This window comes from Salvia hispanica, chromosome 1 (assembly GCF_029641045.1).
Source record: "Salvia hispanica isolate PSC_SH4W2 chromosome 1, Shi_PSC_v1, whole genome shotgun sequence".
NCBI classification, from domain to species: Eukaryota; Viridiplantae; Streptophyta; class Magnoliopsida; order Lamiales; family Lamiaceae; genus Salvia; species Salvia hispanica.
In genome coordinates, this window is record NC_142692.1 from 5,576,422 (window position 1) to 5,857,392 (window position 280,971).

A 280,971-nucleotide genomic window follows, 5' to 3' on the forward strand; every position below is an offset into this window, starting at 1 on the left:
AAAATCCTTCTCTCTCATATCTGTGTCATGAGAAATAATCCTTGCCTTCATCAATTCTTTAAGTCCAGACATCCCAACATGAGCTAATTTTCTATGCCATGTTGATGAGCTAACATTCTCAGTCAGGTGCATCTCTGGTCCGATAGCCTTTCCTTGCAGATAATAGTGGCTATTGAGTCTTGCAGCCTTCATCACCACTGCAGCTCCTTTCTTGACCTGCATCATCCCATTCTCTGATGTGAAACTAAACCCCTTTCTTTCCAGCAAGCCTAATGAGATCAAGTTTCTCTTAATCTCTGGTATATATCTCACATCGGATAATATCTTCACTGAGCCATCATCCATATGAAATCTTACACTGCCTACAGCCTTGACATAGCAGATATGATCATTCCCTAGAGAGACAGTGCCCTCAGCATCCTTCATGTCCACCAACCAATCAGCATTCGAGGTGACATGAAAACTACATCCTGAATCCATGATCCAAGAACTATGAATCCTTCCCTCTGCCACGGTCAAGACTTCAGCCACTTCAACTAGTTCATTTAGGTCTGCAGCAGCTTGTCCTTGATTCTCCTCTGCTTGCTTCCTCTTGAAAGCATAACAATCTTTCTTGAGGTGCCCTGGTTTCTTGCACCAGTGACAACTCCTTGATTCCTTCTGATCATCTTTCTTCCCCTTTTGCCATTTCTGCTTCTTGGCTCCCTTCTTCTTGGGATGCCCCTTTTCATTGGCACTTACATTCAAGCTCTCTACAGTAAGATCTACAAACTTGGCATTATTCTTCTGTAATTCCTTAGCCTTTAAGGCTGACTGAACTTCTTCAAAGGATATCGAATTCTCTCTTCCAAACAACATTGCATCCTTGAGGTGCTCATAAGACTTAGGCAGTGCATTCAATAGCATAATGGCTTTGTCTTCATCCTCAATCTTAGCATCAATATTCTCCAGATCATCTATCGATTTATTAAACTCCTCTAACTGCTCAGTAGCCCACTTTCCCTCTACAAACTTATAAGATTAGAGCTTTTGCTTCATATACAAGTGATTGGCTAAAGATTTAATACAGTAGATACCTTCAAGTTTGGTCCAGATCCCTGCAGCTGTGGTCTCCTTCGAGACTTCTCTGAGTACTCGATCGGAGAGACTCAAGATCAATGTATTGTACGCTTTCTCTGCAACTTCCTTTTTCTTGGCTACCAGTTTCTATTCCGGTTTCTCATCGCCTTCTCCCTCTTTCTTGGGCTCAGCCTCTTCGATCAGGGCATCCGCTAGCCCTTGCTGGATCAAGATTGCTCGCATCTTGATCCTCCATAACCCGAAGTCATTAGTGCCAGTGAACTTTTCGAGATCAAATCTAGCGGCTGCCATACTTCCCTCGGACGGCACCAATTTGTGGTTCGAATTGGAAGAAGATGAAGAACTATTGGAATCTTTGACAACTCTAAGAGAAACTTACACAAAAGTAGAACAAGAGACAACAATTTACGTGGTTCGGCCTTAGAGACCTACGTCTACGCAGGAAAACGATCACACTGTATTATTACTCTCAAGAATGTAACAGAGAATTTACAAGATGAAGATGAACTCACACACTCAAGCTATGCTCTCGCTTTACAAATAAACTCTCGAGCTATATGCCTCACAAAGAAAATGTGTGATGAAGATAATGAATCTAACTAACTCCAGTTGTTCATGCATGTGTATTTATACACCATTTGTGGTCCCCAACGGCTATACTCCCCTGAGCCAACCCGCTCCCTAACCGCTTTAACCGAATATGCTTCTAGCTCATCCCATAGCAGATGCACACTTCATTAGTTGCTTCCATCTTTAACATCCACCGTTACAAATATTATATCAAATTAATAATTTATTAATTAACACACTTTTTAAAGTTGATATGTAAAAACCAAAATGTAAGAAATTTAGTTCATGAATTTATAATCAAGTAATCCAAATAAACAATGTTAGTTTTTTGTTTTTTTTTTCATTTTCTTTTATTAAGTTTTCCATATTTTTCATATTTTTCACCTCCTCTCTTTCTGTAGATTGCGAAACTTCCTTCATCTCTGCATCTTTATTAGGCTCTTCTCCTGCCATTTCTTTTATTTCACCTAAAATTAAAAAAAGGGAAAATGAATAAAGAGAATTGCAAATTCACAAAAATACGTGAAATATAATTGAAAATCCTTAATTAATGGGGAGCCATTAAAATAGTTGGTTAATGGGCTATGGGTCCGTGACACAATATGTCACCTTTTGGGCTAGCCTTTTAGTTATTTCCAATAAGAGGGCTAATCCATTAAACATATACTCCCTCCGTTTCGCCATAGTTGAGTCATTTTACCATTTCGGAAAGTTTCTTCATAGTTGAGTCATTTCCAAATATAGTAATTATTTTCTCTTTCTTACTTTACTCTCTCTTACTTTTTTCTCTCTACTTTATTCACTTTTTAATTTATTCTCACCACCTTTTTTCTCTCTCTTACTTATTTTATTTATTTATTTAACACATTTAACACCTCTTTCTTAAACTCCGTGCCGAAAAGTTTCGCCTCAACTATAGTGAAACGGAGGGAGTACTTAGTAACTAAAAGGGTAAACTATCTTTAAAATTATGAACTTTCACAAAAGTTTGATTTTTCTCGTAAACTTTAAATGTTGCATAAAAAATCATTAACTTTACCGGATTGTGCAAATTTCCCATTCGATCTGATCCGATAGTTTTCCGGCATAAGCAGTTCCTATGTGGCAGCCGGAACACAAAACAACACCGTTTTGTGTTTGTTGAGAAAAAAAATTAAAAAATTAGAGATGAGAGGCAAAGGGAGACAGAAGAGACAGTCGACGGAGGTGTATTGGGGACGTGAATTGGAAGGGGGAGATGAGCAGCGAGAGGAAGGGACGGAGGGCGACGGAGTGCCACCGCCGCCGCTAGGGAGATGAATTGGGGTGGTCGGCGGTGGATGGTGATGATGGGGGCGAAGCAGCGAGAGGAAGGGACTGAGGGCGACGAAGCGTGGGAGCGGCGGCGGCGCAAAGAGGCCGAGAGTGGGAGAGATAGAGGAGGGGGAAAGAGAGAGAAAGAAGAGGGAGAAAGGAGGGAAAGAAAGAGAAGAAGGGGGAGAAAGGAGGGAAAGAAAGAGAAGAAGGGGAGATGAGCAGATGACGCCGCTCCGGCGGTGGCACTGGAGGTGGCGTTGGAGTGAAGAAGCAGATCTTTCTTATTTTTTTAAATTAAGGTTAGAGTAAATGAAGTGGAAGAAGAGTGAGTGACTGGAAAGTGGAAAGGGAATAAACACACTCAACATCCAAATCATCATTCATGTTAGCATAAATGCCAACATCATCACACTGCTTAGCCGGAATACCCGACTCGAGAAATCGGCACACGAGAGTTAAGTTCATGATTTTAGAGGCAGTTTACCCTAACTAAAAAATTATACTTTGAGATTATATTATGATAATATTTTATGAAGACAAAATAATTAACACAATTATGAAGAAATTTTTTCCCCTATAATAAATAATCAACCAGACATAAATATTTTTTCCGACATTCAAGATATTGTAAAAAATGAATGTAATAATAAAATAATATATGAACGTGTTATAGCCACGTGTGAGATGGCCAATTGTTTTTTGGTTGGCAGGATTCTATTTGATATAGTAATTTGATTCCTTAAATTTTAAATTCTTGTGTTTGTTTCAGTTTTTAATTAAACTGGGAAAATAATCAGAATCCAAGATCAAGGAAAGTTATTATTATTATTATTATTATTATTATTATTATTATTATTATTATTATTATTATTATTATTATTATTATTATATTATTATTATTATTATTATTGTTAGGTATTCTTTTTCCTGGTTTTAGGATTCTTACATATTTAACGCAATATAATATAATTTTTTATTATATTATTATTATTATTAATTATAATATTTGAAAAATAATTTAAAAATTATAACTCATTTAATTTCAGTATAATAAATAGCTACAACTAAAATTATCGTAATTATAACTATATTATAATAATATTTATATATAATTGTTATTATCACAACTCTTTGCAATTAACATATAAAATAAAACCTCATAAAATCCCGTGCCGTTTCACAAATGTAACATCTTTTATGGGACGGAGGTACTACACAAAATAAAGACATGTACACACACAATTCATAACAAATGTATTAGTAGTAATTTTCTTGGGAGTGACCCGTATAAACCTCCAAAAATATTTGATAAAAACTATGTCAACTCTTTTTAACTATAAATAAATGGTAGGGGTAAAAACCCATAAAAGACTGGAAAAGCCACTGGGCATGAATCATTTCCTTCCTAACCTCTTACTGTATTACAGTAACAAATTAATAAAAGAAAGGGTAAATTGCCTAAAAAGTCACAAATTTTGAGACTTCTTTTACCCACATTTAGTAGCGCTTGATTTTTTCAAACGATCCAGAACAAAAAAGGCGGATTTTGCAGGAATTGATATTAGTTATCGGCGCTTAAGGCATTTCACTATCGGTGAAAATTGGTGGCATAATTTTTTCTCTACTTCTCCAAAAATCTGAATTGAATATTTATACCTAATTTGCCCTCTCGCTTTTCCACCTCTACAAGCACATACCCACAACAATACGACCAACAACCAGGTAATTCAGCAGGTAAGTCGGTGCTGCTATGAATCTCTCATTTTTTACCCCCTTATGGAGTGTCAAAGAACACCATCATCTATGGAGTAGGAGTGTACTCATATGAACGAGAGGTGAGCAGTTTTGAAAGAGATAAAATGATACCCGACGGACTTCCCTCGTATGCACTGACGGAACCAGCATAGGGCCGAACCCCCGCTCCAGCGGGGGGTTGCCTAGCGCCAGCCGCTCATTTATACATAGGATACGAGAGTTGAATATGTGGTAGGGGAATGGAGAGGGGCGCAGTTCAAAAAGAAATAGGGGAGGTGGAAATGGGAGAGAAGAGGGGATGTGCAGAGGAGAGAAAAAAAATAATTTTCTAGTACTATTTGCTTGCTGTCAAGGACGATGGACGGTGTTGCTGTAATTTCTTTTCCAAAAATAAAGTCATTTTAGTCATCACATAATGTAATATAATATTGGCCTACAACATGTAATCATACCAAATAATGAAGTACGTGTATAAACATCTTCTACCAAACAATATTTACATAAAATTGCTATTCTTAATAATGGGGAAAACATGTTATATGTAAACTCAGTAAAAATCTCTTAAGCGAACCAATCATACCCTGAAGAATAATAGAGTATATACTCCCTGGTCCCCAAAGTTTCCAAAGTTTCCGGTAAACACAACTTGTACTTCACACCACCAACAAACTCAAACTAAGAGCATCCGCAATGGTGCTTAGGCCAGCCATAGGCCAGCCATTCTCTCCCCTGCCACGTCAGCAACACCAAAAAAACCACCTGCCACGTCAGATTTAGGCCAGCCATAGGCCAGCCGCAATAAAAATAATTCAAAATATACTGCATTTACGGAATTAAAATTGCGATATGCGGAATTAAATTTACGACACATATACGGGAAAAATAATCCATTCCATTAAAAAAAAGTACAGAGATTTAAAAAAAAAAAGTACATGATTTTTTTAAAAAAAAAATGGGCTTCAACACACGAGCCCCGCCACTCTCTACTCCTCATCGTCGTCGCCGTCGCCGCCGCCCGTGGTATCTGAGCCCACGTCGGAACCCCCCAGCCGTGACCTCGCGATCTCTAGATCAGCGCGGATGCTCTCGAGCACCTCGTGGAGAAACCTCTTCTCCACGGGGTCAGTGGCGTTCTTCCACTCGCGGAAGACCTGTAACATCTGAGCCCGCGTTTGGTTACGCGAATGGAGAGTGTACTCGAGTGGGGCGGGTGGGAGGACGGAGGACTGGACCTCGCGGGGCGATAGGGGGGATCCGCCCCTCGCCGCCCGCTACGCCCGCTTCTGTCCAACCGGGCGCGGGCGACCAGTAAATGAAGGAGGGGATGGAAACTCCTCAACATCCGGGGAGAGGTCGTGGGATCCGCCGCTGCTGCCGCTGTAGTCCCCGCTATAGTTTAGTCGCTGCTTCTTCGGCCACCCAGCGTCGCACCCCGCCCGGAACTTCTCGGAGTCCTTCAACAACAACAAGAAGGTGATTCGCAAAACGGCCCACCGCGGCCCTGGTGCGCTCCCACCCCTTCCGGACCTCCTCGTTGCTGAAGTCCTTCCCGTGCGGGCAGTGCCTCTTATAGGCAGCGACGATCTTCGACCACATGTTGACGACCCGCTGGTTGTTCGCAACCAGTGGATCGTCGCACACCTTCAACCACCCCTTGGCCACCGCGACGTACTCATCCTCCGTCCACTTCCTCCGGCCAGTGGCAGTGGGCTGCGATGACTCGCCGACCGCCTTGCCCTTCCCCTTCCCCCTCGGCTTCTTCTTCGGCGCGGCCGGCGTGGCTGGAACGGGAGTATCGTCGTCCCCGAGATCGATCCCCATATCATGCAATGACAGAAGGTCATCGCCAGAGAACTGCGTCTCCACCGGGGTCGACGTGTGAGACGAAGCCGTCAAAAAATCGAGCGAGGGCCGATATACCGCGTCCCCTCCCGGTGACCCCTACACCCCCCCCCCCCGGCATCCCCCCCTGCCACATCATCCCCATCATCTGCTGCTGCATCTGGGGCATACCCCCCCACCCGGGCGCTGATTGCCCGCCGCTCCCCTGCCCGCGGCCCGGCATACCCCCCGGCATACCCCCCTGGTTCCCCCCATCGCCCCCCCCCCCCCCCCCCGGCGCACCAGCCATCATCCCCATCATCTGATTCCAAGGGATGTTAAGCCCCGGGCCCATCTGCCCCCATCCAGATCCCACCGGTACTGTGGGAGTCTGAGAGCCACTCGTCGCCGGGCTGGACTCGTTGTTGTGATCCATCGCTCGATGATGCTCTTGTACAGAAAATTAGAGAGAGAGAAAACTCGTTAAAACAAGTGGTGCAAATGAAAATGGAACAAAAATCGCGTTTATATATGATTTTTTAAAAAAAAAAATCGAAATCGGCGCTGGCCGGTCGCTGGCCGATCGGGCCTCCACAATGGCGGCTAGCCGATCGGCCAGCGCTTCGGCCAGCGACGCGCGATCGGCCAGCCCACACCGATTCGCTCGCCGATTTCGTCCTCGCCGATTGCAATGGTTCGGCTAGCCGATCGGCTAGTGCGACGAATCTGCTAGCCGGTCGCTAGCCGACCATTGCGGATGCTCTAACTACACTTTCATAAAAGAGCAATAGAAATCATATTCAGTCGGACTATCCCCATTTGTTTCATTACACTTCTAATTATTAAATATAACATGATATGATGAGTCAATATAATATTCTACACAACATTTTGATTTGTTTATTCTAGACCAATCTATTTTATATCCGGAAGTAGTTTAAATCATGGACTATTTAGAAATGATTAAAGTAAACGTATTTTTTAAGATAACATGTTTTGTCTCATCTATGACTAAATTAGTTCAAAAGTATGATAGGCTCTATAATTTCTCTTGTTACCGTTAGGTGGTAGTCTGCTACCAAAGTCCACGAAACAAAATAATCTTATTACAGGAGTACAATACCTTAAAACACATTTTATGAGTATAGTACAATTTTAGTAATGTCACTATATTCAATATCAATGTAATCGAAGTAAGATCTGATTTTGCGGAGGCAATATATACAATTTTTTTTTTGCAAATTCAATACTTCTAATTTTGCAGTTGTTTTAAAAAAAAAAAATCGAAAAAAAGTGCAAATCCCACTAAATAAAATTTAGGGGAATTCGCCAAAATAGAACTGCTAAAACATTCTTCAAATTCATTGAATGTATAGATTCCGAGAGATGGCGGAAATAGACGGCACTCCGTCGTCGGAGCAGCCGCCGCCGCCGATTTCCGACATGTTCCAGAAATTCGCGCTCGCGGTCAAGACCAAAACCTACGAGCTCTTCGCCGAGGAAGACGACTCCGATTGCGACGTCGCCCTCCTCCTCGACTCCGCCGAGGAGTTCATCCCCCACCAGAAAGTCGTCGTCATCAAACCGGACTCGGGTAATTCGGATGCGGAATTGAATCGGGCTGTAATTCCGTCTCTCTTCGCCACTCTCTCATCGTTTGAAGCTTCGTATCTGCAATTTCAAGCGGCGCACGTGCCGGATATCGACCAGGCCGCCCTCGAGGAAGCTGATAAGTCCGTCGTTTCGATTCTGCAGAAATTGACCGAGCTGAAGAATTTGTACAGGGAATCGAAGAGAAAGGGGGCGGAGTTTAGTGGTGGTTTCGTCTTCCCCGCAGCGTCGTTCTGGGAATTTCAGGTGCAGGAGAATCAGAGCAAGCTCAGGGTTTTGGAGACGATAGTCAACACACAGCAGTCGCAGATTGATGTTAAGGATGGCGAAGCAATCGAATTGAGGAAGAAATTGGACAGGATTAGGGCTTCAAATTGCGAATTGGTGCGGAAATTGGGATTAAAAGAGGGAGGCGCAGGTTTGGGGCTTGAGGTTATGCTCACAATTAGGGTTTTCGAGGCAATGCTGCTGGATTCAGTCAAATCTATGCGGTGTTTTGTGAAATTGCTGATTGATCTGATGCGAAGAGCAGGGTGGGATTTGAAGGAAGCAGCCAATTCTGTTTATCCAGATATAAATGTGAATTACACGAAAAAGGGCCATTTCCGGTATGCATTTCTCTCTTATGTTTGCTTAGGAATGTTTCAGAATTTTGACAAAATTGATTTCGGATTATGCAATTCTGAGATCATCTCCAATGGTAATGGCACTAAACAAATCGAAAACGGCGGTGCAACTGATGGTGATGCCATTGATTATCTGAGGCAATTGATAGACCATGTTTCCAATAGCCCCATGGAGATGCTGAGCAAGAATCCAAAATGTGAGTTTTCGCGTTTCTGTGGGAGGAAGTATGAGGAACTCATACATCCAACAATGGAGTCTTCCATCTTCAGCAACCTAGATAGGAAGGATAAGGTGCTGGATTCTTGGAAGTCGTTGAGCGTGTTCTACGAGTCGTTTGTGAGGGCAGCAAGCTCGGTATGGCTGCTTCACAAGCTGGCGTATTCGTTCAAGCCCGTGATCGAGATCTTTCAGGTGGAGAGAGGGGTTGAGTTCTCGATGGTGTACATGGAGGATGTCTTGGGGAGATGTGGTCTGCCCGGGAAAAGTAGGCCGCGAGTCGGGTTCACGGTTGTGCCTGGTTTCAAAGTGGGGAGAACTGTTGTTCAGTCACAGGTTTATCTCACTGACTTGAAACCTGTTGAGTTGTATCAAGATTTGTGATGTTGTGCATATTTTGTGTTAGAGGTTTATGGTTTTGGTAATTAAATTACTTGTGTATAAAGAAGACAATATACTACCATGTTTTCTCCTTTCGTTGTGTTAGTATTTTCTAGTAGTAGAAATGATATGTTACCACTTGTATTTAGATGACACTGAATCTATTGATTTGCTTGCTGTTGGTTTCATCTTGTGTATGTATTACTGTAGGTGTTGATCTGATTTTTGTTTGTTGCACCATTGCTTTATATTATCCCTCTTTCTTAATTCATATATCAAGGGCAAAGCCACAATTCTTGATTGAAATGTTGTGTATTGTTTCTAAATTTTTCTTACAAATCTTGGCTATTGGATTCCTAGGAAATTGTACTCTTCAAATTTTGGTTGGCAAGTGGTAACGGATTGAGTGAGATCAAATGGGCTTTATTTAACCAGCTGCAAATAATATGGGCTTTATATTATTTGGGCCTCTGCGTAATAATATGGGCTTTTCATACTTATCTGTATTTTAAACCACTCTCTTGATTTTAATGTCACAAAATAAAAGATATGATGACTCCATTGAGATAGATTCAAAATGAATTAAGCAGCCTATAAGATAAATTTAAATAGTAATCTGAATTGCAATAAAATGAACTCGAGAAGAGTTAATGGGTCATTCTGGTCATTTCGTTACACCAAAACAATTTTTTATTTTTATTGGGGACAAACTTCTTTATTACAAAGTGGTGGTTGGAATTTTATGTTTCTTTTGGAGTAAAGGTTAGTCGTACTTTATGGCCCAGACTTTGAAACCATTTGTAAAAGTAATCCGAACTTCCAGAAAACTATAAAAATAAAAATAACCCCAATTTTGAATAATACGAATACAACATCAATTTTTATGTAAGTTGTAAAAGTAGCATGCAACTTGAAAATATTAAAATATCCTTGTATTAATAATGAAGGTCGACAAATTTGGAGCAAGCTTGTGTGGTCAATATCCACTCTCTTTCAAATTTCATATGGACTTAAGTAAACTTGCAATTTTCGTGTACACATCAAACATGCTTGGAAGAGGTAGCTATTTTCACTCATGTTTTGAATAGATTTTTGTATTCATTAAATTTGAGCAATTTTAAAAAAATTCACTAAAATTCAAACAATTTCTAAAGTTGAAGCCATTTTAATAATCTTTGGATAATTTTTACAACTGGCTCGTGCCATGAACTCCAGCTATAGAAATACAGTAAAATTAAAATTAAAGTCACTGTTTATAATTGAAATCATGAAAAAGGGCACATGTTGTAGTTGCTCCATTGTTTTCTAATAAACCACAAACTTGAACAAATTCATGCAAAAAATATGTCACTTTGTGAATTTGGAGGAATTTCCATTTCAAGGGGGTTTAAAAGCAACAGCTCAGGGAATGAATAATCTCTCTTTTTCTCTCTCAATCATCCAAAAACAATGTCTGATATTCTCTGCTCACTTTTGAAAAACATTCAAACAAAAACTCATATCAACAATAGCTAAACACCATCTGTGATACAGATGCAACAATTAGGAAAATTCCAACAATGACAGAGAAGCAGCTGATTTATGATATATAAGTCCATTAATTGATATTTGATATGACACATATATGTGTAATAAGATAAGATATTTTTTTGTGGAGTTAGGCAAAAGATTTAGGCCTTGGGGGGTCCGAATGGAACATCCTTTGTTTTCTTTCATAAAGATAGGCAAAGAGTGGAGCAACAAGAAATTAGACTTGCTCTTTTCTCAACTGAAATTATTTACCTCATTTCAACAAAGATCCTTACCCATGCAATGACACATTAATTTGTCTTTAATTACTATAATTTATAAATTATACTATGAAACATTATAATTTCAATAGATTTCAACCCCATTTGAAAATGATGATACTATGCTTGTGTGTTTGTGAGTTTATAAATAGGTTAATTTTCCTAAATAGCACAACATTTAACTAAATTTTAATTCACATGTTCCATTTTTTATGTTTTGTTCAATACGTGTTCCAGTTGTGTAGTCTATGATAATACATTTTACCGAAGAAAAGAGAGTTATCTAACATAAAACTTTACCCAAGATAAGGGAGTTATCTAACCTAAAATGTGTGCTATTATCACATTTTTCCTTATCATCTTTCCTATCAAGCTGTCTCAAAAGCTATCTATTTAGACAGTATAATTCTAAATATGAGAAAATTTACAAGAATTTACTAATAATTCGCGGATTTACATACAATTCACCGTGGTTTTTTATGATTAAAACTCTTGTGAAAATTGGTAGCATGGTTTTATTTTCTACAGAGACACCCTCAGCAATATTCCTTAATCAAATGATACTAAGAGAGATATATACTCCATAGTTAAGTGATGGAAAGTCACGTGTCTTAAATGGATAAATAAATATTTCTTCCAAATATATCAAGTAACAACTACTAAATTGGTAAGACTTTTCATTGCAAAGTCTTCGGACGTTGAATTGGAGTACTGTATACTATACCCTAAAATGATTTAAATTCTTCACTTGTAAAATGATTAAATGCGATATTTTCATTCAACTGTGTATTATTAATTCCATCTTGTACTCTCTCCCATCAAAAGCATGTTATGTGAATCACAAAGAAGTTAATAGTATTAATGCACCAGCAAAGGTCTCTGCAATAATGAAACATGAACACTGCAAACTGCCATTGCAGTGTTTATGTTATCCAGCTTTACTGAATGCTACACGTACCATGTACAATCACTGCATGCCTCTCATTTTGAATTTCATTTCACCAAAACAAAACAAATCAATTCCATTTCATTTCACACTTATCTGCCCCCATTCTTCACCAAAATACAAATCCATTCCCACCTTCCCTTTTCATGATTAAGACTATAATTATAAAAAAAACAACATTCCTTAGTGCAATTAGGTGCATACTTTTGGTACTTATATCCATCACACAACTAGTAAGATCACGTACTTTATTATCATTATCGATCAATTTCTCAACTAAAAAATTGTACTAGTACTACTTTATTAACAAGATATAAAATAAGTGATGAGCAATACACATAATGAAAAGGTGAATAATAACAGTTAGTATTAGCAAGCAGTCCTCATCAAAATCCTCTCCCCACCACAGAAAGCTGAAGCTAATTAAAACTGTTACAAGCAGCGTTTTCGTTCATAACGAACCCTAATTAATTAATGACATAGAGAAAAACATTAACATAGAAAACATTCGGAAAATAAAGCTGCATCCATTCATATAATTTCTTATATTAGTAGGGAGACACGCCCACGTTTGCAGCAGCAGAAAGAAACCCATCTTTCATCATCACAACATCATCTCCTTCCTACAAAAATTCACCATTTCCATTTACTGTCAAAACATTTTTTTTTCAATTTAAAAAAAAAAATTCTAGGGTTTTGATTAGATATTACCTGTTGACACACATTTTGCTTCTTCACGGGTTGATCAGGCATCAGTCCGAAGTGAATATGAGGAAAGTGGGCCCACTGCAAGCAACAAAACACACAATTTTTTTTTCAATATAATAAAAATTGAAAATCCTAGAACATGTAATATTGAAACAAATGGCACAAATTAAAAAGAAGCCCTAGTTTGAGGTGATAGAGAGAGTGTCAGTAGTGTGTGTTTCTTGATTCTTGGATCTTACATTTTTTGCAGCGGCACTGAACGCCTCTCTGTGGCTAATATCAGGGTTTCCAGCTTTGATACGTTGGATCTCGTCCCTGCATTTTATTTTGTTCAAAATCCAATTAAATTCCCTTCTCCTAGATTTTCTCAATAATTAAATTTACTAAAAATAATAAAGAAATGCAGCTTTTAAATGAATAATAAAGCTGCATAGACACATGCAATAATTACTCACTTGATGAACCGGTTGTAAGCAGATGGCACTCTCTGTCTTTTCTCCGGTGCTGAAAATCAACAAACAAAATACCAAGAAACAATAAAACAAAAAGTAGGACATTAATTTCACTTTGGCTGACTTTCTTTCGACTTCACATTTCACTACTGTCACGCTCCATTTTTTTCTCTCTCATAATTACTTCATCATTATCTAATCATTCTGTTTCTTTCATCATTTCCTGGCGATATATATAGTATTAAATTCCTTGCAGGTAAACAAAAATAAAAACAAAATTTAGGGTTTGGAAAAAACCTAAAATTGGAATGCATGATGAGATAAGGTTTGATGGTGTGAGATGTTTGTGTGAAAAATAGATTAATCACTGTTTAAGAGTAAACTGATTGATGTTTTGGCAAACAATAAACTGTTTACTGAAAAGGTTAGTGTTGACTGTGACTCAAAACATTCCTTGCAGTGAAGATAAAATCAAAGCTCAATGGACCCCCAAAACAAAAAATTGGAATTTTAATTGAATTAGGATTGAAAAATGGAGAGAAATTGTGATTTGATTATCTCACGTCTGTTAGCTACGGGAGGCTTGGGGAGCTCGTGCATCGGCATCATTGGCTCGTTGGGATTCGGCAGCAGGTTGGAAGGCGAGCTTCGGATCTCCTCCTACAATTCAATTCAATTCAATTTAAATAATTGAGAACCCTAGAAAAAGAGGAAAACCCTAATTTGTGAGATTGATTGATTGATTGATTACGAGGAGATTCTGGGGGGAGAAGAAGGAGTGGCCGAGGTGGAGCTGATTCGCGGGCGGGAGGAGGAGGCCGCGCATGTCGACGGTGACGGAGAGGAGGTTGGAGCAGTTGCCGCATCGCACCGTCACGGTCTTGAAGAGGCTCGTGCAAGGCACCCCCACCTGAGATATCAGAATGGAATTAGTGAATGAAGAAAATGATTTAGGAGATGTTGGTGATTTGATCGATGAGTACAGCGAGGACGGTGTTGCAGTAGGTGCAATGGACGTAGCAGAGCTGCTCGGAGGGGGAGAGGTGGTGGTGGTGGTGGTGGTCGGGAGCGGCGAAGGCGGCGGAGGAAGAGGACATCTTGTTCTACTTCTTCCTTCTTTCTGTTCTTATTGTTGGTGTTGTTGGTGATGGTGGTGGTGGTGAAGGTGTTAGGTTTCTCACTTTTTGATTTGGTGATTTGATTGATTGATAGATTGACTGATCAAGGTATGTATATATGGAGGCTCTTGGTTTTTGACAGATTAACCACTTTGGATCTGATCTCTCTGAATGTTTTCTTTTTTGGGGCTCAGTTATCAAACAAAACACCCTTCTAGAGAGAGAAGCATAGGGTTGGGGGTGCCCACTAATATAGTAGAGAATTTAACACACTGCAACAAAAAGGTGTATACTTCTCCAATATACATACCAATTAATCAATTAACAATACATGCATAGGCAAATACTACTGGTTTTATTATTTTAGTCCGTCCATAAAAAATAGACCAATTCTAAACATAAATAATCCACTTCTACCATATTTTATAATTCATGTCATTTATAACTTTGTCTATTTTTTTTGATTGAAGGAGGAGGGGAGGAGGTAGTACTAATGTATGGTTGGCATTCCCAATGGATTTGTGAAGAGAGAGGGAGAGAGAGAGAGGGGTTGCAGAAGCGGCAGAGGTGGGGGAGAGGAGTGAGAAAAGGACGTGTGCATGGGGTGATTAGCTTTCGCTCATTCACCTGTAGTTTTCGTAGTTAAAGCCCTATTTTTAATATTTCTCGACTCCCTATTTTTTTTAATATTTCTGTACTTATGTTTGTGTATATATGTGAACATAGGGTAGGGTTTAGTAAAGCCTTAAATGGCGGGCACCTATCCTACTACTCTTACTACTATTATTATATTGCCTTTGTAATTGCATCTTAATTCATCTCTATGCCCCTACCTCACTCTTTTACAACTTCTCATTTGCATTAATTTGTTCTAATCATACACTTCAAATGTCTTGTATTTTCAAAAATTGTTACTCCATTTAAGTGGATAGAGATGATAAAGTATGGGTTAAATTAACAGTGGGGTAGTGTCAAAACATGAAAATGAATGTTTTTTAGTAGAACGTATATACCCAAAATAAACAAAAAAAAGATTTTTTTTATATGTGATGAGGGAAGGGAGTATTTTATTTTTAATTTTTTTAAAAATTCTATATATAAAAAAGCATTAGGGCATATAATCTAGAATATTTTAGTCTTTTAAAATTAATCTTGACTTTGTTTTATTTCGATTCTCTATGTGGAATATTCCTATTATATTCAATGCCTCAATTGAATCTATTTTCCATGTGATGCACAAAAATATTTCAGACGACATTCGATAACGAATTTTCAGTTACATGTCAAGATTGAGACTTTGACAAAGTTCCTTTTTTTAAGAAAGAAAGCTAAGATAATATTTCAGACGACTCCCCAAACTCCATAAACTGTTCTTATTCCTATTGCAAAATTGTATATACTAATTTGACTCAATTTTAGATCAAGTTTTGAGCTTTATGAAATAAATAAGCCGAACTTTTTTGTTTTATTTACCTTTCAAACAAGTAGAATGATTTTTTATAACCACATTATCACTTTATTAGATCAACACACACGTATAATTAATTATAATTTTCTTTATGATAATCATCACTTAAATCTATCTGCACCGTTTATGCGAACCTTCTCATTTGAGTCTTTGTCAACTTGAATATGCCTTAATCAAAACATGACATTTCCTATCAAAGAAAAAATAAAATACTAGTAGTATAATCGACACTTAAATTAAACAATATAGTACACTGCTGAATCTGATACATATTAAAACTATCCATAACATTTATATCTTCGGCTCATTAATGTTGATAATTGTAGTAGCACAAAATTTGATGTGAATATGTGATTAATTCAAACAAAAGCAGCGCTAAGGTATTAATACACTATTATACTAGCTAGCTAGCTAGCAAGAAATCTTTTTATCACGTTGGAAAAATTAATTAACATTTATTTTGTGGGCATGCTTCTTTAAGTGTGGATATCTAAAATATAATAGTAATACACATATGATGACGAAAATGTTTCTACATATCTAGGCTAAATAAAAAACACCAACGTATCTATATATGACAAGATAAAACAAGTAATTGAGTAGTTCCTTTATAGGATGGTTTATAATTTGTGGGAGTGTAGATGAGCTCTTATTTTTCTTATCGGTCATAAATTTTGATGGCTGTAAATTAATATCACCGCAGAATAATTGTTGATTGGAAACTACACATACTGATATACACGGCCATTAAATTCACGATATGGTTCTAAGTAAAGTTTCATGTATAAGGTTGTAATCAAAACTCGATTACATCTTATGGAATACTCCCTCCGTCCACGAATAAGAGTCCCGTTTTTCCATTTTTGTCCGTCCACGAATAAGAGTCCCGGTTCATAATTACCATAAATGGTAAAGAGACCCCACATTCCACTCACATATCATTTAAAATTAATATATACAAGTGGGACCCCTATTCCACTAACTTTCTTCCACCCACTTTTCTTAACATTTCTTAAAATCCGTGTCATTTAGAAATGAGACTTTTAATCGTGGACGAAGGGAGTAATTACTAAAATCAAATACGAGCGGAGTATTAATTTTAGGATAGCTAATATCAAACGGCTAGGATGATAGCACACGACAATTAAGTTTAATTGACTATAATATTCAACGATAATTTTGTCAATTAATACAACTATATCAGTTTTGGTATTGCCTAGATTCTTGTCAACTACCATTATAATGAAGTAAAGTCAATGTTATGATGGTGTAAATACTATGACCGATAATTTTCGACACGACATGAAAACCTGATACTAACACTCACAAAGCTAATGGGTTTGAGTAAAACCTTATTGTGTTCGTGTCCTTATTGAATTGACCCGTTAGAAATTCAATAATTTTGTATTGGGTTATAGTTGGATTTGGGTGACCCATTAAAAATAATACTATTACTTTAATTATTTGTATTCTTTTTAAAAATATATACTAATATTTTAGGCTTATTCTATAGGTTAATATGAGGTTTCAATCATGTAAATCAGATTTAGGTTGTTATCAAGTTAATATTCTGTCATGTCAACTCATATTAAATCATGTCGTTAACAGGTTCGTGTCGCATGCAGGTCAGATTCGGGTTTGAAGGTAGCATGTCGGGTATGTGTTCGAATTGAAAGTTTCTTTAACGAGTCGGGTGCGGATTGAATCATTATCGTATTATCCTCTAACGATACAGTAAATACAATAAAGTAAATTCAATATCACAATGGAATATATTTTTGAATTTTATAAGGGTGCAAATAACAACTATCAACCACATATAATTATTGTGGGATTAAAACAATACAGTGTGATAGGAGTATGAAGCAAAATTTATAATTAAAACGGGGTAGTATTTTTTTAATTTGTAAAATGACCTAAGCGGAAAAAATAAGCATTATCATAATTTATTTATGACCATCATCAAGAGATCCATTTACTTGAGTTGCCGAAACTGGAGAATTATTTCTTACCACAATAAACTTTGTTCAACAACCGTGGAATGCACAGTTAAATGAGTAATAAAATCATAATGATTGGTTTGACTTTGATTTCATCTAACTTAAATCCACATGTACGTGAATTGTTGAGTAACATGACTTTCATCCTCCTTAACTTAATTCTTGATTTTAATTGATTAGTTTGTAGTACTTAATTTCTCGTTCATAGTACTTAATTTATCCGATCTATGTAGTAGGAGTGTTTTGTATTAAAAATTTGAAATTGAACATACATTACTTAATTCCTAAAAAACATAGTAATTTTTCAAATTAAATAAGGTGTGAAGAAACAACAATAATTGATATCCAAGATCACATTACAACAAAAATAATAAAGAGTATTTTTAATTTATTTGGCTATGATTTGACCGCTCGCACAGGCTCCCTCACATACAGAGATACGTTGTTGTCAGTGAAATCTGAATACATATATCCTCCAATTTTTTCATTTATGTAGCCTTTTGTCCTCACATTATTTTCTGCAACTAGTTTTTCTACATTATTTTATGCAATTACCAAAAACCTACTAAATCCATTATTTTTGCTAGAATTTCACTTCTCTGGAATTGTCCCTATCTCTTGGTTTACACACAAACTTATCTCGAATTTGAAATTCGCATGAACAAAAGTACTATTCCCTCCGTCCCACTCAAGATTCATTATCTTGAGTGACACGGGATTGCAGGAGGAGTTTTTAAGTAGAGTAAAATAGAGAAAAAAAAATAATTGAATATTTTAATAAGAAGAGAGTTGAGAAGGATTTATTTTCAAATATAAAAAGTGAAGATCAAATAAACTAAAAAGGAAATGTGAACATTTTGAATAAGACACAAGGATTACATTGATATAAACCAACAATTCTAAGTTAGACTTCCTATATATGAACTTCTTCACACCATAAACTCACTGGGGCCAGGAGATTACTCCACTTAGTTATAGATCGACTAGCCGTTTGATAGGCAAGACAAAAAGATACAAAATTATGATAAGAACACATATTTTATTATATAATAGGAGTTAATTATCCTAGCAAATAGAAAATAAAAATAAATTTTTTAAAAAATCACATGGAGTAAAAATTTAAAAAGATGGTTAATTTTGAGGTATTTGTAGTCAATCTCAATCCACGCAAGGTTAGACTTAATATGTGTAATTTAGGCAGAAAATAAATAATATTCAATATACCAGAAATTTGCCATTAGACAATATATAGTACTACTAATACTCAAATACTCAATATAATTTGAACAACAATTATTTTGTAGTACCACACATTGTGATGGCGCCTTATTAACCTCTTAAAATCGTAATTTTGTTGCACCAATGAAAAGATTGACTTAAATAATTTCTTAATTTGATAAGTAAATAATCTTTATCTGTTTTCTTTTAATTTATTTTGATGAAAAAAAGTTAGGTTATTTTCAATTAAAAGAAATGTAGATTTATACCAATTTCGGAAGCAGGTGAGAAACCCTCGACCTGCTGAAAAAGATATCTGTCACTTCTCTAACATAATTGAAAACTATCACATCGAAATAAGTCCAATTGTGTCTCTTATATTTATAATAATTAAAAAAAGAGGAAATATAGGAAAGAAACAATACTAATGTTTTAGCAGAAAGTCTGAAGGCATTAATTACAATTTTCACAATTTTTTGTACTTATATGAAACAACATGGTTGTGTGGTCCATTGGAAATTCATGTAGGAGTTAAAGTATATATGTGTTATTATTCTACGGTTTTCTCAATTTTCGTTTGGGAAAATTACATTTTCAGGTGTCATTTTTTTTGCTAAAAAATTGTTAATAGAATTTAAAATTAATACCAATATTTTTTTGCATATAGTATGATTTTCCTTTTAGTATTTTGCCCGAGGTGACATTATTTTAAGCTGATGTGCCTGTAGATAGTTTGATACCGAAAAACAGAATGTGTGACATAATTAAGTAAAAGTTTCATAGATTGAAACTAAAATCAGAACTGTTGAAGTCGAGATGCTATTGTTCAGTTGCAAAGGTGAAGCATGATGGATGAAATTTATATCCGTCCTCATTTTTAGAGAATATATTAGTACTACTCCCTAATTAGTTGGATATAAATATTATGCACCTTAATTAGGGTTTTCACAGCTGCTTTGTAGCCGTTGCACTCCCTCCGTCCCAACTAAGTTGAGTCGTGTTCCTCTTTGGGATGTCTCAACTAAGTTGAATCATATTTTTTTTAAAAAAAAACAAAACATCAAATCACTTTTATTTTATTCCACTATTTACTTTACTCTCCCTTTATCTTTCCTACTTTATTCTCATCTCCTATTTTTCAATACAATTTCTTTATCTCTGTGCCCAAAAGTTATGTCTCAACTTAGTTGAGACGGAAGTAGTAAGTTCTTTGGTTAACAATTGCTATTTCAATTGATCCCGCGGCCGAAAGCCGGGTGGTGGGGCGGATTTTCCGCGCAGTGTGGCACTCTTGCACAGTTTATGGCAACCGCACCCTATTTTCCATTCGATTTAATTGATTTTTTAATTTAATCTAAATGGATATTAGTTCATTTTTATTGTTTTTGTGAAATTTCTCAATACATACCCACTTCTGTTTTCACATTTCACATATACTTCTCTCATATGTACTAATCACAAATAATTCCATATAAAGTACTACTCAGGCGGAGACGTCTATCTAAAGTGGCTTGTGTTCGTGAAGTCAAATTACATGTAATGAGAGTACTATTCACTCAAAGATAAGAGGTTGTGCGAAAGGACATTGAGAGAGTTTTTATTGTTCTCCTAGCACGTTGAACGATAGTGTCTGGTGCATATGTGGTACCCTCTGTCCCATTAAAAATGAAACGTTTTCCCTTTTTCGATTGTCCTATTAAAAATGAAATGTTTCCTAAAATGGAAATAACTTTATCCCTGCTTTTTCATCTTTCTTACTTTATTCTTTCTTCATTAACTTATAAAGCAACACTATATAAAATCCCGTGCCGATTTCCAAATGTTTAATTTTAAGTGGGATGGAGGGAGTATTAATCATGCATCGCCAACGTATTGTCTGCATGTATCATAATGCATCATTTAATAATCAGGTACAAAGGAGAAATCAAATGTAACTAGGACAAACAAAGCAAGGCGAGCAAATAGGTTCATATTACAAAACGAATCAATGCAAAAGATCGAGAAGAGCAAATAGTAGCACGACATCTCACTAACATTCACAAAAGTTCAACATAACCACCCAAAAAACAAAATAGTAAGAAAAATCTCAATCAAATAAATTCAATATCGGCCAACAAACAACAAATTATAAATAGATATAGCTATAGTGAGAATTATGAATAACATGAACATGAAATTGTGTTTTACACTCACATAGTCGTACCGTTCAAATTAATTACTCCTAATACCTTTTTTATTTATTCGTAAGATTAATACTTGATTAGAGTTTATTACATTTATTGGACGAACTAATATGCCTTTCTAATAAAGTAATGCTGAAACACACACGAAAGCTGTCACTACTCACTAGAATTCTCTTTTGCATTTATAATAATTGTTTGATGCGTCTATATATTCATATGTAATAATTACCTCTATAAAAAATATAATTGGTGAGTAGTACATTTGTCCATCAAGATTTTGCAATAGAATAACATGAGTTTATGCAGATATTTGATTAATAATGAACATATCAATTAATTATATGCGGCTCTCTTATGTGCTTGAATGTACAATTATTGAATCAATTAATTGATTGAAATATCGTATAATAGTACAACAATTTGACGAGGGACATAAAAGATTCAACATAAATGCAATCTACTGCAGTTGTTGTGTTTGTCTTCGCGAATATGGACATTTATTAATTAAATTAAATTATTTGATTGAATACTACTATATAGTACTGGGGACAATGACCTAATTTGTTGGTCCTTTGATATATCTTCACCTGTGAGACAACATCTCTGCAACAAATTGGTCATATTTAGCAAAAAATTTCAAATTTTTGATTGCTTAATTTGATGCCTAGCGTGTTTGCTTCGTCAACATGTAACTATGTCAACTGGTGCACTTTACAGACACACATTATTGATATGTCACACTATAATTAATACGACGACGTATAATGCAATTAAATCATGCAAATATAGACCAAACGAGTTTTAAATTTTCCATATGATTGTCTGTTTTGAGTCCTGATTGAATAATAATGCATTAATAACTATACTATTTATTCACAGATACCGAACGTGTTCACAGATATATACCTCTTATTAATGAATTATATTATTTTCATAAATAATAGAAATACAGTGCTATGTCTTCGTGGTTGATTTAATTTGGTTACTAAACACGAGAATCTCTCTCATGTATTTTCTCTTTCCTTAGCAAAGATAATGCAATTGATATACAATAATTACTTTAGACACTATCATACATACAATGATACAATTGGAATTTATATATTATATATAATGTATAAAAAAAATCAAACACAGTAGCATAGTATGGTATAATCTATAAAGTTGTATATATAGACTGTCGGCGTTCTTAGACTCTAGCATCTAACAATTTAAGATTCCAAATTAAGTCAAAAGTTTATCTTTGTTTGAAAAGTAATGCAATGGGATAAAAAAAAATTAGATTCTCCATCATTTCAGAACCTTCTTTTCTGTTTCACTAATGCACGATAAAGATAATCCGAGCATATATTGGAATATAGAATTGATTATATATAGTTTATGGAACAAAATTTTGTATTTTACTTCAAAATTTTGTATCAATTTTTTTTTTTTAATAAAAAATCTAGAATTCAAAATTTTGGGCCTTAAATCATAACTAGCTAAATAAATCTCGCGGATATTACTTCAAGAGAATTAAGGGATGAGAAATACTAGTGTTTAATCCATTGGACATTAGTTGTTTCTTTTATTTTTGTCGTGTCGTGATAAAATTTGAGGCTATTTAATTAGCTGCAGACAGCATGGGGATTGTACTGGACCCATTTTAAATTAGATGAATGTGACCAGTTACAAGTTACAACTATTTTCTCATTATTTAATGAGCCAAACTCTTAATAAATATTAGCCTATCATTCTATTTTTTTTTTCGAATATTTCTCAAATACACTAGAAATTAACCATTTCAGACTGTATTTTTCTTGCATGAGTATAAATATACAATTATTTGTCAGCATAATCTGACCGGCTGAAATAGCACCTATATATATGGTGCTAATTCGAGATCACAATGATGACGCTTTCGTGATATGTATATAACACAACAATGGGAAACATTTTCAGGAAATGCGTATGTATATTTTGACGAATATAGACACAATTTTAGTACTTAAAGGGGCAAGATTGTATCCGGGATTAAAATTGTAGTATGTTTGGTTCATGAAATTCAATCTCATAACTCAATCCTAGATGGATAATCATGGGATAATTAGTCTTAGCTAATCTCCTATGACTAAAATAATTTTTTAACTCAATCCTAAATTATATCTTAGTAGTATTATTTTTTCTTGGCAACTAAACACCACCAAAGTAGTACTTTAGTAGATGTGAAATGCCAACATAAAGACCAACAAACATATAAAGGAGCGCACAAACTCACTCAAAAGAAGCACACAAATCACGCATCAAAGAATATTTTAATTACTACATTGATTAGTTTTTACATATTATTGTAGTTGTGGTTACTTATTGTTTTAAATGTCAATATTGCGACTATCAAAGTACAAATATAATGAGGTAGTATCAAATTTTCACATACCCACATTTATACATACACACCAAAGTATGCACATAATTCATGTGCTCATGCACCTAATTAATGTGTGGCAATAACTAGTTTGGATATAAGTATTTTTGTAAAAAAAAAAAATTGTGACCCTGACTAAAAACTAACATTACTATAAAGAATGGTGACTTTTGTATACTAGCAAGTAGCTAGAAGAAAAAGTGTCAACAAACAATGCTAGTAATTTGTAATTTCGCCTTCATAGGGCTAAAAGTATAAAAAAAAGTTTAAATATCGGAACATAAAGTGGTACCCTAGAATTAAAAAGAGAATCTAGAGTTTGTTATCAATCAGCCAACCATATTCTTGTTACAGTCTTTTGTTCCCAAGATAATATTTTTATCCGAATAATATTTGATTGAACCTTGATTCTTGCAGAATAAAATAATAGCATCCGACCCCCTTTTTTTATAAAAATGAGATAAAATCTAATTAACATTTCCGTATTAAAGAATCTAAAATCAGTTCAATGAACTCATTGGCATTTATTGATATTGAATGTGGATATTGGGATCCTCAAATTACCATTATAATTTTCTGAGGTAAGATGCTTTGACCAATTAAACAATCAGGCACAGAAACCTTCGAAAGTACATACTTGGATCCTTTTCATGGAAAAATAGCACATATATAGTCACATTATAAGGGCTAGATATACATAAATTAATAATTTGATTGCAAAATTAATGTGCTGTAATCTCTGCTAAGAATGATATAATGAATAATGCACATTAAATTTGAATTAGTGCATAAATCAAATTTTTATAAGCATTCTGATCAGTCTTGCCCTACTCCATAAATTGCAGTCCTTTTCCACTACCCTTGTGTGTGATATGTATATATACATGTGTTTATGTGTACATATATATGTGGAGAGAGAGAGAGAGAGAGGCTATATAGTAGGGCACAGGCTAGCATTAGCTACACAACAAGGCTAGAGTGAGAGAGATACCTTCAGTTGAAAATTGAAGTATAGGCTCAACCACACATAGGGTCTATATCGAAAGAAAACATGTCCTGTTATTTGTTTTGTTTTAACCATTCATGCAGCAGATTCCCCCCCATATAAGTGACAAGAAATCACCAATTTCATCAAATCCAGAAGGTACCATCTATCTATCTCTCTCTCTTTGTGTGTGCATGAATACATGAAAATAACATTTGATTGTTGTATAGAGGTGGCCAAAAGTTTGACAAAGTACCTATAAACATAGTGCGAATGCCATCAGTAAGTGTCAGCTTGATTGCATAGCTTTGAGAGCTCATTCAACAGCCTTTAACCTGCAATACAAGATTTGAGGAAAAATGTAGTTTTGTACTACTTCACATATTTAGATCCTAAAGTTGGATTGACCATAACTTATTAAGGCCTCAGGCCCTCAACTAAGTTGCTTGGTTTCCTACCAACATAGTCAAGTCAGCAGCAACCACCAATAACAGCACCCCAAATCTTAACATTTTGAAAAAGGAACTTTACCTGGTGGTCTCAAAGGTAAGGTGATTCACAATCCACACCGCACAATTCCTGATTCCAGAAGGTAGAGTCCGGCACTGTAGAGTTTCATAATTTATAGAATCTTACCAATTAGACCACAAATTACAGGGAATTTGTCACCAAGTAGCTTGACTTTTCCTTGAACATCTCTAAACAAGGTCCCTTGAGGGCTTGAGAACCCAACACAGCTCTAGTAGCCAGAGCTTGACTTATGGCATAATCAATCTGTCAATAGATAGCAAAAAATGTTCAATGACAGCCATAATATGAAGATAATATGCATGCCAGTCACCAATACCACAAGAGAAAAAGCAGGAAAAATTTATGCAATGACTAATCAGTTAATTCTAACTGCAACAGTTCATAAATCTCAAAATAATTCATTTTCCAGATTCCATCCCATGATACATACATTCAGCAGCTTATAAGTCTTGCATGAGATATGCTTCCAAGTATGGCGGCCCTCTCCTGTAACAGTTGCACTCCAAGAAAGCCACTCACAGAAGCATGCACAAACTTACCTTATAGAGAAATCATTAACAAATTTTACTTAATAAAAGCACCTATTAGTTAAATGCTCTTAAATTATACGCACTAATATCATCTCGAATAGAACTAAGAAGATCAGCATGTTCCCTCATCGAGTTAATATTTCTCTTGATAAGTTTAAATTGCCTCAAGTTAACTGATGCAAAATATGGGGAAGGATGAAGGGACATAATAGCTCTGCAATGGAATTTGATGTAGATGAAAGAATTAGTTTCCTGAAAAACCAAACCTTCAAATGAATTTGGAATTACAACATGGAATTAACTGTAGCTATTAGAAACAAACTTTCTGCTTTTTGGTAGGAAGAGCGGAAGAAAGGTTGACATGACTTCGTTTTGGAAGAACAATCAAGGTGTTCTTGCCACTTCAATTTGTGATTAAATAATAATTTTGTCCCTGTAATTCTTATCTTCTCAAAAATATGATTCGAAATAATGTCATTTCATAGAGCAAAACAAAAAGACCTGAAACAACCCCCTTTTGCTTCACTGGAATTTACGAAGAATATAATTGATATTTTGACACTTTTAAAAGATTTCAAAGTTTGTGCATGAATTGCAACAAACAAGGATTCATGTTGTATTTGCAAAAGCATTCAAAGTTCGTAATCTTGAAGGGGATTGACCCTAAACAAAATGATGATGGTGCGATACCTAATAGTATTAGTCATTATAGCCACAAGTAACTTCAAATCCTTAAAGATGCCAAAAATTTCTAAGTGCCAAAGTTCTTCAATTTGCAAACACATTGCATAGGATCTTTCATTTAACTTTCACAGTCTATTAAATAACTACCAAGCAATGTCAGTAATTGAGATACAAAAGCAAGGAAAATCGTGAGCTAAGATTCCAATTGAATTTAAAAGATATCAGTTGAGACAAGACAAAATCATAGCCCATGTGTATTTACTATTGGCCCACTATAGATATTGGCCGGTGCAGCTACCATGTGTTTTTTATGTCTCATTAAGAGCAAGTAATAGATAAAAGAGCCTACAAACAAAGAAATTTATACAGCCACAAAAAACTGTCAGATGCATCAACAGGTGTGGTTTAACGGGACCAACCTTGTACTTACAGGTGAGCCCTGGAATGCAATAGCATTCCCTTCCCCTGCTTTCCCCATTGCTGGACTCGTCTTCAACAAACAATATACTAACACATGGTAGAGGTAAGCCAACTCTTGCATATTTATCATGGTTACTTGATCATTACATGAGTTATTGCTCTGTTTATGGTCTGGGATTAAGACATTCCGCATACAATCAAACTTTTACATTGAGTTATGGGATTGGGGTATAGAAGAACCAATTATAATAAGTAGTAGTATGAAACAAAAAATAATGCAAATATTAAAAAGCAAAAGCAAAATTTGAGCTAAGGAAACTAGCAACTCCATTATATTGGGACAAGTGACATGGCATGCCAATGCAAGTATTGTTTGGAATTTATCAGCTGTCTGTTGGAGTTCATGTAATGAACTCTCTGATGCGCTGCATCATAAAATGAACTCTCTGATGTTTTGTTTGATCATTACATGAGTTATTGCTCTGTTCAGAGAGTTCATTTTATGATGCAGCGCATCGACTCATCAAATCATTTATATCCAGTAACTTCCCAAGCGATGACTGGATCTCCATCTTTATAGATTTCCACAATCCAGAAGATGATGAAGCCATCTGCAGGGGATGTCTATCTTTATAATGGCTTCCACTATAGCCATTATAAAGTGAAGCCATCTGAGAACAAGTGCAAAAGGAAATGTCGCAATCCGGCCTCTGAGACAACTACGGGAAATAGCCATGGATGGATGCACTGTATATAGCACATACCAACCTCATCACAAACTTAACCGACAAAATTTTCACACATCATAATAGAGAGTACCACTCAAAGCCTCAAAAGTGAATGCATCATGTGATTCATGATTTAGATGAGATCTTTCCAAAAGGTTATCAACTAACAGAAACGCAAATGTAAGCCCACCTATATACAATTTCTACAAACTGCCATAATATATTCATTCCATCATCTCTATTCTCTACATTATCAAATTCACTCCATCATCTCTATTCTCTACATAATCAAATTTACCTTAGGTGACTCACATCTTCCAGGCCACCACACGCAACCAGCAAATTAGAAACTCGCATTCCAAGCTGGCTTCATCAACATAACCTACTTAAACGATTCACGATTCTGCATAGAAAAGGAGTTCTGCATTAATTTCATCCTTCGTGATAAAATACTGGATGAGAACGACGAATTCAGGAATATAAAAAAAACCTACAGTTGCTTACTAAAATTTGCAGGATTGTAACTAATTATACACAACAATTAGGTCACAAATAAATCCAATTGAACCACATCACTGAATATCCTACTGGACGAACGGAAGATTAATACACAAAAACGAACATACTCTCTTTTATCCCCTTGCGAGCACCGAGCTTACCGTATTTTGAGAGCTTGAGATCGAGTTAACGTTCAACTACTTGACCCGCCCCGGAGCTCCTCCCAACCCGACTCCTCCAACGCAACCATATTCGAATTATATGAAATGGATCCGACTCGTTTTCGGTAGGAATTGCAGTTGTTCTTGGTACGAATGTGGGATCCGAATGGTCCGGTTGTTGCTATTCACATAGAGTTTATTCAACACTCATATTTTCTTCTCCTCTTCTTCTTCCTTCCCAAGGATCAGAAGCGCGCGAGATTACACACTGCGGAATTTCTCTTGGGTAAATTTGTAATTCCCGTTCTTTCTTTTTTTCAGTTTAGTATAGATGCATTTCTGTCCATTTTTGGAACAATCTTATGTATTAAGGTCGAGTCAGAAAAAAAAGAAAATCTTTTGAGTTATGAACTTTGAGTATTCAAATAATTGGTAGATAAATTTTATATCAATTCCAAAGATTAATATCGTAATCACCAGATAATCAATTTCTTTTACTTTCAATTATATCCTTCATTTTCCTCGGTTATAGTTATATACTTCCGTATCCATCAAATCTTGCGCATACATTTTTTAATTTTTTTTTAACTTTTCTACATAAAATTTTTTTTATCATTATCAAAAGATAGGGAGTGCGCTTTGCCTAATTTTAAGAATATGCACCAGCCCACTAACTTAGAATATTAGCACGGCCCAAACGGGCCAACCACTCTAAAAAAAAAAACTCCCCCATTCGCCATTTAAAAACATTTTGATCCAAAAATTGAAAATGATGAACATAACACGGGAAATTTATTCATTAGGAAATTTAATTTACAAATCCTAGATATTGGAAATTACAAATTAAGTTCAAAAATTACAAATCATTAATATTTAAAAAAAAAGAAAAAAAAGAAAAGAAAGTTACTTCTTCTACTCGATAATATTGGTGCGAAGGCTGTTGACCAACTCATTCTAGGAACTACTTCTTCTACTTAAAAAATTGGTTCTACAGGAATTAATTAAAGTCTGAGAGTGATAGTATTGGTGTAGAATGAATATATATAGAGGGATTAATTAAATTTTTAAAATCAAGAAAAAAATCGTTGTGGTCTGTCGTCGGCGTCCACAACACGCTCAACTTGGCGAGTCACGCCACAATTGGGTCGGTTGTCCCACCCCAACTCAGGCACCTCATCCGTCTGCTGCCCTCCAACCATGGCCTGCCATCCCACACCGCATTTGGGGCGCAACATCCACAACTGCCCTAGGTTGTGGATGTCCTGGCAGACAAAATGAATACCAGTATTATTCTTTTCATCCATATTTAAGTGATAATTTTTCTTTTTAGAATTCTCGCTCTAAATGAAATAAGAAATGTTCCACTCATATATACCCTTCTATTGTAAGGAGATAGACCCTGTTGGTAAAATGCTGACCTGAAAATAGAATATAAAAATAGGCGTTTGCCCTTTTTGCTATAACACCGCATACTCAATTTACACACATACTAACTTAGATTAAACAGTCTACTAAATTAATGCTCACATATAATACACGATTTTATAACTATGCGAACAAAGATAAATAAAGAAAACAAAAATGAGAAATCAATGTCAAAGCACTAAAATCGGCCCTCCACAACTCAATTTCAACAATAAAACTGAAATTTTCAGCATTATAAAATCCCGATCTATTTTCTCTTTTGAAAATTTCAATACTCCCTTCCCTCTTAAAGAATTCATGGTGTTTCTTCATCCCTCATTTCTCTCTTGACTCCTTTCATTTCTCATCGCCTCCGCCGCCGCCTGAGTAGATGAAAAGTAATCACCCACCATGTCGAACCTACCAACCTCTCTCTCTGAAGTCTGCCTCACACTTTTCCGTCTAGCCATGTCCATGGCCGATCCATGGCCCTTCTCCTAGAATTTTCCCCCAATCCACTTTTTTCTTAAAAGAAATAAAAGTAAATCCAGTTTCCGTAAATTTCTCAACGGAAGAGATATATCATGGGCAGCATACGTGGTTTCTCGCTCAAGCACATTTTCCGGCGTGTTTTCCGGTGGAAACGCTCAGCCGGTAGGTATCGGCGTGTCGATAGCAATTCGGGCCGGGTCGAACCGCTAAGCTGGACGGACCGGGTGAAGACGAAAGCGAAGGCGGTATTAGGTAGGAATATGGATCCGGGTCGGGGATACTTCCGGGTTGGTAAAGAAGAATGGACGGGCGAAATACCGAAAGGGCACATGGCGATTTACGTGGGGCAAAAAGATGGAGATATGGAGAGGATTTTTGTGCCAATTGTGTATATTAACCACCCGTTATTTAGGGATTTGCTGAAGGAGTCCGAAAGGGAATTCGGGTATGACCATCCGGGTGGGCTAACCATACCTTGTCGGATCTCGGAGTTTGAGAGTGTTCAGACCCGGATCAAGGCGGGTCAGTGTACCCGGAAGTTGCTGTCGTGGAAGAAAATGTGGTTTTGAATTTTTATGGGTTTGTGTTGTATTGTTAAGACGTGTATATACTTTTAGTTGTAAATATTAGTATTGTTTTCTTTTATAATCGAATTTTGGAATTGTTAGGTTTTATGGTTGTAAATTGTAAATATATACTATTCCACATACTAGTTTACAAAGTTTCGTCTACTTAGATCCATTCTGAAAATGAAAAGTTTTAAATATAGGACTATTTACACTATTAATTATGAAACTCACATGTTCTCTTTCTTATTTTATTAATTGCGTATTAAAACTTGTCTTAGTTATAACTTTAACTATTTTTTCCACATTAAACCTCTCTTCCTACTAGTATTTTTTTTATATTCGTGAATGAGTTGATGAGAATATCCAATTTATTGACGGAGATTGATAGCGTTTTTAGTATCGAGACAGCTTTAGCCTCGGCCCAAAAGACAACAATTTTACCGATGGACATGCTGGTAAAAAAAATAAGCTGCGGACTACGGCAACGGGTATTCTCTCGGAAATTCAGTAGGTAATTATCAAGGGATTACTCACCATCAGTAATTTTGTCCGTAATCTAACTTTATAAAGACGAGACTCTAAGCATTCAATTCTCTTTTGCATTATGAAAAAGAATAAACAAAGAACCCGGAATGAAGGTTATAAGTTTGCTCACTCAAAATGAGTCAAAATAAGATAATTAATTAAATCATTATAATCTTGGAGATAACCGCCCGACTAATCTGGGAGAGTCCTCTGATGGCGTCTCCGTCGTGTGTTCGGTCTCAAACTAGAAAGTGGGCTTCTCATATAACTTGATCACTTGTTATTAAATTATGACATTAACAGTAACTAGAAGTAAGAAACGAATAAATAAAGATTTGATTCCGTACTTAATGATAGACACGGACATAATTGGAGAAAGTAAAAAATAAAAGTAGAGTCGAGTTTGAGCCAAGATACTATAGAGGTCACCTTAATCAAGAATAAACTACTTCATAAAAGTGTGAGCACCGGCGCCTAACTCATATTTGTACTATAGTCTTGCAAATCACATTATAAAAGTAAATTACATTTAACAGGAAATATTACTCGTGAATTTAAAGCAAACAAGCCAGCAACAATTAGAGCTAATGTCAAAATAAAATAGGGAATGGTCACCAACTCCAAATATATGCTTTTTCCGTTCAACACTAACAAAACGAATATATAATGTAAACTCAAAAGCAAAACCAAACAAAAAATATACTAGAAAAAAAGGTGCAAGGAACAAAACGATCATATTCCAATTTCACAAACAATGCTACCTCTCAATCTCATCACTCTCACTCTCTCCATTTTGTTGAGCTCCATCGACGCCCACGTCTTCATCTATGGCGGCTGCTCCCAAGATAAATACCCTCCGAATTCCCCATACGAATCCAGCAAAATCTCCCTCCTCTCCTCCCTCGCCTCCTCCTCCTCCCGCACCCTCTACGACGCCATCTCCATCGCCAACGACACAGATTCCGCCTCCTACGGCCTCTACCAGTGCCGCGGCGACCTCAGCCCCCGCGACTGCGCCTCATGCATCGCCGGCGCCATCAACCAGGTCGCCGTGCTCTGCCCCGACACCTACGGCGCCAGCCTCCAGCTCGATGCCTGCTACCTCAGGTACGAGCGCGCCGACTTTTTGGGGAGATTGGACACCGGTTTGAGGTATAGGAAGTGCGGCGTCGGCGGGAACGTGGACGGGGAGTTTTGGCGGCGGAGGGACGACGTGCTGGCGGAATTGGAAGGGGCGGCGGGGTTCAGGGTGAGCGCCACCGGGGCGGTGGAGGGGTATGCGCAGTGCCTGGGGGATATGGCGGCGGGGGATTGCTCCGAGTGCTTGGCCGAGGCGGTGGCGAAGGTGAAGATGCTGTGTGGAGCGGCGCCGGCGGCGGATGTCTACTTGGCGCAGTGTTATGTTCGGTATTGGGAGTCAGGCTACTATACTACCTCTTCTTCTTCCTCAGGTTTTCTATTTAAAAAACAATTATTAGTGGATATAAAATAATGCAAACAGGGTGAAAAAGAAAGAAATATGAATTAATGGGGGTATATGAATATTAATTAAAATAAATAAAGTGAGATCCAAAGATGATTTGGGATGGAAACAAGTTGAACCATCTAATGGCATAAGTATATATTCTAATGCACATAATTGCGTCACCACCCCATATTCTTCATAAAGTTTAAATTAAAGCTTGCAACAAATTCGAACTTTATGTGCTTTTTCTTAGTGACTCGTATTATATATTTTTTCAGCCAGTAATTTGGGTATCTTATCTTGAACAAAGTTTTATTTGCTCCCCCTTCTCGAGAGAGTTGGAATCTTTTATTGTGGATTGTGGTTTGGTCTTGTATTATGCAGTATTTATTAAATATTGCAATTGTCGTGACCCACATTTGTGGTTTCTTAAAATTTAGAAATCTGCTTGAATTTGTGGAAATTTGTTTGCAATATTTAAAAGAATATTGTTGTATGAAATGCAGATTCCTCAAACGGAGATGACGTGGGAAAAACAGTGGCCATAATTGTGGGGGTGGTGGCCGGAGTCGCTGTTCTTATTGTATTTCTATCATTTTGCAGAAAAGCTCTTGGTAATATTCTTATTTACTTAATATACTTCTCTATATATAGTCTAGTTTTTAAACCAAAACCAGTGGTTCTAGTTCAAAATCCACAATAATTTAACATCTTTTTCCCAATTTTTAGCTGAATTGTTGGTTCGTAGTTTGAAAATTTTGAAACTGGAACCGAACCATACTTGTTCTTGGTTCGGGTTACGACTGGGCCTGGAACCATGATCAATGGTCATGAACGACGATTAATTGTCTAGTTCTGGATTGAATTGTCGGTTCTGATTTAAATATGTATTTCTACTACTGTCTACGTTAGTATCCGCTAACTGTGGCTAGTATTGAAAAATTTCAGGTTGAATTCTGGAGACAATAGTCACAAGATCAATATATATAGCAGATACCTGTGTATGGATGGAAAAAGGAAGCATCTATTGCATGTATTTTGTGTTGCTATTAAGTTTTGCACGAATTGTATTTGTTGGTGTAGTTGGTTCTATGATTTGTTTAAATTTATTAATTGCATCCAATGTTAATGTGAGTCTAGATATACCAAGCTAATGCTATGTTGTTGTATTGATTTAAATTTTTTTTTTTTGGCAAACTACTAACTATTGCCTCTTATATTTATTGCAAAAATATAAACGAAGCAATATTATTCGTCAGTTTTCAGTTTTCATAAATAAAACATAGATCACATTAAGGAACCAAAGTTTAATCACGGGATTAGCACAAATATAAATACAATTAATTCAATAAAACTCAAACTCGAGCCAAATCAAAGCCCCGAAGTAAACGGCACATTAGTCGCCGACGGCCAAGAATTCGCGGCAATTGAAATCTGTAATTTTTAACCATAATTTTCAATGAAATTATACTCTTTATTACTTTTATTCAAGTAAAATTATTTGAAACAATATTCAATAGGAGAAGACCACTTACACTTTTACACATATAAATACACTCAATCATTTGTCATTTTTTAAATCTTATAAAATGTATAACGTGGTCATGAAAATTGGATAATTATCCATAAAATTTTAAGGTTTGGCCCAATTTTGATTTATTTCACGCTTTTCAATTTTTGTATCATACATTAAGAATTACTCTATCAATCTTTCTATTTTTTTCTACTCGCCATAACTGTAGAAAATTGCACATGGACGAAACATACGTCGTTGTGAGGTAGATAACTATTCTTAAAATAAAATAAGTATTTTATTGAAAAAATAATCAAAAAGTCGAGCGTGCGGATCAATTTTGTTCGAGGGTATTCCGATTGAGTTTGATATAAGCGACTAGCCTATTATGGATGCGTAGGACTGTAGGAGGTGCCGGTGCTGATAGGCCATGCAATCATGGGTCACACAACGACATGGTGGTTTGGTAAAGTTGTTTTGTTAGGTATTTAAGTCGATTTTGACCTACTTTATGTTAAAATTCTTAATGTCTTGTCCCACATCAACTTGATAACAATCCCAATTCATCTATAAAAGTATGGATAACCCCCTCTATAAGGCCTTTTAAGGGGTGAGTGACCCATTTCTAATATGGTATCAGAGCGGGCCCAAGTCGATGATGGATTTTATCTCTTTATTCTTTTCTTGCCTATCCACGTGATGGAAGTCCGATGTGTCATTCCAGCTCACGTGAATTCTTAATGTCCTAGCTCATCTATAAGAATATGGATAATCCTTCCCTTGATGTTTTTTCTAATGTTAAATAAAATTAAATGGATGACTCGTGGTAAATCCGACTAACTCGAATTCCAACTCAATGTTTGTTTTCTAAAATTTAAGAAGGGATATTGGTCCCATAAACCATGAACTTTGGCAAGACTATGATATTTTCCATGAAGTTTAAAATTAGTTTAAAATATTAGAAATTTTACATTCCGTTTGTTATTTTCCAACCCAGCCTAAATAAGATATCTTCGGCGAAAAACTTATATTATGTGTGCAACTATGAGATGTTTATAATATTTTCGACCACTTTTTAAGTTCGTGTCAAGCATGATAAAATGTCATGTAAAAAAACCCGTTGATTTAGTAATGTCAAGTAGGATAAAAAAAAGATACATAAGTAAGTCGAATATATCGATTGATATGCTATAGGAAATAACAAATAAAATATAAAGTTTGGTTGATTTCAAAGTTAGTGCCAAATACTAAAATTTGGCTAAAGTTCATGATTTTAGGAACTGATATCCCTTTTTTTTTTTAAAAAGGAAAAAGAAAAAGAGGGATTGAGGCGAAAATAATAAAGCGAGACCAATTGTGTGAGGAGCTTAAATTGTTAGTTATGGAGCTAATGAATAGATGAGAAAAATACAGTGGCCATAATTGTGTGGTTACTATCCTTTTGCAGAAAAGCTCTTGTAATCTCCTCACTATGTTTCACAATAGTATAGTCATTTATTCCATTTACTCCTTTCGTCCCATATAATTTGTTCCAGTTTTCTATTTCGGTCCGTCCCACATAATTTGTTCCATTTCATTTTTACCATTTTTTGTAGTGGACCCCATATTCCACTAACTCATTCCTACTCACATTTTATTATAAAACTAAGAGTAAAGACCAACACTAATCCTGAACATATAGTCATTTTATGATTTTGGTCCTAAACCTTATCTTTTAGATTTTTTGGTTCTGCACATATCAAAACGGATCACAATTGGTCCTCCGTCAATAGATCCTTTAATTTTTTAACAGTCAACGTGTTTAACCCAATTTTGACCAAATTAGACTTTTAATCATAATTTTTAAGTCACTAATTAATTCCCAAATTATTTTATTAAAATAATTGATGAGGGTGCACAATCTCTGCGGCCCACCGCGATTCATCTTCACAATCAAATAGGAAAGCAAAGAAGATTTGGAATTATCAGAAGATGGGAGATCAAGAAAGGGGTCGAGGACAAGAAGCTTGAGCGATCTCTTCGTTGACGGCGCCGCCCCTTTGGATTGCTACAGCCACCACGGGAACATCAACCCGCTGTTCGAGTCGCTCCCGGAGGCGGAGCTCCGGCGCCTGCGGTCGTCGCCGCCGCCAAAGTTCAAATTTTTAAGGGACGCGGGTCGCGGAGGATAAGCTGCTGCGGAGGCTGGCGCAGGAGAAGGCGGAGCTTCAGCAAGATTCGATTTTGGAAGATGGGTCTTTTCTCAAATTTCTTAATGTGAGAGACAAGATTCACAATCACGCAAAGCAGGTATTGCCATTGCCTTGTTCTCCAACAAATTAGTGAAAAAAATTGGAATGTTCTGAGTTAGTTGAAATTCATTAGTAGTTTGCTACTGTGTGTTTGATGATACTACACTACATAGATTGTTTTTATTTTGTGGATGTTTTTTTTTTCTTGAATTAGTGGCATTCTACTGATAAAGAGCAGATATTCTTCTGAAAATTGTGTTCTTGATTGATTTTTAGGCTTTCTGTGTGTGTGTTTTGAGTGGTGGTTAACATAGGTGATATTATCATTATTGAGAGGAGATTTTTGAATTTTGCTGTCAGTTCTGGTAATTTGGTGAAGAAATTTGAAATTTTGAGAACGAGATAGAATTGAATGAGATATAAATCTATTTGGTGTTTTCTAAAGAAAAATAATTAGGGAATTAATTAGTGATTTAAAAATCATGATTAAATGTCTAATTGGTTAAAATTGGGTTAAACCCGTTGACTTATAAAATTAACGGAATTATTGACGGAGGACCAACTGTGATCCGATTTGGAATGTGCAGGACCAAAAAATTCAAAAGATAAAGTTTATGACCAAAATCGTAAAATAGTCATATGTTCAGGACCAGTTTTGACCTTTACATATAAAGGTAGGACCCACATTCCACTAACTTTTTCAACCCACTTTTCATTACAATTCTTAAAACCCGTACCCGGTCAAAGTGACACAAATTATCCGGGACGGATAGAGTACCATTTACCCTTACTTGCTTACTTATCTCTCTACGGTTTAGTGATGTTACCGGACCCAGTTTTGGTTTCGAATTGCCTCATGTTTTGGTTCCACAAAAAGTGAAACAGGAATTGAGGTCACATTGATTCCAGTTTTTGTGAACTGAAACTAGTTTTTTGGGTTTAAAATCGATGGTTTTTTCAATTTTGAGTTGAATCACGGGTTCCCGGTTTGAATATTTTGGAACTGGAAACAAACCTTAGTTCATGGTTCAATTTACAATTGGCCCAATGACCACATCAATAAATTAAATAGTCTAGAACCGGCAATTAACGGTCAAGTTCCCATTCAAATTTATAACCCACGTCAAAGTGGAGAACTAAAACTGCAAAATTAGAAAAAAAGGACTAAATCTAGGGCTCTCAATTTAACATTGCTCTAAGATCGCATAACAAAATTGATGATCAGAAAATGAGAATGGACACAGGAGAGAGGGTTTCAATTTTCATCCATAAAACATACTAAAGAAAACAAAGTTACAATGACGAGATCAACACAACTCAACAATATGTAAATAATGACGAGATGAACACAAGTGGAGTACAATATTTTTCAAATAAATTCAATGAAACTCAGGAAATCAAAGCCCAGAAGTAAACGGCACATTGGTATTCGGCACCCAATGATCCACAAGAATGAAATTATCTGGCGCAAACTGCTCCGCTTCGGAGGTGTTGGTGATGACGTGATAACCAGGCCATTTGACCCGATTCTCTGTGGACGACCCGGGACCCGTATTCGCATACTCCGCATAATACAACGTATCCAAAGCGAAGGTCGTCCCCATCCACTCCAACCAACCCGCCGGGTGGATTAAGCCGCCCAACTCGGTCTTCATGAACACCGTGCGCGAGAACTCCCTCGCGGGGCGACCCAGATAGGTCCGGGTGAGTATCAGTAAGGGTACGAGTTCCGGGGTGGGCATGACTCGTGAGTTGTGGATGATGGTCCCCGTGTTCTGGTTCGGGTCGGTACGGAACTGTGAGGTGATCGTGTTGATCATTTCGGCCGGGATGCGAGCGTGGAAGCTGCAGTTCTGCAGCACGACCGCAGCATTGCCGATGACCATGTCGACTGTGCCATAGATGTCGCAGTCGCGGTAGAATTGGCGCTGGGAATGGGCATAGAGGGTGGCCTGGTAACCCTCGAAACTGCACTGGTAGAACACGGATAGGTTCGACCCGGAACGCAGCGCTACTGCCTGGCTCTGGGCTCCTGCCGTGTTCCGAAACGTGATGCCGCGGGCGATGAACCCGTCGCCCACTACAACTGTGAATTTAGCTAGGATATATCATGTTTCTGTACGTACTGTACTAAAAACTTCAAAAATCAAACATGGAGTATTAGTTAAACAAATTTAAGGTTATGTTGGTACAAGAACAATATTGGTTGGTTTCCATTTTAGAGTTTCGACTTAATACCAATTGAATTAAGTAGTAAGTAGGATTATTATATTTTCTTCACCAACATTTCTTGAATCCTGACTGAACTTAGACTCGTAATTAAATGACTCACCAACTGTGGCCGAGTTGAAGGTGGTGGAGCCGCCGTCGACGCTTCTACTTCCGGTGATAATAGTCCTCCCAATTCCATCCCCCAACAACATTACATTCCTCAAACCCCTTCCAATCTCCACATTCTCAACATACGTCCCCGCCTTCACATAAATCACATACCAATCGCTCCCCACCGGCCTACTTCCGCCCGCGGCCGCTGCTGCCACTGCCTCCCCTACAGTCGTGAAGTTCCCGGACCCGTCCTGTGCCACCACAACGTCCGACGACGCCGCAACAACGTCCGACGACGACTGCAGCAGCTTCCGGTGCCCAGGCCGGACCCACCTCGGAAACCCGTCCTTATAACCCTTCACACTATTAAAATTAGAAACGCCCTTGCTATTCAAAGCTAGGGCATTGCTCACCAACAAACTCACGTTGTTGGACATGATGGGAAAAACACTGTGATAATCATGGATACCGAAGTCCGCGAACCCGGCGGCGCACGTGTCCAAATTGGTGAGCGCCGTGCTCAGCCACGTCTGCACGTCGTCAGCTGTGCACTTGGTGTTTGGGTCCACGGTCTTGTTGAGCACGCGGATGGTTTCCTCGTAGAGGTCCACGCAGTCGGCCCAGGCCTCCCGCTCTCGGTCCGAACGGCAGTTTGGGCCAAGATGATGGAGGCCGCTCTTCGCGTGCATGCAGCGGTCCAGGGCGAGATGGGCCGCTGCCCTCACGAAGTCGGGCTTTCCTTTTATAGAAACTTTGTATTTAGGGTTGTTTGTGAGGAAATACTCGCATGGTTTAGGGTGTGGTGTTTGGCTGCTCCATGATTTCACGGCGGCAGCCGGAGAGGTCGACAGAAAGGACATAAGAAATAAGAGTAGGATTCTTCTTGTCGCCATTGTTGATGTATTTAAGCTTCTCTTTTGTGCAGTGTTCTTGTCTTGATTTCGGGAGATTGATTATATATTGCCTAACTACTTGAATTATGAGATTTGATTAGAATTTCTATAAAAGTTGACGACCTTGTAAAATTGGAGTAAATTGGCGAGGCATGTAACGCGTACACGAATATCTAATTGGCTAGTTAGGATTTTAACTAGATTATTATGGTGTTCGGTAATGTGAGTTAAGTTTTTTATATTCTGCTAGCTTATATCCTCTCTATTATCCCTAAGAAGATGCATGTCACGTCGGGTTGATGATACAAAATTTTATAGTTTGAAGTATATTTTAAATAAGTAGATATATATCTTAATTATGTAAAAAAAAAGAGAATATAAAATGAATATAGTAATAGAAAATGTGATTGATGTAATAATTAAAAGAGAGAGGAAAATGTGCATAATTAATTGGAGTACTAAAAAATGAAATTGTTTTAATGCATTAACCTGTAAATCAAGTACTCCCTCCGTTCCCTCACAGTTGAGACGAAACTTTTCGGCACGGAGTTTAAGAAAGGAATGCTGAGTATGTTAAATAAATAGATAAAAAAGTAAGAAAGAGAAAAAGGTAGAGAGAATAAAGTAAAAAGTGAATAAAGTAGAGAGAATAAAGTAAGAGAGAGTAAAGTAAGAAAGAGAAAAAAATTACCATATATGGAAATGACTCAACTATGAAGGAACTTCCCGAAATAGAAAAATGACTCAACTATGAGGGAACGGAGGGAGTAAGACGAAATTGGTTTATGTGAAAAATTTCACTAAGCTACGCAGATCTTATAAGCAACACGGTTCAAATAGCACTGCTACAATAAAGAAACTAACATACAAATACATTTTTGAATTAATGGCGAATCCAAGTGTAAGTGTGTAACACAATGTATAAGATCATATATACTCCATGGATAAGGTCATGTTAGACCAGTCTACAGATAGACGCGATGCAACGATCATTGTTGGCAATGATTTTAGCGAGCAGTCACATGTTGGAGTCATTGATAAATCCAAAGACAATATTTAATGAGTTTTTCTAACCTTGATGAACCGCAATGTGGTCAGTTGGTCCCATGTATCACTAGTAAAATTTGATGTCCCGGACATATGGACATGTGGTTTGTTTAGCCAATAACAATTACTACCTTCGTTCCACATTAAGTGTCATATTTAGTGTGGACACTGATTTTAAAAAATGTAAAGAAAAATAGATTGAATAAGTCAGTGGATTATGGATCCCACTTATATATTATTAGTTTTATAATAAAATGTGAGTAGAATTGGTTGGTGAAATATAGGGTCTACTTACCATTAATGTTAAAAAAAATGAAATGTAACTTCTATTGTTGAACGGACTAAAATTGCAAAATGTGGCACTTACTGTAGAACGGATGTAGTATAAAAAGAAAGGAAAAAAGCGAAAAGAGACTGATTTCTATCATTTATAAATGACTAATATGACATCATATGACAATATGTTTGGGCCATTAAATTTTTATTCCGGTAGCCCATTGGTTTGAACAATTATTTGCGAAAGGCAATTATATCATTTATTAATGCACGCGTTACATGCATGATCGGAATTAAATATACTATAGAAGGAATATTAATATTAAGCCATGTTTTTTAGCCAGTTATTAAAATACAAAATTAATCGACGTTGGATATTAAATATTTAGTCGTGCAGTCACATATGTTATGATGAAAAAAACAATTAATCTCAATTGGGATTTTATGAGACTCTTTTATCTTATATAATTGCCTATTATATCTGTGAATGACAGCAAAAGTCAACCTTTCTACACATGAATCCTGAAACCGGCCGTTCATATAACATTCCTAATCATAAATACAAACTGATGATAATTCAATTGATCTCAATTCTCAAATTCCATGACCAATTGATCTTTGTTTAGAAAAATTAAGAGTCTCGATGTTTTGCTGTTTTGTGTTGGTAAATCCCATCATTAATGTGTGATTGTTAAAAGCGTATAGGATTGTGGATGTCAATCGGGTCAACCCATTAGGATTTCGGTCAGACCAATTTAAATTACATTTTTAGTAGAGCAGAAATTTTCAATTCTAATTCTAAATATTCGAGATTCAAATTAGTCCTGTGAGCTTATCAGACTAGATGATAAATATTAAAACTAACTTTCGTATCTTTTACTCCCCCAAGTATTGATAGGTGTAAGTGTGAGATAATGGACCAAATTAGGTTTTGGGCCTGGGAATTAATTTGTGCTGGACTGAATTAATTCATTAGCCCATTCCTTATGTTTTGGGCCCAAATGGTGTTGGCCCGTTACTTACCTGGGATCGCCGATGGCTGCCGTGTGGCACTCCACAAGGATCATGACCGCTGGCAAGATTATGATATTTTGCACGAACTTTAAAATTGGTCTAAAATATCATAAACTTTACATTTTGTTTGTTACTCCCTCCGTCGCACAAAGTTTGTCTCAGTTTGACCCAGCGCAGATTATAAGAAATTGTTTGACTTTGTATTAAATGGAGATGTGTAGTGGAATAAGGGTCACACATTGAGGGGATTGAGGAGTGTATTTAATGTCTATTTTTGGAAGATTCCAATTGGGACAAATTTTGTGGAACGGATGAAAATGATAAAATAGGACAAACTTTGTGGGACGAAGGGAGTATTTTCTAACCCAGCCCAAATAAGATATCTTCGGCTGAAAACTTATATTACGTGGGCAACCGTGGGATGTTTATGATATTTTAGATCACTTTTTAAGTTCGTGTCAAGTAGGATAAAAAGTCATGTAGAAAACCGTGTTGATTTGATAGTGTCAAGTAGGATAAAAATGACACGTAAATTAGTCGGATATGGTAATTGATATGCTATGAGAAATACTCCATCCGTCCGCCATTAGGAGTCCCGGTTAGACTATTTATCTTGGGAGTATAAAAAATGACCCCACTATTCCCTTAATTTAGAAGCTGCAATTAATTTTAATCCACTTTGATCGCAATTTCTCACACTCTCTCTCTTAATGTTAGATTTCATTATTCCAAAGAATAAAGCAAATAATAATATAAATGAGTCCCACATTCCACTATCACACACTTTAATTATTATACTCAAACTTTTCTTAAAATCCGCACCCAACTCAACCGGGACTCCTATTCGCGAACGGAGGGAGTAACAAACAATATACTAAGCTTTGTGAGTATTTTAGACCAATTTCAAATTTAATGGCAAATACTATAATTTGGCTAAATTTCACAATTTTAGGGCCCTTTTAAGAAAAGGAAAAAGAAAAAGAGGATTGAGGAGAAAATAAAATAATAGCGCGAGACCAATTGTGTGAGGATCTACAATTGTTAGTTGTGGACTTAATGAACAGATGAGAAACTTGAAGGACTCATGTGCAAAATGTGAAAGTTGGCTCAAGTTAGTTGGAAAGATTCGTTGAAGCGGTTGCTTAAAGTCGGTTTGAAGTGCATGGAGGGAACTGGAGAGAGAGTAAGGGAGATTGATCGAGTGAAAGAGAAAGAATACTATCTCTGTGAGGCTGTGACGGTTGTGTGCGAGAGTGATTGAGGCGGCGAGACCAATTGTGTCAGGAATTTCAGCAGCTTCACCCACACCTACCGGAAATCTGCCGCCGCGATCGCCGTTTCAAACTCAAGGCCTGTTTTCACTATATTGATTTTGTATCTGCGGAATTGTTTTCTTGATTGGATTTTCTGTTTCTGCTGTTCGTTGATATGAAATGCTACATTTTCTTCAAAAATATACTGAAATTGATATAGTCTACTCTTCTTTATGTTTGTGAGTAGTGTATTTTTTATGTTAATTGTTTACAGTAACTTTTAAGTAGAGTATGTTTTTCTAGTATTTCCTTGCTTCAAGAACAACATCTTTTCCTTTTTTAAAATAGATATATAAGTTTTCTTGAGGCAGTGCTGTCGTATTAGGTGGAGTAGCTTTGATAAACATGTTGGGTTTTCCTTTTCTTGTTTTCATAGGTGGGGAGAAGAATGGCTTGCTTTTATGCCTGATAAGATTGATGAACAGTAGAGATGGGTGATGCAAAAGGTGTCCCACAGATCCCACCTAATGCAAATGTTAATGCAATGGTGCTTGTAGGAAACTTACATTGGTGGATAAGAGATTCTGAGATTGAAAGTGTGGTGATTCAGTATGGGAGAGTGAAGGAGATAAGGTTTTTTGGTGAAGAGGTGAATGGTAAGTCGAAAGGTTATTGCCTAGTTGAATTTTATAATTCTGCTGCAGCCTCTGCTTGCAAGTATGGTATGAATGGTCACGATTTTAACGAGAGAGCTTGTGTGGTGGAGTTTGTCACCCCACAGACCATAAAACAAATGGAAGATTCTTACATGGACAGGACTTATGGCCAGGCTCAGCTTCAAGCTCAAGCTCAAGCTCAAGCTCAAGCTCAAGCTCAAGCTCAACCTCAACTGCAAGGAAGGAATGTTGTTATTGCGGCCAATTATTCAAGTGGAGGAGACACAAGGAGAAATTTTGGAGGATCACAAGCACCATACAGGGGTCGAGGAGGGATTACTGGCCCTAGTTTCGGTATGATGCCACCTCAGGGCATGATGGGCCGTGGAACTGGTTACCGAGGCTTCTCAGGTCGTGGTGATTTCCGAGGGGGGATGCTTCCTGGAGTGGTCAACCCAGCTTATTTTGGTCAAGGAATGAATCCCAATGGAATGAACATGAACATGAGAATGGGTACTGGAGCTGGTTCAGGAATGTGGAATGATAGAAACATGGGTGGACATGGCAGAGGGTCTAGTAATGCGTCAGAATATGGGCCTCCTGGAGTGGCTCCTCCTGGAATGAGCATGATGGGGAGTGGAGGAATGGGTGGAACTCATCCAGGCATGTGGAATGCAATTACGAACATGGGTGGGCAGGAAGAACTTGGCAGAGAGTCTAGTTATGGTGGAGAGGCAAGTCATGAGAAAGGTGAAAGGTCTAGTGCTCCGCATAGGGAGGAGAGAGAACGATATGGCAGGGACTCCAGACGCAGAGAAGAAGAGAAGGATCGTGATCGAGATAAAGGACAGTCTTCGAGATCCCATAGCAGGTCTCGATCTAGGGATGCTGGTCGTGGGAAAGGGAGACACATGCCATCTGAATGATACGATGCCACATTTGGATCTGACAGCTCTTTCTTGTTTATGTTGGCCTCCTGCTTCAAAGAAGCTACTGGAAAGAACCGATTGGTTTTGTTTAAAGTCAGCTTAATTCGACTCAGTTTCATGCTATGGCTATATAACCTTGTGCTATAAACTTCACTGCCTTAGCATTCTTCTATTGCAAAATCCAGATCTGCAGTTTTCACCTTCTTTCCATTGCACTTGTTTTTCTTTGTCAAGCCTTATGACCAAATTTATAGAATGCCTAGTATGTGATGCATGTGATTACTTGATAATATTGAATACCACATGTATGTTTACTAACTTCACATTTCTATCAATATATTTTTCATTATTTACAAAAATGAGAGGTGTGAATGATGAAATAACTGGAAGTGATTTCTAAATGAAACGACAAAACATTCATTTTAAAGTTACCAAGTAACTGATTATTTGGTCGCATATTTAGCTAATGTATAGTATTTTCATGAAGTCTAGGATTCACCTATAGCTCAAACCTATATTATATATAGAGACTCACTGAATGAGTACAAGAAGTAGAGTTGATTTCTAAGGCATTTGTCTGTGTTTCTCATGTCTTTTATGGTTAATTTCAGAAGACAGATTAAAGCATAGTTGTGAGCCATACACCAATCAATAAATATTCTTTTAATTGGAATATTCTTGTAGGTTCCCTAGAAATCTTCCAGATTGTGTGATTTATGCTTCTGCAATCTGCACTTCACTATAGCTAATTAAATTCCAAGGAATTTTCTGTAATTATGGTACTCAGGAGCAGAGAACCATTAATTGCTGCACTCTGGGATATCGGTGAATGCTTTATACTACGAGTGCAAAGAAGCATTTATAACGAATATTGAGTCTTCTTGATCCTGGAAGAATTTGTGTGAAAAGTGACTTATCAGTTCTTGAAGAATATTTTTGAGCAGTTTCATTAGTATATTCCATGAAATTAGTTGCTCTTTAAGATTGTAAAAGTGATGTATGTCTTCTGGTCATGGAGTTGCAAAATCTTGTAAGCTGCATCGTAGATACGTATGTGTTGAAACGTGAAATGTTGCGTTAGCACAAGAGTTGTGCCTGTAAATGCAGTTTATCTCCTGTAAGCTTAGTTAGGCTGTGCCTGTATTTACAATGCATGGCTCAATTATTTTGTTGTAAACGTGTAAGTGTGCATGAAGAGCTTGTTGCCCTCTCTTCTTTATACTTTTTGGTTGATTATTCGTTGGATGAATCCAAGTCTTTGATCATCACCATTGTAGCATGCAAATTGGCAACAAATATACATATATGTTTTTCCGGAAGACACTTCATTTTCTATATTCGTTGACATTTAAATCATCAAGTTGAGTTGACCTTTTGCAAATTTAGTCACGAATTTTCAGATTTTTGCAATTATGTCATAATAGAATTAGTGTTAGATGATGTGGGTGATTAAAGTAAAAAAAAAACAAACTCTTCTATCAAATTTGTTCGTTCATTTCGTACTGCAAACAAGGATTCATCCTTCTCAAAATTATGTTCTAAATCCGTCATTGATCGTTTATCGCTAGACTCATTATCACTTCAGATCACCTGTCACTCTTTGCTATTGTTTCATGCATATAAATTGTGTGTATTTGGAAATGAACATAACAAACTATTGGGTAGTTGTTGAAAGATTTATTTCATAACGAATTCGGAATGGATGCTCTATATTTGGTATATTGATTTCAAGTCTTTCACCAAAATCTTCTCAATAATAAATGCAATGCATCATACATAAAAATTAAACAATTTAAAATGAGAATGATGGATTTAAACTTTTCCTTGATAATTAATACTCCTCCCTCAGACTTTTCATCAATGAAACACAGACCACATTAAGAAACCAAAGTTTACAATAATCACGGGATTAGCACAAATATAAGTACAATTAATTCAATAAAACTCAAAGCCCCGAAGTAAACGGCACATTGGTCGCCGGCAGCCAAGAATTCGCGGCAATGAACCTCCCCGGCGTGAACTGCGCGGCCACAGAGGCGCTCGTGATCACGCGATAGCCCCTCCAGCTAACCCGGTTCGCGGTGGACGACCCGGGACCCGTATTCGCATACTCGGCATAATACAACGTATTCAACGCGAAGTTCCCGCTCCACGGCATCCAACCGGCCGGGTTGATCAGCCCGTCCAGCGAGGTCTTCATGAAGACCGTGCGCGAGTACTCCTTCCACGGCCGGCCCAGGTAGGTCCGGACGGATCCCTGGACGGGCCGGAGGTCCGGGGCGGCCGTGACCCGAGAGTTGTGGATTATAATGCCCGTGTTCTGGTTCGGGTCGGTCCGGCCCTGGGCGGTGATGGTGTTGGTCCGGTTGGGCGGGTCGCGCGGGTAGATGTTGCAGTTTTGGAGAACGACGGCCGCGTTGCCGAAGATGAAGTCGACGGTGCCGTAGATGTCGCAGTTGCGGTAGAATTGGCGCTGGGAGTGGACGTAGAGGGTGTCTTGGTACCCCTCGAAGCTGCATTGGTAGAACACGGATAGGTCCGACCCGGAACGCAGCGCCACGGCCTGGTGGTTCCGCGCGCCCGCCGTGTTACGGAACGTGATGCCCCGGGCGATGAAGCCGTCTCCCACAGCAGCTGCAGTTGTTCCAATTTGGTTAATAAATGTTTAGTTTACAAAATATAGTCGTTTCATAGAAATAGACTATTTGGAGATAAAGTCAGAGAAATAAGAAAAAATGGTTGAAATAGCATAGCAGTCAGCAGATGGTGGGATCTATAAATGAGAAAATGAAAATATTTTCATAAATAAATGTGAACTATTATTATGAATTTATGGAACTTTTCATGCTTGTTTCTATATCTATTGGGATGAAGGAGTAATTTTGATTTGTTTGTGAATACAATTTTGCATGACATAACTTAGATGTATGTCATGCTTATTTATGTGTTTTTTAATATGATGTTTTCTAGAAGACAATTACGCGATGTATCCAAATAATTTATTTAATTCTATGAGCCAAGAAAAGTGTTATTTTCGGACAGTTTGAAAAAGTAAATTTTTTCATTATTCATAACCTCGCCATTTTTCAAATGCTTCATTATTTTTTCATTAGAAAAATAGTGAAGAATAAATGTGTTATATACGATATCCTCCTTCTACAAGCAACTCAATATTAATCTAATGTTAGAAATATTCTGGTCGTTATACACTTGATATCATTGTCCATTTGTCCTACTATCAACTCAAACAAATCAAGCATTACTATCAACTCAAAAAAATCAACCATATAAACCTACTGGATTTAGTAAAAAAAATTAACTATATATGCACAATGCATAGATATGTTGGTACAAGAATAATTTTGGTTCTTGGTATGCATGCACTCACTCATCACACATAAAAGTCACATTATTTCCATTTTAGAGTCTCAATTTCCAATTGCATCCACGACACATAAATCACCTAAACCAACTCAATTATATGCATTTAAATGAGTACTCACCAACCGTAGCCGATTTGAAGGTGGTGGAGCCGCCGTCGACGCTTCTACTTCCGGTGATAATAGTCCTCCCAATTCCGTCCCCCAACAACATAACATTCCTCACATCCTTCCCAATCTCCACATTCTCCCTATAAGTCCCCGCCTTCACATAAATCACATACCTCCCATTCCCCGACCGCCTCCCCGCGGCCGCCACTGCAGCCGCCACCGTCCTAAAATTCCCCGAACCGTCCAACGCCACCACAACGTTCGCCCTAGGGTTAGACGACTGCAGAAGCTTCCGGTCCCCGGGCCGGACCCACCTCGGAAACCCCTCTTTATAGCCATTCACACTAGTACTAGAATTAGAAACCCCCTTGTTCAAAGCTAGGGTATTGCTAAGCAACAAACTCACATTGTTGGACATGATGGGGAAGTTGGTGGAGTAGTCGTTGATGCCGAAATCCGCGAAGCCGGCGACGCACGTGTCTAAATTGGTGAGCGCCGTGCTCAGCCACGTCTGCACGTCGGTGGCTGTGCACTTGGTGCTCGGGTCAACGATCTTGTTGAGCGCGTGGACGGTTTCCTCGTAGAGGTCCACGCAGTCGGCCCAGGCCGCCCGCTCTCGGCCTGAACGACAGTTCGGGCCGAGATGGTAGAGGCCGCTCTGCGCATGCATGCAGCGGTCCAGGGCGAGCTGGGCCGAGAGGCGGAGGAAGTCCGGCTTTCCGTTTATGGAAACGTTGTATTTAGGGTTATGTGTGAGGAAATACTCGCATGGTTTCGGGTGTGGTGTTTGGCTGCACCATGATTTCACGGCGGAGGAGGAGGCGGAGATGGCCGGAGAAGCCGACAAAAATGATAGGAGGAATATGAGTACTAAGATTTTTGTTGTTGCCATTGTTGATGAGTGTTTTTTTATTTTTGTGTAGGGTTCTAATTGTTTAAATAGGGGGAGGGAGATTGGGAATTTGATGAGCTATGGAGTACCTAACTAGTTGAATTATGAGGTTGATGGATTGAAAATGGGGATTTTTGTGTGTTTATGGATATAATAGTGACTAATCATGGATTTGTTCAATATATGTTTATCCGGTTTGATATTAGTATAATTTGTATGAAAGTTGACCTTGGAGAATTGGAATAAATTTGGTGAGGCATGTAACGCGTACACGAATATATAACTGGCTAGCTGAGATTTTAATTAGATTAGTTATGGACTATGGTGCATATAATTGGTTAAATTTGATGTTGATTGACTAGATAAAATTTGTACGTAATTGCGTGTTCAAAAGCCATGGATGTTGCTGCTGCTTCTACACTTTACAATTGGCGATTGACTGCTTTTAATAAGGACAAGGATTTATACTAGTCAAATCAATCTTTCAAAAATTGGACTATTAAATAAACCAGTGAAACTATGTGCTCACGGTTTAATAAATTTTAATGAGTGAAAAATGTAGTTTAATTCAGTAAATTATAGATATAATAAAAGTTTTTTTAATAGATAATATATATACTTAAATATATTTTATATAAAATATTAAATCAATTAATTAATTTATAATAATATAAAATAATTAAAGTAATAATTATACATGGTATATATAACTAATACTTATCATTGTTATATAAGAATAATTAAAGTTCATGTTATGTCCTTCTCCAAAAAAAAAAAGTTCATGTTATGTCAAAAAAAAAAGTAGTGTAGTTGTTAAGGTGCCTTATAGCATGAATCGAAATGATTTATCGGCAAGTACCGCAAAAGTACAAATAAAATGTATATTTTTTAACACGACAGAAATACATACAAAATTATGAATTTGTGTCAAATCTTATCGTATTATCTCCTTATTGAATTTATAGGAGTACTATTTGAATTGAATGTTAAGCGCAAATAGCTAAAATATTAGCAGTAGTTTTTTCAAAACTTTATAAGCAAAACACTGCATCCATCTACTAATATACAACACATATTTTAATGTAAAATTAGTTAAGTTAAAAATAAATAAATAGAAATTGGGAATATTGTTAGTAGATTAAAGAATTGTCCTAATTGCTAAAAATTTTACTAAAGTTGCTAATTTTTGTGAATGGCCTCATAAAAAAAATATGACTATTTTATTGTGAACAGAGCTCTCGGCTAGTTTAATTTTAACATCATATTACTTAATGAATAACAAATACTATTATTGGGTTGTTACCAATTATTGAATGACCATCGGGACTTACAATTGTATATAAATTCAACGAATACAGTGAAAATTACTATACACTTATTTTACATACGCAACGGCACCATAAAGCTTCATCAATTTCTATTTTTTTTTTTATCTTCATGGAGATTAATCGAGAAAAACGTGACGCCATCCTAATTGCAGTTAATTTATTAATAAGCAATTTTGTTTCTTTAGCTTCTTAGTTGATTGTAAATTAGGGGGCAAAAATTACGTTAAACATATCTTGTTTTGTTTCAATTAAATTAATTAAGTAATACTAATTGTAAGCATATAAAAGAAATAAAGAAAAATATAATTTCAACTATTGGTAATATTATCCGCATCTCTGCCTTTTAATAGATACTCCATTATTTGTTCTGTTAATAAAGGCGAGAGATTATCAAATTCGCCAGTGCCACTATGGCGTATACGACTTACGTACTACCTAACTCATTAAAACAGTCTTACTAAAGAATTTTGAAAAAAGAAAAAAGAAATTTGACTATTAACAAATCAATTTGAACTCTTACATTGAAATATATATCCACCGAGCTGTATGGTTTGAAACAATGACGAACCTAGAAACTAAAACTCGTGGATTGGACACGTGAGTAAATATAAGGTCGTGCAGCTCGTGCTAGCGTTAAAAGGCGAAGACGATGCAACAACCCCACTAAAAATGGATGACATATGAACAATGAAAGTTGGCCACAACCTTCATGAGTCGGAGCGAAGTTACTGCATCATTGCGACGACCCCATCTAGATCTGAAAAAGCAATTATATGATGTAGAGTAACACACGTTACATGCGTAGTCGAAATTAAAAAGAAATAAAAACAACATATGAATATACATTAAGATAATAAGACATGATTGGTAATTGGTGGAGCAATAGTATCATTCAACTTTCAGATATTAAATATTTATAGGTTATGCAATCATATATATGTATTACGAAAAAATAATTAATATCAACTGGGAATTAATTACTCTCTCCGTTCCCGATTAAGAGTCACACTTTTTCATTTCGGTCCGTCCACAATTAAGAGTCACACTTCATTTTTACCATAAATAGTAAGTAGGTCTCACATTCAACTAACTCAATTCACTCACATTTTATTATAAAACCAATATAATAAATGGGTCCCACATTCCACTAACTTTTTTAACCAACTTTTCTTTACAATTTTTTAAAACTCGTGCCCGGTCAAAGTGTGACTCCTAATGGGGGACGGAGGGAGTATGATACTGTTAATCGTATTTAATTGCCTAATTTGAATTTGATTTCTTAAAGTCAACTCTCAAATATTTTTACCAACGTATACTTTCAACTTTGTTTGTTAAAAAAAATTAAAAACTCATTTGCTGATTTGTGTTGGCAAATCTGATCCCAATTTTTTTTTGTTCAGGATTGATGCCTTACAAATAGAAACTTGCAAGTTGTAAAAAATAAATGGAGGCATTTAATTTTATTTTTTTTGTGTGTGAGAAGAGGAGTTCACGTTCACCTATTTAAATACTCCTATTTAATAGTACATTATATCACGAACTCCAATTGTCAATCATCAGTACTAGTATTATAAAACAAACAAGGAATTTCTGAGAAATTGAGGATGTAGATATGATACTACTATTTTATATACATACTATGTATAGGAGGAGTATATAATATTACGGGAGAGTGAATTTATTGATATAATTAGCGCAATTGGATGTTTAATTTTCTAATCGTAAGCCAATTATCTTATTTTGTGTGTGTGTTCAACTTATTGGTGGTTGTCTCATGTCGTTTACCGACAAACCAAGAATTGAAATGAATGATTGAATTTGTAATTATAATTATTAACACGATGTCACAATCCTATGTTATTCATTCTAGCTAATTCAATTCTCAATAATTTATGGAAATAAGTAATCAATTCATATAAATATATGATTGCAGTACATGATGAAAAATAAGATTACATGCAAAAACACATACAGATATTAATGAATACACAAAAATAATCTCTGAACAATCACAAATTCATGAACTTGAGGTTATTAAATAAATGCAATACATATAGAGCCACAAAAATAACAACTGTAATTAATGTGGTTGTTCGTCGAGTTTAGGTGTTTATTCATCTATATTTACCATGTTCAATAGTCATTAGTTTCCTTTCTCTAAACTTTTATACACTACTTTTTAGTCGAAACATATCGATCAACTTAATCAGTCTGAATTTTGGATTCCTATGCTCACCCTTTTTACTTTTATGGTGATAGCTAAGTGTATGTACGTTAGTTTCATGATTGAGAATTACTATAAATTTGAATGTCACGAACACTTTAATTAGAGTTAGGTGGATATAATTTTGAGAAAAAAGGTGCATCACACTAATTAATCATATATTACAACTTAAGATTGGTAGAGCACTTTTAAACCGAATGATTGCACGCTATATATAAATAAGCTAGTAAGACATAATCTCAGTAATATCATATCCAATTATAAGGAAGAATAGTTATGCATGGTTCATAAATAAAGAAATAGGTTGATGGATTGGTACCGGGAATTTGGCTATACTGACAGCACTTAGATGATTCTAAATTTTTATGGGTCAATTAAATATGCCCACTTACATAAACTTAACATTGACTAATTATAATTTTATTTTCATTTCAGATTCATGAAATCAAATGGTTTGTGGGTGCCTTATTGCACATATATATAATTAGCGAGTTAGTATTAATTAACAAAGCAAAATCCGTTCTATTATACTTCCTCCATCCTAGAAGAATATACAAACATTTGGATCGGTACAAGTTTTAATATATAATCGGTAAAGTCCAAGAAAGATAAAATGATAGTGTAAGTAGAGTTAGTGGAGATCTAGTGAACTTCACATCATTAGTAGTGAATTATAATGGTAAATAAAATGATGTGTATTAGCAATGTGTTAATTTAATTATTTCAAAATTTAAAAACTCATAGTATTTTTTAAGGACGGACTAATAAAAAAATAATTCATGAGGGAGTACTAAACAACACATACAAATTAAAGTACGAACAAAATGCAAAATGTTAAAAACTTCCTAACGCCAAATTACCTGTGTTGATATGCGGATGGTTCGCATCATTCTAGTTTCTTAATGCTAATTAAATGAATAGTCAAAATTGATCTTCAATTAGAAACTAATGCATTCTTATATACTACTCCATTCGTCTCAAAATATGAGTGACATTTGGTGTATATACGGGTTTTAAAGAATGTAAAGAATAGTGAGTTAAAAAAATTAGTAGAATATTAAAGCAGTTATAGAATATAAGACTTGGAGTCTAAGTAAATTATATTTTAGGTTTATTTAATTCCTAGTTAATAGAATTTGGTAGAAGAAAAAATATGAGGTTCACCTTTTTATATTAATTTTATAATAGAATATAAGTGTAGTGAGTTAGCAGAATGTGTGACCTACTTACCATTTATAGTAAAAATGAAATGTGACAATTACTGTGGGACGATCGAAATTATAAAACATGACTCTTATTGTGGCACAGGAAGTCATAGTATTTATAACGCTGGCTCACATAACCTATGAATTTTTTCATTTCCATTTCAATCTAAATTAATGAATCCGGCCCAACACACTAGAGGAGCTAAGGCCCAAGAAGCCGCCATATATTTTACTGGGCTTTACTTTGAGGCTGGTGACATACATCCACAATAGTCAAAAGATTATCAACGAATACAGATCCCTTAAAAAAGGTCACGAGGGAAACATGACTAAACAACAATATAGAGTAGAAAAAATCGACAAATTTGAGTCGGTGATAATAAGAGCAAAGCAATGTTACGTTATACTATACGTTACGACATCGTTCTTATCCCATGCAACAAAACGCCATGCAAATTATTAAATCATCCATCTTCCACCACGACACATGTGTTGCCTATGTGTAACCTCCTCAGCAAATTCACCTCTTCACTTAGAAGAATAAAACGCCCATTACCCTAATTATTCTCCATCAATCGCAAATTACAATAATATAAAAAACAATTTTGCCAAAAATAAAATGTCTTGCTTCTCCACCACCTTTGCTCTCCTTCTACTTATTGCGGCCGCTGCAAAATCCGCACCGGTCAAGAAACATGTGGAGGCGGTGGAAGCCGCGAGAGAAGGCATGCGCCAAGCAATCGCTTGGGCTAATGGCTTCAAATTTGTTACCGGGCCGGGCCGGGAATCGGGCTTTCCATCCCGGGCCCTCCTCGACTGTGCGGTGATGTACGAAGATGCGGAGTCGAGGCTGGCCCGGTTGGTTACCGGTGAGAGGGAGGAGTGGAGCCACGACGACGCCGTGGCATGGCTGAGCGCCGCCTTGGCTGGCCACAATGCTTGTTTGGATGGGCTGGGAGATATGAGGGCTTCCTTTGAAGCCCATAATTTGACTGAGGTTATTAGGGAGGCTTTGGGCTTGTACCGGGCCGAGACTACTAATCCAATGGGAAGAGGTAAGGGTAAGGCAGTGTTACCGCGAAAGCCCGGCCCGGTACGGGGAGGAGGGAGTTTAGCGGCGTGGAGTGCGGCAACCTCGAATGCGGACTATGTGGTGGCTCAAGATGGGTCAGGGAATTATAAAACAATTAACGAGGCTGTGGCCGCGATAGCTCGATCGGGCCGAAACCGGCCCGAGCGAGTTATAGTACACGTGAAATCAGGCGTGTATAGAGAAAATGTAGAAATTGGAAGAAAATTGACTAACCTCATGTTCGTCGGCGACGGCATCGACAAAACAATCGTCACCGGAAATCGAAATGTACAAGACGGCGCCACCACCTTCAGTTCTGCCACATTTGGTATAGACACCATATTTTTTAAATTTTATTTAAAAACATATTTTTAGTTATTTGGATTATTGATAGTAGTATGATTTTTTCTAACTTTATTTACTTACTATGCTGCATGTTTTATATGACAGTACTATGTGTTAAAACTCTTAAATCTTGTTATTTGGATTATTGATAGTAGTATGATTTTTTCTAACTTTATTTACTTACTATGCTGCATGTTTTATATGACAGTACTATGTGTTAAAACTCTTAGATCTTGTCCCACGGCGATTTAGTGATGATCCTAGTAATGTCTATATAAGTATGGATAATTCACATCAAGACTGGATAATTCTCATCCTTAAAAAGTCTTTTAAGGTGCCAGTGAATGACACATTTCTAATACTATTGAGTTTAACTATTTATACTTAGGTGTCTCGGGTGATGGCTTTTGGGCCCGGGACATGACGTTCGAGAACACGGCCGGGCCCGGGAAGCACCAGGCCGTGGCGCTGAGGGTGGGGTCGGACCGGTCGGTTTTCTACCGGTGCAGCTTCAAGGGCTACCAAGACACGCTCTACACCCTCTCGCTCCGGCAGTTCTACCGGAGCTGCCACGTGTACGGCACGGTGGACTTCATATTCGGCGACGCGGCGGCGGTGCTGGAGGACTGCGACATCCTCGTGCGGCGGCCGATGGACCACCAGTCCAACTTCATCACGGCGCAGGGGCGGAGCGACCCCAACCAGAACACCGGGATCTCGGTCGTCGGCAGCCGCGTGCGGGCGGCGTCGGTTCTCCGGGGCGCGGAGGGGAGGTTCGAGACGTTTCTGGGGCGGCCGTGGAAGAAATTCTCGAGGACGGTTTTCGTGAAGACGGATTTGGACGGGCTGATTGATCGGAGGGGGTGGAAGGAGTGGAGCGGCGGATTTGCGCTTGCGACGCTCTACTATGCGGAGTTCATGAATACGGGAGGCGGAGCATCCACGGCCGGGCGGGTTAAGTGGCCGGGATTCCACGTGTTGAGCGACGCGCGTGAGGCTGAGAAGTTCGGGGCTAGGGGTTTTATCGGCGGCGATCAGTGGATTCCGGCGACCGGAGTGCCTTTCTAGGCCGGCTTATGATGGTGTTCGGTTAGGATTAATTAACATTATATAATTTATATAGATAATATGATATAAATATGGCTTAATTAGAATATATAGCTAGTGTGGTGATATAATATATAGAACTAATAGTACTAAGAAACTAGACAAAACATTATGTAGTACTACATAATTTACAAATGTGGAATAGTAGCTTATTTTCTTTTGCTATGATTTTTACAAGAATGTAGCACACAAATTTGTTTGGTCTTCTCCTTTATGCAAAATAAGGAGGATACTACTGAAAGGAGAGCACGAAATATTGCACATTGGTTATAATTGATTATGATCGCTGTACTTTAAAATGAATTGATAACTAGATATTTAATTATAAAAAATGAAAAAAATGCAAAGTGGAGAAGATTGCTATTGTGGATGCTCTAAGGCCAATGTAAGGCAAAGGCAAGATAGAGTTAAGTTTAATGCTTTTCTCATTGTTTGGTTGTCTTGTTTGATCATTAATAAGCCCAAAAAATGGACAAGGCCCCGTCCCAGCTAGAAAATAAATTCCTCACAAAAATTTTCTGACAATTTTAATTATTACCCCAATATATTTATTAATCACATGATAATTAACTTAAATTAATAAAGTAATGATTCAATTAACTTAATCATAAGATATACACTACATATATACTGTCATTTATATAAAAAAAATATACGTATACATTAGTATTGTGGATATTTTTATCATTGAAACATAATCTTATTTAAGCAATATCATAAAACATTATCTTATTTTTGAGTCGAAAATATAATCCCAAGATATATAACTATCTTGTTATTTTCTAGTTCTACCCATGCAATCAAAATATGATTCAAAATAAAGAATAACCGAATTAGAATATAAGGAATATTTTTGAATTTGAGGACAAAATTTTCAAGTACTAGGTCTAGTAGTATGCAGATGTGCCTTATACGACATTATTCCACATGAAAAAACTTGTTCTACTAATTTAATTATACTATGCAATATATACTTCTTCTATTTAACCTTTATGCAATTGAACTTGAAATCGAGCATCTAAAGGAGTACTACTATTATAGATTATGTATGAATTTATTTCTTTTATTCATTATAATTTCTTATAAGTTGACTTTGACCATAACAACCGATTCTTATAAACCCTCCATCTCCGTGTCCGTCTAATTTTATTTTGTGGAAAACCCTAGCATTCTTATTTTTCTCAAAATCACAGAATTGCCAAGGTAATAATCTCGTCTACTAATTATTGCGACGTAACTGTTGATTGTGAAAAGCATTGGATGATTCGGATTGTCTGTTAATATTTTTTCCAATTTATTTGTGGTTGATGCAGTTGGAGAAAAAAATGGCTGGTGGATCAGATGAAGTGGAAAACACCGGTTTATCTTGTGCTAGATGTGGCAAACCTGCTCATCTTCAGTATGATATTCTCTCCTCACTTTTTGCACTATTTTTAATTTATATTTTACGGCTTGTAAGGGACTAAAGATTGAATCTTTATCGCAACCCTTAATTATAATCTGGTGTTGCATTGAAAATGGTGTTCTATTTGGTTAATTTGATTTGCTGGTGACTGGTGGTGGGGTTTCACTTACTGGATTGCTATTCGTGTTTTGGGAAATTTTAAGTGTGTTGAGGTGCTATGGTCTGTGCACTACTCATGGTGATGTTTGCTGTTTATAGGTGCCCCAAGTGCGTACAACTAAAGCTTCCCCGTGAAGATGCCGCTTTCTGGTTAGTCTTTAGTTGTATTTAATGGAATGTACCTTTTTCTTGAAACTGGATTAAGTATGTTTTGCACTTACAAGTAGGATATAGTAATGTATATAATTCAAAATAAAGTAGGTAAGATGACTGAGAGTCTAAATTATGGAATTGGAGTGTCTAGTTGGTTGAAGTGTAGACACATACCATAGTAGTGATTATTCTGTTCTTGTGTATGATAATTACTGTAAATTGGGCTTCATTCTTTGTGGAATTGGCTGCAATATTGAAGTTAATGCATATTCTTGATGAAGATCATTACCCTTTCCAGTTCCCAAGATTGTTTCAAGGCATCCTGGAGTTCGCATAAATCTGTTCACTCGGGTACAAAACCTTCTTCCCCTGCACCTGAAAATTCTACTGAACGAAATTTGGGCCTGCCCAATGATGGCTGGCTATACTGCTTGCGGAAAGGACAGTCTCGGACCCCAAAGCTTCCACATTTTGACTGGACAGGGTACTGATTACTTCAACCCCTGTCCCACCCGCCAAAAAGAAAGCTTCTTCTGCAACTACGAAAGTTTATACTCAATTCTTACTCTGTTCTTTCCTCTTCCTTTTCAGACCATTAAGACCATATCCAATATCACCGAAACGTTTTGTACCTAATCATATTGATCAACCTGACTGGGCAATTGATGTAAGTTTCTTAGTTCATTTATTTCTAAATGATTGCTGCATCAAGCTTTGAATTTTTGTACTGGATACAACATACAGTATTAAATGGCATGTCTGGTTATCTGGGTGATTAATGTTCACCGGGACTTTTTTTCAGTGAGAAGACATAATTGTTTTTATGCTAATACTCCTGCCTATATCAGGTGCATAACATCTATTTCTTCTACCTTTTTCAGGGAATTCCGAAAATTGAACCCAATAGTGACCTGCAACATGTTGTGGAGGTAGTCACTCGTCTCTGAGTTATGTGTGCTTTCTAAAGTCTTACCTTTTATTTCTAGTAAACTGGATATGACTGGATGCAATTATTTTTCATGATATAATTTATGAAGATCAAAACTCCAGAGCAAATCAAGAGAATGAGAGAAGCTTGCCGGGTAAGCCTCTTTGTTGTTCTGTTCTTAATATAGAAATTATGAATGCATGTTCTCACTGAATATACTGGAGTTGGAGAAATACACACAATAGACACAATGAATCACTAATAAGTTAGGGGACTCATCCATCCTTACCAAAAGGGTCCGATCCTTGACTTTGGTATGGAGCAGCCTTAAATCCAAAGGGGTCGCACCCTCTAGTGCCTACAAATCAGCAAGGGATTGGTCGCTGGTGGATGCCTTGGTCTTGAACAAAAAAAAAAAGAGAGATTCATAAAAAATTAGAAATACTGTTCTCGCTTGGTAAAAGTCTAGCTGAAACAACATTAGATGGCATCTTGTCTTCGAAGAGTTTAATTATTATTCTTGTATTCAGTATGCAATATATTTTCGGCAATTGAGTATAGTTTCGACTTCTTGCTTAGTGTTTCATTCTTACCTCCAGATTGCAAGGGAAGTTTTGGATGCTGCTGCTCGGATTGTAAGACCAGGAATTACTACTGATGAAATTGATGCTGTTGTTCATGAAGCAACTGTTTCTGCTGGTATGATTTCCATACCTCACGTTTAACACTATATCCTTACCTAGAGAATTTTGTTTGTTGTTTTATGTGTCAGATTAGTAGATATGATGTTTCTGTGTGCACTATATTTTTCTTTCAGGAGGATATCCATCTCCTTTAAATTATCATTTCTTTCCGAAGTCTTGCTGCACGTAGGTATTTCTTACTTTGATGTTATGTTATTCACATCACAGTCCCTAAATACATCAAAATATGAAGTTATGAACTCTTAATTCTCTCAGGTCAGTAAATGAAGTCATCTGTCATGGGATCCCTGATGCAAGGTATGTTGTAAGCTCAAGCACGAATTATACCATAGCTCCTAATGTTGTATAGCCATTGAAATCCATTTCCTACCATGAATCTGGTGTCTGAAATCTGAGGTTCTTTTAGTGACTTTGGTCTTATGATTCTCACATATATTCTTCCGGTCTCTAATTTGTTTCTCCTCGGCTCAAGAACGACCCAACCTCTTGATTTTGAATTCTATGTAAAGAAACACACACATCATCTATAATAACTGTAATACATGTGGGTAACCATTCTATACTGGGAAATTACCTTCTCACTCACTTCTGATTCTACCATTCAGGATATTAGAGGATGGAGATATTGTCAATGTTGACGTGACTGTGTACTATAAAGGGGTACATGGTAAGGTTACTCATTGCCAACTCAAGGTCATAGTTATTATGAGTATATTCATAATGTAAAGATACTTAATACTTTCTTGCTTGTCTTGTTGTGCAGCTGACTTGAATGAAACATACTTTGTGGGTAATGTTGATGAAGCATCTAAACGGCTGGTTCAGTGTACATATGAATGCCTGGATAAAGCAATAGCAGCTGGTAAGTGTTTGCCCTTTTGTGACGTGGCATAATTCTTTTGGTATCTAGCTCTCTTTCCCTTCCTTCCCCAGTTTTCCCGTGTACTTTTCAACTCTTGCTTGAACAATCATACAAACTCAAAATTATTTAGTTCTGCTTGTGCTTGTTACTTTGATTCATTTCTCTGCTTTGAATATCATCTCGGAATCATACCCCTTGACTGTTTATTGTGTCTTATTCATGCTCTCTATAGTTAAACCTGGAGTCCGTTTCCGGGAAATGGGGGAAATCATTAGCCGGCATGCTTCTATGTCTGGTTTCTCTGTGGTAATTGAGCGTCTCTTATTTGTAAATCTATAATTTTTCATTCAAACTTTTGACGTTCCTGATATACAAGTGCTCTTTTTTGTCATTCTACAGGTGAAATCTTATTGTGGTCATGGAATTGGCGAGCTCTTCCACTGTGCACCAAATATACCCCATTATGCAAGTATCCTCAAAGTGGAGTTGAACTGCTACGCTTTTATCATATTTTGCTTTGAGGATAGTTCTAATAATGCATGTTTGTTTTGGTGAATTGTCCTGCAAAAAATCAATTGAGTTGAGATAAATGAACTCGAGATATATCTTGGCTTTAGGATTCCTGATCCGAGAGTATATGTATCATATTATCTTTCCATTACCTCGTAACTTCCACTTTCCCGCGATGCCTTAACCTTGAGTAGAAAATAAAGCTGTTGGAGTGATGAAAGCGGGCCAGACATTTACCATTGAACCTATGATAAATTCTGGTAGATATTTACTTACTAACCAATGCACTTTGTTTGAATCTCTGTATATTTTCTATTTGCATCTAAAATCACTTCCTTGGCAGGTGTTTGGCGCGATCGGACGTGGCCTGATGGATGGACTTCTGTAACTGCAGATGGAAAACGCAGTGCCCAATTTGAACATACACTTCTGGTAAAATCTCAGCTTGGGCTGTTTACATTCTTGGAGGAATCTATACTACATAGTACATTCCACATCAATTTTTACGTGTCTAATCGTACATTCTGGTCATTATACATAATATTCTGGCTGATATCAGCACTAGAACAATTGCTTTAACGAATCTTGGTATTCTTGTGGTAACGCCTGCGACGATTCTGCAGGTCACAGATACAGGAGTTGAAGTTCTCTCTGCACGCCTGCCCTCGTCGCCAAAAGTGTTTCCTTGGGTGAGCCCATAAATGGATTATGGATTATTGTTGAGATGATTCAAGCAACATTCGCATTTACTTGAGGAATGCGGTTTTCTTGTTGCTTTCTTGCTCTTAGTGGCAAGGTGTTGTATTTGTGTACTATTCTGCCTCAAATTTTGAGTTAATTTTTTTTTCAGTTTCAAATGATTGTATTATTTTCAGCAACTGATAATAAGATATCAAATGAGAGGATTCAAATTTTCTTATTTATTTACTCCATATGATTTTATTATGTAGAATTTCCAAGTTTAGAAATTTTCTCAGTTTAGAATTATATCTTGGCTATCCACCTTTTGTTTCTTTCCCTGATGATTTTCTAGCCTTGTTGCATTTTAATTATTCATTGATGTGTATAGGTGCTTTAAATTTATGTTAATACTATATAAGAATTTGCAAAACTTGAATCAATATGTACTTTACATGTTATTTTTTCATATCATTATAATTTTCCATCAGAAAACAAACAAATCAAATTCAATAAACAATATGTAGCAAAGCATCTAAGATGCTCAAAAACTTAAAAGGGATTGACTGAACTAGGGTTTGACAACATGAGCAGCTCTAAATCTTGCAGCAAATCTATTGAACAAGGCCAGCGCAATGCTAGTAACCTGTTGAAGATTGAGAACCCTAGCTTTGATCAAGGCCTTCGTCTTCCCCCCAATGGCTCGGCCCGAGATCCCATCGATGCACATGCTTGCATCGGTCAATGCAGTGCTCATCCATGTTTGGACGTTGCTTGCATGCCATGTGAAGTCACTACTGCTTCCGCCGTTCTCCTTTATGTGTTGCGCCTCCTTGATGCATTTTGTGAGCTGATCCACTCCATCATTTATCTGATCCAAACACTCCCTCACGGATCGGGACTCTGGGCCCTTGGTCTTGTTGGCCACTTCGGTGATGTAGGCTTGTGTTGACTCGGCCCTAGCTAGGGTGACTTTCAGTGCGATCTGGGCGAGCTGTCGGTGGCTTAGGATTTTGGTGAAGCTAGCAACATAGGGTGATAAGTACCTTACGCACATAGTGGAATATAGTGTTTTCTCGCATTGCGACTCAATGAACGCCCTAGCCCTAGATCGGGCACGCCCCCGGGAGACCGGGTGCTGGGCTTGAACTAGGGTAAGGACAAGAAGGGAAAGTGTTAGGAAGGCTATTGTTTTTGCCATTGTATGTGTGGAAGGGAGGTTGAAAAAACTTTGGGTTTGGAGTTTGACTTTGAATTAATGTTTGATGTTGATGTGTGATAATGAAGTTGTGGTTATGAGGTTTATATAGAGAGGATTTGAAGCATCATGCATCTCCATGGCTAGATTGGATGAGATTGCATTCTAGAGTACAGTAAATATTATTTTAACAATGTCAATGACCATGTGTTTGTAGCTTCCTAGAACCAGGTTGGATAGTTTATGTCGGATTTGGACTAAACAAAAACCTTAATTCATGGTGGGGCCAAATGGAATGCTAAGTAACTTTAGAGTTACTAATTTGTCTTAGAAATTTTCATGTTCAAGAATAATGTTGGGCAAGTACATTCTTACTTGGGTAACACTCAAAAGATTTTTCTCTTTTTAACTTTTGAATTGCATGGAATGACTCAAAGATCATGAAATTTTTCTTTAGTATTGAGAATAGTAGTAAACAATATACGGTGGTGAAGTACAAACCGTAGAAGTATTAGAAAGAAAAACATTTCGTAAATTTTTTTTAAAAAAAAAATAATAATAATAATAATAATAAAATAATAAAAATAAAAATAATAATAATAATAATATATATGCTAATAATAATAGTATCAGCTATGTTATCGGCTTCTGCTCCATTTCTTTGCTACAAAATTATTGTAGTATTTCAGGAAGCATTGCTTTTGAAAAGCATGATGCTAAAATAAAGGAAATTGATACGCAATTATTTAAATAATTTGAATAATAAGAGAACCAAATACTCAACAATCAACGACTATAGATACAATTCAAATAACTTAAAGTGAATTGAAATACCAAATGCACAGAGACAATCAAGCTTCACACTTTTTCCATATGAAAGTGAACCCTCAAGGCAATTATATTCCTAATTACTAAATGATTTGCTCCTATAATTATTATAAGTCCTTGATTAAGAGATAAACCATCCGTGTAGAGTGCAATATTATGACAAAATGACTGTTAATTACGAAAAGTTATCATATTTTTATATTGTCATCAGATTTGGGTGTATCTTGGTAAGGCTTTATTTAAACCGACGACTTATAATGGAGGATTAATTAAAACTAATCACGTGGGTTTAACTTGGTTTAGCAAATTTCGTGGCCCATGCATAACGGCTAATCTAATTCTGACAGTCAACCCTCACCCAATTCAATTCCATGTCATTCGGATTTAGGGATTCTATTTAGTTAGTTTTGTCCCGCAATTTTGAAAATCAGTCGAAAAATTATAAAATTTGAATATTTTGATGAAATTATATGATTATATGATTGTATATACGACAGCCGAAAAGTAAAAATTGCGTCTACTTACACATAAACTATAACGTACATCAATAAGGAGTATATTCAATTAGACTACTAGATTTTTTCATCGTGAAATTATTGCTAACAAATCTAAATATCATAATTTCTAGCTAATTTTTAAATTTACATAACAGACCAAAGTTTCACCAATTTTATAGTTTTGGCCAATAGTCAATCATTTTATTAATTATAACATGCTCATTAATTTAGATTAAAAAAACATATTATAATCAAGAGTACTCTATAATCAATCATAATATAACCAAAATTACAACACCCTTACTTTTTACTTTTTTTTATAGTACTATGTTTAAGCCCTTTTTATAAATTACAACATGCAATTTTTTAGTACCATGATTGAGATTCTAGAGATTTCACGCGTGTTCTGTTCTTCCTCGATTTGATTCAACTTAATTAAATTGGTCTTCATTTTCAATACAAGTGTGATAAAGATATATTATAGCAGGCAGCTAAGTGCCACCTGATAATGAAGTGTATATTCTAAAAATATGTAAATACCAAAATATTTGTTAATGATCAACTTGCATCTTCATTGATCTGGATTCATTGTAAAGGCTCCCACCTTCTTCAAATTTATACAGTGTAAAAGTACTATTATAAAAAAAATACTGAAATATTCTTTACAACGAGTCGATTTGGTACATCAATTATTATTTATTCATGATATTTATTCGGTACAATATCATCAAATCTTAAATAAAATCTTGATTCGTGCTAAGATATTACAAAATTTGCATCAATATGTAAACATACAGCCATTTACACCTGCTTTGATCTACCTACTTAAATTCAATAAAACCTTTTATATACTGTAACAATTTTCATTAGCTGCAAACAATCAATTTCCTTACCAAGTCCTTTGATGAATGATGATCACTTTGGGCATTTTATTTTTCATTGCACTGTTGTTTTAAGCATCACAGCTGGGCCCGGGATACGCAGGTAAGGTCATTATCCGCTTATCCGCCACCGGGCCACCAACCGTGAAATGATAAAGGCTCTGAAACTTGGAGCCCTGCAACCCGAGAATCTCGTGCACTGCCAGCAATTTGAGAAAGAAAATCAGAGCTATGTATATCTCAATGAAGACAAATACGTTGTATCAACGCAAAAACAGCGAACAAGCTAAGAACCTAGTAGTATTCCAATACCATAAGCAGTTAATTTGTCATTTAAGGTACACTGGTTTGTAACAGTGACTTTCATAAGGGTCAGGTGGAGTACTTATCATGTATAGTTTGAGCTACGTTCTCAACAAGCATATAGAAGAAATGTCTTGATTATGCTACAGAAGATGAGGCAATTATCAGAAACCAGTTCTGGATAGCTCGATAGTAAGTTCTAACAAGACTTGTGACAGAGCTAGGTTATGAAGCCTGAGCTAGAGAGACGATGCAGAATTCGACTATTCTATAAATTACAGATCTATTATTCCAGGATCATACTGACTCACATTACAAAGATTCAAATTTCAATATAGTAGATGTGCTTCATATATAAAATTCTGAATTCAGATTCAGAGACTAACCATATCTGCCCATTCAAACTCATCTGCTCAGATATTAGTATTATCTTTCCAACCATATATTGTTGGGTTATTGGCGTGTAATATCACGCAACTTTACTCAAAAACACTAAACATGCCTTGCCATAAGACTAAGCATACACAAATGCCGATTGCTGAGTCAGAAAATCAACTTTCAAAGGAAGGTGGATAGCTTGTTCAAGAAAACAACTGAAAGGATAGCAAATACAAGTGGCAACTTTGCAACAACTCCAATCGCAAATTCGCAACACTGACGAGAGATACAACAGAAGACAGATGGTTTGGCAACACAATGCCTGGGATCCAGAACAGTTTTAGTCTATTGAGAGGTATCACACAGGATCAATTGAAGTTGTGAGATCCTTCATTGACAGGAATCAGGTTGGAGTTCCTTGTTTGGAAGAGTGTGTCCACCTATTTTTATCCTTGATGTACAATGTTATGTTTTACCACCCACACAAATGGCTTTCCAAATGATGGCCTTCAGATGAACATAAAAGGATAACGGCCTTCTAAATTAGAAATTAATGTGTTAATATACCCTTACGTGAATAGTTTTTGTGGTTTATTTAAAAGATGACATCTTTTTGCTTTCATAAAAAGGGATGAGTACGCTGTGTTTCTGTTCGGGAAGGAAATTAGCAAAGCAATCCTCAAGATCACGTTAAACAAAAATAACCGCGGGCTTAATAAATGGAAACAGGAAGGGAGTAAATAACCATTTCTAAGAAGACAATGAATCCAAGCGATAAATATGGATTCAGATTCCTATACCTATATCTCTTTCTCATTAGACCACAAACATATAAATAGCCCAAATCTTATGATTCTCCACTATCGTTTTCACAGACCAGATCTACAGAGGGTAGCATAAATCTTAGCTTAAATACACTACCTGTTTTACTTTTCTTCATCAAACGGCAATAACAGAAACCAATCTCTCCGAACTCACTTTATCTTATCATTAATCCCTTTTAGACCTTCGGCTACAATTAGTGAAATCGTTCTGCACCCCCTTCCGACATAGCAGCCCGAGGAAAAATAGGTACTACATACTAACGTATTTATAAGATATCATTCATATATGTTCCTCCAGTGAAAGTCATTTTCCTTCCTTGGTGCAGTTCAATGTGCACCAACAGGGAGTTACCAAAAAAATGCATTTTTATTCCATCAATTGAAGATTTTTAATCCAACCGGAATTTTCTGAATAGGGTCCTAAAACACTGTGGTAGCACTTCTTCATATTACCATTTTCAAGCTGACAAAATATATGTGCATATATGCTAGACTGAACTTTAAGAGTATGAAATGAATAATGGCGTACCAGGATCATCAAAAAAGCAACCAATTCCAGTAGCAGAAACCCCGACTGCATGTGCTTCGAGATAGAGAATTTGACCAAGAACTCCAGTTTCCCAAAATAGCCGTGGATACATCCATGCACCAATCCCCCGCAAAGTTGGCTCAAGATGAGCCACCATACCAAGGCTGAAGCAGCCATCAGCAGCAATGTCCTACAAAAAGATAGCATTTCAGTTAGATGAGAGAATAGTATGAAGTTCACCATAAAAATAATAGTATCAATCATGATAGTTCGATAGCTTTTCATACAAATAAATTATACACGGTTCAATCCTCACAAAATGTTAGTTTTATTATGACCATGGCAAGTCACAACTCACAAGTGTAAAAAGAACTGCACAACAGTTACCCTATTGGTAACTTGCCGACTATAGAGGCTGTCAGAGTACATGTGAGCAAAGAACCTCACTAAATGTGGATTGTGTGGAAAATGTTACAAGGACTATTTTGTGCTAAAGATAATTGCTTGAAAAACGGCAGTACGGGAACTTGTTCTAATGCTCTCAAAGAAACAACAACCAATTATTGCCTTATATCTTCATTTTCAACAACTTCTATGAACTTGTCAATAACATACCTATCATTCATTTCAATTAATTTCTTAATTGACGGGCAAAACGCAGGTAGAAGTCTACAAAACTGAGTGCAAAACCCGTACACATCAGGCATATCAACCACATTTCTAATTACAGCAATTAGTTCTTATCACTACTAATTCAGAAGTTAGGTCTCATGTTACATTCAAGCTACGGCCAAGTGGCATATCAAACATAGAAATTCTGAAAATTTCAATATATGTTAAATAGGCTAGGCATTAGGCATACCTGATGACAGGAAAGCCGCTTGGAGAGCTCGCGACAGTCATTTTGTTCGAGCTCGTAGAGAGGAAGGTCGTCTGGGCAGCCATCAGGCTTCGCCCACTTAAATTCCGACTTTGTGGAAGATTTAATATCATTGAAATGGTCCTCATTCCTCACCAAGAAGTATAAACCATTAGGCAAACCCACAACTCTATGAACAAAAAGAACGGCATGAACTTGACAGGTCCAAGGCAGGGCCCGGAAGGGCAATGCCAACTGCTTCCCCTGGCTCACTCCACCGCCCGAAGGCATACAATGCAGCAAAATCTGATAAAATGTCTCCTTCTCCATCACAGTAACACCATCCATATCAACTGCACTCCTACGCTTCCTCACCACCTCACTCAGACTAAACCCCTTATAACAACTCTCACTAATCATCCCACTACTCCTAAACATCTCCGCCACCAACTCTTTCCCCATCTCGAATGGCTTCACCGCAGCCTCCGCTGTTCTATATATGACATCCCAACACACATGCTCCTTACTAAGCACATTCGGCTTCCCCTTCCATTCAAGATTCGAAAATTCCATCACCGCCGATCTCAGCTTCCCGTAATCAACCTCGAATTCCCCTGAATCACTGGGGAAAACCAGCAACACACAATCAGGATGCTCGAATTCGAGCTCGGGCATCCTCCCCTTCACCGGCCTGCTCGGAATGTGAAATTTGGGGAAAACCTCCAACCCCATCAATCTCTCCAGCTCCTCATGCCCTAATCCATCTAAAACCCTAACATCCCACCCGAGCCCGGCGGCGGCCATGGCCACCGCCGCTGCCGCGTGCCCCACGTCGTGATTGCAGTACCTAAACGCCCTCTCCCCGTACTTCCACGCCTCCCGCCAAAACACCGACGCGAGCCCGATCAAGAATGAATTTTTCGGTAGCAGGGAGAAGAATTCATGTGGGATTAGAGCCCTGAGCTCGAGCGCGTGCTCCTTGGGCGCGTAGTGGGCGACGAATGAGGAGTCGGAGAGGGAGCTTACAGGTGGGGAGACGACGTAAGCCTCGGTGGGGTGCAAATTGCCGCTGCTGGGGTTGACGCGGAGCGACCAAGTGGAGTATCCGGTGGTTTTCCAGGCGGAGAGGGCGAGGGAGTTGTGGAGGAATTCGGAGATGGTGGATTGGGAGAGGGGTTTTGGGGGTGGGAGGGAATTGAAGAGGGAGGGGTAAGGGGGGGAGGTGGGATTGGGGTGATCGGGGTGGGGGAGGGGGAGGAGGGGGGAGGAGAGGTAGCGGCGGAAGGGATTGGGCTGGTTGGCCCAGTCGAGGGAGGGGGCGGAGCGGGCGTATTTGGTGAAGGAGTGTTTGGTTTGGTGGTGGTATGTGAGGACTTGATTGATGAGCTCCTGCTGCTTCTCTTCCATGGCGGGTTGTTGGGAAGAGGTGGAGATGCTGAGGGAAGGCACGAGCCTTGCTGGGAGAGAGAGTGGGAGGCGGTGGTGAATGATGCTGTGCATTACAGCAATGGAATAGCAAATGTGAAAGATTCTTGTTAGTTTCACAAGTTTCTGGACTGCTCTACGTTGTTTTGATTCTCGCCACTTCTCCCCTGCTTTTTTTGAGGACGATAGATGTTTTATGATTGTAAAATAAATATATTTAATTCAATAAAAATACAAATTTCAGTGCTTGGGCAAAAAAATGTACTCCCTCTCCTTGAGAAATTAGTTTTAAATGAAATTAGTAGGAAAAACAGGATTTTTATTCGCGAAACGTATACTAAATTAAGATATTGAAGAATGGTAATAAAGTTTTAAAAAATTTATATTTAAAGAAGTTTTAGTTTATTTTAAAAAAGTTGAATTTTAAAAACACATAAATTATTTTTGGACCTTCATTTAGAAATTCTAATTTTAAAAACATCATGATCAAGATCATTTTAGATTGGGCCCGGCCCTTTCAAATACTAGGTTACAAAAACTAAAATATTTCAGCTCATTAATGCTGGGCCTTATATTGAGTAGTGTTGTTTGTACTTGGTTGGTTACTTGAATTAATGTTGGGCCTTTTATTGTGCTTGGTGGGTTACATGTAAAATTATGGATAATTGATAATTCTATTAATGCATAGAGCTGCGTGACGCCGCTTTTTCGACCCGTACGACGACAAGGATTTATGGAAATGGGAAAACCCAAGTGTCCAACTTCAAGTGGATTATACTGTGCAAAAATTAATTTAATAACCTCACGTTTCAATTAAAAATTTGGGTAATTTTGTATTGGATTGATTACGTGTAAATCATGTCCTAATCCAACTATCAAATGTTGAGATAATCCACTAATCAATTTTGGATTATAAAATTAAAGCAGCTGCATGTCATTTATGCTCCTTAATCATTCTCGCATCAGCGCCAAAAAGGTGGTACCAGAAACCTCTCCCTTCACTCACAACACACACTGACCTGCCGCCATTTCTCGCCCATCACACCCAGGTATGTCTCGATCGATTCAATTTCTACCTATCGATCCTGGATTTTACGATTTCTGTGTTTAATTCACTCCATTCAGTGTCTAATTCTGGTATTAAGGTTTGTTTTGGGTTTTGATTTCACATCGTTTTCTAAGTAGAATTTGATTGCTTTAATCTGTGTCTTTTGTGATGGTTGAAGTGAATTGATAAAGCTAGAGCGATTAAAGGAATCGCATATGTGGAATTAGTTGTTACTGATTCGTGTAAAAGTTTGCATTCATCTGAGGCACTCTAATGTTTTAGCTGTAATTTTCGGGTGGATTACTCTCCGATTTGAAGGATCTTAGTAAAAATATTTGAACTGAACATATTTTTTTATGTTATGTGGTTGTTTATTTGGACAGAAATTGTGAATTCCATTACCGGAAAAGATGAAAAACGTTGGAAGGATGGGAATCCATTATCTGCAGAGGCTGAATGCTGAAAATGTTCCAAAGGACTTGATAGAGAAAGGCCAGGCTCGTGTTATTGAGGCATCCCTGACACTCATCCGCGAGAGGGCGAAGCTCAAGGTATATTCTAATGACCTAACATATATTTATCCATCTTCAATTACCTCATGGATTAATGTCAATGGTGTAGTTGGAATTCATTACATTCCTGTCAATGGTGTATAAAGATGTTCATGTTTATGCTAGTTGGTCTCTGAATATGATGGCGAACTTGGAACATCATTTCATGATAAATTACGAGAAGATTGTTTCTGTGATTTCTGAATTATAGCTCCTTGTGGGATACTTCTATTTGGTTATCTGTTACCTTGAGGTATCCAAAAGCAATATCTGGATTGATTTTCTGGGGAATAAATTTGAGAATGGTGTCTGGGAGAAGTTAAACAATATGGCCTAAATTTCGCAAATCGTTGTATCTACAGCATCTTCACCTAGTTTTAGTTTATCTTTGCAACAGGGGGAACTACTACGAGCTTTGGGAGGTGTGGCGGCATCAGCATCTCTTCTCGGAGTTCCCTTAGGACACAACTCTTCCTTTCTTCAGGGTCCTGCATTTGCACCACCACGTATAAGAGAAGCCATTTGGTGTGGGAGCACAAATTCCACCACAGAAGAAGGTAATGCTTATCCATCACTAGTCAAGTAGTCATGCCATTTTGGTTGGGCATGAATACTCTTTCTTCCAAGGATTTCATTTGTTTGTTGAATGGTAATTCATACTAAGGGAAATGATTGGTTATTGCTTAGTATCATATCAGTATTAAGTCTATTAGTATCTTATACTTATATCTAGTTCATAGTGAGGAAAATGATGTTAATAAATAGTGGAATTCCAGTCATTTGTTTGTTGTTGCATTGTTGACAGAAAGCCCTTTGTTTATCATTTAAACCTTTGTATCTTGCTGATAGTCCCTCCCAAATATTTTGATATCCATGTTCTTGTTCAAAGTTATACTATAAATCTTTAGAATCAAGAATTTGAATTTGTCATATCAATGTTGCAAATTTGTTTTTCGTGTATCAGGGATCTGCATCTATTGAGCAATAAATTGGATTTGTTAAAAAGATGTAAATTTATTTACTTCTTGATTTCATTTATCGTTATTCAAAAGTAAGGTTGGTTTATTCACAACGAGTCATGAAGATAATTAAGTACTCCTAATAGTTACTTTAGCAATTTCACTGGCATGCATGAACTATACACTTGTGTTACTTTATTCTTAATATGATTTCTTTTTTTTTTCTCTCTCCCCCCTTCCTATACAATGATGCTGAATTTGTTCATGAGGAATCTGGCTATGCAGGTAAAGATCTTAATGATCCAAGGGTCCTGACAGATGTTGGTGATGTTCCAGTTCAGGAGTTACGAGATTGTGGAGTTGATGATGATAGATTGATGAATATTATAAGTGAATCTGTGAAGTTAGTGATGGAAGAAGTAAGCTCCCATTTCCAAAGATATCTTTGTTTGTAGGGATTATCTTTCAAATTTTCCTCATACATATCTCATTTTCCTTTTTTTCTGTACTTTTTAGGACCCATTGCGGCCTTTGGTGCTAGGAGGTGATCATTCTATTTCATTTCCTTCTGTGAGAGCCGTATCTGAGAAGCTTGGAGGGCCTGTTGATATTCTTCACCTGGATGCTCATCCTGATATTTATGATGCTTTCGAGGGGAACAAATATTCTCATGCATCTTCTTTTGCTAGAATCATGGAGGGTGGTTATGCTCGGCGACTGTTGCAGGTGACCTAAGATTTTGTCAGTGATGATTGTTTATGTCCATTGATCCAAAATTTCACCGGAGAGCCATGCCAAAATTATGACAAACCTAGCATGCTTTACTTTTCCCAGCCAAATATAATCAGAAAAAGGGGTTGATTGAAATTCTTATAATATGCAGGTTGGAATCAGATCAATTACAAAGGAGGGCAGGGAACAGGGGAAGCGTTTTGGTGTAGAGCAATATGAAATGCGGACATTTTCAAGGGATCGGAACCTACTCGAGAATCTGGTCTCTCTTTCCCCCCCACCCAACACCCACCTTACAGTCTTTTGTGTTGCTCTGTTTTCCTCTCGCTGTCACTATCTCAAAATTTGAGGATTATCAATCTGAAACGTGTGTGAACCATAAATGAGTACATGACAATATGAATTGTTTCAGTGTCTTTTGAACTTTTGAATTTATTTCTGAGGCTTGAGCTCTGATTACCATCTTAGGTATAGTACTACCAGTAATCAAGTTTTGAATATTATATGTCTCAAAAATGAGAGTAAAAAACGATGCCAAAGAATCAAATTTGTTCTTGCCAGAATGTTTGTCCTTATTCTTTTCAGCCTTGAATTATTTGCAGAAACTTGGTGAAGGTGTAAAAGGTGTGTATATTTCTGTCGATTTGGACTGTATGGATCCAGCATTTGCACCAGGAGTTTCTCACATTGAGCCAGGAGGCCTCTCTTTTCGCGATGTTCTCAACATTCTTCAAAACCTTAAAGGTGATGTGGTTGCTGCTGATGTTGTGGAGTTCAATCCACAGCGAGACACTGTTGATGGGATGACTGCGATGGTTGCTGCAAAGCTAGTACGAGAACTGACTGCAAAGATATCAAAATGACTGGGATATTGGATCAGCCTGAATAAGCACATCGTATGCGATGTTGGTTGTGGTGCTACAGCACTTGGCCAAAAAATTAGTTCACCCGGTCGAGCCTGATGCTATATCGAGGTGCATAGGCTCCATGGCTACATGGTCATGCCTTGTACTAACTGCGTCTTTTTAGACAGAATTTTAGTTGCGAAATGGAGAATAGAGTAACAGTTGAGACTTCCATTAATATATATGTATGCACTGTTTGAATGCAACTGTTGATTTGTTGAACGTGGTAGTTTTTTGGATTATGATCGGATCTTTAGAATTGAAACATTGATGATTTGTTTCCATGTTATTGAATTGAAACACTGGTGATTTGTTCACATGATTTTACTTCATCATATTTTGAGTAACTGTGGTGTTAAGATTCTTGTTTATTTCCAGAAACCTTACATCCTCTATAGCATAGACTACACGTTTACCCTTCTACAGTTCTTGCTTTTCTTCATGTTTTCCTAGTGCAGATGCTACAGATAAAGGTAAGGTGAGTCGTCGTCTTCATCATGTCAAGGCATAACAGCAGAGGTCAAGGCAGAGCAGCCGGCGCTTCCTTCCCTTCATGTCGTTTCTCTAGTTTGATGCACTTAAACCGGCTTGCGCAGGTGATGAAGAGTGCGAGATTGAAAGTGATGAGAGCAGCTGACAAGAAGAAAAACCTGTCCATGTGGCCTTGGTTCAGATTTGGAGGTATCCAACCGGGTTTCCCATGCTTTGCTGTAGTTTTCATAACCACTGTCACAATTATGGTGCAGAGATAGCTACCGAGAGCTGATGAAGACATTGATAATCCCAGCCCCAAGCTCTTCAATCTGTCAGGTATCTGCGATGTGAAGAATTCCCATTGAGCGACGTAGATGAAGGCTTCGGAAACTCCCACAAGCACATACTGTGGGATTTGCCAGAAAATACTGAGAGAACTCGTTTCGCCTTCGTCTGCATACTTGAGTCTCCATTGCTCGACCAGGCCTGCAATGATCATGGCAACAATTGATATCACCATCCCGATTCCCATCCTCTGCAGCTCACTTGGAGTCTTAAGCTTTCTCTTGGTCAGTCTGGTGTATAATGGTACAAGCAACCTCTCATAGCAGATGATGAAAGTTGAAGTGCTTATGATGTCGAAGCAAGTCATGCTGGCTGGGGGGACGTGGAAGCTGTTTATCACCGTGTTCATGGATGCTCCCTGCTCCACAAAGAGAGAGAGGACCTGCACAAATACTACAGATGCTACTATTGTGCAGAACCATATTGGAAGCAATCTCAGCACACATTTCACTTCCTCAACTTGTGTTACTGTACAAAGATGCCATGGATTTGGAGTTTGCCCCTTATTTAGAAATATCTCGTCTGATTCAGTCATAACCGCCGCCCTGTCAAGAAACCTGTTGCACTGCAAATATCAGTATTCCGAGGTTCTCGATTCAGACGAACAGCTGTGATAGAGACTTACTTGAAATCATCGGTATGTGATATTCTCCGACCAAATTCCTTGTCATCCTTGTCTCGAACTTCATAGAGCCTATCTTCTCCATTTGAGGACACGCCGAGCTTTAACTTTCTTACAGATGCAGAGATCACCTGAGAGAATCTGGAGATGGGGTTACCAGAGGGCGGCTTCATGTGTCTGTACCGAGACGTCCCACTCAGCAGGAAAGCCAAAGCCAACAAGCCACAAGAGGTTGAGATCCAAAAGGCCAGCACCCATCGCCCTAGATTTTCTATGTACACCAAAACTGTCTCCGCAATTAATGATCCAAGATTAAGAGCTACATAATAGTAACTGAAGAATGCCGTTTTCGATTTGTTCTCTTCTGCATCTTCCTCGTCGAACTGATCTGCACCCAGTGTGGCCATTGCCGGTTCTATAGCCCCACTCCCCAAAGCTAGCAAGTATATAGATATGTAGAAGCAAGCAACTTTAGCTGGTGATGGTTGGTGGCATACATCTCCAATCTTTCCACAACCCTTTGGTTCAAGCATAAACTCTTGAGTTGACAGAGACAGTATCACTAATCCCTATCAAAGAAATGCCAGCTCAAAATCAGTAAAAAGGGTTTGATGTGGAGAAAAGCTCATCCAAAGCAAAGAACAACGAGAGTGGCTTACAATGACTAAGACAGCTTGAAATACAACACAAGTTAGATATCTTCCCAAGTATGAGTCACTGAGAAAAGCCCCCAGCAGAGTGCAGATGTTGAGAGTTCCCATCCATGTACTGAATGTTTTCGCTGCATCCGCGTTCGTCTGCCTCAACACGGATTTGGAGAAAAGCACCATGTTTACTTCTATTCCAGTAAACGCAAGAGCAGCAAGTCCTTCACTTACTGAAACAACAATGCTGGTCAGTCAAAAACACTTTGGTTTTTAGCGACAATATATCTAATAAAAATGGGATTATGTCGTTTTATATTCTGCAACAGCAATCAAGTTTGATTTGGATGTAGAAAATGATGCCATCTTATCTATTGCTACATTGATGTCATTCAGGAAAATTAATATGGATTATATCAGAGTTGGTCAGTGAATGTACCAAGAACCAGAGATCCTGCTCTCCATCCACCTGTTCTGTCTCTTGCTGCTGGCTCCCCGTACATGTCGAGTGTCCCATCTTTCGTGCATTCATCGAGAAGCCCCGTCCCTCGTTCCTGCATGCCGTAGATCAAGCTTAATGAGATCTGAGTCTAGAGAAGGTAAAATCTCAACTCTAACAAGTTTTTTTTTCTGGATAAACTCACCATGACAGATGCTAGTCCTATATATTAAAAAACAGATAGTTACAATGACTCTAATGAACAGTTATTTAACTCAGTGGTCGGTCCAAGAAAATGACTAAACAATTCCGTGAAAAAAGCCAGAAATAGTCACACAAATACTACTGATGAAACAATATCATAACAAAGATTAAGATAAGGCCTTTTCCTAAGTATGCTAATCATTGAAAGCTAGAAGAAAGCCTCCATCTAGCTAGACTATTGTACTTTTATGATCACCTGCTGCATTATTAAATCACCACTAGGGGGCACATTAGGTCCACCTAGTTCATACTTAAATCTCCTTTTCAGCTTCAGCTTGATATACAAAAATTAAATAATTTTGACTACTTATATGTTCTTGACATGCCATCGATGATATTGGTTTGAATTCAACCACAAAACTTATAGCTATCCCACATTTTCCTCCGTCATTCATGATGATTGCTAATGATTCATTTTAACACAGGCGCAGCTGTAAGAATAAGATACATGGTCGGTCTCATGGGCTATTCATTTCGTATTAGTTGGGACTGGATTTATTTTTTCGGGTTAGAAATTTTCAAACCACAACCCTTATTCATTTTACCGCTCTTTCTATATTCGGGCTGAATTGACATTCCTCTGTTTTGTTTCTCGAAGAACAACGACGTAAAGTATGTAGAGACAGAAAGGCGCGGCCTTTAGTTGTGTTGGTAAGGGATTGAACAGGGAGTGCAAAACCTTCAATCATGCCTCTTACACCTTCTTCAACAACATGCGAGAGATCAAAGATTTGTAAAGTGGAAAAAGAGATCGGCTCAAAAGAGATTTTCTCAATCATTGTGTTTTGTATTTATTAACGTGGAAAACATGGAAACGACAAACAAACATGGCAATGAAATGAATTATACTCGAGAATGTGTGAAGACAGAAGAAGAAATATTATGGCTGCTTGACAAACTGCATTTTTCATCATTCAAATTTTTAATTTGAAAAAGAAGAAAAGGAGGTAAAAGCATTATCTTTCGTCATAACTTAATTTCATTTATCAATTAGATTTTGCTTGCTTGCAAAATTGATTAAAACATAATGATGCTCGATCAATGTGTTTCTTATCAATTCAATTATAATAACTTGATAACATAATTGTATCAAAATATTGAGATGCATACTTATTATTTACATTTGAATAAGATGCACAATTAATAGTGTCTTTTTTCCCTCACAAAAAGTGTTCTACTTGCCATTTTCCCACTCTCTTACTTTGCTTCTTTTTTATTCTCTTACTTTGCTTCTTTTTTATGTCATATTTATCCACATTCAACTAAGATTATTCTAGTTGTTTTTTTCTCTCGTATCTTATTAATTTTACATTAAAACTCATGACGTACTACTAAGACACTGCGATGCGACAGATGCGTTTTCCCTTTTTCTCTTTGTGGAAAACGACCAAATAATGCTTTATGGGTTTGGTGATCTTTTGAAATGAACAATTAAAATCGTTTCTTTTTTATATTGTCGGCGTGATGGTAGAAGGTTCGGGCACAATGGCTAAGTCCTTAGCCAAGTTGTGGTATAAATTAATGAGTACAAGCTATAGCATGCGTGGTTCATTGAACTATTTAATTCAACTCTATTTTATTTCCCCCCTTTGCTTGTGTTGCTATTGATTTGTGGGAACCACAGTGCTCCCCTTGGTGTATTTGGTGGTTGTATTATTTTGGTAGCAACAGGCGTGGAATACTTTTACCTTTTATTGCATATATTTTAACATAGTATGTCTTGCATGAATCCATGATGACTGTGATTATGACACATCTTCATGTCTAAGTTTTCTTTAGCAGAGGCACTGAAATATTGTTGATTTTCTTTCTCATTCATTGTTTTTTTGGAGCTTGAATGCTCTGTTGATAATGATACTCGATGTGAAGCTTGTTTTGAAGTAGAACACATAATGAAACATAGTCATGTCATGTTGGTGTTGTGGGAGATGTTGTTCATGTCTTTTACTGATGTACTAACATGTTTGTTGCTATTCCAACTATCTATCCAACACTATCATAATAATGAGCTTATGTAAGCACTATTAATGGTCTGGTCATTCATGAAAGTAAAAGAAGTTTTGAAAGGTTTCTAAGGGAAAAGAGAGTGTGAGAATTGGGGGAAAAGTAAGAAAGGATTAGCTGCAGCATATTGACTTAATTATGAGATCAACACATCATTTCTCATAGTCCATAGAGCTGTTTGATCATAGTTTTTTTTAGGATCAACTTGCTTGATACCGAACATTATCATGCAGATTATGATATTGATGGTTTCTAGTAGCAAAATAGGGAGTAAGTATGATAGTCTCTTTCGTCCCATCAAAAATAAATAACTTTTCTTTTTGATATGTTCAAATGAAGGGATAATTCATTTAAATCACAAAGTTTGGTCAAATTCAAGTTTGTCCCATGAGCTTCGAAATCAGAATATTAAATCACGAAATTTCAATTTTTCTCAATTGTCTCATCCATAAACAAAATTTCATCTTTTAACGATATTCAAAACAACGTATTTCAATAAAATTAAAGAGAAATGAAAAAAAAGGAATAAAAAATACTTATTTTAATGAAAGAGTTAAAATATGAAACTTTACGCATGGATGGATGAGATAATTGAGTAAAATTGAAATTTCATTATTTAATGTTCCAATTTCAAAGTTCATTCAACAATTCAGAATTTGACCAAACTATATGACATAAATGACTATTAACCTCTTTTAAAAATAAGAATACTAATATTACATGCTGAAAAAGAATAAGGACATCGGAAGGAAGGAGTATTTGCTATTGTAGAGCATCTTGAACATTTAGTGTTTCCCAATTCACTATTTTTTGTTACTAGCCTAGTGAAGTTTATCAATGCTGATAATTATTCTAAATTGTAAAATAATCCAGTATACTAAAATATTAGGCTCAATTTACTGGGCCGTAGCCAATTATTGCAGCCCGTCTGCAAGTGATAGGCCCGTCACCAAAATTGGGCAAAACGAAGCGCGCGAAACCACACCAGAAACACACACTGATTCTTAGAATGGACGTTTCGAGTCTCCCAATTTCTCCAACGCACCGGGGAAAGTTGATATCGGCCGGCTACTCTTCTCTCTCCTCTCTCTCCTCCCTGTCTCCTTCCCGTTTAGCCCTAGGTTTTCGCGATTCTACTGTGTTACTATTTTTTTACTTGAATTTCCGTTTCAGTGATGCTTTCTGAGTGCTTGTCTGTTGTCACTAACTTCAACTGTATTGTATGTAATTGAACAGAGTTGAAGATTTCGGAAAATGAGGCGGTGGAGATTTTGAAAGTAGCATCTGGAAGGAGTGGGCAAGACAAAATTGAGACCGGAAGTCGTGCTATTGTGAATGGTAAAATTAGTTTCCAGCCTGAATTACTGAATTGGCTTGTTTTATTGGAAGATTCATTTTCTTGTTCTGCTAATACAAGGCTGATATATTTGCATTTTTGCATTATGATCATTTGTGAGTAATGTTGGCATATTACACTTGTGAAGTACTAATATGGAATAAGAGAAGGAACAGTATTCCTTTTGGATTTTCTCTTTCTGTTTTCTTTTCTAGGTGCAACATAAATAACTGCTTGAGAGTTGTAAATGGTTATATTCCATTTGAGATGCAGAATGTTGTATTCCTTTTTTCCTTCTCTACTCCTTGAGGAGTCAGCCATAGCATTATTGTTGCTTATGCAGTTGAAGAAGCCTTGAATTATATAAGTTTTCACATTGATTCTGTATAGGAGCACAGACGGCATGGGATATGCTGCATGAGGAGGAATCTTCCAAATGCATCACCACATCTTGCTCAAATTTGGATGAAATCTTAGGTGGAGGAATACATTGTAAAGAAGTTACCGAGATTGGTCAGTCAGCCATACAAACCTCGTACCCGCTAAATTTACATATTGAGTATTTCCCCCCTCATTATTCTGTTACCATAATCATAGTCTTGACTTTATCAGGTGGAGTGCCGGGCATTGGTAAAACCCAACTTGGGTGAGGATAATTATACCTATGTACTATTTCTTTAGTTCTTTGCTCAAGTTGTGTATCCATTACTTCATTTTCGTGCAATGTGTAATGGATAAATGTAGTATTCAGCTTGCAGTGAATGTCCAAATCCCAGCTGAGTATGGTGGCCTTGGAGGGAAAGCAGTTTATATTGGTACCTTGTGGATAATATGCTGATTGCTCTCAATGTATTACTACTGTTATCTCCTGAGTTTTTAGCTCTTAGTGTTGGGTTGTTTTCAGATACAGAAGGCAGTTTTATGGTGGAACGTGTTCTACAAATTGCGGAGGCATGTGCTCAAGACATGCTAGAATATAACACCTTGCTGCGAAGGGATTCTCAAGCCTGCTTAGTAGATAAACAGCCAAAGTCTTTTCTTGATAATATATTCTACTTCCGTGTATGCACTTACACAGAGCAAATCGCTGTGATAAATTACTTGGAGAAGTTTCTCTCTGAGCATAAAGATGTAGGTGTAAGAAATTGAATGGCTCTTAATCTGGAGGTGCATGGGTTTTATAGCTTTTAAGTCTTGTTTCACAGGTTAAGGTTGTCATTGTTGACAGCATCACTTTCCACTTCCGTCAAGATTTCGAGGATATGGCACTCAGGACTCGATTACTCAGTGGAATGGCACTAAAAGTGATGAAACTTGCAAAGAAGTTCAATTTAGCTGTAAGGACTTCTGCAATTTGGTTTCATCCATGCACCTTTATGTTTCTGCTGTGTGGTTGTTATCAATGCAAAGATCCCCAATAGAATTTCACTCATTTTTAGCCTATGCCACATACTTCTGCAGGTTGTTCTATTAAATCAAGTAACCACTAAGTTCGTGGAAGGCTCATTTCAGCTAACTCTCGCTCTTGGTAATACCCATAAATTTACTTTATTCTCTTCTTTTCACACTTCCCATTCTGCTACTTATAGCGTCTTCATTCCGTGTGGCTATTTCTAATTAAAATAAGTAGAATTAGAACTGAAAACTGCAGATATACAATCTTCTAACCCATAAACCCCGGTCAACAGGCGACAGCTGGGCACATGCTGCTACAAACCGGATTATACTGTACTGGAATGGCAATGAGAGGCACGCATTTATTGATAAATCACCTTCTTTACCATCAGCTTCATCTCCTTACACTGTAACAGGACGAGGTATCCGAAACTCAACTTCAAACTGTAAAAGAGTGAAACTGATGTAGCTTTTGGTCAGAGAATAAAACTGTAGAGGTTCTGTTTTCTTGGATGTGGTAATCAATAAACAGCCTGCTAAGCTAAGCATCATTGAACTTCCATTTTTCCGCATGCTTTGTTATGGTAATGCATAAAGTCCATCCTCATTACTTGCTTCGCTGCTTGTTATTTGGGTTCAAGACTTTTTGGGTAGTCTAGTTTTTGGTTCATGATGGTTAAACCAGTTTAGTCACAGTGATGGTGGATCTAGGTTTTTGTCCGGATTTTTTTTGTCTTGGGATGTCCGGGGTCGCTGTCATAAGCACGCACGTAAAGTCGACCTGGAGGTGTTGGTGGGAGTTGAACCCTTTACCTCCTCGTCTAATCTTCATGTAGAACTTACAATTGTGTAATAAAACTCAACTGTCATTTTTTCAAAGAAAATGGCTTTTTTGACCAGCCATTAATTTAAGTAAAAGAAAAAATGCTAGTATTGCTGGCTTGCTGCTGCTATTAGAAGTTAGGTTGCACCTACCTCTGATATGAACCGCAATTCAATTACATAGTGTGTTGGTTGATGAATAAAAAATGAGTAAATATAGAACAAAGAAAGTTTGATCACCTACAGATTTTTGACTAATTTTATTTTGAACTTAGACTATAGTATTACTTTCCATTCAGCCATCAATCTTTTCATCCTTAAAATAATTTGCAAGACCAGTCTACCTATCTACTTTTAGCAAATTATCCCATTTCAAAAGCCGACGCCTCTCTCCTAAACTCACGATATAGTACTAGTTATTAACACCAACCATCAAGGTCAATCTAAATTATGTTATAGTATAAGATTTTATATCTAATTGTACAATAAAATTTCCTTTTTGAGATACAATGTGCAAGAGTTTCAATACTTCAATTCATGCGGTTTAATAAGTAGGATATGCCGTAAAACAGCGGTCTGTTCCACCGTGCGATCATTATTTATTTCTGTTATACTATTATTCATGCCTAAGAATCTACGAGATTACTAACTTATCGTATAGTTGACTTCTAATTAAATTTATTAAAAAGTAATTTGCTAAATCTATACCTTTTGCAGTTGGATGTGCTGAACTATTATAACCATTATTTTAGCATTCCTAGTTACCTAATGAACAACGCAAACTCCACAAGATTGATCATGTAAAAAATATACTTATTTCTAAACATATAAAAGTAAATAGTACTTATACCATTCCATGGATTTTATTGCTGTTTAAAGCTATAGGAGTACTATTTTTAACTAAAGCGCGCACTAGATTCGACCCAGTATTTCAAGATTGGTTGAAGGGTAATCATCATTTAAAAATTAATCCCTTTAAAAAATTCAAAGATTAATGCCTCGTTAAAGCAATACTACAGCCTACAAGTAATTTATATTAATTCTAACCCTACAAAGCATGAAGAGATCTTTGCTTTATGCTTATAATATTCTTCCTCCCTTTTTTTGTATTTTTTTGGAGAACATGCATTATGTTATTGTTTTATTTTAGAAATTTGTACCTATTAATTAGAGAACAAATATACTCCGTATCATTTTCTTATACTAGTATTGTAAGCTAAAAATCTATTACTCATTTCTTACAAACCAATATGCAATATTTCCCCATTTGCACATGTAAACATTCACTACATGACAAATTCTCCTATATAGTTATATAGCTCATTGAAATTAATTAGTAGGAGTATTCTCTATGTTTTAATGTAAATCAATTATTCCTACTGGTGCTTAGCTATAAACATAGGTTGTGCTGATAAATCATAATTGTACTGTCTAAATTCACACTTAATTTAAATAAAACCATACTACTACTAAAATAAAATCGATCTCAATAATAGTAGTATTATGTATATAAAATTAAAATATGTGATAGACGTGAAATATGATACACAAATAATAAAAAGATTTTAGCAAATTTCTTATCCAGCAACCGAAAAAACCATAGAAAACTCCCTCACACCTCATATTTCTCCTTTTATCTATCTTCACCAATCCTCTCTCACTCATTTCGACAAACACAAAGCAAGCACCACCACTGAGCCATGGCTTCCTCCTCCTCTCTCACTCTCTCTCAAGCCATCCTCTCCCGCTCCTCCATCCCCCGCCATGGCTCCTCCCAGCAGCTCCACCCCGCCTCCATCCCCTCCTTCTCCGGCCTCAAATCCATCTCCTCCTCCGCCGCCGCCGCCGCCTCCCTCTCCCGCCGCCGCTCCGCCGCCGTGGTCCGCCACCCGGTGATCGCCTCCGCCGCCGTGGAGACCCTCGAGAAGACCACCGACACCGAGCTCGTGGAGAAGTCCGTCAACACCATCCGCTTCCTCTCAATCGACGCCGTGGAGAAGGCCAATTCCGGCCACCCCGGTTTGCCGATGGGATGCGCTCCGATGGGCCACATATTGTACGATGAGGTGATGAGGTACAACCCCAAGAACCCTTACTGGTTCAACCGCGACCGCTTCGTTCTCTCCGCCGGCCACGGATGCATGCTGCAGTACGCCCTTCTTCACCTCGCCGGTTACGATGCCGTCCAGGTAGAATCTCTTTGCTTGTGATTATTCCATTTACCACTCGTTTTGATCACCAAATGCTTCATATTCCATCTGTTTTCTGTTGTTGGAATTCTAGTTATTTTGGTTTGAAGATGTGATTTTGAATTATGGATCTGAGAGTCTGGAAAAATTGGGATAATTTCGAGTTGTTTCTCGAGGTCAACTGACTGTTATCTTGATTTACTGTTGTGGGTCAATGATGAATTAGTTTTGGATTGTTAAAGAATGCTTGTTCTTGTTCCCTTTTGGTGTATGAAGCTAATCATTTAAATTGCCAAAGGTTGTTATGTTTGATACTTATTTCATTAGTTTCATGAACATTTGTGTATTCTTATGCACGTTTCAGGAAGACGATTTGAAGAATTTCAGGCAATGGGAAAGCAGGACACCTGGTCACCCTGAGAACTTTGAGACACCCGGTGTTGAAGTCACCACTGGTTCGGACCCAAATACATGAATTTCTTCTCATATGGTAGCAAACAACTGAACTTTGTTCTGTGAATCTGACGGCTGTTTTCTTACACATATGTGCAGGGCCACTTGGTCAAGGTATTGCCAATGCTGTTGGTCTGGCACTTGCAGAGAAGCACTTGGCTGCACGATACAACAAGCCGGATAGCGAGATAGTTGATCACTACACGTAATGAGCTATTTCTTCTCATCTTTTTGCGTGGTTCGTTCTTTGGTCGAGGATTATATCCCTTATTGATTATTTGTGGATTTGGATTGAACTCAGATATTGTATCCTTGGTGATGGTTGTCAAATGGAGGGTATCTCGAATGAAGCCGCCTCCCTTGCTGGTCACTGGGGGCTTGGGAAGTTGATTGCTTTCTATGACGACAATCACATCTCTATTGATGGTGACACTGAGATTGCTTTCACTGAGAGCGTTGACACTCGCTTTGAGGGTCTTGGCTGGCATATAATCTGGGTGAAGAATGGTAACACCGGATATGATGAAATCCGTGCTGCCATCAAGGAAGCCAAGTCTGTGACGGACAAACCCACTCTGATTAAGGTAAGATATTTTTCAATGGGACGGTGAAAGTGGCGATTAGAAATATCCATGTAGCATTCTTTATTCACAAAAGAGTTATTAATGTTGACTCTTGTTTTTGTTCGAGAAGGTTACCACAACCATTGGCTTTGGCTCCCCCAACAAAGCCAATTCGTACAGTGTCCATGGAAGTGCATTGGGTGCTAAGGAAGTCGAGGCCACCAGACAGAATCTCGGATGGCCATATGAGCCGTTCCATGTGCCCGAAGATGTGAAAAGGTAAGGATGTGTCGCCTTACTTCTCAGGTTGAGGTTTATTATGTATCTTGGCAGATGAACGCCTATTTAATTTTAATATTCTTCGTATCAGTCATTGGAGCCGACACACTCCCGAAGGAGCTGCTCTTGAAGCTGAATGGAATGCCAAGTTTGCCGAATATGAGAAGAAGTACCCAGAGGAATCAGCTGAGCTGAAATCTATCATCACCGGTGCCTTGCCAGCTGGCTGGGAGAAGGCTCTTCCTGTAAGTTATATTTACCAATATTATTGCTATTAATTGGTAATCAAGTTATTGAGAAGATCAAGTGTTACATTTTGAATAGATAGGCTGATAGCAGCATCAGTACTCTTTAAGGGTAGTGAGGCAAACCCTGCTCTTCGCTATCAAGTGGAGTATATATTTTTCCTTGTTGATTTCTGACGTTTAAACGCTGCTTGTTTCAGACATACACTCCCGAGAGCCCAGGTGATGCCACAAGAAATCTGTCTCAGACAAATCTCAATGCTCTTGCAAAGGTTCTCCCTGGTCTGATTGGTGGCAGTGCTGATCTCGCCTCGTCCAACATGACCCTTCTTAAAATGTTTGGAGACTTCCAGAAGAACACACCAGAAGAGCGTAACGTGAGGTTTGGTGTCCGTGAACATGCTATGGGAGCCATCTGCAACGGAATTGCCCTTCACAGCCCGGGTTTCATCCCCTACTGTGCAACTTTCTTTGTGTTCACTGATTACATGAGAGCATCCATGAGGATCTCTGCCTTGTCTGAAGCTGGAGTCATCTACGTCATGACCCACGATTCTATCGGGCTGGGCGAAGATGGACCCACCCATCAGCCAATTGAGCATTTGGCAAGCTTCCGTGCCATGCCCAACATTCTGATGTTCCGTCCAGCTGATGGCAACGAGACAGCAGGAGCCTACAAGGTGGCCGTTGTCAACAGGAAGAGACCCTCTGTTCTGGCCCTTTCTCGCCAGAAGCTCCCCCAGCTCCCAGGCACCTCAATTGAGGGAGTGGAAAAGGGAGGATACACCATCTCAGACAACTCGTCTGGCAACAAGCCCGATGTCATTCTGATTGGAACCGGCTCAGAGCTGGAAATCGCAGCCAAGGCTGCTGATGAGCTCAGAAAGGAAGGCAAGGCAGTGAGAGTCGTCTCCTTCGTTTCTTGGGAGCTCTTTGACGAGCAATCTGCTGAGTACAAGGAAAGCGTGCTGCCTGCCGCAGTGACTGCTAGGGTTAGCATTGAGGCTGGGTCAACGTTCGGGTGGGGCAAGATTGTTGGCTCCAGTGGAAAGTCTATTGGAATTGATCGGTTTGGGGCTAGTGCACCTGCTGGGAAGATATACAAGGAGTTCGGCATCACAGCAGAAGCTGTTGTAGCCGCAGCCAAAGCGTTGATCTAAGCTTTCTTCTTTCCATTCGGATGTCGTTTGTGGTTTGATTGAAGCACATAAAGAGAAAAGGGGCTCGATTTGGAGCAGCAGAGCTGAGAATTCCTAATAAAGAATACACAATTCTCTTGTTTTCGTTTTTTGTTCCATCAAGATTGAGCTTTTGTAGTCTAAAATGTGATCGAGTTATATATATTGGGCACAAGAATTCTCTTGAATATGTAAACTCGAACATTTCTTGATTTTGTACCTTAATTGTTTATCAGCAATCAAAAGGCTCTTGTTCCCCAAACCAGTAAAACCATCACCATTTTATTATCACCTCTGAATTTGATGGTTATAAATAATGGATTGAAGCCATTGAATTCATAGAAAGTGACCTGTTCTATCCTCATCTACTGAGGAAAAATGAGGCCATAAATGGTGATGGCATCAAGTATTGTGTGGTAGATCAAAGATAAGTGGTGTGAGCTCTAGGATTGGGCTATCCACATTGTTTCAATTTTGGCTTTTCATACCAGTGATTAACAGCAATATGTTAACTTGTTTGCTTTTATTATTTTTGGACTCTTTTCCCTTTAGATGTTGAAGGGTAGGTATTCAATTATGTGGTGGGACCATCATCATCACTTAGCATAAGCCTTCAGCATATTCTCTCTCTCAATAAGTGGTATGAGCAATACTTTATCTATAAATGTATGCTAAGTTAGATTTGTTTCAATATATTTTCATGCTATTTGAATCTTTTAAAGAAGATTGTGCATTTAACACGTGGTGAAGTTGATAAATTTACCAGGACTGACATTGGACGCATGTAGCATGCACAAGAACATATTTATGACTATTGTAATGAAATGAAATGATATTTTATTTGATTCAATGCAAGAATGAGAGACCCAATCTGGCCCTTTCCAGATCTATGACATATAGTAGTACTCCAATATAAAATGAGCTCACCAACCATACCAATCTAGTGGTTGGTGATTGTGTTTGGTGGATACAGTTCTATCAATTACAGTATAATGTTAATGCTCGCGACCACTTATGTTTTGTGCCAACAAGGCACAGCCTCAGGCACTATACCCATTACCAACCCAGAAAGCTATTTTCCATTTATATTTATCTGATGTAACAATATTTTCCTACCAAATCTTAGTCTTAGTAGTATAAATTTTAATTTTATTATGCAAAGTACCCTTTAACTTATACTACTAGAATAATAATAATGGTGTATTTTACAGCCTAATGAAGCAAATATCTACATTTATTCACTAGTATATTATATGCCTAGTATGTATATCGAATAATAAGCATCGACAAGAAATGACTAATTTTTATTGTAGTATACCTCATTTTCTTACTATTTGACGTTCTGATGAGGATATACATTTTACCATATTTTGTCAGTTTAAATCATTTTCCCTTCAAATTGTCTTCTCTTTATCAATATTCTTATGATAGTATATAACAATTTAAATATTTACATAATTAAAAAAGTAAAAGAGGAGTAAAATGTCAACAAACATTTTGCTCTACGAGACACTGTTCTTCTCTTTATTTAATGGAATTGAAGATAAAAACGAATTTATGACGAATGTAAAGAATAAAATGATGGCAAAATAAGAAAAAAGTGAAACACACCAAATTTCGAAGTGGTTGGTGAAGCGAAATTGATCGTTACCGATGCTGACCAAATTCTAACTCGCCAACCTCCTTCTACTTCAACCTAACCCCCCATTTCACAACTACAAACAATTCTCCATCCCTCAATACTCATTTCTCATCTATAATCATCAATTACATATCTCAATTTGCTGATAAACACCAGCTCTTAATTAATGGCTCACGTCGCGAAAATGGCGCACAATCTCGCCTCGCCCAAATTCACAACCCCTAATGCTAAATCCCCGGCTTCAACTTCGTCCTCCTTGTTTTTCGCCTCCAAGAGTTTGAACAATTCGTCGAAAAGATCGTGGGGATTGGGTAAAAGTTCGATCTTGACGGTTAAAAAGACGAATCAATTGAGAGTTGTGGCCTCGGTCGCGACGACGGAGAAGCCCTCGACGGTGCCGGAGATCGTGCTCCAACCCATCAGAGAAATCTCGGGTACTGTTAAGTTGCCGGGCTCTAAATCACTCTCCAACCGAATTTTGCTTCTTGCTGCTCTGTCTGAGGTAGAACTTACATTTTGCTTATCGATTTGCAATGCTGAAATAGTATATTTTTTAATTGCTTAAATGCATGTTTCAGGGTTCATTTTCTTTGTTATAAAGTATAAATGCAATGCTTATGTTTGTGTTCTGTACACTTGTATTAAAGCTGAATTTGACTGAGATAATCAAATTGATTTAGTTTTTTTTTTCCTAGGCCAAAAATATGTGTGATAGTATCTTTTACACAGAGCATTTCTTTACTTGCTGTCGTAGACCTATTTCCATGCAATATGGCAGTTAATGGCTCACTTACTTGTGGTTAGTATTTCCATCTAGTGGAGCTTCCTAGACATCTCTCCCTTTGTCTATGTAGTTGGCTTGGAGAAGATGGATTCTTATCTGACATGAAATATGTCGTATTGATTGAGCGTGTAGTTTTACTTTGTAGCATGTACTTAGTTGTTGAGCAGTTGGAGAATCTATGTCCAACACTTGTCAGATATCTTTCTTTATTTGATCTAGGATTACATGTTTGAAACACTTGTCCATCTGTAGCTGAAGATTGAGAGTATGAGAAGAAAAGTTATGATCACATAATTTTTCTCTTCTTTTATGTATAGTATCATATTTTGAACCTTTCACGCCGCCTCAAATTTTCATTTGATTAGTGCTAGAAATACGTTAGGAGTCCCTAATCTCTTTTCACAGATTATTTCATGCATATTTTTATCTTTCCTTGTGTAAATTTATAAGTTAGCCAGTCACAAGATGCAATAAACTTCTGGTGGATGTTGAATGTGCTCCACAGTTATCTACTAGTTCTTTGGTCTATGTCTACTTTTAACTATGTTCCTGAAATAACCCTTACATGTTTTCTAGGGAACGACTGTTGTGGACAACTTGCTAAGCAGTGATGATATTCATTATATGCTTGGTGCCTTGAGGACTCTTGGGTTAGATGTCGAAGAAGACAAAGCTAATCAACGCGCAGTTGTGGGAGGCTCTGGTGGCCTATTTCCAGCTTCTAAAGAAGCCAAGGAAGAAATTCAACTTTTCTTAGGAAATGCAGGAACAGCAATGCGCCCATTGACTGCTGCAGTTGTTGCTGCTGGTGGGAATGCAAGGTATATTATTTACACACTTTCCACCAGTGTATTATTTACATTTATGCCTGATCCTTGAGAATTTTTAGTGTGATTCTATTTGAGTTTTGGATAATTGTAGCTGCAAGGGGCACTTAATATAATTAAATAATCTTGATTGATTTATTTGTCAGTAATCTTGATTGATTTCTTACTGTCTGGAATTTATACTTTGTCATGGTTTTCAGCTATGTGCTTGATGGAGTCCCTCGCATGAGAGAGAGACCTATTGGTGATTTAGTCACTGGACTTAAGCAGCTCGGTGCTGAAGTTGATTGTTTCCTGGGCACTGATTGTCCCCCTGTTCGTGTTGTTGGAAAAGGAGGTCTTCCTGGTGGGAAGGTGGGTCTTCCTCTCACTTGAAATTTAATTCTGCCATTTTTTTGGAAATTACTCAGACTGATACATACAGTAACGTCGTACCCAATGCTTCAAACTGATACCTACCATGTTGGTTTCTTTCATCTAGGATGAAATATTCGGCTTTTCTGCTAATAAATTAGACTTGGGAGATTGTTTTCTTCTGCCTTATCCCTTATCTTATCATATGTGAACTGAATAGATGAATACATTCAAACAACAGAACATGCTATCGTGAGTGTTTATTTCGGTGCCACCTTATCTGGATAAGAGTACTGAATGAACTTCTTCCTCGCTCTGAATTTTTTCGTCCCAATTTGGAAATGGAAACAAAACAACACTTATATATTAGAACGTCACTGAGAATCTATTATTTATCTTCTCTCTGTTCTTGCCTTATGTCTGCAGGTGAAGCTATCTGGATCCATAAGCAGCCAATACCTGACTGCTCTGCTCATGGCTGCACCCCTAGCTTTAGGAGACGTTGAGATTGAAATAATTGACAAACTCATTTCCGTGCCTTATGTGGAGATGACACTTAAATTGATGGAACGCTTTGGTGTCTCAGTAGAGCACAGTGACAGCTGGGACCGGTTCTTTGTCCGAGGAGGTCAAAAGTACAAGTAAGTTCCTCCACACTGATATGTAAGCAGGTTTGAGGAATTCGATTTGTTGAAGCTTTAACTTGAACTTGATGCAATTATCAGGTCTCCTGGGAAAGCCTATGTGGAAGGTGATGCCTCAAGCGCAAGTTACTTCTTGGCCGGTGCAGCTGTTACTGGTGGAACTGTTACTGTTGAAGGGTGTGGAACGAGCAGTTTGCAGGTATTTCGGCTTCATTTGATGTTGTGATCTTTCTGATCCTTTCAGATGACGGGATTTCTAATATCTTCTGCTCATATATTTCATTTTGAAGGGTGATGTTAAATTTGCCGAGGTTCTTGAAAAAATGGGTGCTGAGGTGACCTGGACCGAGAACAGTGTGACTGTTAAGGGACCTCCTCGTGATGCATTTGGAAGGAAACATTTGCGACCCGTTGACATAAACATGAACAAAATGCCCGATGTGGCCATGACTCTCGCTGTGGTGGCACTTTTTGCAGATGGACCCACTGCTATAAGAGATGGTACGGCTGCCTCTTATAACACGATCATATGTTTCTCTTCGTTAGTGAATAATAAATGAAGTAGTTGACACAAGTCAGCTAAAATGTCGCTATCTGCTTCCGTAGTTATAAATGAAAACGAAAGCAATGTGGATGATGATTTAAAGAATCTTAATACTCTTTACCTTTGATCCTTTACCAAAATCTTATCCTATCTCCAATCAATGGGCCTAAGCCAGGAGCATCTATTCTCACTGCCTTTGATCAACTTTTGCTCAGAATCTTCTGCTTTCAATGCTACTTATCTCGTCTGCGAAAACTGACCCGTTATCTCCCATTTGTTTGCAGTGGCCAGCTGGAGGGTTAAAGAAACCGAAAGAATGATTGCCATTTGCACAGAGCTTAGGAAGGTATGTTGCATTTTACGCGCGTTTCCTCCATCTGTGGATATCTCTCGTGTGATCATCGTTCTACTTGTACCTATGTTTCAGCTGGGAGCAACGGTTGAGGAAGGGCCGGATTACTGCGTGATCACCCCACCGGAGAAACTGAATGTGACGGAGATTGACACGTATGACGACCATAGGATGGCGATGGCCTTCTCTCTGGCTGCATGTGCCGAGGTTCCAGTGACCATCAAGGACCCCGGGTGCACCCGTAAGACCTTCCCCAACTATTTCGACGTGCTTGCTACGTTTTCGAAGCACTGAAAGAACTATTGCCATCACTGATGAAGAAACGAATGTGAAAGATCACCAAATTTTGGAATGCAGTGAGATGTTGAAATTGTTTGTAACAGTAAAATAAGACATGTTTAATATTGGGAATTATTTTGGTTGTAGACATAGATTGAATGTGTTGTGACCATTTCTTGAGTAATAAATTAATGTTTTGAATATTAGATTAATGTTTTTTGTAATGCATTCTTGTCAGCTTGGCCTGCATTGCAAGTAAGAGTTGGCAATTTCCATACACCATCGGGCCGGATCTAAAATCCGTCGGGCCTTCATTGATCCATATTCTTGTTTTTTTACTTATTTTTCTTTATTTATTATATCAATTTAAAATGGGATATTTATTTAGCACTAATTAATTTCTACACAAAGAATGTGCTAGGGGAGGGGCAAAATAACCAAAATCCAATAAGAATCAAACCTGAAATTTAAAATTTAGTTTGGTTTTTCAGTTCGATTCGATTTAAACTTTTGGCTAATTTTGTTTTTTTTTAATTCGTATTTTTTATATCATATATTACTACAATGTAAGTAATAAACTTTATATTTTATAGGATTGTAGATTTTTTTTATATGTTAATTGGTTGATAAGATATAATTTTTGCGTCAATTATAGAAAATTAATTTTTTGAATTTTTTTTTTTTGAGTTTTTGGATTTATTGTGTAGTTACAGTTTTTTGGGTTCGATTTTATAATTTGATTTTCATTTTTTAGGATTTTTCGACTAGAATCGACTTTTATAATTCGGATTTCAATTTTTTGGATTTGATTTATCGGATAATTCAATTTGGCTAAAAATCGATCCGAAAAACGAATTCTCAGCCTAAAATATGCAAATCAGATAACTAGTCAATTTTGTTAGCAACGAATTTGAATTTATATGTGGACTAAGTCTATTGGTAGAGTATTAAATTATATTATCAATTTGCAGACAAAGGTAACATCACTTCTGAAAAATTATTGAATCAAACAAAGTATTGACAGTTACATTTAATTTACCGTTTCATAGTCACACAAATGAAAAATTATTGAATCAAACAAATTATTGACAGTTACATTTAATTTTCATAGTCACACAAATGGAAGCATATGATTCATGAACACACCACACGCATTGTGTGTGTATGTGTGTGTATATATACATATATATTATGTCGCCGACTGTAATAACTGTAAAGGCAGTGGAACATGAGAGAGACTGTCACCTTATAACATATCACATGGTTGAGATTGAGGTGTGACAGTGATGGAGGAGAAGATGTAAATAATTAATTTATGTTATATGTAATTTATTTTATTATTATCCCCTAATTCTTGATTTCCTCGTTACATTTGTTTTCTTATTCTCCCTCAATTATTGATTTCCACATCTCATCAAATCACGGATTAATTCTTGATTTTGGCATTTATTTAATAACAGTACCTCAATTCAACCTTTGATTTGTCATTTTCATTATTATAAATTTTGCCTTTATAGAGAGGATATTAGTTGGGAACAACAATCTCATCTTCTCCATAAAGTTGCACATGTATTCACTAAAATTAGATGCAAAAGGAAAGAGGATCACATTCCTTCCTATCAAGTTTTGGTGGATATTTTTATTTCATTTGTGTATTATTAATTGATTAATGGCATTTTCCCCATTTTTCGTAATATTAGTTTGACATTTTGGTTAAAATGAAGAAGAGCTTATTATTTGTTGTGATTTTTGGGGTATTTTGTTGGCATCGTTCCTCAGTTTCTTCAATTTGACTTCTAATTTTTGTTATAGCAAAGTCACAAAAATCTTTCTGTTGAAGCAACTTCTAGTTAGGTAGAGTGATTTGATGATGACGATAAACAATAATAGTACTATAAGATAATTATAACCTAATAAATAAAAAATAACAACAATGAAATTGAGGCATAAAGTTGTTGAATAAAATGGGGTTTGCCTACACCACGAAATCACTGCACATTTAAATTTGACTGCTACTAACTCTTGAACCTAGGAGTATTTTATACTCCACTTTTCATTTAAATCACAAAATTATTATAAACCCAATTATTGAAAAAAATATAAAGTTTAACAAATAAAATTTGAAAAAAGAAAAAGAAAAAGGAAAAATGAATCAAAGCAAGTTATATGAGCTTCCAAAGTGTACAAATTAATGTCGGTGTACATCGGAATAATGCGAAGGCGCAGTGTAGTGGAATTGTATGTAAAAATATACTCTCATGAGAATTTCATTTACAATATTTTATTGAATATCATATAAGTATAAAAAAAATATCAGATGTGTATTCAAAATCACCTGCTCCATATTAAATTTATCCAGTAGCCAGTGAATCTTAAATCAAACGTTTATTGACTTTGCAACTTCATTTAAAATGTATGGCTTTTAACGTAATAAAAGCAAAAGTTTCTTTTTAAATATAAATACGCAATAATTGCGTTGGCTCCATAATTTTAATATCAATGTAACATGAGTAAATCCGAATTGCTTTCGGCGAAATTTAAAGCAACTGAAGAAACATACATGTATGTATAATCCTTATCTCTTGTAAAATATTTTAAAATTAGAGAATTAGGATTGAGGCATTCTAATACTATTCCTTAAGTGATTATCAAACTATCTTGAAATAATAAAATAAATATGAATGTTGTATTTTCAAGAAAATCCATATCCCCACAAATCTCACCCACCGTCAAATGAAGTAAGGATTGGGAAAGTCAAGCCTAAAGTTTACCTACTACTACTAGTTTCATCGAATAATAATATAGTAGTACTAATATTTTAATTAGTATATGCCTTCGCACAAATTTATGCTCCATTGATTTGAATTGAAGGAATTCCTTGAGAAAAAATAACAAATAGGAGTCTTCATAACTTAAAATAAAAAATTGTGTGAATAATGATCCCTCGTAAAATTTACAAATTTCGATTTCGGGGGCTATTCAGTTTGCAAGTATATAATATATGATTAAATATGTATTATGTTTGATTCATAAGATCGAATCGTACAATTTAATTATAGATGAATAATCATTTGATAATTAGTCATAATCAACTTCTTTCGATTAAAATAATCTAACAACTCAATTCTAGATAATATATTTATGAAGTATTATTTTATATAGGAAACTGAACTCCACTTATATTTACACATGGATGGAATCATTAATCAATCAACCAATCTCCCTTTGTTCATCTAAATTCTAAAGACATAACCACTTATATTTACACATGGATGGAATCATTAATCAATCAACCAATCTCCCTTTGTTCATCTAAATTCTAAAGACATAAAATTTCACTAAAATATTCATGTACACAAACAAATACACTATACTTCTTAATCATTCACAAATGTCAAAAACTCAGTATCTAAAACTCACATTCCTTCAAGGTAGGCATATACGAGTAATATTTTTTGTCTTGTAACAAACCCATGTGATAATCAAGCCATGAATTTCAAGCCACTTTACAACAAATCAAAAAGTAAAAACCCCTCAATACTCAAACCACCACAGCACCTTTTTTCTCTATTTATCTTAACAATTAATCAAAACAAGAACTTAATAAATAAACATAACAAAATAGAGGATCTGTTTAGCCAGACAAGGCCCAACCATAATATCATAATGAGGACATATTCTATTTATATAGTGCATCATTTCAATTTATACCCATATAATTTTCTGTACACTCATACATTTACAAATGTACTACATATTCTAAAAATATCTATAATATGACCAAATAATCAACCAAATACACAAATGAAAAAACCCTAAATAAGCACTAATTACAATTAAACTCTCGCTAAATCTCATGGATATTGACGTTAATCTTTGCCATTAATGACAGTCTGTGTTTGACTCTATTGTTACTTACCAATAAAAATTTAAATTTTTTTAAAACTAATGCTTCAATCCTCTCTCTCTTCCCAATCATTCCATTAATCAATCATCAAATTCTTCACATTTTATTTCACCAGTGAAGCAATGGAAGAAAAGTGAAAAAAGACAACCCAACACAAAAGCAAAAAAGAAAAAAAGAAAATAGAAAAAAAGAAAAATACAGCATCGCCACCACCACCAACCCCACCTCCATTAATAACCAGAAGAGAAAAAGAAGTCTATTTTGAGATACCCTTTTGCTTCTTCTCTCCAATCTTGAACACCGCATCCGCCAATTTCGCAAAGCCAAGAAGCAATTGCAAAATCCCCAACCATAACCCTAGCATTTTCAAACTAAAATCAGCATCGAATTTCCAAGTGGGGCAGCTCGCAAATCTATCAACAAATTCAGTGGATTTCGCCACAGATGAAGCACATTGACTGCGCCCCATCAACCCCGGGAAAGTTCAAGATCGAGAAATCACCCTACAATAGGCTGCGGCTGCATTCGTATCTAGCTAAGCTCACTTTCTGGTCGCTTGTGTTTCTCGGATTGATCTATCTCTTCTTTTACAGATCACCATCTTCATCACCCCACACTACCTCAGATCCTTCTAGAAGGTCGCTTAGGTCCAGTTTCTATCGAGATGCTAACTTTGAGAAAAGAGTCAGGGCCTCAGCTAAGATTAGGTCCAGAAATGGGATTTCTGTTTTAGTAACCGGCGCCGCCGGTTTTGTCGGCACACACGTCTCCGCCGCCCTCAAGCGGCGGGGCGATGGCGTCGTCGGCCTTGATAATTTCAATCATTACTATGATCCCTCGCTCAAGAAGGCGAGGCAGGCTCTGTTGGAGCGCACAGGGGTGTATATTGTTGAGGGAGATATCAATGATGCTTCTCTGTTGAAGAAGCTTTTTGAAATCGTGCCTTTTACTCATGTTATGCATCTGGCAGCGCAGGCCGGAGTTCGTTATGCTATGGAGAATCCGAGCTCTTATGTTCATAGCAACATTGCTGGATTAGTCAGCTTGCTTGAGGTTTGCAAGGAAGCAAACCCTCAGCCTTCGATTGTGTGGGCTTCGAGTAGCTCTGTGTATGGATTGAACACCAAGGTGCCGTTTTCGGAGAGGGATAGGACTGATCAGCCTGCGAGTTTGTATGCTGCAACTAAGAAGGCTGGTGAGGAGATTGCACATACTTACAATCACATCTACGGGCTTTCCCTCACCGGATTGAGGTTCTTCACGGTTTATGGGCCGTGGGGGAGGCCTGATATGGCGTATTTCTTCTTCACTAGGGATATGTTGAAAGGGAAGTCGATTCCCATCTTTGAGGGTGCTAATCACGGGACTGTGGCTAGGGATTTCACCTACATTGATGATATAGTGAAGGGGTGTTTGGCTGCATTGGATACTGCTGAGAAGAGCACTGGCAGTGGTGGGAAGAAGAAGGGGCCGGCTCAGCTGCGGGTGTACAATCTGGGGAACACTTCGCCTGTGCCTGTATCGGATCTTGTGAGCATCTTGGAGAGATTGCTCAAGGTGAAGGCAAAGAGGTTGGTTATGAAGCTGCCTAGGAATGGGGATGTGCAGTTTACACATGCCAATATAAGTTTGGCGCAGAGGGAGCTCGGGTATAAGCCCACGACAGATCTGCAGACAGGGCTGAAGAAGTTTGCGCGGTGGTACCTCAGTTACTATGGGAGTGGCAAGAAGAGCGCGCAATGATAGTGGATACAAAAAGTTTTGGATTTGTGCGGTAGAACCCATTCTATTCTTTTCCATTCCTATTCTTATAATTGTTTCTTAATCTATATCTGTGTTTTGTTGGCACAATTGTTCTTGCTTTCGAGTATCATGATTTCATCGTATAAAGATGAGATTCCTGATCCCACGATTGAAGTTCTTGTGGCCTGTGGGCATTGATTGATTTCACCTGGTGTTTGTGATCTGCATCAAAGGCCACACAAGATATTGTCATTCATGGGATTGATTGTATTTGTTGTAGTTTACTTGTTGTAGAATTCATAAACTGGTGGAACAACTTGCTGATTTTGACGGACATGTGTTGATCCAAATCCGATTCAAATATAGCACTCGCTTTGCTGTTGTGTATCAATAAATGAACTTTGTTTCATGTTTCTGCACATTTTGAACTCATTAAGATGAAAAATGACAGTATTTCTGTTGAAGGTGTTACTGCTCATGCCCAATTTTCTTCCTTTTCTTGCTGCTTTGGACATGCTTACGACGACCTTAACTGTTTTTGCTTTGATATAAGATGTTTTACTGACTTGGTACTGATTTTGGCAATGTCTTTGTGGGATCTTCTAGAACCTTGTAAGTTGTTAGGGGTTTTTGTTTTCTTGTCTGGCATTAAGTGGATCTTGATTTAATGTGATCCCATTTAACTTCTTTAACCAAATTCAGTTTAGATTCCTAGATCAAGTGGGAATTTACCTGCACAGTTAGTGTAAGAAACAAAACATAGTTATATATTGATTGGAGGTGGTATTGAGGGATTGTAGCATTGAAAGTGGTTACTGTTTGAAGCAACACAAAAAAAAGCCCTATTGATTTTTCTTTGGAAAACTTAGGTTTCTGACCTAGGATGGAAATACTGATACAGATGCCAAGAAATTAGGGGAATACTACAAATCAAGAAATTTGCTTTTGCTTTTCAGTTAAAGAAAGAAAGAAAGTGGGGATTAATCATACTTCGCAGTTCTTCTTCATATTTTCGATTTTTAAATTGATAAGTCTTGACTTGGAAGTGAAGAGCGTTGCAATTTGGTTGAATTGCCGTTTAAAGGAAGTGACATGTAGCAATTGATTGCCTAAAAAGGCAAACGTTCTTCTTTCTTTTTTTCATCATTTGACAATACTTCAAATACTGAACTCGACACAATAGTAACTGGACCACTTTCTTTTCCTCTTCAAGAAAAAAAAATCAATAACGAATTCATAGTCACATTGAGATCCATACTGAAAAGTGAAAACTTGAGTTTATAGGTAATCTGTTGCTACTCAATCGATCTATTTTCTAAACAAAACTCCAATGGACACGCCTTTGAAGCTGAGAAAGGAAAGACAGGTAGGTTAGTGCTGGAGAAGTGAGATGTGTTGGCGGACGCGGATTTCTTCTTGTCCCCAGACAATCTTGTGTTGGGCAGTAGCAGATACTAACTTCTTGAAACCAACCACCACCGGTTAAGGAGCTCTGTAGGAACATGGTTTCATGGGACAGTGAGTGAAGGACTTGATGAAGCATCAGTTCATCGAAACACCTTCAAATTGAAGGGATCAAATCATGCAACTTGATAATGATAATGATGGTTGCTATGGAAAAAGAAGCCCATACAGAGTTCAGAAGTCATATTTTGCTCTTCCACTTCTCAAGATGAGGCATAGCATATCAGGGAGGTTATGGCGAGACGAAAGGTAGTAGTTCCAGGCCTCGAGCATCAGTCGTTTTCTTGATCCTTTAAAATGGACTACCTATGTCCCGAAATGAATTAGATTTTGAGAGAAAAAGTGTTGTTTAAAAACCTTAGCCAATAAATGAATAAGAAAAATCAGATTTTGTAGTCCATAAGCATGTTTTTTACCTTCACACCCAAAGGCATTCCATGCCTGCACCCTCTGGTGGCGTCCAATTATAAAGCGAGCACGGTAGGAAAAGCACCGAAGCACCACCAATCATGTCTTGGAAAGCCTCCCTTCTAGAGAACCTTTTCATGTTAAAGTTGGGTTCAGATTTAACAACCCATGCAAGAGCTAATTGGTCTCCAAGCATTCGAGAAGCTCGCATAAATTTTGAACTGTAAACTTCTAGTACTTCTTGTAAAAAAGCCACGCCCCTGTGGACAAAGAGTGTATTATTCATTCATATCAAGCCCTTTCATAAAATAGAACTAGAAGAATATACTCCGAAACTGCCACAGAACAATTTTCAGCTCTGTATGCCAAGGAGAAATCACAATGTACTTTTGAATTCCATCAGCAGTGCCCCTTACGGCAATGAATCCTGAATTTAGAGTTTGATCTTTGTTGTTGCGGAAGGTAAGAGCCAGATCAAAATCACGATAGTCAGAAAATATATCATCAAGGTCTCCTATTACTGCAATATCAGAATCCGTGAAAATGAAATGAGTTTCTGGTTCCCGGTCCTGTTTCAGCTTCTCAAGTCTTGTTTGTAGAAATATCTGCACAAGCAACAGATGTTGCAAATGAGAAGTACACACATTTCTTAGAAACAATCGATGTGGGAACATAGAGCTACTAAACTATAAATCAACTTTTTAAAGAAAATCCACCAAAATGTTCGGGAGATGGTTCTTACATATGATAAAACATTAGCTTCGACTTAAATATAAGTGAGGTAAAATACGCAAACAAAGGAAATTAACAGAGCATAGATATAACAATCCACTATCTTGTTCCTTGGGCAAACAAGAAAATTTAAAGGTTCACCAAGGAAGACGACTCAAAAGGCTTGCATTTGAATCAGCTGTTCTGACACATACTAGTTGACTACCATGTTTATATTCTTTATATAAAGTATCTAATACATACCACCAAACTTAGTTAAGCAGAGAATGATAAGAAAAGGAATGTCCTATTTCCGAACAGTGCTCTGTGCTCTTACAATGTACGACTTGATTCTTTGAAGCATCAACTTGTGTCTCGTATATTCACCTTTTATTGGTTGAATGGTGACACGATCTCTAGGCAGAGGAAGATCAGAGGTGGGATCAGTAAGAATGACAACATGGCATCCATACATAGCTTCCTATAATCATTTATGGAGCATCAAATTAGTAGGCTCAACTGAGACAAATTAAATGACATTGGCACAGATAGTGTGATTAATTTGACCCAGTTGGGAAGTGGTAATAAGATGGTGTCATCAATTCACGTCCCCATTACTGATGTATCATTATGGATGGATAGTAAACAAAGAAACAGCAAATGATCAATTGATTGTTCCAGGAACTTATGGTACTCCTATTAAAATTGTTGTTCCAGGAAACTTATAGCAAACAAACAGAAAATGACTAATTGATTACCAGTGGTTTACATAGAGCACTAGAAGAATCACAACCCCATGGCTTAGGACTAACCCTTGGGATAGATGAAAGGTGTAATGATTAAAGCACCAAGACAGCTATTGACTATGGATATCCGACCCACTGACTCCAGAAATGCTTTCCAAGATATTTTTTCTAATCGTACTCGTCGATGATACTCATCATTTGTGAAAATTAGATAATTGAAGCTTATATTACAGTCTACATTAAATGAAAAATGGACAGTTTCTGCAAAGCAAGTCAAATCTATTTAACAAACCAAAATGCCAACATGTCGCTTAAGCTATAATAAGAAGTTCAGCTTCAACTTATAGAAGCATGAAGAAAGAAAAAATTTATAACACAGAACACAGATATTCAGTGATATGATATCTAAACATCTCTTAAGTTATGTGAAAATGCCGGAAGAGAGGGAGGAGGACACAAGAGTGCGCACTTCCGATTACATCTTTCTTAGATGACAAATTACCATGCCGGTGAATAAAATCCAAATAATTCAACTACTGATAATTCAAAAACTCAGACGGTAGAACTGTGGATATCCTAACACGAATTTGAATTCTAGTTGGGAAAATAAAATTAAAAAAAACTGTGGATATCCTATACACAGTAATAATGCTGCATAGGATTGGGTCATAACTACACACAAAATCAAAATCATTTCAATAATGGTAGTTTTGAAAATCATAATAACAAATACCTGAACAAACTCTAAGAAAACATTCAAAATGGCCATCGACCTCTCCACCTTGTTATAGGACATGTTCCCAACAGTAACCAGCTCAGTTGTTCTACTGTCAGCAGTTGAGTTGTAGATAGTGAATACGGTGACTAAAGTTACAATTGGGAGACAGTTCTTACTAGGGAAGCTCCCAAATTGTGTTGTGTTAAGAGCCCTTGTTCCTGAAAATGTTGTAGGTTGAGCACTAAGGTAACGAATGATAAGTTTAACATAGTCATGCATTTGAGATGACATATAGCAAACAACACAAAAACTCTGTGTATAGATAAATTTGAGATGGAATAATCAATGTGATAAATGCCTAATATAGCAAATCCTCTGAAAAATCAATAAGGAAGTTGACAGAATACTTAGTTATTGGCTGACAACATATTTATATAGTGATTAAGATAATGTGCAGTTCCAGATACAGCGAAAATAGAAGCACCTTATCATTAAAACATGGATTAGACTAAATGAAGGAATTCAAATCTCATGAAGATAGAAGCTAAAACTTTTCCACAGAGAAGACGGAATTTATCCAACCATGGCATTGCAAACGGTCGGAAAGTCCCTCCCCAGCAGCAGGTCCCTTGATAAGAGGAACAGGCTTTGGCTTCTCCTTAGGCACATCCTGAAAATCCATTTGTTGATGGAGCTCCTTGACTGAAAGAAGAGCATCCTTATTTCCATTTCATACGCATAAAAACAAAATGAAATCATAAAGGAACATTGAAATGATCTACCTGAGAGCAAGCGGGTGATTAAAATGACCACCGAAAGAAGTAAAAGCAACCGATTCCATCCAACACATATTCTCTTTCCCAGCAGCATACTGGACTCCCTCAGACAGCTTAAATGAAATGAGTGCAGTGATTTGAACTGCAATATCAACAAAAATAATAATGTATGCAGCTTCCGTTGTTGTATGCACAAATTAGCAAACGGCATTACCCCCAAACACACATCCCCTGTAAAAAACGACATATAACACACTCCAATATTTTTCAGATTATCCCAAAATGTTAGGGTTTAAAGTTTAAACATCGATTCGTTTCATGCTTGCAACTTAGCAAAACACACATGCAATTCTACGCATGGAATAAGAATAGAAGGATAATTTGCTTCATTCTATCGCAAAAGTTGTCCATGAAAGTATTTGAAGATGAGATCAACTTACGTTAGTTACCAACTTTTAGCAGAAGCTCAGGATCCACGAAATCAAATTCCAGTCGCGTTTATCTGATTCTAGAGATCAAGCATCACTCGGGTCGGGCCTATCATAATATAGCCCGTGAAAATAGGATCGGCGGCCCTTTATTACTAGTAGGAGTATTATTTTCGTAAGTCAAAATAATTTATTTCTTTTTCATTACTTAGGTGGTGTTCGGTTTTCAACATAAAATAATACGAAGATACGAGATTGAGCTGTGAGATTATTTTAGTCATAGAGGTTAGCTATGACTAATTATTCCAGGATTATCCATCCAGGATTGAGTTGTGGGTGTTGAATTTCATGAACCAAACACACTACAAATTTCATTACTTATAGTACTACAGTAATATATTTTAAATAAACACTACTCCCTCTGTCTGCCATTAGGAGTCCCGGTCACTTTTACACACTCGTTTAATAAAAATTATAATAAATAGTTAAAGTTGAGAAATGGTAAGTTGAGAAATAGTTAAAATTATTCTCCCTCTCTTACTTTATCATTTATCCACTTTAACTATTTATTATCATTTTTACAAAACGAGTACGCAAAAGTGACCGAAATTCCTAATGGCGGACAAAGGGAGTAATATTTATGTAATATGAGGTATATTTGTTTTCACTAATATTTTAAATGTTTTAATCGCTTTTATTACTTGTCATTGCCCTTTTTAGCCCATTTATACACTATGTACAAGAGAAGTTTTGGAGAAATTTACAAATTACAGGATTGCAGGATAGCCATTTAATTTAAAAAATTATATTAAATTAAAAATGTATAAAGCTAAAAACGTGTGAATAAGTGGAGTGAGTGAGAGGTTTTACTATGTCATTTAAATTTGAAGAAATTTACAAGATTAATTATATTAAATTAAAAATGTATAACTAAAAGCCAATTAAACGTTTGATTAGAATTCCAAATAAGCAAGAATACTATTTTTATATAAAACCCCATTGATGGGTATATTCGTATATGAATCAGTGTACTTGGTATGATGATTTAAGACATAACAAAATGTGTATCATATTTCCAAGAAAGTCTACAAAAAGTGATTAGTGTATGCGAGTTGTTACATTATTAATGTTACAAACTATTTACAAGAAAGTCTAAAACAACTAACTACTCAGCGCGATACATAATTGCCATACTTCTTCGGTCACTTGGTTTGACATCGCGACTGAGAGTTAGGCACCTCTACGACCGGTGCCGTCTCAAATACCAACGGAGCGTCCTCTTCATGTTGTTCTTCTGCTATCCGACCTGCCACCGGTTCAGCCTCTTTGGCGTTAGTCGAAGATACAGAGATATCCATATCATAAAACCTTATCAAATTCTTTGACAACTAATTGAGCACCTAGTATGCAATGTTTTTTATGATCGTAATTGTATAACAAAGTCCAATGTCGAGAGATTGTGTTAGACAATTGAGTAATAATAATGAATGAATGGCATACGAATGTAGTGGAATATGAAAGAAATTGAGATGATTGACTTTGCATTTGAATGCATAAATACTAAATACTATAAGTTAATAAACTATAAAGAAAACGAGTATACTATTTCGTTACAAAAATTTGACATATGAATGCATAAAAATTGTCAACCCATTAATTGACACAATAGTAGATTGAGTCACGCAAAATATTACCAGTATAATGATCCTTTTAAATAATGCAGACTATCAATGACGCAACTGATCAACCGAAGTCGAAATTGTTTCAGAGCTTTGTTGGGATGAATTCGCCGTCTGAATATTGATAAATTCGGCAGTGTATGTTTGGACCAATATTACAAGGATGCGTGTCCAAGGGAGATGCATCTTTTATTATGTTTCCCATTTTCTGTTTGTGGAACACACGTGCTCGATCCAAAGCTCTAGATAGGAAAATACATAAATGATTAAATATAACGTATTTATCGGTATATATTACCAAATATAATGAATATTACCAGTATATATTGAGATTACCGGTGTACCGATAGTTTAAAATATGTATCGAAATCAATACATATCGAATCAAAGATACATATCACATATACCGATTAAATAATAATGTAATGTAATATTTTGAATTAAAATGATAAATATATCGATTAATAATTTATAAATCATTTATATATTTTTCGGTATATAAAGTTACACGAAACAGTATGGTATAACGGTATAGTGTACCGAAGTTAGGTATACTGTCCCGGTAAAGTATACCAAAGTTTGGTACGATATACCGAAATTTTGATACAGTTACCCATACTGAAAGTTCGATATATCGTAATTCGGTATACCGAAACTTTCGACATGGTATACGGAGGAGCTCTTCTATCGTATTTAAGGATGATTTTGATAAAGTGAGGAACATGAAAGGCAAAACAATGAAATGAGTGAACTTCGATGAATAATTTGATTCAAATATTCTTATTAAGCGTATTTACATTACATTGTTATAATTTTAGTCTGTCTGACCTATATAACTAATTCAATTTTCATTATAAATGTTTACAATATACAATAAAGAAATCTTGGAGCCCGATGTGACCTACCCAGCTTATGATGAAGAAACAATATTGCACGATGATTATGAAGAAGCAAGATTGAACACCAACATTGAAGTTTGTTGTATTAAAGTGGCAAAAACACGGGATGCGGCAGGGTTGACAGGGCCAATGTAATTGTTCTATGGTCTCGCGATTAGAGTAACAATATCAAAGAGTAAGTGACACGAATCCACATCAGTTCCACATAAATTAGTGATTTAACATTTACCTATATCAATATTTGTCCAGGCTTCAATATTACTGTAGGAATCCCTTTTAAGGCTAAAGATGTGTCTTAGTGTGTCGAAGAAGATGTATCTCCTGAGATACATACCATAGCGTCCAAAGTTTTTAACGCATTCAAAATAGATGAAATAAGACCACAATTTGAGAGAGTTTATATAGATGGAAAAGCTAAACTGAGAGTTGCTAAAATACAGTCGAAATTGTATTCAGGAGCAGCCCGTAACCCATCCGATTTATTGATTGTGCCTACTTAAGATCAAGTACGTACATGTGCAAACGTGTTGATACATACCATAGAAAAATATTACTTCATCATTCCACAAGAATATGCACTCTTTCCTTTTTAGTCCGTCCCACAAGAATATGTATTTTCTAATTTTGGAAACTCTTTTCTCTCTAATAAGGTGAGACTCATTCTCCACTAACAATGCTTTAATTACTTTTTCTTTCTACACTTTACCAATTTTACATTAAACCTTGTGCCCAACCAAAAATGCATCTTTTTTGGGACGAAGGGAGTATCAACTAATATTTGACATATGTCTTAAAGCAAGTTCCGCAAATACACCCACCTCTTGTGACTTGAAAAAAATGAAAAGCTTCAGTGGCTTTAAAGCATGTAGTGATGAATGTCATGGAGAAGAATTTTGATGATACAAACATTCAAATGAATAAGGATATAGGTGATTATATGTTCTGCAAATATAATTTGTTTTAAAGACGGTAGCTCCTCCTAACATTCAAATGAATAAGGATATAGGTGATTATATGTTCTGCAAATATAATTTGTTTTAAAGACGGTAGCTCCTCCTCAAATGAGTTTTTTACTGTAATTTGAAATTAGGATTCAACATTGACATCTTCCTACTCAATTGAAGTTACTTTCTAATTGTTCATAATTGAATTGTATTGTTAGATTTGCAATGCTTCTCCTTTTTGTGATTTGATCTTGGCATGGGTGGTATCACTATATTGCATAGTCTAATTTGGTCGAATAAGGTAGAGGTATCATCTAATGTTACTCCGTTCCTCATATAGGAAATACTTTGGATAATAATAGTATTGAAGGTACTCATTGAACATGTCGGCCGCACCTCCATAAATCAACTGCCTAATTGCATCGGTGCACTTCTGCATCAGCGATAGCCCGAGTCTATCGCTCGCGTCACATCTGAATAAAAAATTCTTGTACCGGACCTCTGGCGCCAACACGGTATGCAGAAAGAGTGGTCGGTACATTCTAAAGCGCCGAAGGAAAAATTACTCCCCCCACCGCAGGCCCTCAGCGAAGTAGTCGTCAAACAACTGTTGGTGGGCACCGACGTGGTCCTGGGCGACTGTACGTCGATGCTGGATCGGGAGAAATACCGCCGGCTAGGTATCCACACATACCTACTTACCTTATAGAACTCAAACATACCATTTTTGCTCTTGCGACATAGGATAAAAGCTTGATGCCATGGAACCATTACATACCATGCTCAATGAGCTCGAGGCTACCTCAATTTCTTTGGTTGTCAAAGCACGTTGCATTCGTGTTTTTGCCACAACCGTCGTTGGAGACAAAACCATTGTGATCAGCAAACAGTGTGTTTTACAAGATCGTACGGTACGTTATTTTGTTGGTCGTCGAATGTTTATTTGCAAAGTAATAGTAAATCATAAATTCTGGACTTTTCCTACAGGGCGTTAAAATCCAGGCTACTTTCCACGAGCTTTGCATGCTCGATTTGGTGGAATACTGAAGGAGGGGGGTTTTCCCTATACGCATTTTTCTTGTGAAGGAAAATAGTCCTCACAATTCCCTAGTAAATCATGCATTTCGGCTGGTTATGTTTTCAAAGACACAAATGTTTGAAGTGAATAAACCATAGTTTACAAAAATGACGTTTTAGTTTAAGTCATTTGGGGAAATTAGTCAGATTGTCAATATAGCGGACGAACCACTTTTTGGTGACTTCAACATCTTTAATTTTGATGTTAATTTTCGTTCCTTTCTCCCTCGCTGCTTACTTCTTACTCTTACAAATATTATTGGTGCGATTGTCAATTGTGGCCTGATTGTGACACGCTGTACATCTAGACTCATTGAAATACAACTATCAGATCCACAATACGAGTTGAATTATTGTTTAGTTTGCTCATTTGTTGAATGTATTTTAAACACATCTTTCCTCGGGAATAACATCCTCTATTGCACATTGTGGGAAGATATTGTAGACTTCTATCTTAAACAAATGGAAAGAGTTAAAGGGAAGATTCCTATTGCCATTGTAAAATTCTGCAAGCCTACTTTATTTCGAGGTGGGGATGGTTTTTAATTATTTATTTATAGAATGTATTTACTTTACAGTGTTGTTACTCGGAATAACTTATAAATTTAAAATTTCAGGAGTTGTTCGTGCGAGCACACATTATAGTGCATCTAGGGTACACAGTAATGCAAATATTGATGAAATTTCCAAATTGAAGGAGATGTTTGTTTTTGCCCCTTACATTTGTACGCGTTTGCTGTTACATAAGATTATTATAAGATTTAATCTCATTTAACTGTTTGATGGGTGGGGTATCCAAATTTACTTATTACTTTTGCTTGTAACCCAAATTGGCTAGAAATTATAAGATTGCTTGACCCCAAAGGATGGCGTCCAGTTGATCGGCTTGATATTGTATGTCGGGTTTTTCAAATCAAATTGGATAATTTTATTAGGGATCTTAAGAGTAAGAGACTTTTTGGACCTGTGAAAAGAGGTACGTTTGAGTCAATTGTTTAACTTTTTAAAATGTATTTTTTTTATACTCCCTCCGTTTTTAAAAAATAACAATTATTTTCATTTTTGGTTGTTCCTTAATAATAGAAACTTTAGAATGTTTCTACTTTAGGACATGGACCCCACAATTCACTAACTCTACTTTCATTACATTTTCTCTTCCTCTCTCTAACTTAAACCATTAGTCTTTTCCTCTTTATTTTACCAATTATTCTCACTTACTTTACCAATTATGCATTAAAACTCGTGCCGTTATAAATGTTTCTATTTTTTGAATACGGATGGAGTGTATATTTATGCTTTACAAAAATTTATGTTCAGTTGTTTACCCACCATATTATATTTTTTAAATAATTCAATATTTCGTGCATAGCACGGATGAGATACTAGTTTTGAATAGAAGGGAGAGTATTAGTAATATGGATGGAATTCCTCTAAAAAATATCAATGGGGGTTTATTTAGTGACATTTTTTGATAAAATTATAAGAAAATGAAACTAAATATGTGAATATATTCGAAGATCTATGATCTATCCTTATTTGATCAATTTAATCATAAATGGGTAAATTTAATGATACATTTGGGACCATTCAACCAACAATTTATTTGGAAATGAAAATTGTTTGCTCATGGAATTTATTTATCAGAAAAATCAATGTGGAAATTAGTTGATATGCTATATGCAAAATATATAAACGTCGAGGACTGAATTGCAAATCTGGTTGCGACACATATAAAAGCCCTTTCACTTCCGATTTTACCTTCGTTACTCTAGGGTTTTGCACACCATATCGCCACAGCAGCTGATCAGCTAGCCGCCGCGATCTTCAGCCGCTGCCATGGGTCGTATGCACAGCAGAGGGTAGCTTTCTTTGGTCCTCGCTTTCGCTCGATTGTCCGTGTTTATGGTTCTAATTATTGATACTGCATTTTATCGATTGTTTCAGTAAGGGTATTTCAGCGTCGGCACTTCCGTACAAGAGGACGCCCCCGAGCTGGCTCAAAATCTCATCCCAGGATGTACGTGATTACGGTGCCTTTTTACCGTTTTTCTAATCAGAAGATTTTCTCATTTGCAATTCATTAGATTGATATTGATATGCAATGCCTGTTGTGTTTATTTGAACTTTAAAATGAAATGTTGAACAATTTGATGATTTATTGTTATATGCTCTGTGATAACATGTTATTATCGTTTTTGTGTGATCTTTCTCATCGGTATTTCAGTGGGCATTCATGTAGCATAATTAGGTAATCCTGTATCTTTTGTTAGCTAATTTGGCTTGTGGTGAACAATTTCCTCCATAGGATGGGTTTTGTCTAGACATACAAGAAGGTTTTCATGTATGTTGTAGGATTTGTCACAATCTTTATAATCTCTGCTACTTTCATTAGAGGGCTGATGGTGAAAAAGGGGAGATAAGATTAAGGCTTAATAAGCATAACTGGCATAATTGTGAAGTTATGAATTTAAGGGTTTACAGTTTATATCTTAGTTATGATTTTCTCAGTCATTTTTGTTAAGTTCATAATTCTCATCCTCTAGTGTCTGTTATAGTAATTCTCTTCCACATTGTTGCTGCATTTCGTATTATTGTCATTTAACCATGATTCTATGTACTTTGAGTCTTACTTTGAATACAGGATGATTATGTAATCTTTGTTTGTTAGCCCTCAGTTCTCAAAAAGGAACTTGCGAAATTTGTTTCTAGACTACCCCTTGCGTTGATGTAGTTTAAAATTATTGTTATAAACTATCTTTGCATGCTGACACATGCTAGTCTTGTTATTAGATTTCATACATTTCTCTACTAGCAGATTTATTCAGACAGTTCATGTTTATCTCCTGATTCAGGTTGAAGAAAACATTTGTAAGTTTGCCAAAAAGGGCTTGACACCATCCCAGATCGGTGTTATTCTTCGTGATTCTCATGGCATTGCCCAGGTGAAGAGTGTCACTGGGAGCAAGATCTTGAGGATTCTCAAGGGCCATGGTATGCTTATTCAGTGTCTCATATTTTGTTCTCGTCATATTTGATGACTGTTGCAAGTTTCTAACTGTTATTTGTACACAGGGCTTGCTCCTGAGATTCCTGAGGATTTGTACCACCTTATTAAGAAAGCTGTTGCCATCAGGAAGCATCTTGAGAGGAACAGGAAGGACAAAGATTCCAAGTTCAGGCTCATTCTCGTTGAGAGCAGAATCCACAGGCTTGCTCGCTACTATAAGAAGACCAAGAAGCTTCCACCTGTCTGGAAGTAGTAAGTTCATTTTGACTTTTAATAACTAGGCCATTTCTGTAAACTATTCGTAAACCACCATCACGGGGTGACTTTGAAAAAAACAGATGATGTGTTCATGCTTATATCTTTCTGTCTTCAATGAGTACTGAGTAATTTGCTTGGTTTCTTTGCAGCGAGTCTACCACCGCCAGCACTCTCGTGGCCTAGAAGAGAATTTACTGGAGAAGAGGGTTTGTTAATCAAGTCCTATCTCAGTATAGGAGAGGTCCTGCTAGAATCTCTGTTATCCAAGACATTTTTCCTTAGTTGTTGTTGAGGCATGTTTTGATATATGACGAGTTTAATGGATCTTTTACTTTGTTAAAGGCTATTACTCATTGTGCTATTTATTTTGCCCTCGTCGCAAACTGCCTCTTTGGGCGTTTGCCTGAGTAATTATTTATGTTGCTTGTGATGTACGATGCATCCACCTTGAGTTCCTGCATTCTTTTATAGCATGCAGGTGCAACCGCATTCTTAATCAACCCTTTGTGTAAGAAGATTAATTAGTATGTGTTGCACATGATTAAATCTTTAGAGAATTAAATGTTAAGAAACTTTTTTGAAATAGCTTATGAAACATTAGCTTATGCAATAAAATGTGGTTTCGGCACATTTGTGAAAAAAAGGCTGATTTCAAGAGATCTGAAAATTTAAATAATCTCAATCTATTTTAGTGCATCTACTTGACAAGGCTGATTTCTAGTGTATCGAACATCAATCAATCCATCATGAAATCGAGAGGTTCTCAAATACAAATACTAGATTCTAAGAAAACACTCGAGATATCCATACAGACCACTTAAAAACTGATACTATATGGCTGCAGCCGTTTCTGGTTTGTTTATTCGATGTTTATGGTAACCACCTTTTTCGGTCTTCCTCTTGTGGATTGGTCCTGGTTGAAGCTCCTGCTTCTGTTTGTGTGCGACAGCTCTCGCAATGGATCGGACAAGCTTCCCCAGGCTGCCAATGGACCAAGCCTATTGCTATGCATCCCTGTCACACACGGAATATCTTTACAAGTGTTAGCATGCCTAGAAGCTGGTTATAGTTCTTGATATCGCCATCATGTCACAGATATCAACTGTTAGGATCAGCTTTTAGTTTTCAGCCATTTTAAACTTTATAGCCTTAATAGGCATGCAAACACAAGCCCCCTGATAATCAGAACAACTTATATTACCTGAGATATTAGGAAAATCAAATGAATCATTCCTACCACGGAAGTGATTGTCTGCAATGCCTCCCCAAGCTTTTTCAAAGCTGTCAAGTTCATCTGCAATAAAGCATTACATCAGCAACCTGCTACTGAGCAGAAACGGGTGCACCATCTCTGTTTTGTACACAACTAACCTTCATTTAGGTTTTGTAGAGTCTGCACACTTTCCACTTTACCATCCGAACCAAGCTTCCTTGTGACTGAATGCCCCTGCAAAACATATGCAATGGTCAACGGATCCCAACTCACCCATCACCTCTCTGTACAATTACTTAGAAGAGACAGCTAGAATCACGTTATATGTTGGGCATATTAGCTTAAGCTCTAAATCATGCATGAACTTGATCTGAAATTTTGAGAAGAAAAACCAACTAAACTTCGCAGGGTCGAGCTCCACTATATTGCCCAATTTTAAGAAAGTAACCTAATGTCAAAGATTTAAACAAGCAGAAATTTCTGCCTTGTCTCAAAAAAGTAACAGTGCAGGCAAACTAACCCTATCATGCAAGAGTTGTAAAATTTCTGTGTATACTATATCTCGGATATTGTCTGCTCACCTTATCGTGAATTCCTCTGGAGATCTTGTGAGCTGCTTGACCTGTCGTTCGATCAGCCTGCTTGCTCTCTTCCCACGTCACCTGAAGAGGAAAAATTGTATTAGAATAAACAAACAACATGGAAAACCCAGACTTAGCAAATGTTATAGACATACTCCATCGCTTCCCGTCCTACGAGAAGTTGTTGCTGTATAATATGATCCGTTGATCCCACCATATGTCACCTTCTGGAAGCTTACACTGTGAGATCGCGGTTTCTCTGGTTCCACTTTGATCTGATTTGCATTGGATGACACGTCCCTTAGTTTTCTGGGACTCTTTCCATTATCTGTCATTCAGATCTATCATCAGCACATGAACTTCATTCTGCAGGATTCAAAAACCAAGACACATCTATTTACCATCATCCTGATCATCCGGATGCTCAACAAGTGGATTGTTATTTGCCCAAGAGGGACTACGAACATCATTCTCCTCATCTTCAGCATCACTGTCCAGCTCTTCTATCACTAGTCCTTTTGATCTGTTCATAGGCTGCACGTTACCAGGATTACCGGAGCTTATCTTGTCCGAGCCAAACAAGGCCCCATGGGGACGAGAAAAGAAAGGATCATCGAAAGGATCCTTCCCTCCAAATATGCTGGGAAACATGCTTCCCTGGAAACCAACGCTATCAAAACTGTCGAGTTGCCTACCAGCAGCTCTGGACTCCTCTCTCACTTTTTCTCTGTCACTTTGCATCGTGCTTGCACTTTCACTTCCCTATTAGTTTCAGTAAATGTTTCAAAAACGGTGGAGCAAACTATATTTCTCATGCTATGATGACAACAAATGGAAATAAATTTCATATGCATAAAGAATGACTTTAACCCCAAGTGTTTGTAGTATTTCCAGAAACAAGATCACAAATATGTTCTCTTACTTGAACGGAATCATAAACAAAGCAGTTTGAGCTCCAAATGCATCGGTACAGAGACTGCAAAATTAAAGACATAAACCTAGCAATCCCACACATAGCAACCCTGTGCAAGAGCCATCAACCATTCAACAAAGCAAATAAGCATGCGCAGCACAGAAATCTCGAAATTATAGGTAGATCCAATCATCCACATTCTCTAGGGAAAAAACAACTCAACTCAAAATTGCGAGCTCATCTCGGTTATTAATCGTCTTCTCTCAGAAAAAAAAAATTGTGATATAGCAACACCATCCGGAAACAACAAGCACAGAAGATCAAATCAAGCTCACCGTTGATAGCGGGGAAAAGAAAAGGCAATTTACGTGCGATCATCCACGATATCAAGGTATTACTCAAAATTGCAGCAGCGAGTAGTAATTATAAACACACGCACGAACATAAGCGAATAACGAATCGGAAATATAGGATGAATTCATTACGCAGTTACCTATTTTCAGCCTCGGGATCGGAATGAGAGAGATTGAATTTCGAGAAGTGAGAGCGAAACTTTTCCCGAGCTCAATGGAACATATATAGCCGTGACGCTGACACGTGCCGGATTTGTGCTGCGCCTAGATTGTTCCCGTGCTTTCTCAAAAATCCATTTTTACGTTGCATGTTTTTCTACTTTATTTTTACAATGTAGCAGCATCCTGATTTTTCGATTTTGTGACACCGTTTAATATTTAAATATCTTGATCGTAGAATAATTACAAAAATTATTTACTACATAGTAATACTAATAAAAATTCTGCTTTAAAATAAATCATCATAAAAATCGAAAAAAATTGCCTGCCCTAGAACTTGGAGATTTTAAAAATTCTTTGACTGGACATTTTAAACATAAATGGATACATTGGCAGGAATTTATTATTACCTTATTGTTGGGAATTTTTGAAGCTAAAATAATTAGATAAAATCAAATGCGTATTCGTGTTTTTTTTTTCATTATTAGGATATACAGTAAAATAGTTAATGTTGCACATGTTAGTCCTTCATAGAGAAATAGAAAGAGGAGCAAGATTGACAAAAGTGGAATTTCACTATAATACATGGGTATTTGGTGTCAAGACACAGAATCTAGGATTAATCTACATTTGGAAAGAACAAGGCTTACATGTTACAACAATTTTGGGTTGGCCTGCCACGTCACCACAGTCAGCAATCTTGTATCATAGATAGCCATTTCTTCTCTAACCCCCATGCACCAATATATCTTACTATCATCTGAAATCCTAATCACAGCCCCACCCATCAAACTCTTCTTCTGCACCATTCTCAGCTGATACGCACGAGGCAGCCGCGTAAAAATTCTGTGGAAAAACAGAACCCCTAGCTCACAGCACCAGCAACTTTAAACAAGATTTCATAATCTATGATGTTTTTGTGGCTATCACCCATCTCAGAATTCTTGGGCACCTAGGTCAGGCTTCGAAGGGTATTCGAGGCCATGGAGAGCGGGCATTCGTCTCAGATCTTCTTCAGAGTAACCAGGTATAAACCAGAACTTTCTATCCATCCCAAACACCTATTATAGAACAAGCAGTCGTATAAGATACGCGCGAAAACCAAAGGCAGTGTTTAAGAAGATGTGTATAGTTGCAAATGAAATATGTTGAAGAATTGAAATCAAATACAGTATTTTTAATGATCATTTTAACTTTATGTCTAGAAGGGACAAATACAGTTGGAATTGTTATTCCAGAGGACACTATAGTTAAAATTGTATAGCCTTACCTGTTCGAAGTTCCTTTTTCGCCCAAGATCATAACGCCATTTTGGAGAAGACTTTTTCTCATAAGCCTACGTTAAAAAAATCAACAAAACATCAGCATCATTCACCTCACATAAACCCAAATTATGAAATAAGAAAGAAAGCAAAAATCATGTCAGGTAATTTTTAAAAAATAGATAACAGTGAAAATTGCATGCTTCAGGAATATAACAAAAAGGATGGAAGCACTAAATAAGGAGCTTCAGGAAGTAGCTCCAGAAAGTATAGCATTGAAATATTACATTCAACATATCCTGAAAGTTACATCAAAACTTTGGTGTATCAGCACTGTCCCATGAGGATGAGACATTTGCTCATTCTTGATCTTGAATTATGAGAACAAAAAGAAGGTGAAGTACCTCAATAGTTGTGGTGTTGGCAGCCACCAACGAAATGTGCATAATCAGGAATCCCATCACACTCAATGCAAATGCCAAATTCAGGACTGCAAACATTACATATATCATAGCCGAATATATAGAAAAACTCAGGAAAGGAAAGAAGAGGGAGAGGTTGCCATACCAAATGCAAGAAAAGTGGTTGCAAGAGTTCCGGGAGTTCCAGGGATCTCTCCATCGCTAAAGAATGCAATGAAGTGTGGGAGTAATGATAAAGTGACAAGGCTGGTCTCAAGGAATGTGTAGAACTGCAAAAGAAAATTATAATGTAGTCAATGTCATCAATCGAATTGTATATAGATGTAGAGCCTTCAAATGAACCACACAATACTAATTATAATGGTGGAAATGTAATGGACAAAAAATCCCGTGTCAGAGCTATTTTATGACAAACAGCGTTTGTACACTTTAGTAACCTATTGAAGATTAACATAAATGTCAAGTTTGCAAAATGTCAGCCAGTACAATACTCAGAATGTTAAAATATCATACCAGGAAGAGGAGGAAATTTTTGTAGTTTAGTGCCCCCACACAATTGACAACCCAAACACAATGATGGTCCATCTTCAGTACACACCTCCCACCTAAGATGGTAATCCAACAAAAACACATCAGTCGTGGAAAAAACAATATTGAAATCTAAAATTTTTCAAAGGATTTATGCAAGAAGCACTAACAAACAGAGCAGTGATGGCAACGAGGTGGCTTCAATTGGTTGCACTTTCTACAAAAGCGAATTCTACCATTTTCGGTATCAGATGGAAATTCTGATGCAGTCAATGGGTCATTATCTCCCCTTTCTTCATCCGCTGCCGGCCGCCAATTTGGAGGCACAGTGCCTGGGTCCGTAAAGACAACCGAAAAATAACTCCATAACAGCATAACCAACTGCAGAAGGAATGTTATTAGCGATTTATTTCATTGAATGTGCCATGCAGCAGTATGTCACTTGTCCAATTTATAGAAAATTTAAACTTGACAGCCAAAAAGAATTACAGTATTCCACTGCTGTTATAAAATACAGTAAATCAGTACTTCAAATTGGACAGCAAACATCTGAACCGACGATAACTAACAGTCCTTTCCTACTTCAGATGATTCTGCACCATCTGAATCAAGGCAATGATGAGCAATTCTCACCGAGATCCCACATTTTAATAAGTGATGCAAGTGAAGAAAAAAGAAATACTGTAGTAAATATGAACACATTTAGTTAATTTTCGATGAGACAGATAGAACACTAACTTCAACTCACACAATGACTAGTTCAATTTCCAATAATCATCAATCTAGTGGAAATTCTTGAATTCCTAAACTTGACGAACAGAACACAAATATTATACACCCACCAAACTGTTCTTCCTGATAGAAAAGATCTTATACCATATGAATCAAGACCATTAAAAATCGATTTTTTCCCACAATGCTCACTCACATTAAATCAAAAACAAAAACGGTTATTGTTACCACTTATCAAGTCCACGCACCAATCTGAAATAGTTGATCTTCTACAAGAGAAAATAACACAACCCAGAGGAAGATCTATAAATCCATTAAAAAATTCCCCGAAATCGTCCAGTGAACTAAAATTGAAGAAACGAACAGATCAAACTTCACCAAACATTGACTTCCAAATTTCACAAACAGGAAAGTATCAAACAATGAAAAAACTTCAATTTGACTACCAGAGAATGGAACATCGTGAGGACGACGAAAGCAATAAGTGAATCGAGGCCGCCGGCAGCGAGTCCAGGGCCGTAATTAGTGATCACCACCGCGTAATAGCTGACGCCGACGACGCCGAGAACCAGTAAAATCATGATCGAGCCGAGCCCCCGCAGTGCAGTACAGAACTTGAACACGTTCCACGCCATCGCGGCACCAGATCTATGCATAATAATTGTTTGATTATTCGATTACCAAATCCAAATTAGCTACAGGAAACCGAAGGCGAGATGAAAATTCAGTGATTTGAGCTTCTGAATTGGCGTTTTTTCGTGGGTATGGTTAGGGTTTATGGATCCCGCCTAGCGTGTATGAATCCTGCGACGGTGGAAGCCATGCGTGAAATAGAGAGGGAGAGAAAAATTAGTGGGGCGATTTTACATTTTGCTTCTTTTTACGGGTTAAATATGTAAATGTGTGCTACAAGATTTAAGAAATTAAGGTTTTTGACAAAACTATGAGAGACCGGTGAAATGATTATTAGGTATAGGTTATTCCATTTGTGTTGCAATCATTTTACTAAGATGAACAAAATATCTAAAATCTGAAATTCCTCTGAACTAAATTGAAATTTGAAATTTAGATGGATTTTTTCAATTTTCGGATATTCGGATTGGATTTTTTAAATATCGGATATATTAAAATTCAAAATAAATATAATACTTTCTCCGTTCTTATAAGATTTTCTGAGACGTTGCTTTATATGTTGACTGGTGAGTAAAAATATCTTTATATATTGACGCGAGAGATAATTTGTTTTCAAAAAGAAAATGTGATCTTTTGCGGGATAAATTAAAAAAAGAAAGTGTGACATATCTGCTTTAAGAAAGGTGAGTATCTATTAAATTTTTTTAATATTGGTATTAAATTTTTGAATTTTCAGATTTTTGGTATTGGATTTTTAGAATTTTGGATTTGGATCGATTTCATAAAACTTCTTATTTTTGAATCGGATCGTATTAGGCAAAAATCCAATCTGAACTTTGAATGTTCACCCCTAGATATAGTTAGAATGAATTGATCATATGGAATATGGATATACGTTGTTTATGTATATATTATATAATTATGTTAATAATTAATTTAAAAGTATGGGTACTCGCACATTTAAATTCGTACTATAAAATAGCTACGTATAAATTTAAAAGAAAAACGTTGCAATGCACTCGTATAATTATGCAGAATAGTATAAAATGTAATACACCTTTTCATATGCCTATTTCATACGTAAATAATTAGAGTATGTTTAATCAATAAGTCTTAGTCAAAAATGTAGAAAACTTCTTAGAAGTAACGAATTTCAAAACGTGTCCTCTTTAGCTATTGGCAGTCAAGGTGAACATGAGACCTTCTAGAATGTTGAAAAAAAATTAATTCCGCAAAATTATGTAGCCCTTTTTTATTTTTTAAAAAATGGCTTGTTATTATTTATACCGTGTTATAATTATGACTAAAGTCCCTTTTTGGTCCATAACATATGACGATTTTTTTATTTTGGTCCACAACATTATCTTTTGAATTATTTGGTCCATCACAAATAAAAATTGGTCACATTTAGTCCGAATCTGACGGAACTGTTAAAATTTAACAGTCAACGATTTTTAAATCGATTTTGACCTGATTAAATTAATAATTATATTTAATTAATATCTAATATCTATTATCTAATAAAATTGGGGATCCACATCACCCTCGCCGCCAACATCTTCGAGTGCCGGCGCTTGGCAGACACCAAGGGCCTAACCTTCCTTGGATTCGACGACGGATACGACGACGGTTTCAAGCTCAGCTACGACACCAAAAAATTCATGACTAGTATACGAAGCAACGGCTCCAAGGCCTTGAGAGAAGCCATCGCCGCCGCAACGGAGGAGGGCCGCCCCGTCACGTGCCTAGTCTACACGCTCATCCTCCCCTGGGCGACCAAGGTGGCGCGTGAGCTCCACATCCCCAGCGCAGAACTCTGGATCCAACCCGCCACCGTCTTCACCATATACTACCACTATTTCAACTTTCCAACGAAATCACCGAGAAATCGGATAATCCAGGTTGGAAAATCCAAATCCCCGGAGCTCCGCCGTTCTCCAAAACCGACCTTCCCTCCTTCTCCCTCCCTTCGTCCTCGGAAACGCATAATTTTGCGTTTGTGGCGTTTAAGGAGCAGTTCGACTTGCTCGACGCCGAGTCGGGCAAGCCCAAGGTGCTCGTGAACACCTTCAACTCGTCCGAGGCGGAAGTGCTCACCGTGTTCGACCGTTACGAGCTGATCACAATCGGACCCGTTGATTCCCTCCGCCTTCATCGGCGGAGAGGCTCCGTCGGAGGAAAAGTTGTTCGGTGCCGACCTCTTTGAGAAATCCGAAACCGCAGTCGTCGGTGGTATATTTCTAATATCTAAGTAACCCTAACCTAATTAGATATTAGACATTAATTAAACATAATTATTAACTTAATCGGTCAAAATCGATTTAAAAAATGTTGACTGTTAAATTTAAACAGTTTCGTTAGATTCGGACTAAATGTGACATATTTTTATTTGTGATGGACCAAATAATTCAAAAGATAATGTTCTGGACCAAAATCAAAAAATCGTCATATGTTATGGACCAAAAAGAGACTTTAGTCTATAATTATCTATATTTTGATTCAAATTTGTATCCAATAACATTGAACGCAATTATAGGTATTCAAATAGTAGTAGTATTAGTTTCCTGCCGGAGGATGAAGAGAATTAAGGTCGGAAACGAATGGAAACGTAAAAATAACACAAACATGTACTCGGTATGAAAAAAGTGAAAGATATTTTCTAGTAGTATTAGGTCCATCGGAGGTGAAACAAAATAATGTGCGGGAAAAAAAGTTAATAGTTGACATATTTCAGTATGTGTTTTTTTTTTTTTTTCAAACTCAAACTTATAGGCTACAAATCATTATAATTATTTATCGCACGTTTCATTTCTAGATCTGCCGATAAAAAAATAAGATCATGTGGTTGGCATGTGAAAAATGTTATGTGTGTTAAGTCTGTTAGAAGTATAAGAAGTGTAATTTACAATACATATAAGAGTTAAAGCTAAAAATGGTCCCTAACATATGGTTATTTTACCAATTTGGTCCCGAACATGATCTTTTTGATTATTTGGTCCCTCACCCGAATCGGTAATTTACAATACATATAAGAGTTAAGGCCAAAAATGGTCCCTAACATATGGTTGTTTTACCAATTTGGTCCCGAACATTATCTTTTTTATTATTTGGTCCCTCACCCGAATCGGTCCCAACTTGACGGAACCGTCAATAATAGACGGTAACCCCTCCGCCGCCTCAACCCGCCGCAACCCATGCCGCCTCAAAACCCTCAATTTTGCTATTCGGGTCGGGCAGGAGCCACAACGCTCCCTCGGCCTCCTCCTCGCAGCTGGCAGCGGCGGCGGCGGTGTCGTAGAGGGGAGACAGGGTCACGGGGAGGCAGTCGTGGCGGCGGGCGAGGGGTTTGGCGGAGTGGATGTCGGCGGCGTCGGCCTTGCAGGTGAAGGAGGCAGGGGCTTGCTCGCAGACCTCGCAGATCCGGACGCGGCCGTGGCGCGAAGCCAGCTCGTTTGCCGCGTGGACGTCGGCGTCGCACGCACGACAGAGGAAGGCGGAGTCGGCGCGGCAGAAGACGGCGGCGGAAGCCGACTTGCACGAGTCGCAGAGCTTCGCCGTTATCATTGCCGTCTATTATTAACGGTTCCGTCAAGTTGGGACCGATTCGGATCAGAGTTAATTTGTGAGAAATCAAATAATCAAAATGATAATGTTCGGGACCAAATTGGTAAAACAGTCATATGTTAGGGACCATTTTTAGCCTTTAACTCTACTTATAATAATGTTACAACATACAGTACAACATAAAACCCTAAATTTGTGATTGTTTGACTTGGAGCATTTTAGGATATACTTTTATTTGGCCCCCTCTATATTTTAGAAGATATAGGCATGTGTATACTGAAGCTAATATTTTAGCTCACTGACTTGATTTTATATTTCAGTAATTGCCATAGTATTAAAAAAAGAAGCAGTTACGTAAGATATTTGTTTTGTCTTTTTATTAAATTTTAAACATAATCATTTTTAAAAAGGTCGGTTCCAACATTTTATTTTAAAATTACATATAATTAATGCCTATATATATCCCTACAATTAAGTAAACTATATGAGAAAACCGGTGGTGCGTCAGATTTAATTACAATGAAGAATTCCTTTCACCTAAAATTGACTTTGCTAAAAAAATTGAATCTGCTGATTATTTTTTTCTAGTTAATCAAAAGATTAGGTAAATTAATTGAGATTTGAATCACTACATCATACGATATCATCTACTACTATTTTTCTATATTTATGTTATTTTAGTGCGTGTTACTTTTTGTCTATAGGAGGTATAATTCAATTTCAAAACAGTGATAGTAATATTTATAATTTTCAAATATTGGGTGTCCATAGTACAATTGCTCATTTTTTACGCTGTCAAATTAACAGTATATATAGTGCATTACACATTCATAGGTAGGAGCATTTTATAAAAGAGATGTAATAGCCATTTAAATAACGAAATTTGATTAAATTCTAGTCTGCCTCATGAACTTTGAAATTAGAGTATTAATTAAATCATAAAGTTTCATTTTTTCTCAATTGTCTCATCCATGCACAAATCAACATTTTTTTGTGATGTTAAAAACGACAATAATTCAATCAAATAAGAAGATGATTGAGAAAATAAAGGAATATAAAAGAAAAATAATACTTATATTAATGAGACATGTCATTTTGAATATCGTTAAAAGATGAAATTTTGTGCATGGATGAAACAATTGAAAAAAATTGAACCTTCGTAATTTAATGTTCCAATTTTGAAATTTGTAGGACATAAAAGAATTTGACCAAACTTCGTGATTTAAATGTCTATTAATCCTTTATAAAATGAAATATCCGTGTTTCACATATTAGGATTAATTATAGATTTATAGTTATTAACCCTTTATAAAATGAAATATCGTGTTTCACATATTAGGATTAATTATAGATTTATAGGTTTATAACTAGTAAAAAACATAACCGACCAAGAGTATAAATGTATGGTATAGACTAAAGCTGGATACAGCTAATCCCGGCCCTAATACATGGAAAAATATAGTATTAAAAAAGGAATTCAGAAAATCATATTGCAGCCAAAAACTATATCTTGATGATGCAGGAGATTATTTTCTTTTTAAAATGTTGAAAATATCAATTGTCTTAATATTTTATTTGCTTGTTTAATTTGATAGGTATGATATCAATAATTGTTCAGTTCGATTATTAATACGATCGATTAGATGGTTAATCGATTAAGAAATTAGCTTAAACCTGGCCCCCTCCCTCCGTCCCAGTTTTATAGTCATATTTTGCCATAAAAGTCCGTCCCACATTTATAGTCACATTTATAATTTTCCATATTTGGACATAAATTTTTACCCCATTATTCACTAAAATTACACTCAAATGCCATTATCAACATAAAAATAAACCAAAACAAAAATAAAAAACCAAAAAGTCAACAAGGGACCCACCTTCAACCAACTCACTTCATTTATTACACACTCATTCATCTCACTTCATTTATTACATACTCCACCATCTCACTCTTCCATCTCACTTCATTTATTACACACTCCACCATCTCACTCTTCCATCTCACTTCATTTATTACATACTCCACCATCTCACTTCATTAATTACACACTCCACCAATTCCTTAAAACTCGTGTCCTAACTAAATGTGACTATAAGTGTGGGACGGAGGGAGTATAATCGATTAACTATTCGGTTAGTCTAGTAATTGAATTAATACAACTGTAAGACTAATGAGAAATTAATCATGGGTGGTTGAAGCATTAATAATGTACTACTAGTACATTTAAGGAAGACATGGGTGATAAATTAATTAATTAAGTGGATAAAATTATTAATCACCCAAGAGCAAAAGGCTTCACTTTGGCAGTATATATAGAGGCATGCATGGATCCCCTTTCTTACTCACATTGAGAGAGATAAGAGTGAGTAACATACAGAGAAAGAATGGAGCCCCAAAAAAATGGAACCCCAGAAAAGGTGACAATAGCGAATGGAACCCCAGAAAAGGTGACAATAGCAAATGGAACCCCAACAAAGGTGTGTGTGACCGGAGGAACTGGTTTTCTTGGATCATGGATGATCAAGAGGCTACTCGAAGATGGCTATTCCGTCAACGCCACCGTCCGGCTCGATCCAGGTTCATATATATATATACCCCTAGCCCAAGTTAATCGATTCGTATTTCATTTGAGATACTACTAAACAATCATTTTCTATTTTAACAAAAATCACCTTATTACTATATTTTTACTTTATTCTGTCACCACTTAACTTTATCGAACAATTATTGTGATTCATTTTCGAAAAAATAGAGCGGAAGAGGGACATTAGCTACATCACAAACCTCCCCGGCGCGGCCGAGCGGCTGCAGATCTTCAACGCCGATCTTGACAAGCCGGAGACGTTCGCCCCGGCCGTGGAGGGGTGCGTGGGCGTGTTCCACACGGCGCACCCTCTGGACTTCGCGGAGAAGGAGAGCGAGGAGGTGAAGCTGAAGCGCGTGACCACCGCTCTGAAAGGCATCCTGCAGGCCTGCGCCGACTCCAAGACCGTCCGCCGCGTCGTCTACACGGCCAGCATCTCCTCGGCCGCCTTCAATCCCGCCAACACCGGCCTCATCGACGAGGACTCGTGGACCGACGTCGAGTTCGTCCGCAGCCTCAAGGCCTTCGGGGGCCCCTACATCGTCACCAAGGCCGTGACCGAGAAGGCCGCCATCGAGCTCGCTGCCGAGCTCGGCTTGGACTTCGTCTCCGTCATTCCGACGTGGATCACCGGCCCTTTCATCTGCCCTAATTTTCCGGATTCCGTTTACGTCTCCTTGGCCTTGATTCTTGGTAAATTTCATTGATTAAATGCTATCGTTCGTCAATTACATGTCTCATTTGACTTTTTACTATGTAGAGTAGTATGATAAGTTGGTTATAGACTCTACTAGCTAATCACACCCTCAATTTCTCATTTAATTAAAATTAATTACTACTAGTAATATATAGAAATGAGATTTGTGTGCCATTATTATTTTCTAAAAACAAAATTCATGTTGATTTCAAAATAAACAGTCCGTGAAAATATGATTAACAATACTTTAATCACTTTTGTTGTTGTAGGTGATAAGGGACACTACCAACACCTAAAAGAATCGAGTTTAGTCCACGTGGACGACGTTGCTCGAGCACATATCCACTTATTCGAGTATCCCGAGGCGAAAGGCCGATACATCGTGGCGGCGGAGCAGTTCGAGATCGGACAGCTTTCCGATTTCCTCTCCGTTAAATATCCACAATATAAGATGCCATCTCCAGAGTAATTCATTTTAATGACTTAATTTAATTTTTATTTATAAAATTAAATAATTGGTTGATAATTTGTGTTTTTTTTTGGGCAGCTCGTGGAAAGATGTGGCGGCGGTGAAATTTTCTGGGCTGTCGACGAAGAAGCTTGAGGCGACTGGATTCAAGTACGAGAATGGATTGGGTGAAATGTTTGACGGCGCGATTAAATCATGCAAAGAAAGGGGGTTTATCAATTAGTTGGTTGAATTGAAATTGCATACTACTACTACTACTACTATATAACTTGTGTTTGTTTGGCTTTGGTTTAATGCCATTATGGTGTTGTTAATGTCGTTATGTACTGTGAGTTGTGGATTAAAATAAAATGAATGAGAAATAATTTTAAATTACAACTTTTGATTGACTTTTGGATAATTTTATAATTTATAAAAATAGTTAATTAAATTATAATTTTTATATATTTCTCAATTGTATCATACAATTAAAAATTTAATGAAATTTATCATTTAAATAGTAGTAATTTTGTTTTATATTAAGATGATTAGTTTTAAATGATTATTATGTAGTCCATGAAGATATAATGACAAAAATTTAAAAAAATTATAATAAATTTTGTTAAAATTTTAATTGAATGGAATAATTGAAAAATGTATAACAATTGTGATGTAACTATCTAATTTTACAAGAAATGGGATTAATCAAAAGTTAATTAAAAAATTGTGATTCAATGACAAATTTTCCTAAAATAAATAGTCACAAAATAATGAAGAATTTAATCAAATCCAAAGTTTCGTTTTGTAAACGTTATTACGTTCCACTTTATAATAATTTTGTACACCTTTTACTCTCAACTTCAATTCCGTATACTTTACTTATATTTTGTACATATTATTAAAAAATTATTACACCAAATTGCTTTATTTAAATTTTATACCACTTCTTAGTATTAATTAAGAATTTAATATTGCACCCAATTAGAGCGTGTACTTATTTCATTATTTGTTATAGTCACTTTTATCGTGTAAAATTGATTGTTAAAATATTAAATCTTGTGATCCTAACTCCTCTATATAAGCATAAATAACTCTTTTTTATAAGGTCTTTTAAGGGTGAGTGACTCATTTCTAATATGGTATTAGAGCGAACTCAAGTCGATGATGAATTTTATCTTTTATCTTGTCTATCCACGTGATGGAAGTCCGATGTGTCATTCCGATCCACACGTGATGGTGTGTGTTAAAACTCTTAAATCTTGTTCCACATCGATTTGGTAATGATCATAGCTAGATCTATATAAGTATGAATAATCATCCTCTTTATAAAGCTTTTAAGGCGTGAGTGACCTATTTCTAATATTGATGATAAGAGCTCGTAAATTTAAAATACATCACATATTTTTTAAAATAAATACTCCATTGAATATTCTTTATTTTATTATAATACTAACAAACATACTCCAGTTTATGAAAATTCACGCCACTTGTCGTTCGATCCAAATTAACTATGGTAAAATGAATTTGAAATCATATATGGGCTTAATAGTCGTGGGTGACATCATGTGAGCACAAGATAAATATAATTTAGAATTTTTTCGAATTATTGATGTGTTAAATACATATTTTTAATGGAAGCATGCATTGACAATTATTTTTTGAATTATTCGGCATGGGACATGCGTCGGTGTTTTACTTGAATTTGTAATATTAATTATATAGTCATATACATAATACATGCATGTACATAAAATTATATACGTCGATTGAAGACCTAATCTCCATTCTTTATTATAGTCGAGTAGTTTTGTGTCGATTGAACTGTCGACAAATGTGTATAGTGCATGTGTGATAAATATACAAGGTAGATGTGCCCAGTGTCCACACACATAATAGTGATAATTTTAATATTTTAATTAACTATTCAATATTAACTAATCTATAATAATGCCTCGTCAGTCGTCAAAATTATATGTTTATTATCCAGACGTTGAATATTAAAGCATGCATCATAGTTTAACTATATAGTATGTAATATTAGATGCTAATATCTGTTCGTATTAAAGTCAAAGGGATTGATGTGATACTTTTTCATATTTATTGCTATCCAAATTTGATCTTATAATTGCAATCAAAGGAAAACATGATATACGTGCTAAATTTAATTTAATAGTAATAGTTTAGTTTGGAGAAATTAACATGAAGTTAAACTGAAAGGCTGATCGATTCAATGTACTGTAAATTGATATTGATTGATTTATTTATTTAGTAATTAAATTTAGCACAATATTATAGTATTTAAATACGATATACATATCTACATTGATAGTTATTAATTACTATAGTATAAAATGCAATACCAATTAATGGTAACGGCATAACCATAAATAAATAAGACGAAGGGAATAAATTTTACAAATTTGAAAAGACATATATCCAGTGACAGATTCTGAAAATGAAACTCGTGACATTAAGCACAACCAACAATTAATAATAAAAAAAATTATTTTAAAAATATACATTATACTTTAAACAACACTATCTTTCTAATTGTTACAAATATCCATAGAAAACGACTTCAAATTCTTTTATTATAAATAGTACTAGTATTAAACATTTTATTCTTATCCCATTTTAGTAAAATGAAAAGGTCTAAAATTACATTCATGATTGAATAATATGCACATAAAATTTATTCTTAAACGTATCAATGAAAATTTAACTCCAAAAATTATAATTAACATGATATAATAGCAACACTCATTCCCCATGGAAAAGTAAAACAAAACAATACAAACCGCAACCTAATGAGAGTACATAAATTCATGATTAAAAAAAGAGTACATGAGTTCATGATATCAAATTTTAAATTCATATATATATCAAATAATAAATACTATATGAATTTATAAGCGAATTAATATTTACTAATTATTTAAAAGTGGATAGTTATTAAGATGAAAACTCAGAAAATAAGCTGTGGGATACCTATATTCATTAGTGTTGGGCCTTTATTGCATAATATGAAAAGAGAAAAGCCCAAAAGCAAATAAGAGAATAGCCCAGTCCGCCTAGTCCCTACCCTTATTCAGCCATCCCGCATTTCTCTTTTCCATCCGCCATTGAAGTAGGACAAAGTTGCCTTTGAATTTAGCTAGCGCGCATTCCCGGTAAATTTTCCCAAAATTATACTCCCCACAACTGCTCACTCACTCACTCCCCCTCTTCATCTTCATCTCGAAGGGAAACTGTTACAGGAAACCTCCATTCTACGACAAATGCCGACCAAGAAGAAGAACTCGAAAACACCTTCAAAAACCTCAAATTCCGATCAAAGCAACGTGATCTCCTCGCCTTATTCTTTACCGTCGTCGCCACTCGCTCCGACGCGCGAACAATTGCTCCACTCTCTCGATGAAGCTGCAGCTCAATTCCCATCTCTCATCTCCACAACGGCCTTCGTCGGCACAGTTGCCCACGACGCCGTTTCCAACTCCAGAGAATACACAATTTGGCTGTCTGAAACAGCCATGCTTTCTTCCTCGATTCCCCTAGGCTCCCTTGTATCGGTAAACTTATTTTTTTTTTTTTCCCCCAATTTCCAGTGCTATTTGTTCGTTTCCTTTTCAATTCACAACATTGTTATCTAATGCTGTTAGTATATGTTTGATTTTGGTGTTGTTTCCTCCCTAAGCCTTTAGATTTTTGATTTACATATATGCTGTGACTGCTGTATCTTTCACTTAGTAATGTAGTTGTGATTCATTGATTTACAGCTGATGTGCACTTAATATATAAAAGGTGTCTCTGTCTATGATATGGTTTATGACAGGTCTCTCTTTCTTCTTCGGACAAAGGTATGAGCGGATATCCCCTGTGTAAGCTATCAGATGAGTGTGCTCAGTGCTTTGGGTTTGACGTTACCGACAATTTGGCTGATGAACCTGGAACATTCTTTGCTCTTGCGACCGTATTGCCATCCACTAAGGTTTGGATATCACTCTAGCTGTTCAGTACTTGTGCTGTGAACTCTTTTAGTGTGTAGGTTTGTTTCTCCATGTTGTTTGTTTGCCAGGGGTTCATACACTTTATAATCCAGTTTTCAAAATGGCTAGATCCTTCTCTGGTATCGTCGTTTAAGTACATTAATTATAAGTTAGGTACACTACACTCTACAATCAGAACTCGAAATATGTATACAGTACAGAACTCCCTACTATGGCATCAGTAGGTAACAAACAAACATTAGGAAAGAACCATATCTATGTGAAGCAATGCTACTTTAAACAATGGTTGTGGTAACTAGCCTTACAAGAATTTTCTTCTGCTTCTAATCATAATTAAACATCTCTTACTTCTCTGTAGTTATCGGATCTCTTCTCTGCATGCAGGTTTCTAAAAATGATGTGCGCTTGTCTTTGAACCTTTCACGCACTATGGGTAGTCCATGTTCAGGCAGGGTAGTTTTTGTTTATCCTGTTAAGCGTCATAGCTTGACTGAGAATGGAACTGGTGCCCGCTGTGGCCCTGCAGCTAGTTATATATCAGTAGACAGCCGAACGGAGATTTATCTATCTCCAGTATATTTAAAGGGTAACAAAAATAAAACAGGGATGTCGACATCTTCTCATCTCGAGTCTTTTGATGAACTAGCATACGGACAAGCTGAAAACAGTAAAATTTCATCCCCAAAGACACCATCTATATCAAAGTCTAAAATTCGCTCTCCTTGCTCAGCAGAGTCTGGCATGTCGAATTATGATAAGTCAACATTAGAGAGAACTTACTCTAGTGCAGCGTTTAACATACTTGGCATGGATGAAATTTTAAGGGATGATTCCTCAAGGAAACTGTTAGAGACATGCGTTAGATCATGGTTATGTTCACGGATTTTACTCTCTGGCAACTTTGTTGCGGTCCCCGTACTTTCAGAGCTATGTGTTTTCCAGGTTATGGGTCCCAAAAGATTGTCTTCAAATGGTGATATTCGGAATAGTAATAGTGAACTTCTTGCGCGGGGTTTGGACAATGGAAAATATGTCTTATCTGCTTTCTCTATTGATGGTGGTACAAAGATTAATTTTCTATCCGCAGGTGATGTGGTTGTTGAATCTTCAATGAAAGGCTATATGGAAGAACCAGATGCGGGGCATGGCCCTATCAGAAAAGATCTGGAAGCCAACCTTTTGAAGTTGGGAGGCCTGACTAAAGAATATTCTGTTTTAAAAGATATCATAGTTTCATCAGCTGTGCAGATGACAGTTGCAAGCTTGGGCTTACGGCCTACAAAGGGAGTCCTTCTTCATGGCCCCCCAGGAACTGGAAAGACTACATTAGCTCAAGTATGTGCCCGTGATGCTGGTGTAAACATGTTTTCTGTGAATGGACCTGAAATTATTAGTCAATACCATGGAGAAACTGAAAAAGCATTGCATGAAGTATTTGAGAATGCCATCAAAGCCTCACCTGCGGTGGTAAGTTTCTTGTCGTCATTTTCTTTGGAAGAATGAATGTGGAAAATGTATCATCATATCGAAAATAAATAAATAAATGCATGGCATAAATTCATACATGAAAATCAACTGCAGGTTACTTACACTGATTATGAATCTTTGATATAAAATTCTCGCTTCCATAAATAATGGGTATCACTGCATGAATTCTATGCAATATTTGAGCCCAAAGAGTACCGTACCTTCTCTCTTCAATATGGATGGAAGTTTTAGATGAATAAGCATTTCATTATTGAAGAGGCAGATTGGTAGAATGCTGAATCAAATTATCAATTTGGGTTAATTGCCTTTTAAATCATGAAGAATGGGCCATTTCTGGTTTTTCCAGAACCTTTCAAAATTCTCAATTTGAATAGGCCATTTCTACTTTGTCTCCCACCTTTCTGGTTATTCTATTTTACTTTTTTATTATTTTAGTTTCTCAGGCTCAAAACAACACCGTTTAGTCATCCAAATCGTCACATTAATACATGTATTTGTTACTATTCATCCACATCATCAAAATTTTACATGTATGCACCAACTCAATAAATTATTTAAACTTCGTGCTTTGTCATTCAAAATTTGAAAGGTGTGTGACAGATCAAAAAATGACCAGTCTTTGTGATTTTACACCAATTATCATCTGTGCTCTTGAATGCAGTTGGGTGCTAAATGCTTGATGATCATTATTTTAGGTATTCATAGATGAGTTGGATGCCATTGCACCTGCACGTAAAGATGGAGGAGATGAACTATCCCAAAGAATGGTTGCCACTCTCTTAAATTTAATGGATGGGATTAGTAGAAGTGATGGAGTTCTAGTTATTGCTGCTACAAACCGTCCTGACAGTATTGAGCCCGCACTTAGACGGCCAGGAAGGCTTGACAGAGAAATTGAAATAGGTATCTCATGTAAAATTTTTTGGTTTATCATCTTTGTCTTCATGTTCTCATAGCCTCAGCTGGTGTATGATCAATTTTTTAAATAAAAATCCTAAATTGCATTTGGTAATCCCTTAATGCTTACCATTTTTTGTATGTTAACAATTAGCACCTAGTGGATTCTGATCCTACTGCGTTAGTGATAGCTTTAGAGTTCATTATTTCCATTAATAGCAAAGTTGAATGGTTATGATTGATCTCCTAAAAAGTCTCTTACATCTTTGTAATACACGTAGGTGTTCCATCTCCCAGAGAACGGCATGAAATATTGCTTGCACTTCTTAATGAAACTGCACACTCACTGCTGGACGAGGATATTCACAATCTTGCAATGGCCACACATGGTTTTGTTGGAGCTGATTTAGCTGCTCTGTGCACTGAAGCAGCTTTAGTTGGGCTTCGGCGGTATGTTAAATCTAATGCCGGTCATGGTGATTCGGATTTTGGATTTTCAACTAAAGTAGATCCAGAATGCCAAGCTTTGAGCCGGTCGCAAGAAGTTGACCTGGGTGGTGATCTGGGAACCCCTTGCAGTTCAGGAGATTCTGTCAAAAGTAATTTGTGTGCTGCATTTTCCAGCAATTCAGGAACACAAAACTCTGCTGAATCCAGGGTTGGTATTGCAGTAGATTGGACTCATGATCCAAAAGGCACCTTAAGAGTTACTTCAGATGACTTTGAGAAGGCTAGAATTAGAATAAGACCAAGTGCTATGAGAGAGGTAAGTATGCCATGTGATATCTAGACATGATGTCTACTTGAAATCATTCATTGTTGCTATGAAGTAAAAGACTTGTCTTGGGTGTCACCAATGCCAATATTGAAATGTAAAATCCTGCAATTTATTTTTGAAATGGTATAATCATTAGGAGGCTACTAATTATACTAATAGTTAGGTCTCATTTGTTTGCTCCTTCTGTGTCATTCTTAAATGATTGAGTTTGTTACAGAATACTAAGTTCACAAAATATAGCTTGCTACTTGTCCTGTTTATTTATTGTGGTTTACGCTACCTTGACTTACAGCTTGTCCTGATCAGGTGATACTTGAAATCCCTAAAGTTGGCTGGAACGATGTTGGTGGCCAGACAGAAGTTAAGATGCAACTTATGGAAGCTGTGCAATGGCCTCAAAAACACAAGGATGCTTTTGCTCGCATTGGAACTCGCCCCCCAAGTGGAATTTTGTTGTTTGGTCCTCCAGGTTGCAGCAAGACTCTTTTGGCTCGTGCAGTTGCTTCAGAAGCAGGGTTGAATTTTCTTGCAGTAAAGGGCCCTGAGCTCTTCAGCAAATGGGTTGGTGAATCTGAAAAAGCCGTACGTACTTTGTTCGCGAAGGCCAGGGCTAATGCTCCTTCAATTATATTCTTTGACGAAATTGATGGTCTTGCTATCACTCGTGGAAAAGAAAGCGATGGAGTATCAGTCGGTGATCGGGTTATCAGTCAGCTACTTGTTGAATTGGATGGTAACTACCTAGAATCATCTTGCCATAAGTGTACAATTTGTCTAGATGCCTTTTATTCATGTGCTAGCATCTCTAACCAAGCGACAATAATTTCTCTGTGCAACTTTTTCTTTTTCATTTGAATTAAATATAACGTTTGCTTGGGAACAGAAATAGTTTGCTATCCATCTTAACATAAATTTATTGATGACAGGCTTGCAGCAAAGAGGCAGTGTAACTGTCATTGCAGCTACAAATAGGCCAGATAAGATCGATTCTGCCCTCCTCAGACCAGGTAACTTTCCGTCTATTCCTGTTGTTCGTTTATCTTTCCTCAAATGTGTTGTTTTCTTTTTTGCTTGGCGACTACAAGAACCTGTGTAATTGCTTCTTAACTTGTTAGGACGATTTGATAGACTTCTTTATGTGGGCCCACCAAGCAAAAAAGATCGTGAGGATATCTTTCGTGTTCATTTGCACCGGATGCCATGCAATTCTGATGTATGCATCAGTGAGCTCTCTTGCCTCACGGAAGGCTATACTGGGGCTGATATATCACTCATCTGCCGCGAAGCAGCCATTAGAGCAATGGAAGTATGTAAAACATCGTGAATATCAGTTACCTTTTTAATCTCTTTTTCGATGTAGTTTTTTTACCAAAGTATCTCTCTTTTACCCAACCAGGAGAACCTAGATGCCTCAGAGATCAAAATGGAGCACTTGAAAACTGGAGTTCAACAAGTACAACCGTCTAACGTTGATATGTATGAGAACCTCTCATCCAAGTTCCAAAGACTAGTTCATTCATCTGCTAAGGAAGAAAGTTTGGAATCCGAAACTTGCACAGTTAAACCGAGTCATATTACTTTTTGGTATGTGATGCATCACGTCTTCTACAAATAGCTTATCTTTATAATAGGCAGTCTCCATATATATATTGCCCCACTTGGAAGTATTTTCTACGCCGACCAACTAAAACAGACCATGGTTTAACTTTGCCATTGCAGGAGCAGGCTCAGAGCTTCATTTCTCAAAGTCTAGGCTCCATTTTGCATCCAAATTCTTCGTAAGCAGATAAATGTGCCTAGCTTCTTCTCTTGCCCGATTATGTGCTGCAACGATTTTCTTTCAATCTGTGCCAGAAAAGGAAGCATGCCCAGAAAATCACATCTACAAGCATGTCTGCAACTAATGGAATATCTTAAAATCCCAAAACATTGTACAGCTGTAAGATAGAGCCCTTCTACTACAGTTTTCATATAGCTGCCACCGGATATCTTTCTCGTCGTTCTTCCCTCCATGGCTATGGGAGATTTTTGTAGTTCTTTTTTTGTTGAGGTAAATCCGAAATTTCTTCGTATATACATGTACATTACTTTTATAGCTGAGGTAAATCGGGTTTTTTGCTATAAGCTCTATTTGAGCATTGCATAGGTAACATGATTTTGCATATGAAAGCATCATTATTACATGGACTTTGAGATTGTTTGTGTTGTGGATTGAAGAAAAAAAGACTGAAAAAATGTAAAGGAAGGAGGGCCAAGATGAGGGCATATGCGTGAGCCATGGGCAGTGAGACGAAGACCAAAAGTAGCCACCCGATTCTTTATCGGATTTAAAGTTGCATCACAACGCATAATTCAAATATTCTAGATGTGACTATCCAAACAGTTTTGCTCCCGATACAATTTTAGCATCGCTTGCCCATCTTGTGGACCGGGACTACGACGCTAAACCTAATGAGACAAAGATGAAAAGAGTCATAGGGACTCTTAGACCATGTTTATCGGTTGTGAGGGTCGACCGCACCTCATATTGCATTAAAAAATTTTTTTTATTCAAATGGTCTGTCTCTCTCCTTGAGCTCGGTCTGTTTGGAGGCAACCACCAACCGCTTGGTTGGTCAACTTATTCAATGACTCAGCCAATGAGATTGTGCCAAATGACACGTTCTCATTGGTTGATAAATTTTTTTAACTAAAATTTATATATCTTAAATATATTATATTAAAAAAATATAAAAAATTATACCAAAATTCATAATTTTCCATCCTCCACAAATAGAGATCACATTTGTCATAGTATGCACACAAAAAAATCTAATCTTTTCTCCTCATATAATCCTTCTTCTTTGGTAAAATAAAAAATCTCCTTTTCTCATCTACTAATAATCTAATATTGTAACTTATGTTTTCTATTTGTTTATTTTTATAATTTTTAGTTTACCATTTATTGTGTTTTTTTATAAATTTTAGTGTGCAACAATAAATATTTCATATATTAATAATAATATTATTAAAAATATATATAAAAATAAATATATAATGATGTGGTTGGATAGTCATTGATAAACCATCAGAAAGAGTATGATTAGGTTGGATGAATATTGATGATGTGGAGGAGATAGAAATGAATTAAATATTGAAAAAGTAGATGGTTGAGTTGAGTTGGATGATTGCTGATAAATATGGTCTTAGGCATTTGGAGTATATATAGATGACGGGATGAGTGTTTTCTCCAATTCGAATCTGTACTATGATTCATAAATATTTTTATGTTCGAACTAGCTCAAATTAAAATGTGAATAAGTGGAGTAGTATATTATAGTAACATAAGAAAATGAATAGGCTTGGAATTTACTAATACTAGTAATTTAAGAAAATTGAAAGAAAAAATAAAAAAAATAAAAAATTGAAGAAATCGTTACAGTTGGCGCAAAATGTGGGTCCCCACAAATACAACGACATCCCCCTTCAAAGACGTACCGCCACTTTTAACCGTCTTCTAATTTCGTTCCTTTTTTTCCCTTCACTCCAAAAAAAAAGAGCAAAATAACAAAACATTTTTCAAATCCGATTTGAATTCCGGCGCCGGAAAAATGTCATTCTCGGATTCCGAGTGCTCCCAGGCCGCGGAGTACAAGACTCTCCGTATGGTCAGCCGCGATCGTAAGCTCCGTCACCTTCATTGCGTTGCCTAGCCTTTTCATTTCCTCTCTGCATTTTACATTCAGCGATTACTCGGTGTTTCGAATAGATAAATAGAAACATTCGAAGAAGCATCTTCGTTTTTTAGGTTAGAGAGATGAGAAATTTGAAAATTGTAGCTCACTTTGACATCGGAAGGAAGAACATGTTGATTTTGTTGCTATTGCGACGCCTTTTTGGGGATCTGATGTACTGAATGAGCGGTGACTGTCGAATTAAATAGCATACTTTATTTTTTTATGCCATTACGTTCTGAATTAGCTGAAGGAAAAAAGTTTAAAGGGAAATATTTTACTTATCTCTTTCAATTAAGGTGTCTATTAACTAAATTGCACTCTAATTCTACGAGAAATTGGGTAGTATTTGGACTGATTCTTTTGAAACATCTGTTAGGGTTATTGTATGAAATGCTCCAAGATTCCAAAGTAGGAGGTCAGAGATCATCATGGAAGGTTATAAATTATGTTGCCACATGTTACCATTATCAAGATAAAACTGAAACTTTGCTATAAGGGCATGTAAGATCTCTGTTTTCAGGTGCTCATCATGGACAAAGTTACTGTAAAAGTGATGTCTCATTCATGCAAAATGTCAGATATCACAGACCAAGATGTTTCATGTAAGCATTTTGATTTTATGTCAGATACACACAAAATATGATGTTTGTTTCAGCTTTTATTTCATAGTTTGATCTATCAAATATATATGCTGTTCACCTCAAAGACCTGCCGCAAGAAAGCTTTACGAGAACTTTTTTTGGCTGGTATCTCACACTACAATATTCTTATGTTGTTTTCACCTTCTGCAGTGGTGGAAGAACTGTTTAAAAGGAGAGAACCCATGCCTTCAATGGATGTAGTATACTTCATACAGCCTGCCAGGGAAAAGTATTGTCATTCCAAATTATTTTCAATTATTTTATACTTAGAAGAAAAAAAAGTTTATATTTCTGGGATATAGTTAAAGAAGATCAGAGAGATATTTGGCATATTAAAATAGTTAAGAGCACCTTTTACTGTCCTTCCTTGGCTATTTTCTTTTACTTCCCTTTTACAAAAACACCTTGCCAGGGTCTCATCCTTAGATAATAATGACTGTTTGAAGAGAAACAGTTTTTACAAAAAGAATATTGGAACTGATTACTTAATTTTCTATCCTTGTCAGCCTCGTCATGCTCTTGTCTGACATGTCGGGGAGAGAACCATTGTACAGGAAGTACGTCCAAGAATTTTTATAAAGTCCTTTTGTATTCGATATTGTTTTATGAACTGTGACAGCACCCCTTCTTATCTGTGGTTGCAGGGCATATATATACTTTAGTACACCTGTACCAAAAGACCTGGTGTCTCACATCAAGAGTGATACTAGTGTTATGCCACGTATTGGTGCCCTAAGAGAGGTAACTAGCATCCTCAGTTTTGCCAATAGCTTCGCACGGCATTGCTCTATTGGGATGTTTTTTTCATTGATATATTTACCTTTGACGAATTGCAGATGAATTTGGAGTACTTTCCCATAGATACTCAGGTAGCTGAATGCTTTATGGATTTCTATTAAGGTCTTTTGGCATCATGGAATGTAAAGAGAAACTTTCTATCAGGCATTCACAACTGATCAAGAAAATGCACTTTATGAACTCTTTGGTGGTGAGAATACTCGCAAAGCTGATGCATGTTTGAATCTAATGGCCTCGAGAATTGCTAGTGTTTTTGCTTCATTAAAGGTAATGGAGTAATCAATACTTTTGTTATTGTTTATTTAATTGTCTCATTATAGAGGAATGTGTAAGCATGATAAGTACCAATAAACGTCGAATTTGAGATAGGACTTCAACTATTTACGAGTCTAGTTGAACAGAGTTTAACAAGTTTCCATATATTCACCATCTGCGGCATAAAATATTTATGTTCTGGATTTCCAAATCCCAATCGGTAATATCAACAATTCAACATGATTGTGCTCATGTCGTTTGTTATCATCATTTTTTTGCCTAAACTGTCTAGATTTAAATTTCAGGAATTTCCTTTTGTGAGGTATAAAAAACCTTCCAAGGAAGGGGATGATGACAGTAAAAATAGTCGAGATTTGATTCCTAAGAAGCTTGCTGAAGCAGTTTGGAAGCACATCACAACTTATAAAACTTCCATTCCCAAGTTCCCAGCAACAGAAACTTGTGAATTACTTATAGTGGATAGATCAATTGATCAGGTGCCAAAAGCTCAATTCACTACACTTTATCTACTCAAGAATAACTTATTCTTAGTTTTTATCATTTTGTTGGACATTTCCAGATCGCTCCCATCATACATGAATGGACGTACGATGCTATGTGTCATGATTTACTTGAGCTGGAAGGAAATAAATATGTACACGAGGTAAATGTCTTTGTCTAAGCAGCCTAATTGGAGACTTGGAACTTTCTGATGGTATTCAGTGGATGCAAGATTCCTAGCAAATCGGGTGGTGAGCCTGAACAAAAAGAAGTCCTCTTGCAAGATAATGATGTTCTCTGGGTTGAGCTCAGACATGCTCATATCGCGGAGGTGTTTTCTCATTCATGCATATTTTTTTCCTTCAAAGACTCATTTCCTGCGGATCTCTATTAATTACTCATATCTGCCATCTAAATGTTCTTACCTAAAATTTTAGGCTAGTGAGCGGTTGAGTGAGAAGATGACCAACTTTGTTTCCAAAAACAAAGCAGCTCAATTACAACAGAGGTTGGTGTTTATATACTTCATCTGTTCTGAAATATAACTATGATATCTTGCCACATTCTGTCTGTGAAATCAGAATATGCTTCAGTGTTGCTAAATAATGGAACATGTGCTCAACTCCTATTCTCATTGGCTTGAGTCCATTATATTCAATTGGAGAAAGGGAAACTGCATTGCACATTTGTATTTATCCTGTAGACAACATCCATGTTTCTTTTCCATTGTAATTTCTAACGATTTACATTCTGCTTTCTTGAAGGGATGGTAGTGAGCTGTCCACAAGAGACATACAGAAAATGGTTCAAGCTTTGCCACAATATAATGAACAGATGGAGAAACTCTCAATCCATGTTGCGGTTGTTTCTAAACTAAAAATTCTGAAGATCATTTCATATTATCATTTACTAATGTATTTCGTGTATTTGGGTTTACATATCGATCCACTTGATCTTAAATAGAGTTCTACTGTTCCTCCTGAGCTAGAAAAAGGAATGAACACTGATCTTGTTATCCTTTTCTCCATTAGATTGCTGGTAAACTCAATGAACTTATCAGAGAATTGGATCTTCGGGACCTTGGACAACTGGAGCAAGATCTTGTATTTGGCGATGCAGGAACCAAGGAAGTTATCACTTATCTGAGATCGAACCAGGTAATACCTCAATGCTTCTGGTAGCACTTTGCTTCTCTATTCAGCTATATTTGTCATTAAGATGGCAGGATAAATCATTTTCTTTACCCTTCAGGACGGATCACCTGAGAATAAGTTGCGGCTTTTGATGATATATTGTTGTGTCAGCCCAGAAAAGTTTGAGGGTGACAAGGCAGGAAAACTCATGCAGGTTGTGATCTCTCTATCTCCCCACTCCCTTTCTGTGTGTTGAGTAAATAGGATCTGACACACACATTGACGGTTCATATTTGCATATTGAGCATGAAAACTCATTTCTCTACGATTTAGTATCTCCTCGATTGATGATGTTATGCTTATCCTGATACTATACTATACTATACCATGGCTATTTGCCTATATCTACGAACCGCGTGCTTTACTAGCTCTAGCTGACTAACCATACTAATCACGCTACTTTCTCTAGTTGGCAAAATTAACAGAAGAGGACATGCAAAGTGTCACAAATATGAAATTAATTGAAGCAGTAGATTCCAGAAAGACTTCAAAGGGTACCTTCTCGCTTAAATTTGATTCAGCAAAGGTAAACATTAATTCTAAAGTAAAGCTTGCAACAATGAGTGTAGTACTGAGGCCTGAATGTAACTAATTCCTTGCTTACCAGAAAACAAATGCAGAAAGAAAGGATCGAGCTGGAGATGAAGAGGAGGGATGGGCACTTTCCCGGTTTTATCCCAAGTTAGAGGTTTGTTTGTTCTTATAAACTAAAAGCATTACACTGTCATCATATAGGAAGGTGGATCTGGAATGTTCGTTTGGTGGGGCATCCTAGACCTTGTAAACAGAAACTCACCTGTTTGGCACTTTTACATATTTAATCTGGTTTGTTTCTCAGGAGTTAATTGAGCAGTTGGCCAAAGGAAGTTTGCCAAAAGACGAGTACGAATGCATGAATTCTGCCGGCTCTTCCAACGAATCAATTAGTGGAGGGGGCTCAAAAATTCCACCAACTAAACCAGCCCAGTCTACTACAGCTCCCCATTCGATGAGATCAAGACGGACTGCACAGTGGGCCAAATCTCGTACTTCTGATGATGGATATTCAAGGTATTGGCTTAGGAACTTGTTTTCCTACTGTTCATGAATTTACTCTATAAATTAGCAGTTTTATCTCAATGCCACTATTATTTGAGTTTGATTATTACAAATGTGTTTTATATATCATCTCTATCTTCTATGATTTCCAGTGATTCAGTCTTGAAAACTGCCAATACTGATTACAAAAAGATGGGACGGCGGATCTTTGCATTCGTAATTGGTGGAGCAACAAGATCCGAGGTAAATATTCTGGTTGTTACACTTTCCACTGAAAGATAGAGTGCTGCTATGTTTGTGCTCAAGCTGAGACATTACGCCGTGTTGTCAGCTTAGGGTTTGCCATAAACTTACAACCAAATTCAGGAGGGAAGTAGTCCTTGGATCAACTAGTCTTGATGATCCACCTCAATATGTTAAGGTAAAATTCAGATTTTCTGTCTTTTCAACAATTTGATATTAGCACGAGATGATCAAAATATCTGCTTCAACATCATCCATTCATCGGTATCATGTTGTTTCGCAGAAACTTAAGCTATTGTCGGAAAAGGGGCTTCCAGTGGATAACAATATGTTTTTCTGAAAAACGAAAGGTTTATTATGCCCCTCGATTGAAGGTTAGAATTCATGCAAAACACATGAAAAATCCCCTCTCACATCCTTCATGTACTAGTTAATAGTACTACCATTGGTTTAGTGTCTAATTTGCAGAATTTTTTTAGTATGATCTCGACACGGCTGATATATGTGAAGCAGAAAAACCAATGCTGGAATTACTGTTGGCAGAATTCTGAGTGAAGGAATATTCTTCAAGGAGCCAATTGTGATATGGAACTTAAATTTGAAGGAGTTGCACATAATTCAACTTAATGGTGATGTGATCTCAACATTTTGTCTGAAACCACACATAGTTTATCAACAAAGAAGAAGCTTTTCAAACATCTCAGAAGATTCTAAGTTTGGTAACTTAAGATGAATCTGAGATCGTTAGTTTTGTATTCATACTATACATTGTTTTACTGTAAGTACATTTATAAGAAGAATCACTGCTGCAGTTGATTAGAAGATGATGAAGCGTATTTAATTGGTAAAATGCTTTTCTCTTATGATAATAGTTCGAATGACTAATATTGATAATGTGTTGTTTTATTGACCAATACTTATTCCACAAGTAGTTCAAGATATTTAACTTGATTATATAATTCTCATTAAACTAGTTTGATCGTATCATAGATTTTTAACATGGTTAATTGCACTAAAGTTTTTTTCAGTATTTTTTTCCATTTCGTTACAGTTGAGTAAAAAATCTTACAGTATTTTTAAAGCAAGCGAGATCACTGAACAGCTTTGATTAATTTATGAATGATTAAATTTACGAAATAAACAAGTAACTAATCATCTAAAACATGCATATTCATATTTAGTTATACTACTCCATATAAAAATAAATCAAAGGTTATTTCCCCTAAAATAAAAAAAAACCGAAGTTTTTAGTAGAAATCGCCGTTCTCTAAAACGCGACACCAACCGAAATGGAGTAGCATGATATTGCACGTTTTTCTAGATTACAGGCGACTTCTCCGCCGCTGCAATTTTTGAACAATATTTGCAGAAGCTTCTCCGTCGCAGCAAATCCCCAGAATCGGAAAAGGATAAACCACACACACTAAGAAATGGACGCAATTCTCCCGATTATCGCGTTCTCGGTGATCGCCGGCGCCGTGATTGCTTTCGTGGTATTCGGTGCTTATTCCCGGAAGAGAAAATCGGAAATTCAATCCATCACCCGACCCGAGAACCTGAATCCGAACCCAAAACCCGCTACGAAGCCCTCGGCTGCCAAGAAGCCTCAACACAAATCTCATTCCCATTCTCATGCAGCCGATAAAGTAAAGATCGGATATTTTTCTGTGTATTTGATAGCTTAACTTTTCTCTTTCTCTGCCTTAGGGTTGCAAGTAATTCGATCTGCGATTCTCTTATTTTAGGATGCCAATAAGAAGCATCATCACTTGGATTTGAATACTTTGAAAGGGCACGGCGATGCTGTCACCGGTCTTAGTTTTTCGCCTGATGGCCGTAGTTTAGCTACCGGTAAGTTTATGGCTTACCATTTTTGTGGAAGTTCACACACACAGTTGTAGTATGTTTTACATATTGCTATGCATATGTTGAGTGTAAATCTGAGATTTGATCAAAATATGCTGCTCGCTTCCAAGTGTTTTCATATCAATTCTGAAGTTCTGTACAAAATTTAATTCTCTACAGCTTGTGGAGATGGTGTTGTTAGGATTTTCCGGCTGGACGATGCTTCAAGCAAAAGTTTCAAGTACCATTTTTCTATACTCTCTACTCATAGTTCCTTTAGATCAATGCAACTGTATAATTTTTTTTGGAATCTTGTCTATGTGATCTATGCAGGTTCCTGCGAATTAACTTACCTGCCGGGGGCCATCCGAATGCAGTTGCTTTTGCTGGTGATGCATCTTCAATTGTAGTGGCTTCCCAGGCACTCTCAGGATCATCTCTTTACATGTATGAAGAAGAAAAACCCAAAACAACTGGAGACCAGAAGCAACAGAGCAAGCTCCCACTCCCTGCAATCAAATGGGAACATCATAAAGTTCATGATAAGAGAGCCATCATCACATTAGTCGGGGCCCAGGCAACTTATGGCAGCGCTGATGGAAGTACTATCATTTTGTCATGCTCAGAAGGTACTTTAATGTGTCTCTTATCAATCGGTCCTTGCATGAAGATGAGTTTGCTAAGGAACCCTGTGAGGCTATTTCCTTAACAGCTCTGCTTAGAGCTTTAAGGCCTGTTCTCTAGCAGACAGCTTTGACTTTGATACCATTTAATGTTACACTCTCATGACTTATGAGTACAATATTAGTTTAAAGATTATTTCCAATTTTTGTTTCATGAAGATTTTAGTTGCATATTAAATCTATGACGAGTTCATTTCTCAGTGACTTTTCATGTCCTTGGTTTTGTCCGTGTATTCATCACTATGCAACTTAGTTATATAGTTTTGGGTTTTATAGAACATTCAAGCATACTACATTTTGCATATCTGGATTCATAGTCTCTATATGAGCTCCAGGGGAACACTCAAAGTATCTGCTCAAACTTGCTATCTACAGCTATTACTACATATTTTCATGTACAAATTGTAATGACAAACTACTCTGTTTGAAATTATTTTTTGCCTTGTAGACTTGTAGTTGAGAAAAATGGAAGGTTGAGGTGATCAATAACATATTTTGTTTTCATTTTCGTTGTCAGGCACTGATATAATACTCTGGCATGGGAAAACTGGGAAACCATTGGGTAACGTTGATACAAATCAGCTTAAAAATACAATGGCTACCATATCACCAAATGGACGTTTTATTGCAGCAGCTGCCTTTACTGCTGATGTGAAGGTTATATTTCTTTTCTCCATAAGTTTCTAATTCTTTTTTGATGGGCAATCATATCTCTGTTTATAGATCTAGTTCTTGTGATAAAATATATAATTCACATATCATGGAGATCCATTCCTACTTACGATGTTAAATGTGTTTCATATAGAAAAATTGTTGGGGGTCTATTACGGGAAATACCACAATAATGCTGAGTACTCTCATCCTTAGAACTACTCGTTAAGGAATTGAAGCTACTTTCCAGTAATGGATGCTGCCCTCAGTGATAGTCATGCCTTTCTACTTTCTAGTTTAGGATGACCTAAACCATTATTATGAATGAAAAAACAAGGGCTGGTTTGGTTTCACATCCTTCATAATTCTAATGTCCATTGCAATTTATGAAGCTATATGGATTAGTCTGAAATTGTAAATATGAAGAATGATTCTCACCTTTTAGAGTTATAGGTTTGTAAATGTAATTTAATATTAAAACTAAATTCTTAGTATCCACATTCTTACAATTCAAAGTAAGAGAGAACTACCGGCATACTTTTTGCTAGACAGGTAATATACTAATATTCATGCTTCAAAAAATTTCATATGTATCTGATAGTTGGTCTGTTGGATGTATGTATGCTTTCCATGCCTACATATCTGGCCATGAGCCATATGAAAGACTGCTCGAGCCCTATGAATCATTTTCTTAGATACTCCTAAGCTAGCAGCTTAAACTGGCCCCTGTCTTTATATATCTTTTGATCCTTATATGAATCATGATCGGTGGAAATCAGCACTTATTTAATCTTGTTAACTTTGTTTTCTAGGTTTGGGAAGTCATGTACTCAAAAGATGGCTCAGTGAAGGAGGTTTTGAAAGCTATGCAACTTAAAGGTCATAAGGTAATGGTTCAGTGTGTACTCTGTAATATCAACATTTTATCCCGATTTTTTTATTTAGTTCTACATTTAGGACTCATTTGAAGCTTTAACTTACTGGTTTTGTTGGTTATGCAATATGAGGCTTGTGGTGCACTCCCTTCATCCCATACTAACCTAAATTGGAGTCTGACATATATTTTTGAAGTTGAACTTATTTGTTGGATGCTTGTATATTATTCTGTGTGAATGCTTCCGGATCTTGCTTGAAGTACTTAACAGTAGATGTTATTTCTGTATATTAGAAAAATGACTACATTGATATCAGTAGTGATTGAGATGATTTTTTATTACTTACTAATCTTTTGCTTCATTTGTATTCCTGTACTCTTATGTCAGAGTGCAGTAACATGGTTATGCTTCAGTCCTAATTCAGAACAAATCATCACCGCCTCCAAGGATGGTACTATAAGAATATGGAATATCAATGGTATGAAAAGTTTTTTAACTTCTTTGCTTTCCTTTGGTTTGCATTCTGTTAACTTTGTAAATCGTGTGAAGCTAAACTTTGAGCTTAATGAGAATGCTAGTATATCGGAGCGTTTTCACTGCGCTTTACATTCAGATGCTATTGTTATCAATTATTATAGTCTAGGTCTCTGCTGACTTTTGTTGTTTTATGAAGTTCGATATCATATGGATGAAGACCCCAAAACTCTGAAGGTGTTGCCTATTCCACTTCACGATGAAAATGGCACTACTCTACACTATGATCTTCTCAGTTTATCACCTGATGGTAAGATACTGGCAGCAACCCATGGTTCAATGCTGCAGTGGCTGTGCGCTGAGACGGGACAGGTTTTGGACGTTGCTGAAAAAGCCCATGATGGTAAACCTAAATTTTTTTATTTTCCTTATATCAAATCCGGATACGTGCTCTGTGTACACATGTGCCACTTGCTTAATGAACCTCAGAACTGATCACTTACCCAAAGAAATACTATGATGCAGGTGATATCACAGATATGGCTTGGGCACCTTCCACCATTCTAATGGGTAATTTCCTTTTTTCTGTTTTCGATATCATATTTATTCACTTTAAGGCATTTTCACGCGCACTAACAATCATACAAACCCTTCCATTTCCTGCAGATAATAAACAAACAGTTGTTCTAGCTACTGCCAGCAATGACAAGAAAGTGAAGCTGTGGCAAGCTCCCCTCCTCAAACCCTCGTAAACATTGTTGAGAGTATGTATTAAACCGACCTTCACGTCTCCTGGGTGGAAACTACGACGAGCTTATACCTCACCGATAACTAGACTTTCGTAGACAAGGATGACACTTGCAATAGAGGCGAATTTTCTCCTGTTGTGAATTTTTCCTAACACAAACAGCAGTCGGATGGTAATCTTATAGAGTTGTCTTTAAAAATGTTGCTACCAAAAATCAACTTTTTTTCAAGTTATCATTCCCAGTGATAATTAATTTCAGGTTTAGTTATATAAAAACACCTTCCTCAGTTCTCTGCAACGCTAAGTATGACCACGATTAAAGCCGTTGTGTGGACAATGTTGGCACGTAAACGGATCACTCGCTGTAGGATAGCCAGAAGGTGACCATGTGTCTTGGGAAAAAACCTAACCCTCACAATGATAGAGCTGTCAAAAATGGTCTAGCCCGATTTTAAATAAGTACTTAGTTATAACTCAAAAAAATTATCAAGAAATTTTAAATTCTTTCCTATTAGTAGTATTTCATAGTCGTTCTTCTAGATTGTTATGATTTAAAAAAAAGTTGATAGTTTGAACACAGATGGACAAAAATTTAATTTGTACTGAAGTTGGCATAAAATGGCAATGTGAATTATGAAGAATAATTTAGGGGTGTAAATAACATTAAAAATAAAACAAAAATCATTTATTTTATGTGCGGTTTAAACCCAAGACGAAACCTTATTAATTTGTAGTTGCATTTGCACTAAAATGTAGGAGAGAAAGCTGTAATACTAATCGACATGTAATAATAATGTGTTGATATACTATTATGATTTCTCCCCTTTATAATGTAACGTATTAAATTTATATTTTGATGTCACAAATAAGTTATATTTGGATATTTTGGATTAGAGTCATTTGATTGTGATTTCACCCACTTTTATTGCCATTATTTTCTTTTCCTAAGCCTTCAAAGTAAATGGCACTATTTAATGTTGTAGTATTTTCATCAACTGTATCAATCTCGGGAGATCGGAAATCCTAATTGTATCAATTCATAATAATAAATATATTTAATTAAGGAATTATGCTTAACTGTTTCTGTTAGCTGCATTAGATGTTCGAATATTTAATTTATATTTTATAGTAGTAATAAAAGATGGAATTCAATTTGCATGTTCACTCAACAAGATTTGGCCACGTATTTTAGAAAAAGACAGCTTTTTATTTGAATATGTTGACCAAAAAGCCCTCGCACATTTTCCACTTCAACAGAACAGAAGAGTTTGCCAAGAATTAGGGTTTAAAAGGGTTTAAAAGGGGGAGAAATCCCAACACCAACACTTAACTGATCATGGCCTTCTGGGGTAAAGCCTCTCTCTTTCTGAGTGATCTGCATTTTCAATCTATTTATTCTCAGATATTTTTGAAATGGAAGAAAAAATCCGTCGCGCGAATTTTTCTTTCTTTTTTTTCGGTGATTGATGTGTGAATCGTTTTTCGCGTTGCAGGCGTGGAGGTAAAGCCGGGGAAACCGATAACGCATTCCTGTGAGAAGGCAGCAGGAAGGCTTCGGATTTCACAGGTACGGTTGTTTTTTAAGAAGCTAAAATCTGATCAGAGTTCATGCATTTGGTGAAAGTGCTTTGAATGTATCGTGCCTTTCCTTCGTCTGCTTCTATGATGTATATTGGTTGTGATGAAAATTGAATTTGCTTCAGAAGCTGCTAGAAACCTTATTTGAGATGGTGCTGTTGTGTTGTTTTTCAATGAATTTTGTTGATGTTGTCTATGTGCTATGACTGGTTAGGCGACCTTGGGATTTGGTGAGTCTTCAAAGAGCTCCGTGGTACAGTGTAATGTGGGTAATAGAAGCCCGGTTCTTCTCTGCGTGCTGCTACCAGGCCGAATGGAGTCATCCCATATTGAATTGGAATTTGAGGAGGCGGATGATGTGGTTTTTTCTGTAGTTGGTCCACGAAGTGTCTACCTTGCTGGCTATTATGTCCGTCAGAGTGGGCATTCGAATGGTCGTAGTGATACGTATCCTTGTTCATGTTTGTGGCTTCTAATTATAAAGTTAGTTTAGTGCCTCAAGGTTTACTACATTTTTGTGCTTACTCATTGCTATCTTGCTTGGTATTTAGTTTTGGATAAAGATTCCTTGCATAGTCCCACAACATAAACTCAACAGTGTCATTTCTTGTTTTCCTATCGCGTATGTTTTATTTGGTGTATGTTTCTTGGCCTTCCTTCACTATGATTTGATCAGAGAGTCATATGGCGTCGATATTGAACACTCCCCTACAGATCGATCTAATTACAATAGTGAGGGTGATGAAGGATATGATGACAGTTTCATTAACGATGATGAATGTCAAGTTTCTTCTCCAGGGTCCCCTGTTTTTTATAGTAAAGGTATGTTTAGACAAATCAATGCTAATTTATGTTCGTCCATTTGGTGCTCATGTAACTTAATTTATTAAAGCTCCAGATGCACAACTCCTGTTCTTATAGATGTAAGTGGAACTCCTGTTCTTATAGATGTAAGTGGAATCTTATCCTAGAAGTTCTCATATTGCAAGAACATATAGTCACCTGTACAAATCGGCCTTTATAGTTTTGAATGGTTATTGTGATTTTCAATTTTTCATCATCTACTTTAATGCTGTCAAGAAGTATTGGCCTTATGGTTTGGGCTTTCTATTATCAAAGGAATGGATGAGGTTATGCCAGAAAAGGATAAGCCGAAGAGCAAAAATGGTCGAAATAAACTAGGTAGGAAAAGACAATGGGTGAGTGAGTCAGATAATGATGCAAGTTCACCCAAAAAGGAAGAGGAGGCTGGTGAAATGGATGTTGAGTGTCAAAAAGATGCAAAGACAACTACATGTGGTGATGATGGAGAAATGGAAGATGAAGCAAAATATGATGATATATGTGGTAGTCAGTCAAAGCAACAGGCTGATGATATCAGCGACAAATTACGAAGGTAATACAGCAGTTTATTACTGAAGATTTTGAACCTTTCAATGGATACTTTTGCTTCTAATCTCCCCACTTTCTTTGTTCAGTGTTGAATGTTCAGCATCAATTATCAATTAATATGTGATCAAGATTAGAGATTGTATATATATTATGGTTTCATTTTGTAGGGTGACACAACTGCGATCGCTGGATGAAGAAGGGACAGAGATTAATAAGATGAAATCTCATGATCAGTGAGTATCTTCTATCAATATGAGTTTCTATATTTATATTGCTTTTACTCGCGATGTGCTTAGTTTCTTCCTTGCCATGATCCCCAATAAGGGAAAAACCCAGAAAGAAAAGAAAGCAATGCTCTGTTACAAAGAGAACCAATGAAGTTCAGACCGATGATGGGGACCCTGGTGTCCCCAGAGTGTGTAAAGAGCATGAAGCTGAGGCATCGGCTGATCTGTGAGATTTTTTTTCTTTTTCCTATTTGGGTGTGTTTGATGTATTTTTAAAGGTCAGTTGAGTCACTTGAGTGGTGCAAATTTATGATTTTGTGATTTAGTGATAAAGTGATAGTCCTAAATCTTTCATTGACAATTCTTATTAGTACCCTTGATGAGTATTTGTTCTTTTGGTACATGTTCTAGCAAGGGAGTTGGTGGAGATCATTTGATGACAGCTCTAGAGTCAGACTCTGCAAATGACCCAAAATCAAAAGAGAGATGCAATGAACTGTTGGAAGGAGAACTTACTGAAGGAACTGATGAAAAATTTCAGAATATTACTGAAGATTTGGTTGAGCCAGTTTCACTACATACTGATAATTTTACAGAGAATCTGCCAGCTGAAAATGGAGAATGTGAACAGCAACAAACACCTGAAGAAACCAGTATGGAAGAATGCGGTCCCGAATGTCACAATGTATGGAGTAATGGAGAAGTAATGCAAGAAGTGCATATTGACGAAAAAACAGATCTGCCAGCTGAAATCATGCAAGAAGTGTGTGATGAAGGAAAAACAGATGATTTGCCAGCTCAAGTCATGCAAATAGAACACGCTGACAGAGAAACAGATGATCTTCAAGCTGAAGTCATGCAAGAAGAGCATGTAGAAAGAACAATAGATGATCTTCTGGCAGAAAATGGAGACAATAAAGAGGGTCAGATTGATAGGTAAGTGGCACATGCCTTTTTTCACTTTTGGTGGTCAACATCATATTCAATTCAATAACTCTTGGAGAGTCTTAATCTTAGTACCTATACAACACACTTATTATAAAGGTAATTCAGAGATTACAAATTAACCTATTTCAACACGACGGCTCTTCCTACTCACTCCGTCCCACAAAAGATGTCATACTTTCCTTTTTAGTTTGTCCCACAAAAGATGTCACATTTCCCCTTTTAGAAAAAGTTCTCTCTCACATGAATATAAAAATTATATTTTCTCTCTCCATTTAACACGCAAAACAAAACCTCCTAAAATCTCGTGCCGTTCCACAAGTGTGACATCTTTTGTGGGACGGAGGGAGTAATAAACTTTCCAGTTCTAATAAATCAGTTGTAAAGCACTTTCCAAGTTCCTGCTCGTAATCTCTTGTGCTGTGGTTTTTATCATAAATTTTTTTATGCAGCAATATCACCGACACCAAAGTAACTGAGTTACTAGCTAATGACAGTCAAGCTGATAAAATCAAGAAAAAGAGAAAGAAAAGGAAAAGTAAAGGCAAGGGAGGCTTGGACATGAGTGCAATTCAGATGTTAGATACTCAAGAGACTGAAACTGAGACTGAGAGCACTAACATAGTGCCATTTGATACGAGGACCTTACCAAATGGATTGACTATTAAAGATTTGAGCAGTGGGCCACCAGGTGGGAGAGTGGCTGTTCCAGGCAAAAAGGTATGTTTTATTTACTGGCTTGGTCAGAGATAAGTAGCTTTATATCTGAATGCCTTGTTTCATGTTTGACCTGATACATGTGTGCTCTATTCTGTCACATACTGTGGATCTACGAAATATGGATCAGATCAAGATCCATTACAATGGCATGTTGAAGGAGAGTGGACTTGTTTATGATTCAAATGTGGGTGGTCCTGCCTTCAAGTTTCTGCTAGGTAAGAATATCCGTATGCTTAACAGACCACCATCCATCCCAGTTGGACTTTAGACTTCTGTGAAGAGAGAAGCAAAATGTCATTTTTTTTTAGATGTTTACTTATCATCATTTTCGTTCATCTACATTCAGGTGATAAAGCATATATCGACGGATGGAATGTTGGTATTGATGGTATGTACATTCTGAAGCTGATTGTTACTAGTGGATTTGCTTTTCTTGTCAATCAAATATCAATGTCCTTAGCCTTCATTTATAACCCTGATCTCAAAATATGATTTCTTCAGGTATGCGTGTTGGTGATAAGAGGAGGTTAATCATTCCACCTTCAATGGGGTATGTATGAATCTAAGAGATGGAGTACTTCGAAACTACCGCCACAATCTTACATCTCATTAGCCCATTGAAATTAATTTATTTATTTTTAAAATCTGCACAATTTTTGTTATTGTTGTGCTGCAGTTATGGAGATGTTCAAGTAGGAGCCGATATTCCGCCAAACTCATGGCTAATCTACGACATTGAGTTAGTGAAAGTGTATCACTAACTTCGTTTTGTCTAGCTTCATTTCCCTTCCTTTCTGGCTCGACACTCTTGAAGTTGTGGAAGAAACGAGAGGATCAAAGCAGATAAGATTTTTGTAATGGGGTTTGAAACTAGAAAACCAGAGTTGAGAAATGTATTTTTGAAGGGTAAAACCGTTGCTTCATTTTGGTCTTGCCTGCAAAGATAAACTTATCCACGCAAACAATGGTTGATAAGATTTGGCAAGTTTTTGTAAAATCTCAGTATCAGAATTATTAAGATGGCCTCTTTTGCATCTCAAGTATATTCCTGTACCATTATGTGTGTGATTGTTTTGATTTTCTTTAAGAATAAACAGTGACAGACCAAACGTGATTTTCGTCTTTTGAGTTCGAGTATATGGTTTGCACCTTGAAGTAAATGAACATGTGAAAGACTAAACAGTTGCAGACCAAAACAAATTTGTTTACATTCAAATACACAATGCAACCACCTTCACTAGAGTGTATCAATTCTCAAATACAGTTCAACTTGATTGCAATTAGAATGGATAGGGTTTAGGGTTCATAAATTAACTGAATTGTGCATCAGAAATGTAAGTGACCCACTTGACCACAACAACCTTTCCTCACATCCATTAAAAGATTTCAGGCATCACAGACAATATCACTCTCATTGCTTCAGTTCTTTGGCTACTTCAACATAAATGGTAAAAACTGTCCATCTTTTTCATGTCAAAATATGCACTCATGGATATCGCCTCAAAGACCATTCCTCAGCTTATGGCTCATTCTTCAGTGGAAGAACACGTGCTTCAGTTTCTGGAATGTTGCTGCGTGGAGATAATGTTACATCAATAGGATTTATTTTGTACAGAGTTGAAAAGAAAGGACTCAGCAAGATGGAGTTTATAAGAGCAAACCTCTCAGGTTCTTCACTCTTGCTTATTAGCATCACATTATTTGATGCTAAAAAATCAGATAAGCTGTCCAGGTGTCTCTCCTGGCAGAATTTGTTGAGATGGCGCAGAAAATCATTGAACTGTTCTGGTTCCTGTAAAAAATTGAGTGATTCCAAATTTAACTCATGTTTACCAGTTCTATGCGGTTCTAGGGAGCGTAGGAGAGGGAAAAGCAATCTCAGGTAGTATACCTGCTTACAAATGCAACCTTTGCGGAGAGCAACTAAGCACTCGAGAATTTTCTGATATGTGTCTCCTTCAACGGAGTCCTCTACTAGACTATATATCTTATCCTTCATACTCTGGAAAGCTTTACGAACCCAGTCTGGACTATCTCTACGAGACATCATGGCTTCAAATTCTTGAACAGTATTTGAATCTCCCAGTTGCTCGACTTTGACTGGCGACGTGTATTCAGCAACGTCCATTGCTTGGCCAGCAGTAGCAACTCCTTCCCCTTCTTCACTTGATCCAGTTGGTTTTTCTCTTATTCTTCTAGATGATTTTTTAAGCTGCAAAATAGACCAACTTTCAATATGAAAATATCAAGGGATGTTGTGACAAAGAACCATGTTGTGCAATGAGATAAACATAACCTTTGGGTTTTCTTTGAGTTCAAAGGACCTACAGAATTCCTCAATCACGGCTGTATTTTGATGAAGAAGTTCGGGATCAGGCTCTGTTATCCTTTTGAGGGTCTCATCAATTTGGGGGATATTAGCACTTGGGTCCTTAGATCTCAACTCAAGAGAGCGGTAAAAGCGCTGGAGTTGTCATGTGGAACCACGCGTGTGTCATTTTTTAAATAATAACAGGAACTTTTATTTTTGCAAGATCTTTTATTGTAAACACAACGGACAGGGTATATGTTCATAACCGAAAAACTAGCATAGGAAATTTAGTGATGCCAGTCGAAAAAAGTGTTATTCATATTTTAACCAGCAAAGATAGTACCTCAAGAGCAGGATTAGGTGTGAGATCTGGTGGCAAAACTTCCTCTCCGTCAGCTGGAGCAAGATCAAGCATCTGTACCAATTTATCTGCAGCCTCTTGCTGCTGTTCATTTGGCTGCATTGATGAAGGGAGATTGCTAAATGAAGGAAACTGGAACTCTCTCACATCCTCCGCAAAAGGCAGCACATTGAAGTAAAATGAATCTGGCTACAAGTTTAGAAGGCACAATGTTAATGTCATGTTCAAGATAGGATTGTTTGCAATTTTCCTTGCAGTTACTTACAACGTTATCTTTCGCTGACACATTAGGACTTAGAACCCCTATAACAACATTCGTCTGCCCCTGTCTCCACACACAGCGGACTATAGCTACTTTGTTCATTTCCTTCATTGCTCTTGCTAATGCAGAAATTGCAAGAATGGCCTTTGTATTCCCAGGTTCAGCAATGAAGAGGTTTACGTCTTTCATATAATGATGTCTTTGAGCACATGATGATTGAAATAACAAGCTCTTCAGCAACTCCATGAGGATTTTTAAATCATGTAAAAAGTACGAGGGTTGGCAAGAGGCACCCAGATCTTACCTCATGATATTTGAAGCATCCGTAAAGCCTAAAAGTTTCAAACCCTTCTCTGGTTTGAACTTCACAGCCTCCCATTCAGCAGATGATATAGGGACAACTTGAGGACCGTAGCGGTAGCCCTTGATCCTTTGTTCTGGGGGAACAACTCTCTTGGGATCTTCAATACTTCGGTATTCATAATCAACCTTAATTTCATGTGAGGCAAATTTATCTGTTGGAGGCGCCTTATCAGAATACTTTTTCAAAGTGGGAAATTTCTCTTCACATGTTTTCTTGTAGACCCAGACCTAATAGTAAATCAAGACAAACCAAAATGTTTAACATTGGAGAAGTAGAGATGTATCTGTCAATAATATTATGCAACTGCATATATTAGACAAAAGCTCAGAAGCAAGCACAATAGACAGCTACTGAACCAAGGGTAACTAAACATGTAAAGCCTACAGAGTAGTTCGTCAAAGAGAGTATATCATTTTGCTAAGCATGAAAACATTAGATATCAAAAGGTATCTGCATGTCTAATAACTTAAGCTCCTTATTAGTTGGTCATTCCATATTGACATTGAAGAACCAAAACTATGGGTTTAATTCTCCATGCTCAGTGTGAAAGTAAAGAGTCAGCAAATGGCGATATATGGTCTTCAACCAACTGAGGTTGTATAACCCAAAATTATTTCAAGTAACATTCCGTAACTCAAATTACAGGTTCCAAAACATATGCTATTTATCATTAACACAATTATGTCATATCAACCATTGTCTATGATTGAACACATATCTAAACATCGACATCTGGTGATGTTACATGTATGAAAAGATTCGGCACTTCGTTATCAATTCTCAAAAAGTCAAAAATAAGGAAAGATGATAATGACACTGTAGAAGGTGAAAGCAGGATTCGAAATATCATCCATATTGAAAAGACTTAACAAGTGAAAAATAAGAAAATGATCCAGCGCGACTCTAGGAAATTATCATTCATGGATGATATTAATATGCCAACTGATTCAACAAAAATGGAGTGAGAAGGTTCACAATATGTTGATACATGAAAGCTACCTCCAACTATGTTAAATCCAGCCAACAACTAAGTGAGCTAGTATTTCAATAAAGTAATGACAACTGGGTATCATAAGCAGTTGCAAAATCATGGGATACAGGAGTCTCACCTTGATCTTCATTATAGAGCTCAGCTCAAAATCACCCCTGTATGTAGTAACTGGTGTTATATTACGAGTCCTTAGTGCACCTAATAAGGAAGTTGCATTCCCCACATACACCTTTGAAGAAGATTTGTTGGAAAGCAGACCCAAAAGGAAGTCATTCTCTTCCACAATCTTCTTGTCCACGTCCCAATCTTTTTGTGCTCTAACAACAACACAATCCATCTTCATGCCATGTGCCATCATCTGTGCTGCAACTGTTTTTACTTGATCCTCCTTTGTTCCCTCATATGGGAGTCTGGTTGGAGTAACTGCATTAGTTATGAGGCATAAACGCTTCTTTCCCTTGTTAGTTTCCTTATACTTCTTTATCATCATATCCATCCCAACAACAACAGCATCAAGAACTTCAGCAAAGTTAAGGTAATGGATTCCATCATTTGAAAACCATCAAAACAGACTCTGCTTACCATGAAATCATAGCAGATGAAAAAAATCATTTTCAACAATAAACCTGATCAATCCCTAGGATAGATAAAACATTAAACTCAATTAGAAAACTGCAACCAACTACTTCCCTGCACCTTGCTTATGGGATTTTTCTTCCTTCATACTGATAAGTTTGTTTCCCTAATTATTGAGGGAACACAAAGGTAGATTTATTGGCAATATAACAAACAACCCATATCAAAGTAAAAAGCTTTACTAAATCATCTAGAAGCCAATCAAAGAGAATAGTTAGCTGAACACCAAACTTTAGCACATAAATTGGATACAATCTCCACATGCACTTCCTCGAGGAAGTTGATGTAGAACATCCACAAGAGCCCCATCAACAACCTTAATATCCCTCAAAACAGTCACATTCTCGTACCCGCCCACTTCCACTGTCAAGTCATTTTTAGTATCTGAAATTTCAACTCAAACACATTAAACTCCAGCTATCAAAATGACAAATATAAGACAGCATTGCTAAACCACCACGCCACCCAAAAATCATGCGAAATACCTGTAGTACCAAAGGCCACAACTCCCACTTCATCATACTTTCCGTAAATCAGCTGCGTCAATTGAATGTAGGCAGTTAAAAAATCAGAGAAATTGCAGACGCACGTCGGCCATCGAGAGATTCTATTAAATGCAAACGCATTGAATTGGGCGATTTCACACAATTATCAGAAAACACCCAAATTACGAGGCAGCGATCACTAATTGAGTTTGAAAAACAACAAAAAAAATGTTTGAATGTACCTTCTTCTCTGCAAGTAGGCAACAAACTTTTTCAACTTCCGGCAGCACACCATGCATCGACGGACCGACTTCAATCAGCAGCACCAGACTTTCCTGTCATCCATTTTTTTTAATTAAATAAAAAGAAGTCGCTAGTTTTCGCATAAATTTCATTGCTGAAACAGATAAATCTATGTCCATAACCCGCAGCAGATGAACTCGATTTTCACCAACACGACTACTACGAAAGGAGAAAATGAAAAACAAAATCATTAATGAAAAATGGAGAAAAATGACCTTATTTCGAGCCATGTTTACAGCTTAAAAACGGAAAGAGAGGGAAAGAGCAAGACCACAAGAGGTTAGCAATGGCGTTAGGTCTCTCTCTTCTTCTACTTATTCCCGCGCAGAGCAGAGCGGTAAGCTTCTCCGATAATTTTCTTCACCTTTGTTTTCAATAAAAAAGAACTCTTTTTTTTATACTAGTACATGAAAGTTATAGTACTACTTTCGATCGCTATTTCACTAAATTATTGATTACACTTTATATTACTCCATAAAAGATTTCTCACTTATTTTTTATGTATTTTTTAATTGACTTTAAATTAAAATGAGATACTCCTATTTACTAGTGTGGCTCAAATGTATAGTGACAATTTTTAAAAAAATTTATATTATTAAACTTCAAGTTTAGTGGACATTGAAAAAGTGACCACATGTCATTTTACCTATTTTACCCTTAACACCATAAAAACACAGAGTCTCTATTTATTCTCTAATTATTTTAGGCCGAAAGTGTTAATAAAATTTGTTTTTCAATTATGAATAAATAAATTTAATTTATTCTATAAATAATTATTTTTATGAAAAGTATTTAAGTAACTCTTATGACTCTTAATCCCTCTATCTCAAAAAAATCTTCTTTTTTTATTTGAGTTTATTCCATAAATAATTATTTTATAATTATGAAAAGTATTTTAAGTAAGAGTGATGCTAAATGGCCACATTATGGCCGGCCATAATCTAATTTTTTTATAGAAAACTGAGCTCCCTTTAATTGAATTTAATGCATTTTGAAAGTATTAAAATTTTCAGGACTATTCTACCCTTTGTGTTAATTCATCAATAAATAATGTTGTGACCATATACGCATACTTCCTTTTATTATTTTTCCAGATTTTTATAAGAAGAATTAACAGTATTATAGCATAGATATAATAATTAAATATTTAAATTATATTTACTGTATATACGTACATGCTATAGTGTAGTGTCATGTTTTACACTAATAATTAACTAATAATACTAATAAAATATTTCATCTGTCCCATAAAAATATATGCACTTTCCATTTTCGTCCGTCCCGAAAAAATATGTGCATTTCATTTTTAGAAAGTTATATCAATTTAATAATGTTAGTCTCGTTATCCATTAACACTACTTTAACTACCATTCTCTCTCATTTTTAAAAAGTTATATCAATTTAATAGTGTTAGTCTCATTATCCATTAACACTACTTTAACTATCATTCTCTCCCTTCTCTTACTTTACTATATCATTCTTTTCATCTCTCTTACTTTACTAATTTTGTCTTAATTCTCGTGTCATACCTATTACCATTATTTTTATGGGACTGAAGGAGTATAATATAAGTATAGTGATATAAGTAAAATACATAGTTACCACTTGTTAAGGATAATTTTAAATAATGTTACAACACTGTAATAAAATCTATAATATGACAATATCAAAAAGATTAACAAATAATAATAATTATTGTTATAACATTTAATTGTTTAAAATAATACTACTATTAATTTACAAATTTCATATGATTAGGATACTATCATATTTTGATTTTATCAATTACTTTTAAAAATATAAATTATAATAATATGATTTTATAGTTATACAATAATCATTAATTTGTGTACTCAATATATATAGTATACCATCATAATAAGCTACAAACCTTATGCGAGCTCCATACTCTCGTTCGATACATGTTTAGCGTTGTTTATTTTGTATTTTATACTTTAGTGCATGTAATATAAATACTAACTATATACTGTTGTAGTGTTATATTACCGTTCGTTAATCAGTTGCATCTTATTTATATTTATCTTATTTATATTTTTTTAATTGATAATAATCTTGGAGTCAGTTGATCTTTGATTTATTTGTATAATTGGAATATTAATTAATTTTACATTTGGTTGGATGATTGGAGAACTTAATATAGTAGTAGTAGTAGTACATAATATACATAGTGGTTGTTTGGTTTGTTAGACAAAATAATCATGAGATGTTTATCTAGGATTGAATTGTGAGATTATTTTAGTTAGAAGGGGGAATGTCCATTACTAGTTATCACATGATTATTCATCTATGATTGAGTTGTGGAATTCAATCTCAAGAACCAAACAAAATATATATTTAATCTCGAAATATAATCTTGAAAATGAATATTTATTTACTTTTTTTTAGTACTAACTTTTTAATTTATTATATTTATTTTGATGGGAAAAATTAATACTCTATTTTTAATCTAATAAGTTTGTAATTTAGTTTATACTAGTAAATTTCATTCAATTGATATTCAATTCAATTAAATAACTAGGAGTTCCAATTTATATATATGTACTTTTATTTATTTATGTGAGTTAAGTTTTGAAGTTACATTATAAATATTCTTGACATTAGAAAATAATTTTTAAACATTTGTGTTTAGGAATAATTATAATAAATTAATTTATTGGTGTGCACTTTAACTTTAAGTTATATCTCGTGTTTAGAAATCATAAATTGTTCAATTCAATTGAACTGGATAACAAATAAAAATCTCTAAGTATCTATTCAGTCAATTAATAACATTAAAATATAACAATTTAAACATATTATACTTATTAATTTAATATACATAAAAATAATAATTAGTACTACATATATTAATTTACAAAACTATAAGTATAACATACTACATTTTAAAATATTTAATAATATTAAAATATAAAAGTATAATAATCCTATTATATTTTATAAAATAATAATCATTGTAATGATAATAGTAATAATTAATGTTGTTAATATCACTAACTCAATCCTATTATTATTCACATTATTACTATTATCAATCGTTTGAATTATATCTAATCTATAAATCATCATTAACTCAAACTATATAATTTATCGATCTTAATCAAACTAATCTCATTTGTTTGTAAAATTTGGTCCGAAAGGTGGAAGAATAAAGGGTCGGACATTAATGGGAAATATAGAGCTTTATAGGGAAAGGGCTGTTATGTAAAATACTTATGCACTAATAACTAGGCTTAGTTTTTCTAATATTTTAATACCATTATACCCTTGTGTGGATGACCATAATGTGGCTGCATAGCATTATCCTTTAAGTAATTATTATGACTCTTACTCCCTTTATGTGGTGTGCTTCATTCTCCACTGGCAACACTTCAATGACCTTTTCTTTTTACCTCTCTCCTATTCAACCAATTTTGTATTTAATTTCGTGTAGTCCTCAATATCTCTATTTTTGTGAGTCAGATAAAGTATTCCTTCAAATTCGAATAACATTATAGTTGTGCAAGGGCCCATGTATCATTACCAACAAGGTTGTCGTCATTGACCTTTGTTAGCGTTCCCCACCAACTTTACAGTTGATGTCTAACGTCTTTTAGAAGTGAATGCGTCAACCACATCGGGAAAATGGAGATGTTTCTCGAGACGGTCATAAGTAAGATTAAAGCAAATCCTCTTAAGTTGCCAAGAAATTTAGGGTGGAGTTGATGTATCAAATACTCTTTAACCGACCACATCGCTAATTATGGTATTCGATTAGCATTAGTGCAACATTAGGCTTGTGTGTGAGGGGTGGATTAGGAAATGTATTAGGAAAAAGAATTAGGTGATCCTTACCGTTCCGATTTAAACTACAATGCGATCAAGTAAGGGCATATTTGGTATTTCAGTCGAGTAATTTTAGTCTAAAGTTTATTGACTGTATGGAGCAAATCACGCTTTATGGTCTATGTCGTTTCTTCGAGTATACCCTATTTAAGAGCAGAAAGAGAGAGAGTTACAGAGAAAGAAAGAGAAAGGTGCTTATCAGAGGCAGCTATGGTGGATTTATTTGCATGGCTAGGTTCCTTCTTTCTCGTCATAGGTATAATCGGTGCTGTACTTTTCCAGGTAATTTTCAGTGTACCCTATACTTTCCTGTATGCTAATTTCAATTTATTTACTTCACTCCACCTCTTTAACCATTTTATTACGACTAGCTTATGTTTCACGTTCATATGGGAACACAATTCTTCTTTCCCTTTCCTTTCCTTTGCATTTTTTTTGATCGGAAATAGTAGTAATCTTTTAACTTGACATGAAATTGAAGCAAGATAGAATTGATAGGACTGAGATGCCAATTTAACTGCCGGACTGTCACTGGGGAAAAGTGATGCATTGGGGAAAGACTGTAGTGTTTGTTAATGAACGATGGAGTGAGATTATTTGGGCATATGGAAAATTGAAATTTCAAGAATATGGAATCTTTCATAGCGATTAACGATGTCTATTGAATTACTATTTGGTTTTGATTTCTAGTTGAGAACATTAAAAAATGTGTTCTGGTAGCTGAATTTGTTGTAAATTACTATAAAAGTAGAAACTTTGAGGATGGCTATGCACAGAGTTATTGATATTCATGGTTCCATGGAGGAATTAACAAATGCAGGTTGGAAAGATGATAAACAGATTGTAAACTATAATGCATTTGTGTTTTTTGGATGAGCCACAACGTTTGGTGAAGTTCCGTAAGTGAGTAGTGTTATCTTGCATAAAACAGAGAATAGACAACGTTAGTTTTAAGCCTCGTGGTGTGTGTGCTGAGTTTGGTTTTGAAAATAAAAGCTCTGTATAAGCCCCATCTCTTTTTTATGCATAAGCTGCTGTGTAAGATACATATTTGCTATGTGAAAATTGTGTAAAGAGAGTGACTAATTTTACATTTTACTGCCCGATATATATGGGGCTGCTGTAGCCTGTAGTGAAGTGTTCATGTCCTGAGCAGAATCTATGATGTCAATGGGAGAAACTGAGAATTGATGCCATCTTATTTATCTTCCTTGCTCTAGAACTTCCAATTTTCTTGTTAATGTGGTCTATCTATTCCTTTCCTTTGCATTATTGGGAAAATGATGCCTAAAATGTTGTATTGCAGCTAATGTGCTTGGCCGACCTTGAGTTTGATTATATCAACCCATATGATACAGCATCCCGAGTAAATAAGGCTGTTTTGCCAGAGTTTATTGCAGAAGGAGTTTTGTGCCTTCTCCTTCTTATTACAGGGCATTGGGGTATGTGTTTGCTCGGCCTTCCATACGCATATTACAATGTAACAATGTAAGTTTCTGTTCCAGTCACATTTTCTACAATGGTGAACGTTTCTCTATCACATGGTCAATGTAAGCTGACAAGACTTGGGCCGATTTAGCTTCTGCACTGTTGGTAAGAGTGAAAATTTTGCTCAGGTGTATGAAGTGGTGGAGATCCAGAGAACTCATTTTTAAAACTTACTTCTCTGAGAAATATCCTCATATTTCACTTATATTGAAACTGATACATGGAATCAAACATTATGTAGGTAGATTCCGAGAAGTCCTACTTGCAACGGGATAGTTAAAACTGAGAATGAATTAATAAAAAAGGTGTAGCCACACTGGTTTCATCAAACAATCAGCTGGTGCTACTAATTTTCTGTTAGGCACTTCAAAACTATATAGTGTAGATAAGTATCTACCGAGAATGCACTGTGTATCAGCAGTATGGTTTAATTTCTTAAAAGTTGACATAATTTGGATCTTTTCGAAATGACTTCATACTTCTACTTATACAACATCTGGGTTACTGGACTTAACGAATTGCTGATTAGTTCGGTAATGAGATTTCAATGGTTAAAGATTGTCTCCTACAGCATGAACTGAGAGCCAGTTCCCTCCTTCATGGTCAGGGCATGAATTTTCCTGTTAGCAGACTTGACACTGATTCATTTACATATTACCTTGAAAAACATCTTTCGTTAGCACTATATTAATGGGGTCAACAAGAAGTTCATGTCCATTAATATCTTTTACCCTTTGTATCTACAATTGAATGTGCTTTACTTGCAACTAATTTAACTGCTTGTTTGCTAGCTTTTCATATTTCTGGAAAGTTAGTAGCTGACTGGTATCCACTTGAAATTAGATACACTCGGCGGCAACACCTTCTGGATGTAACTGAGATTTTTAACCAGCTTCATTGGGAGAAGAAGGTGAGATTTATCAAGATTAGTTACCTGATCATCTTTCTGGCATTGACGATATTCTGGTAAGCATATATAACATTTTGCTAAAACAGATGTGCTAGTTCTGGGGACCTCTTCCTTTTCTGGCTTCTAAAAAGTGGCGTTTCGTTTCAGGATGATTTGGAGCGTTGTGGATGAATGATCAATGTGAATTTGATGCTGCCATTAATTATACATTCTGTAAGCTTCCGTTTATTTTTATTCTTTGATGTTTTACTTTATTTAGTTAACCCATTGAACGCTGAGAAATATCACAATCTTTGAGGTAGAAGTAGAAGACACAATGATCTCATACACTGTTCTTATTCTGAGAGCTTAGTCACTCCAATTTTATTTGGTCATGATTTAAGGCAATATCACATGGGACTGCAAAGGAATTAGGAGAAAGACTAGGAAACGAGTAGTTGTAGATCTAATTTTAATATGGAACATTTGCTCTTATATGCAATAGGGATCAGAAAGAAATTTTGTTACTTTTACAAAACTGTAAAATGTGCCTGCCACATGCATGAAGATTGTGTATAAGATTTATTCAAGTGTAGAAGAAGAGTAAAAACAGTGATATTTGTGCTCCATAACCTACGTGAACTTTCTTATGGAACAGTACTTAAGAAGTAAATTTTTATGCAGGCGTTTTAGATTCCATGTTACTCCACCAATAGGTGAATAGAAATCCTAAACTATATGCGTCTGTTTTGGCTTTATCAGCTTTACATTCTAAAGTATTCTGATCCAAGCAAAATCATTTGTTATTTATTTGTGAAGCTAGCTATATTGCTTAATTGGTTGAAGTGTTTGAATCATCATGCTATGACATATGTATGACCTCAAGAGGCTAAGCAGATGCAGTTTTTTCATGTTGAGCCATTTCATTATATCCACTAAGTGCTGAAGCTGGGAAATTGTCAATATAATCAGCTAAAAGCCTAAAATTAGTCAATACCTCGCACCGCAAGTATTGAATAACTGCCTGCTTTCTAGTCGAATTGTTTTAATTGTCATTATTATTACCCTACAGAAGTCATGCCTGCTCTTGCTCTTTCTAACTTGATGTCGCTTTTTTATTTTTCTGATTGTTTTAGCAAACGAAGGCGATCGAGGTGGCATGAAGATGGCATCCGGTATACACTTGAATTCGTTTGTATTATTCATAAACTCCAAACTTTCACCTGCACTAAGCTTCTAGTCACATTAGCTGCTCAACTACAACATTGATCTCATGTCGGTACTAATTTAAAATCTTGGTTTTGTTGGGACATGAATGTCATGACTTTGCAGGTTTGCGAATTTGTCTCCAAAATCGACATCAATGGAGTTATTATACTCACATAGGGTTGCTCCATGCCATTCAAGTTATAGTAGTAATGTAAGTTTGACATTTAAAAAATATTTTCTAAAAGTCTTCCTTGTTGAATTTTGGTGTCTTTGGTTGAGTAAAATATGTCCTTGATTGATCTGATGCATCAGTGGCAATATTTTTATGCTAGCTTGCAACATTATTATGATGTTACATTAGAAAATTTAATACTACTAATTTGTTTAAAAGAGTCAACAGCTGACGGCAGAATCATAATTTCAGTTTCATATTTAAGCAATAATATAGTTTGAATGAGTTCATCTGTCTAATTAATACGCTCTCGGTCCCATCTTATGAGTCTCGATTTGAGTATAATGAGTTAGTAAAATATAGGATTCATTTAAAAAATAATAATAATAATAAATGTAGGCTGAAACTTTTAAGTTGTGACAGTGAGTAAATTACGCGTTAATGAAGATAGTAGCTTCTAAATAGTCATATTAAAAACAATCATATATATTTAATTTGGGTCATCTATTGCGTAATAGTATTACATCACTTAACATATGTGTTAATAATGTGACTAGTATACACGTAGTATACACGTCGTTTAATTATAGTAAGTATTAAACTAAACGAAGCCACGATTTTTTTTTTTTTCCAACTTGATGAAACTTGGTTGTCGTTGCTACATTCTTCTTTCTATTTTGATTGTCCTTTTTGAAACGTCAATAAATAGCACTATAATCGTATAAACATGAGATAAGGTAGAAACATCTATCAATCAATTTACCTATGAAAAAAATGGCAAGCGACCAAAATAATAATTACGAAACTTATATAGACTAATTCATGGTTATATGACTGGAACTTGTAGGGCTACGAGCTCAATTATTTACTAATTTAAAATAATGATTTTATCATATTAGCATGATTGTGATCAACCGCGGATCCAAATGAAGTCAGGGGTAGATCGACCTCACTGTCGGTCTATAAAGGATGGAAAACTCCATTAAATTCGGTCTTTGGAGTTGTCGTGAACTCTTTCCAGACCTTTGGGTTGAGGTTCATTTTCTTTCTTCGCCGGCCATCCATTGACAGCGACGGTTGACGCACTGCCTCTGCCTTCCTACACTGGCGACTACCTCTTTCATTGTGTCATACTCACAAGTTTCCTTTGTTAAATACACCTTTAAAAATATGATAAAAATTTCTACTCTAACTCATTTAGCTTCCTGTTGTAATATTTTGACAAAGAGTATTCTTGAATTTTAGGTTTCTAGACATTGTCATAGGAGTACTACTCTAGAAGGAAGACGATTTCCTTGACTTAAACCTACCTGAAGTTTTTCTTAATCTCTCTTTGAAATGGTCTTAAGTTAGAATTTTCATCAAATACATAAAATAAACATCTGTTTATTATTCTAGATCCGTCACGTGCAAGCTTGTTTTAGGTTATTTTTAAGTGCTATTTTTAGTATAAAATTGATTTAAAGTTTAGGGTATATAATTGAAAATTAATTAGTGTATGTATAGCAAATGGTTTGTTACAATTTAATTTTCCAAGCTAAATTGTTATGAATTAAAACTTTAAAATTAGTGTCTAATGGTTCTAGTATATTCCTGAATAATCAATTAGTGTATAGCACCAAACAATAAAAAATGAAAAAATAAAAACCACGAAATTTGGTAGGAGTATAAATCTATATGAAATTAGATAAAACAGCTACCACAATTGGTTATAAATAAAAGGCCAGTGATAGGCCTACTATGGGCCATACACCATGACACTTTTTTTCTCTACTTATTTTCATTATTTGGGACATGGTCTGTCACAAAAATTTCAAATGCATTATTTTATTTATACACGAAAAATAATCTTAAATCCATTTAAATGTAAATTTTAAAATTAAATAGAAATACAAAAGAAAAATGTTACTTAAATCATTCTTAATGAAAAATAAATTAATTTCATCGGAAAATAAAATTATTATAAAAATTAATTGAGTCATTTTTCTCGAGAATTTAGTAGTAGTAATAATTAAATAAATTATATATTTAGCAAAAAAATAATGCTCTATCTTCCTCTATTTTATTTACTTCCTTTTTGAATTTAGACACTCTCTTATTTTAATTTAATATATTAAGTACTTTTTTATGCACTCTTAGGAATCCCAATTTATTATTTTAGTAGTTCATACTTAAAGAGTCCTAACTCAATTTGAAATAAATGATATATACGTCCCACGATCCACTAATTTATTATATTCATATTTTATTATAAAATTAATTTACAAAAATGTACTCCCCACATTTTTCTTTCTACGTGTCCCATAAAAAATGTCACATTTCTTTTTTGGTAAAAGGTTTCTCTCACCTTAATATAAATATACTAATTTCTCTTTTTCCACTTAATACAAAACAACATCTCCTAAAATCACGTATCATTATTAAGTGTGTTATCTATTATGGAACTGGAGAAGTATTATATTTTAATTTCACAATTCTTTTTTAACTACTGTCCTTTATATTTTTAATATTAGTTGCTAAACTCAAATGGAAATCCTCATGCTAATAGGAGAGATGCCTATATAACTTTTACATAATGGATCCGCCGAAAGAAAAGAAAAAATGGAAAATAAAGAGGATGGGTTAAACAGTAAAAGAGAGTTCAAAAAAAAAAAAAGGCGGACCAGGTCTTCCGGCATGGGCGGCGGAATGAGATAAAAATAATGGTGGCGGGAGCAGCGTAGCAGCGGTGGCGGAAGCAGATCCACTCAGAAAAGAGGCACGTGCACCGCCACCACCTACACGTTTTGTGGAAATATGACCAAGTCAATTTGTCCCCACCTCCCTATTTCACACTTTCTTTATGTCGGTTATCACAGTTGGATTTTTCTCTTTGATTTGTCCATTGTAGTACTAACTGACAATGTGATTGATACTCTATTATATAAACACACAAAATTTAACTATCAAATTATAAGGAAAAATATTTATATTATTTATTATTTTAAAAAGTCGAGACCGATTCAAAAAAAGTTTTTAGTAAATAGTAATATTCTCTCTGACGTATTCTAAATGGTGCATTTCTTATTCGGTACGTGATTTTATGTAGTATTCCCTTTCGTCCTGCATTACTCGCACTTTTCATTTTTAATCGTAAATTTGTGATTGATTTTTTAATATAATTAAATTAGTATTTTAAGTGCAATGAGAGGCCACTTAATAAGGAAACACTTAATTAACTCTAATATTATATTAATATATAATACCATAATTTATATTTTAAATAAGAATAATGTAAGTAGTTTGGGACGAGCCGAAATGGAAAAATGTCAGTGATATTAAAAAGGGGAGGTATTGTTTTGTAAGTAGAAAGAGAATAAAATAAGAGAAAAAAATTAGAGAGAGCGAAATTTTTATTTTAAAAAGATATATCATTTAGAGTGAGACATTAAAAAAGAAAAAATATACTCCACAAGCGAGTACTTGACATTGAGGGCAGGGAACCCTAATTTATTGTAGCCCGTTAGATATAAAAACCAAAACGTAGCTATTGAGAAATAAAGTGAAATAACTCGTTAACATAATACTATTACAAAAATAAAATAAAATAAAATAAAATAAAATAAATAGTATGAACTGTGAAGGGAGCATCTTTTTCTGTATTGGATACAAGGGAAATTTTACGGAAGACAACTTTACCTTGAAACTTGTAAGTTCTCTTTGCCGAAAAGATCAATAATAATTTTCTATTTATTTTGTGGCGATTTAAACTCTCAACATATTTGTGGGATAGAGTAACTATTAGCATGGCTGAATTTGGCCACGTGAAATATGTGATTTTGTTTAATGCTTCCTAAAATTATCAGCATTAACAATATTTGAGTAATCTTCCCGTCGCAAATAGGAGTTCCATCTTTCTATTTTGGACCATTCACGAATAGGAGTTCTGATTTATTATTACTATAAATATTTAAAAAGCTCCACATTCCACTAACATTCCACTCACATATTATTTAAAACTAATATATACAAGTGAGACTCATATTTCACTAACTTTTCTTCCATTCACTTTTCTTAACATTTCTTAAAATCCGTGTCAGATAGAAATGAGCTAGACTCTTATTTGCGGACGGGGGAAGTACTATAATCCAACAAATAGTACTAGAGTAGTATAATTAATGATGATTATACATTTATTTGTATTAATATATAATTTGTGGAGGGGGGGCTAATTATATTGTTGTCTCATATCGATATATAACATGCACATGTCTAGACAGCTCGACTTTAAACTTCATGTATTTATCTTATTTTATTGTCATCGGAAAAAAAAAGGGTAACAACTATATTGTGGTTGTGAGTTGTGAGTTTGTGATGGGGAGAGTGAAAGACAAGGTCGAGAAGCAGACTACTAGGATACAGACTACTAGGATACTGTATATATCAATATTAATCACATGATGTGTTTCACAAACGCGTATAATGCAGACTAGGATATTATACAGAACTTCAAACTATAATTTAGACTAATAAATTTTGAGATTAAATATCTTGTTTGATTAAAAAAAATTGTGTTTCTCTTCCAATGTAAGTTTGGTTGTTCGTTCTATTAAACAACCATAACTTAATAAATTAATGATCGAATTTATCAGGTTGATTTGTCAAATATATCCCTACCTTTAAAATTGATTAGTCCTATCTTAACTTTTGACAATATCATTCATTCTATTTTGAAGTATTCAACTTAGTAGGTGTCTATCCTCACATTTATAACTTTGTGTCAATATTATTAATTGCTTTTACATCATTGTTTCTAAAAATAAAAAATAAAAATAAAAATAAAAATGAAATGTCAATATCCTCATATTCAATTATTTTTAGAGCAAAATAATTATCCCCCAATAGTCATGTCACAACTCAACTATTGAACCAACGCTCAATGACAATATTGATATAATTAAAAAAAAGTAGAGATATAAATGATAAATTGAAAATTATAGTAATAGAAGTAAAACAATTACTACTACAAATTATTATTAAATTGATAGAATTTAAAGATGGAACATAAATAATAAACTCACTAAAATTAAAATATATTGAATTATTAATAACTCTATATCATGCAAAGTCTAGGTCTTCGCAATCCCTTCCCCCACGTCAAGAACACTTTGCCACACATTAAATTTATCCTTATCTCTCTGTTTAATGTACTAAGTTTTTTTTTATATAAAAATACTCATTTTTTCATGCAAAAATATCTATCAAATTTACAGATTTTTATTATTTTTATTCTCCCCGTCGTCAATTCAAACTTAATTTTATTACTTCGAGGTTTCATATACTGATATACGTATTTAATACTCTAACAATGACAATAAACAATTTTTTTATAAGTAAATAGATTAAAAATCGCTTCACAATAGACTCAAATTTGAAATTTATAACATTAAACTACCTCACTCACGTCGTATTACGTCGATTCAAGGGAAAAAGAGAGTAATATTTATTATTATGATAATGATAATAAATAAATAAATACTTAACAAATAGTATAAATAGTAGTAGTAGTGGGAGCACATGATCGAGTAATACATGCTTCATATTTATCCTCAATCCAGAGTCCAGACGATGAGCATTATCATCGTTCTTATCTACATTCTTTGCATGTATAGGAAAAACACAAAAAGTGGATAATTTACAATTTAGTGGATACTATCCAATTCAATATACTACTGGTATTAGTTTGTTGTGTGTATATATGCACAATCGTTATATTTTATGATTGAATACGCGCTATGTTTAGTTTATAAAATTGAATCTTATAATTTAAATTTAGATGAATAATCATATGACAATAAATCATATTTATTTCGTTTGAATTAAAATAATCTCATAATTTAATCATGGATAAAATAATCTTAAGATAATGAGTCATAGTAACTGAATGACAATGGCATGCGCAGAAAAACACAAGAACCGGATATTTTCCAATTCAATACCTTAAAATTTAAATCTATCAATTTATTAGATGAAATTTTAAAAGAGAAATGTTTTGTCTATTAAACTGTGCTTCATAATCAATTTCACCAATTTCAACATGAACTCCTTTCAAATAGAACTAGTTGTAATGAATAAATCTAGCTAATTAATCGGTTATCAAATTGGGAATTAACTTTAATAAATTTCGTAAATTAAAATTCGTTCTCTTAGACTGTTAGACCATCTCCAACTATACTCCATAAATGAGTTTTTGTGTAGAAATCTTCTTCAACCATACACCAAATTCAATCCATTTTTGGTGTTTTTTTTAAACGATACCATATATGGTGTTACTGCAAAAATTTTGTGAGACGAAAATCTAAAAATGGTGTAAATTTTGAATTTGGTGTAAATGGTTGAAGTAAAACTACTTTTTGGTATAACGTATATTTAAAAATGGGTTTGAGCTTTGTAAATGGTTGGAGATGGTCTTAGGAGTGTATTAGCTCTGAAAAGTAATGTTTTTTATTCAATAAAAATGTAAGTATTGATTTTTTTAAGACAAAAAAAAACTGGAACAATATTTTCCTTTTAATTTGAGACAAAATATAAGGTGTATAAAATCCAAATTAACCCTTTAGGTTTGGGGATTGGAACCACGCGCCGGCGCCGCCGCAAGTGGACTATTCCAGCATTTACTTCCAGTTACCTTTTACACGTCACGTGATTTGTAGGTATGACGTCATCGGGTATCCCCGTGTTGACGTCAGCTGGGCTCCGGTGGCATCAATCGACGGTAATTGCCTTCAATTCATCATCTGTCACCACCTGCAAACGGAGTATTTAATACTCCTACACTAATTTATTTATTTTTCCCATTATTTTTTAAAATAGAAAACTTGCTATTTCCGTTTATTTAAACTCAAAGGCGTTGCGTTCCTTTTTCACTTGTGAAATGAAGGTGAAGCTTGAGTTGCTCATTGGGAGTGGAAGACAGTGCTTGAGGTGCCATTCTATTCTTTCTCTTCCCTCCTCCTCAATTTTTCAATATTTACCATTTTTTTACTATTGTTTTTGTTATTTTTCACTTGTTATTCTTGTCTGCATGTCTGAAACTTGGATTAATGATGGCTGATAGCTTTATTGTAGAATTTAAGAATACTAGAATACAGTAATTAACTGAAAAAGTTCTGAAGGCATCTTTTGAGTACTTAAAAATCGAGTCTTTGCAGTTTATTCCAATTTTGGGTCCACTTCATCATTGAGTTAGCATTGCATGAACTGATATCTTGATTTTTCAGGAGATTGGAATATTTGTATCTCTGTTGAAAATGGTGTTTTTTTTTCTGGGCTAAATCTATAAAAAAAACCCACAAGTTTTGCATGCCTTCTTCAACTAACAAGAGATTGAAATAACAGAAAGGCAATCCACAGTTTTGTATTTTGTGGATACAGTGTGAAACTTGATAAACTCTTACTTTGAGGGAGCTGCAAATTTCTTTGGAGTAGTGGCCTTGCAAGAACTGTTGGAAGAAGCATATAGAAGTAAAAAAAGTCTTGTTAATAGATTAGTACTACTAATCAATACCAACTCAGAATTTGATGAATGAATTCTACATCTCTATTTGTTGTGTTTGTTACCGCAATGACCTTACCTGACACAAGGTGAATTTGGTCAGAATCTTGAAGTCTGAGTTTATTCAAATTTATTACACCTTTCTCCCACCATGTTTCCAGCATCTTCCATCTCTGTCAGATATGGCTCTTGAGTCTTGACATGTTTTCAAGATGAGCCATGTACTGGGCAGGCATGTGATGTGAATATGTATTTTGACAAACAATGATTGTGCTTGTTTTGTTTTCTTGTGTTTGGGCACATGCATTTCATTTTTAAATAAATGGGATCTCATTCTGTCTTGCCTTGATACACCTTAAACCATTCACTTTTTTTTTTTTGGTGGGTGTTAGTGTTTCTTGACTGATTGAATGTTGGATTTTCATTATTAAGCAAATATGCCTAATTGGACTCATTTTGCAAATTAATGTTAATGATACATGGCTGCTTTTCTGCAGTGACAGTTTCTTTATTGGTTGTATTGATATGAGAAACGGTCTAAGATATGAGAGCTGACTTCAATACTTTTTGGAATTGTTATTGATTTATCATTTGGCAGAAAAGAAACTGAATAGCTAAATTTGATCATGTACCTTTGAATTGTTTAGGCACTCAGCATCAATCTGTGAATATAAAGGGAATTTTTGAAAGATCCAGCCCTCAATCTGGCTCTTATCCACCTTGCTCTCTCTGTAAGCTTCCTAAGCCTCAAACTGGGGCCGTTTTTTGACAGTTATCTAGAGCTTGTTCAACCATAGTGAAGCTCGGTGCCATGGAAACAAAGGTCATTAGTGGAGTCGAGTTCTCAAGCCTCCCTAGTAGCTACATCCGCCCTGAATCCGATAGACCGAGACTATCTGAAGTTTCAGAGTGCAATGATGTTCCTGTCATCGATTTGGGTTGTAAAGATCGTGGCTTGTTAGTGAAACAAATCGGTGATGCATGTCGAGAATACGGTTTCTTTCAGGTTTTCTAATAATATTCAACTGAACTACAAGTCTACATGTCTAAATCACCATTTTTTTACACTATATATATATATATATATATATATATATATATTATATATCTTTTACCCTTATAATGTGTTGTACAAAATTTATACATAGGTGATCAATCATGGTGTATCGAAAGAATTAGTGGATAGTATGGTGAAGGTGGCTCATGAATTCTTCAGTTTATCCGTGGAGGAGAAGATGAAGTTGTACTCAGACGACCCTTCCAAGACTATGCGACTCTCAACGAGTTTCAACGTGAGGAAGGAGACTGTTCACAATTGGAGGGACTATCTTCGGCTCCATTGTTATCCCTTGGAGAAATATGCGCCCGAATGGCCTTCTAATCCCTCTTCTTTCAAGTAAGCCAAATTCCTTATCATATTATGTACTATTGCAAGAATTGAAAGTGACAATTCTTTATTGGTTTTGTAGGGATATTGTAAGCGCGTACTGCATAGAAGTTCGAGCCCTCGGGTTCAGACTGCAAGAAGCCATATCTGAGAGCCTAGGCTTGCAGAAAGACATTCTAAAGGATGTATTGGGAGAACAAGGGCAACACATGGCCATCAACTATTATCCTGCTTGCCCCGCACCTGATCTCACGTATGGACTACCTGCACATACGGATCCAAACGCTCTCACCATTCTGCTCCAAGATCTGCAAGTGTCTGGCCTTCAAGTTCTTAAGGATGGTAAATGGTTAGCAATAAAACCCCAGCCTGATGCCTTCGTCATTAATCTTGGTGACCAAATTCAGGTATACCGGAATTTCATTATAGATGTAATATTGCCCTTACAGGAAGAAACTGCATTATGGATCAAATCTTAGCATCTTCGATTTTGCTGAGTTAGTTGTATAACAATGTCAATTCGAACTTCTCATTTCGAGCTCCTCCGTGGTTCCAAATTTCATAATGCCTCGAACGCTCTCTGCTTGCCAAAATGGTTTTCCAAGTTGCAAGAAAGTTCATTGAATCGATACTTATGCAGCTTAGACTTCTGTTAACCACTCAATTTGTGATATTACAATTTTACGAGATTATAAGCTTGACCTTACATCTGCAATGAACATTGGAAGAACTATGCCTCCACGGCAAGGATGGAGTCATGAATAATTCGATACGCATTGTGGTTTAGAATCCCTAAACAGAACGTTTACTTTGACTAATACTCCACATTAGATCGACATATATACATAATCAAACATGCTCAAAATTGTTGGATCTGTGTTTATGTGGTGGATTCTATACATCGTTTTTTATCTTTGCAACTTCATTTCTGTGTGTAGGCTTTAAGCAATGGGAAGTATAGAAGTGTTTGGCACCGAGCTGTTGTAAATGCAAATAGAGCTAGACTATCAGTTGCTTCGTTCCTCTGCCCGTGTGATTCAGCCAACATAAGCGCTCCAAAGGAACTGACAACAGGAAATGATCAAGCTGTCTACACAGATTTCACATATGCTGAGTATTACAAGAAGTTCTGGAGCCGGAACCTGGACCAGGAGCACTGTTTGGAACTATTCAAGAATTAGTATTGTGTTTTCCGATTTGCATCTCCTCTTCGAATTCTCTCCCTTGAAAACTTGATTTTAGCAGTATTTTGCATCCGTTGGCTCGTAGGTTTTTCCTGTTTGTGTCAATGGCATTCTATTGTTTTAGCATAAAGCAGAAGAGCTGCAGATTTAGTCTCATGTGTCTTAAATATTTCAATGTTAGTGTGGCTAAGTGTAGTTTTAGTATGAATAAGTGTGGTGCCTTATTGTGTAGCTATTTTGTTCACTATACATACATATTGGCAAGGTCAATAAATTTATATTCCAGTAATTGCAGCTTTATTATTTTTTCTGTTATTATTCCTTAGTGTGCCTTATCTGTCAATGCAACTAAAATATAGGGGTTAAATATTGATTAAAACGTTGTTATTAAATCAAAGTTAATGCTATAATATAAGTATTTAGACATGTAATAGTAAAATCCTAACACCTAAATTTACAAACACAAACATCAAAACAGAATGTGCAGAAAACAAGAATCTCAAAAACTATCTGCTGGCTTATGGCACAGGAACCTTTCTCTGATAATCTCTTCCCTCCATTCCCTCTTCCTCCCGGCTATAAATTCTTCTATCTTGTCGCTCAAACCATCGTCTTCATCCTCTCCGTCATCTTCGTCGTCGCCCTCGTACCCGCATCCATCACTATCACCATCAAACTCATCGGTTTTTTTGAACTTAAACTCATGATGTTCCTCAATGTAATTGACCACGTTCTCGCTGCCTGTGATCGTGTCTCGGTCACGATCAAGAGATAAAGATGCAGAGATATCATCATCATCTCTGATCAAGTTTGAGTTTGGATTATATCTGTCAAGTATGGCTGCAGCAGCAACGCAGAAGACAGAGATGAAGATTTGGACATGATCCCAATATTGATTGATAGAGAAGAATTCTAGCAAGAGCAAGAAATAGGTGTTGATGGTTAAATATGAGGTAAAAAGGAGTGTAGGTTTGGCTTCTCTCATTAGTTTCCTCTTTTTCTCTCTTGAGAGACTGGTAATTTCTTCCCTACTTACTTATAATTGTAAGATTAGAATGCTTTCCAAACAAACATGTTGAAATACTCTGTTTTGTGACATCATGTGTTGCAAGTTTCTAGTCAAAGTTAGTAGTAGAATTTAACATCCTTTTTGCTTCTCCATGTTTGTTAGGTTTTGTCCTTTTTTTTTTTTTTTCCTTTTTATTTGTGATATTACTTAGAGAAATACAAGAAATTATTTGTTGTTGAAGTTCTTCTTTGATTATAATGACAATCTGATAGAGAGAGACTATCATCAAACTAGTAAAGAGAGATCTGCATAGCTTACTAATCACTGCCTAAATGAATATTGGAATCATTACATTAGTTTGATTATATTACAGAGTAGGTAAGACAGTTACCTAAAAGGCAGCTGTTTATCAGAGGTTGACTTCTTTACAAAGAGAAGACACTCAAATCTTATCCCACTCCATAATTTTTTAGTCACTCAAGAACTTATTAAGTAGTAGCATAATGTTAAGCAATTTATTTAGACTTATAATGTTGGTGCAGCCTGGCGATATCCACGTGTCCGTTTATTAGTAAGAGTGAAAATAAGACGTAACACGAAATCTGTCATTGCACAAGCCTGATAACCATCAATACATGTTAAGAATGGTGAAAAGAGCATCAATTTTATGCAGCATTGTGTCATGGAGGTCACTTGTTAAGGAGGGAGACAATGATAAGTTTACTACTACTAGTTACTACCAAGAGTAAAACATCTTGATTGTTAAGACTATCCCTGCAGTGATATATTGATGTCGGCCGTGGAACTCCTCGACTTTTCTGCAGTCTGAATTGCTGCCCAGCCAGTGGGGTGGTCAGCAGAGCTGGAGCAGCTAGGCCCTTGGATGGTGCCGGAGATATTCTTGTCCTGGTTCGACAAAGGGGCGCCACCCGGAACCGATGCATTAACTGTGTACTGCTGCTTCTTAGGTTTGAGCTCATGGGAACTTCCCACTAGGTAACTTGCAACAACAATCTGAGAGAGGGAATATAAATAGCCTTCAAGAAATCAGCAGTGGCAATGATGGAGAGAGGGAGATGAAATAGAAGTATACCTTTACTGGAGTGGCAGCAACTGTCAATCCAGAAACCAAACCTCCCACGACACGACCATCAGCTCCAGACAAGGTTATGGTCATCATACCGGATCTTCCGTATTTGTCTGGCATCTCCGTTGGTGTGAAGGATCCAGAAAAGGAAAGGATTTCAAAAAGACCCTAGAGATCATTTATTGGAAGAAACCTTTTTAGTTATGATCATAGAAAATGGAAGCAAAGAGCAGCTATGAATGATGTAACACAACTAGACCTTACACATAATTTGGTTAGAAGCCCTATAATCATGAATGCTAACGGCTAAAATGCTTTATTAGAAACACTGATTATCGCATATGTATCTTTGTTAAGGTTAAAACAGAGGCAAAGTAGAATTTAGCAATGTTGAGCCACTATCCACTAAAATAGCCAATGCCTGTGTGGATTCCAGCAAAGATCACGTCATGGTGCCTTTCTAGAGAGATTGAACCACTGAATGGGAACAGGAATCGGGTCAAAACAAAGCAATTGCTCCAGATCTTATATTTGAGCCTGCGTTGTTTCAGTCTGAACAAGGAGGTTAAACTAACAATGATGGTGCAATGGTCATTTTTCTTGTGCCGTGTAGGTATGGACTCACATGATTCCATGGTGACCACTAGTTCAGCTCGGTGCAGTAACTTTGAATAAGAGAAGCTAAACATTATACTAAAGCACTACAAGAGTGAGTGTCGAAGTTCATGGATCAGAATGTATTGTTATACCCTAGCTGAGACGAATCTGAGGCAGCAACATATTAGAAATACACAAACCTTTGAACCTCATCATCCAAGTCAAATAGGAAGGAAAAGACAATCACATCTTAATAATGGCAATCTTGATCATGAGACCAACTACTTGGAAGCAAATACCATATTCTTTATATATGCCAGAACAAGATGAAACGTAGGTGCAGATACATTCAAAAAGGCACATTTACTCCTGTAACACAGTAAAAGTCTAAAAATTGTTGATGGTAGTAGCTCTTGAAGATAAATGAGAGTGGACAACACTAGTTATCCGATCTTGAGCAAGTACTGGAGACAATGCGAACAATGAGAATATTTCTTGAGAGAATTCTTCAATTATACTTCTGTTTGCTTTCACTGTGATTCAATCTAATAGTATGAAAATGTGCTGAGATTTCAAATTTTTAAATGCTACCTCATAAGTCAAGATTCCACCAGAGGAATTTGGATGTCGAAGTGTCACATTTGACACTCTCCCACTGCCAGATATTATGCACACAGCCCGCGGCCCTTGTCGAGAGAACTCCATTATCTTCAATGAGATATCCTAATAACCATAAATAAGTTAGGCAGTGAATGACACTGCGAGATAAGTTTCCTCTAGTTCTTGACAAATATACCTCGCCAGCATTCACAGTGATCACATGTGGTAAAAAACTTGAGCCAGTTGAACATTCAATCCAGTCATCTGACAATACAAGGAAGAAATAAGCAACTTGATCAAAGTATCAAATAAACCAATAATGAACATTGTGGGACATTTGAATTAAGCAAGTGCCACTAAGATTTTCCATTTTGAAACCTCATATATTCCAAGGAAGGGAACGTGACTGACAAACCTAGTTAAATAGATATATGAAATATATCAAGAACACCATAAGCAACGTTTCAAACAAATATGCATCTAAGCCCCAGCTGATGAGAAACAGAACGCGATACTAATACCTAATTTTTCTGTTCCGATTTTACTCTTATGCTTCTTCTCGGAAGTGGTGGCCCGGACCAGGGCACCTGGCTTAACATCCTCCCCATAGGCCTTGCCAGCAGTAGGTGGAGCAGACGATGATACCTGCACAGAAGAAAAAGCTCCGCTTGGTGATTCGTCCGGCTTATACTTCCTCGGCCGGCCTCTCTTCTTCCTCTCCGAGCCTGCTGCATTCATCACTGGTGGAGTCATTTGAGAAGTTCCAAATTCAGAACTCTCCATCCTTGGAGCTACATGGTATGTGGATGGAGCTCCATGCCCGATAACTGTCACTCCAGAAACCATTGCTTTCTCCGAATCCATAGCCTCTCTAATGTAGATTCTCTGCGATATGCTAATGCTAAAAATCTGACATCCCTTGAAAAAATTCAACCACATAAACTTGAGTTCATAACAGTTATTCTGCTCTAAGGCCAGAAGTAAGGAAATCTAACAACATGTAGGTAAAAAGATTCATAATTAATCAAGAAATGTTAAAATAGTGAACAATTAAGGCTAAATATTTTCCCATATGCTAAATATGGAAATACCAAAGATGGGCTTTCTTAATTCCAATCCACAATTTGAAACACCTAAAATCCCAATCAGCATTTTTTTCAATGTCCAAACCTGAAACCTTCTCTAACCTCATCCCAAATCCAAAAAGATTAAATCTTTTGCCACAATCACATGAAAAATAAGGAAGTGAAATCAAGCCATGCAAAACCCAGAAACAAACAAAACAAACAGAAGGTAAAAATACCCTAAAAAAAAACAAAGGTGACAAAATTAACAGAACAAAAATTCACAGCTCAAGTAAACTCATTAAATCAAGAATTTGGCATAAAAATTTTTAAAAAAAGGAAATAGGAGAAATTACACTCACACTTTTACACAGTAAACTATTACTACCCCTCAGCTCCAAGCTCCACTTACAGCTAATTACAGTTTTCAAGAAAACTGAAACTAATTTCTTGTTATTTCCACTTCTCTTCTCGAGCAAGAACGAATTTTGACTAAAGCCCACAAATCAAGAAACAAAAGCTGATGTGATTAAGTCGAGCCCGGCTCAGAAATTCAAGATCTAGGAGAACAAAACTAATTAATCCAGTGGAAATAATGGAGGTAAAGTAATAATCTTTATTAATGGAAAAATGTGAAAGCTTCTTTTTGAATTTAGAATTAATATTTTGCATTTAAAGGAGAAGAAGGCATTATTAAATGATGTATGGGGACCAAAGGAGTAGCAATTTGTCTAACTTTTCTGGTTCTTGCAGCTGACCTGCCTTGCCTTGTGTCCTTTTCTCTCAGATGTTTTAGCTGAGATGATAAACCACGAAAACTAGCTTTAATTACTAATTAAGCCACTCATCTTTTTAACGTTTGGGAAAAGATTAAGGTCAAGGGAGTGATTAGGACAGAGTTATTAATGTTGGTGATTGTGAGGTGGGACATTAAATTTTTTGTACTTCTTTTGGTTGTTTTGATAAGCTGTTTATCTATATTATGGATAAGCATAAGACAGTGGAGTAGTTATATTATTATGTATATATAGTTTAAATTTATTACTTATTTTATTATGCTTATCACATTTATGGTCAAATAGCTTTTCACTTTCAATAAATCTATGTGACAAATTTTGTACAACCAAATTCTTGTTTATTTGACAAAAAAATAGATTTATTTATGAATTTAATTAAAATATTAGAGCACTCCCAATGGAGTTCCCTTATTTCTCCCTTATTTCTCCCTAACTCCTGCCACATCAGCGCCACATCAGCATCACATTTTATCCCCAGTTTTTAGCCAACCCCTACAATGGTTTCTCCCTTATTTCTCCCTTATTTCTCCCTAACTCAACATTTCATTTTTACATCATCACTAATTTAATTGTTTTATTTTTATATATAATAAAGCTAGCTTATTTAATTTATAAAGATAAATCAAATAAATAGTAATAAAGTTCGTTGTATTAAACACGGGTACACATTACAACGAAGAAAATTAAAAAAAAAAAAAGTACACGAATGGAAATAAAAAATCAAAAAAAAAATTCAAAGAAAAAAAAATTCAAGGGCGGTGGGCGCGGTTTCTATTTGCCCACAATTCTTCGATGATATCGTGTTGTAGTGCTTGATGGGCCTCCTTCTGGTGTATGTCCATGAACGCCTGGAACCGTTCATGTTCGTTGTGCGGTACACCCTGGCGGGCGGACTCGGTTGAGACACCGTGACTCGATGATGCAACACTTGGGTCGTTGGTGACGTCGAGGACGCCTTCGTGTTCATCTTCGATGATCATGTTATGCATGATGATGCACGCATACATGATATCGGCAATATCCCCCTGGTAGAAAAAGCGCGTCGGACCCTTTACCAGTGCAAATCGCGATTGGAGCACCCCAAATGCCCTCTCCACATCCTTGCGCGCAGACTCTTGCGCTCGGGCAAAATACCTTCTTCTATCTCCGAGTGGGCATCTGATCGTCTTCAGAAACACGGGCCATTGCGGATAGATGCCGTCAGCCAGGTAGTACCCCATGTTATGCACATTGCCATTGGCCGTGAATTCGATGGAGGGGCCTAATCCGTTGATCCGCTCGTTGAAAAGGGGCGAGGAATTGAGAACATTTAGGTCGTTGTTCGACCCGGCTATACCAAAATAAGCATGCCAAATCCAAAGCCGTTGGTCGGCAACGGCTTCAAGAATGATGGTGGGATGCGTACCTTTGTAGCCGGTAGTAAACTGGCCTCGCCACGCGGTTGGGCAGTTCTTCCACTGCCAGTGCATACAGTCGATGCTGCCGAGCATCCCCGGAAAGCCGTGGGTCCTCCAGTGCCAATCCAGTAGGAACTGGCAGTCAGCTGCGTCCGGCGAGCGAAGGTAGTGCTCCCCAAATATCTCTCGCACGCCCTGACAGAAATTCTTCAGGCACTCGTTGCCAGTCGTCTCGCCGCATTGCAGATACTCATCGAACATGTCGGCGGACCCTCCATATGCCAACTGCCGGATGGCAACAGTGCATTTCTGTAGGGGCGATAGTCCGGGCTTCCCTGCTGCGTCTCGCTGGAGCCGGAACTCGGGGTAACGCGCGGACAACGCATTAACAATGCGCAGGAAGAGGGAGCGGCGCATTCTGAACCGGCGACGAAATACATCTGCCGGATAACGTGGTTCCTCCGCGAAATAATCGGCGAACAGCCGATCGTGCGCACCAGTGTGGTTGCGAGGGATGTATCGGCGCCGCCGGCGGATTGGCCGTTGGGGGGGTGGCTGCTGCATTCGAGCGATCTCGCTTTGTATGCAGCGGGAGATATAGTTGTTGATTGGGTTGTTGGCGAAACCCGCTACATCCCATCCGGTGGGAGCGGGAGGTACCTCTTCTTCGGAAGAAGAATGTGATATTTCCTCGTCGGACTGAGCACGAGACGATGAATCAGAACTCATTTAATAAAGATGGAGAGAAAAAAGATTGAAAATTTGTGTGAATGAAGTTTGTGGGTGATGAATGGAGGAAGAGGATGAAATATTTATAGGGGTGGGATAAAATAGCCGTTCGGCCAAAAAAAAAAAAAAAAATTTTAAAAATCGCCGATTATCGCCGAGCGTCGCCCACAGTGGCCGGCGATCGCTCGGCGATAATCCGGCGATAAATCGCCACTCGGCGAAGCAACGGTAACATTATCGCCGAATTATCGCCGACTTCGCCACAATGGCCGGCGATAATTCGGCGATAATCGGCGATTTATCGCCGAGAATTCGCCACCTCCATTGGGAGTGCTCTTAGATACATATATAGTACATGGAAAGTGCATAATATTGTGGTTATATATTTATGATTTTTTATAATTTTTTTATTTTTTAGAATTATATATGTAACTAGTGCCTCCTTTAATTCAAATTTTAAAAATAATAGAAAGAAAATTCAAATATAAATACAAAAAATGAGGTTAAAGGCTAATAAGTCTTTTTAACTTATCCACTTACTATATTTATAATTTTAATATATAACTAATACATCAAATTATTAATATAACTTTATTTTGGTTGTACAAAATTTGGTTGTTTATCATTGCTCATTCACTTTTGGAAAAGTGGAAGGTAGAATTGTAGTTGAAAAATATTTATTGGAAATGAGGAATAGGAATCGGTGGAGAAGTTTTGACGTGACAAATTGACTAAACTAGTACTCCTTCCGCCCCATTTTAGGAGTCCTGATTGAGTTCGGCACGAGTTTTAAGAAATGTAAAGAAAAATTGGTAAAAAAAGATAGTGGAATGTTGGTCCTATTTTTTTATATTAGTTTTATAATAAAATGTGGGTGGAAAAAAGTTGGTGGAATATGAAGCCTAATACCATTTAGGGAATATTCCAACCGAGACTCCTAAAATGAGACACCCAAAAATGATAAACCGAGACTCCTAAAGTGTGACGGAAGGAGTACTCTGCTAAGTAGTCCAGCCACAAATTTTAAGAAATATTATGAAAAATTAGTGGAAAAAAGTTTGTATTTTCTCCGTTCAATTGAAAATGACTTATTTTTCTTTTTGGGTTGTCCCAATTAAAATGATTCATTACTAAAAATAGAAACTCCTTTATCACTACTTTATTCTCTCATACTTTACTCTCTCCACTTCATACACAAAATAAAATTGCATAAATTCTCGTGCCACCCAAGAAAAGGGTCATCTTCCTTGGAACGGAGGGAGTAGTATATGAGTTCCATTTTATATACTATATCCTTTCCATTCAAGATGTTCACATTTTTTTTTTAATTTGTCTCACTCAAAATGTCTTCTATATTTGTAAATATCCCTTTCTTCTCTCCTTATTAAAATATGTATTCAACAATTTTTTCACTCTACTTAGAGTATCCACAATAGGGGAGCCGCAGCTCCGGGGGGGCACCCATGGGAGAGGCACGGTGGCGACTCGGCCGAGGCTCTTGGGCAAAAGCGGCGGCTCCGCCCAATTCCGATTTTTTTTAATATTCTCAAAAATTATTTATAAATACCTCATTCCACATATTTTCACATTACACACATTTTACACCCTTCTCTACAATTTTTATAATCTTAATATTTTATTAAATTATGAATTTTTTATAATTATTATAATCCGATAATTTTTATTCTAGATAAGTTAAAATATACGAAAAATGAAAAAAATAATTAATATGTGGCTTGGCTTTGTCCACCATTAGGGTGGACAAGTTTTTTTTTGTCGACCAAGTTTTTGTGGCTTGGACAGGGCCATGGGCTTTTCTATTATTGACAACCTTAGTCTATCTAATAACTTTTTCTAAAATTTTACTGTCACTTAAGAATATGGACATTTTGAGTGGACGGAAGGAGTGCTTATTCGCATCATAGATATCATATAGTAATAGAGTGATAATAAGTACTATTAATACTAAGTGAAATTTGAAAAGAATGAGTTAATGAAATGTGAATAAAAAATGAAACGAGGCTCCTATTTGCAATCGGTAGAATTGGAAAAATAGGGGTTCTATTCGAGGACGGGGTGAGTACTACTACTTTAAAATTCAATTTCTCTTAATTACTATCGATTTATATAAAAAAAAACACGATGTGTTTGTGACGTTCGAAATGGGGGCTATTTCATTAAAACAAGAAATTTTCATTTCATTTTTTATTTTGATTATGTAAGCTCGTTTTGATAACCTACGCACAAAGACATTCATTTATATGCTACTTAAGTAAATGAGAAAAATTGAAATTTAACAATTATATTGTCGATTCCATTTCGTAGAAAAATATACAGATTAGTACTTCCTCCGTCCCACTTAAAATGCAACATTTGAGAATCGGCACGGGATTTTATGTAGTGTTGTTTTATGAGTTAATGAAGAGAGAGTAAAGTAAGAGAGATGAAAAAGTAAAGACAGAGTTGTTTTCATTTAAGAAAACGTTTCATTTTTAATGGGACAACCAAAAAAGAAAAACGTTGCATTTTTAATGGAACAGAAGTTTCTCATCTAATTCAATTTTTGAAATGTATAACAAAGTTTCACAATATATTTAAATCCAATGAATCTAGTCAGCTTTATTTTTGTATCACTGTTAGATTATCTTACTATTTTCCTTGATCCGTTTTCCTAAAAATACAAACTTTTAGTTTTAAAAAATAAATTTCACAATCCATTAACATAAGTATCACTACTTTTTCCCTTATCTCTTTTACTTTATCCAGATTTTCTCTTTCTTCCTCTCACTCAATTTGCATAAAAACTCGTGCCATTTCCAAAGTTCCTATTTTTAGAAAACGAAGGAGAATTATTTTGTACTCCCTCCGCCCCATAAAAGTTGAGACAAAACTTTTAGCCACGGAGATTAAGAATTTATATTAAATAAATAGGAGAGATTAAAAAAGTAGAAAAGATAAGAGAGAGTAAAGTATATGATAGAAATAAAAAAAAGTGATTAGATGTTTTATCTTTTGTTAAAAAAAGGAAATGACTCAACTTTGTTGGGACGGACTAAAAAGGAATACGACTCAACTTTTTTGGGACGGAGGGAGTAACATTTGTACCATGATCTCCGCTTCTTGATTGGTCCTCCGCATTTATATCTTTCTCTCCTTAACTAACTATGAATATGATTGGCATTACTGAATAAACATTCTTCCCACAATTTCTTTCTTGTAACTACTCAAAAGGAGTCATGCAAGAAAATAAGAGATGAAGCTAGCTATATAGATAGTACTACTAAAGATAACAAAAAAAGAGGTGACCCAATTAGTGTGGAGTTGGAGGCATAAATCTAACTCCTGGGAAGTATCTGGAAACGTATTCTCGAGCTAGTGATTGGAGGTCACCATCATCTTCAACTTCTTGATCAACTGAGCTGCAAAAACTCACCATCCCCAACGACGAAGGCGAGGTCTCCACCATGGAGGAATTAAGCACCGGAAGCGACGATGGAGTGTGCTGAAGTGTCGAGATGCGAGCTTGAGTGTGCGCCAATTCGGCTTGGAGATTCACAACCTAAATGCACAACATAAGTACATTAATTTTGGTCAAATTTTAAATCGATATCAAACAAAATTGAATATAAATCATAGTAGTAGAATTTAATTTTTCGTTCATATACGAAATGGCGTCTTTTGTCGACTTTATTGTGTGACAAATGTAATAAATTCTTTTCATTCTTGTGATGTCGGTATTTATCCAATTAAATTTAGGCATGGCCCATTTTTGAATCCATAACCCAACTAGAAAACCCAAAACTCATTTAATGCAACTAAGTCCAAAAGAGGTTGCGTTTTGTGGCGAGTAAAAGGTCTTTGCCCTAAATTAAATTTTTCCGAAATCATCACAATTTTTTTTTTTCATCTATCTAATTTTCTACTACTATATGTCCAGACAACTCCTAAAACCTAACACTCACCCACATTAAAATGAGATCTTTGCTCCACAGACTACCAAATATTAAATTAAAATCTATATGATCCACATTAATTAACATACGTATACTTTTAAATTTGGAAAGGATATATAAAAATAAAGAAAGGAATATGAATATTGGGAGTAGTAATTTATATTACCATAGTTTGTTTAAAAAAAAATGATGTATTCAGGTCCTATTTTCATATCATTATCATACGTGAAAAAGAATTACACTATAATAACGAGGTGAAGTACAAGATTACATATCAAATCATCACATGAAAATAATTTTGAGAAAAATAGAGAGTAGGTATATATAGAAGTAGTGGAAGATTAATTAAAAACCTGCTGCTGAAGAGTGAAGATGTGAGCGACGCAGCCGTAAACGGGATCCCTAACCCTAGCGAGGGCCTCGTAGCAGAGCGTGACGACGGCGTCGAGGCGGCAGTGCGGCGGAATTCGCAGCAGCAATTTGGAGGCGTTGCTAGCCCCGAAGACCCTGTGCACGGCGGCGAAGTGGGCGGCGCCTTGATCGGAGTCGAAATACGGTGCAAATACGCAGCCTTTTACGCACTTGCGTCGAAGGAACTTGCACGCTCCACAAGGCCCACCACCACCTCCCTCAACCACGCAGCTCATCCTTTAATTTAATTGTTCAATGGATGAGATGAAGATGTACTCTACTTCTTCTTTTTTTATGAGGAGAATTGAAGATAGGGTTTTTTGGCTTTGTTGTTATGTGTCTATGCTCACACATATATATACTCAAGATTTTGTATTAGGTGGTGAGTCAGTTGATAGTACTTACATCAAGGGTAGCTTTAATCTCAAATTGTTAGTGTTTAATGATTCAATATGGAGTACTAAGAAAAAGCAAAGATTTGAGCCAGATATTCACATATAAATTGTTTTAGATTAAAAAAATGAGATCAAAATAGATTTAATGATCCATTTTTCTTTAATCAGTTTATTTCTGGAAAAAAGTATAGTATAATGTGGAGTTGAGATCAGTGACTGAATTAAGCAGACCATGATTTAACATTTTATCTCAAATTAATAGTCACATACTAAATTCACATTAATATAAGATTTTTTTTTAAAATCGAAATTATGGTGAAAATGTTATAAATTTAATAATCAAATTAAGGTTGTATATTGATAACACTGAGTGGTAGTGCATGGGTAAAACGTATAGATACAGCAAAGTGCAGAAATGAGAATGAAATTAATAAATTGCGTGAAGCAAAACAAGGCAATCAAGGGACAGCATTACTTTGAACCGCCGCAGGTACCCACTGCAACTGCATCTGCATCATCTCACTACTTCCCACGTGCGAGACAGACATCCCATCGTCTCTCCCACTACTCCCAAGTCTTTTCTGCTGTCATTTCCATCAATCTCTTCTCTCTCTCTCTCTCACACACACGACAGAGAGAAAGAGAGCGTTTACTCACTCAGAACCCTAGCCCCCTACGCTTCTACTTCCTTCGTCCACGATTAAGAGTCTCATTTCAGCGCGAGTTTAAGAAAAGAGGATGAAAGAAAGTTAGTGGAATAGGGGTACTTTACCATTTATAGTAATTATGAACCGAAACTCTTATTCATGGACGGACCAAAATAGAAAAACAAGACTCTTATTCGTGGACAGAGTATTTCTGATTTTACTTATTTTCAAACTTAGATCAAATTCTTGAAAAATGTCCCAACAAAATGAAAAGAAAATTTCAATAAATATGATTATAAATGTTACTCATGATTGAATTGACAGACAAGTAGTTTTACTATAACCGAGGTTATGGTGATGACAAAATTATTTGCTCTTTTTTGTCCAATAATGATTGTAGGGTTTTGTGGTTAATTAAGTGATCCATTGTTCAATGGGTGACACCTTAATTATTTCATATAATAACTTTAATTAGTAGTACCAAGAATACAGGTGAAAGTTTAGGTGTATCAGTGCATGCTAGATGCAACAACTAATTAGTTTTGGCGAATTTTGAAATGTCCATGCATAAAGTTTAAATTGAAAACCTATTATCTATAGAAGTTTTTTTTTTTCTCTTTTTTTTATCATTAGTAGTCCTTTTTTACGTCAAACAATTCAATCGCAATTGTAGTTGAGTTGGAGATGATATGACTAGCTAGTGACTAATGTATGAGTACACATACACATTTTACAAATATTACTAGTAGTATTAGATAGAAACTTTATTACGTACGTACTGCAGTATATTACCCTACTGTTTCTTTTAGATTAAATATATATTTGGATTACCGTAGATAAATAAATTTACTCCCTCCATCTTCAAAGAGTATGAACAATGAGTTTGACACGAGTTTTAATGAATAAGGGGAAAAGTAAGGGAGAGAGAGAAATGATAGTGAAAATAATGTTAGTAGAGAGTGGAGTCCACATTATTGTAATGGTATAAGTTATTAGTGGTAATGGTAATAAAATGATGTTTAGGGGCAATATGTTGTTTTAATTTTCTAAAATTAAAAAATTCATAATTTTCAGGAACGGACGAAAAAAATTAGTTCATACTCTTTGGGGACGGAGGGCAAATGTATATAACTAATAAAGCTCGTTTATTAATAGATATAGAGGTTAATTAGATTCACCTTCAAGTGATTGGAAAGTAGATGGAGAAATATGCCGACAAAGCAAATAACGACACCTAAAGTATTTAGAAAGTGCTTGATATATCCCATTTTACTAAGTAATTTCCCCTTTTTTTTTGAGTAAATAACTTTTTTAGTGCAAATACTTTATGATTTACTATGATAGAATTGAAATAACTTTTCACAAACACCCCTCTAGTCTAAATGCTCAGTTTCTCATCTGATGCACCAAAGAAAAAACCGATTAGGAGTTAGGACCCACAAAAATCATTGGTCATTTCAACGTATAGGGTCGAAATTGAATAAAGCATGTTATCAAGTTGAGTCACTCCAGATTAAAACAGTTTGAATATTTTATACTCTCCGACCCTGCAATTGAGTCATATTTTGTTTCTATTCCATTGTAATCGAATTATTTTTCTTCTTTTTTTCTCGCAAGAATCAATTCATTTAGTTTGTTCTTAATTCTCTTTTCACTTATCCATCTTATACACTCATATTTTATTTATTCTCTTTATCTAATTTTTAAAACTAATTTTAATAGGAACAATTTAACCTATTTCTTGAATTAAATGGATTTGATGGGCTGCGGTCATAACGAATTAAATGATGTTGAATGGGTTCAGTCCAAGTCAAGCCCACCACCAATATCGAGGTTGAAATTTTATCCCCTAACACACGTGGGCTACTCAGTTGGGCCCACAACTTCCTTATCATTTTCTAATCAAATGTTTTATTGATTAATGATTAATCATAATACAAAACCAATCAATTATATTTCAGTCTTTTAATTGAAACGTACCAATGAAATTCGTCATGAAAATCTTTACTAGTAGTAAATTTTTATGAGTTCTCACGAATTCAGTAATAGAAATAAGCAGTGGCGGATCCAGGATCCGAAAACGGAGGGGGCGGAATATAATTTTGCGGACATAGCTAATTTTTTTGTAGTTCGGGGCAACGCCGGAGGCAAACGGATGGAACGGACATGGTAATTTTACGTCCCGATAAGGGGAAAATAGTCGGGCGACCGACCCCTCCCCTAGATCCGCCACTGGTAATAAGTACCTGTATAACAATTTTAAAAATTATTTACTCATATAAAGATATAAAATAAAATTGGGCAACAGTAGTATTGAATACTCATCTTAGTACTTGCTATATTTGACAAAGGCTACCAACTCTGCAAAAAATAGTCCAACGTATATATAATTATATTACAAGCTATAGTGCGTAGAGTATAAAATTTGTTTTAATTCAAAGTAACATTCGCTACTGTTCGAGTAGTGTATAAATTAGGAAAGGAATAGTTGAAATCTGCAAAAAGTAGTGTCATATGGCAAAAAGCAGCAATCAAAGTTGAAGTGATTGCTCATTATTTTTCCCCCTAAACCTAAAGCCTATTTACACAATATTTCTGCAAACCCTTCTCGTAGCTTTGGACCAAACAACCCTTCAGATTATTCACTGTGGAGGCCGATTGCCACCGCAGAGCGATCGGCCACCCCATCGCCCATCATCGGACCCCATTGTGGTGAGGGGACCGATCACCATTCTTCATCGCCTCCGCTCTGAAGTCGATCCAGCGGCCGTGGCAATTTCCTTTTCTTTTCTTTCTTTTCTTTTTTTTTCCCCTATATATACACCAACAATTAAAAGTGAAATATATAAAATAGTGATGATGTGAAAATTAGATAGATTGTGTTATGAGCTCCCATTGCATGGAACGGAGATAGGCTCTAGGATGAGTTGCAGACGTGGTAGGAAGAAATGAAGATAAACTCTAAGATGAGCTCCGAATTTAAGGCATCACTTTGAATGTCCTCACAAATATACTCCTAGTTGAAAATCTAATAACTTTTGTTATATAACTTCCATGTACAAAATAAATGCCTCTACTCTATAGTAACATAAAAAGTACTTACAATTTACTTATTTGTAAATTTGAATATTTTAGGAGTACTCCTGGGAAAATTGAAAGTTTTACACCCAATTTTTCATGTTGCAAATTTGCAATGCATGTTTTTCAATTTGTGTCACGGAAAATGGCCAGTACTAAATTGATTAGTTCCATTAGGAATTATACTGGAAAAAGAATTTAGTAAAACTAGTTGAGTGGTTTTGTTTAAGGAAATATCTACTTAATCAATTTGGATATAAAATTCGAGACTATAGAAACTAACATCAAAGTTTTAGCTAGAAAATTGAAACATAGAAAAGTGATATAACAAACTATTAAAAAATGTATTGTAGAATTCAAATTCACAAGTCCAAAAGTTAGGGCCTGTATTGTACTTGTCCTTTTTGTATAGCTAATTTGTTAAAAGTTTGTTATATGCTAACAAAAAAGTTGAAACTATTATCTACTACTGCTTTCCTACTTACATGAACAACGGAGTTCCTATCATTAGGTACAAATACTATAAAGGTAAGTATTTCTAATTAAATAACCATTTTCTTAAGCATAAGTTACTAAATATGCTCTTTATATTTATTCTATCTAGGTCTTGCCGGTATCAACGGATAGAATTTTGATTTAAAATTTTTTGTTTTCTATAATTATGAAATAAAGCATGTTTAAGCATAGGCGGCTATTATTATATTTTTATTTTATGGTTAGAAATAAATTTTTGCTTAAGCAAAATACTTAATTTATTATTTGGCTCCGTGATTAATTTTACATCATCTCACACTTCCATATTAAAAATTTCTTTTGATAAGTTTAGACTTGCAATCATTGAATCACAAAAAATCATATCACCAATGACAAATAACTGTCTTTCTTTCTATTCTATTATAAGTATAATCATTATTTTTGGGGTTGGGCTTGGGCCATTTGTGTCGCTTTCGACTAAATATGGGCTTAAGTTTTAATGAAAATTTATATGGCCCACATTCTCATCAATCATCATTATCAAATATTTAATCCCGTAAGCGGCATATATAGATGCGCAAATATTTAATGCTTTACAACTTTAATTGTTTGAATTTTGAAGTTTGAACTAATAGTTTGACTTAGTGAATTTTCTCCACTGTTGATGATCAATAAATGACATACATGTAGGCATACAATAATACATACTCCTACATATGCAAAACCTAGGGAAGATAATCAGTGTTACATAAGTCAAACGGCTAAATATTTATTTGGTGAGGTCGAATAATTGTATACATGTACATCCAATGCTGGAAACTTAAGTATAAGCATTGTTGCCTAAAAAATGCGACATATATCTCTAAATATAATTTCTTTTTTCTTGCAGAAAACGTCAAGGCCTTGCCAATTCCTAGATTAATGACTTGGAAATTACTCGTGTTTGTGTGCTCCTCAATGAATTTCATTGTTGGCGTTTGACAATTGAGCATGCCGCATTAGAAATTCTATTTTTTTTAGTTGAATTAAATCTAAAATATTATATGTAAATTTTGTTTCACAAGCTAGTAGAAGCAAATTCAAAACTTTAAAAGAGGTGTGTGATTTGATAAGATATTACTTATGAAATAATTTAATATATTTAAAATATTTGCTCTGCATCTATGATTCGACTTAAAACGAGTAATTCGGCCTACCATTTAATCTTCCAAACCATCCGACTGGATGGGTGATTATTCGTCACCTCAAAGGTAAATTGATTAGTTTATTAATCCTACGCAATCTTAATGCAATCTCATCTATTTTCTCCATCAAATAATACTAATTTTACATATTGAACGTATGTAATATAATTGTCACAATACTTGTAATGTACATGTTGTAAAACTATGATGTCGTATCGATTAAATGGTGCCATTTCAGAGTAATTTTCTGATATTTCTCAATTCCTAAAAGAATATATGTTGTAACTGCAAAATTCTAAAATTAATAGCACTATACGAATTACAATATTTCGACCTAGTATGTTTAAATGGAAGTATACAATTTTATGATGTACTCTACATTTTTTGAACTTCTTCACATTATTAGTATAACATTTGGTAAAATTGTGAATAGTAAATTTATGAAGGAGTATTAATTATTCTACCATCTCATTGAAGTTTCAGCCATCACCCTCAAATGGCGATGTCTCCACCCAGTAGCACTCACATCGTTTGCGTATGTATATATATACGGTTAAAACACGTGTAAAATATTGAATATAAATGGTATTTTTCCTTATTTTTACGTATTAATGTTCTAATTATAGGTATGTGGATGCACAGTGTTGGACTGTTAATAATGTGTCAGAATTGGGGTGTAATGCAGACACGTGGCGGTCAAAGGTGGGCCAGAAATAGTCCATCATCTCATTTGCTTCGTTTTCACACTAAGACAGAAGCCGGACGGCGCGGCAATGGCGCCGTTACGCACTGTTGCTGATCCTTCTTCACAATTCACCTCCTCTTTTTCTCTCATTTTTTTACTATACATTTTACTACACTTTTTTCACTACTAATAAATTTCATTTCAATTTAACTGCCCTAGTATTTTGAGCATTGAAGTGCGAGCAATCGTTAACAAAGTTGCAGAAGGTTTCAGCTGCAGTCTGTGATCAATTGGTTATCTGCTCAATTTTTAGATGTCAAATGCTTAAATGACTAAATAAAATTTTAAAATTAATGACCACTTTATAAAATTTAATGGATATCAAGAGTTTTAAAGGAAAACACTAAGATATACACTGAATACTTTATAATTATTCTTTTCATCTCAAAAGAGATGTACTACGTTTTATTATTTTTCAAAAAAATCTCACTTTCCTTTTTTATATTTTGAAGTTATTTTACTAGATTAGAGCGAAATCCTAGATATGTGGAATATGATTGACATGTACATTGAATAAAATAAAATATAAATGTAACTAAAATTTTAAATGAAATAAATTAACTACTCCATCCGTCCCACAATAATTGTCACTCTTTTCTATTTCGGTCCGTCCCACAATAATTGTCATCCTTCATTTTTACCATAAATGATAAGTAGGTCTCACATTCCACTAACTCACTTCACTCACATTTTATTTAAAACCAATATAAAAAAGTGGGTCTCACATTTCACTAATTTTTCCAACTAATTTTTCTTTACGTTTCTTAAAACCCGTGTCCTTAATAAGAGTGACAATTATTATGGGACAGAGGGAGTACTATTTATTTTGAAATAATTAAAATTAAAACAAAAAAATTGATGCAGATAATATAGTACTATTAATTTGTAATCTTTAAAGAAATGAACCCACAATATAGCAATATGGAATTAAAATATACTACTGTAGTAAAATTTCTTTTTGCAAGAATGAATTAAAATATAAGGGTTTATCTTGATATCATACTCGACTTGCAATAATAAAATGTGGAAGTTAGACGTGTACAATTGCGACATGCATTATACGGAGTAGTAGAGTACAACTGCACTAGAAGACAAAAAGTTGAGTCGATCTCACAGAAGTGGTGATGTCAACAATGTTCCCCTACGGTTACGACTGTCATCATCTAATCCTACGTGGCTGTTTGAAATTGTTGACTATTACCCCCTCCTTTTCATTTATTTAGCAAATAATCTAAGAAAAATGACGTTAAATGAGTTAAAGTGAAGGATAATAAAATAGTAAAAAATAAAAATAAAGTGATAATAAAGTAAGAGAGAAAAGTAAATAAGTAGAAATGAATTGACTTTTACTAAAAATGAAATGTCTCCATTATTATGGAACGTACCAAAATGACAAAATAACTCAACTAATATGGAATAAATTGAGTATTATATAGTACTCCATCCATTCACTATATGTCGTCAACATTTGCCTTGTGTGTGTTTTGAAAAATGTAAAAAAAAAAAGAGTTAGGGGAATGTGAATACCCTTTTATATACTACTATATTTGTTTTATAATAGAATGTGAATGTAATAAGTTAGTGGAAAGTGGAATCCACTTGCCAAAAATGAGAAAAAGCAAGGTGGACAATATTTTTTGGATGACCAAAATGGACAACATTTGGTGGATGAAAGAAGTATCTTTATTTTCATGATTTCGAGCTTACTACAAAAAACTTACAGTATCTTTTAAGGACACAATAGTTGAGACATAATTATTTGCATTGGAAATTTTAAAAAGTCAATAATTTAGGACCCAAAAGAAAGCTAGCGTCCTTTAATTAATGACAAATTAACTTAATTTTTTGTTTTTTTAGTTGCGACACCAACAATAAAAATACTTTTTAAAACATGAGTGGTATATTTAGAAATACAAGTTACCATCAAATGTCTTCATAGGTCGTTTTATTGTAGTGTTATAAAACCGTATATTATACCCATATGTTCACCATTTTATGCCATAATTTTCTTCTGGGGCAGTTCATTATTTATTTTTCATATCCATTTATAATAGGAATTTTTAACATTTGAAACTCAATTAAGTAAACTTGGGTCATTAAATGTAGAAAGAAAGTTCTGGACATGAGAACATTTTACAATACTTTTCTTTAGGTACTCTAAATTCTTACATCAATAATAATCAATCATACATTAAATAACATTACATATATCAATTTCACATCACACTTTCATATAATAGACAACCACAAGATTACACAATCTAATTAACCCTCGTTATGTAGTAACTTCATTCTAAGTGAGGAAAACAAGGAGTATTAATTTCAATTCATTAAGCTACCAATCAAATTTGTTTGATTTTACGTTTTCATTTTCTAGGTTTGTTTTTTTTTTGCTTTTAATTATGATTTTCTGTTTATAATTCTCAGCTATACTTTAATCTCGTCGTTTTGGAATTTTGTGTACGTTTGAAGGTATATTTTATTACCCTTTCGTATTTTTTGGGGGGGTTTATAGTAGTTTTTCGCGTTAGGGGTATGTTTTTCACTCTTTGGGGTCTATCAATAAATTCATCAAATTAAAGATCATTTTTACAAATATTTTTATGGCTTTATATATATATATATATATATATATATATATATATATATATTCTATTTTTGTTTTTTCTTTTCAAAATTCTTCAATTTAAACCAATCCTATAATGGAAATAATACGGTATCTTTTTTTTATTAATATATACTACTATAGTATAGATAATTCACGTGGTTTATGTAAGAAATAAAATGTTGTATGTGTGTGCACGTGTAGATTCATCATAAAATTCTCCAAAAGTTGGAAATTTCGAATGAGAAACAAAATACCATGATTATGATTGCACAATCAACTTTTTTTTTTCTTGTTTTATTCCTCGAGCAAAATTCATACACGCATAGAAATTCGAGCAAATTTTAAACCAATATGAATTCTACTTTTTGATTTAGACTCTCAAAATTAGACGCATTCCTTACAAGTCTTACCCCCTTCGAATCTCCTAATTTCTTCAATATTGATTAATCATTGCATCATCATTTTCTATTCTCATTTTTGCATCTCTTCGCATCATTTACTACATCAGTGATCTCATTATTTCGTATTCTTGCAAAACCGCACGAGCCATCATTAACCATTGGTCTTGCTAAGTCCTACCAACACTCCTTCGTATACGGAAGAAAATGCTACTCTTTTGACTGAAATAACTCTCTATTGAAATTGTACACGAATATTCAGATAATCCACGTACTGTGTTATTACAAAATTTATTGTTTGTAACACTAAAACCCATCTCATGATCGAGAGGTCGGTGGTTGGCATAGAAAAATGAAAATAGTAGTATATCTTGTACTACTATAAGACTTTAATCATACTACTTAGTTTTCCTTTAATTTGAATTACATATATATCCATATAATTTCGTATCTGTCATAAGGTATTTTTTATTTTATTTTTACATTAAATTAATTCAAGACGTTATAGGTCGACAAAATTTTATGTAGGATTGATTTAATTATTTTCAAATTCGGACGTCACATAATATGGAAGACACCAAACTCCTTAAGTTTCTCAAATAGACACACATGCACATATGGTTATTCATCATTTTTCTTCATAAGAATATTTTTTTAAAAAGAAGTTCTTCCTATATATAATTCAGTGTATCTCCCTTGATGATGTCTTATTTCCAAATTGTATATGCTACAGGCCTACATACAGGCTACAACAACAAGTAGTGAAATAATTCAATTGAATAAACACTTTCTATACTTATCTCTATTTTTGTTAATTTGGAAAATTTACCATTGCGCGACCCGCAACTTGAAAATGGAATATAAAAGTTGCTAACACGTATCTATTACGGTATAATTAGAATGCATAGTTCATATAAACCTTCAATTGATTTTTTTGGATTATTTATGACAATAGAATGTTTTATTTTATAATCAATTGAAGTGGTACTACACAGGGCGATAATTATTGTTACATAGGAGTATTTGCATTCACGATTATTCTGACTTAAAAACGCGTAATTCTCATTATATTTCAGTTACAACTGTGTTTACTTTATGACTAGGCCATCTCAAACGAGAATCTCGGTTCCACCGTAACTGAACATTGACCGGTCGATTGTCTTTAATACGAGTAATAATTAGTAGTCCAAATACACTACCACTGTACCACATGGTATGTCTGGACCATCAAAAATTCACTTACGGTAAATAAAGAATTCGTGATGTATTTAATTTCACATTCGATATTTCATTTCACGGGATGGTTCAATAGTTTTATACATTGAATATAAACTCTAATTTGAAACACACAATGCCGTTGCTTCTAATACTAATGTGTTTTACATTTCATATCACACTTGCGTACAAGTTAAACTATTCTCTATAGCATAAAATACTCTAATAGGAGATTAAAAATACAATTTGTTGATTGTAGAAATTAGTCCTTTTCAATTGTTGGCTGCTCAAAACATGCAGTAGCCAACTCAATCCCTCTCAACTGTGACCATTTAAAGATGATTTTAATTAAGTTTAAATTAGGACTCCTATAAGAAGGAAAAAAGGGGAGATGCAAAAGAGTTGTATTAAGGGAAAATCACGAGATAAATAAAAAGGCAGGTGGCTTATCGCATGTTTGCTTCACGCAAGCAGCTAATGGGGGGTTTGCTTCATCGCGTGGCTTCAAAGTATTCATTTTGTGTTTAAAAACCACCCCCTACCCCTCACCCCCTCCCCATCAAATACCACCAAACCCTAATTTAAAGCCAACAAAATTAGTACTCCTACTAATTTAGAGAGATAAAATTAAAACCATTATCTCTCTCTCTCTCTCTCTCTCTCTCTGCATATATAATAATGAAAACCCTGTGTTTTTGATTTGTGGCGTTGATCGCAGCTCAGTCAGAGATCATGAGTAGTGAAAACGCGGCGGGAAGCAGCGGCGGAGGGGGGCCGTGCGGGGCATGCAAGTTTCTGCGGCGGAAGTGCGTGGCCGGGTGCATATTCGCGCCGTATTTCGACTCGGAGCAGGGCGCCGCCCACTTCGCGGCGGTGCACAAGGTGTTTGGAGCAAGCAACGTGTCGAAGCTCCTCCACCACATCCCGTCTCAGAAGCGCCTTGACGCCGTCGTCACCATTTGCTACGAGGCTCAGTCCCGCCTCCGCGACCCCATCTACGGCTGCGTCGCCCACATCTTCGCCCTCCAACAGCAGGTCCCTCTCTCTTTAAATCATTGCTCTCTTAATTCTGTTAACAAATTCATGCTTAATCCTTAAAGATCTGTCGCATCAGAGTTGGTCAACTAATGTAACTAGAAGATTAGCACACAGTAATGGAGAATGGGGGGAATAGTTACACGATTCACTGAAATCAAGAAACCTGATTTCTGACTCATTTTCTATAAAATGATTATCTGCCAAAATAAATCTAGTATACTCCTGCTTTCCTTTCTCCCAATTTTTTCTTCATCTTTTGCTGTTATTAAGGTTTTGGTCGGTTGGTTATGTGTGTACAATGGGGGTCCTGCTCCTCCTCATCAATCCACACATCTTTGTTTTCTACTGCTTGGATTCTTTACTCCATTTCAATCGACATCTTCAATTATTCATCGTCGATCTTCATTGCCAATCAATCACACCCTTCATTTGGGAACTCAAATTAGGGCTGAATATTCCAATCTTATGTGTGTAGATAAGATTAATTAGTCTTAATCATAGTACTTATTATTATTTCAAGTGACCGTGTCTGAATCTCTCGGTTCAGTTGCTTTAACCACAAGGATTTGTTTGTTGCCTAATTTTCCTATGTGTTGACTAAATTATTTGGAGTAACATTGGATTACCACCATTAATTACATGTGATTTTTTTTGTGTGGAAATTTTTTTTAGGTGGTGAATCTGCAGCAAGAACTCTCCTACCTACAAGCCCACCTGGCGGCACTGGAGCTTCCGACACCGCCGCCGCTGCAGCCGCAGCAGCTGATGGTGCCGGCGTCGCAGTCGATACTGGACCTGCCGCCGATCCCGGCGGCGTACGACTTCTCGGCAATGTGCGGGGATATGGTGGCGCCTCCCTCGCTTTGGAGCGTGTATCCGCGGCAACAAATCGATCAGCAGCGTCAATTCTCCAATGCGGCCGGAGGAGGAGGAGGCGGCGATCTTCAAGAGCTGGCGCGGGAGCTTCTGAACCGGCACGCTCCGCCGATGGTGGTGCGATGCGGGAATCAAGCTTCGTCGACTTTGCCGCCCAACTCTAGGTAGAGGAGAGATTAATGGTGGAAAATAAAATAATTGGGAGTGATTAGTTGCTAATCAAGTAGCTTAATTTGCTCAACTGAAACTCGAGGGGATTTGTGGTGCTCCTACTTGCAAGTGAGTACGTTTTGTTTTTATGGTCGATTGATCGATCACAGTTTTTATTAACTTCTTGTCTGCTGTTTATATTCCGTTTTGAATGATGATTTCAGTTGCATTTTTTGGTTAATATTTATAAATTGCGATCATGAATTATGTGCAGTTGAGGGTTTTGGCACTAATTAATTTGACTATTAGTTGATTCTAGCTCATGAACATGTTTAAACACTCTAGGGTTATGTTATAAAATTATTTGTTCTGGACTAATAGATAATTAATTTGTACTTGTAGCATAGAAAGTAAATTAATTAATTTGTGTGCGACATCTAGTACTGATCAGTTATAGATGTGAATTAAGATTAATACTAGTAACATTTTAATCATGAACCCACCTTCTATTCCACCAATTAGGTTACCGTTTAGGATTTTACTGATGTCCATTAAGGATTAAGTCTTTATGTAAATTGTGATAAAATTAAATTGGCGGTACAGTTAAAATTATATTCATTTAAACCGTTTTCGTCAAAATAAATGATAATTTGTGGTTGGAATTTGTATAAAATAAGGATGTGTGATTGGAGATTTTAGTAAGATAAGTCATTTTTTTTTGCAAATTGATAGATTGTCTGCAAACAAATGCCATTAAATTGTTGGAAACTACATGCATACTTAAAATAATAATAATAATAATAATAATAATAATAATAATAATAATTATTATTATTATTAAATACTCCATAAATTACCTTAACAATTTGAAAACAATACCAACGGTCCAACTTTAAAATTAAACTATGAAAAATCACTCTGAAAATATGAACTTTAAGTTTCAAAAGTAAACCCAATAATTTTTCTATAAATACGGCAATACAAACATCAATTAATTTAACCTCAAAAAATTACATGATCAACCTTAGAGACTTGGGTGCCATTACGGAAAAAAAGACTAAATAAACAATAAAATTAAATATAAACACCAAAACACTAAAGTAAACTTGCAACATTAAGTATAAAAACATTACCAAAGCCAGAGGTGTTAAAAGCTTAAAAGTTAAAACAATGCAAGAGTACATATATATACTGAATTATGAAATTGTAAAATTTCTTACTCAATGAAGGTTAGTTAAGATTAAAAATGTGTAAGAATGGGTTTGTTGTAAATTTTTTTTATAAGTATGAAACATTTTAGAGAGAAAATTAAGTAGATTAAATTATTTGGTATTTTGCTACATTGGGATAAAATGTATTCGGCCTTTCTAAGTGAGCCGGTATACACACAAATGCAGTCTTGATAAAGCCCAATAAAAAATTTGGCCTTCCAAAAGGTTTAAATATCAAACATGGAGAAGGAGTACTTTTTTTTCTGTCTTTTCATGCCAATATCTGAATACTATATTAAATCAGCTTTTGTTACTGGTAAATATAATATGACAGACATACGTGTATTAATGATGATTGTTATTTTTATATAGTAGTGTTATGTTTTAAATAATTTAAATCAGTAATGGCATCTGAGATTATAGTGATATAATCAGTAGCCAACTGATGAATACCACATTTTCGTCTCCATATTGTAGTGAATTCTTAAAAAAATTGTCCGACTCTCCAAGCAATTCTTATAAATTTCGATATTTGTAAATTGATAAAATGTACTTTTAAAGTACCAACATTAGTGTTTAAAATAGTGAAAGCGTCAAACATAAATTATTCCTACTTTTAATACGCCGGAAAATTTATTCTCGATCATTTCTAAATTAAAAGCCATAGGGGGGTAGACTCTAAATTTCAGATCACACCCATATTCGTCATGGATTTTCTAAATAAAATTAATAAAACGATATAAAGAAATCAAAACCAATCAATTAATTTCTAATTTCAACATATACTCTGATGCTTATATAACCAGATTTATTTATTCATGGAGAAGTACTAAAAACTATAGTCACATTTCCAAATTAAATTTAACAAAACTGCATAGGGCATTATCGTCATTTCCGACGTCGTCGTAAGCTTCACACTCCCAAATCAAATCCATTCACCTGACCACCACCACCACCACCACAACCACCGCAGAGCTCCGCTCTCCTCTCGTTTTCTCAGTTTACCTCTCTAGATCAGTCACTGCGCCTCCGCCTCCGACAAACTGGAAGCTCAGATCAGCCAGTGACTCCGCCGCGTCAATTTCCGACGCATAATTCAATCCTTCCGCCTTCATCTTCTAGTTCGGGAATGGCTTCTTCGGAAGCTGATTCCCGCTTAAACCAAATCCTGATCCCCGCGCTCGATAAGATCCAGAAGAATGCTTCGTGGCGCAAGCATTCCAAGCTCGGGTCCGAGTGCAAATCCGTTATCGAGCACCTCACCTCACCCAATCGGAACCCTACCGCCGCGTCGCCGCCTACGTCTCCGTCGGCGCAATCCGATTCCGACGCGTCTTTGCTGCCGGGCGTCCTCCTAGATCTTTCCCTGTACGATTCCGAGATCGTTCTCAGCCCACTCATCAACGCACTATCCACCAACTACCTCAAAGTTGCGGAGCCTGCTCTTGATGCGGTCCAGAAATTGATCGCCCACGGCTACTTACACGGCGAAGCGGACCCCAGCGGTGGCGCGGAGGCGAAGTTGCTCTCGAAATTGATCGACTCCGCTTGCAAGTGCCACGAATTGGGGGACGAGAATGCGGAGTTGTTGGTGATCAAGTCGCTTCTTTCAGCGGTTACGTCGGTTGCGCTGCGACTGCACGGTGATTGTCTGCTGCAAGTGGTGAGGACTTGCTATGACATATATTTGAATAGTAAGAATGGGGTGAATCAGACGACAGCCAAGGCATCGTTGGTTCAGATGCTAGTTATTGTGTTTAGGAGAATGGAGGCCGATTCTTCTACGGTGCCATTGCAGCCTATTGTGGTAGCAGAGCTTGTGGAGCCAGCAGAGAAGGCGGATGTGGATGGTTCCATGATTTTCGTTCAGAGTTTTATTACTAAGATAATGCAGGATATAGATGGGGTTTTCAGCCCTGGTACGCCCAGTGGTGTCACGGGATCAGGGGCTGGGGCCCATGACGGGGCATTTGAGACGAAGACCTCAACTGTGGAGGGCACAAATCCAGCAGATTTGTTGGACTCAACGGATAAGGATATGCTTGACGCTAAGTATTGGGAGATCAGCATGTATAAGACGGCATTAGAGGGTAGGAAAGGAGAGTTAGCAGACGGTGAGGGAGAAAGGGATGATGATTTGGAGGTGCAGATTGGAAACAAGTTGAGGAGGGATGCTTTTTTGGTTTTCCGGGCTTTGTGTAAGCTCTCCATGAAGACTCCACCCAAGGATGCCGTTGCTGATCCCCAAGCAATGAAGGGGAAGATAGTGGCATTGGAATTGCTCAAACTTTTACTGGAAAATGCTGGGGCAGTATTTAGGACTAGTGAAAGGTATTTGATTGTGGCATTGTTTCGTCCAAATTATTTTGTTTTACAATACTTAATTTATATATTTGCATAGCTATGATGCCTAAGCATGAATATCCGGCTTATAAGGTTAGTTGTTGAACACTAGAGATGCTGTATTACACTATATTAGAGTATATACCATGCATTTAGCATTAAGATAATTACACTATATTAGACTATTTACCGTGCATTTAGCATTAAGATAAGATATGGATTTTCTTTGTGCCGGGACTGCATCTTCTGAAGTATAGAAACTAAGGTGATATGGTGTTGGTAGCTAGGATAACCTCACACTCTTTTTATATCAGAAGGGTTTCCTTAAATTGGAGTATTCTTATACAGTCATGAGAACTTAAACTTTCTCTAAATGACTAGATGGGAATTTTCTTATGGAGTTAGCGCAGGTAATTTTCAATTGGGAATTTATGAACAAACAACTAATTGACCCAAATGATAGTGGAGTACTAATTTATTCCCATGTCATTAGAGGCTCATCTTATTTCCAGTCCCGTTTATCTTCTAGGTGATACTTTTCTTCAAATTGTAATAGAATTGGAATGTAGGTTAAGAAGATCGTAGGATGATATATCCTTCCTTTGATAACTGGGAAGGGTAAAATCAGTGCGAGTGACTAGTTGATTACTTTTTGCTCGTTGAAACATGCAGTGTTTGCTGTCAAGCAAGCATTTTATGTTCATTTTGTTATATTGCAATAGTAAATGGTTTGCCATGTAGTATATGTTTTCTGCATAAGTTGTTTTAGATTTGACATACCCTAGTTCAGGTTCTCTGTCCTGAAACTAAAAGTGAACAAAGTCATAATGCGACACTTTAATTGAATGCTGATTATACAAGTCACTAATTGACTCCTAATGGTAATGGGTCTGTTGTCCCCATGCACTGGCGGATCCAAGTGGGAACAAAGGGGTACGGGTGTACCCCCAAAATGCTCCCACTTAATGATATATTGTTATAGAAATTATTAAGCGAAGCGGTGGTCTAGTGGTAATGGGCTTGTTTTTGTAACTGGGAGCCCTGAGTTCGACTCCCACTTATGCAGTTTTTGTTTCTCCCATAGGAGTATGGGTATTTTAGTTTCTTTATTATATTTTGTAGCTACCGTTAGAAGCCTTTTTCTTCTGCTTTTGTACTAGCATATAGGAAAGGATTAGGGGTTTTAGAGTTTTTTTTATCACGTTTTGCATTCCATTATTTCTTAAATTGTGTTTTAAGATTTAGTATTTTTTATATACTACTTATATATTTATGTTCGTATAATTCGCACCCCCAATTTAAAACTTCTGCCACTGTCCCCATGCTATTGTCTTATCAGCACCTATACTAAGCTCCTCAAGCAGAATTGTCGAGTTTGAACTTTGATGCTAGCTCAAAACTATGTTAGTTTTCTTTGAGTTAGATTCTGCTGGTATAATTAGCATGGTCATGATATATAGTTCATGTACCAGTTCTGAACTCTCTCGCAGTTCTTCTGCTGTTTGTTTCAAATTTTTTCCGGTTTTCTAGTTTTCCAACAGCTGATTTCTTCCTTGCCGATTTGTTAATTCCCAGTTCGAATATATATATCTGTGTTCCTGTTCTTCGAGTTGATTATTGTCTTTAGTCTTTGTATAAGATGTTTGAGCACTCTCCCTTTTTATTTTATAGCTCTTCTATCTTTCTCAGTTTGAATGCAAAGCATCGCTAATTACAGTTATTTCTTAAACAGATTTTTAGATGCTATAAAGCAGTACTTGTGTTTGTCACTTTTGAAGAACAGTGCTTCAACTCATATGATCGTGTTCCAGCTCTCATGCTCCATATTTATGAGCCTGGTGTCGCGTTTTAGAGCTGGATTGAAAGCAGAAATTGGGGTATTTTTTCCTATGATAGTCCTTCGAGTGTTAGAAAATGTTGTGCAACCCAATTTTCAGCAGAAGGTGACAGTCCTTCACTTTCTGGAGAAGCTGTGTGTAGATTCACAGATCTTGATAGACATATTCCTCAATTATGACTGTGATGTTAATGCTTCCAATATATTCGAGAGGTAAGGACTTGTCCTCTCTGTGTACTTTTTGCCCAACTTATATCTGATATTTTTGAGTCAATACCTTTTAATCTTTTGTCAAATAACTGCTGGGCTTCTAAGTTATGCATGAAAAATATGTCATTGCTAAAATTCAAACAATCTTATTGTCTCTTGTTTCTTTTGTCATTTCATTTTCTATTCCAGAATGGTCAATGGACTACTTAAAACTGCTCAGGGTGTTCCACCTGGTGTTTCAAGTACACTCCAGCCCCCGCAAGATGCTAGTATGAAACTAGAAGCTATGAAGTGCTTAGTTGCTATCCTAAAATGCATGGGTAACTGGATGAACAAGCAATTGAGAATTCCAGATATTCAGTCGTCAAAGAAACTAGATGCTGCAGATAATGTACCTGATTCTGGGAGTCCCCCTCACACAAATGGCAATATAGATGAGCCAACAGAAGGATCGGATGCACAGGGTGAAGCTTCCAGTGAAGTTTCTGATGTTTCAACTCTGGAGCAGCGCCGTGCCTATAAACTTGAACTTCAGGTACAATTTAGGTTAACTTAGTTTGATTAATGTGGTTAATATTTCTTTTATCAGTCTGTGAAATAATGATTATGTGGCAGGAAGGCATCTCTCTTTTTAATCGCAAACCCAAGAAAGGTATTGAGTTCCTGATAAATGCAAATAAGGTGGGGAACTCCGCAGAAGAGATAGCAGCTTTCCTTAAAAATGCCAATGGTTTGGATAAAACTCTGATTGGTGACTATTTGGGTGAAAGGGAAGATATGTCATTGAAAGTAATGCATGCTTATGTGAATTCATTTGAATTCCAAGGGATGGAGTTTGATGAGGCAATCAGGGTCTTCCTACAGGGCTTTCGGTTGCCTGGCGAGGCACAAAAGATTGACCGGATCATGGAAAAGTTTGCTGAACAGTACTGCAAATGTAATCCAAAGACCTTTACAAGTGCTGATACAGCTTATGTGCTTGCATACTCTGTTATACTACTGAACACTGATGCACACAACCCTATGGTCAAGAACAAGGTAAAATTGTAAACTGATGGTTGATGGATCCTGTTAAAGATTCTCAGTTCTTGACAATTGCTAAGTTTTAAATTTTGTATCCAGATGTCAGCTGAGGATTTTATAAGGAACAATCGTGGGATTGATGATGGAAAAGATCTACCGGAGGAGTACTTGAGATCATTGTATGAACGGATATCTAGAAGTGAGATCAAAATGAAAGAAGATAATTTGTCTGTCCAACAGAAGCAGTCTGTGAACTCAAACAGTGTTTTAGGTTTGGATAGCATACTAAACATTGTGATACGTAAGCGTGGGGAAGACAGTATGGAGACCAGTGATGACCTCATGAGACACATGCAGGAACAGTTCAAAGAAAAAGCTCGCAAGTCAGAGTAAGCTTGATTTTGAAATCTTCTGCATAATGGCTAGGAATCTAGGAGTAGTCCTTGGGCCTGTAATAAGCTCCCCCCAAGCAACTCTACTTTATTGGTCATGGTCCTCATTATCCTTAAAAAGGTTTTAGCCATAAAATCTCCTGTCTAATTTTTTTTTGATGTGACATATATGAACACACATAAGATGGGTAAATTAGGAATGCATGAGGACCTGATGAATGATGAAGCTTTAAAGGTTTTGTCAGTTAAAGAAGCAGGGCTTCATAAATATTTTTCTTCTTGTTAGGAGAAATGATGGTTTTTAGCATTCTCTGGAAAACTTGATCTAGTTTTGATCTTCATGTTGTTGGGAAATTGTAGGTCAATTTACTATCCTGCCATAGATACGGTGGTCCTCAAGTTCATGATTGAAGCATGTTGGGCTCCAATATTGGCTGCCTTCAGTGTTCCTCTTGACCAAAGTGATGATGAAATTGTGATAGCTCTCTGCTTAGAGGGCTTTCGTAATGCAATCCATGTCACTGCAGGAATGTCCATGAAAACTCATAGAGATGCTTTTTTGACATCATTAGCCAAGTTTACTTCACTCCACTCACCTGCAGATATCAAAAAGAAAAATATTGATGCAATCAAGGTAAATATTAGTTCCTTGTGCTTGCTCTGTATGATTTATCTTATAATGGTACGAGTAAAGCCTTCCCATTCTTTTTATGTTTTGAAGTGTTTTTTGTTCTGTGTATCTCTAGCCTTTCCTTTCTTGTTAAATACTCTGTATTAGAATTCTTGTGTCTCTCTTTATTGATTCATTTATTTTTTGGGGTTATTGGTATTGTGTAGTTTCATTATTCATGGTTACACCTTACATGGGATAGAAGTTGGTAGTGTATTTAAGCCCCACGTCCTTTGTCGTCCCTTTTTTTTCGAAAAAGAGATTCTTAAATATAGTCTGATTTGGTTAGCTGCATATTATTTGGGGGATTATAGAATGTGATGCTCCTAAAATCTTTTCAGGGCTGCTAAATCAAAGTGAAATGATTAAAGCTTGTTACTCCTGTTCACCAATTTTCAAGATTTTCTGACTACTCCAGTCCATCTGTGTACTTGTTGTAACAGGTTATAGTCACCATAGCAGATGAGGATGGGAACTATTTACAGGAAGGCTGGGAACATATATTAACATGCGTTTCACGGTTTGAGCATCTGCACCTACTGGGTGAAGGTGCACCACCGGATGCTGCTTTCTTTGCAATCCAGCTTAATGAACAAGGCAGATCAAACAATCTTCCTGTTTTAAAAAAGAAGGGAGCGGCGAAGATTCAGAATGCAGCTTCTGCAATGAGGAGGGGTTCATATGATAGTGCTGGTATAGGTGGTAAAGTTGCTGCTGGAATAACATCTGAACAGATGAACAACTTGGTCTCTAACTTAAACATGTTGGAGCAAGTTGGCGATGTTAACCGCATATTCATACGGAGCCAAAAACTGAATAGTGAGGCGATAGTTGATTTTGTCAAGGCTCTCTGCAAGGTATCTATGGATGAACTACGATCTACATCTGATCCCCGGGTTTTCAGCCTCACTAAGATTGTTGAGATTGCGTAAGTTAATTGTCACTTGATCTTTTATTCTTTCCCTGTTCACCGTGGAAAAACTCCATTCAATTATTTTTACCATTTTTTGCTTCTTTGGCCATGCAACTGACTTCTCCCCCTCTTAACAGGCACTACAACATGAATCGCATTAGGCTTGTATGGTCAAAGATTTGGCAAGTACTCTCTGATTTTTTTGTGACCATTGGCTGTTCAGAAAACCTTTCTATTGCAATATTTGCGATGGACTCTTTGCGCCAGTTATCAATGAAATTCTTGGAAAGAGAAGAATTGGCTAACTATAACTTTCAGAATGAGTTCATGAAGCCTTTTGTAATTGTAATGCGCAAGAGTAGTGCTGTTGAAATCCGAGAATTGATTATCAGATGTGTTTCTCAGATGGTGTTATCCCGAGTGAATAATGTCAAATCGGGATGGAAGAGCATGTTCATGGTAAGGAATCTTTAACATGGATGATGTAGTGCTCGACCCTTTTAATTATTATTGCCTTGGGAAAATTAATTCTTTGTGAAGCTTATGGTGATAAATTTTATATTTAACCCTCTAATTACATTCTTAATTGCAGGTCTTCACAACAGCTGCTTATGATGATCATAAGAACATTGTCCTCCTCTCATTCGAAATAATTGAGAAGATTGTTCGTGATTATTTCCCATATATCACTGAAACTGAATCTACTACTTTTACGGACTGTGTAAATTGTTTAATTGCGTTCACCAATACTAGATTCAACAAAGAAATTAGTCTTAATGCCATTGGTTTCCTTCGGTATTGTGCCGAAAAACTTGCTGAAGGAAATCTAGGGAAGGAAGCTGCTGAAGTGGCTTCTCCATCTTCACCTCAAATTGGTAAAGAAAGAAAAGGTGACAATGGGGAACCTGCAAATAGGGTGGACCATCTCTATTTATGGTTTCCTTTGTTGGCAGGTAAAGAAATGTTATTTTTTATAAGTATATTTGAAGCTGGATTCCCCCCAAAAGACTCTTTTTGCCCCTACATATGCTGAATATGATTAATTCAAGTCAAATAAATTATCTCTCTCCCTCCCCAGGTTTATCTGAACTGAGCTTTGACCCAAGGCCTGAAATCAGGAAGAGTGCCGTACAATTACTATTTGATACTTTGCGTAACTATGGGCAACACTTCTCCCTAGCCTTGTGGGAGAAGGTGTTTGAATCTGTCCTGTTTAGAATATTTGATGGCGCTCGGCGTGCTATTGATCCATCCACTGATGAGTCTGGGCATATAGACAATGGTGACATGGAACTCGATCAAGATTCATGGCTGTATGAGACGTGCACATTGGCTCTGCAATTAGTTGTAGATCTTTTTGTTAATTTCTATGATACAGTCAATCCCCTTCTGAAGAAGGTGCTGACGCTACTAGTCAGTTTTATCAAGCGTCCTCATCAAAGCCTTGCTGGTATTGGTATTGCTGCATTTGTTCGCCTAATGAGCAATGCTGGGGAGATGTTCTCTGAAGACAAGTGGTTGGATGTGGTTTCATCTCTCAAAGAAGCAGCGAGCGAAACACGCCCTGATTTCTCCTTTATCCTTGATGACAATAGCAAAACAGTGGCCCAAGGAGATGATGTGAATGAGAGCAGTCGTGATGAATCTGCCGGGGCAGTCTCCTCCAATGATGGTTCAGATAATAACTCCAGGAGTCGTCGTCTGTATACAGCTATATCCGATATCAAGTGCCGAGCTGCAATTCAACTTTTACTAATACAGGTAGGTACTATCATTCTTGCATCGAATATGGCAGGCAATAGTGTTCTAGTTTAATTCTTAGTATTTATGAAGTCTGACAATAATTCTTGCATCGAATATGGCAGGCAATAGTGGAGATCTACAATATGTACAGAGCTCAATTATCAGTTAAAAACACTGTCATCCTTTTCGATGCGGTGCATGCTGTGGCAATTCATGCACACAAGATAAATAGCAATGGAGGGCTACGTCAAAAGCTCCAGGAACTTGGGTCCATGACGCAAATGCAGGATCCTCCTCTACTTCGCCTCGAGAACGAATCTTACCAGATTTGCCTCACATTTCTGCAGAATCTTGCACTCGATAAACCTCCTAGTTACGAGGAGTCAGAAGTGGAGTCTTATCTTGTCAACCTCTGCCAAGAAGTCTTGCAGTTCTACATTGTTGTTGCCTGCTCGGGACATCTTCCTGACTCATCTCTCGACAGACGAACACACTGGACGATACCTCTAGGATCTGGAAGACGAAGAGAACTGGCTGCACGAGCACCTCTCATTGTTGCTACTCTACAGGCTATAAGTACATTAGGAGATTCTTCATTCCAGAAGAACTTGTCTTGCTTCTATCCCCTGCTTTCGAGCTTGATAGGTTGTGAACACGGTTCAAACGAGGTCCAACTCGCCCTGAGTGATATGCTCCACTCATCAGTAGGTCCAATCCTCCTACGTTCTTGTTGACCTCTGAACCACACCTTTTTCTTTCAGATGTATGATATTTATGAGTTTTTCATTTCCTCACAAAAATTGTTTTACAAGTATAGGCATGTAGAGTTTATTAATTACATTAAAGTTGATATTGGTTTGCTATTGCCCTGATCTTTTGAGAACGCATCGGTTGGATTTGGGTTATGTGGTGCACCATTTTTAGAGCAATGGTTTTCCAGAAGACAAAGAAAAATTAACATAATTAACTCAAAAAAGAAGAAAACATGAACTTATATGACCGTAATATATATTGGGCTTATAAAATGATGGTAAAAGTGGAAGAGGGATTGGTAGTATTTCAGCATGAGCAAAACCAACCCTCGAAAAGGCTTATGAAGCCCTAATAATTCTTTTTTATTTTATCTTTCGTACATTTTTTTTTATTATTGTATATATGTCTCAATTTTTTCTTATATGAGAATTACAAGGCTATAAAAACCAATTTGGCCATTAATATGAATCACCGAGAAAAAACATACTGTAATGTTTTTCTTTCCTTATTTAGTAAGTAGTATATGAGTATATCCTTCGTCTTATTCAAGATATCCACATTTTTTTTTTAATTCATTCCAATTACTCATAATTAGAATAAATTTTTTTCCGTCATCATTATAACATCCTATTAGTACTTCTTTTTGCAAGTTTTTATTAGCCCACCACAATATAAAAGTCCCTTACCCTTGCTAAGCGAGGCGCTTTTTTTTTCACTCGTTTAAAAAAATATATATTTACTAGTTGAAATTGAAATAAAATAAAATAAAAAAGAGAATAATATAAAAAAGACTAGTCTCTGCATTATTCTCTTTTATTTTATTATTTTATCTCGTACTTAACTACTATTGGAATATTATTTTTTCAAAACAAGTAGAAAAAAAAACTTCTCGCAATAAGATAGAAATTTACAGTTATACAGTTTCATCATCTTCATATTTTTGGAATTCAACTCCTTAATTTGTTTTCATGAGCACGTTTATAGGGGCCAGTGTTGACAAAATTACAATTCAAACTCTCTCGCATGTCCTAAGGAAGTAGTCTTTTCAATATTTTCAAAGTACTAGTATAATTTATACTACTCCATATTTTATTATATTGTCCTTACATAATCATAAAAGACTAGTAAATGGTCCAATTAACAAACATTCAATGTTGTTTTAGCAATTTAGTGTCTTGATCATTCGCATTTGTTGTACAATTCATGAATTGAATCAATTAAGCTATGTACTTAACTAATAATCGGAAAGGGAATTAATGTTAATTAATTAATTCGGGTTATTACGTGTTAATGGTTGTGTTGATTAATTAAGAGACATAAAAATCTGCTAGAGATGTTTGTTGCTTGCTTTTTCCTGTACACTTCCATTCATCATAATCCGTGGCGTACTTTAATTAATTAAGTCATTATTTTAAATAAATAGCTCAAAACTTTTCCACACACCAGTCTCTTATTACCATTTCTTAAAAATAAGAATAAATTAATTAAGTACAAGATCCAGCAGCATGAGAATCAGGGTTTTGCTGTTTTTATTATCACAAGACACATCTAAGTCGTTTTCCAGCTTATGTCGGGGCAAAACCCTAAATCCTGATCCTGAATTCTAAAAATAAAATTAATTACCATTTATTTATTTTTAATTCATTTCAAGTTCACATCAACGCATGAATAAAATTATCTTTGTATCTGTCAATTAATATTTTACTTTGAAGGGAGAACATAGTTTGGATAGATACTTTCTTTAATAGCTAATTAAAAAGGAATGAAACTAAATAGAACGATTTAAAAATTAACGATGTTAATATCTTCGGTTTGATCTCATAACACACCATGTTTGTAGTAGCGAATGACTGAATTATAATGTTGATGATAGTCATGTTTACCGCAATCATTTTGCTTTCTTTTTATTCAATGATAAATATTTTTTTCACGACAATTATTAAATAACTCCTGTCATTTGCCATGCCCTTCAAAATCTCACAACTTTACAAGACACAAAGATTTCAACAACTTGACAACTTTAAGAATGTTGCGAAAAAAAAAGAAAGAAATGATTAAACTTCATATGTTGGAAAAGTTTAACAAGTTCCAAGATTGACTATCTATTATTTTATTCAGATATAAAAGTTCTTGTCTTCAATCATATTTACAAAAAAAATCGTCCTATGATTTAATTTAATCCATCCCCAGTTATCGTAATTATAAATTCTACCACATATTTAAATTGTACTATAAGCTCTTCCATATATGTTGGAATCTCATTTCTTTTTATTTAATCATGATTAAATTATCTTTTGTGGTAAGCTTCGTTAAATAGAGGGCATGAATGAGAAGCATAATATTTTTTTTAAAACCGAAAATATAAATATTAATAGTAAAGGATTAGAAAGCCTTTCATTAACATACATTTATCAGTACACCCTATGTATATATAGATGATGTTAGTAATTAAAACACAAACATGTCGAAAAACTAAATTAGAAGATGACATGAAATGGAGCTTTACTGAAATCTATATGAATTAATTTGGAAAGTTAATTAGCTGATACATCATGATCTTAATTAAATCACATCCAGAGTGATTAATAAATCATTAGTGTCGATTTTTTACTCTCATTAATTTTGTTGCACTATATATGTATCGCAAATCAAACTGTGGTGAATTGATTGATTTATTTATTTCATACTAGTATTTTTTTTGGTTTGAAAGAAAAACTGAAATTCAACATCTTAATTTATTGTTACACACAATCAATAAGCCTATATATGTATAATTATCCGATCCAACAAGAAAGCGTTGACATAATAATGGAAGAATATCGACACACCATTAACATCTGTAAATGAGAAAGCAGGCTGCTGAAGAAAGCAGGTGGAGAGAGAGAGTTTATGTCTTCACGTGGTGACCTCAACTTTGGTCGGCTGTGGTTAAGCCTCTAAAATATTCTCATTTTCATCCGCAATTTGCTAATTAATTAATCTTAATGATGCCATTCCAACCGTCCGAAGCTCAAAAGTCATTATCTCGGAGTGACTTGAAATTCCCACAAGCTTGCGAAACATGCTGAGAAGTCAAACTCGAATTCCAATGGAGAAGTGTTGATGTATAATGGATTTTGACCATTAGAGATCGTTTTGAGGGGCAAAAATATCATTTTAACGTTTTCTGAATTTTATGTTATCTTAGAATTTTAATTTCTTATTTTCACTTTTATATATTTCCTTCTCATTTAGGGTTTGGACCTCATAAATAGTGGGAAAATTATTTTTCCAAGCTACTATATGCGTCTTTTTAAAATTGAGACAATTTCATTTTGGTTCATCCCTTAAATTAAGAACTTTCTATTAAAGATAATTTTTTCTCTCTATTGAGGTGTACTCATTCTCCACTAACCATACTTCAATCACTTTTTTTTTTCTCTCTTACTTTACCAATTGTGCATAAGAACTCTTGTTGTTCCAAAAGTTTCTATTTTTGAAATACGGATATAGTATTGAATATATAATGACTTGGCTCATAAACTGATGGTTGTTCCCACATACCAACACATGTATTTCCAAGATGTTTCTTGTTGGTATTACTAGCACCCATCAAATCTGTTAAGCTTTCCTTAGTGTATGTATTCCCATACCTACATATCATCAAAATTCCTCTTCTTGGGATGTGTCTTGGTTAATTCATGCCTTTGCACCAGCGTCCCTTCTTATATATTCTTACCTCTGAAAATGATAGAATAAAAGTTAATTTTCAAGAAACTAGAGTTTCTTTGAATTCACATATAATCGGTTCACCCAACTTGAAACCCTAGGGATTGGTCTTCCCTCCATAAACTAAATCAAATTTTCAACTCCAAAAGCAGCTCCCGAAAAATTTATTGCACTCAGTATCACACATTTATTTAATTAAGAGAGATATGTATTTATTTATATGTCAAATACGTATGTTTTGGATCAAAAGGAAGATTAATAATACATGTAAAAAATGGTGTAGTTTCTCGAGAAGAGAACATGCAAGACTGATATAGATTCCAAACTTTAGGTGCACATCACATGAAAGTAATAGTGTCGTCTAATTTGAAGTGGTCCACACTAATTAATTAATTAAATAATTATATTAGATTAGATTAGCTAGCTTCAGCCAGTTGTTTGATGGGGGATAGTTGGAATCCATTAGATTAATATATGATTAAAGAGTTGATTAAGATAAGCATTAATCAAGCTTGTCTCACAAGGGCCATACTTTCTTTATTCTAAATTAATCGTCTTTTTCTGCACCATGTTTCAAACTCTTTGTTTTTTTAGATAATACAGGGCAAGGTCCAAGGCTCGAGCCATAAAACTAGGTGAGCGTAATAACGAGCAAAACAAACCAAAAAAACCCAACTACTCTATTACAAGACCCAGCCAACAGACACACACCTACTTAAACAAATACTACTCAAAAAGAAATACTCTTTGTTTCTTTTATAGCCACAAAGTTTCATCCAAACTGTCAATCAAGAGACCCGGTTAAGGAGAATTCCGGGCACCAATCCTTGAACCAAGTACGTACCAAGACACCATAAAAGTCATTTCTTCTAAATCTCTCAACTTAAACTTTCAAAAATCCAACTGTAATTCATATACATCGATACCGTCTCATGAGTTAAGATTGTTTGTGGAGTCTGAGTTGTAACTCAATTTTTTTACTATTAGTGTTTTTTTAGTCAACTCAATTTTTATTATTGTTAGTGTATTTTTAGTCATAACTTATTAGATAAGGAAATTACACGAATAGGTAGAGGGTTCGTACCCAATCCTACATCATACTACAAGTTTGCCAAAATGTCATTCTTTGAACAAAACAATCTCGATCTAATATCAATATTTCTACCTGGGAAATTGTCCAAAAAAAACGTCGTGCAAGTTGATGAAAAGGGGATATATCATTTATATATCACTTATTTTAGAACATGACATATACAAGAAATTTTGAAATGATTGTGATGAATGATTGAATTATATCTTTTTTCATACTATTCACAGGATAAGATACCTATTAATTTAAAATGCAAAATGTAGTATTTAATTTTTACTACAAGATATTGCAATCATTCAATTTATTCTACCAATGTTTGAATCACATCAACCAACATAGTCAATAGACCACTTTCACTTTTTCTTGAAAAAGAAAGTTATACTAGTATGATATTAAAAAACATACATCATCCAATTTTAATGAAAAACTTATTTGATCACATTATGCACTAATCAAATATTAAGAGTGTGGTCGAAATGCTTTCTAAGTAAAAATGCTTTGAAATGCAAGATCTACAGTCTGGGGATGCAAGTATTAAATACATGTCACGATATTTGTCAATAACTTTATTAAATGCAAGCTGAACTAACTTATTTATGCAAATGTATCCCAGCTTCTTTTTCCAATGTCTAATTAATAATATAGCCCTGCAAAATGAAAAACCTGTCAATAGCATGGAAAGAACTATAGATAGCTAGCTCTTCTACTTGATACTGTTATGTCCGCAAAAAATAATCATGTTTTTTCACTTTGATCCGTTTTCAATTTTTCACTAACAATACTTCAAGTCTTCAACCATTCTTTCTCAATCTCTTTATCATTTTAGGAATTTTAGTCGTTCACTAATAAGAGTATTTTTCGTGGACAAATGAAGTGTATTTGTATAATTAATCAGTATTATTTATGTATATATCCATAGATAATTATACCAATAGGCTGACAAGGATAAGTCAATTAATTAACAAAACAATTATGGTGTATATGTCAACATGTTACTGTATATTACGTGTGCATTATGTTTGTATTAAATACTGCACTTTGGAGTATACGTCGAAAAAAAAAGAGAGAAATGGGAAAATAGGATATTTACTTTTTGATTAAAAATTGCAGATGGATTTTAAATTTGTTATAAAACTATACTTTATTAGTTTAGGTCAAATTTAATCACTATAGTTTTTGAGAATTTGAGAAAGGGAATAGTTGAGTGCTCCAGACTTTTTTATAGTTTTCTCGATAAAACAAAACGTAATATATTGGTATATATTCTATATATAGCACATGAATTAATAATTTAATGTAACCATAATCTTTATTCGTTAGTACTACTATATAATAAATAAATTAATCGTACTGAAATTCAAAACGAAGAGTGGGTCTGTTTTTCACGTATGAGGGCCCGCCTGTCCGGATTAAACAATTTAAATATTAAAATTGATGATTATCCAATCACAAAAATTTATTTATTCATTTTGCTTTATTTTATGATGGATAGGTTAAGATATTGGTCTCTTCAGCTTATGACGGTTCTCACACTAAATTTGATATACGTATATATATTGCGGATAAAACACAAGCTCTGATAATTTCTTATTCAACCAAAATTTCCGCACCAGATTTGGATATGTTAATTTATTTTAATTTTAATATTGTAATTTCAAGCTTCCAAATAAGAAAATAGAGTTTTGGAGAATTGAACAAGACGACTTTTTAGTTTGTACTAAAAGCATCATCCTTTTGTAATTATAACATTGATATGCTTTGTTAAAAGTTAATCGAAATTATAATTCTTGAGGTGTCGATCCTCTCATATTGGGTGTTGTCCCACTATAAGTAAAGCATTTCATTTGGCGGTTGTTTTGCAAAAATGATAGTGTGAAGAGAAAGTAAATGAAGTAAGAGAATAATATAGATACCGCTCTCTTCTATATATATTATTCATTCTCTTACTTTACTTTCTCTCCACTTTAACTATTTATTATCATCTTCGCAAAACAACGCAAAACAACGGCCGAAAAGAGACGTCATAAGCTTATAGTGGAACAAAGGGAGTAAAAGGTTATGCTTTATTGCTAAATCAAAATGTACCTCGAGAGCACCTAAGCTACTTACTGTTCATTTAATTTATTCCAATAATAATATGTTCAAAATGAACAACCTACATTAATAAATGCAGTAAGTAATTACTAGTACTATACTAAACAATGGAGTATATAAATTCGAGAGGTCTGTAGTTATTTCCATTATAGTACTGTTTTTAGGTGACAAAAATACAACAAAATGTAAAATCGTTATACTTGATTTAAATGGGAATTAAAGCTATCAAAATTTCTTTGGACTATACTAGTCATTAACTTAATTGCATTTAGAAACCCAATTTTTAGGCAATGAAAGCCTTAATTTAATACTACTACTCGCCTCACATGTGGCATTTCCATTTATCTACTTGAGCCATATAATATCAGCAAAGTTTAAAAACAGAAACATCCCAAATAAAAAAAGAACGAAAGTTTCCAAATAGATACGAGTCCCGCAAAAAAAAAAAGTAATAATAATTCAGTAACAATATCTAATAAAATATGAAAACAACATAAAAGGAACCCCATTAACGGTAAACATTTATTTAATTGTCGCCGCAATTTAATAAATCTTTATAAATTAAATATCTTTCTGGTGCTGATACTTTAATAGTAATTACTAGTAATATATTTGTTTTTTCACTTCGATCGATCGATACTATCCAAATTTTTTATAACTAACTTTGGCAACTCAAAGTTTGAATTCCACTCAAGAAAAAATGTACTTTATCTTTCTTATACAGAAAAATATCTCATATAGTAGCTTTTATAAAATAAATAAATATAATGAAGATTTCACTTTCTGATTAGAGGAAAATGAAGTTGGATGGAAAAAAACAAAAACCAGTAGAGAGAGAGAGTCACCTACAGCAGAATATTCCCTCTTTGCTGTCATCAACACGACCTCCTCTAATCGGAAAAGACGCCACCCCAATACGCGATGAGTTATCCTCTGCGTGCACGTGCACACGAACATCAAACTCCTTGTTTGACCCATTCTCATTGGCTCTACTTAATTTTACTGCATCACTGCCTCCACTTTTACTCTTTGAAATTGTTTCGGTTTTGCCCCATTTTTTATTTTAGTTATATATATTTATTTTATTATATGTGTAGGGGTATTTTGATGCCTATTTAAATTAGTCTCACAATTTTGTCAATATACATTAGCAATGCTCTGTGTATGTTAATAAGAATAGTACTTCAGATTATGAAAATTGCACATTATATTATATAGTTACAAACCAATAATTTTCTGTTTATTTGTAGTTATACTAAAACTAAGAAGAATTTTATTCGAACCAAGATCACTCTCTATATGTATCATGTATGCGTGTTTTGTTTATAGCTTTGAAACAAAACCAAGTTGAAGGTAATACACTACTAGATGCACTAGTACACCTATAGAGATTTAGTGTATTTTTTAATTTAGAAAAATTTCACAAAATCCATTACATAGTTAGTATATATTGGTATTAAATAAAAAAAAATTATTAAAGGGTAACCTTCAGCAATTTTGGCATCAGTGTATTAATTTGCGCAATATCAGCAAAACACATTGGAACTCAAATTTTCGCCGGATTTTGATGTAAGCATGTCATGTGTCACCCAACTACAAATTTCATGCAATAATTATATCCTTTAGATTTCACAAATTAGTACTCCTATATTGTTTTAATAAAGGAGTATACAAATTTCTCTATATATTCCCCATATTCATAAAAAAAAACAACAAATACCGAATAAAATATGGGTGACTTGTGAGTACTTCAATTTTTATGTGTATAGAGTAATCTAAACAAAAAATATTCATGAAATTGCAAATAAACTTTTTTGAATCACCAAGTAAGATCTTAAAAATTTGAAGTCAATTTATTTTTTTACCCAATTACGTAAGGGTAAGGCTATATGAATGCAAGATACACATAAAACCTCCAGTGTCCCACTGTGTTCCATCTCACACAATTTTATGTATCTCGATGATTTCATTATTTTAATTAGGGTATATGATTTTTTATTAAATGTCAATCATATTGTATTATGTAATATACTCCTTCAAATTTATTGTATAACAACTATTGTTAAAAAAAAATTATGAATGAATCACTTTAATTAAAGAAGAATGTAGAAGAAGGATTCCATGAGATGAACAAAATGTTGTGTTTCCTAAATTTTGACCTAAATAATCTAAAACTGGAGAGAGAGAAAGCACATGTGGGTCATGGGAAATTGGGGTTTCAGTCCAATTCAGACAATGTCTAATGCCCTTCTCTCTCTCTCTTTCTCTGTGTGTGTAGACTAGTTTCACCTTGTGGTAACCTCATTTCTCCACCTTGCTTTGGCTGCTTCATTAACCTAGAGAACGACAGCGTTTCCCCTCCTCCCCCTTCAACTCTTGATGGTCAAACCCCTCTCTCTCTCTCTCAATAATTGTTTCATAATCTTGTCTTATATCAATGGCACCCCACAAATTCATCTCTTTGTTTAATGTTGGACTGCACAACCCACCTACCTAATCCAAATCACTCATTATTTCTAATTCAACGCTACCTTCCTTTTTTTCCTCCATTTCTTAATCAAATTACCCCTAAAACTATTAATTAATCCAATCCCCTGCATCAATTTGTGTGAGCAAGAGCATGGTATAGAGAAAAATACAGCCTGATTTTGAGGTTGCAGTTGTATGGTAATTAGTGAGTTGATGACTTTTTCATGTGTTTTTGTATGTGAAGCTGAGAAGATGTGGGCCCCATCCCCCCCACCGCCCATGCGGCCATGCGCACGCCTTCTATTTACCAAACTCCACGTCAGCCACTTCGATCCAATCCCCTCTCTCTCTCTCTACTGACCTAACCCTAACCCAAACCATACTAATTAGCTCCTAAAACTAAAGCCCCCAAACATAAAAACTTCAACTTCCCAATTGCAACCCTCTCTCTCTCTCTCTTCATATAACTCAACAGCAAAAATAGAAGTATCACACATGAGAGCTGTGGGGAAAGGGATGGTTGATTCAGCTCAAATCTTGGTGAATCTCAATTTCCTCTCAACTAAAATCTAGCTAATAACAAATTCCAATTCCAATTCCCCTTCATTTTCTCGAAGCTTCTAATTAATTACTAGATTATAAGTGATGGATCAGCTAGCTCACGGCCGCCCTCTCCCGCCTCCCTTCCACGCCGGAGATCTCCAGCTCCACCACCACCAGTTCCAGCACCACCACGACGACGAGCAGAGCGGCAACAGCCACCCAATCAAGCGAGACCGCGACGAGAGCTACGGCCTCCAAACCCCCACATCGGAGGAGAAGGAATTCGCCGCCGCCGGAGGAGGAGGCAGCGGCGGCGACGGCGAGGTGACGCGGCGGCCGCGGGGGAGGCCGGCGGGGTCGAAGAACAAGCCGAAGCCGCCGATCATCATCACCCGCGACAGCGCCAACGCCCTCCGGTCCCACATGATGGAGGTCGCCGGCGGCTGCGACATCCAGGAGAGCGTCTCCGCCTTCGCGACAAGGCGGCAGCGCGGCGTCTGCATCCTCAACGGCAACGGCACCGTCACCAACGTCACCCTCCGGCAGCCCTCCGCCCCCGGCGCCGTCGTCACGCTCCACGGCCGCTTCGAGATCCTCTCCCTCTCCGGCTCCTTCCTCCCCCCGCCGGCGCCGCCCGCCGCCTCCTCCCTCACCATCTACATCTCCGGCGGCCAGGGCCAGGTCCTCGGCGGCACCGTCGTCGGCCCCCTCATGGCCGCCGGCCCCGTCGTCATCATGGCCGCCTCCTTCGGGAATGCGGCCTACGAGCGGCTGCCCCTCGAGGAGGAGGAGGCCGTGCCGGGCAGCGGGCAGATGGAGGCCGGGCAGCAGATGATGAGTGATCAGAACCCTAATTTGTTTCAAGGAATGCAGCAGAATATGATGAATTCGTTGCCGGCTGAAGCTTATTGGGGCAACTCTCGCCCTCCATTTTGATTGTTTTCTCAAAAACAATAAAAAAAAGGAAACCCTAATTTTCAGTAGCTCTTAAATCTACTTTTGTGATTTCAACTAAGAGTAGCATCTTCTTCTTGTTTTCTAGTATCTTTTTTTAAATATGGTGTTGGTGATCTGGATAATTAATTTTTATCAGCTTTGCGGTTTGATTGGAGAGGGGAATGTACAAATTCATGAATTGTTTGGGGTTTTTCATTCATAAAAAATACTACCAGCCTTTTCTTTCTTTAACATTGATTTTGTAGATTGAGTTAGTTAAGTAACTAGTTTATATGTGTATGTGATTGTTGTCTGAAATCAATCCTTTTGTTGTCTGAATTGCAGTAGTAGTGTGATTGTGGTAAAATGATATATACTCATCACTTCCTGCTGAAGGAAAACAAGAGAATTTGGGTGCCCTTTTTTGTTGGTAGTGTGTCTCTTTTAAGATTCCTATTTTCAAATATGAGCATAAAATAATTGGTTTGGAACTCATTTTATACGACCTTTTTCTATCCTCTTTTTACTCTAACTGAAAGCAGTCAATTTTTGATGGCTTCGAACATTCTACGTAGAGACAGCAGTGAAAGAAAAGCTCCAATTTTCAAGAATTTTCAACTGGCTTAACAGAGAGGTATGGGCTTAACTTTCTGCCTTAATTTCTTGTTTGACTGCAATTTCAAGTGTGTGTGTATATATATGGTGAATTAATTTCCGACCAGATGCATGACTATTAGGACTGCATACACGTGCAAGCTTTTTTCGAGGCAAAACTAACTCTTTCATCTGGTATATACACTATATATATATTTGTATTAATAAAATGAAATTACTGAATGAGGATTTGTTTATGATTATTATTAATACATGATGAAATTGTGTACTGAATGAGGATTTGTTTGTGTTTAATTAGACATACTTTTTCTATCATCCATACATGTTGCAACAATGTGGCATGAAAAGATAAAATGTGTTTGACAAAATAAGCTTCTAAACAGCTTGTAAAAATAAGTTCCAACAATTTATAAGCTCTCAAATACTAAGTTCCTCAATCCTAACTTATTTTCACACAATTTATACTAAGTAACAGTCTTTTTTACAAAACAATTAGTTTCAATCCCATCTATCTTTTCTCTTTCTCTTGGTATTTCAATATAAGTATGTAGTTTCAATCTCATATTTCTTCCATCCTGGTTCTCTAGCTTATGAGCTCAATTATTCAAACACTTTCTCAACTTAGAATCTTTGAAGATATTACATGTTAATTATAAGCTGTTGCAACATATTATAAAATCTTCAATATAACTATATAAATATGATTTGTGTGATGGGACGTAATCAAATGCAAACTCTATATACTATACAAACTCCAAACTATGATCTGGAGCATTAGAAAATGTCAACACAATGTCAATGGTTGATGTTGTGTTGACATTGTGTTTAGCATTAAAATCTTGAAATTTTACACTGTATTGACATTTTGTTGATACTGTGTTGAGAAGTTTGGAGTTTGTACAATATATAGAGTTTCCATTTTATCACTTTTGTGTGATAGTATGTAGTTATAGATAGTGGATAGGATGTTAAATATATCTGCAAAACTGTGTGCAAAGTGAGAGTGTGGTGAGGACCTACAGACAATCAGTTTGGTGTCTAGATTCAGGAATGGTTCATGCATTAACACTCCTCTCTCATTTTTACATCTAATCTAACAGTTGTGTGCCTTTCATTTGCTTGCCACACACACTTATGAATAATAAATCTCTCTCAATATGTGATTAATTTCAGCATTTTTAATTCATATAATCCTTTTTCTCTTTCTGTCTTTTTATGATGAGGTGAATTATTTGTGTCGACTTAAAACAACTTCAGTGGTATTCTAATTCATGATGACCGAATTTAATTGGACCGTTTCACTAACTAAAAAGCCACCAAAACGAATGAATGCATGTCTTCTTCATGTGTTATTGTTTTAACAAGTTTGGCCTAATTGTTTATCAATTTTGCAACTAGCTAGAATCTCAGTTCATATATAGAGATCTGTAACTCCTTATAAGTTTCTCAATTTCAAAACTATCATGGCATGTTGAGTATTTGAGTTAATTATACTATATGAATATGTCATCTTGTGACCAAGTATCATGTTTACATATACATATAATTACTTGTGTTGGCCATATACCTATAATTACTTGTGAAAGATATACTGTATGAGTGTAAAGTTATTCCCCTTCATCAATTTTTGTCATATGGTGCCGTAAAATTGCTATTACTCATAATCATATGATTATCTACTTAGGATTAAGTTGTAGATTATTTTAGTTGGAGGGAGGTGACTATGAATCATTATCATATGATTATTTATTTAGGATTAAGTTGTGAGATTCAATCGCATGAACAAGATATAATACATATTCAATCACGAGCTATAATCTTTCAAACTGAATGGGTGTATGTATGCTCAAATGACTAAATTGGTGTCTATTGTTTACTAATTTCTCTTTGATCCTTTATTTTTTCATATTTTATTATAATCTCGTAAGTGCGAGATGTGTCTACATACATATATGAAATTGATGGATAGTGGAGATCAAACTTCTAACTGCTAATATATACTTTAATTAAGGTTGTGTGTTAGAATTTTCCACATATTTCAAACTTCTTGTTTGGTGTTGATTCAAAGGAACTTTGAATTTTATATTCACAATGCAGCTGATCACTGATCTATTTCAATGGTTGCACAAATTTTAGTAACGTCGTTAATTGGAAGGCTTCGCAATAGACATAGTAAAAAAAGTAATTGTTGAGAATTCAAAAACCTAATCGTAATTAGACGCCAAACATGACTGAGGACCGGTTATGAAACCCTTAATCGCATCCTAAATCTACACTCTAAATTTGAGTAGTAAGGAAAGCTAAATTAATAGTACTAGTTTAATATTCTAGTCACTACAAACTCAAAGTTCTTAATTTACCTAAATTATTCATGAAACACAGAATTAATATTTCATGATTTCAACAAAGCTGACTGCTCTGTTGAAGTAAATGATTTGATGCTTAAAATATGAATCTTTCATACTTGTAATGCAACCTTGACAGCAAAGAAACTGAATCATGGTTTGTGTTTAATTAAATGCTAGATCTAGTTTTTAAGTAAAAAATTAACTCCAAAATGAAATAAAATAATGTCAAGAAATACGTACTATAGATATCCAGAGCTCCCAATTCTTTTGTGAATATTATATGGATGATGTAACATTCCCTTTTTGGATAAAATAATGGGTAATGATGCAGAATTGATTATCCTTTAAAATAGTAGAGGAAATTGATATACTTGAAAAGGAAAGTCCACAAATGAATGTCTTTTTATACTATGTGCACTTAATTGGTTAATGGGACGTCCTGACATGCTAATATCTTATTAATTTAAATGGGAAAATGAATAATCATTAACATATTTAATATCTGCAACATATTTCAATATTTTAGTTTGCTAAATTATGTTTGTCTTATAGAAATTTTTTGGCGTCTTATTAGTACAGACCATATTGATATTTATTTTCTGGGCCATAATTTCACTCTTTCGGCACTATATTATAAGTAAATCACAAATAACCTGCATAATAAAATTAACTATATTACGTAACTCTGATGCAACTATATATAACCGTTTTCATTTCTAAAATTTATTTCCGATTTCATGTTTGTTTGATTCATATAATTATAGCACCATGTACATCCGAACAAATCCAATTATAAATAAACCACGTCACGACAACATTTGAAAAAAAATTAATGCCAAACTTCATTGTCATTAACCAGCTCAATTTGAGCACTAATTTGTCCTGTCTAATTGGATTGGACAAATTACTTGTCAAATTATTGCGAGTTTAATTAATATCCAAAATATTTTTAGATCCCATTTGGCGCATACTGATTAAAAAACTGCGGAATGGCGGCTAATGATGTTTGTCTACTTGTCTTGGATCTTGGGTATGATGTTTCACGTCAATTTTCAAATTATAAATGCGAAATAGTAGCATTTAAGAAATACTATGACTCAAACTTTAAGAAATACTATGAAAGAATGTAAAAATATTATGAAATATAAATCTCATTTTCGGTTTTAAAATAAAAATGTTAAGTGTAACGAATTAATAGAATGTTGGTAAAAGTAAAACAAGACATGCAATGACAAGCATCCCAACGTGACAAAATGGCATACTTAATAATGGACAGATTTAATATTTTACTATTAAGTTTCCCATAAATGATCCTACATTTTTTTTATGATTAAAAAAATAGAAATTTAAAGATTGCATCGGCTCGAACCAAAGACCTTTGATCTTACCCTTCTACCGTTACCCTTCTACCATTAGGCAATGGGCCATTAATTTCTATTTTGATGTGAGTGTCGAACGAATTTCATTGTTAAAGGCAAAGAGAAACTTCAACAAAGTATTCTTCATATATACAACTAGTACACAATAATTCACGAGTACAAAATTTTAGGTGAAGCTTAGGGAATGCCAGCACCAAAAAATGGGACAAAGAACCAACTTAAATGAAAAAATAACGCCATTACGTAATAAAAGCGTAGATCTTTTGTAGCAGAAGCTCTAACATCTTATAGAGCTTCTCACTTGTTAGCAGATGGGCAAAACACACACATATAAATGTATATATGAGAATAGATTAGTGCAGTTAGTAACTAAACCTCGATCCTTAGGCGTCGCAGTTCGGATTGAAATGTGGAACTTGAGGTCAGAGTTCGGCGAGCAAGGGCCCTTATATCCTCCCTAGAACAGTCCCGCGAAATACGAACCAGCTCCCAGAGGGCTCCTCCGCTGATCATGTCTTTTGCATTGATCTCTGTGAAGAAGGTTGAAAATGAGTGTTTTTTATTGATTACTTGCAAACTGCCATATGACTGAAACCCAAGAAAGAATTGGTTCTCGACTATTACCATGCTGTGCAAGGTGGCAGAGTGCGAGCTCAACATGACGTCTGATTAGTGAAGCTTCACTGTTGGCATTTTGTACTATCCATGGCAAGGCACCATCGTCTATCAGGAGGGATCGGCCATGCCTTGACCCTGTAAATGGAGCACCATATCATTCATGCCCATGCATCAAATAATGACTGTCTTTGCTATGTTATGAATTATCGACTTGTGATTCTTTTTTATCCAAAGCATGCATAAAATATAAGCCAGAATTTATAATCATGTAAAAGAATCATGTAAAATTCCATTTAAAAGGATATAGTTTACCTTGACTAGAAGCCCTAGATTCACACTTGGCAAAATTTGCAATGCCACGGGCAACTTGAGAAAGAACATCTGGATGTCTACATCTCACCATCCCTAATAGAGCTTTGATGCCACCTTCTGACCTCAACCTCATTTGCAGTTTATCTGAAAACCATAGACATAAAGGCTGAAAATCGCTACAGAATACGGATTAAGGGATGATGTGTGGGACCAACTTTGAGGGATGAAGTCTGTTAATATGAGATACAGTACAGATCCAATCAGAGGCAACAAATGCCAATTAACTTGATAACAAATGAGATCAGTCCTACAATATGTTACGAGAACAAAAATCTTGAACATTCTCCACATAGAACACCTTGTGTACAGTCAAAAAACGAGGATCCATATCATATGAAGACCGCTAGGATGTTGACGATAGAGTTTAATTAATAAGCAGCACGCGATAAACTTACCATTGCCACATAGATTAGCAATTGCCCCAGCAACCATTCTTAGAGTCTGAGGATCTTCTGCATCAGTAGCTGTCATAGCTAAAAGACATATTCCACCTTGGGCCATTATGAGCTCTTGATTAGCCTCTGAAACCAGGACAGTAGTTATAGCATGAGTCAACGATGAAAGAATGGGAATGCAGCCTCGGTGAGATCATTAAGGTCGTGGATCAATTCTTAGAAACAGAACAATTTGGCATATAAAGGAGAGCAAAACTAGACACAACGAACAACACATACCATTCATAGCAAGATTGGCGATTGCACCAGCTGCTATTCTACGAATTGTTTCGTCCTCGTATGTTCTAAGGAGCATTAACAATGAAGTGAGACCACCAGCTTCAACTATCTTTTCCTGATTTCCTTCTGTGATGTACACAATAAATGTAAGTTTTCTTACAGTGTCAATAGATTCATCACTATTAAAAATAATAGGAGTAATAGAAGTTCCGATAGGATCATAGGAGGGTACAAGGTGGTGAGCAAACGGTCATCAAACAGACCAAACAACTCATTTTGTTTCTGATGAAACCACAACTGAATTTCAGCTTCAGATTTGGTTATGACCAAACTGCACAGTTCCTTTTTTTCTTTAATTTTTCCTACACCATCTTGCTGTAAATATATATTTATCAATCATTACTAATCATACAAATTCCAATTATACAAGACCTTTCCAGTAGAATGAAATACAGAAAAATTTGGCAATATTAGATGAGAATAACTTTGGAGTTGTAGTTATTTAGGATATCAGAAAGACATTGAAGTATTGAACAATTCGGATGATGCACATAAGAGCAAATGTGAAATACCTTCTGCAGCTAAGTTGGCTACCACTTTTACCGCATGAATCCGTACATTAGCATCATCTGACTCAAGTAATGATAATATCTTTTGCAATCCAACTGTTATATCAAGAAGCAGATGAATACAGATGCAAGAAGATGATTTTTAAATATGTGACAGAAAGCCCTAATCAGTACCTTGTTCATGAAGGTTTGTTATAGATGCCCGTTCTCCATTATTACCATCTCTAGACCGCATATGATTAAGCGGTCCTAAGGAATCTTGACCAGGTAGGGGGTTACCAGAGTTGGATCCATCTGGATAGCCTCTCGCCTATGGACATAAAGATCAAGAAAAAGTTGGCCAGCTATACAAGTACCAAACAGGGAAAGTTAAAGGAGCAGATGAAAAGGTTATTACATTTGAATGAGTTCTTTTTTTTCCAAGAAGATTTACTAATGAGTTATCCACTAAATATTGAAAATGGTTAACACATTAAGCATACCTATAAATGAATCAACTTACCTAATTACACCTCTTAAAAACAGAATAGACTGCTTATTTCTCACAGAAAAAATCTACAATACAATGTGTACAATTTTAGCTAGAATGGCTTTCGCTTCAGAGTTCAGGACCATCAGAGCAGACACTGATGGGATAACTTAAAAATAGAAGTACGCAAGGGACAAATACTTGTTATAGTTAGATGCTTTAATTCACTAAAAACGCTAGTAGTCATTAGTCAATATAAAACATACTTGATTAGCTTCAATAGATATTTGTGCCAGTTGACTCCTTAAAACTCTCACTTCTTCTTCAAGTTTCTTTTTCTGATAACTCTCCTCTTCCAGCACTTGCTGTAGGCCATCAGAGTTTCCACCTGCCAACTGCACAACATTAGTTAGTCATAGGTAGCTCATCAAGTACACATCCAAGGATCAAACTCATGGTGGAGTAAAAACCAAATTTTACTTATACCATACAGTCTATACCTCCATCTTTGAAAATCTAAATAGCTGAGTCTTTAAGTTGTGAATTTCATCTTCAGCTGCTTTTCGTAGAGAAACTTCATCTTGAAGCAGCCTTTTTAGCTCCACAACCTCTTCATTACCAGCACCATTGTTAATCTGGATAAGAGTAACTCAATATCCTCACTTAAACTTTGAGAAAGTGGCAATCAAACAAAAAAAGGTGTTCACATCTTACTTCAGATCTTTGATTCAATAAATTTATTGCCGTGTTAAAAATGAGAGGAAGTTACCACAACTAAAGGAAATGATGGTTCCAAACCCAACTACCTCAGCATGCTTTTGCTGGTTGATAGTCCACTTCTCCTCAAGCTTCTTAATTGACTCCATATAATCCATTTGACATTTGGTTTTCTCCTCCTAATACAGAAGATAGCAAAGGGCCACAAAACTAAACACATCAAGTAGCTTAGACAAATTCTTTAATGATTTTTTAGGGGATTCAAAATGTCAACAGTGATTGGTGCTGAAACTGCATTTACTAATACAAAACTGGACTACATTATTTCTCCATAAATTCTAAACAGTATTCTAAATACAAGAAGATATTCAGGATTTCATAGGCATATAAGGCATAAGTATACCTCTAAGGCTTCCACATAATTCCTTTCAGCCTCAGCGACACGTTTCTGTGCTTCTAATCTGATTCTCTCAATCTCATTTTCATAAACCTTTTGCTGCCTTTCATTCTCGGCCATAAGTTTATCAATTTCCATCTCAAGTCTCTTTGCCAAACTCTTGTAGTCAAATTCTTCCTTAATCTTCAGCATGTTCTCAACTTTCATAGCCTGGTATAAATCAGAATTTGCACACATATTATGGTTGAAACCTAGTTTCAAAAAATAGACTTCTGTTCTTTCTAATTGAAAGTATGTGAAGACTTCAATATTTACTTAGCTCTGGATCACAATGTCTGCCACTAACAACTCACCCTTTGCCCAAACATTATGGTACTTGAAGTCTCTGCTCGATGACGTGGAGAAGGACCGATTGTGATAACTAATGAGGTTCTGGATGTCCCTGCAGCATACCAGCGAATACCAAGTCAGATCAACCAAGTACAAATCATATCCTGACTCTGTACATATTGATATATATATAGGTTAAAACAATGTAACTATGAGTAGATATACATTACCGATTTTTGAAATAGGTTATGCGAATGTGTGATACTATTCTTTACAAAGTATCATGACAAATTACTGAAGTTGTTCAACGGAAGTTCACACAATATATTTTCAAAACAAGCACTAACTCTGACCTCCAAATGAATCTTTAAGTAACCTTGTAAGCTTTGAATCGCGAACTGGGACGTGAGGACTGTTTTCTGCCAAGGCATTTATACATTTCCCTAATGCACTAAGTGAAAGATTTATAGACTTGGCTTCTTCTAGCATGTGTCCCTCGCTTCCTTCAAGAAACAATAAAAAGCTTATCAAATTATAATTCCAAATAGTTAGCCACTGAACACAATATTAATCAATGAAACGAGCATGGACACATCTGACTCTAATCTAGAGATGGACAAACAAATTTTTAGATTCAGCATCAACAAACTCAATCCAAGATTAAAAATAAAGTCCAGAGGCCATTCATTCCTGCTATGGCTCAAAGTAGGTTAAGAGGAGCAGATTAAAACTGATGTGGGTCTTAGATAGAGAGTTTCAAATACCAGATTTATGAATGCGTTCAGAACCAGCAAGATCTACCACGATCAGTTTCCCTTTACGTAGCATAGGAGGCCTCAAATTACCAATTGAGCGATTTTGTGCATCAAGAGAAAATTCATCCCTGTCCACTACAGACTTCTTCACATGTACCTATACTATGACAAATGAGTATCAATGTTTCATAAGCACATAGGCCAGAATAAAAGGCAACCAAAAAATTTAGCTGTCAATACTAAGATTTACCATCAGAAGGGCATGACTCCGAGAAGATTCAGTGTTCAGTTTAGTGTTGGCAGCAATCCTATGTGCTTCACCTAAGCGTAAGAGTTGCATGAAACTTTGCTGGTCTCTGATCTCCCAGACAGTTGCCCCAGGCAAAGAAACATCACCAGTTTTCTGGTCCTCAACAATTGATATATTATCATTTGCTGGGTTCAATAAATCCTGGATGTATTCCATATAAAGCTACACAAAAAAACAATATTTCTATATAAGAATAACACTAAAGAATATGAAGATCTTCTAGAAATAACTCATTTGGACAAAGAAAGATGTTTGTAATGATGGAACCAATGTTCAAGCATGTAGGTAGCCAGTTCAACCTGCAAGAATGAAACTGAGATAGAATCAGTTTCAGGTGAGATATTTGCTAGTATATCCTCCATCGCACGAACCATTATGCCCCGAGCAGAGGTATCTTCATCACCTAATCGGCCGAGAGTATAAGTCTTCCCAGTTCCAGTTTGACCATAAGCCATCACTGTCCCATTGTAACCCTCTAAAACACTCTGGGAAAGAAAAGAAACAGTACAGAATCTACAATCAAGAGAGAGTTCAAAACAGCTTCTGTATACAAAAAAAGTATTCCATTACTAAGCACACTCTTTCAGTCTGATGGTGGAAATTTTAAACATGAACCATATGCTGACATAAAAATAAACATTAGATATTAAACCTATCCATTTGCGCTTTTCTGTAATCTGTTAATATCCACGAATACGAAACACACCGAGCCTTTTTAGCACAACAAACTTGCTTCAGTATGAAATGCTCGATATGTAGATAATAATAAAGCTCTGCCAACTCACCTCAACAACAGGTTTGGCAACAACTTCATAGACACGCTTTTGAGACGCGTATTCAGTCAAGACTTCATCAAACTCAAAAGTATCTGAATCCCAATTATTTTTACGCAGTTTCAACCTTTTAAGCTGTAAATAAATATGTAAGATAGATTGCATCAAAGCTTTTTATCAAGATATAGAGCTAAAAGTAGACTATCTGAGAAGGTATAAAGATTAAAACTAGCTCTAGAACCTCTGGCTGCAAATCCACACAATCAGCAAAATCTGCATCTGCTACCAACTCTTCAGTATTCCGAGGTCGCAATCTTACAGCAACTCGGACTCGCCCTGAAACTGCCCAAGTAGCATACATGAATTAGATTTAGCTTAATCAAAAAGTTCTCTAGTACTTTATCATGTCTAAAAATATAATGAAGCTTAGAAGTCTAGAGTTCGCTAACTCATAACTAGTATAAGTGATCACTAATTAATTAGATATCCATTCTACTAACTGTATATACTACATTCTAAAAACATTTTTTCAGATTCCAAAGGAACACGCGACAAGCCCACAAAAGAACAAACATGAATATCTAGAAAAGCTTTCTGATATCATCCTCAAATGCCATAACAATCTCTGCATCAGGTGTGTAACTAGAAAGACAGGATGGGGCTTAAGCCTGCCCTAGAACCTCTAGAATTTTTTTTCTACTGCCAAAATTGTAAAATAGTTAAGCCACGTCCATTCACATTTTCTGGCTACACCAGCGAGGACAGGGAATATCCGTAGGTTTGTGTGAATGTAAACGTCATGGCCTCATTGCAGAAATCCATGTCACTAGCCATTGTCTTCCTCGTGGCACCCCAAACCACATTATTTTCGAAAAAGTTGAAGTCATCACCAATCTTAGTTTTTTATTTTCCCGAAAATCACATCACATTATCATAAATTTCATAAATATCAGCTAACGGTCTTACGTTTCACTGAGGTTCTTCGCTGGCTCCTCCCCCAATTCAAACTAAAATTACTAAAATTATACTCCGTGCTATATGCACAAGCAAAAACAAAACAAAATGCGTAAAACAAATGTAGGCGCACAAACAAGAGACCTCCAAACAATTAATCAGTTAATTAATTAAAATTCAAAGCAATTCATTCAGCAAATTGAAATTTAAAACGAGCTCGAAATGGAAACTAATCGCCAGCAGAAACGATCAGGTAGAGCTGGAAATAATCGCTAGCAGCTTCCACCACTCCAAGAGTAATCAGATCGCGCTGGAAATAAAATAGTGGGCAAACAACAAGAAGTAGACACAACTCACCGGAATCGGCACCGCTAACTGCGCCGACGCTGCGGCGGACATTTGCCGGCGGGAGCTTCGACTTGAATGAAGCCGAGTTTCGGAGATTTGGCAACTTGTGCGTGCCGTTTCTATTACCACCACCAGTAGCCATTTCTCAATCTAAGTTCTCCTTTGGGGGAATCAGCTTAAATGAGAGAAAACTACAGATAGCAACAATGCCGCAAAATTAAAATGGTACTACTTGTAATTACGATTAAAAAAATTAGACTTTACTCGATTTTAATTTTATAGGGGTATAAACTTTTCCATTAAATCCATAGACATTAAAATAAACATTTTTCACATGACAATTCCCGCAAAATTTGAGTTAAATGATGGAAACGATAATAATCACTTGTAGTTAAATTACGTTTTTTTAGTAGTATAATGGATTGTTTAAGCAACGTGACCTTCCTCTTAATCCCATCAATGATTTTTTGGTTATGAAAAGTATATTTAATTATTTATAAAAAAATGCATACTTGATGTGCAAAATTATAATTGTATATACGAAAGTTCAAATATATTTTGATGCATTAGAGCACTCCCAATGGGTCGGCGTTAAATCCGGCGAAAAATCGCCGATTATCGCCGGATTATCGCCGAGCGTTGGAGTGAATTCGGCGATAATTCGGCGATAAAACTCCCTTATTATCGCCAACTCCCTTATTATCGCCGATTTATCGCCGAATCATCGCCGACCACTGTGGGCGCGATTCGGCGATAAATCGGCGATAAATTTTTTTTTTAATTAATTAATTTTTTTTTTAAATCTTTGTTTTTATTTGTAGTTTTTGTAGTTTTTTTTATTTGTAGTTTTTTTTAAATCTTTGTTTTTTTAAATCTTTATTTTTTTAAATCTTTGTTTTTTATAGTTTTTATTTGTAGTTTTTTTTAAATCTTTGTTTTTTTAAATTATTGGTTTTTTATGTTTTTTATTTGTAGTTTTTTTTTTCTCGTTGTATTATATTTTCCAATGATTAATACAACGATGAATTGTTCATTATAAATCTATTTATTAAACACATTTGTAGGGAAAATTAAACAATATTAAAAATGATGATGTAAAAATGAAATGTTGAGTTAGGGAGAAATAAGGGAGAAATAAGGGAGAAACCATTGGAGTAGTTGGCTAAAAGTTGGCTAAAAATTGGGGATAAATTTTGGTGATGATGTGGCGCTGATGTGGCAGGAGTTAGGGAGAAATAAGGGAGAAATAAGGGAGACCATTGGGAGTGCTCTTATCCCCACTATTGAATATACATGGATTGGGACAGTGTAGTGGGTCGAAACGAGCAGGGGCTTTTGAGTCATTTCATTGCGCGCTTTAAATTGAAACAAGAGAAAAAAGTGAGGACCGACAAAAAAGAGGGGATGGGGGTGGGTCCCAGGCGGGGGTCAGGACTGACGAATTTAATTAAGTTAAGGGCTTGTTTGGAACAACCTACAAAATCAAGGTTTTTAACATATTTTGGGAGTCACACTTATATGGGAAATTCTAGGTATGAATGTTCAATGTGATTAAAGCATGTTTAATCATCTGACTGATCTGAAACGAGTATAATAAATAATGCTGTTTATTTCTTTTTCTTTTTTTACAAGACTAATTAATTAATTTCGTTCACTAATGAATTTTGAATCTTCAATTTATTCAACAATGTAGAAATATTATAACAATTAAATTGCATTATTATAGATACTAAAATGATAGTAATTTTTAACATTGACAATTTGATTCATTTATGTTAGATCACATTTCATGATTTAGGTAATTCGAATATCCCAATCTATTGATTGAAGTTTAAGCAGGAAAGTTCTATCCTTTAAACTAGTCTTACCTTACCAAGAGGCAAATGGTTGTTGTTGTCCGAAAGAAACACATGATCTTATTTTTGCGCAAAAGTTAAGGTTGGATTGGGTTTGATAGCGGGAAGAGGGTGAAAGGACCAAACTGCCATTGGCAGAAAAGCGTGGTAGAGGGACCTGCCTCGTGGGGAAGTTGAAGTCAGTCGTGGTGGGTGATTACCAAAATAGCCCTCACCCATTAACTAAACTGTCTTAAAAGAAGAGCGAGAATCTAGGAAAGTCGTGCTGGGCTTCACACTGTATTCCTCTTTCCTATTGGGCCCATTTCCGATTAGGATCCTCATATCCTCCAATTATTGGAAATGAGTTATGTAATTAATAACTAAAAAAATCAAAAGAAATTGGAGGGAAATAAAATAAAAGTGAGACTTGTGGGGCATCAAGAATTGAGTGAACGGAGAAGAAATAACACTATACAGCTGGTGTTTCCTACTCCTACACAGGTAGCAACCGATAACATTATGCACAAAAAGTAGAGAAATAAATAAAATTAATAAACCAAATAATTGAACTGTCTACTTGTACATACGATATTACTATCCAACAGAGTCCTCTTGGGTGTCATCATCTCCCTCCATTTCAACGTCTCCGTGGCTAGCTGTTTCAGCATCCTATGCTTCTCGAGAAGCATCTTTGTCTTTGTCATCTTCATTATCACTGCAATCTTCGGTGTCGGAGTTAAAAGCTACTCCTCTTTCAGATCCCACTCGATCATCGCTTTCAACAGCGCGGCTAAACTGCTCCCTCAGATCAGGCGCCACAATGCCAATCATCTCACTAAGTGCCCGGCGTCCGTGATCTCATCTGGCAGCAGCGGCTTCTGACTTGGTCGACAGGAGGTGTTGGCTCTCTGCTACGTACTGCTGGAATCATGTGCAGGTGCAGCACATTCTGTAACACCCCTTACTAGTTCGATCATAAACAAAACCTGTCTATTTAACCTGCATAACTTTTATTTTTCATAGCCCCCAACACACAACACCATTATTGTAAGGCCCCAGTTTTAGCATACTAAAGACATCACCAAAAAACATACCTACATGCTTACATGATAATTATTATTTGTAAATTTTAGTTGACTTCAAAAGAAAATTTTGAAACAGAAAACACTTTTACTCCAAGTTTGAATTCTACTCCAACAAGACCTTTCAAAGTCCTTACCTCCAAATAAACCTATAAAAAAAATGCCAACAACAAAGATATCTTGCCAACTAGATGAAATACTCCAAATTTCAGCATTCAACCTTTCTATACATACCAAAATATTTGTATACACAATCAAAAGCTCACCAGCAGTTAAGTCCCCAGTTTCAACTCACTGTTTTCTTCTTTTTCTTTTTTTTTTAACCAAAATAGCAGCTAAGATAATTAATAGTTAACATCCAAACCCAAGTTTAAGGATGATTTAATCAAAACCCCACATAACACTGTGGTCACCATTAAACCCAGACCAACAGCTAGTCTTCACCCAGCTTGATCACCAGCATCTGAAAACATTTGAAAAATATTTGGGTTGAGTGTCAGAAAACACTCAGTGGGTGTTACATTCATTCAAACATACTTTCATGCTTAAAAGTAAACAATGATAAACACTCTTTATAACAAAGTTTATCCTTTCTTCACTTATCTAGACATTTAGTCACAAAGTAAACCGTCTATGCTTGAAATTCGGAATTTTCTCTTGCCTGAAGTCTCAAATATCCAATCATTTTGTAAACAATGTTATAAACACATTTAACACATTTACATGGCAAATTTAAAACATGATTGTGAGTTATAGAAAAACCCACCTTGACGATGTCAGAGTACAGTGCAATATGTGTGAAAAGTTCCTATCCTGTCAGCTCGTCTCGACCTAAAAAGTTTGTAATTCTAACTTAGAATTCTAATGAAGGTCCATAAATGACATAAGTTAGGAATTTCCTAGTAGATGGGATCATTAGTAACTGAAATGCAGCTTGTCTCGAACTACAGAAGAGAGCTTGACAAACTAAGTCAAGCTACTGACTTGATTTGAAAGTTTAGAGTGCTCAAAAAAATCAAAACAAAATGAAAGGGATTTACTTCTTTATTATAGAACACAGTGAACTCTTAAAAGGGAGTCAAATTCTAAATTTTATTTTGGGCATAACATAACTATTCCCTTCCTTTTTTGCAACTTTCGATGGCAAAACGGTAAATCAAACAATATCAAAATGAAGACCCGAGACAAGATTCTCGAAGCCTATCAGAATAAGTTCAATGTGGTATAAAAATACACCAAAAATCCATGATTTCACATCAGGAGAGGGTCGAACAGGTTGCTGCATCGCACAGCGGCGAACTGAAACAGCAGCGACCTTTCCCCTTTCTTTCCCATAATTTTAGACCAAAATTCAGAAACAGGGAATACTTACCTAACCTATACAGCAAGAGGAAAGAATTGTGGCACAAATTTCATGGGATTTAACTAATTTGTTTCACAAAACGATGACCACTTTGTGAAGAAATTATAATCCATACCTCTTAATCTTTCTTTTTCTTCCCCTTTCCCTTTTCTCCTTTTTCTAATGTTTTGATTCTGATCTCTCAAACACTCACGTCTCCACATACGTACACTCAGTACACTAATCTAAGTTAGAGGCCTTCCAAATGTTTAATTGGTAGCTTGAGATAAGTTTGAGCAATTTCTAGAATTAATATAAAATTGGGCCTAAGGTTTAGAAGAATTAAATCAAATGGACTTCAGTTGCAACAATAAATCAGGCCCAATTATCATCAAATAAAATTTAGTCAATCCCAATGAAGCATGATTTGAAAAATTTTGTAGTCCAAACGATACCAACAATTCTTCCTTAAATCTAAATTCTACCTTCTAACAAAGATCCTCAACTAAGCTCATGACTTTTCCTATGAATGAGGTGTCTCTAAATGCATAGAACTTACCTAAAAAAAATATTACTTTGGTTCTAAGTTCACAAAATTTTCTTACTATATTGTATTTTAAATACTATATTTTCCGGAGCGTTACAATTATATACTCCCTCTATCCCTCATTAATTGTCCACTTGGGTTCCGGTATGGGTTTTAAGAAATGTATAGAAAAGTTGGTTAAAAAGTTAGTGAAATATGAGTCACTTTTAAAATCTTACAGAGAAAGGGAGTACGTGGAGAAAGAGAGAGAAGAGAAGGATGAGTGTCGATTTTAAAATCTATCTCCAAACCTTTTCTATTTTCTTTTTTTTCCTTTTCCTTTTTCATTTTCCTAAATTCCCCCATATTACACGTTTTTTTTTCTTACTTACTCATCAACTTTCTATTCTTTTCTTTTCTCTTTTTTCTTATCTTACTTTTCTCCCTATTTTCTATTTCTCTCTTATGTAAACTAGTGAAAGTAAATAACCTCATTATCATAAATCTAATTCTAATATAAATAAGTAAAAACATGTATAAGACCACGAATCTTAATTCTAATTTCTAACTCTAAACTTCTAAAAGTTTGGGATATTACAGTCATTACCGTCTACTGAGTCGTTCTCTCTGGGGACCGAAGGAGCTGTGCTACGGAAGCCATGAGATGCACTGTGTTGACAGTCCATACGCCTTCTGTGTCTTCCAATGGATCCTCACAATCATGGCGACTTGGTGATTGGGATATCTTTTGGGCGTGTTCTGGTGTTTCTTGTTCATTGGTGCTATTGTCAACCTGCATCGTATCCCCATCTGGTGAGCTGTGCTGCGGAAGCCAAGAGATCCAATGTGTTGACAGTCCCTACGCCTTCTGTGTCTTCCATTGGATCCTCGCAATCATGGCGACTTGGTGATTGGGATATCTTTTGGGCGTGTTCTGATGTTTCTTGTTCATTGGTGCTATTGTCAACCTGCATCGTATCCCCATCTGTGCTGCATCTATTCTCGTATCCCCATCTGGTGAGCTGTGCTGCGGAAGCCAAGAGATCCAATGTGTTGACAGTCCCTACGCCTTCTGTGTCTTCCATTGGATCCTCACAATCATGGCGACTTGGTGATTGGGATATCTTTTGGGCGTGTTCTGGTGTTTCTTGTTCATTGGTGCTATTGTCAAGCTGCATCGTATCCCAATCTGGTGTGCTGCATCTATTCAGATCGATGTTCTTCCCGCTCTGAAGCTCCAGGCTTTCCGTCTCCAGAACTTGCTCAGTTTCAATAGTGCCACCTTCGAAGAGTTGGGGTGTGCCGACACCTTCAGTGTCGGGAATTTGCTCAGTTCCAATGGCATCACCACAAGAAAGGGGTGCTGTGCCAATGGCATTGATGTCAGAGTCAGAGCCAAACCCACCATTAGCATCATCACATTCAGCACCAGTGAATTCTACCTCCTGTGTTTCTTCACCCTGTTCTTGGCTTTTGGAATTGCAGTCATGCTTCTCTGTTACACTTGCTTCATCACTTGAAGACACGGTTTGAGCCATGCCAAGGACATGAGGAGAAGCACCAGATCCTGTTTTAGCTTCTTTGTTGCTTTGATGGACCTCTTCCTTGTCTCTCACTATTGATCGAGTTTCATTGCCATCGACTCGATTGAGATCAATATCATTTGATGTCCTCTAATTGTTCTCTTCATCTTCTAGGGTTCTTTGCATTGCTTTAAGCTGTTCTTGCTGCTTCACAAGCAGCACTGATATCTCCTCAGTTGTAGAATAGAAGGCACGTAGCTGTGTTTCACTGCATAAAAATTATCCTGGCATTAATAATCAGCAGTGAATTTTAATTAAACATACCGGTATGATAAACAAACTCTGAAATATGATAGATATAACATAGCATAAAGATCACATAAAAAGAACATCTGTTGAATCTATGTTGTAATTCAAACTTTCAGGTCTCCAGTAAAAAATGCTCAGTTGATCAGAAATGAAATCCATTTTCGATGCTTCTATTATCACCGGAGCATAATCTTTCCCTAGCCCCTTTTAGCCTACGCCTTTCAAAATCAAGATACCGCATTGCCGCACTGATCTCAAGTTCAAGAGCAGACACCTTTGACCATGCTTCCTCACGAACTGCCTGCTATAACAGCAAGAGAAACTCAGTTTGAGAAGCATACAACTCATTTGTCACATCTGCTAAAAAGAATGGTCTCATACAGAAAATTCCCTACCTTTTCACGTTCAAGTTCTTTGCTCATTCTTTTTCTTTCATACCCAATTCTTCAACCCCCTAAACATGAGTAAAATATTAAGAAATATATAGAACATGTAGCAAGTTCTGCTATATAACAGACAATATCTAGGGAGGCAAGCAATAGTAAAATTACTTTAATAGTGCTGGCAGATGCTTGCTGCTCCTGGTGAATTTGACCCTCCAATTGACGCACTTTGTTATCAGAGTTGACCAGCATTTGCCGTGCATCTTCCTGCCATTAAAACAAGCAATATTAAATACATAATACCGATATACCAAGGCAAGATGCAGAAAAACAAGGGAGAGTGATGAAATATACCAAGTTGAACCTCAAGGTTTCCACCATTGTACATTTTTCCTTCTGTCTCCTGGAAAATATTCAAAGTTTCACAAAGTTTTTTATAAAATATAAATGCACCTCTTCATACGTGAAAAAAAGCCAGACTGGAGCAAGTTCTTATCTATACCTGAAGCTTATTAATAATTTCTTCCTGCTCCTTCTCTCGTCTCATAGAAGTTTCTAATACTCGTTTCAGTTCAACCAGCATTCTTTGTATTGCCCTTTTCATATCTGCCCGAGCCTTCTCTCGCTCTTCTCTTCTCTGGTCACGCTCTTCATCTAGTAGTACTTTGAGTTCTGATATAGAAGCCTTCTGGCTGAACCAAGCAAATGATTACAAGTAGAGAAATTAGTGGATGTATCTCATTACTCAACATAGCCCACATATATATAGTACAAGAGACTAAGCTAGACTATGTCACATGGGTTATGTATGGATGTAGGATGGAATGCATATATGGAGTAATATATAACAAGACATACATTCAAAGTTTCACAAAGTTTTTTATAAATGCACTTTTATATGCTTAGTCAAGAAATGGCCAAGACTTCAGGCTGAACTCCCCAAAGAAAAGAAAAAATAATAAGTAGATGGACTTCCACATTCAACGATCAAGAATGCTTCTTTATGGAGCTCTGAGTTGCATTATAGAACAGTTCGATGGACCCAGTAATTATTTTAAGCAATGACTGCGAGAAGTAAAAAGGGCTATCTGAATGGCTTTAATTTTCTATTTAATACTCCCTATAAGCATAAAGTTACCAAGATACACTTCTCACCTTGCAATTATTTCATTGGCCTCGGTGCATGACTGCATAGATGCACTAAGTCTTTCGTTAAGGTCCTCAATTCCATGTTTTTGCTCAGCAGATATTCGACTTAGCTCAGCTAATTCTTTGTCTTTAGACTCCAAAAATTGGTTCAACTGACTGAGTTTATCTTGAAAAGATTTTGATACAGATTCATTCAACTCCTTCATTTCCTGCAAAAGAAAATAATATTGCTGGGCTTAGGGGTACTGGTGTATACCCATCAATCAAATACTTGAGACAGATGAACAATACACATAAATTAACAAGAAGATGAAGTTCAGAAAAAAAGGTGAGTAAAAAATGTTGCTCATTGTGATCAAGAAACAATAGAGCTAACAAACAAAGGTATGTCATGGCTTCAGCTAATAGTGCAATATGTTAAACACAACATCAACACACCAAACCAGACGATTATAAATGACAAAAACATAACAGGAATAAGGAAATGAACTGGATTCCTTCTAATACTAATGAGGCGGGGATGGTTTATTAAGTTTCTTGATGAAAAAAACAGAGTCGCTGATTACACATCCACATAACCATTATTAGTGATGTGACAAGGCCAACACAACCATGAAAGAACTCATTGACAAGAAAACAATGACATACAGTTTCATGCTTCTCAGTAGCTGCACGACTTTCACTGTGCAAGGATTCAATTGTTGCAACTTGATCTTCCAGTTGCTTCCTGAGTTCCTACACACATTCAACATCCAAAACATCCATAAAGCTGCATAACATGTAAAAAGTAAAGCACTAAAAGTTTATTAGATTACAGTCTTCAATAAGTGTAGAAGTTCATGAAACAGAATTTGGCAAACTAGCAGACAACTTACCATATTTGATCTTTGAAGGCTGCGAAAATCGTCAAGGGAGAGCGGACCATCAGAAGCTCCTATGCCAATTCCTTCCAGTCTCTTGTTCTCAGCACAATATTCCTCTTCAGAAATAAGTAAGCAATAAGTAATGCATTACCATAAACTTGATGGTTCAATGCAATCTACAGTGATGAACTAATGATTACAGAAAATATGACTCTATAATTTGAAAAGAAATACCTGATTTTCTCTGTAGAGATCCCCCATCAGTCACACGAGAGGATTTCTGGACTTCACGATATACAAATGAAAAAGCAAGCTCTGCATACATGCAAAAAGAAACTCAACAAAAAGTTTGAGAATATTATAAATATGGAATGATATATGCACTCAAAATATTCTATTAAAACACTAATGCAGTAGAAAGATCAAATGTTGAATGAGGCAAACAGTACTTTGTGCATGATACTTTTTAATCAAAAGTAAACCATGTATGCAGCAACAAAATACAGACTTGGAGGCCATAATCTTGAAACAATGTCAAGTCAGCATAAATAATTGCATTGGTAGAGGATATAGGAATGGGAAAAATCCAATTAACAGCTAAAGATATACAATGGTTCGCAATCACACTCTGGAATAAAGGTAGAAAGAAATAACTCAGACAATATCGCCATCAACTCTACCACGGTGTGGAGCAAATGCTGTTGAGACAATGTCCCCATGGCGTAGCTTTGCTTCAAAGCTATTTTTGCTCAGTCTCTCCCAGTTTAAATATGTCCCATTTGTGCTACAAAAAAACTAAGAAACATCAGAATATTTCTCAAACTTATGAATGGATCCCCGATAAAATAATTCACCTAGAATCTTTCACGAATGCAGAACAGTTTGCCAACTGTTGTTCAGTAACTCCAGTAGCAATCTTCTTCTGGTATATCTTGCAATGGCTTGCACTAACTGCTGGTGAAATGATCTGAAAATGAGCATCATCTACTAGCCGGCCAATGCAATGCTCGTTTGAAGTCAGAAGCATATGCATGCACTGATTTACCAAAACTTGAATTAGAACAAATTCGTAAGAAGTGAAATTAGGAATATGAACACGGAGGCATAGGGAAACATCCACATAGGATGCTCCAAAGCTACTGAAATCAAATGCTACAATAATCTGTTTTTATTGAACAGTGAGAGCAGACAAAAAATAATGTCAATGTTCTCACTAGGAGCATATTAGATACGAACATATACGAAAATAGCAAAACTTCACCAAAGTGTATACTAGAATTGAAGATCGAACTGACCACAAACTTGTCCAAATTAGTAAAGAGCTAATGCATAAACCATTCAAACAAATTGTAGGTAAATATAGAGATCATCCACAAACACCTTCAGAAAATCTGGTACCTCTGTGTTGGTTTACAAAATTAATTTATGTTCAAGAGCAAGCTCAAAAGAGAAAGTGTGATCGCTTGCCTGTGCAGAGGCACCACAGATTATAAATACCATGCTTTCCATTCAGCTTGGTCTATCGTACTTATCCAATCCACAATTTGGATTCACAAATCTTAAGTCCTCAATTAGAAGGCAGCATAATAAAATGGAACTGAAAACATAGCAATAAGCATGTAGAGTAGTACATTGGTAATGAAATTAGTCCTGGGATATAAAACAGGAAGAGGTCCTTGGATGCAATACATTGCCTACTAATTTTATCCCATTACACTGACACAGTATCTCAAACAAGTAAAAAATGGGACCTGATTGCGCTTGCGCGCCTTCTCAGATATAGCCGTGAGCACTCCCCAAACTTCGGGATCAGAATACTGAAGCGGCTGAGCAGCAATTTTGGCCGCCACCGATGATATGAACTCTTCAGCGGTCACCAGATTTCTAGAAAGCGGCTTCTCAGGCCGCGGAGCTGACGAGTTATCGTCTTTGTCAGCAGCCATACGCCTATGCTTTGATTATGGCGCGGTTTTTGAAAACCCTAATTCTACCACACCTTTGGGTGCATGATGGAGAGTAGTATATTTACTTTTAGTTGTTTTGAATTTTTTTTCTTTTTTAAAAGTTGTCCTTTCGGTTCAATTTTCTTTTAAATCGTTTACGAAAAATAATATACAAATAGTAAAAATATATACATGTGCGGACAATTTAATAAAATATTCATTTTGCTATAATTTCCAGTAATTTATCATGATTTTTATATACTCCATAGTGAACATACAGTATCATGCTTGATATGACCTTGCACGCGCAGCCATGCACTATTGTGCTTAAGCGTGTCATTCGTGGTCAAATCACCATTGTGTGGCATTGATTTAATTTTTTAATTCAAATTTTATTCATAAATGCTTATATTTTTCACTTCATTCTTCACTCTTTCGTCTTTCCTTATTTTTTCTATAGTAATATTTCAGTTTTTATTCATTTTGAATTTATATTTTGTTGGTTTAATTTGATATTTTTTATTATTCACTTATCAATTTAAATCTAAATTAGGAATAAGAAAGAATTAAAAAAATTAAAAAAATGAGAAATAGAAAATACATGGGAATATTTAATATTTAAGATTTTAGTCCTCAAGGATTACAGATGATCTTATCTTCTGCATGTTATTTTTCCCTAGCCTTCAGAAATTCAGACGTAAACTTGTAAAAACAAAATGCAGACTGCAGTGCCACAACAAATGCAGCAGCAGTACTACCATAAGTACCCCCATCTCTAACTATTTCAACAACACAGCTATCAACAAAACAATCTAACATCCAGTCAACAAATGCAGCAAGGACCAACTAAGTTAGACTTCATCGGGTTCAGAAATGGAAACATCGGAGTAAAGAAAACTGCCAGCAGCCATCGAAGCAGTCACCAGTATAAACTATGTAGTACAACTATAACAGCACTTGTTTAAACTGACAAAAAGTTAGAAGTCTCTCACTCTCCAATATTCTACCAAGTGTTGAATTTTTTTAATATTAGGTTCTTCAGCAATTTGCACAAGGCCAGAGCCGGATGATAAAGCACAACAGTCTTCAAACTAGGCACGGCATTGTGTTATAAAATAAATTGTTCAACCAGCAAGTGGGTTGGCGTGAATTGTTACACGGTTGGTCCTGATTTCCATGAGAGGTTTATCCCCTGGACCTGTTGGAGCCTGGAAGTGCAAACAAATGTTTGATCAGTGTAAACTATGAAAGAACTGCTGGTAATGCTCAGACAGGCGTGTTATACGTACGAGTGAATGGATTTTTGGGCTAACCTTTTCCATTATATCAAGCACTTCAAAACCATGAATCACTTTCCCAAAGATGGTATAGAGTCCATTCAGATGAGGTTGCTTGCCATAGGTTATGAAGAACTGGCTTCCGTTAGTATTAGGCCCACTGTTTGCCATGGATAAGATACCTCTAGCATTGTGCTGAATCAGAAAGAGGAACACTAATCAAACACAAACATACCATATATGTTTGTATAATTTAACTTCGAGCCTGGAAAATGATATCAAGATAATATTGGTAGGTAGATCTCCCTTTCAGGACACCCAAAACAATAAACGTCTCCCATATAAAAGTGAGAGGTCCAGCTCAATTCCCACCACTTCTATACCCTGAAAGCCCCTCCTTCCCCCAAAAAAGCTCAAAATAAGAATAGAACTAATAAAAAAAGGCACTCAACTTTAGATAACAAACTCATCTACGAACTTGTACTTGCTTTTTTTGTGTCAGAAAATTAGGTGCATACATAGTTACAATCAGAATACATCACATTGGAGCTTAGCCAATTAGAGCTATTCAGCTTGAACCAATCAAACAACTAAGAAAAGAGTCAAAAGAATGTAAGATCCCATCTCACTGATGCATTTACTTTTTGCTTGTATCGTGTGGAAAATGAACTAAGAACTTAACGAACTAAATCTTGCAGGAGTTACCTTCAAAGACTCTCTTATTTCATCATTGAACTTTTTACCCCATATACTTGTACCACCCTTGCCAGTATTGGTTGGATCACCACCTTGTATCATGAAACCCTTAATATTTCTATGAAATATGGTTCCATCATAATAACCACTTGCAGCTAATGCCAGAAAATTCTGCAGCACAATTTTATGAGTTCAAGTAAGAAAAATATATCATACGAGACACCGCTTATCCTGACTAAAAAGGCACCATGAAGTAGCACATGGACAGGGTCAACATTATGTCATTATAAGTGTAAAAATAAATGAGAACACATATCTAGTCACTGAAGAATCATATGACATGATTATCAATGGAATAAGGAGTTCCGCATACTTCAAGATATTAAAAATACCTTGCAGAAGAATATAATTTAGAGCACCAATTAGAACTATTATTCTCGTAATGCATATCAACAAACCTCCTAGATTACCAAAAGTCTTCACCCGAATGTCTCCAAAAACAAACAAAATCAAACATAAGAACCAGCATTTTCAAAAATGAGTAGTAAAGTATAACAAGTAGAAATGCAATTCCCTCAACTTTGATCTTGTAGGAGTTCCGCATACTTCAAGATATTAAAAATACCTTGCAGAAGAATATAATTTAGAGCACCAATTAGAACTATTATTCTCGTAATGCATATCAACAAACCTCCTAGATTACCAAAAGTCTTCACCCGAATGTCTCCAAAAACAAACAAAATCAAACATAAGAACCAGCATTTTCAAAAATGAGTAGTAAAGTATAACAAGTAGAAATGCAATTCCCTCAACTTTGATCTTGTAGCCACACAATGCTGTGCAGTTCAAGCATATGGATGAATCCATAACATGATTCAGAGACAATTCAACAGAACAACTGAATTAACCTGATCAAATTACTGAAATAAACCAATAGGCATCTTAATGTCTTATGCAGAAATATCAAAATGCACTAGGTCAGCATCAATACACACATACGTTCACTCGAATCCCAGTTCATCCGAAAACAAAATCATATAGAACAAAAGGCAACAAACAATTCATCAGACAGCCACAATTGTAAACCTAAAATTTGATTTTGGCCTTACATAATTTTCATGTAAGTGCACATAAGAATCAAACATCGCGTTATTCCCGGAGATATTACCAACTACAGGCCGATAGCGGTTAAAGAAATTCCCACACCCTCACTCAAACACTAGCATAATTTTACTTAGCATTACACGCATATATACAATTGCAACCACGCAAACTGATTTAATACACGCACCTCAGCTGTCCTTGGGACCTCGTCGCAGAAGATTTCGCACTTGATGTCGCCCAAATTCGTGTGAAGCGTCACTGACTGCAAAACACATAAATAATTTACAACAAAATAAAGTAAAACGAAAGTAAAACGAATACAATTCACAAGCTTCATGAGCACCGGCACTCATCTTGAAACTGTTCGATAAAAGTACTAAACGAAAACAAACCAATATTGAAGGAAATTACCATTTTGACAGATCGGTAATGGAACTCTAAAACGATTACAGATGAAACTGAAGTAACTCTTTGGATTATATAATCGTTCGCTGTTGAATGCTAGGAATTCTGAAGACCCTTTTTCTGGCTTCTTTTTCGAATAAATTTATATTAATAAGATAGGGAAATATTCATATTTCCTTCTCTTTAAGAAACTAAAAATATAGTACTACTATCTTTAATTTATTAGGCTCTGCATTTTTTCTAATTTATTCCATCTTCATATATAAAAAAATAATCTAATTTTATTATTTACCAGTAGTATTTATTTTTCTTTTTATGTCTTTTTTACTTTATTAATACTATATATTAAATTTTTATAGTTCAAAATTAATAATATTAATTAAAAATAATTTTAATTTTAAATTTAATTTTAAGAAATAAATAAACAAAGTGAAAGATGGAAAAGGGAAGAAGATAATTTTGAAAAAATATTAGATGTAGTACATCGTTAAAATAATACTATCATATTAAAACAGTTAAAATGTGAAAGATGAAATTGTCCAACAGCCCAAAAGGGCATTTTCGGAGAAAACAATGTAAAAGAATCAATTTTGAAATAAACCCTTAATCCATGACTACTAGACAGGAGTATATTTTTAAAGACCATGGACTATTGGCGAGATAAACCAATAGTCCAGTGATTGTTTTTGTAGTTCTCTCTATATTAAAATATATAGTAAGTAAGTCATATTATACACTTTCAGCTAGGGGTGGCAAATCGTGCGTGTTGTGTCGTTATCGTGTCGATACGATAACGACACGACACGATAACAACAAACACGAACATGACCCGTTAAGAAAACTCCAAACACGAACACGAACACGACCCGCTACCCTTAGACACGAACACGACACGAACACGGTACAAACCCATTAACGACACGAATCACTTCGGGTCAACACAACACGATAACAACACATATATGACACGACACTATAATAATAATATTATAATATATAAATATTATTTCTAATATTAATTTTTATATTTTAATATTATATTTTAAATTTCAATATTAAAATAATAATAATATTATAATATATTAATCTTATTTTTTAACGTGTAACACGAACACGACACGACACGACACGACACGACACAACACGAACCCAATAAACTTTGACACATACCCATTCATTTCGTGCGGGTTCGTGTCGTGCCAAAAATTGTCAGCCCTACTTTCAGCCTTATAAAAATTTGAACAAATATCAGGATAAATATTTTACTATGTATACCTGGAACTCAATTTTAGCATAGTATTATTGGCTTTGATTCAAATGTTCATAATTTTATTTTTATATCACTTTCCAAAAGGCCAATGAAAGTAGAGAACTATTTATATACTAGTCTTTCTTACGACTTTCTTATTTAGTGACGTGGGATGAGTTTGTATGCCGACGTACCTTTTTCTCAAACCAACATAACATAAATGATATAAACTAAGACCACACATGTCACAGATGGCCAAGGTCTTGATCCAGATCACAAAAGTCTAGCACATTTGGAACTTCACATGCAAAGCACTCGATTGGACTCGACTTTTATATACTAGTGAGAGGGTTCGACAATGCACACTTAAACCCAATATTAGTGTGTTATTGTTTATTTTGACCAAGCCTTTCGTTTTTATTTTTGGTGTTGATGACTATTATTTGAAGGGAATATGGAGTAGAGATAATATTGAGATTTAAAAAATAGAGAGCGGAGAGATGATGCACTTTCATATGTGTTTTGATATAAGAACAAGTATGTTTAAGGATAATTTTGTTCGAAAATTGAAACTCAAGTGTTCTACCATGGTATTGCCATCATTGGTGCACCTACACTTAACGGGGAAGGGGCTTTAGTCCCTAATGAATTCATTTTTTTAATTATTTTATACTATAAAGTTCTAAAAGTTATTCATATTCTATACACATTATTATATAATAATCCCTATTAATAATCTAAGTTACCTACAAATTTATTTTTAATGTAAAATTTGAGAATTTAGCTCCTACTTCCGTGCATTTCTGCGTCCGCCACTTATTGTCATCGCAGTCCCTCGTGCCATTGCACAAGATAAATTGGAGGTGCAACACGATGGGTTTGCGCTGTTGATGAGGAGCCAAAGGCAGTACCCAGTGTGATACCCTATAAATCATTCTACTTGATTGGGTTGTTTATCATGACATCACGCCATAAACTATTTTATAAACAGTTTAAAAATTCAATTTTCTCTACTTTTTTATTCCATTTTTCATTTATAAATACAACACCACATAACACCGACGCTCAACACTCATAATTTATCTTCATTTATATCTAAAATTCGATGGATGACATAGAGAAGATAATACATGTCAATGATATTATCGTCCGATTGATATTTGTCACATCATTCCCTATGGCGTATACTAAACCACTCATATCATATAAATTTCAAAAACCAACATTTATCATGTACGCATTAATATCATTCTAGACTATTGCGGAACACTCTCACCATTCTGCATGTTATACATTTATCTATATGCAAAAATATGAAAAGAGTAACATTGTCAACATGTGTTAGCCATCTAACTTGATAAACGTGAAGTTCCTATGACCACATCAACCAAAAAATCACCGTTAACTTACTCCTCGAAAATTTGGTGATTTATAAGAATCACCACTAAGCTATAAAATAAATACTTTAATTTCACAACATCTATGTCTCATAAAAATAGACATTATTTCCATTTTCGCCGATCCCATTTAAATAATTCGTATTCATTTATGGGAAGTTATTTTTCCCTAATAAAATAGGTCACTTACTCACATTATGCACTAAGAATATATTCTTTATTTCTATCTTTCATGCTTTATTAATTATGTGCTAAAACTCGTATTATTCTAAAATGTGTATTTTTATGGGACGGATGGAGTATCGAGCATGTTTTAACAAATATGTTTAACAAGAATTAATAAACATCATACATAAATTCATAAAACACATGCTTTATGCCTCTTTCTTCAATTTTTTTTAATTTTGTAATAAATCAAGTTTGATATTTATAGGGAATTTTAACAAGGGGAAGAAAAAAAAAGGAGAAATTTTTTGTTCAAATATTAAAAAAATAGATATTTTGCTCGAGAGAATTTAAAAGGAAATAGTGGACATGGTGAACTAAGTTAGTCTAGAACTGTTGGAAAATTTTTAATATTTTTGTTTGTCGCACAATACTTGAAATACTATAAAGTTTAGGGATTTGTTCATAATTATTTTATGTTAATTATTTTGAGTAAAATTGTATTCCCGTTGTAAGTAATCAACTTTTTTTACACGAAATATTAAAAAATGGTACTTGAGTAAGATGAAGAGATAATAAAATAGAGTAGAAGAGATAGATAAAAATAAAGTTTGAGTTAGATGAAGAGATAATAAAGTAGGAGAGATACATAAAAATAAAGTATTTGAGATAATAAAGTAGAATAGATAATAAAATAAAAACAAATATCACTCCCTCTTTTCCACAAGAATATGCACTATTTTATTTTTAGTCTGTCCCATAAAACTATGCTTTTACTAATTTTAAAAAAAGAATTCACTAAAGTGAGAATCATTCTCTACTAACAATACTTTAATTACCTTTTATCTCTATCTCTCTCTTATTTTATCAATTTTGCTAAGGACGAAAATTAATTATTTAAATTGGACATTCTAAAATAAAAGGTTAATTATTTAAAATGGGACAGAGACTATATGACATAACACCTATATTTAATTATTACTATAAGATAACTACAAATAAATGTAGTAATTTATGTAATGATACTTTCGGAAATTTGCAATTAATTTACTTAACTGAGTGGTGATTTGTAATCATTTATATTGGCTTTTTCCCGTGGTCTAGAGATGGGGTTTCCAATCTAGACAACTAGCAAACCCCACATGATGATTCCGTTGACATTTTGCAGAAAGCTCTTTCTATATATGACACGATGATTAAACCATGCAGTAGTAAATTCGAAACTACTATGTCTATATAATACCAGTACCATGCGCACTCCATGATCTAAAATTCAAACCTTTCGGCTACGTGTTCAATCATAATAGATAGGCATTGGAATCCATGGCATCCACCACCACCATCCTCGAGCGCTGCCGCGTCGCGCCGCCACTCGAAGGCGCCGCCGCGGCGGAGCAAACACTTCCTGTCACCTTTTTTGATATGCCATGGCTGCACTTCCATCCAACCCAGCGCCTTCTCTTCTACAAATTCCCCTGCTCCAAACCTCATTTCATCGATTCAATTCTGCCGAATTTCAAAAAATCTCTCTCCCAAACACTGAAGCACTTTTATCCAGTTGCAGGTAGCTTATTTTATCCGTTGAATTCGGATGAATTTCCTGAAATCCGGTACGTTCCCGGCGATTCCGTTCCTGTCACCGTCGCCGAGGCGTCTGCGGCTCTCGATCTCAATTTTCTCACAGCCGACCAGCCGCGCGTCGCCGACGACTTCTACGCTTTTTTCTCGGAATTGCCGCCGTCGGAAACTTTGTCAGAGTCGGAATTCGAGAAGATTCCGCTCATCACTGCGCAGATAACGCTGTTTCCAGATGCAGGCGTCTGCGTCGGATTCAACAACCACCACATCGTCGGAGATGCTAGCTCGATCGTGAGGTTCATCAAAGCGTGGTGCTCCGTTGCTAAATTCGGGAGCGACGATGAATTACTGTCTTCTTCTGATTCGCTTCCGCTCTACGACCGATCCGTGGTGAGCGATCCATCCGGATTGCTGAATCACATCTGGAATCAATTGAAGAGTTTCAAAATAATTGAGTCGCGGCCGCTGGAATTCCCCTTAAACAAAGTCCGATCGACGTTTATTCTGCAGAAACGCGACATCCAGAAACTTAGGGATTTCGTCCAGGCGAAGAAACCGCACGTGACGCACCTATCGTCGTTCACGATCACGACCGCCTTTGTGTGGAGCAGCTTAGCCAGATCCGCGGCGGAATCAGGCGAGGAAGTCGCCGACGACGAGCCGGAGTACTTCGCCTTCGCGGTGGACGCGCGATCGCGGACGGATCCGCCAGTCCCCGCCGCCTACTTCGGCAACTGCGTGGGCATGGGCTTGGTGGAATCGACGCACGCGGAGCTGAGAGGAGGCGACGGATTCCTGGCTGCCGTCGAGTTGATCGGAGACGAGATCGCAAACAAAATTAACAAAAAGGAAGAATTTCTCCGCGACGCCGGCGATTGGGTGAAGGTGTTCGGCGGAATAATGGCAAAACGCGGGATCGCCTAAATTCGATCTGTACGACGCCGATTTCGGGTGGGGGAAGCCGGAGAAGCTCGAACCGGTGTCCATAGACGGCGATGGATCGATGTCGCTCTGCAAATCCAGAGAATTCGAGGGCGGTTTGGAAATCGGTGTTTCATTGCCCAAGAAGAAGATGGATGCATTTGCAAATATTTTCATTGAGGGGTTGAAGCTTTAGATTTTCTACTTTCCATTTATAAATAATAAATATTGGAAAATGAAAATTAGAAAATAAATATTTAACCAGGAATCCAATAATCTTGTAAAAATTAATCTATTTTTATTTTTACTAAGGGCATCCATAATGGGCGCCTTAAAGCCCGCCCAATGCATCGGGCGCGCCTTTGGGCGCCCACTGCAGCACCACACCCTATGACCATCTCATCCTCCGCACCTTATGCATCGTCCGCAAAAGATGCACCATTTTTTGCATCCTTCGGTCTATCCTCCGTCCTATTGTGGGGGGTAAGGAGGATAGTCCGGATGATGCACACATTTTCATTTTTTTTAATTTTTTTTTTGTATTTTCTTCTATATATATCACCATTTTTTTTTTACTTCATTTCACACATTTCACTTCACTCTCTTCCCCATCTCAATTTCTCTCTAAATTCAATAATGAATTCTGACGATTTTCCACTTTTGCAAGCATAAAAAATAAATATTGGCAATAGAATTTGCCTTTAATTTATGGTGTTTTTATATTTATTCTTGCCAATTGATATGTTTGCAAACATAAAAAATAAATACATAAATAGGAGTTAAAATTATAGTGCGGAAGGACGTCCCATTGTAGGTGGAAGGGTAAGAGAATAGAATGATGATGTGGCAGAGCATAGGACGGACTTTAGTCCTCCCCAATGTGGATGCCCTAAAATGGGCATTGCCATAAAATAATATTTTTTCTATTTGTCTGGTACTTTCTTAATTCATATTAGTAGTAGTAGTTTTATTGTAATTACAACTATTCAAGTGAAATTCAACAAGAGAATTGTAAATTTATTATATGTACTTTGCCAATTCCATATTTGCGGTTATCATAATAGGTTTGTGTTAAAATGACAACCCCTCTTAAAATGACACCGTGACACCACTTATATAGCAATATTATAAACGCTACACAGCAATAATACAAACACTACACAGCAATCTATAGATTGCTGTATAGTGTGTCGGATATTGCTGGCTAAGAAATATTGCTGGATAAAGACCAGCAAATTGCTGACCGTCTTTTTTCAGATTTTTTTTTGCCACGTGACAGCTTATTATTCGTCCACATATACAAATGATTGGCTAGAAATGGTGGTATGATGTTATTTTAAGGGGTGGTGGCACCCTAACATGCCCCTATCATAATATTCTTACAAATATCTAAACTTTTATATATAATATTATTAAGAATATTTTTACAATATTTTGAATCCAAGATACCATTTCTTTACAATGGGCTATTTTAGGTACTTTAGAAAGCCATAAAATGACATAGAGCTCAAAGAGCTAAAACCATCTCCAATCATTTAAAACTCAAAATAAAGTAGGCAATTAGTTTTGGGTTTAGGGTTCCAATAGTAGTCCAAAATCAATTCTAGTTTTTCATTTTTGAGTTTACACTAATCTATATTCATATTTTTTTTAATCTCCTAGATACTTCCCTTTTCATTATAAGCAATATTAATAGTAAGAGAAATAATTTTTCATCTTAAATGATTAAATTAAATATTAGAATTATATGATTCATATTCTAATAGTTCATAGAATTTTTTGATACCAATAATATTGCCTGGAAATCGATCAATAATATGTCAAAATTCTCGTGTGTGTATATAGACAAAAATCGCCAAATAAATTCATTTTAGTTAACAAGTAGACGAGTTTAAAATTATTACTTAGAATATTGCGCTTGGGATGCGTGATGTTATTAGAGAATAGTTTAGCTTAACTTATTTTAATTGAGTTTTAATTTAAATTAAACTTACAATTAAGAGTCAAAGTTAATGTAGTATGAACTAAACGAGAAATCATAATTACACCATCCATTTAATAAAGCCAATATTTAAATTAATTAATAAGTAGATTAATAGATAAAGAACACCTAAAATTGAAAAGTTTGCCTACACGTTTTGTGGTGGCGCCAACATATTGAAAATACATAGAAATGAGAAAAAAACCTAATCCAATAGTATAACCCAAACGGCTGACCCGCTAGCCCAGCAGGTTAGCCCGCTTAATCCGCCAGCCACTTTGGACTATGTTGGAAAGAGAACATGGGAGTCTCGATAATATATTGGGAAAAAAATATGTGAGTCTCAAGTATGTTGGGAAGATAATAACATTTACAATGTAGAGTTTCAATAAGTATAGTTCTTTGGTATATTTATATCTAAAGTCCTATAAGAGCATCTCCAATGCTATTAGGCCAGCCACTCTCTCTCCATGCCACGTCAGCAGCACTAAAAATCCACCTGCCACATCAGATTTAGGCCAGCCATAGGCCAGCCGCAATAAAAATAATTCAAAATATACTACATTTACGGAATTAAAATTACGATTAAATTACGGAATTAAATTTACGAGACATATACGGGAAAATTCATTAATAGCATTAAAAAAGGTACATAGATAAAAAAAAATTACATTTAAAAAGGTACATAATAAAGAAAAAAAACTATCGCCGTGCAGTCCTCCGTGCCCACAACTCTTCAATTATATCCTTTTGGAGTTGAATATGAGCATCCACTTGGCGCATGTCGGCAAATTCCTTGAGGCGACCGGCTTCATCGAGAGGTACCCCACGTCGTACGCTAGGGGTGGCCGTTCCGTGGCTTGGACCGGCTTCATCGTCATTGGCCCAACTAATCAGTTGTACGCCTTCGTCTTCGACGATCATGTTGTGCAGGATAATGCAGACGTACATTATTTGGGATACGCATGTGACATCCCACAAACGCGTTGGACCCTTAATTGCCGCCCATCGAGACTGGAGCACACCAAATGCGCGCTCCACGTCCTTGCGCGCCGACTCCTGTCGTTCCGCAAAGTAGGCCTTCCTTTCATCACTTGCGTGCCTGATCGTCTTCACAAAGACAGGCCACCTAGTAAATATCCCATCCGCCAAGTAATAGCCCATATCATGCCGGTTGCCGTTGGCCACAAACGAGACGACTGGACCGACGCCCTGGCACTTCTCGTTGAAGAGGGGAGACGAGTTCAGGACGTTGAGGTCGTTGTTCGACCCGGCTACCCCAAAATACGCGTGCCAGATCCACAGCCGGTAATCAGCTACGGCCTCGAGGATCATCGTGGGATTCTTTGACTTGTAGCCGGTCGTGTAGGCCCCCTTCCAGGCAGTCGGACAGTTCTTCCACTCCCAATGCATACAGTCTACGCTGCCTAACATCCCGGGGAACCCATGCTTCTCCTCGTGCATCTGCATCAAATTCTGACAATCTTCGGGAGTAGGGCATCGAAGGTACTGCTCACCGAAAACGTTCATCACGCCCTCACAGAAATACTTCATACATTCCAGGACTGTCGACTCACCGATGTGGAGGTACTCATCCCACATGTCTGCCGCGCCTCCTTAGGCCAACTGTCTGATTGCCGCCGTGCACTTTTGAATAGGGGTGTGGCCGGGTCTGCCAACCGCATCGTGCCTGAAGCGGAAACACAGATATCGACGCTCTAATACGTCAACGATACGCATAAACAACTCTCTGCGCATTCTAAAACGCCGCCGGAACATGTGTGCGGGAAACCGCGGGTTCTCCGAAAAGTAGTCGTCGTACAGCCGCTGATGTGCAGTGGCGTGATCCCGATCAATCACTGCTCAGTGGTGGATAACCCGTGGAGGGCGAGGTATCGCCTGCTGTTCCACCCTACACATGTACCGCTCCATTTCACGGTTCATGTAGGCCTCCATAGCCTCGTTCATCCTCCGTTCGTACTCCTCAGCATCCCCACCACTACCACCACTGCTACCACCCGCGTTACTCATCGGTCGATGATGCTCTTGTACAGAAAGTTAGAGAGAGAGAAAACTCGTTAAAACAAGCGGTGCAAATGAAAATGAAACTAAAATCGCGTTTATATAGGTTTTTTTAAAATAAAATAAAAATTAAAAATCGTCGCTGGCCGATCGCGCCGCCACAATGGCGGCCAGCGCATCGGCCAGCCACATGCAATCGGCTAGCCTTGGCCGGTTTTTTCGCCGAAATTCGGCTAGCCTGCTCCAATGGTTCGGTTAGCCGATCGGCCAGCCACGTAAATCGGCTAGCCGGTCGCTAGCCTACCATTGGAGATGCTCTAAATACCTATGTACTCCATGTATCAATTACAATTCAAATTAATCACAATGTAGTCTTCAAGAGTTCTTCAGTTTTAATTTCCGCATTTTACTTTTCAACATGGTATCAGAGTAAGCAACGATCCTTCGTTAGTTTGTTCTAAAAAAAAAAAAAGTAATAGAGAGAAGTTTCTTTCGGTCAATCGTTGTTATTGCACCAAATATCAATATCATGTTCTGTTTGTAAAGATATAACTATTACATTCCCACCTATCCCTTTTCACATTCAAACTGAGAGTCAGAGAGTAGGGAGGAGAATGAAAGGATTGCAAAAATCAAGTTAAGAGCCTCAATCCAACTCTCATCAACGAGAGAGGGCTTAGCTTCAGGTCTTCGAACAGCAGCGCCGGCTGGCCTAGACTGCGCGGCGGACACCAAGCAGCTGGAAAGAGGACTGCAGCGAGCAGCGGTGGTAGCCAAGGCAATGACAACGGCCTCGGAATCCAGACAACGAGGAACAACACATCGTCGAGAAAAAATACAACAAAAATCAGCAACCTGATGATGGACGAGAGGAGCGGCCACTGTCAAACGATTCATCTCTGAATCAAGGAGAGAATTGCCGAGGAAGAGGCAGAGCAGCCAACGTCTGCGCGGCGAAGGGGAGAGAGATAGCGTCGCCAAACAGCCGTTGTAAAGGCTGGGAATAAAACTTCGAAGTAGCCATCGTCAATACCCATCAAGAATTCTCTTGACAGAAAGAAGATAATGTTTGGTGGGAATGAAAACTGGAGAAGATCGATCTGTGGCAGCACGTCGCTACAACCGAGAAGATTCTTCGGAGAAAAGAAACTATCTCTTGCATCCGGAAGTAGGGCAATAATAGCTGCCGGAAAGGGAGCTTCTGCCGGAGAAGTCAAATAAGCCTGTGAAGGAAAGTAGAGTGCACTCCAGCCAATTCCAGGATGAAAAGGATAGGCAATCACCGATGCACATGCCCGAAATGAACGGATAACAGAGAGGAGGCCGTAAACCTCCACCCAGAAAGAACTAGCAACGGCGACCCCGACAGTAGCAACGTGATGATGGTCTCTATTGTCAAAGCTGCGGAGGAGCCATACGAGAACTAGCAAGAAAGAGTCGATTGGACGTCGGTGGGAGCGCCGATCAGGAGATGCCAGCGAGCCCTAGATCTGGAGAAAAATTTGTACTCAAGCATGTCCGGCCGAGGGGGAGAGGACTTCCACTGATGGATAGTTCCACCCACAGCTGGGGAAGGAAAAACTGTGGAAGAAGATGTTGAGCAGGGCTGGAAACAGAAGAAGAAGAAGAAGCAAGCCCGCCTGGAAAAAGGAGCAGGTGATGGAACCTTCATGTCCGGAGAAGATTGAAATGTCCGAGAAGAGCTGCTCTCAGTAGAGGCAACAAAAAGAGAATAGCGGCTGCTGGAGAAGAGTTGGTTTGCAAAAGAAGCCAACAACGGAGGAATGAGAAAAGAAACATCGAGAGAGCGAGAGCAGAAGCTCGTCAAGATGTCTCTCCGTGCAAAGAGTGAAGCCAACCAGAAGTGTTCGGCGATTACTTGTCGGAGTTGGCGCCGCTGAACAAGAAAAGAAAAGAAAAAAAAGAAAAAGATGCACTGTTTGACCGTCCCCTCAATATAAGGTCTTAGGTAAAGAAGAAACATGGGTAAGTTTGTGTTGAGGTTTGTATACTAAAAGATGCTTCGAGCGTACATGCCTTTGTACAGTCAGCTTGTGCATGTATACAAGAAACGTCACGTCCACTTGTTTACCTAATAATGAGAATAAATAATATAATATAATGGTTTATTATTGAAATATGATAAACAAGTCTAAGGCTTTTTACTAAGAAGGTCAAGTAGGGAAATTCGATGAATCTCCTCATGAGTTTTCCAGTAGGGGACTTGGCCAGATCTAGTAAGAAGAAAAACGTATTCACAACCTAGATAGGCTTTGGCTACCTATTGGTATGGTTGCGGTGTTTGTGATAATTCTCTCTTACCTAAGAAGAGATTAGTAACACCGGTGTGGTAAAGCACTGAAAGGATCTAATCCGAAATGTATTCTTTATTGCTATCTACTGAAAGAATATATTTCAGAAAGTTTAGTATTTTCTAGTCTATGATATTAATATCAATATTGTTTATTCAATCAAACGCCACTTTGACTTATCAATATGTGAGAGTTTGTACGTAACTCAAGTTCATGATATCTTGGGTGGTAGTAGTTGAATAACATGAAGGTATTGGAATATTATTTCATAGAATTCGCGTGCCCAGTGTGGTATGATTAAATCCCTAAGGGGCGATCCCCAAGAGGTGTTTGAAAAAAGAATTTATTATTCAGAAAACTGCGCAGTTGGAATTTATTCCACGAATAATAAATAAAGTTTCAAACTATAAAAACTCTTTGGAGAATTAATTTAATTCTAGTCACATAGCAGACAAAAGAATTAAATTGACGGATCAAGATAATCTTAAACGCGGGAAATATTATAAAATAAAATGGACCCAAGTTATTTGTAATTTGGTGATTTAAGTGGGAATGCAATATTATTCTTTAGTGGAATAAAATAATATTCCATTGATAATATATTAAATCATGGGTCATTTGATTTAATTAGTAATTTATCTAATGGGTGAGCCCAACACTTAAGTCATTCCATGGATCCCCTTACTAACCCAATAAGGTCCACTATAAATAATGAATGAAAGGGAAACCCTAGCACACAATCCAAGACAACACAAAACCCTAACCCTAGCCTTGAAATCGGCGCCTCCTTCCTTCTTCCTCTTGGTCTCGATTTTCGAGCCATAGTTGTGGGAGAATTAGGGTTTTGATTATTGTTCTTGATCTATCCTAATTCATAGGATTAGATCTAGACAATTTGGTGTTAGTATTGGTTTCCCTAGATCCATTCAAAGTTATTTAATTGGTTTTCTAAGATCCGCCCACACGGATGGAGAATCAAGGACGAGGGAATAGTACGGAAGACTCGTGGTCGATAAACCAAGGATCTCCGGGTGGTGCAGCTAGCAACGTCAATCCAATGATGGATTATGAGGTAACAATCGAATCTACATCGAATATGCATGATTATGTGTTTATTTGATGTTATATCTATAGATCTATGTTTATTGCATGAAATTGGAGTCGAATGCATAATCACCTAAATAGATTCGGTCTAGGACCTGTTTGGTTTTCGTGTCTTCCGCTGCGGTAGTCCCAACAACTGGTATCAGAGCCAATTTTTAGGCTCTGATTATGTATTTGATTAATTGAATTTTTCGACAATTATAGTGTTAAAACTTGGGATTTTCGAAAATAATGCAATATGTGTTGGATCTATGTTTTTCTTGATTTTATTTTTGGATCTATGATATGATGTTCTAGATCGATGAAAGAATATTATGAATCTTGAATTTTATTCAAGTTTTTCACTAAAATATTCTAGATCTATGATGAACATCATTAGATCTATATATTCCAAGTAATATGTACTATATGTTTGTTGATTACATATATGTATGTGTTTAAGTGAATATATATATTTTTAAATCAAGAAATAAAGTGGTCCATGATTGAATACTTGGATCGATGAAAGAATATTATGAATCTCGAATTTTATTTGAGTTTTTCATAAGAATATTCTAGATCTAAGCAAGTATTCATAGATCTATAGTTTTATGTTCTTAATATGCAAGAATAATTTAAATTGCTTAAATGCTAGATGTTTAAACATGCATATTTGATATGAACATAAAAGATTGTTACAAAGTAAGAAACGATTAATTAAGATTTAAGATCGCGGTCAAGTGAAGCGACCGCGATGAATCAAGTTAATTAATTTGAGAACGACTTAATAAACGCAAGGGTTTAAACCCTAGTTGTGTTCGAACACCGGGCTGCGGATCTTGCTAGTTCGGGGATCGTCGATCCAGATCCGGTGAGCAAGGCGGCGGCGGTGGCTAAAGAGGCAGTGGCAGCCTCGGCTGATCGGAAAAAGCGGCGCCGATGAAGGCTACAGCCATGGATCCTTGTTGATCCAGCCATGGCAGCGACGTCTTCAAGAAGTCAGCGGCAGAGACGTCGTCTCCGGGCAGTCACGTCGGATCGGAGTGGCTGGGGACATCGCCGTCTTCACCGGTGAGCAGCCATGGTCTTCGGACAGTGGCAGCTTGCTTTCCGGGCAGGCAGCAACGACGTTACAGTCACAGAAGCTCCGACAGCGACCCGGGCAGCGGCTGCACAGCCGTGTGGCTGGCTGCGGCGTCTCCTCCGAGCAACGGCAGCAGCGTTGGCGACGGACAGCGGGCAGCGGCTGCTCCAGTGGGAGCGGCAGAGGCAGCGCCGCTGCAGTGGGAGCAACGGCGGTGGTCACGAGCAGCGGCGGTGGTCGCGGGAGGCGGCGGAGGTCGGGCGCGGCAGCAGCTGCTGCCGCGAGGCCCGTGGCGGCCCAAACCCTAATTAGGGTTTTGGGTTGCGTCGTCTCGTCGTCTCGTTCCTCGTTTCTCGTGTTTTCATTTCTTAAGACGCAAGCTATTTATAATTGTGGTTTAAAATCCTAAACCTAGAATAATTAAAGTATCTTGTGTAAATTAGAATGATTTTGCAATTAAATCAAGATTCTAATTTTAAAGAGAATAATTGCCTTCTTTAATTTTGCTAATTGGAATAATTAGGTCAAATAAATTGATTTAATTTGTTAATTAGTTGATTTTGGTGGATTATTTCCATCTAGATAATATCATGGTAATTAACATAAGGATATTCAATATTTGATTGATCTAATTTTTGGCTTTTCCATAATTGGATGGAATTTTAAAGAATATTCCCGCTATATGCTTTCATGTTTTATTTTAAGGTTTAATTGAAATAGTCTTTATTTTATTTGGTGTGTTATGGAATTATTTCCTAGATATATACCTAAGGAAAAGACATGAGTTTTTCAATTGTTTTAAACCTCTAAAATTTTCGAAAATTACATGTATAATAATTGGAATGATTTTATTTGGAATCCTATTCCTAGTTTGAATTTTATCTTTAATTTTGATGTAGGTGAATTTTATTTCATCTAGATAACATCGGTTTAATTAAAGAAGTGAAAAATTCATTTGGCATTAACATGCTATTTAAATCCTAAATTATTAAAGTTTGAAATAGTTAATTGGATTTTAATTGGAATTCAATTCCTAGTTTAATTTGAATTTTATCTTTAATTTTGATGAAGGTGAATTTGTTTCATCTAGATAACATCAAATGTGATTTAAAGGTATGAAAATTCATAGAGCATTAATTTTGCTATTAAAATCCTTAATTATTTATTTAAGTTGAATTTTGTCTTTAATTTTGATGAAGGTGAATTTTATTTCATCTGGAAAACATCATTTTGAATTAAAGATGTAATAAGATTCTTCTTGTCATGTGATTTTATTTGAAAGCTATGAGAATTTTAATTCTCGAATTTAATTGATGTGTTTTAAATGGATTTAGTCTTAATTGGATAAATGCGGATTTATGTATCCAAGTGGGCATTTTAAATTAAGACTTAGCTAATCTTTTATGATATACACCTAGACATTAATTTTAGGATAAGGATGGATTAATTCTATCTAAGAAAATCCTAATAGTATTAAAAGGTAATTCTAATAATCAAGATACGTTATTTTAACTAATAATGTATGATTGTTTAAGATTGGACTTAATGTCTAGATAATCTTGTTTATGTGAAGATAGAATTTTAATTCTATCTATTTATTTTAGATGCCTAATTAAATGATCAAGTTTCGTCATTATGGTTATGTGAACCTTGTGTTAATGTGTTTACATGTTTTATTGATGAAAGATGGATATTTAATTTGAGTTATGATTTTATTTATTAAAATCTAGTTTTAACTCACGCATCGCCTATGTACTTATTGCCTTGCATGCATAGCTAGTACATGTTTAATTATTCTTTGAATGTGGATATCTGCCTTATCTGCTTAAGTGATAATTAAACTATTAAAACCACCAACCAGAAAATATGAAGCGATAATTACAACACGTTTGTATTTGGCCTCCATAAAATTGGTCTTAGTGCGAAGTAGTGACCGGCCTGTCTTTACGGGAGGAACATTACCAGTTCGTAAGTTTGGACTTCTCTAGATAAAGGTTATTAAAATCGTAAAATTAGTTTTTCAGCAATATCGCGACTGGTCTTTACCGGAGCAATATTGCTACGAAATTATAAGGATTGTATTTTAATAATGCTTAGAGGGAGCTATAGGAGGAGGTGCTTGTCCGGTTCGACCTTTCTTTAGAGGAGTTCACGCACAAGTAAAGAATCCTTAGTGCTTAATTTTATGGTTATACGCTTTAGCATTGTTAGTCAGCCATGCCATTCTTATGGTCTCTGGACTATCTGTCGACATTGTGGCCAGTAAAAATAATGAATTTATTGCATGAATAAGACTCGGCTTCCTAGTAGAAGAACGTTTGTGCTTGATTTTTGTGGATGTAAAGTTGATGAATTGTTTTGTGGTTATTTGCAATTCCTTGAAATTTTACATGTTTATATTATTGGTTTTTGTTCTCAGTTTGAACGAAAGATGATTGACACTTGGGATATTTATTATGCCATACTTAGTTCGAGGAAGCATGACTCTGAATTGTTTAAGGAATGGAAAAAGTAAACTTGATGTTGATCGTTTGATCAATGACTTGAAATTGATTTTCAGCAAGGATCGTCCGCCCACATACCATCTACAAGGAGAGGACAAGGAGTTTCGTGATCAGTGGCATACCGCGGAATGTCATCTCAAGGGCTTCATTTTGGCCAGTGTTGGCAATGCCCTTGAGAGGTTTGACGAACCCAAAAGGCCGTTGGTCAACAAGCCCACGTGGTTTGAAGAAAAGTCCTCTAAGATAAGAGCTGGTATCACTGTGAAGCATTTAAGGCATGATGTGTTTGAAGAGGGCCAAGACGTGGGGGTATATGCCCTAGTCATGCTTGGCTACTTCAATAAACTTCACTTGTCGGGGGGGAAAGTTGACCCAGAAACCCAACAGATAATGATCCTTGATGGGCTTCCAGATAGCTTTAATGAAGTCAGAAATGAAATTTTGTTTAGCGACAAAAAGTTTTCGTTTTTAGAGCTTTATAACAAGCTTGTGATTGCTCAAACAAAGATGAAAAGAAGGGGTGGACTTTCGAGATGATCATGTTCAAGTCAGAAGAGTTTATTTTTGCTTTATTTACATTGTTGAATTTTTAAGAGTTTTTGATATTGTTTGGTTTTGATATCATATGGATTATTGATATGGAATTTTATTCCTAGTTTATCAATTGTGTTTTTGGATTATTGATGTCATTTTATAATGCTTGCATTATTAGATAAATGAAGTTTCGGTTATCCAATTATTTATGACATCAAATGTAACATGGTCAATATCAAAATGTTTACTTGTAATTAAATTTGTTGATTCAATTATTATGAAGTTTTCTTCTAGAAATATTGATTATTAAGTTTCTTTAATCCTTAAGTCTTTTGAACCATTATTTTGTTGATGAGTCAATAAAACATTAATGTTCGACATGGATTCAATACAAAATAAAATGATCTAATGATCGCGTTTGTTCAAATAAAGGTGTCAGAAAAATAATCACAGTAATTGATTACAAGACAAGTAAATTAAATTCAACTAGAAACAAGATAAGTATTTATTATAAATACTAGAAATTCTTGTGTAGTAAATATAGTGTGCACATTAAATTTATTTTAATGTTCCAAGCCTAGAGTTGACTTTTTTATTAGTTATTGTTTTATTTATTTTGTTGTGAAAGTGATAATTAAAATAGTGGGAGCTTTTCTTAATGAATGATTAAATTCTAAGTGTTTAATAAGAGCTTCATAGCTCGTTTTATTAAACTAGGATGAATTTAACTCCAAGCACTATTTAAATGTTTTAATAGCCTTAAAGAATATTGAGACTAGTATTTTTCTACTTTTAAAAGTGGGAGCTAAATTTTGTCTCATAGAATATTCATAAATGGAATTAAAGTAATGTTTGATAGAGTTAAAAGGGTTCACACCCTAGAATGAAAGAAGTGATGAATTGCACACTTTCTAAGACTCTAATAACATTAAAAGATGTTTCCAAGTTAGCTATTAAAAAATTAGAATTACTTTTGGGTTCCCAAAGAAAGTATTTCTAAAGATCACAACAAATGGTTAAATAAATGAACTCTTGGAATTTATGACTATAAAACAAAGAATGCAATCATTCGGTTTTATTTTGTCATAAGGACTAATTTCCAATTAGTCATTGTGATGAGGTAATTATGTTCATGCATAAATTTACATCACAAGTTATATAGCAAGGATAATACCAAGTTAGGTTGGTATTATATAATTAAAGTTTTGGGAATCATATTCGACATGATTAAAACTTTATATTTGCTATAAGTATTCTACTTTAATTAGTAGAAATTCAGAAGGATCAAAATAGTGGATTTTGATAGAGGAATATGTATAAGTGCACTTGAGAAAGGCACATAAAATTATTCCACTGGATCAAAGGGTCTAGAAATATTTTGATCAAATAATCGTGCTCCTTAGCAAGAATTAAGGTTATAAATTACAAGTATATTTTCGTTTTATGTACTCTAGAAAACTATGTTGGTAGATTCTTTTTAAAGAATTATAGTTTTGAGTACATAGTGGCCAAAGCCTGCTTTGAGTATAAGTGGGAGAAAATGTGTGTGAATGTGTAGCACAAGGCCAATAAAGCGGTTGGTATACTCGAAAGCATTCTTTGAGTATAAGTGGGAGATTGTTGGGGTTTGTATACTAAAAGATGCTTCGAGCGTACATGCCTTTGTACAGTCAGCTTGTGCATGTATACAAGAAACGCCACGTCCACTTGTTTACCTAATAATGAGAATAAATAATATAATATAATGGTTTATTATTGAAATATGATAAACAAATCTAAGGCTTTTTACTAAGAAGGTCAAGTAGGGAAATTCGATGAATCTCCTCATGAGTTTTCCAGTAGGGGACTTGGCCAGATCTAGTAAGAAGAAAAACGTATTCACAACCTAGATAGGCTTTGGCTACCTATTGGTATGGTTGCGGTGTTTGTGATAATTCTCTCTTACCTAAGAAGAGATTAGTAACACCGGTGTGGTAAAGCACTGAAAGGATCTAATCCGAAATGTATTCTTTATTGCTATCTACTGAAAGAATATATTTCAGAAAGTTTAGTATTTTCTAGTCTATGATATTAATATCAATATTGTTTATTCAATCAAACGCCACTTTGACTTATCAATATGTGAGAGTTTGTACGTAACTCAAGTTCATGATATCTTGGGTGGTAGTAGTTGAATAACATGAAGGTATTGGAATATTATTTCATAGAATTCGCGTGCCCAGTGTGGTATGATTAAATCCCTAAGGGGCGATCCCCAAGAGGTGTTTGAAAAAAGAATTTATTATTCAGAAAACTGCGCAGTTGGAATTTATTCCACGAATAATAAATAAAGTTTCAAACTATAAAAACTCTTTGGAGAATTAATTCAATTCTAGTCACATAGCAGACAAAAGAATTAAATTGACGGATCAAGATAATCTTAAACGCGGGAAATATTATAAAATAAAATGGACCCAAGTTATTTGTAATTTGGTGATTTAAGTGGGAATGCAATATTATTCTTTAGTGGAATAAAATAATATTCCATTGATAATATATTAAATCATGGGTCATTTGATTTAATTAGTAATTTATCTAATGGGTGAGCCCAACACTTAAGTCATTCCATGGATCCCCTTACTAGCCCAATAAGGTCCACTATAAATAATGAATGAAAGGGAAACCCTAGCACACAATCCAAGACAACACAAAACCCTAACCCTAGCCTTGAAATCGGCGCCTCCTTCCTTCTTCCTCTTGGTCTCGATTTTCGAGCCATAGTTGTGGGAGAATTAGGGTTTTGATTATTGTTCTTGATCTATCCTAATTCATAGGATTAGATCTAGACAATTTGGTGTTAGTATTGGTTTCCCTAGATCCATTCAAAGTTATTTAATTGGTTTTCTAAGATCCGCCCACACGGATGGAGAATCAAGGACGAGGGAATAGTACGGAAGACTCGTGGTCGATAAACCAAGGATCTCCGGGTGGTGCAGCTAGCAACGTCAATCCAAGGATGGATTATGAGGTAACAATCGAATCTACATCGAATATGCATGATTATGTGTTTATTTGATGTTATATCTATAGATCTATGTTTATTGCATGAAATTGGAGTCGAATGCATAATCACCTAAATAGATCCGGTCTAGGACCTGTTTGGTTTCCGTGTCTTCCGCTGCGGTAGTCCCAACAGTTTGGACTAGTATTGGGCTCAAGAATAGGAAAGAAATGGGCCTAGAATGGCCTTCCAAATTGAAGGTTTTTGGACTGCTAGTCAAATTCAGTTCATAAAAGAAATGGCTTCTCGGCATGAGTAAAAACGGTCAGTAAGTCAGAAAAAAAATGAAGAAGGCTCCTGGATACGAGCTAAAACTATCTAAAATGGCTACTTGACACGATCTAAAACTATCTAAGATGGCTCCTGGATACGAGCTAAAATTATCTAAGATGGCTCCTTGACACGAGTTAAAATGTCAATAGAAAATTGAAGAAGCTCTTTGAAAAGTGTCTAAACTTTCAATGTTGAAGAAACTCCTTGAAACGAGCCTAAACTTTCAATAAAGAAAATGAAGAAGCTCCTTGTAACGAGCCAAAACTTTCAATGAAAAAAAAAACTCCTTGATATGAGTATAAACTATCAATGATGAATTGAAGAAGCTCTATGATACGAGCATAAACTGTCAATGAAAAGTGAAGAACTCCTAAATACGAGTACAAACTATTTATCAAAGTGAAGATCGTGTAATTTAAGTGTCGAAAAAACTTGATACTTAAATTGAGGGGGAGTGTTGGAAAGAGAACATGTGAGTCTCAAGTATGTTGGGAAGAAAACATGTGACTCCCAAGTATGTTGGGAAGATAATAACATTTACAATGTAGAGTTTCAATGAGTATAGTTCCTAAGTATATTTATATCTAGAGTCCTATAAATACCTATGTACTCCATGTATCAATTACAATTCAAATTAATCACAATGCAGTCTTCAAGAGTTCTTTAGTTTTATTTTCCGCATTTTATTTTACTTTTCAACAGACTGGTCCATTTGTCGGTGTGATTTTTCAACCCTAGGACTATCTTCAGTAGAATAATACCTCCAACAGTATTGCAAAACAAATCTCATTATAAGTTTTCGAAGAAAAAATACATATCTTTAGGTTTGCACTAAAACTATACCAAAAACACTTTTCAGATTTTGAATTATTGCATTCAAGTCCAAATCAATTTATATTTATAAAAATAGAAGGGAAGGAATAGAAATTAAATTATAGAAATTGAAAAACTTACAGGAAGAAGACAACGGCGTTGAGAAGAAGAAGTTGTGAAAATAATAACTTAATATAATTATATTAATATTTGACTAGTTACTAAATAGTGGACTGTCCCGTATTAAATTAATACTATTATTCAACATAATTGGAAAATATTGCCTATTATTGTACTACTAAATAATGAGACGTTATTTTTGTTCCCAAATACAGAATTCAGTTTTTATTAGATAAATTAATACCTCAGGTACATTTATCTGTGCAAACAATTATTTTATTAGTTAAAGTAATACCTCACGTACATATTGATTAGTTAAATAAATACTGCATGCACATTAATAAATTTTATTATATTATTTAATTTGAGTTATTGAAAAAGTGTTATGGGTTTAGTGTGTAATTTAGATAATATATGTATGATTGAAAAGTATAAAAAGTTAATAGATAATGAATATTTTTTTGAGTTTGAATTTAGTGAAAATGGTTGAACTAAAATCATTATTTAGTGTGATATTTACACTAAAATGAATTTGAATTTAAATTTAATGTGTGATTGGAGATGCTCTAATCTATAAATTTAGTGAACTATTCGAATAAGTTCATCTCATCGGATTTGAACTGAGCTGTCGTATCTAAGTGCACTCCTCAAAATGTCTAGCGGTAAAAATGTAAAATGATAGTGCACGAAAATCCAAACAAATAGCATGAAATCCATTCGTTCTAGAGAGTTGGAATTATTTATGGAAACAAAGTGTGAGAGTGACATCGGTTAAATTTTCTGAAAAAATTATCTTGATTGGAAAAAAATAGTACCCCTCCGTCCCATTAAAAATGCAACGTTTGCTTTTGCGCACTTGTTTTGAAAAAGTTATAATAAATAACTAAAGTGGTAAAAAAATAAAGTAAGAGAGAGAATAATGTAGAAGAGAGTCCCCTTTATATTATTCTTATTTTTACTTAATATTTTTTCTAATTTAACTATTTATTATTATTTTTCCAAAACATGTGTGAAAAAACAAACGTTTCATTTCTAATGGGACAGAGGGAGTACTATATAGTATATCACTTGTCGTCTTATTGCTTTCTCTAAAGACCAAAATAGTCCTTGGAGCAAAAATATACTCTCCCGTTTTCCAAAAGAGTAATGAAAAATACAAACTTTAGAAACGACATGAGTTTAATACAAAATTGATAAAATAAGAGAGAGTAAGAGAAAAAATAGATACAAATAAAAGAGAGAGAAAGAAAAAATTGTGTAAATAGTGTTAGTGGAATATGAGATTCATTTATTAAATTATAGTATTTCTAAGAAACATACAAAAAAAAATTATTTTTAAGAAATGATGGACTATTTATTAAGAAAATTAAAAAAATATATAAGTTTCAAGTACTATTCAAATAAAATTCAGAGATTTATGAAAATAATTTTAAAATTTAAAAACTGTAAATATACAAATGACAAAGTATATAGAGTATAGACTAAATAAATTGTTCCATTAGATATAAAAAATTAAGTTGGAGACTAAAAAAAGCAAGAAAGAAATGTGTTATTACCTCAGTCCATGAAAAATAATCATGTTTTTCCATTTTGGGTTGTCAATTAAAATTTGTTTCTATTTATGTATAATAAGTTTTTTATTCTAATGAGGTGAATCTCATTTTTCACTAATAATATTCAAACACTTTTATTCTCTATATCTTTCTTATCTCATCACCTGCATATTAGTAAATACTCCCTTCATCATAACTAAGTTGAGTCGTATTCCTTTTTGAGATGTCACAACTAAGTTGAGTCATTTTCTTTTTTAACAAAAAATAAAACATCCAATCACTCTTACTTTTATCCATTACCTAGTTTACTTTCTTTATCTTTCCTATTTTAATCCTTTCTCCTTTTCAACACAATTTTTTAATTTCTGTATCCAAAATTTTTTATTCAACTTTATTAGGACGGAGGGAGTAAGTTTACCGCCAAGACTATTTCTTATAGACAGTAGGTAAAAGAAACACTCTCTCTGTTTTGGCAAAAAAAAAGCAACACATTTTGAATTATCTCACCATAAGTGATTGATTATTTTAGGGGTAAAAAGCAACACATTTATCTTCATTATTTTATTAAGTTATTTTATTTTTATTTTATTTTATTCTCTCTTTAATTTTTTTACTGTTTTGACTCTCTTATAGTATATTTTTATCCACTTATTTAGTAAATATTTTTTTAAATATTATGTCCAAAAGAACTAAAAGAAACTCCTCACGTGGGGGTATGAAACATACATTTTGGATTTGTCAACTATTTCACAGGTAGCTTAAAATAATTTTGCCAAATAAAGATAATTTAAATTTCGTGTGGACAACAAAAGAGACTGAAATTTTGTCTAAAATAATTTAGTTAAATTTTGTTAAAAATTAGTACAATTTGTAGGGTAAATTTTCATATTAACAACAAAGTTTGGCCAATTCAACAACCTAATAATAAATTAGATATATGGAGTATACTTTTCATATTTTTTACAGTTGTCCTATTTATTTATATTTAAAGAAAATTGTGTATAATATAGAAGCTGAAATTCATAATACTTTTTGCAAATTTATATACTTCCTCCGTCCAATAAAAATATAGACATATTATATAGTACGAGAATTGAGATAAAATTGATAAAGTAAGAGGGATGAGGGAAATGATAGTTAAAGTAGTATTAGTAGATAGTGAGACCGATATTATTATTAGCTTTTTAATGGTGGTATGAATTGTAAATAACTTAATGCATAGGGCAATAAATTTCAATAACTTTACTCCCTTCGTCCCCAAAGAGTATGCATTTTGGGTTCGTCATAGGGTTTAATGCATTATTGGTAAAGTAAGAGAGAGATAGATAGAGAGTTTTTTTTAAGTATTGTTAGTGGAGAATTAGTCCCACCTCATTAGAGAAAATATAGTTTCCAAAATTGAAAGTGTATACTTTTTGGGATGGACGAAAAAGAAAATAGTGCATACTCTTTAGAGACGGAGAGAATATATACATATAAATACTTATATTTTTATGGGACTGATGGAAATAGAAAGTACACGTATTAATAAGATAATTAAAGAAATATCATAGTTTACTATCAAATGTTGAGGTATTGTTTGAACAGACTACATAGTGTGTTGACAATTTATCTTTGATTTTATATAGTGAGTACTTATATTTGTCAAATTAAGAATGTTCAAACTTTGTGCTGACAAACAAGAGAATTGCAATTTGCCTACCTCAATTGTCAATATTCAATAATAAAGTTCCCAGACGGCCGCAAATCCGCTTTATAATCTACATAGATCAAAAATAATATTATAATACTCCCTCGCGTATTCCACTAATAATAACTTCTACTGAAATAACACGAAAATTAATGTGAGAGGATCAACAACAACGTGCTTAGTGCTTACATAACTTGGCAGCATCGCCATAAATTCTCCGCCAACATCTGAACATTTATCACCTAACCCATGACGGCGACAACCAAAACCCTCACCGTCCTCCGCCGCTGCACCGTTGCTCCAGCCAGCGACGCGGCGGAGCAGCGCCTCCCTCTCACTTACTTCGACATGCTCTGGCTCTACTTCCACCCCATCGAGCGCCTCCTCTTCTACAAACACCCCTGCTCCGCCGCCGATTTCACGGAAACAATCGCCCCGCATCTCGAGAGCTCTCTCTCCCAAACGCTCCGCCACTACCTCCCTCTCGCCGGTAACTTACTCTGCCCTCTCGATTCTGGTATGCCGGAGCTACGCTACTTCTCCGGCGATTCAGTCGCTGTCACTTTCGCCGAATCGAGCCGAGATCCTGCTGATTTTGATTATCTCACCGGAAATCAGCCGCGGGAGGCGGATGATTTCCACCTCTTCGTGCCTAAGCTGCCGGAATCCACGACTGATTCCGAATCCGGATGTAGAAAATCTCCTCTACTAGCTATCCAGGTCACGCATTTTCCGGAGATCGGGATAGTTATCGGCGTTACTAACCACCACGTCGCTGGAGATGCTAGCTCCATCATCGGATTCCTCAAAGCGTGGAGCTCAACAGCGAAACTCGGCGGAGAAGCCGAGGTTGCTCCTCCGTTTTACGACCGATCGGTGCTGAAAGATCCGACGGGGAGAGCGGAGCTATATTGGAACCAAATGCGATTGGTAAAGTTCGGCGAACCAAAGGCACCAATTACCCCTACCAATAAAGTCAGAGCAACGTTCATTTTGCAGAAAACCGACATCGAGAAGCTGAAGAAGCTGGTGATGGAGAAGGAACCGGATTCCAATTCAATCCACATCTCGTCGTTCACCGTGGCAATAGCCTATTTCTGGTGGTGCACCGACCGATCCGCGGCGGAGGCAGGGGATCAGATCGGCGACGAGGTTACCGAATACTTCGGGATCGCGGCGGACGCGCGGAGCAGGACGGATCCGCCGCTGCCGGCGGCGTATTTCGGTAACTGCGTGGGATTCTTGGCGGCGGAGTCGAGGCATGGGGTGATAAGAGGGGAGGAGGGGTTCCTAGCGGCGGCGAAGGCGGTCGGGGAGGTGATTAGGGATAAGGTGAATAGGAAGGGAGAGCTGCTGAGCGACGCGGACGAGTGGCTAGTGAAATTCGCGCCGCTGTTGACGAATCGCTCGTTCGGGGTGGCGGGATCGCCCAAATTCGACGTGTACGGCGTGGATTTCGGGTGGGGGAAGGCGGTGAAGTTTGAGGCGGTGTCGATTGATGGCGATCCCAATGCGTCCATATCACTGTGCAAATCTAGGGATTTTGAAGGAGGACTCGAATTGGGGGTTTCGATGTCGAAGAGAGCCGTTGATGCCTTTGCAACTGCATTCCATCAAGGATTGAAGACCCTCTAGTTCTCCATTATGAATTTCCACTTTTTTCCTACCCATTGTTTTTGAGATTGTACCATGCGTTTCAGTTTCAGTTTCAGTTTCAGTTTCAGTTTTTGAGATTGTACCATGCGTTTGAAGTTTGAAGTTTCAAGTTTCAATTTTCAATACTGAGAAATATATTTTGTGGATGTAAAGACCAAGAACAAGAAAGCTGTCAATGTTTTTTTATTGATGGGATGGCATAGTAATGAAAGCTTAATTGTTATGGTAAAATAGAGTTTTATTACTGCTGCTACTTTAATGGTAATTTTAATAGTATAATTTATAAATAAATTAATATATATAAATAATGAATTGAGAAAATAAGTTTTATAAATAAAATAGAATTATTTTTTTGGGAAGGACAACAAAAGGAATATCTCTAATTTTATAAAATTTTTATAGAACTGATAGGCAACTTAAATTTGCCACTGTACATTCAACTTAAGTTAGGCTTTTAATATGCCTAATTTGATCTTCATAGCTGCAACGTATATAAAAATATTTATAGAACTGATAGGCAACTTAAATTTGCCACTGTACATTCAACTTAAGTTAGGCTTTTAATATGCCTAATTTGATCTTCATAGCTGCAACGTATATAAAAATATTTATAGAACTGATAGGCAACTTAAATTTGCCACTGTACATTCAACTTAAGTTAGGCTTTTAATATGCCTAATTTGATCTTCATAGCTGCAACGTATAGAAAACTTTTGTGAGATCATTTTTAATCATACATCAAAATCCATGGATTTTTACAGTATGAAAAAATCTCCAACTATATATTAAATCCAAATTTATTTTTAATTTCTATAAAACAACACCAAATATGAGAAAAAAGTATCAAATATAATACTATTACAAATCAGCTCATTATTATTTAATTAATATGAATTAAAACACCAACAATAAATTACAATAATAAAATGAAAAACGTATCTAGTAAATCGGTAAATAATAACTACCTCCAATATTGTCGAAGTAAAAATATGTTCTAGTTGCATCATCATTTGATTGTTCTTGTTGTTGAGCTCTTTCTGTAAAATGGGTCTTCCTTCGGCTTAAAAATAAATACGACTATGAGGATCGTCCACGGAGCTCAAGTTCATAGCTAGACAAGCGCTACAGTCGGAAGTTGAGATGGCGACAATAAAGATGCTTGTTATTTCAAGAGTACTTGACTCGATATGACGCAATAAGAAATAAAAAAAAGTTCATCTAGAACTTCGAAATGCGCTAGTTGATCATTTGTGGGAACAACACTGATAAGGTTCGTTTCATGCATTGGTTTTGGGTTAAAATTCTGTGCATTTGGGGCGCTAATCTGTGTTTACGAGTTCAGGTGCGTAGTAAATCTGCCAGACCTAGGAGTTGCTGTTACCGGACCTGGCAGCTACAAAAGAGATGGAATTGAAGTAAAAATCACAAGTCGTCGTTCGGACCTGGGAGAATTAAAAGTTGGCGGCAGGAGCAGAAGTGTAACATCTCGGAATTTAGAACCCTAATTTTAGAGCCCTAGAATTTATTAGTGATGACGTGGAGTCGTGAATGCATTTATTGCATGTGATGCTATGGCCGAGTTGAGTCTAGGGTTGCATTGAAAGTTTGAAAAGTCAAACTTATTAATTTTATGATGTGGCATGTGATTTATTGAATTATGAGATTATGTGGTAAATTAATTGTTTAAAGGTGAGGGAGAATATTAGGGAAAATTTCCATAAATACTTGCCACCCAAATTCTTGTGTTTTCGACCCCCTTGAATTTTTGAAGAAGAAATTCTATTTTTCCGGATTTAATTTAACTCTTGGGATATTTATCCAAATTAAATCCAAGACCCAATTATTCCTTATCTCTAGAGAAAATCGAAAACCCCCTTTTATTTATTAGTGATTTTTCGAAAATCACTATATTTGGGAAGGAAAGAATTATTTTATTTTATTTGACTCCTTACTTGATTTCCTTCCATACCTAGAATTTAATTATTCTACCAAATCTTTCCATACTTCAAGAGATCTTGCCTTACCTTATCCTAGGCAATATTAAAGATCCATGCCTTATTTAAATAGGCATGGGGACGCCTATTTCCATCCCAAGTTGGGAGAATCCTTATTTTTATTTTGCTCCGTGATATTTTATTCTACTCCGTAAAATATACCAAAACAAAGCCTTGGCTATTTTGGGAGCCTAATTTGCGAAAATCATGAGATTTTGCCCTAGGATCTATTTTTGTTAATTCTTCTTCCCTACTTCACAATATTATTTTATTTATTGTGTAGAATAAAATCTTACCAAATATTCTATTCTAATTACCTAAAGATCTTGTTGAGCACTATAAATAAGAGAAGACCCCAACCCTAGACCCCAAATTTTCGTCCCCCACCATTCCTCACTCTCTCAAGTTTTCTTCTTGCACACACCAATATTTAGTCATCCTTTGAGTAGAATTTAGAGTTTGAACGCCAAGATTCTTGAAGAACCAAGTCTCTACCTTGTTTCTACCGATTGTTTTTCTCTAAAAAGGTATTTTGTTTATGAGTTCTTCTTCTTCTTCTTCTTCTTCTTCTTCTCCTTCTAACCGATTAATCGGTCTTCTTGAACCCTCATGCATCTTGGTTGAGTGAAAGTGGGATAAAAGGGATGTGGGAATATGTTTATGTGTGTGTGTGTGTGTGGCGTGCGTGTGTGTGTGTGTGTCGTGTGTGTGTCGTGTATGTGTGTGATGAGTAGTGTGTAGTTGATGGCTAAATAATCTTGTGAGATAAACATGATCTTGATTAATTAGTAACGATAAGATAAATCAATGGAAAAGGGAAAAGAAGTATTGAGACATGCATGAGTAAGAGTAGTATTGAACCTAATTTGTGATATGTGCCTATGTGATTAAAAGATGAAACTTTGGTTGCGAAGCCGGATAACGGAAAAGCGAAACTACTTGAAAACTACGCAGTCGAGGTGGGCTTTACTCTAAAAACTCTCTTTTATTTTATCAAAATGTTGTTTGGTGCTATAAGGGTGGTTTACTGTTATGCCATGCCTATGTTTGTTTTTAATGTGATATTGGATATGCTTATACGAATTCGGGTCTGAGTATGGGCCGCAAGCCCTACCAGGCTGTGTACACGATGGGATCGGGAGCCGTCCTTGCTAGTCGGCCGGTCTCGTGGGCGAAAAGTGTGGCCACACTTTCGTCGCACCATGGAATGATTGTGATTGTTGGTTTTGTTGAGGAAAATGAGGAGTTATTTTGACTGGCCAGTCTATAAAAATATATTTTGTGATACTCGTGATATTTCTCTTAACTTCTTAAAACTCGAGTTCACTTGGTAAGGGTAGCATAACTTATAAAACGTTTTGGCAATGAGCTCACTGAGTATTTCAAAATACTCAGCCCTGCATGTGTTTTCCTTATGTGCAGGTTGAACGATGGTGAGTGGTGGCGGGTGTTGAGCTTGTTAATTAATTAAGATGGTGGTTATGAACTTCAAGCATAGTTGTGTCTTCATACATAGCTATTCTTTCTCTTGGTCGTCTTCCGCTGAATTTTGATACACTTTAGAATTTGTTTCTTTTTGGAATATTGGCATCTTGCCTTAGGTTTGAGACCTTAGCCTTTTCTTGTGATTTCGTCTTGGATATTACGTCGTACTCTTCAGATGTTTTGATCGTTATTTATGATACCTTCCTTCTTCTTTTAAACTTCTAGGTTAAGTTATTGTTTTAAATACTCTGATAGTTCTTTCGAATCTTTTGGTCAATACTCTTTAAATGAAACCCTAGCCTATGTTTACTTCTTTGGAATCTGTTTGGGTAGCAGCCGCCGCATTTATTGTACCTTAGGAGGGCGGGCTGTTACAAGAAGGGAGCAAGAGCAGATTATTTTAGAGAGTCTTATTCAAGGGGCAAAAGCGTCTAATTACCAGAGGGATACCCTAGGGATCAGAGCCTCGCATATATAAAGAGCTCAACCTTGAAGAACAAGACAACCACTTCTACACGCACTCTTAGCTCAAGCTCTCGTTCCATTCCTTAGTTCCACACTTCAAATTTCTCATTTCACTTGCTGCGCACTTGGAGATGGAGTGATTCTGGTCACCATGGTTCTCATCGTTGTTTTGCTGTTGTGTAACGCCGCCTTGTGAAGGCGAAGAAACAATATTTACTTTGCTTTCGGTTTCAAGTACTTGTTGGTTTTTAAGTTTCGTAACTCTAGTTCTTACTTTGATTTGCTGGATTCGAACCTATTTCTCGTTATTATGGAAGTTTATGTTGGTTTTTGTTGGATCTCGTTGAGTTGATGTTTATTTCTTGCCTTTTACTTTCGTTCTTGTTTATTGTTGGATGTTTGGAGCCGAGATCTGTTGGTTTGTTGATGGAGGTTGGGGATTTGCGTATGGAGATGTCTGGATTTGTTGAATCGTGGTGTATCTGAGTTGGAGTTTCGTGTATCTGGTGTTTGCTGTTTACGTTGTGCATGATTATGGCTATTTACTTTCTGTTTCTGCATCCTTTAGGCCCAGTAGCGTAGATCTGGTAGTTTAGGCTTTAATTTCTCGTTTTAAGTTTAGATCTGAAGTTTGCTCTGTTTTCATGGTGTTTAATACTCTGTTTTATCTGTTATTCTCGTTTGATTCCCGAAGAAGATGAAGTTATTGGTAGTTAGAACCAGATCTGCTTTTGTCAGTACTTTCTGCACATGTACTTTGCTTTTTCTGCATGTCCCCCAGACCCTGTCTGTAACATCCCGAAATTTAGAACCCTAATTTTAGAGCCCTAGAATTAATTGTTGATGACGTGGAATCGAGAATGCATTTATTTCATGAGATGTTATGGTCGAATTGGGTTTAGGGTTTGTGTTGAAAGTTTGAAAAGTCAAACTATTTGATTTAAATGATGTGGCATGTGATATATTAAGTTATGAGATTATGTGGCAATTAATTGTTTAAGGGTGAGTGAGAATAATTGGAGAAATTCCCATAAATCCTTGTCACCCTAATCCTTGTAATTTTCGAACCCTAGACTCCTTTGAAGAGAAATTCTATTTCTTCCGGAATTTATTTAATCCTTGAGATATTTATCCAAATTAAATTCCAAGAGCCAATTATTTCCTTGTTTAAAGATGGAAAAATCGAGCCCCCCTTATTTTACTAGTGATTTTCGAAAATCACCATAATTGGGAAGGAAGGAATTATTTTATTTGACTCCGTACTTGATTTCCTTCCAAACCTGGAATTTAATTATTCTACCAAATCTTTCCATACCTCAAGAGATCTTGCCTTACCTTATTCTAGGCAATATTTGAAAATCCATGCCTTATTTAAATAGGCATAGGAGACGCCTATTTATACTCCAAATTGGGAGAATTCTTATTTTTATTTTTGCTCCATGATATTTTATTCTATATGGAAAAATACCAAAACAAAATCTTGGCTTTTTGGAAGGCCATATTTTCGAAAATCTCATGCCTAGTACCCTAATCTATTTTTGTTAATTCTTCTTCCCTACTTCACAATATTTATTTATTTAATTGTGGAGAATGAGATCTTACCAAATATTCTATTCTAATTACCTAAAGATCTTGTTGAGCACTATAAATAAGAGAGACATCAACCCTAGCCCCCATATTTTCGGCCCCCACCTCCCACACACTCTCTCAAATTTTCTTCTTCTACTCTCCAATATTTTGCTATCTTTTGGAGAAGAATTGAAGTTTAATCCAAGAACTTTGAAGAATCAAGGCTAATACTTGTTTTCTACCGATCGTTTTCTCAAAAAAAGGTATTTTTGTTTAAGAGTTATGCTTGTTCTCCTTCTACCTCTTCTTTTTCTTCTTCTAACCGATTAATCGGTCTTCTTGAACCCTCATGCATCTTGGTTGAGTGAAAGAGGGATAAAAAGGGATGTGGGAACGTGTGTATGTGTGTGTGCCGTGAGTGTATATGTGGCGTGTGTGTGTGTGTGCCGCGCGTGTGTGTGTGTTGTTGTGTTGTGTAGTGTGTGTTTGATAGTTAAATAATCTTGTGTGATAAACATGGTCTTGATTAATTGGTAATGATAAGATGAATCATTGGGAAGAGGGAAAAGTAATGAGACATGCATGAGTAAGAGTAGTATTGAACCTAATTTGTGATATGTGCCTATGTGATTAAAAGGTGAAACTTTGGTTGCGAAGCCGGATAACGGAAAAGCGAAACTACTTGAAAACTAAGCAATCGAGGTGGGCTTTACTCTTAAAACTCTCTTTTATTTTTGTCAAAAATACTGATTGGTGTTATAAGGGTGGTTTAACTGTTATGCCATGCCTATATCTGTTTTATTGTGATATTGTGTGCCTGATGCCTAGTTTGTGAGTTCGCTCCATTGGGCTATATGGCTATGGATAAGTTTATACGAATTCGGGTCTGAGTATGGGCCGCAAGCCCTACCAGGCTGTGTACACGAGGGGATCGGGAGCCGTCCTTGCTAGTCGGCCGGTCTCGTGGGCGAAAAGTGTGGCCACACTTTCGTCGGACCATGGAATGATTGTGATTGTGGTTTATGTTGAGGAAGATGGGGAGTTATTTTGACTGGCCAGTCTATGGAAAATATATTTTGTGATACTCGTGATATTCTTTTATAACTGCTTAAAAACTCGAGTTCACTTGGTAAGGGTGGCATAACTTATAAAATGTTTTGGCAATGAGCTCACTGAGTATTTCAAAATACTCAACCCTGCATGTGTTTTCCTTATGTGCAGGTGGAATGATGACGAGCGGTGGCGGGTGTTGAGCAGCTTAATTAATTAATATGGATATGTTGAACTCTAAGTGTAGTTGTGTCACCATACATAGCTATGCTTTTCTCTTGGTCGTTTTCCGCTGAATTTTGATACTCTTTAGAACTTCTTTTTGGAATAATTGCATTTTACTTTCGGTTGTGGCCTTAGCCCTTTTCTCGTGATTTTGTCTTGGATACTATGTCGTACTCTTAAGGTTTTGACCATCATTTATGATATCTATCTTCCTTTGAACTTCTAGGTTAAGTTGTTGCATTAAATACTCTGATATTCCTTCCAATTCTTTTGGTTAGTACTCTTTAAATGAAACCCTAGTCTATGTTTACTTCTTTTGAGTCGGTTTCGGGTAGCAGCCGCCGCATTTATTGTACCCTAGGAGGACGGGCTGTTACACTGTCAGTACCATCTGCATTGTCTTTTTAGTTTTCTGCATGCTTTTCCAGACCCTGGTAGTTTAAGGAAACTTGTCCCCACTTTTCGCTTTATACTTGTCTGTCCAAATTAGGAAAGTCCGCCTAGTTAAGTTAACTCCAGTTGTCGTAGACTTTAAAATATCTCATTTCTCTAAGTAATGCATGTTCCGTACGTCTTCATTGTTGGGGTTTGTATACTAAAAGATGCTTCGAGCGTACATGCCTTTGTACAGTCAGCTTGTGCATGTATACGAGAAACGCCACGTCCACTTGTTTACCTATTTATGAGAATAAATAATATAATATAATGGTTTATTATTGAAATATAATAAACAGTCTAAGGCTTTTTACTAAGAAGGTCAAGTAGGGAAATTCGATGAATCTCCTCATGAGTTTCCCAGTAGGGGACTTGGCCAGATCTAGTAAGAAGAAAAACGTATTCACAACCTAGATAAGCTTTGGCTACCTATTGGTACGGTTGCGGTGTTTGTGATAATTCTCTCTTACCTAAGAAGAGATTAGTAACACCGGTGTGGTAAAGCACTGAAAGGATCTAATCCGAAATGTATTCTTTATTGCTATCTACTGAAAGAATATATTTCAGAAAGTTTAGTATTTTCTAGTCTATAATATTAACAATATTGTTTATTCAATCAAACGCCACTTTGACTTATCAATATGTGAAAGTTTGTACGTAACTCAAGTTCATGATATCTTGGGTGGTAGTAATTGAATAACATGAAGGTATTAGAATATTATTTCATAAAATTCGCGTGCCCAGTGTGGTATGATTAAATCCCTAAAAGGGTGATCCCCAATGAGGTGTTTGAAAGAGAAATTTATTATTCAGATATCTGCGCAGTTGGAATTTATTCCACAAATAATAAATAAAGTTTCAAACTAGAAAAACTCTTTGGAGAATTAATTTAATTCTAGTCACATAGCAGGCAAAAGAAT

At 36.1% G+C, this 280,971-nt stretch overlaps 36 protein-coding genes, 1 long non-coding RNA gene and 5 pseudogenes across 57 annotated transcripts; 25 read left to right on the forward strand and 17 right to left on the reverse strand.

Annotated features, from left to right (window-relative positions):
* Positions 1–7,820: 7,820 nt before the first annotated feature.
* Positions 7,821–9,545, forward strand: LOC125218079 (protein GRAVITROPIC IN THE LIGHT 1). Its single transcript, XM_048119678.2, has one exon. The coding sequence runs from the start codon at positions 7,891–7,893 to the stop codon at positions 9,358–9,360; it is 1,470 nt and encodes a 489-aa protein (XP_047975635.2). The 5' UTR covers positions 7,821–7,890; the 3' UTR covers positions 9,361–9,545.
* Positions 9,546–12,435: 2,890 nt separating this feature from the next.
* On the reverse strand, positions 12,436–14,626 carry LOC125218573 (axial regulator YABBY 1-like). Its single transcript, XM_048120260.2, has 7 exons — positions 14,237–14,626; positions 14,005–14,163; positions 13,817–13,913; positions 13,257–13,305; positions 13,041–13,116; positions 12,805–12,879; positions 12,436–12,716 (listed from the first exon to the last, which is right to left on the reverse strand). Exons 1-7 carry the CDS (start codon positions 14,348–14,350, stop codon positions 12,642–12,644), a joined length of 645 nt encoding a protein of 214 aa, XP_047976217.1. The 5' UTR covers positions 14,351–14,626; the 3' UTR covers positions 12,436–12,641.
* A 10,053-nt stretch (positions 14,627–24,679) lies between these two features.
* LOC125224010 (uncharacterized) lies at positions 24,680–28,564 on the reverse strand. Of its 2 annotated transcripts, none has more exons than XR_016128672.1 (4): positions 28,182–28,564; positions 26,794–27,541; positions 25,161–25,403; positions 24,680–24,964 (listed from the first exon to the last, which is right to left on the reverse strand). It is a non-coding gene; the product is annotated as an uncharacterized LOC125224010 (long non-coding RNA). The 2 variants fall into 2 exon arrangements; XR_007176817.2 differs by having other exon boundaries at positions 26,794–27,925.
* A 1,216-nt stretch (positions 28,565–29,780) lies between these two features.
* On the forward strand, positions 29,781–30,902 carry LOC125224488 (auxin-responsive protein SAUR36 pseudogene; annotated as a pseudogene).
* Positions 30,903–31,881: 979 nt separating this feature from the next.
* Positions 31,882–33,882, forward strand: PDLP8 (plasmodesmata-located protein 8). The gene is made up of 3 exons (XM_048122135.2): positions 31,882–32,622; positions 33,143–33,250; positions 33,585–33,882. Exons 1-3 carry the CDS (start codon positions 31,926–31,928, stop codon positions 33,587–33,589), a joined length of 810 nt encoding a protein of 269 aa, XP_047978092.1. The 5' UTR covers positions 31,882–31,925; the 3' UTR covers positions 33,590–33,882.
* Positions 33,883–37,777: 3,895 nt separating this feature from the next.
* On the reverse strand, positions 37,778–39,607 carry LOC125217715 (putative pectinesterase/pectinesterase inhibitor 17). The gene is made up of 2 exons (XM_048119236.2): positions 38,713–39,607; positions 37,778–38,466 (listed from the first exon to the last, which is right to left on the reverse strand). Exons 1-2 carry the CDS (start codon positions 39,596–39,598, stop codon positions 37,778–37,780), a joined length of 1,575 nt encoding a protein of 524 aa, XP_047975193.2. The 5' UTR covers positions 39,599–39,607.
* Positions 39,608–43,637: 4,030 nt separating this feature from the next.
* Positions 43,638–44,908, forward strand: LOC148933156 (uncharacterized). Its single transcript, XM_089062239.1, has one exon. It carries the CDS (start codon positions 43,679–43,681, stop codon positions 44,768–44,770), a length of 1,092 nt encoding a protein of 363 aa, XP_088918365.1. The 5' UTR covers positions 43,638–43,678; the 3' UTR covers positions 44,771–44,908.
* A 1,674-nt stretch (positions 44,909–46,582) lies between these two features.
* On the reverse strand, positions 46,583–49,187 carry LOC125219548 (pectinesterase 2-like). Its single transcript, XM_048121559.2, has 2 exons — positions 48,277–49,187; positions 46,583–47,407 (listed from the first exon to the last, which is right to left on the reverse strand). The coding sequence occupies exons 1-2, from the start codon at positions 49,154–49,156 to the stop codon at positions 46,719–46,721; spliced, it is 1,569 nt and encodes a 522-aa protein (XP_047977516.1). The 5' UTR covers positions 49,157–49,187; the 3' UTR covers positions 46,583–46,718.
* A 5,291-nt stretch (positions 49,188–54,478) lies between these two features.
* LOC125219549 (Plant invertase/pectin methylesterase inhibitor superfamily) lies at positions 54,479–56,710 on the forward strand. The gene is made up of 2 exons (XM_048121560.2): positions 54,479–55,313; positions 55,719–56,710. Exons 1-2 carry the CDS (start codon positions 54,533–54,535, stop codon positions 56,396–56,398), a joined length of 1,461 nt encoding a protein of 486 aa, XP_047977517.1. The 5' UTR covers positions 54,479–54,532; the 3' UTR covers positions 56,399–56,710.
* An 818-nt stretch (positions 56,711–57,528) lies between these two features.
* LOC125219550 (methionine aminopeptidase 1A-like) lies at positions 57,529–62,077 on the forward strand. Its single transcript, XM_048121561.2, has 17 exons — positions 57,529–57,640; positions 57,751–57,836; positions 58,101–58,151; positions 58,453–58,638; positions 58,746–58,821; positions 59,036–59,083; positions 59,192–59,236; positions 59,682–59,781; positions 59,900–59,951; positions 60,042–60,083; positions 60,392–60,453; positions 60,550–60,648; positions 60,881–60,954; positions 61,048–61,117; positions 61,353–61,418; positions 61,502–61,590; positions 61,782–62,077. The coding sequence occupies exons 2-17, from the start codon at positions 57,763–57,765 to the stop codon at positions 61,857–61,859; spliced, it is 1,212 nt and encodes a 403-aa protein (XP_047977518.1). The 5' UTR covers positions 57,529–57,640; positions 57,751–57,762; the 3' UTR covers positions 61,860–62,077.
* A 204-nt stretch (positions 62,078–62,281) lies between these two features.
* LOC125219551 (pectinesterase inhibitor 9 pseudogene) lies at positions 62,282–63,118 on the reverse strand (annotated as a pseudogene).
* A 1,917-nt stretch (positions 63,119–65,035) lies between these two features.
* LOC125224475 (nitroreductase family protein) lies at positions 65,036–69,743 on the reverse strand. The gene is made up of 3 exons (XM_048127878.2): positions 68,137–69,743; positions 67,275–67,464; positions 65,036–65,439 (listed from the first exon to the last, which is right to left on the reverse strand). The coding sequence occupies exons 1-3, from the start codon at positions 69,631–69,633 to the stop codon at positions 65,312–65,314; spliced, it is 1,815 nt and encodes a 604-aa protein (XP_047983835.2). The 5' UTR covers positions 69,634–69,743; the 3' UTR covers positions 65,036–65,311.
* Positions 69,744–70,462: 719 nt separating this feature from the next.
* Positions 70,463–74,088, forward strand: LOC125222025 (arginase 1, mitochondrial). The gene is made up of 7 exons (XM_048124409.2): positions 70,463–70,607; positions 70,990–71,157; positions 71,555–71,714; positions 72,402–72,535; positions 72,633–72,842; positions 73,000–73,110; positions 73,451–74,088. The coding sequence occupies exons 2-7, from the start codon at positions 71,017–71,019 to the stop codon at positions 73,709–73,711; spliced, it is 1,017 nt and encodes a 338-aa protein (XP_047980366.1). The 5' UTR covers positions 70,463–70,607; positions 70,990–71,016; the 3' UTR covers positions 73,712–74,088.
* A 13-nt stretch (positions 74,089–74,101) lies between these two features.
* Positions 74,102–76,616, reverse strand: LOC125222024 (protein NRT1/ PTR FAMILY 7.3-like). 2 transcript variants are annotated; one of them, XM_089062548.1, is made up of 5 exons: positions 76,483–76,616; positions 76,278–76,392; positions 75,854–76,071; positions 75,198–75,763; positions 74,102–75,129 (listed from the first exon to the last, which is right to left on the reverse strand). In XM_089062548.1, the coding sequence occupies exons 1-5, from the start codon at positions 76,483–76,485 to the stop codon at positions 74,274–74,276; spliced, it is 1,758 nt and encodes a 585-aa protein (XP_088918674.1). In that variant the 5' UTR covers positions 76,486–76,616; the 3' UTR covers positions 74,102–74,273. The 2 variants fall into 2 exon arrangements, with proteins under 2 accessions (XP_088918674.1, XP_047980365.1); XM_048124408.2 differs by lacking the exon at positions 76,483–76,616 and having other exon boundaries at positions 74,103–75,129; positions 76,278–76,470.
* Positions 76,617–79,498: 2,882 nt separating this feature from the next.
* Positions 79,499–81,848, forward strand: RAD51C (RAS associated with diabetes protein 51C). Its single transcript, XM_048126766.2, has 9 exons — positions 79,499–79,666; positions 79,782–79,883; positions 80,272–80,394; positions 80,494–80,527; positions 80,626–80,696; positions 80,786–81,012; positions 81,087–81,218; positions 81,343–81,409; positions 81,570–81,848. The coding sequence occupies exons 1-9, from the start codon at positions 79,555–79,557 to the stop codon at positions 81,743–81,745; spliced, it is 1,044 nt and encodes a 347-aa protein (XP_047982723.1). The 5' UTR covers positions 79,499–79,554; the 3' UTR covers positions 81,746–81,848.
* A 1,889-nt stretch (positions 81,849–83,737) lies between these two features.
* LOC125219445 (Transketolase) lies at positions 83,738–87,267 on the forward strand. The gene is made up of 7 exons (XM_048121420.2): positions 83,738–84,287; positions 84,652–84,742; positions 84,840–84,945; positions 85,042–85,324; positions 85,434–85,582; positions 85,674–85,827; positions 86,028–87,267. Exons 1-7 carry the CDS (start codon positions 83,799–83,801, stop codon positions 86,985–86,987), a joined length of 2,232 nt encoding a protein of 743 aa, XP_047977377.1. The 5' UTR covers positions 83,738–83,798; the 3' UTR covers positions 86,988–87,267.
* Positions 87,268–88,606: 1,339 nt separating this feature from the next.
* LOC125222869 (RNA 3'-terminal phosphate cyclase/enolpyruvate transferase, alpha/beta) lies at positions 88,607–92,637 on the forward strand. Of its 2 annotated transcripts, XM_048125716.2 has the most exons (8): positions 88,609–89,149; positions 90,008–90,252; positions 90,459–90,612; positions 91,039–91,253; positions 91,338–91,455; positions 91,547–91,757; positions 92,085–92,146; positions 92,228–92,637. In XM_048125716.2, exons 1-8 carry the CDS (start codon positions 88,814–88,816, stop codon positions 92,444–92,446), a joined length of 1,560 nt encoding a protein of 519 aa, XP_047981673.1. In that variant the 5' UTR covers positions 88,609–88,813; the 3' UTR covers positions 92,447–92,637. The 2 variants fall into 2 exon arrangements, with proteins under 2 accessions (XP_047981672.1, XP_047981673.1); XM_048125715.2 differs by having other exon boundaries at positions 88,607–89,149; positions 92,085–92,637.
* A 3,868-nt stretch (positions 92,638–96,505) lies between these two features.
* Positions 96,506–98,552, forward strand: LOC125222469 (UDP-glucuronate 4-epimerase 3-like). Its single transcript, XM_048125107.2, has one exon. It carries the CDS (start codon positions 96,783–96,785, stop codon positions 98,079–98,081), a length of 1,299 nt encoding a protein of 432 aa, XP_047981064.1. The 5' UTR covers positions 96,506–96,782; the 3' UTR covers positions 98,082–98,552.
* Positions 98,553–100,267: 1,715 nt separating this feature from the next.
* LOC125221391 (uncharacterized) lies at positions 100,268–102,419 on the reverse strand. The gene is made up of 3 exons (XM_089059304.1): positions 102,144–102,419; positions 101,002–101,145; positions 100,268–100,558 (listed from the first exon to the last, which is right to left on the reverse strand). The coding sequence occupies exons 1-3, from the start codon at positions 102,417–102,419 to the stop codon at positions 100,268–100,270; spliced, it is 711 nt and encodes a 236-aa protein (XP_088915430.1).
* Positions 102,420–109,639: 7,220 nt separating this feature from the next.
* On the forward strand, positions 109,640–111,557 carry LOC125222415 (small ribosomal subunit protein uS15). Its single transcript, XM_048125006.2, has 5 exons — positions 109,640–109,790; positions 109,876–109,948; positions 110,784–110,922; positions 111,004–111,190; positions 111,346–111,557. The coding sequence occupies exons 1-5, from the start codon at positions 109,768–109,770 to the stop codon at positions 111,377–111,379; spliced, it is 456 nt and encodes a 151-aa protein (XP_047980963.1). The 5' UTR covers positions 109,640–109,767; the 3' UTR covers positions 111,380–111,557.
* A 285-nt stretch (positions 111,558–111,842) lies between these two features.
* Positions 111,843–114,551, reverse strand: LOC125222414 (myeloid leukemia factor). 6 transcript variants are annotated; one of them, XM_048125003.2, is made up of 8 exons: positions 114,397–114,507; positions 113,913–114,012; positions 113,392–113,752; positions 113,146–113,318; positions 112,991–113,071; positions 112,568–112,643; positions 112,434–112,490; positions 111,843–112,210 (listed from the first exon to the last, which is right to left on the reverse strand). In XM_048125003.2, exons 2-8 carry the CDS (start codon positions 114,003–114,005, stop codon positions 112,056–112,058), a joined length of 996 nt encoding a protein of 331 aa, XP_047980960.1. In that variant the 5' UTR covers positions 114,006–114,012; positions 114,397–114,507; the 3' UTR covers positions 111,843–112,055. The 6 variants fall into 6 exon arrangements, with proteins under 6 accessions (XP_047980960.1, XP_047980959.1, XP_047980956.1 ...); XM_048125002.2 differs by having other exon boundaries at positions 111,843–112,228; XM_048124999.2 differs by having other exon boundaries at positions 111,843–112,228; positions 112,398–112,490.
* A 420-nt stretch (positions 114,552–114,971) lies between these two features.
* Positions 114,972–118,227, reverse strand: LOC125222282 (putative protein S-acyltransferase 14). Its single transcript, XM_048124805.2, has 7 exons — positions 117,806–118,227; positions 116,798–117,008; positions 116,613–116,704; positions 116,245–116,368; positions 116,082–116,167; positions 115,686–115,751; positions 114,972–115,476 (listed from the first exon to the last, which is right to left on the reverse strand). The coding sequence occupies exons 1-7, from the start codon at positions 118,013–118,015 to the stop codon at positions 115,351–115,353; spliced, it is 915 nt and encodes a 304-aa protein (XP_047980762.2). The 5' UTR covers positions 118,016–118,227; the 3' UTR covers positions 114,972–115,350.
* A 1,288-nt stretch (positions 118,228–119,515) lies between these two features.
* On the forward strand, positions 119,516–120,247 carry LOC148933157 (UDP-glycosyltransferase 75C1 pseudogene; annotated as a pseudogene).
* A 922-nt stretch (positions 120,248–121,169) lies between these two features.
* On the reverse strand, positions 121,170–121,556 carry LOC148933158 (zinc finger protein CO3-like). The gene has a single exon (XM_089059310.1). It carries the CDS (start codon positions 121,554–121,556, stop codon positions 121,170–121,172), a length of 387 nt encoding a protein of 128 aa, XP_088915436.1.
* Positions 121,557–123,891: 2,335 nt separating this feature from the next.
* LOC125222281 (vestitone reductase-like) lies at positions 123,892–125,685 on the forward strand. The gene is made up of 4 exons (XM_048124804.2): positions 123,892–124,134; positions 124,310–124,834; positions 125,108–125,303; positions 125,386–125,685. Exons 1-4 carry the CDS (start codon positions 123,942–123,944, stop codon positions 125,528–125,530), a joined length of 1,059 nt encoding a protein of 352 aa, XP_047980761.1. The 5' UTR covers positions 123,892–123,941; the 3' UTR covers positions 125,531–125,685.
* Positions 125,686–128,387: 2,702 nt separating this feature from the next.
* Positions 128,388–134,562, forward strand: CIP111 (Cam interacting protein 111). Of its 4 annotated transcripts, XM_048127553.2 has the most exons (11): positions 128,388–128,855; positions 129,119–129,274; positions 129,678–130,760; positions 131,477–131,684; positions 131,960–132,444; positions 132,763–133,189; positions 133,383–133,463; positions 133,572–133,762; positions 133,853–134,040; positions 134,176–134,234; positions 134,311–134,562. In XM_048127553.2, the coding sequence occupies exons 1-10, from the start codon at positions 128,565–128,567 to the stop codon at positions 134,207–134,209; spliced, it is 3,144 nt and encodes a 1,047-aa protein (XP_047983510.1). In that variant the 5' UTR covers positions 128,388–128,564; the 3' UTR covers positions 134,210–134,234; positions 134,311–134,562. The 4 variants fall into 4 exon arrangements, with proteins under 4 accessions (XP_047983510.1, XP_088919203.1, XP_047983509.1 ...); XM_089063077.1 differs by having other exon boundaries at positions 133,853–134,056; positions 134,182–134,562; XM_048127552.2 differs by having other exon boundaries at positions 128,389–128,855; positions 134,176–134,562.
* Positions 134,563–135,965: 1,403 nt separating this feature from the next.
* On the forward strand, positions 135,966–141,702 carry LOC125219276 (protein transport Sec1a-like). Its single transcript, XM_089067007.1, has 22 exons — positions 135,966–136,116; positions 136,549–136,607; positions 136,693–136,774; positions 136,964–137,042; positions 137,320–137,370; positions 137,458–137,554; positions 137,650–137,682; positions 137,756–137,878; positions 138,172–138,363; positions 138,447–138,530; positions 138,600–138,698; positions 138,805–138,875; positions 139,132–139,228; positions 139,399–139,524; positions 139,619–139,714; positions 139,970–140,086; positions 140,168–140,248; positions 140,399–140,610; positions 140,751–140,841; positions 140,930–141,019; positions 141,125–141,215; positions 141,296–141,702. The coding sequence occupies exons 1-21, from the start codon at positions 136,047–136,049 to the stop codon at positions 141,179–141,181; spliced, it is 2,007 nt and encodes a 668-aa protein (XP_088923133.1). The 5' UTR covers positions 135,966–136,046; the 3' UTR covers positions 141,182–141,215; positions 141,296–141,702.
* Positions 141,703–142,150: 448 nt separating this feature from the next.
* Positions 142,151–146,404, forward strand: LOC125217627 (Transducin/WD40 repeat-like superfamily protein). The gene is made up of 10 exons (XM_048119148.2): positions 142,151–142,487; positions 142,587–142,692; positions 142,867–142,927; positions 143,020–143,315; positions 143,887–144,026; positions 144,833–144,907; positions 145,283–145,373; positions 145,569–145,772; positions 145,895–145,939; positions 146,036–146,404. Exons 1-10 carry the CDS (start codon positions 142,272–142,274, stop codon positions 146,119–146,121), a joined length of 1,320 nt encoding a protein of 439 aa, XP_047975105.1. The 5' UTR covers positions 142,151–142,271; the 3' UTR covers positions 146,122–146,404.
* A 940-nt stretch (positions 146,405–147,344) lies between these two features.
* On the forward strand, positions 147,345–152,019 carry LOC125220613 (peptidyl-prolyl cis-trans isomerase FKBP43-like). The gene is made up of 13 exons (XM_048122768.2): positions 147,345–147,466; positions 147,611–147,684; positions 147,910–148,142; positions 148,372–148,517; positions 148,815–149,091; positions 149,255–149,320; positions 149,412–149,540; positions 149,726–150,250; positions 150,712–150,979; positions 151,107–151,194; positions 151,326–151,367; positions 151,481–151,529; positions 151,656–152,019. The coding sequence occupies exons 1-13, from the start codon at positions 147,454–147,456 to the stop codon at positions 151,738–151,740; spliced, it is 1,995 nt and encodes a 664-aa protein (XP_047978725.1). The 5' UTR covers positions 147,345–147,453; the 3' UTR covers positions 151,741–152,019.
* A 143-nt stretch (positions 152,020–152,162) lies between these two features.
* Positions 152,163–157,065, reverse strand: KU80 (Ku80 family protein). Of its 4 annotated transcripts, none has more exons than XM_048122763.2 (12): positions 156,908–157,065; positions 156,632–156,724; positions 156,390–156,441; positions 156,157–156,288; positions 155,387–155,787; positions 154,218–154,504; positions 153,917–154,112; positions 153,634–153,840; positions 153,276–153,443; positions 152,871–153,191; positions 152,641–152,771; positions 152,163–152,550 (listed from the first exon to the last, which is right to left on the reverse strand). In XM_048122763.2, exons 1-12 carry the CDS (start codon positions 156,920–156,922, stop codon positions 152,499–152,501), a joined length of 2,055 nt encoding a protein of 684 aa, XP_047978720.1. In that variant the 5' UTR covers positions 156,923–157,065; the 3' UTR covers positions 152,163–152,498. The 4 variants fall into 4 exon arrangements, with proteins under 4 accessions (XP_047978720.1, XP_088922035.1, XP_088922038.1 ...); XM_089065909.1 differs by having other exon boundaries at positions 156,390–156,511; positions 156,908–157,063; XM_089065912.1 differs by having other exon boundaries at positions 156,390–156,511; positions 156,964–157,058.
* Positions 157,066–160,696: 3,631 nt separating this feature from the next.
* Positions 160,697–165,447, forward strand: LOC125219515 (protein cornichon homolog 4-like). Of its 3 annotated transcripts, XM_089066504.1 has the most exons (7): positions 160,697–160,817; positions 161,842–162,023; positions 162,867–162,989; positions 163,081–163,146; positions 164,049–164,087; positions 164,245–164,332; positions 165,193–165,447. In XM_089066504.1, exons 1-4 carry the CDS (start codon positions 160,746–160,748, stop codon positions 163,106–163,108), a joined length of 405 nt encoding a protein of 134 aa, XP_088922630.1. In that variant the 5' UTR covers positions 160,697–160,745; the 3' UTR covers positions 163,109–163,146; positions 164,049–164,087; positions 164,245–164,332; positions 165,193–165,447. The 3 variants fall into 3 exon arrangements, with proteins under 3 accessions (XP_088922630.1, XP_047977469.1, XP_088922634.1); XM_048121512.2 differs by lacking the exon at positions 165,193–165,447 and having other exon boundaries at positions 164,245–164,425; XM_089066508.1 differs by lacking the exon at positions 165,193–165,447 and having other exon boundaries at positions 162,867–162,933; positions 164,245–164,425.
* Positions 165,448–171,108: 5,661 nt separating this feature from the next.
* LOC125222513 (protein DOWNY MILDEW RESISTANCE 6) lies at positions 171,109–174,687 on the forward strand. The gene is made up of 5 exons (XM_048125173.2): positions 171,109–171,256; positions 172,475–172,833; positions 172,976–173,223; positions 173,297–173,621; positions 174,153–174,687. Exons 2-5 carry the CDS (start codon positions 172,639–172,641, stop codon positions 174,393–174,395), a joined length of 1,011 nt encoding a protein of 336 aa, XP_047981130.1. The 5' UTR covers positions 171,109–171,256; positions 172,475–172,638; the 3' UTR covers positions 174,396–174,687.
* A 1,304-nt stretch (positions 174,688–175,991) lies between these two features.
* Positions 175,992–179,426, reverse strand: LOC125223181 (AT-hook motif nuclear-localized protein 1-like). Of its 4 annotated transcripts, none has more exons than XM_048126196.2 (6): positions 179,168–179,426; positions 178,213–178,600; positions 177,888–177,955; positions 177,683–177,814; positions 176,501–176,662; positions 175,992–176,421 (listed from the first exon to the last, which is right to left on the reverse strand). In XM_048126196.2, exons 2-6 carry the CDS (start codon positions 178,553–178,555, stop codon positions 176,176–176,178), a joined length of 951 nt encoding a protein of 316 aa, XP_047982153.1. In that variant the 5' UTR covers positions 178,556–178,600; positions 179,168–179,426; the 3' UTR covers positions 175,992–176,175. The 4 variants fall into 4 exon arrangements, with proteins under 4 accessions (XP_047982153.1, XP_047982152.1, XP_047982151.1 ...); XM_048126195.2 differs by having other exon boundaries at positions 178,213–178,609; positions 179,168–179,425; XM_048126194.2 differs by having other exon boundaries at positions 179,118–179,425.
* A 5,499-nt stretch (positions 179,427–184,925) lies between these two features.
* LBD19 (LOB domain-containing protein 19) lies at positions 184,926–186,339 on the reverse strand. The gene is made up of 2 exons (XM_048123509.2): positions 185,985–186,339; positions 184,926–185,237 (listed from the first exon to the last, which is right to left on the reverse strand). Exons 1-2 carry the CDS (start codon positions 186,276–186,278, stop codon positions 184,989–184,991), a joined length of 543 nt encoding a protein of 180 aa, XP_047979466.2. The 5' UTR covers positions 186,279–186,339; the 3' UTR covers positions 184,926–184,988.
* Positions 186,340–197,361: 11,022 nt separating this feature from the next.
* LOC125223392 (LOB domain-containing protein 30-like) lies at positions 197,362–199,091 on the forward strand. Its single transcript, XM_048126522.2, has 2 exons — positions 197,362–197,821; positions 198,497–199,091. The coding sequence occupies exons 1-2, from the start codon at positions 197,519–197,521 to the stop codon at positions 198,866–198,868; spliced, it is 675 nt and encodes a 224-aa protein (XP_047982479.1). The 5' UTR covers positions 197,362–197,518; the 3' UTR covers positions 198,869–199,091.
* Positions 199,092–200,915: 1,824 nt separating this feature from the next.
* Positions 200,916–210,055, forward strand: LOC125221389 (brefeldin A-inhibited guanine nucleotide-exchange protein 2-like). The gene is made up of 11 exons (XM_089061249.1): positions 200,916–202,392; positions 204,137–204,454; positions 204,641–204,986; positions 205,067–205,489; positions 205,574–205,863; positions 206,227–206,500; positions 206,980–207,464; positions 207,587–207,908; positions 208,042–208,402; positions 208,528–209,210; positions 209,315–210,055. The coding sequence occupies exons 1-11, from the start codon at positions 201,191–201,193 to the stop codon at positions 209,924–209,926; spliced, it is 5,316 nt and encodes a 1,771-aa protein (XP_088917375.1). The 5' UTR covers positions 200,916–201,190; the 3' UTR covers positions 209,927–210,055.
* Positions 210,056–219,649: 9,594 nt separating this feature from the next.
* LOC125220021 (AT-hook motif nuclear-localized protein 22) lies at positions 219,650–221,037 on the forward strand. The gene has a single exon (XM_048122131.2). The coding sequence runs from the start codon at positions 219,952–219,954 to the stop codon at positions 220,783–220,785; it is 834 nt and encodes a 277-aa protein (XP_047978088.2). The 5' UTR covers positions 219,650–219,951; the 3' UTR covers positions 220,786–221,037.
* Positions 221,038–225,234: 4,197 nt separating this feature from the next.
* LOC125221388 (kinesin-like protein KIN-UB) lies at positions 225,235–232,615 on the reverse strand. Its single transcript, XM_089062951.1, has 19 exons — positions 232,423–232,615; positions 231,353–231,453; positions 231,124–231,246; positions 230,638–230,823; positions 230,279–230,500; positions 230,038–230,185; positions 229,627–229,776; positions 229,297–229,385; positions 228,950–229,153; positions 228,636–228,725; positions 228,330–228,464; positions 228,096–228,224; positions 227,535–227,670; positions 227,364–227,456; positions 226,792–226,917; positions 226,513–226,638; positions 226,058–226,201; positions 225,752–225,880; positions 225,235–225,657 (listed from the first exon to the last, which is right to left on the reverse strand). Exons 1-19 carry the CDS (start codon positions 232,553–232,555, stop codon positions 225,497–225,499), a joined length of 2,625 nt encoding a protein of 874 aa, XP_088919077.1. The 5' UTR covers positions 232,556–232,615; the 3' UTR covers positions 225,235–225,496.
* Positions 232,616–234,678: 2,063 nt separating this feature from the next.
* On the reverse strand, positions 234,679–243,472 carry LOC125218613 (uncharacterized; annotated as a pseudogene). Its single transcript, XR_016130794.1, has 15 exons — positions 243,180–243,472; positions 242,283–242,464; positions 242,109–242,212; positions 241,663–241,743; positions 241,441–241,544; positions 241,214–241,300; positions 240,572–240,774; positions 239,919–240,108; positions 239,771–239,812; positions 239,585–239,683; positions 239,429–239,487; positions 239,214–239,337; positions 237,995–239,008; positions 235,418–235,482; positions 234,679–235,258 (listed from the first exon to the last, which is right to left on the reverse strand). The product of XR_016130794.1 is annotated as an uncharacterized LOC125218613 (transcript).
* A 696-nt stretch (positions 243,473–244,168) lies between these two features.
* LOC125219147 (Cyclophilin-like peptidyl-prolyl cis-trans isomerase family protein) lies at positions 244,169–247,014 on the reverse strand. The gene is made up of 5 exons (XM_048121034.2): positions 246,860–247,014; positions 246,636–246,710; positions 245,354–245,515; positions 244,685–244,843; positions 244,169–244,579 (listed from the first exon to the last, which is right to left on the reverse strand). The coding sequence occupies exons 1-5, from the start codon at positions 246,860–246,862 to the stop codon at positions 244,496–244,498; spliced, it is 483 nt and encodes a 160-aa protein (XP_047976991.1). The 5' UTR covers positions 246,863–247,014; the 3' UTR covers positions 244,169–244,495.
* Positions 247,015–250,864: 3,850 nt separating this feature from the next.
* LOC125220114 (malonyl-coenzyme:anthocyanin 5-O-glucoside-6'''-O-malonyltransferase-like) lies at positions 250,865–252,423 on the forward strand (annotated as a pseudogene).
* Positions 252,424–271,284: 18,861 nt separating this feature from the next.
* On the forward strand, positions 271,285–272,980 carry LOC125185559 (phenolic glucoside malonyltransferase 1-like). Its single transcript, XM_048082116.2, has one exon. The coding sequence runs from the start codon at positions 271,422–271,424 to the stop codon at positions 272,805–272,807; it is 1,386 nt and encodes a 461-aa protein (XP_047938073.1). The 5' UTR covers positions 271,285–271,421; the 3' UTR covers positions 272,808–272,980.
* Positions 272,981–280,971: the final 7,991 nt, after the last annotated feature.

Coding starts and splice junctions, on each gene's coding strand:
- LOC125218079 (XM_048119678.2), top strand. CDS start 7,891: ATGTATAGATTCCGAGAGATGGCGGAAATAGACGGCACTCCGTCGTCG.
- LOC125218573 (XM_048120260.2), bottom strand. CDS start 14,350: ATGTCCTCTTCCTCCGCCGCCTTCGCCGCTCCCGACCACCACCACCAC. Junction 12,880..13,040: donor TCAGTGCCGCTGCAAAAAAT/GTAAGATCCAAG, acceptor TGTTGCTTGCAG/TGGGCCCACTTTCCTCATAT. Junction 12,717..12,804: donor AGCAAAATGTGTGTCAACAG/GTAATATCTAAT, acceptor GAATTTTTGTAG/GAAGGAGATGATGTTGTGAT.
- PDLP8 (XM_048122135.2), top strand. CDS start 31,926: ATGCTACCTCTCAATCTCATCACTCTCACTCTCTCCATTTTGTTGAGC. Junction 32,623..33,142: donor TACCTCTTCTTCTTCCTCAG/GTTTTCTATTTA, acceptor TATGAAATGCAG/ATTCCTCAAACGGAGATGAC.
- LOC125217715 (XM_048119236.2), bottom strand. CDS start 39,598: ATGGCGACAAGAAGAATCCTACTCTTATTTCTTATGTCCTTTCTGTCG. Junction 38,467..38,712: donor CTTCAACTCGGCCACAGTTG/GTGAGTCATTTA, acceptor CTAAATTCACAG/TTGTAGTGGGCGACGGGTTC.
- LOC148933156 (XM_089062239.1), top strand. CDS start 43,679: ATGGGTGATGCAAAAGGTGTCCCACAGATCCCACCTAATGCAAATGTT.
- LOC125219548 (XM_048121559.2), bottom strand. CDS start 49,156: ATGGCAACAACAAAAATCTTAGTACTCATATTCCTCCTATCATTTTTG. Junction 47,408..48,276: donor CTTCAAATCGGCTACGGTTG/GTGAGTACTCAT, acceptor GAACAACTGCAG/CTGCTGTGGGAGACGGCTTC.
- LOC125219549 (XM_048121560.2), top strand. CDS start 54,533: ATGTCTTGCTTCTCCACCACCTTTGCTCTCCTTCTACTTATTGCGGCC. Junction 55,314..55,718: donor CTTCAGTTCTGCCACATTTG/GTATAGACACCA, acceptor ATTTATACTTAG/GTGTCTCGGGTGATGGCTTT.
- LOC125219550 (XM_048121561.2), top strand. CDS start 57,763: ATGGCTGGTGGATCAGATGAAGTGGAAAACACCGGTTTATCTTGTGCT. Junction 59,782..59,899: donor TGAAGCAACTGTTTCTGCTG/GTATGATTTCCA, acceptor TTTTTCTTTCAG/GAGGATATCCATCTCCTTTA. Junction 60,955..61,047: donor CTATGTCTGGTTTCTCTGTG/GTAATTGAGCGT, acceptor GTCATTCTACAG/GTGAAATCTTATTGTGGTCA.
- LOC125224475 (XM_048127878.2), bottom strand. CDS start 69,633: ATGCACAGCATCATTCACCACCGCCTCCCACTCTCTCTCCCAGCAAGG. Junction 67,465..68,136: donor AGCGGCTTTCCTGTCATCAG/GTATGCCTAATG, acceptor ATCTTTTTGTAG/GACATTGCTGCTGATGGCTG. Junction 65,440..67,274: donor TTGCTTTTTTGATGATCCTG/GTACGCCATTAT, acceptor AATTGCTGGCAG/TGCACGAGATTCTCGGGTTG.
- LOC125222025 (XM_048124409.2), top strand. CDS start 71,017: ATGAAAAACGTTGGAAGGATGGGAATCCATTATCTGCAGAGGCTGAAT. Junction 72,536..72,632: donor TGAAGTTAGTGATGGAAGAA/GTAAGCTCCCAT, acceptor TGTACTTTTTAG/GACCCATTGCGGCCTTTGGT. Junction 73,111..73,450: donor GGAACCTACTCGAGAATCTG/GTCTCTCTTTCC, acceptor AATTATTTGCAG/AAACTTGGTGAAGGTGTAAA.
- LOC125222024 (XM_048124408.2), bottom strand. CDS start 76,398: ATGCAGGAACGAGGGACGGGGCTTCTCGATGAATGCACGAAAGATGGG. Junction 76,072..76,277: donor AGCAGGATCTCTGGTTCTTG/GTACATTCACTG, acceptor TTGTTGTTTCAG/TAAGTGAAGGACTTGCTGCT. Junction 75,130..75,197: donor TCACATACCGATGATTTCAA/GTAAGTCTCTAT, acceptor GCAGTGCAACAG/GTTTCTTGACAGGGCGGCGG.
- RAD51C (XM_048126766.2), top strand. CDS start 79,555: ATGGACGTTTCGAGTCTCCCAATTTCTCCAACGCACCGGGGAAAGTTG. Junction 80,528..80,625: donor ATTGGTAAAACCCAACTTGG/GTGAGGATAATT, acceptor GGATAAATGTAG/TATTCAGCTTGCAGTGAATG. Junction 80,697..80,785: donor AGGGAAAGCAGTTTATATTG/GTACCTTGTGGA, acceptor GGTTGTTTTCAG/ATACAGAAGGCAGTTTTATG.
- LOC125219445 (XM_048121420.2), top strand. CDS start 83,799: ATGGCTTCCTCCTCCTCTCTCACTCTCTCTCAAGCCATCCTCTCCCGC. Junction 84,288..84,651: donor CCGGTTACGATGCCGTCCAG/GTAGAATCTCTT, acceptor TGCACGTTTCAG/GAAGACGATTTGAAGAATTT. Junction 85,325..85,433: donor ACAAACCCACTCTGATTAAG/GTAAGATATTTT, acceptor TTGTTCGAGAAG/GTTACCACAACCATTGGCTT.
- LOC125222869 (XM_048125715.2), top strand. CDS start 88,814: ATGGCTCACGTCGCGAAAATGGCGCACAATCTCGCCTCGCCCAAATTC. Junction 89,150..90,007: donor TTCTTGCTGCTCTGTCTGAG/GTAGAACTTACA, acceptor CATGTTTTCTAG/GGAACGACTGTTGTGGACAA. Junction 90,253..90,458: donor GCTGCTGGTGGGAATGCAAG/GTATATTATTTA, acceptor CATGGTTTTCAG/CTATGTGCTTGATGGAGTCC.
- LOC125222469 (XM_048125107.2), top strand. CDS start 96,783: ATGAAGCACATTGACTGCGCCCCATCAACCCCGGGAAAGTTCAAGATC.
- LOC125221391 (XM_089059304.1), bottom strand. CDS start 102,419: ATGTCATCTCAAATGCATGACTATGTTAAACTTATCATTCGTTACCTT. Junction 101,146..102,143: donor TTTTCTTAGAGTTTGTTCAG/GTATTTGTTATT, acceptor AAATGATTATAG/GAAGCTATGTATGGATGCCA. Junction 100,559..101,001: donor AAAGAATCAAGTCGTACATT/GTAAGAGCACAG, acceptor TTGCTTGTGCAG/ATATTTCTACAAACAAGACT.
- LOC125222415 (XM_048125006.2), top strand. CDS start 109,768: ATGGGTCGTATGCACAGCAGAGG. Junction 109,791..109,875: donor GGTCGTATGCACAGCAGAGG/GTAGCTTTCTTT, acceptor CGATTGTTTCAG/TAAGGGTATTTCAGCGTCGG. Junction 109,949..110,783: donor TCAAAATCTCATCCCAGGAT/GTACGTGATTAC, acceptor CTCCTGATTCAG/GTTGAAGAAAACATTTGTAA.
- LOC125222414 (XM_048124999.2), bottom strand. CDS start 114,005: ATGTGTGGGATTGCTAGGTTTATGTCTTTAATTTTGCAGTCTCTGTAC. Junction 112,644..112,990: donor CCAGAGGAATTCACGATAAG/GTGAGCAGACAA, acceptor TATGTTTTGCAG/GGGCATTCAGTCACAAGGAA. Junction 112,491..112,567: donor TCTACAAAACCTAAATGAAG/GTTAGTTGTGTA, acceptor GCTTTATTGCAG/ATGAACTTGACAGCTTTGAA.
- LOC125222282 (XM_048124805.2), bottom strand. CDS start 118,015: ATGCATAGATCTGGTGCCGCGATGGCGTGGAACGTGTTCAAGTTCTGT. Junction 116,168..116,244: donor AACCACTTTTCTTGCATTTG/GTATGGCAACCT, acceptor TAATGTTTGCAG/TCCTGAATTTGGCATTTGCA. Junction 115,752..116,081: donor CCAACACCACAACTATTGAG/GTACTTCACCTT, acceptor TTTTTAACGTAG/GCTTATGAGAAAAAGTCTTC.
- LOC148933158 (XM_089059310.1), bottom strand. CDS start 121,556: ATGATAACGGCGAAGCTCTGCGACTCGTGCAAGTCGGCTTCCGCCGCC.
- LOC125222281 (XM_048124804.2), top strand. CDS start 123,942: ATGGAGCCCCAAAAAAATGGAACCCCAGAAAAGGTGACAATAGCGAAT. Junction 124,135..124,309: donor CACCGTCCGGCTCGATCCAG/GTTCATATATAT, acceptor TCGAAAAAATAG/AGCGGAAGAGGGACATTAGC. Junction 125,304..125,385: donor TATAAGATGCCATCTCCAGA/GTAATTCATTTT, acceptor TTTTTTGGGCAG/CTCGTGGAAAGATGTGGCGG.
- CIP111 (XM_089063077.1), top strand. CDS start 128,565: ATGCCGACCAAGAAGAAGAACTCGAAAACACCTTCAAAAACCTCAAAT. Junction 131,685..131,959: donor TGACAGAGAAATTGAAATAG/GTATCTCATGTA, acceptor TAATACACGTAG/GTGTTCCATCTCCCAGAGAA. Junction 133,763..133,852: donor CAGCCATTAGAGCAATGGAA/GTATGTAAAACA, acceptor TTACCCAACCAG/GAGAACCTAGATGCCTCAGA.
- LOC125219276 (XM_089067007.1), top strand. CDS start 136,047: ATGTCATTCTCGGATTCCGAGTGCTCCCAGGCCGCGGAGTACAAGACT. Junction 137,043..137,319: donor ATACAGCCTGCCAGGGAAAA/GTATTGTCATTC, acceptor TATCCTTGTCAG/CCTCGTCATGCTCTTGTCTG. Junction 137,683..137,755: donor ACTTTCCCATAGATACTCAG/GTAGCTGAATGC, acceptor ACTTTCTATCAG/GCATTCACAACTGATCAAGA.
- LOC125217627 (XM_048119148.2), top strand. CDS start 142,272: ATGGACGCAATTCTCCCGATTATCGCGTTCTCGGTGATCGCCGGCGCC. Junction 142,928..143,019: donor GCTTCAAGCAAAAGTTTCAA/GTACCATTTTTC, acceptor TGATCTATGCAG/GTTCCTGCGAATTAACTTAC. Junction 145,773..145,894: donor TGCTGAAAAAGCCCATGATG/GTAAACCTAAAT, acceptor ACTATGATGCAG/GTGATATCACAGATATGGCT.
- LOC125220613 (XM_048122768.2), top strand. Junction 147,685..147,909: donor GAAGGCTTCGGATTTCACAG/GTACGGTTGTTT, acceptor ATGACTGGTTAG/GCGACCTTGGGATTTGGTGA. Junction 149,092..149,254: donor ATCAGCGACAAATTACGAAG/GTAATACAGCAG, acceptor TTCATTTTGTAG/GGTGACACAACTGCGATCGC.
- KU80 (XM_089065909.1), bottom strand. CDS start 156,684: ATGGTGTGCTGCCGGAAGTTGAAAAAGTTTGTTGCCTACTTGCAGAGA. Junction 155,788..156,156: donor AGGAAGTGCATGTGGAGATT/GTATCCAATTTA, acceptor ACTTTGCTGAAG/TTCTTGATGCTGTTGTTGTT. Junction 153,841..153,916: donor TGTCAGCGAAAGATAACGTT/GTAAGTAACTGC, acceptor CTAAACTTGTAG/CCAGATTCATTTTACTTCAA.
- LOC125219515 (XM_089066504.1), top strand. CDS start 160,746: ATGGTGGATTTATTTGCATGGCTAGGTTCCTTCTTTCTCGTCATAGGT. Junction 162,024..162,866: donor GCATATTACAATGTAACAAT/GTAAGTTTCTGT, acceptor ACTTGAAATTAG/ATACACTCGGCGGCAACACC. Junction 162,990..163,080: donor CTGGCATTGACGATATTCTG/GTAAGCATATAT, acceptor GTTTCGTTTCAG/GATGATTTGGAGCGTTGTGG.
- LOC125222513 (XM_048125173.2), top strand. CDS start 172,639: ATGGAAACAAAGGTCATTAGTGGAGTCGAGTTCTCAAGCCTCCCTAGT. Junction 173,224..173,296: donor TCTAATCCCTCTTCTTTCAA/GTAAGCCAAATT, acceptor TTGGTTTTGTAG/GGATATTGTAAGCGCGTACT. Junction 173,622..174,152: donor ATCTTGGTGACCAAATTCAG/GTATACCGGAAT, acceptor TTCTGTGTGTAG/GCTTTAAGCAATGGGAAGTA.
- LOC125223181 (XM_048126196.2), bottom strand. CDS start 178,555: ATGGATTCGGAGAAAGCAATGGTTTCTGGAGTGACAGTTATCGGGCAT. Junction 177,815..177,887: donor TCACTGTGAATGCTGGCGAG/GTATATTTGTCA, acceptor TATGGTTATTAG/GATATCTCATTGAAGATAAT. Junction 176,663..177,682: donor GTGGAATCTTGACTTATGAG/GTAGCATTTAAA, acceptor AATGATCTCTAG/GGTCTTTTTGAAATCCTTTC.
- LBD19 (XM_048123509.2), bottom strand. CDS start 186,278: ATGAGCTGCGTGGTTGAGGGAGGTGGTGGTGGGCCTTGTGGAGCGTGC. Junction 185,238..185,984: donor TCTTCACTCTTCAGCAGCAG/GTTTTTAATTAA, acceptor TTGTGCATTTAG/GTTGTGAATCTCCAAGCCGA.
- LOC125223392 (XM_048126522.2), top strand. CDS start 197,519: ATGAGTAGTGAAAACGCGGCGGGAAGCAGCGGCGGAGGGGGGCCGTGC. Junction 197,822..198,496: donor TCTTCGCCCTCCAACAGCAG/GTCCCTCTCTCT, acceptor AATTTTTTTTAG/GTGGTGAATCTGCAGCAAGA.
- LOC125221389 (XM_089061249.1), top strand. CDS start 201,191: ATGGCTTCTTCGGAAGCTGATTCCCGCTTAAACCAAATCCTGATCCCC. Junction 204,455..204,640: donor GCTTCCAATATATTCGAGAG/GTAAGGACTTGT, acceptor TTTCTATTCCAG/AATGGTCAATGGACTACTTA. Junction 207,465..207,586: donor ACTAAGATTGTTGAGATTGC/GTAAGTTAATTG, acceptor CCCTCTTAACAG/GCACTACAACATGAATCGCA.
- LOC125220021 (XM_048122131.2), top strand. CDS start 219,952: ATGGATCAGCTAGCTCACGGCCGCCCTCTCCCGCCTCCCTTCCACGCC.
- LOC125221388 (XM_089062951.1), bottom strand. CDS start 232,555: ATGGCTACTGGTGGTGGTAATAGAAACGGCACGCACAAGTTGCCAAAT. Junction 230,501..230,637: donor TCTCAGTTTCATTCTTGCAG/GTTGAACTGGCT, acceptor TTTTTTGTGTAG/CTTTATATGGAATACATCCA. Junction 226,918..227,363: donor AGCCAACTTAGCTGCAGAAG/GTATTTCACATT, acceptor TGTACATCACAG/AAGGAAATCAGGAAAAGATA.
- LOC125219147 (XM_048121034.2), bottom strand. Junction 245,516..246,635: donor AGGTCCCAAGGACAGCTGAG/GTGCGTGTATTA, acceptor ATTGTGCTGCAG/AATTTTCTGGCATTAGCTGC. Junction 244,844..245,353: donor AAATAAGAGAGTCTTTGAAG/GTAACTCCTGCA, acceptor TTTCTGATTCAG/CACAATGCTAGAGGTATCTT.
- LOC125185559 (XM_048082116.2), top strand. CDS start 271,422: ATGACGGCGACAACCAAAACCCTCACCGTCCTCCGCCGCTGCACCGTT.